This window comes from Symphalangus syndactylus, chromosome 13 (assembly GCF_028878055.3).
Source record: "Symphalangus syndactylus isolate Jambi chromosome 13, NHGRI_mSymSyn1-v2.1_pri, whole genome shotgun sequence".
In the NCBI taxonomy this organism is placed as follows: domain Eukaryota; kingdom Metazoa; phylum Chordata; class Mammalia; order Primates; family Hylobatidae; genus Symphalangus; species Symphalangus syndactylus.
In genome coordinates, this window is record NC_072435.2 from 30,002,611 (window position 1) to 30,221,235 (window position 218,625).

The 218,625-nt window shown below is 47.2% G+C and overlaps 4 protein-coding genes and 1 long non-coding RNA gene across 62 annotated transcripts; 3 read left to right on the forward strand and 2 right to left on the reverse strand.

Annotated features, from left to right (window-relative positions):
- Positions 1-3,344: 3,344 nt before the first annotated feature.
- LOC129459306 (uncharacterized) lies at positions 3,345-6,085 on the reverse strand. Its single transcript, XR_008649960.1, has 2 exons — positions 5,782-6,085; positions 3,345-5,225 (listed from the first exon to the last, which is right to left on the reverse strand). It is a non-coding gene; the product is annotated as an uncharacterized lncRNA (long non-coding RNA).
- CARD8 (caspase recruitment domain family member 8) lies at positions 5,644-59,042 on the forward strand. 50 transcript variants are annotated; one of them, XM_063615853.1, is made up of 16 exons: positions 5,667-5,784; positions 10,006-10,106; positions 12,393-12,489; positions 12,607-12,717; positions 14,920-15,061; positions 21,163-21,264; positions 23,899-24,048; positions 27,915-28,055; positions 30,086-30,126; positions 30,769-30,919; positions 31,569-31,798; positions 31,875-32,137; positions 42,310-42,435; positions 51,931-52,072; positions 55,872-55,916; positions 56,701-58,946. In XM_063615853.1, exons 6-16 carry the CDS (start codon positions 21,206-21,208, stop codon positions 56,964-56,966), a joined length of 1,614 nt encoding a protein of 537 aa, XP_063471923.1. In that variant the 5' UTR covers positions 5,667-5,784; positions 10,006-10,106; positions 12,393-12,489; positions 12,607-12,717; positions 14,920-15,061; positions 21,163-21,205; the 3' UTR covers positions 56,967-58,946. The 50 variants fall into 50 exon arrangements, with proteins under 50 accessions (XP_063471932.1, XP_063471926.1, XP_063471934.1 ...); XM_063615862.1 differs by lacking the exon at positions 12,607-12,717 and having other exon boundaries at positions 5,644-5,784; XM_063615856.1 differs by lacking the exon at positions 12,393-12,489 and having other exon boundaries at positions 5,644-5,784.
- A 12,571-nt stretch (positions 59,043-71,613) lies between these two features.
- Positions 71,614-98,542, reverse strand: ZSWIM9 (zinc finger SWIM-type containing 9). 5 transcript variants are annotated; one of them, XM_055235820.2, is made up of 4 exons: positions 98,457-98,542; positions 97,104-97,387; positions 86,163-86,475; positions 71,614-74,540 (listed from the first exon to the last, which is right to left on the reverse strand). In XM_055235820.2, the coding sequence occupies exons 2-4, from the start codon at positions 97,376-97,378 to the stop codon at positions 72,408-72,410; spliced, it is 2,721 nt and encodes a 906-aa protein (XP_055091795.1). In that variant the 5' UTR covers positions 97,379-97,387; positions 98,457-98,542; the 3' UTR covers positions 71,614-72,407. The 5 variants fall into 5 exon arrangements, with proteins under 5 accessions (XP_055091795.1, XP_055091794.1, XP_055091791.1 ...); XM_055235819.2 differs by having other exon boundaries at positions 98,461-98,510; XM_055235816.2 differs by having other exon boundaries at positions 97,778-98,462.
- Positions 98,543-98,617: 75 nt separating this feature from the next.
- On the forward strand, positions 98,618-154,937 carry LIG1 (DNA ligase 1). 5 transcript variants are annotated; one of them, XM_055235822.2, is made up of 28 exons: positions 98,620-98,954; positions 103,420-103,493; positions 106,990-107,079; positions 107,840-107,975; positions 112,231-112,357; positions 115,387-115,482; positions 117,912-118,016; positions 119,336-119,458; positions 119,704-119,782; positions 125,549-125,629; positions 125,880-125,936; positions 129,609-129,781; positions 132,045-132,211; positions 132,648-132,724; positions 133,606-133,697; positions 133,944-134,043; positions 135,685-135,770; positions 136,654-136,769; positions 138,600-138,695; positions 141,747-141,857; positions 142,418-142,489; positions 146,382-146,526; positions 146,684-146,766; positions 148,390-148,542; positions 150,478-150,531; positions 152,015-152,158; positions 154,385-154,477; positions 154,650-154,937. In XM_055235822.2, exons 2-28 carry the CDS (start codon positions 103,477-103,479, stop codon positions 154,731-154,733), a joined length of 2,757 nt encoding a protein of 918 aa, XP_055091797.1. In that variant the 5' UTR covers positions 98,620-98,954; positions 103,420-103,476; the 3' UTR covers positions 154,734-154,937. The 5 variants fall into 5 exon arrangements, with proteins under 5 accessions (XP_063471859.1, XP_055091797.1, XP_063471858.1 ...); XM_055235821.2 differs by having other exon boundaries at positions 98,623-98,954; positions 117,909-118,016; XM_063615787.1 differs by having other exon boundaries at positions 98,623-98,930; positions 117,909-118,016.
- Positions 154,938-158,872: 3,935 nt separating this feature from the next.
- PLA2G4C (phospholipase A2 group IVC) lies at positions 158,873-217,934 on the forward strand. Its single transcript, XM_063614905.1, has 18 exons — positions 158,873-158,930; positions 159,771-159,933; positions 162,895-162,934; positions 163,948-164,028; positions 164,622-164,758; positions 169,224-169,413; positions 170,822-170,942; positions 173,167-173,307; positions 178,628-178,681; positions 180,369-180,398; positions 183,986-184,039; positions 191,288-191,341; positions 193,851-193,958; positions 200,466-200,561; positions 206,174-206,328; positions 213,259-213,430; positions 215,148-215,298; positions 217,392-217,934. Exons 1-18 carry the CDS (start codon positions 158,873-158,875, stop codon positions 217,435-217,437), a joined length of 1,851 nt encoding a protein of 616 aa, XP_063470975.1. The 3' UTR covers positions 217,438-217,934.
- Positions 217,935-218,625: the final 691 nt, after the last annotated feature.

The following is a 218,625-nucleotide window of genomic DNA, read 5'->3' on the forward strand; positions in this document are numbered from 1 at the left end:
AAAAATATGTGACCAGATCAGTTTCCATACTGAGTTGAGCTCTTCACAATTACTATTAGAGATTTACAGATCAAAACATGAATTCCAGGCAGATACATCAGGCTCTTGCTGCTGGAGTGACATTGCACCTAATTCTGTCAGTAGACAAGGCTAGAGAGGGTATATTTTTATATTATATCACCACATATAACAAACCATAATTATATCTCTGCTACTGAGCAATGCAAAACCAACTCCTAATTAGCACCATATTAAGACTAACAGTAAAGCTGCTGAATGAAATTCAGAATTTCTTTTGTGGTAGTTTTTGTTCTTTGTTTGCATCTCACTATTGTTATACAGTCATGTCATTTTGAAGTTCTTCATAACTTCTTTAAGAAGAAAGTGTAACAATCGAATTAATTATTCAAAGTTCACCTTGGTTAAAATATTTTGGTTTTTATTCTGAGGGAACTGGCCATTTAATGTTGGGGAGTTCTAAGTCTTTTTTTTTTTTTTTTTTTTTTAGACAGAGTTTCTCTCTTGTTGCCAAGCTGGAGTGCAATGGCGCGATCTCAGGTTCAAGCGATTCTCCTGTCTCAGCCTCCTGAGTAGCTGGGATTACAGGCATGCACCACCACGGCCTGCTAATTTTGTATTTTTAGTAGAGACAGGGTTTCTCCATGTTGCTCAGGCTGGTCTTGAACTCCCAACCTCAGGTGATCTGCCTGCCTTGGCCTCCCAAAGTTCTGGGATTACAGACATGAGCCATTGTGCCCAGTCTCAGAGTTCTAAGTTCTTAGAAGGTGGTTGTGTTTACCTACTAGAATTTTGTTGGAAGCAATAGTCATCTAATGGAAATTCAGAGAAGTGATTTTAAAGATTTGAATTCCAAAACCCTATACAAATGTTTTATTTTACCACCAATGAATTTATCTGCAACACCTGAATTGTGGGCGGCAAGCCACCCAGGTGCCGAGGCAAGAGACTGAGGGCACGAGCTGTTCCAGTATAATAAAGAAAATATATAAAATAAGAATAGTTATACTAGATATAGATCATAGATATGCTTATATGTGAATATCATTAATCATTAGTTTGTAGCAATTACTCTTTATTCCAATATTATAATAATCTTCGCTCTACAATCATAACCTAGGAAAAAACAGGCCATACAGAGATAGGAGCTGAAGGGGCAAGGTGAGAAGTGACCAGAAGACAAGAGTGTGAGCCTTCTGTCACGCCCGGACAGGGCCACTAGAGGGCTCCTTGGTCTAGCGGTAATGCCAGCGTCTGGGAAGGCACCTGTTACTTAGTGGACCTTGGTCTAGCGGTAGCATCAGTGCCTAGAAAAGGCACCCGTTACTTAGCAGACTGGGAAAGGGAGTCTGCCTTTCCCCGGGGGAGTTAGAGAAGACTCCGCTCCACCACCTCTTATGGAGGGCCTGACATCAGTCAGGCTCGCCCGCAGTTATCCGGAGGCCTAACCGTCTCCCTGTGATGCTGTGCTTCGGCGGTCACACTCCTGGTCCACTTTCATGTTCCACCCTGTACACCTGGCTCTGCTCTAGATAGCAGTAGCAGAATTAGTAAAAGTACTAAAAGTCTCTGAAATGCAGAAATAATGGCATAAGCTGTCTCCTCTCTCTCTCCACCTGGGCTGCCAAAGGGGTGGGGGGCCCTGTCCGGTGGAAACATGACTCATGTGACCTTATCAATCATTGGAGATGACTCACACTCCTTACCCTGCCCCTTTTGCCTTGTAACCAATAAGTATCAGCGCAGCCAGGCATTTGGGGCCACTATCGGTCTCCGCGTCTTGGTGGTAGTGGTCCCCCGGGCCCAGCTGTCTTTTCTTCTATCTCTGTCTTGTGTCTTTATTTCTACGATCTCTCGTCTCCGCACACGGGGAGAAAGACCCACAGACTCTGTAGGGCTGGCCCCTACACTGAATGTCTATTTATTTATATGCATAATAATCACTCACATGTTCCAGCTGAACAAACGAAATATTTCTATCCAATTTTCAATAAAAATATAAAAATCTACATATTTCATGTGCTTATGTTTGTTATGTCTCTCACAGCCTGCAACAAATTTAATTTAGCTATCCTCTGAACTACAAGCTTCCCTTTGTTATAAAAAACACTTTTACTTTAAGTATTGTTATTCCAGAGTTAATATAGTATGCATTCAAATTATTTCTTATTTAGTATTATTTTACCTAGTACCATTATATATTTAATTTTTTTTCTCATGAAGCCAGGCGCAGTGGTTTGCGCCTGTAGTCCCAGCTACTCAGGAGGCTGAAGTGAGAGGATCCCTTCATTCCAGGAGTTTAAGGTTGCAGTGAGCTGTGAAGGCGCCACTGCATTCCAGTCTGAGGGACAAAGCAATACCTCATTTCAAGAAACAAAATGGAATTTTTTTCTTTATAAGAATTTTGAAGAAGCTATACATTATCTTGGCTAACTTTCTACAGGATTAACTAAAAGTTATTGAGACTTGATCTACAGTCTTTTTTTTCATGAGCCAAAAAGCATCTCTCACTTTAATTACACCTGTATTAGGAGAATTCTGATCAATTACAGCAGTTGTAGTTTCTGAGAACTTGGATAAATACAAACATGAATTACATAAAATTTATATAAGTCCAGATATTCAAAAATGAGAAATAAATGTAATATATGATCGAAGTAATATCAAGACAATATACAAGTGAATCACTCAACAATTGCTGGGAATATGTATCAAGCCTTGTTTGGAAAATTCTACCTGGTATTTCTGAAATGAACAAGGCAATGGGAAATAACAATTTATCTTGTTTATTACTGAGTATCAATGAAAGCAATAAGGTGAATGGAAAAGTCCATGAAAACTCCATTTTCAGAATAACGAGGAGACAGATAGAATTCACAGATCTAAACATTTCTCACTGGCTGACAAAACTGTGTTAAGTCAGGGTGGAGCACGGTGGAGGAACAGGGAGGAAGTGCAGAGTGAGAAAACATAAAGAAGTCAGGAAGTGCCAGAAGAGTAATTTCCTGTGAGTAAAGCCTCATACTCGGTGATTTATCTATAGAGTCTGAATACAAGAGCTGTGAGGTCTGGGCAGTTGGAGTGGAGGCTGAGCAGGAGACAAATGTGGTAGAGGCGGTGTGGATGGGAGATCCTTGAAGATAGAGAAATGGCTTAGTGTGACAGAGTACAGAAATACTACAAAAACTCACGTGTAGAAAGAACATTCTGCATATAATCAGGCATGGAACGGTCCCATGCATTCCATGATAATTAATAAAAAGATATTGGCCGAGCATTGCTTAAAGGCACTGCAAGAAAATAGGTGAGAAGACCAGGAAGTTTTATTTATTTATTTTATTATTTTATTATTTGTTTTCGAGATGAAGAACAATCAAAGGAAAATGATGGACCGAAATTAACAATCATTCTTGGGGGGAAAAAAAACTCCACCCACAATTCCTAAGTAAAAAGGGTTACACACATTCTCGGCATAATAAGTCTCTCTCAGGCCAAATGTGTTCATGTGAACACTATGAAATCATTCCAGCTGAGGTCAGGAAAATACCAAGTATGACCTTCCCTATTTAAGTTAAAATATTGGAAGCTTATTCCAAAATATCGGAATAAATTTGAAATACAGTGATTGAACGGAAGGACATTAAACTATAACTCATTAGACAAACACAACAAATAACCTGAAATAAGCTACAAAAGATAAACCAGTAAGTTAGAGAAATAATCTTTTTTTTTTTTTTTTTTTTTTTTTTTTTTAGATGGAGTCTCCCTCTGTTGCTTAGGCCAGAGTGCAGTGGTGCAGTCTTGGCTCACTGCAACCTCTGCTTCCTGAGTTCTAGTGATTCTCCTCCTCAGCCTCCCAAGTAGCTGGGATTACAGGCATGCGCCACCATGCCTGGCTAATTTTTTTTGTATTTTTAGTAGAGATGGGGTTTCACCATGTTGGACATGCTGGTCTTGAACTCCTGACCTCAGGTGATCTGCCTGCCTCAGGTTCCCAAGTGCTGGGATTATAGGTGTGAGCCATCGCGCCCGGCCAGAAGAATCTTAATGTACAAAAATGAATAGGTTTTTTAATATAACAGACTATCCCAATTCCATGGAAGAAGAAAATACACCCATTAAAATAGAAACTATGGTGCCTAGAATTAAACTGTACAAAAAAACTACATGACCCATATAATTTTTTTATGTTGAAATAATTTTAAACATGCAAAACTAGCAAAGATTCATATAAATCCTCAACCAGCCTATCCTGATATATATATGTACATATATATAGCTATATATATAATTGTATTATACATATAATAGTTGTTATATATAAAATTGTATATATACATTTATTGTATTATATATAATCGTATATATACCTTTATTGCATTATATATAATATACAACTGTATATGTAATTTAATATAATAATTATATACATAATAGTGTATGTAATACATAATAGTATATGTAATACAATTATCCAACCAGGAAATTGATGTCAGCATATCGTACCATTACCCAATGTGCAGACCTTATTTGAATTTTGTCAATATTTCTCTTAACGTCCTCTTTCTTCTCCAAGATCTAATCGAGGATCTCACATTGCACTTACTTGTTATCTCTCCTTAGATTCCTCCAGTCTGTGACCGTTTCTTATTCTTCCCCTGTCTTTTGTGATTGTGACACTTTTGCTGAGCATGGCCAATTATTTTACAGAATGTTTATCAATTTGGATTTCTTTGATGTTTTCTCATGATTAGGCTGAGGTCATGCATGTTCGTGTTCTGTGTTCACTCAACATGCTCCATCCTTTTTGAAATATTTCTTCATGTTCTGGTGTCACAATTTGTTCCGATTTTATCTTATATATTCCTGCCCCAGCCCTCGAAGTAACCATTTCTCCACAGATCCTTCAAAATAGTATTTAGAAACCAAGGCCGGGCACAGTGGCTCACGCCTGTAATCCCAGCACTTTGGGAGGCCGAGGCGGGCTGATTTCGAGGTCAAGAGATGGAGACCACCCTGGCCAACGTGGTGAAACTCTGTCTTTACTAAAAATACAAAAAATTAGCCGAGCGTGGTGGCATGTGCCTGTAATTCCAGCTACTCGGGAGGCTGAGGCAAGAGAATCGCTTGAACCTGGGAGGCAGAGGTTGCAGTGAGCCGAGATTGCTCCATTACATTCCAGCCTGGGTGACAGAGGAAGACTCCATCTCAAAAAAAAAAAAAAGTAATACTGATTAAAAATCAAATTGCATGCGAATGCATAGCAGGATACCAAGTAAGTACAACTTTTAAATATTACAGAAAATGATATTTAAAACACAAACCAAATACATAAATCATGCAGGCAGATTAAGACGTTTCTGGACAGTGGTAACAGCTGAGAGTGGCTGGATGAATTCCAGAGAAGTTTCATATATTGCTTCAACTTTATTTAAAATATATTATTACCTATGTCTTAGATATTTTATTTTAAATAATGGACAAGGATATTATAAACTCTGCAGAAGTAAGTGTAATCGTGTTTTTTTCCTGCCCACATTAAAGATGGCCCAGATGCTTGCACTGACCCCATTGACTGCCCACAGCCATCATGGCGACCGGAAGTCCTGAGAGCTTACTTCCCTCAGTTCTCAGAGAGCCCGCCTTCTCTGCGAGCGTTAGTTCAAAAGAAGTTGAGAACTAGAGAAACCGACCTAAGGGTGTTCTCCCATTTGGCCCGTCCTCCCCTAAAGTCACAACCTGCTGCTTCTCTGGAGCGCTTACCAGGTGAGTTTCAGGAGCCCCAGCGTACAGCAAGGAGAAACGGAGGCTTGTTGGTAGGACACCGCCAGGCTGCTCTGTGTTCTGTTCCTCTTGGTCAGCAAGGACCAAGACAAAGTGAGAAGTTCATATGAGCGTGTCAGAAGGGGAAATAGGGCCCTTCCCTTGTTAAAAACAAAACCCTCTGGAAGCTCTGCATCCTGTTAGTCATAAATTTATGACTTCAGTGACTTGGCTTGGACAGTCTTAATAATCTCTCTCATACTCAATTTGTTTTAATTTCTGTAATAATAATTTTTTTTTTTTTTTTTTTTTTTTTTTTGAGACGGAGTCTCACTCTGTCACCCAGGCTGGAGTGCAGTGGCGCAATCTCGGCTCACTGCAAGCTCCGCCTCCCGGGTTCACGCCATTCTCCTGCCTCAGCCTCTCCGAGTAGCTGGACTACAGGCGCCCGCCACCACGCCCGGCTAATTTTTTTGTATTTTTAGTAGAGACGGGGTTTCACCGTGGTCTCGATCTCCTGACCTCGTGATCCGTCCGCCTCGGCCTCCCAAAGTGCTGGGATTACAAGCGTGAGCCACCGCGCCCGGCCTGTAATAATAATTTTCATACCAATGTATATGTTGTTAATGTTAGGTAACATGGGCACAGTAAGATGGCGCCGGTTCCGGGTTCTTCACCCCCGGTTCCCGGTTCTGCACCCCGCGAGCCCGCCAAGAGAAGGCCAGTCAGGGAAGAACCCCTCCTGCCTTTTACTCAAACCCCGCCCCTAAGCCCACGTAGCCCCACTGAGTATAAAAACCCAGCACCTAAGCAGCTTGCCTCTTCTTCCTTCCTTCTCCTCCTCCGTGTGGTGTCGCCTTGGTGCCTCCAATAAAATCTCTTGACCGTGACCAGCATGTCTTTGGTTTGAGCCCGATCGGGTCCGACTGTTTGAGTCGGTCCGACTGTTTGAGTCGGTCCGACTCTTTCAGTTAATACTAATCATTTTACACTGTAACTGTATAACTTTAATTATTAGAAGTGTTAATCTAACTAACATATGAAAGCTTCCTAAGGGAAACAATTTTTTTTTTTCTTTTTGAGACGGAGTGTCACGCTGTCGCTAGGCTGGAGTGCAGTGGCATGATCTTGGCTCACTGCAACCTCTGCCTCCCAGGTTCAAGCGATTCTCGTGCCTCAGTCTCCCCAGTAGCTGGGACTATAGGCGTGCGCCACCACGCCCAGCTAATTTTTTATTTTTTAGTAGAGACGGAGTTTCACCATGTTGGCCAGGATGGTCTCCGTCTCTTGACCTCGAGATCAGCCCGCCTTGGCCTCCCAAAGTGCTGGGATTACAGGCGTGAGCCACTGTGCCCGGCCGGAAACAATGTTTATTTGGGAATAGAGCATTGCAGCTGGGAATAGACATGCCATATTAAATTATGTGTATATTCAGGGAGATAAAGGAAGACTGAAATGGAGAGGATTGCATATTGTTTTGACAGAATTTTCCTTGGCTACAAAGATCAGTAACAAGGGTGACATTAGTCCGAGGTTGGACGAGCAGTTGCTGGGCAGCATTCCTTGCAGAAATATTTTTTGTTTACGGTTGTGAAGACCTTTATGCAAGGTTGTAGGTTTTGTAGAGTCTTTTTCATTTTCAGGCATGCAAGGATAAGAGCCCTCTCTTCATGGCATTCCTGGCTGTATTTGTCAGGGTTATCTTAACATAAGTGACTCCATTTTGTTCTGACAACTTTCAGATTTCCCCTTGTGATCAAGAACTTTCTCTGAAAGCATTCTCCTGCCTCAGCCTCCTGAGTAGCTGGGTCTACAGGTGCCCACCACCACACCCAGCTAATTGTTTTTGTATTTTTAGTAGAGACGGGGTTTTGCTATGTTGGCCAGGCTGGTCTCAAACCCCTGACTTGTGATCTGCCCACTTCGGCCTCCCAAAGTGCTGGGATTACAGGGATGAGCCACCATGCTCAGCCTGCATTTCTGTTTTCAAAGAATTTCTGTGACATTTTTTCCAATGTCATTGTGTTCTGTGGTTCTTATCTAGTCTTCACATTTATTTACATAATGAACTTTCAGTGATGGATTTCTACAGAATTTTTGTCACTAAGTGGTTGTCTAGAAGTATATATCCTAAGATTGAACATATTGAAACATGAGCTAAATTTTCTCATTCAATTATTGATTACTTAATTAGTTTGTTTATTTATTATTTGGGGGATGGGATCTTGCAGTGCTGCCCAGACTGGACTCAAACTCCTGCCTCAGCCTCCCAAGTAGGTGGGATTACAGGCATGTACTACTTCACCTGGCTCAATTATTTATTATTTATAACTCATTATACATATATTCAGATAATCTGTGAACTAAACTCTTCCACTTTGTTGACACTCACTTCTGTGTTTGTTGTGTGGCTACATGTACTATGTGTTTCCTCTATGATTGAGATAGGATGATGGGGATTCTTCAGTGGCTGTGTGAGTTGTTATTCTAGGGCACTTAAGTCAAGAATATGAATTGCTTTCGTCAATTTTTTATATCTCTACTGATATTCTGTTATATTCTGTTAATTGCTAAAAGACTTGATCAGATTTCCCACAACAGTGGAGGATTATTCTGTATCTGTTTATCATTCTACCCATGTATACCATACACATAGTGAAAGTGTTAATATGTATACACAAAATTAAAATTGTTATTCTTATTGAAGTGATCTACTTTATACTTAGTAATGCTGTTTAGGTAAAATATATTTTGTCTAACGTTATTGGAGGTGTACCTGCTTCCCATTGATTACATTTTTACACAGATGGTCATCTTGCATTCTTTTATTGGAATCCTAATATAACTTTTTCTTTGGGTTTATCTCCTATAAGATGGAGGGAAATGCTCTTGAAGCCTAATTTGTCTGACATTCATATTGTTGCTCCAGATTCTTTTTAATAACCATGTATATGGTATATCACTGCCATTGTCATGTGAGGGGTGGGGAAGTGGCCCCACTTGGAAACATTTGTGCAGATGAGTATTCAAAATGATAAATGTTGGCCAGGTGCGGTGGCTCACACCTGTAATTACAGCACTTTGGGAGGCCGAGGGAGGTGGATCACGTGAGGCCAGGAGTTCGAGACCAGCCTGGCCAATATGGTGAAACCCCATCTCTACAAAAATACAAAAATTAGCCAGGCATGGTGATGCACGCCTGTAATCCCAGTCACTGCATCTCCCTACACTTGCACTCTCACGCACCACATTCTCTTAACCAGTCCTATTCTTTTTAGCTCCTATCATGTGTACATATACCTTTTCCTGTACCACAAACATTCTGTATAATCTTTTGTGCTATTATGTTTTATCTGTTTAGATCACAGATGTACGTCCAACCCATTAAATAGTACCAAGACTAAGGAACATGTGCAAAATACATTTGTGGAATGAATCAAAGAAGTGCCATAGAGCAGTGCAGTTTAACAGAAATATAATCCAAGCCCCAAATGTATATTAAATTTTCTAGCAACTGCATTTAAAAAAGCAAAAACAAGCAGATACAGTTAGTTTTAAAAATACATATGTAGTTGTATATGTATACACATATGTGTGTTTGTGTGTGGGTATGTGTGTGTGTGTATAGATATATACTGATAAGGCCGGTGCAGTGGCTCACACCTACAATCCTAGCACTTTCGGAGGCTGAGGCAGGCCGTTCACTTTAGGTCAGGATTTCTAGACCAGCCTGGCCAACATGGGGAAATCTGTCTCTACTAAAAAATACAAAAAAATTAGCCGGGCATGGTGGTGCACACCTATAATCCTAGCTACTTGGAAGGCTGAAGTGGGAGGATTGCTTGAATCCAGGAGGTGGGGGTTGCAGTGAGCTGAGATCACACCACTGCATACTCCAGCCTGGGTGACACCGCAAGACTCTGACTCAAAAAAAAAAAAAAAAAAAAAAAAAAAAAAATATATATATATATACTTACATATGTGTATATATATGTATTTTATTTAAATATGCATATATATGTAAACATAACAAAACATAAACATGTTTTACCCAAAATGTCATAATTTGAACTTGTCAGCAGTGTGAAAATTAAGATAATATTTATATACTGTTATTTATGTTGACTTCAAAACCTGAATACTTTTTCAATTTATGGTACACCTCAATTCAAACTAACCCCAATTCAATTGCTCAATAACTGCATGATTTTTTCTCCACATAAGTCATCATGGGGACTTCCCAGCTGCAGAAGAAAGCATGAGGTTTGAGGTCAGCCATTGAATGCTCCCTGAGAACTGATCATTCTCGTCTTAGAGAGGAAGAGGTAAATTAGGAAATAATGCTGTTATTTTTCATGAGCACAAAAGGGCAGATGGTTGGGTCGCATGATGAAATAATTCCAGTGATCAGCTCCAGTCTTGGGTTTTTCTCAGATTTATAAAAGAAATAAAGGGTGATGAAGTTGTTTGAGCAATAAAAGCACACAAAGCACCTGAGGAGCAGGAGGATGGTGCGGGTGGCTCTGTGTTCAGGAGATGGCTGGGAAGAGAGCCTGGGGCTGTGCAGACGCTGGGCTCTCCGCTGGTGTCTGCAGAGGAGATTGGCCATGTCGATGCTGGTCCAGACCATGAGGAACACAAACAGGTCATCGCGAATCACCGTGACATTTATAAATGATCCTTGGGGGAGTTTTATCTGTTTAGATCATGGATGTACGTCAAACCCATTAAATAGTACCAAGAATAAGGAACATGTGCAAAATATATTTGTGGAATGAATAAAAGAAGTCCCATAGAGCAGTGCAATTTAACAGAAATATAATCCAAGCCCCAAATGTATATTAAATTATTGTATGTATGGCCTAGTTTGACAATAGTCTTGCAAATATCCAGGACCAACAATGGTGAAATTGGTATTGGCCTGTATGGTTTCAATGATGTGAACATAGATTAGCATGTTGGTGATCCAGAGGAAAATGAAAGCGGGAACAAGCCTCAAGGCTGACATGCGGATCACACAATAGTTTACCAAACTGCCCAATATCGTAACCAGAGACATTCACACTACAAACCAGGAGAAAAAGTTGGTGTTTTCACACTGTATAACTTTCTGCAAGATGCTGAAACAAGAGTCTATATCATAATGAGACTTTCATCTCACTTAATTCGACCTTTTTCTACTTAGCAGAATAATGGTGTAATTCAAATTTTATGATCAATTGCTTCTGCTTATAACTTAACAGAACCCAACCTACAACATTCTTTAGTATCCATTGGTTAAATAAGAAATTGTCTGTGCTGTTGCTAATACGACATGCTGTACCTGGATAAATTCCTGTGAGAAAAGTTGAGGCCCCTATACACAAAACAAGAAAGCAGGCCACATGGTTACCCCAGGTCTTACCTAACTCCCTACTGTCTTCAATAACTGTTTGAGTTCTTCAATTAGTTGTCTTTAAACCTAGGTTTATGGCTCAAAACCATATGCAAACCGAAAATCTCACATTGCTCTTAATTTGTATTTCCCCTTACTTTATATTTCTCCTTTTTAAACTTTCTATCCGTTACTTGTTAAATTTTTTCAGAGGTGCAGCTCCTAACAAAATAATACTGAATCAGTACTTTAAAGGGATAGCAAAAGACTGTAGAACAGACAAAATTGAACTTACTAATGGACTCCAGGGAGACTTAGCCTGAGAGCCACACCCTTCAAATCTCCTTTGTTGCTCAAATGTGCTTTTGACATCGATTCCTAGTCACCAGTGACTCCTCACAACATGGGATGAGACCAGCAAACTGGGACAGGTCCATGCTGGCATCAAGGGACATCAAATCTTAATTACAGAATGATTGATCAATGATGCTTTCAGAGAAAGTTCTTGATCACAAGGAGAAATCTGAAAGTTGTCAGAACAAAATGGAACCACTAATGTTAAGATGACCCTGACAAATAAAGCCAGGAAAGCCATGAAGAGGGGGGTCTTATCCTTGTGTGCCTGAAAATGAAAAAGACTCTGCAAAACCAACAACCTTGCGTAGAGGTCATTGCAACCTTAAACAAAAAATATTTCTGCAAAGAATGCTGCCCAGCAACTGCCTGTCCAACCTTAGACTAATGTCACCCTTTTTACTCATCCTTGTGGCCAAGGAAAATTATGTCAAAACAATATGCAATCCTCCCCATTTCTGTCTTCCTTTATCTTCCTGAATATACTCATAGTTTAATATGGCATGTCTATTCCCAATTGCAATGCTCTATTCCCAATTGCAATGCTCTATTCCCAAATAAACTGTTTCCTTTTGGAAGCTTTCATATGTTTGTTATTTAGGTTAACACTTGTAATAATTAAAGGATTACAGTTACAATGTACAGTTATTAGTATTAACAACACAAACACTGGTATAAAAATTATTATTACATAAATTAAAACAACTTGAGTATGGAGAGATTATTAAGACTGTCCCTGCCAAGTCATTGAAGTCATAAATTTCAGCTATGACTAACAGGATGCAAAGCTTCCTGAGGGTTTTGTTTTCAACAAGGGGAGGGCCCCATTTCCCTTTCCGACAGCCTCATATGAACTTCTCCCTTTGGGGTACTCCTTCCTAAGTGACCAAGAGGAACAGAACACAGAGCAGCCTGGCAGTGTCCAAGCAACAAGCGTCCGCTCCTCCTTCCTGCACCCTGGGGCTCCTGAAACTCACCAGGTAAGCGCTCCAGAGAAGCAGCAGGTGGTGACTTTAGGGGAGGACTGGCCAAATGGGAGAATCCCCTTAAGCTTCGGTTTCTCTGGTTCTCAACTTCTTTTGAAATAATGCTCACAGAGAAGGAGGGCTTTCTGAGATTTGAGGGAAACAAGCTCTCAGGACTTCCGGTCGCCATGATGGCTGTGGGCGGTAAACAGGGTTAATGCAAGCATCTGGGCCATCTTCAATGTGAGTAGGAAAAAACACGATTACACTTAATTCTGCAGAGTTTATAATATCCTTGTCCATTATTTACAATAAAATATCTAAGACATAGGTAATAATATATTTTAAATAAAATTGAAGCAATATATGAAATTTCTCTGGAATTCATCCAGCCATTCTCGGCTGTTGCCACTATCCAGAAACGTCTTAATCCCCCTGCATGATTTATGTATTGGGTTTGTATTTTAAATATGATTTTCTGTAATATTTAAAAGTTGTATTTGCTCGGTATCATGCCGTGCAGTCTCATGCAATTTGATTTTTAATCAATATTACTTTTTTTTTTTTTGAGACGGAGTCTCGTTCTGCCACCCAGACTGGAGTCCAGTGGTGTGATCTTGGCTCACTGCAACCTCTACCTCTCGGGTTCAAGCGATTCTCTTGCCTCAGCCTCCCGAGTAGCTGGGGTGACAGGCGCCCGCTACCACGCACGACTAATTTTTGTATTTTTAGTAGAGACGGGGTTTCACCATGTTGGCAGTCTGGCTTCGAACTCCTGATCTCAGGTGATCCGCCCGCCTCGGCCTCCCAAAGTGTTGGGATTACAGGCGTGAGCCACCGTGCCTGGCCCAATGTTACATTTTAGATATTTATCCATGTTTACATGTGGTTTTAATAATTTATGTTAACTGCGCTACAGTATTAATGCAATGATGATATTATAATCAATGTATCCATTCTTTGATGATGGACATTCAGTTTGTTACCCTGTTTTCTGATAGCAAACTATAATACGATAGACTTTTTATATGCATTTTCTTGACCACACATAATTTCAAGGGTAGGTGTGTCTTGAAGTTGTCTAGATATAGGCAATTTATTCTCCAAAGCGGCTGTGTTTTCGCTCATCTCCACTACTGATTTACGAGTTTCCATTGCTACACATTCATATTCACACTTGATTTTGTCAGATTTTCTTATTTCCATCAGTATTGTGGATGAGAATGATATCTGATAGTGGTTGTCATGCACATTCCCCTGATTACTAGTAAATTTTAACATCTTTTCAGGACATTTGTGTTTTATCCTTTTGATTCCTAATTTATATCATTCGTTCATTTCTCTGTTGTTTGTTTCTTTAATATGTCAAGGAATAATGAGTTTTATTCCAATTTTTGGAAGTTTAGGAATTTTTTTTAAACGACAGGGCTTCACTATGTGGCACAGACTGGTCTCAGCCATCTGGACCCAAGTGATCCTCCCACTTCGGCCTCTGGAGTGGCTGGGGCTACAGGCAATGCATGCAGGCAAGGCTACGCCTTCATGCGTGACTGGGATTTTTATTACATGCTTTTTAAAATTTCCAATGTCATATAAAATACTATACAAGAATTTTAGTATTTGAACTTTAAAGAATGTAATTTTGCATTTTTTTCTTGTGAAGGTGAATACAGATTTTCATGGGAGTAAAAAAGACAATTTAAGGTGAAGAGTATTTGGTTTTCGTGAAATAATTTGATTTCTAAAATAAAAGTAAACCGTCAAAACTTTTTAAATGCAATATGAAAATGTTTTCAATTGAAATAGTGATGGTAAAATTTGATGAGTGGTAACTGAATTTTAATTGAAATTTCAATTGAGAATACATATGATACAATGTGTATCACAAATGGTAAAAATCATGTGTATTTGAACGTTAAAATTTAAAATTTAGTGTAATTTTAATTTTGCTTGTGTGACATCAAAACAAATGGAAGTATTATGTGTGTGTGTATATATATATATAAACAATAACATAGTGTCATGAAAGTATAATATATATATATAAAATTTTCCGTGTGAAAATTTTAGATGGAGGTTTTTAAACCATTTATTTACTTTATAAAGGGTAATAAATTCACATAGTCTGCTCCCCAAACACAGTTGAGTATGTACTGTGGTGTTACGGTATATATATATCCAGAGTTTCTTTATGCATATACAAATTTTTACTCTTTACTTGAAGAGTAGAAAGTTTACACACTGTTATTTACTATGCGTTTTTTTCATTAACAATAGATCTTAGTGGTAATTCAGTGTCAGTTTTTAGACATCTTTGACATTCTTTTAAAATTGCATATTATTTCATCATCGGATGTATCATGATGTCTTTATTCATTCCCCTATTGAAAAACATTTCAGTCATTTCAAGTTTTAGTTTATTTTATTTTACTTTTTATTTTTGAGATGGAGTCTTGTTGTGTCACCCAGGCTGGAGTGCAGTGACACCATCTCGGCTCACTGCAACCTATGCCTCCTTGGTTCAAGCGATTCTCCTGCCTCACCCTCCCGAGTAGCTGAAATTACAGGCCCGCGCCACCACGCCCAGGTAATTTTTGTATTTTTCGTAGATACGGGGTTTTGCCTTGTTGGCCAGGCTGGTCTCGAACTCCCGACCTCAAGTGATCTGCCCTGCTTGGCCTCTCAAGGTGTGGTGATTACAGGCTTGAGCCATAGTGCCTGGCCTCAATTGTATTTATAAAGAGTGCCACAGTGAGTAAACATGTGAACATCAGTTCATATATAGGTAAGTATATTTGTATAGGAAAGTATATCAATTCCTCAAAATCGATTTACCGTTCCGAATGGGATGTCATTTATGAGTTCAATAGATGTCCATAAAGTTGCCATCCATATAATGAATAGCAGGTGACACTCCCATCAGCAATATCAGAATGCCAGATTTCCCACAGCCTTGTCAGTAGATGAGTTTTCAGACTTTCCCATGATTTCCAAATTCATGGAGAAAAAATATTCAAGAGTAGCTTTAATCTTCATTGAGCATGGTGTTTTTTTCATTCGGCACATGCTTGGGAACCATTTGTTTTTCCGTTTCTGTGAATTTCATGTTCATATCCTTTGTCCACCTATTTCTAGAGCAATGTTGTTTTTTTAATATTGATTTCCTATTTCATGTATCAGAATAGCTCTTTTACTCTGCTATGCTCTATTTCTCTGTTTGTCAGTCTATCTATCGAGAAGTAAATACATGCATGTGTAGGCACAGTTCAGTATACATGCATGGATTCCCCAGGTCTTTCCACTGAGAGAGTTTAGGACAAAAATACCTTAGTAGCAGTAAACACATATAGTTCCCAGATCTTGATTTCTAAATGCTATTTTTGAATACAAGGGAGCCAAGGATCTGTGGAGAAGTGGTTACTTCCAGGGCTGGGGCAGGAATATGCAGGATAACGTTAGAACAAATTGTGACGCCAGAACATGAAGAAATATTCCAAAAAGGATGGGGCATGTTGACTGAACACAGAAGACAAACATGCATGACCTCAACCTAATCATGAGAAAACATCAAAGAAATCCAAATTGATAAACATTCTGTAAAATAATTGACCATGCTCCGCAAAAGTGTCACAATCACAAAAGACAAGGAAAGAATAAGAAACGGTCACAGACTGAAGGAATCTAAGGAGAGATAACAAGTAAGTGCAATGTGAGATCCTCGATTAGATCTTGGAGAACAAAGAGGACATTCAGACAAATGTTGACAAAATTCAAATAAGGTCTGCACATTAGGTAATGGTACGATATGCTAACATCAATTTCCTGGTTGGATAATTGTATTGTATATGCTATTATATATATAATTATTATATTACAATTACATATACAATTGTATATTATATGTAATATGTAAATGTAGATATGCAATTATTTATATATAATACAATATACAATACGTATATATATAGTTATTTTATATATAACAATTATTATGTATAATACAATTATATATAGCTAACATTCGGATAAGCTGGTTGAGGATTTATGTGAATCTTTGCTATTTTTCAATGTTTAAAATTATTTGAAAATAAAAACATGGGTCATGTAGTTTTTTTGTATAGTTTAATTCTAGGCACCATAGTTTCTATTTTAGTGAGTATATTTTCTTCTTTCATGGAATTGGGATAGTCTGTCATATTAAGAAGCTATTCACTTTTGTATATTAAGATTCTTCTGGCCGGTGCGGTGGCTGACACCTGTAATCCCAGCACTTTGGGAGGCTGAGGTGGGTGGATCACCTGAGGTCAGAAGTTTGAGACCAGCCTATCCAACATGGTGAAACCCCATCTCTACTAAAAATACAAAAAAAAATTAGCCAGGCATGGTGGTGCATGTCTGTAATCGCAGCTACTTGGGAGGCTAAGGCAGGAGAATCACTTGAACCCAGGAAGCAGAGGTTGCGGTGAGCTGAGATTGCGCCACTTTTCTACAGCCTGAGCGACAGAGGGAGACCTCATCTCAAAGAAAAACAAAAAGATTCTCTCTCTAACTTACTGGTTTATCTTACTTTCGTAGCTTATTTCAGGTGATTCGTTATGTTTCTCTATAGAGGAAAATAACGTGTAGTGAGTTATAGTTTAATCTCCTTCCTTTCAATCACTGTATTTGGAATTTGTCCAATATTTTGGAATAAGCTTCCGATATTTTAACTTAAATAGGGAAGGTCTTGGTATTTTCCTGACTTCAGCTGGAATGATTTCATAGTGTCCACATGAAGCACAAGGTTATCCTTTGGCCTGAGAGAGACATATTATGCCGAGAATGGGTGTAATCCTTTTTACTTAGGAATTGTGGGTGGAGTTTTTTCCCTCCAAGAATGATTGTTAACTTGGGTCCATCAATTTCCTTTGATTGTTGTTTGTCTAAAACAAAACAAAACAAAACAAAAAACAACTTCCTGGTCTTCTCACCTATTTTCTTGTAGTACCTTTCAGCGATGCTCTGGTAATATCTTTTTCTTAATTATTATGGAATGCATGGGACCGTTCCATGCCTGATTATATGCAGAACGTTCTTTCTACAAGTGTGTTTTAGTAGTATTTCTGTACTCTGTCACACTAGGGCATTTCTCTGTTTTCAAGGATCTCCCATCCACACCGCCTCTACCACATTTATCTCCTGCTCAGCCTCCACTCCAACTGCCCAGACCTCACAGCTCTTGTATTCAGACTCTATCGATGAATCACTGAGTATGAGGCTTTACTCACAGGAAATTACTCTTCTGGCACTTCCTGACTTCTTTATGTTTTCTCACTCCGCACTTCCTCCCTGTTCCTCCGCCATGCTTCACCCTGACTTAACACAGTTTTGTCAGCTGGTGAGAAACATTGGATCTGTGAATTAAATCTGTCTCCTCGTTATTCTGAAAATGGAGTTTTCATGGACTTTTCCATTCACCTTATTGCTTTCATTGATACTCAGTAGTAGACAAGATAAACTCTTATTTCCCATTGCCTTGTTCATTTCAGAAGTACCAGGTAGAATTTTACAAATAAGCCTTGATACATATTCCCAGTAATTGTTGAGTCATTTAATTGTATGTTGTCTTGATGTTACTTTGGTCATAGATTACATTATTTCTCATTTTTGAATATCTGGATTTATATAAATTCTGTGTAATTCAGGTTTGTATTTATCCAAGTTCTTGGAAACTGCAACTGCTGTAATTGATCATAACTCTCCTAATACAGGTGTAACTAAAGTGAGAGATGCTTTTTGACTCATGAAAAAAAGACTGTAGACCAAGTCTCCATAATTTCTAGTTAATCCTATAGAAAGTTAGCCAAGATAATGTACACCTTCTTTAAAAATCTTATAAGGAAAAAATTCCATTTTGTTTCTTGAAATGAGGTATTACTTTGTCGCCCAGACTGGAATGCAGTGGCGCCTTCACAGCTCACTGTGACCTTAGACTCCTGGGATGAAGGGATCCTCTCACTTCAGCCTCCCGAGTAGCTGGAACTACAGGCGCAAACCACTGTGCCTGGCTTCATAGAAACAATTAAATATATAATGGTACTAGATAAAATAATACTAAATAAGAAATAATTTGAATGCATACTATATTAACTCTGGAATAACGACACTTAAGTAAAAGATAAGTTCATTATAACAAAGGGAAAGCTTGTAGTTCAGAGGATAGCTAAACTAAATTTTTCGCAGGCTGTGAGAAGCATAATAATTAAACATGAATAAATGAAATATGCAGATTTTAATATTTTTGTTGAAAATTGGATAGAAATATTTGGTTTGTTTAGTTGGAACCTGTGAGTGATTATTATGCGTATAAATAGACATTCAGTTATTGCAGATAAATTCATTGGTGGTAAAATAAAACATTTGTGTAGGGTTTTGGAATTCAAATCTTTAGATTATTTATCTGGGCCAGGGGCAATGGCTTACGTCTGTAATCCCAGCACTTTGGGAGGCTGAGGCGGGAGGATCACCAGGTCAGGAGATCGAGACCATCCTGGCTAACATGGTAAAACCCCATCTCTACTAAAAATACAAAAAAATTAGCCAGGCATGATGGCTCAAGCATGTAGTCCCAGCTACTCGGGAGGCTGAGGCAGGAAAATCGCTTGAACCTGGGAGGCGGAGCAGCCTGGTGACTAATTACAAATTAGTGATTTGTATTTCACTAATTATCTTTTCTGTTATCCAGAGTCTCTGAAATGCTATTAATAATATGTATTTTTACTATTATATAAAAGTTAATCTTCAAAAATCACAATAACATCACTTTACACGTACTAGAATGGCCATTTTTAAAAGGCCATAATAACAATTATAGGTGAGGATATGGAGAAGCTGGCACCCTCCTACACTGCTAGTGGGAATGGAAATTGGCGCTTTGGTATATGTGCTGCTGAAGTGAGCACGGAAATTGGCACTTTGGAAAACAGTCTGGCAGTTCCTTGAAGGTTAAACATAGAGTTAGCATATGACCCAGCAACTCCACTCCTAAGTATACACCCAAGGGAAGGAATTAATCTGTCCACATGGAAATTCGTACCTGAATATTCACAGTATCATTTTTCATAACAGCCCCAAAGTGGAACTCACCCAAATGTCTATCGTCTGCTGAATGGATAGAGAATATGTGGTGTCTCCATACGGTGGAATATTATTCAGCCATGAAAGCAAAGGAGGTGCTGTTAAATGCGGTATAATATGGATGGACCTTGAAAACATTACGGGAAGTGAAAGGATCCATCACAAAGGACGATATATTGTTTGATGTCTGTCTTAGTCACTTTGGGCTTCTTTAACAAAAGTATCATAGACCATGTGGCTTCAACAACAGGATTTATTTCTCACAGTTCTGGAGGCTGGGAAGTCCAGATCAAGGCACTGGTACGTTCAGTGCCTGGAGAGGACCTGCTTCCTCGTTCGTAGATGGCTGACTTCTTGCTGCATTCTCCCACGGTAGAAAGTGGGAGCGAGGTCTCTGGGGTCTCTTTTCTAAGGGCATTGAGACCATTCATGAGGATTCCACCCTCATGACCTCATCACCTCCCGAAGGCCCCATCTCCTCCTATCATCACATTTGGAGTTAGGATTTCAACACATGAACTTGAGGGTGGACACATACATTCAGTCCATAACAACTCCTATTAAATCAAATGTCCAGAGTGAGTCAACCTATGGAGACAGAAGGTGGATTCGTGGGTGCCTGTGGCTGGGTGTGCGTGCATGTGGGGAATGGGGAGTGCCGCTTAATGAGTTTCTTTTTGAGGTGATGATGCTGTCCTAAAACTGATTGTGGTGGTGATTGTACAACTTCGTAACTATACTATCTATACAATATTGAATTGTAGACTTATGTGGGTGAATTGTGTGGTTTGTGAACTATATATCCATAAAACCATTATTTTAAAAATCTAATCTTTAAAAAATGTCATAGCAGAGCCAGTGAAGGTAATGGATTAGTCAACGGTTCCTAAACCCAAGTATTTTAAAGAAATCAAGGTGACAATTTAGGCAAGAGAAACCATTAGAGTTGTATAGAGAAGAATGGAAGGCAAGGAAAATAATCACACTTTTGCCTCTGTCAGGTTGGAATCTCTAGAAGTTACTATTCTACATGACTTAACTTGCAGACCCAGGGCTACATCAAAAATAAAAGAATTTGAAAAATCCGGCAGGGCACGGTGGCTCATGCCTGCAGTCCGGCACTTTGGGAGGCCAAGATGGGCCGATCACCTGAGGTTGGGAGTTTGAGACCAGCCTGACCAACATGGAGAAACCCTGTCTCTACTAAAAATAGAAAAATTAGCCGGGTATGGTGGCGCATGCCTGTAATCTCAGCTACTCAGGAGGCTGAGGCAGGAGAATTGCTTGAACCCGGGAGGTGGAAGTTGCTGTGAGCCGAGATCTCACCATTGCACTCCAGCCTGGGCGACAGAGCTAGACTCCGTTTCAAAAAAAAAAGGAAGTTTCTATTTTACAACTCTCCTGTTTCGGCCTCTGTCCTAAGTACCCACCACTACTAGGAGCAGTTCCACTGATGCATCTCTTGTGAATGAGCAATAAGCACTTTTGTCAACCTTTTAGAGACACAGAAGCTAAGATTTATCTGACGGTTCTTCCCAAGTACCTAAATACTACCTCCTTTTATTTTTTCAGGGTAAAAAAGATACAGTAAAGACATAAATACCACGTTTGACAAATGGAAAAAAAGGAGTGTCCAGAAAAGAGTCGCAGCAGTGAGGAAGAGCTGCCAAGACCGTGAGTGACTTTGCGCTCTGTGAGGGCTCCTGGTGGCTGATTCTTCTGCGTCTCATTATAGTTCATGAGATACAGAGGACCATGGATGTTTTCTAGAAGAAAGGTTCTGCTCACATTTTATTCATTCACCAGTCTCTGCATGAATGAAGGGAAAACCCCCATGGGCACCCAGGTGTACTTTTTTTTTTGACACAGAGTCTTGTTCTGTTGCCCAGGCCAGAGTGTGCTGGTACCACCTCAGCTCACTGCAACTTCCACCTCCTGGGTTCAAGCGATTCTCCTGCCTCAGACTCCTGAGTAGCTGGGATTACAGGCATGCACCACCACACCTGGCTAATTTTTGTATTTTTAGTAGAGTCGGGGTTTCATCATGTTGACCAGGCTGGTCTGGACCTCCCGACCTCAGGTGATCCGCCCACCTCGGCCTCCCAAAGTGCTGGGATTACAGGTGTGAGCCACCACGCCTGGCCCAGGTGTACTTTTTAGACCTTCTCTCTCCTCCCCTGATTCTGACCTTTTTAGACCTCTCCTTCCCGGATTCTGAACATGGCAACTTCATACCTGAGCAAAAGTGAGTCTGGGGCTGTTCTTCCAGCTCTTGCCTTGATGCATGGGCCTATGGCCTTGACCATGCTCTTGACAATCCCATAGCACTGTGCCCAGATCAGAGCAGAACCAAGCAGCCTGACTCACTAAGTTCTCCCGCTGTGTGTTTTAGTGGCTTCTCATCAGCACCAGGCTTATGTCTCATTTGTAGAAAATGAATGCACTGTTTTACGTTGTCTTGGAACTCAAAACAAATTAATCTGACCAAATATTTCTATGTATGCAATTCAGACACTGCTGCAGAATGAATGTTTGTGTTCTTCCAATATTCATATGTTGAAATCCTGACTTCCAATGTGATGTTATTAGGAGATGGCACCTTTGAGAGGTGTCAGGTGATAAAGGTAGAGCCCTCATGAATGGAATTAGTTCTCTCATGAAGGAGACCCTGGAGAGCTCCTTTCTCTTTCCCCATGCTTGGACAGAACAAGAAATCTGCCCTCTATGAATCAGGAGCAGACACTGATCTACTAGCACCTTGATCCTGGACTTTCCAGCATCCAGAGCTGTGACAAATACGTTTATATTGTTTACAAGCTTCTCAGTCTATAGGTTTTAAAAATAGCAACCTTGGCCAGGCATGGTGGCTCACGCCTGTAATCCCAGCACTTTGGGAGGCGGAGGCAGGTGGATCACCTGAGGTCAGGAGTTTGAGACCAGCCTGGCCAACATGGTGAAACCGCATTTCTACTAAAAATACAAAAATTAGCCGGGCATGGTGGTGGGCACTTGTAAGCCTAGCTACTCGGGAGGCTGAGGCACGAGAATCACTTGAACCTGAGAGGTGGAGGTTGTAGTGAGCCAATATCGTGCTATTGCACTCCAGCCTGGGCGACAACAGTGAACCTCTGAATCAAAAAAAAAAAAAAAAAAAAACAGTCTGAAATGACTGAGACAGATGCTCTGGCATGCATGAAAGGCCACGGACTAGGATGAATTGTTTGCTTTGGGAAACCAGTGTTTCCAGCTCTTGTGCTAAGTAATTTTGGCCTTCTATGATTAATCACCACAAGGATTTGTGACGAGAGTACTGTATCCTTATTTTACAAGTTAGAAAGCTGATACTCAGAGAGGTTAAGCAACAACTTTGACAGATCTGTCACTGCTGAGTGATGTCTGTGAAAGGCAGTGAATGCAGATTTCTCTGGTGTCCATTATCCCTGACATGCTCACACTAAATAAAGAGGTCCTACCTTCAGATAAGTTCGGTCCATCCAGTGTTGTGCAAACGACTTCATCAGGTTAACATTCCCTCCTGTTTAGGACCAACAAGTGATAGAAGAGTGGGGCCCTTCTTATGCTCCTATAGTTTACTAAAATACAGTATCCTTTCAAAAGCCAGTAGTGAGCGTCGCCAAGTGTGACAGACTGTGATGAACATTAGGGAATTGAGAATCAAAGGAAGCATGCCTCCTGAGATAAGATCATTGTCTACTAAGTGGTAACAGCGATGCAGTTAATTCAATAAAAATGTGGGCCGGGCGCGGTGGCTCACGCTTGTAATCCCAGCACTTTGGGAGGCCGAGGCGGGCGGATCACGAGGTCAGGAGATCGAGACCACGGTGAAACCCCGTCTCTACTAAAAATACAAAAAAAATTAGCCGGGCGTGGTGGCGGGCGCCTGTAGTCCCAGCTACTTGGAGAGGCTGAGGCAGGAGAATGGCGTGAACCCAGGAGGCGGAGCTTGCAGTGAGCCGAGATCGCGCCACTGCACTCCAGCCTGGGCGACAGGGCGAGACTCCGTCTCAAAAAAAAAAAAAAAAAAAAAAAAAAAAAAAAAAAAAAAAAAAAAAAAAAAAATGTGGAGGAATGGCATTTTATTATAGGATGGGCATCAAAGAAGGTGTCTCTAAGAATGGGCATCTCTAAGGATAGTATCTCTAAGGACGGCATCTCTATGGATGGGCATGTCTAAGGACGGATATCTCTAAGGATCGGGCTACTTTCACTACATCACGGTGAGGAGATTGTCCCACCATCGAGCTCCTCTGACATGCTCACATTCCAACTCCATTTGTGTTTTCCCAGGGACCGCAGATCCAGTAGGAACGTAGATGCATCCAAACTCATAAGAATACAAGGACCATGGAACGTGTTGGTTGACAATAGCATACGGGAACTGCAACACACAAAAACTGGAATTTTTTCTCAGGCTGAGGCCTGTGTGACAGATGATACGTAAGGGACATCTGTTTGTTGGGAAAAAATTAAAGATTTGGAATTTTACTCCACTGGTTTATGTACATTCATAAGAAGCAAAGACATGTAGGTTATTTGCATAAAATTAGTATATATGTTACTTTTCTTCTTTGTTATCTTAAGTTTTTATTTCAAAAGTGTTTGTATCTCATAAGAAGTAGGAAAAAAAGATCTGAGCCCAGTGGCTCACACCTGTAATCTCAGCACACTGGGAGGTGAGGGCAGGTGGATCACCTGAGGTCAAAAGTTTGAGACTGGCCTGGCCTACATGATGAAACCCCATCTCTACTAAAAATACAAAAATTAGCTGGGCATAGTGGCCCACACCTGTAATCCCAGCTACTCAGGAGGCTGAGGCAGGAGAATCGCTCAAACCTGGGAGGCGGAGGCTGCAGTGAGCTGAGATCGTGCAACTGCACTCCAGCCTGGGAGACAGTGAGGCTTCGTCTAAAAAAAAATAATAACAATATTAATGATAAAGTAGTTGGGAGAAAAGGGCAGAGTTCCCCTGTGGCCTTCACCCAGCTTCCCTCATGATAATACTTTTTTTCTTTTTTTTTTTGAGACGAAGTCTTGCTCTGTCGCCCAGGCTGGAGTGCAGTGGCGCGATCTTGGCTCACTACAACCTCCGCTTCTGGGGTTCAAGCGATTCTTTTGCCTCAGCCTCCCAAGTAGCTGGAATTACATGCGCCTGCCACCACACCTGGCTAATTTTTTTATTTTTAGTAGATACGGGGTTTCACCATGTTGGCCAGGCTGGTCTCAAACTCCTGACCTCAAGTGATCCACCTGCCTCAGCCTCCCAAAGTGCTGGGATTACAGGCATGAGTCGCTGCACCCAGCCGATAATACTTCCTGTAACAATAGCGATATGATTTGGATGTTTGTCCCTTCCAAATCTCATGCTGAAATGTGATTCCCAGTGTTGTGAAGTGGAGCCAGGAGGGAGGTGATTGGATCATGGGGGCATATCCCTCATAAATGGTTTAGCACCATCCCCTTGGTGATAAGTGGCTTCTCACTCCGAGTTCCTGCAAGATCTGGTTGTTTAAAAGTGTGTGGCACCTCCCCCCTCACTCTCTTGCTCCTGCTGACATCATGTGACAGGCCTGTTCCCATTTCACCTTCCACCATGAGTTAAACATCCCTGAGGCCTCCCAGAAACCAAGCAGAAGCTGGTCCCATGATGTACATCCTGCAGCACCATGAGCCAATTAAACCTCTTTTCTTTGTAAATTGCCTGGTCTCAGATAGTGCTCTATAGCAATGCAAGAATGATCCAATACAGGCCAGGCACGGTGCCTCACTCCTGTAATCCCAGCACTTTGGGAGGCCGAGGGGGGCGGACCACCTGATGTCGGGAGTTTGAAACCAGCCTGACCAACATGGAGGAACCCCGTCTCTACTAAAAATACAAAATTAAGTGGGTGTGGTGGCACATGCCTGTAATCCCAGCTACTCAGGAGGCTGAGGCAGGATAATTGCTTGAACTCGGGAGGCAGAGGTTGCAGTGAGCCAAGATCACGCCATTGCACTCTAGCCTGGGCAACAAGAGCAAAACTCCATCAAAAACAAAACAAAACAAAAAAAACAAAAAAACCAGAATGACCCAATACAAACAGTCATTGCTAATACCAGGAAACTGATGTTGATACCGTGCTGTTAACTCAGGTATAGATTTTATTTCAGGGTGATATTTCACAGGCTGAAAAGCACTGCTAATGAGGACAGGAATTCCTCAGTCTTGCTTAGTCCATGCACCCTTTTAACATGGGATATTTCAAAGGCAGTGCTGCACGCTGGGGACCATGGATGGTAGAGCTCAAGGAACTACTTTGTTTAATAAAACCTAACCCAGACTGGGCACAGTGGCTCACAGATGTAATCCCAGGACTTTGGGAGGCCAAGGCGGGTGGTTCACTTGAGGTCAGGAGTTGGAGACCAGCCTGGCCAACATGATGAAACCCCGTCTCTACCAAGAATATAAAAAATTAACCGGGTGTGCTGGTGCGTGCCTGTAATCCCAGCTACTGGGGACGATGAGGCAGGAGAATAGCTTGAACCCGGGAGGCAGAGGTTGCAATGAGTTAAGATCATGCCACTGCACTCCATCCTGGGCAACAGAGCCAGACTCTGTCTCAATGTAAAAAATAAAAATAGAAATGAAACCAATGCCAGATACCCCAAGGCAGGACCCTCTGGTCAACTGGACTACAGCAGAGGTTCTAAAGTCAATGCTGTCCAATAGAGTTCTCACCCAGGATGGAAGTGTTCCCTGTCTGTGCTGTCCAGTGTGAAAGCCACTGGCCACACATGGCTTTTTCTTTTTTTTAACATACATACTTTAATTAGAATTGCTGAAAAAATATTCAGGATTTTTGCTCTTGTTGTTGATGTTTTTAGCAGGCTTAATTTTCCAGCTGAAACCCGATTTTACATTGCAAGCAAATGTTCTTCTTTTTTTTTTTTAGACAAAAGTTGTCTTTAGTAATAATTCCTCAGTTATTTTCTTTCTTTTTTTTTTGCTTTCCTTTTTTATCAATGGTTTTTTTCTACAGTTTGGTTTTGAACTTACTTCAAAATCTCTCAACAATTGCTTTCACGGATATTCAGCTGATGGAAGTGTTCACTGTTGTAACCTTTTGTGGAGAGTGCTTTGGGAATATCTGTCAAACAGTAATGCTCAGGCTGGGTGTGGTGGCTCATGACTGTAATCCCAGTGCTTTGGGATGCCAAGGTGAAAGGATTTCTTGGGGCCAGGAGTTCAAGACCAGCCTGAGACCTCATCTCTGTTCCCTGGGGTCCTCTTCAAAGCAGATTTTGTTGCCAGATGTCCCACGCCTATGTCCATTCCCCAGAAAAATTCTTTTAGTTTCACATGGCTGCGGAGGCCTCACCATCATGGCAAAAGTCAAAGGAGGAGCAAAGGCATGTCTTACTTGGTGGCAGGCAAGAGCCACGTGTGGCTTTTGAGCACTTGAAATATGGCTACTTCAAAGGAGGAACTGATTTTCACATTTAACAATTGAAAACTAAAATGTAAATAGGCATGTGTGGCTAGTGGCTGTCATATTGGCCAGTGAATATCTTGGCCTAAAGGACACTCCATCACTCCTAACCTCGATCTTGATTCCTGCCAGCCATAGGAGGACAGCGCCAAGCCTTCAAAAATGAAGAAGAGAAAAGGATCTAGCATAGGACTCTCATGTTCCATATCTGAATAAGGATCCTTGATGGGAAAAGAAAATGTGTACAATATCCATAATTTTCTTTTTCTGTGAGCATTTTTGTGCTTTATGCAACCCCTCTCACCATTTGCAGGCAGAAGGGAGAAGAGGAGATAACTGTTCCATGGGTTCTTATAACACAGGCCCAATCTCACTAATGCCCTGCAATCCCAATCATCTTAGGGTCCTATTCTCTCGGGCACCAATTATGGATGAAGGGAGACTACAAATTAGGAATATCATCCTTTCCCTAAAATTCTTAGCAAGGTTATATAGGTCAACATACTTGTTGACCTATTATGAAACCAAAGTTTGTGGCAAATGCTAGATGTTGAGAACTGACTGACGTCTGCTTCCTAGGATGGAAAAAGCAGCATATAGTGGGAAACAGAGACCCAGTTAAATTTAACATAATGAGACATAAGAAAGGGTCATGGGAGTCTGAGAGGTGAGATGGAGTCGTAGGGGCCTGAGGAATGACTTCCCTAAGATAAAATATGGGCCCTAAGATAAAATATGGGGTCTGTGGCTATTAACATAAAATCTTCCTGCACAGCCTATGCTATCATCAGGCACCTACCTTATATTCATAGTAAAAATTCTGTTCTTGTTTTCCAGGGTATACAGGGAGCTACCCCATGTTTCTGAGATCCGTTATGACATCTCACATTTTTTCCAAGAAGGTGATGAAGCAGAGGCAGAGCCATTATTGTTCCATGCTGTTCCTGAGTGTCAACTATCTGGGGAGGACATTCCCAGGTAAGAAAACTATTCCGTTGGAAAACTATTGGATGCTGTGTCTCAATATCACAGAGGAACATGAGAATTAGAGGGATTTGGGTATTTTTCATCGAACTCGGGAGAATGAATGAGCTTATGCAATGCTAGCAATGAATCCAGAAATTTTTGAAACAAACCTTAAGCAATGACATTTTCTTCCATGGAGGTGTCTAGAGAACCTGTACACGAAAAGGCGATGAGCAATGCAATCAAAGACCAGTGGGTTATTGGTTAAGCTGTTACTCAATGCATAAAACCAACGTAATTCTCTAGGAAACTGGCTGATGATGAGGCTGAAGGCCACAGTGGGGTCCTGAGGTTTAACACCAGGAAGGGGAGAATGCATCTATTTGTAGGGTATGCCAATTTCCAAGGGTTGAATGTCCCCATCGTGGCAGATTTCAAACTACCAACGTGAAGCCCCCGATGAGGGAGTTGAAAGAACACACGCAGAAGTCTGTCATCCTACTTTCACCACACAGATACCAGAGACATAAATAACCTCAAGGGCATAGACTGCTGAAAAGTGTAGAAAAATGACTGGAAATTGGTATGTTTTAATATGTATTACTTTTGTTTTTAATATGATTTATTTAAATGTTAGCTTGTATCATTTAATTTAGACTAATGGTTGTGTTGAACAACTTGGTTGCAAAAGCCCTGAAAATGGAACCGTCGGCTCTCATGATCTGGGATGCGCTGTTTGCAGTTCAGCACTGGGTTCCTCCCACTTTCTAAACCCCCTCCTCAGCAGGCAGACTCCAGCATGCACATGCACCAGGAGAGAGAATATAAAATGGCATGTTTACTCCTGCTGCTTTGCCTGTAGCTACCCGAATCCACAGCAAAATGTGTAGCTGCAGACAGCAACCAGTCTTAGGATGTCAGCCCAGGGGTCTCTCCGTGCTTGGCTTGCCCACAGAATCCTTCTGAGAAAAGCACTGTAGAGCCTTTCTCTTCATCCCGCTTCTCCAGGTACCTGTTCTTTTTAAACCTAATCCATGTGTCAATTTCTCTGCTGGTCTCTTTCATGTTGAAATAAACAGACATCTCAAGGAATAGATCAAAGGCAGAGAATCTGATGGAGTTGGTTGCCTTCCTCCGGAAGGTATCACGTGTTTTAGGGCAGCTTTCTCTCCAGAGGCCTAACGAACCATTGGCTCTCGCTGTTGGTCATAGAGCCCATGTTGGCTAATATTGGAATCACCTGTGAGGCTTTGAAAACGCTGATGCTTTGGTGCCACCTCCAGGCTTCTGATTCAATTGATGTGGGCTGTGACCTGGTATTGGGTGGTTTTTAAAGCTTCCCAGGTGTGGTCAAGTTTGGAATTACCTTGGAATATAAATGCATGCATTTTACGCATTGGTGAATTACTGCTTCAGTCTTTGATTCCAACATCGTATGATACCAATCGGAGCAATCAATTTAAGCCAGAGAATCTGGGTTGTGTCCACATTGAACGTGGGCATAATACAAAGTGAAGAGGGAGAGATGTCAAGACACATTTGGCTCAAGGGAGCATGTTATCTCTATTATTTATGAATGTGGATAAAAATATCTTCATTCAAAATGTCTTGTGTTTCTTGATAGTCTAGATCCGCTCAGTTTAAGAGAGCTCCGATTGGTATCATATGATGTTGGAATCAAAGACTGGAGCAGTAATTCACCAATGCGTAAAATGCATGCATTTATATTCCAAGGTAATTCCAAACTTGACCACACCTGGGAAGCTTTAAAAACCACCCAATGACAGGAGTGTTCCGTTCTCTGCTACACAGTGTTATAGCTGTGAATGACATGTAGGTGTTGAGCACTTGAAATATGGATAGTGCAACTGAGAAAGTAAAGTTTACCTAAGTTTAATTCATACAAATTTAAATAGCACATCCGGGTAGCGGCTACTCTATGGAACAGTGCAGCTCTAGTTTTCAATAACATCGTCTTCATCTTCATCAACTGATTCGTGATATTTTTCATCTTTTTGTAACATGGGGATCCCAACCTCCAGCGTATCAGAAGAGCAGGAATCTTCAGAGGGACAAGATTCAGGTAATGGGCTAATAGGGAGAGGAGTGAAGGGCGTGTGGATTGATGGAAATGTTCTGTGGTTTTATGTGGAGAAGACCATTTAGAGTCTTTTGTGCAGATCAGGAGTGCTTTCCCTTACCTTGGCCACAGCACACTGTGCAGTTTAAATGGGGACATGTAAGCTTCTCACCGCTGGGGCATGGAAATGCTCAGGGGAGTCAGTGCGTGGTCCTGGTGGCTGGGGACAGCAGCAGGGACTAGGAAGGATGCACGCTCTTTCGCCTCTGCAGCTTTGGAGTTCAATACTTTTCTGATCTGGACTTTCCTCACCAGCAGAAGGTGTCTTCTGCTATTTCGGACCAGTAGAAATGTAGGTGCATTGGTTCCAGTCCTCAGCAAATGGTGCCTCCCACCAAAGCTGTCCAGCCTGGTTTCCCAGAAAGCCCTATGGAATTTGGGGTATACGTTTAGTCATGACAAAGAACATTCTTGTGCCTTTCTTTGTCTGGATTCAAAGAAGCAAAACTGCATATTCTGGTCACTCTCGGCTCTCATTCGATATCTGTATCCCAACAGCACCTGTGCAATTCAGCCTCCAGGAGTCCTTCAGGCCATGCCTCTTCCAACCCTTTACCTCTTACGTGTCTAATATTTTCTTTTCAGGAGACATTTGCTCAGAAGAGAATCAAATTGTTTCCTCTTATGCTTCTAAAGTCTGTTTTGAGATCGAACAAGATTATAAAAATCATCAGTTTCTGGGGCCTGAAGGAAATGTGGATGTTGAGTTGATTGATAAGAGCACAAACACATACAGGTGAGAATGGAAGATGCTAATGATTTGAAAACCGCTCTGATATAAAGGAAGTGTGTAGGCCAGGTGTGGTGACTCAGGCCTGTAATCTCGGTACTTTGGGAGGTAGAGGAGGGTGGAACACAAGGTCGGGAGTTCGAGACCAGCCTGGCCAACATGACGAAACCCTGTCTCTACTAAAAATACAAAAATTAGCCAGGCCTAGTGGCACACGCCTGTAGTCCCAGCTAATCGGGAGGCTGAGAAAGGAGAATCGCTTGAACCCAGGAGGCAGAGGTTGCAGTGAGATAAGATCTTGCCACTGCACTGCAGCCTAGGTGACAGAGCAAGACTTTGTCTCAAAATAAATAAATAAAAGAAATACAGATATAAAAGGAAGTGTATCGGCTCCATCACTTATGATAGCTAAAATTTCATCAATAATGTTTATTTCATGCACTGTGAAATTGGTATTTTAATTTCGACCTATATAGAATGAGATAAATTGGGGCCCAGAGAGGTTAATGAACTCCTCAGTGTTTTCTAATGTAGTGAAAGTCGCAGATGGGTCCTGAACCTTGTCTCACTTCAAATCCCACCTGCGTCTGCACATTGCTGCTTCAATCCAGTTCCTGGGGTTCTCCCGTCATGACATCGCTCTGGCTCCTTTCAGCGTTCGGTTCCCCACTGCTGGCTGGTATCTGTGGTCAGTCACCGGCCTCGGCTTCCTGGTAAGGGATGCGGTCACGTTGACGATTGCGTTTGGTTCCTGGAATCAGCACCTGGCCCTGGACCTGCAGCACCATGAACAGTGGCTGGTGGGTGGCCCCTTGTTTGACATCACTGCAGAGCCAGAGGAGGCTGTTGCCAAAATCCACCTCCCCCACTTCATCTCCCTCCAAGGTATTGTGGGGTGAGCAGAGGCTGTAGGGGCCGCTGGGGTGCATGCTGTCTCACTGCTGTTGTGGTTCTCCTGCAGCAGGTGAGGTGGACGTCTCCTGGTTCCTCGTTGCCCATTTTAAGAATGAAGGGATGGTCCTGGAGCATCCAGCCCGGGTGGAGCCTTTCTATGCTGTCCTGGAAAAGCCCAGCTTCTCTCTGATGGGCATCCTGCTGCGGATCGCCAGCGGGACCCGCCTCTCCATCCCCATCACCTCCAACACGTTGATCTATTATCACCCCCACCCCGAAGATGTTAAGTTCCACTTGTACCTTGTCCCCAGTGACGCCTTGCTAACGAAGGTAAGCTGCGTGATTTAGGAGAACAGAGAAGATGACAATTGTATTTCCAGGTTATCCCCTTGGCTCCTCCAATGGAACAGAAAGGGCAAGGCACAGTTTTCATGGAGAGCAGCATGGATCACTCTCCCCGAGGGTCGTCTATAGGTGCTGAATGTTGAGCCGCATGCAACAATCCCCGTAGAAATTCAGGACTACTGAGAAGGGACCTTCCTTTTCTGGCTCTCAAGGAGGAGATGGGCAGAAGAAATAATATGCAGAGATTCTCTCACCACATTTTATTTTATTTTATTTCTGAGACAGGTTCTTGCTCTGTCACCCACGCTGTAGTACAGTGGCACAATCTCAGCTCACTACACCCTCCGCCTCCTGGGCTCAAGGGATTCTCCTGTCTCAGCCTCCTGAGTAGCTGGGATTACAGGCACACACGATGACGCCCAGCTAATTTTTTTGTATTTTAAGTCGGGATGGGTTTCGCTATTTTGACCAGGCTGGTCTTGAACTCCTGACCTTAAGTGATCCTCCTGCCTCGGCCTCCCAAAATGCTGAGTTTACAGGCATGAGCCACTGGGCCCGGCCTCTCTCACCAAGTTTTAGCTGGATAATATCTGAATGACACTCTCACACTCACTCACATCTCTGGGGTAACTCCTTCCATTCAGTGGCATCTCCCTCTAGTGCATTTACAAAAGGCTGATGGTCCCACACCCTCTTAGGTTAGGGATGAAGCAGATGTTCTGCTTTCTGCAGCTCCATAGCTGCTGTGTTTCTGAATAAAATGCTGCTTCTGTGCCTCCAGCCTTGGTGCGAAGATTATGCCAGGAAGATTTCATTAAACTTTACTGTCCTGGCACCTAACACCTTTGCATCCCAATAACAAGAGGCAGGCGCTTGCCTGGCTGTATTTAAGATGGTAACTCTGGGTACTTTAAATACAAGAGAAAACTGGCTGTGTGCGATAGCTCTCGCCTGTAATCCCAGCACTTTGGGAGGCCGAGGAGGGAGGATCACCTAAGATCAGGAGTTCAAGACCAGCCTGGCCAACATGGTGAAACCCCCATCTCTACTAAAAATACAAAAATTAGCCAGGCGTGGTGGTGTCTGTGGTTGGCAGTGTTTTTTAAAGCAGTTTGAAAATAGAAGTCCATTCTCTTCTGGCTGATAAGGTTCCTGCTGAGAAGTCTACTGTTAATCTAATGGAGTTTCCTTTTTAGGTGACTAGATGGTTTTCTCTTGCTGATTTTCAGAATTTCCCTTCACTTGGCGTTCGACAGTCTGAAGACTCCATATCATGCTGAAGTTCATGTTGCAGTGTATTTTGCTGGTGATCATTTGGGCCTCCTGTATTCAGATCTTTAAATATCTTGCTAGGCTAGGAAAATTTTTGCCAGTTATTTTCTTAGATTCTCAATTTTTTGCTTTTTCTTCTCCCTTGGAAACACCGATGATTCATAAGTTTCATTGCTTTATGTAGTCCTATAATTCTTTTTTATTTATTATTTTATTTTAGTCTGACTGGATTAATTAAAAAGACTTGTCTTCAGGTTCTCTCCTCTGCTTGGTCTAGTCTATGATTAAAGCTTTTCACTGTATTTTGTAATTTTTCAAATGAATCTTTCATTTCTAGATGTTAATTTTTTCATTATTATTATACTTTAAGTTCTAGGGTACATGTGCACAATGTGCAGGTTTGTTACATATGTATACATGTGTCATGTTGGTGTGCTGCACCGGTTAACTTGTCATTTACATTAGGTATATCTCTTAATGCTATCCCTCCCCCATCCCTCCACCCCACGACAGGCCCCAGTGTGTGATGTTCCCCACCCTGTGTCCAAGTGTTCTCATTGTTCAATTCCCACCTATGGGTGAGAACATACGGTGTTTGGTTTTCTGTGCTTGCCATAGTTTGCTCAGAATGATGGTTTCCAGCTTCATCCATGTCTGTACAAAGGACATGAACTCATCCTTTTTTATGGCTGCGTAGTATTCCATGGTGTATATGTGCCACATTTTCTTAATCCAGTCTATCACTGATGGACATTTGGATTGGTTCCAAGTCTTTGCTACTGTGAATAGTGCCACAATAAACATATGTGTGCATGTGTCTTTATAGCAGCATGATTTATAATCCATCCCAGTAATGGGATGGCTGGGTCAAATGGTATTTCTAGTTCTAGATCCTTGAGGAATCACCACACTGTCTTCCACAATGGTTGAAGTAGCTTAGAGTCCCACCAACAGTGTAAAGGCATTCCAGTTTCTCCACATCCTTTCCAGCACCTGTTGTTTCCTTACTTTTTAATGATCTCCATTCTAACTGGCATGAGATGGTATCTCATTGTGGTTTTGATTTTCATTTCTCTGATGACCAGTGATGATGAGCATTTTTTCATGTGTCTATTGGCTGCATAAATGTCTTCTTTTGAGAAGTGTCTGTTCATATCCTTTGCCCACTTTTTGATGTGGTTGTTTGATTTTTTCCTTGTAAATTTGTTTGAGTTCTTTGCAGATTCTGGATATTAGCCCTTTGTCAGATGGGGAGATTGTAAAAATTGTCTCCCATTCTGTAGGTTGCCTGTTCACTCTGATGGTAGTTTCTTTTGCTGTGCAGAAGCTCTTTAGTTTAATTAGATCCCATTTGTCAATTTTGGCTTTTGCTGCCATTGCTTTTGGTGTTTTAGTCATGAAGACTTTGCCCATGCCTATGGCCTGAATGGTATTGCCTAGATTTTCTTCTAGGGTTTTTATGGTTTTAGATCTAACATTTAAGTCTTTAATCCATCTTGAATTAATTTTTGTATAAGGTGTAAGGAAGGGATCCAGTTTCAGCTTTCTACATATGGCTAGCCAGTTTTCCACCATTTATTAAATAGGGAATCCTTTCCTCATTTCTTGTTTTTGTCAGGTTTGTCAAAGATCAGATGGTTGTAGATGTGTGATGTTATTTCTGAGGCCTCTGTTCTGTTCCATTGGTCTATATATCTGTTTTGGTACCAGTACCATGCTGTTTTGGTTACTGTAGCCTTGTAGTATAGTTTGAACTCAGGTAGTGTGATGCCTCCAGCTTTGCTCTTTTGGCTTAGGATTGTCTTGGCAATATGGGCTCTTTTTTGGTTCCATATGAACTTTAAAGTATTTTTTTCCAATTCTATGAAGAAAGTCTTTGGTAGTTTGATGGGGGTGGCATTGAATCTATAAATTACCTTGGGCCGTATGGCCATTTTCACAATATTGATTCTTCCTATCCATGAGCATGGAATGTTCTTCCATTTGTTTGTGTCCTCTTTTATTTCGTTGAGCAATGGATTGTAGTTCTCCGTGAAGAGGTCCTTCACATCCATTGCAAGTTGGATTCCTAGGTATTTTATTCTCTTTGAAGCAATTGTGAATGGGAGTTCACTCATGATTTGGCTCTCTGTTTGTCTGTTATTGGTGTGGAGGAATGCTCTGTGATTTTTGCACATTGATTTTGTATCCTGAGACTTTGCTGAAGTTGCTTATCAGCTTAAGGAGATTTTGGGCTGAGACAGTGGGGTTTTCTAAATATACAATCATGTCTTCTGCAAACAGGGACAATTTGACTTCCTCTTTTCCTAATTGAATACCCTATATTTCTTTCTCTTGCCTCACTGCCCTGGCCAGAACTTCCAACACTATGTTGAATAGGAGTGGTGAGAGAGGGCATCCCTCTCTTGTGCCGGTTTTCAAAGGGAATGCTTCCAGTTTTTGCCCATTCAGTATGATATTGGCTGTGGGTTTGTCATATATAGCTCTTATTATTTTTAAATATGTCCCATCAATACCTCGTTTACTTAGAGTTTTTAGCATGAAGTGCGGTTGAATTTTGTTGAAGGCCTTTTCTGCATCTATTGAGATAATCATGTGGTTTTTGTCTTTGGTTCTGTTTACATGATGGATTATGTTTATTGATTTGCATATGTTGAGCCAGCCTTGCATCCCAGGGATGAAGCCAACTTGATCTTGGTGGATAAGCTTTTTGATGTGCTGCTGGATTCGGTTTGCCAGTATTTTATTGAGGATTTTTGCATCGATGTTCATCAGGGATATTGGTCTAAAATTCTCTTTTTTTGTTGTGACTCTGCCAGGCTTTGGTATCAGGATGATGTTGGCCTCATAAAATGAATTAGGGAGGATTCCCTCTTTTTCTATTGATTGGAGTAGTTTCAGAAGGACTGGTACCAGCTCCTTTTTGTACCTCTGGTAGAATTTGGCTGTGAATCTGATTCTGGACTTTTTTAGGTTGGTAGGTTATTAATTATTGCCTCAATTTCAGAACCTGTTATTGGTCTATTCTGGGATTCAAATTCTTCCTGGTTTAGTCTTGGGAGTGTGTATGTGTCCAGGAATTTATCCATTTCTTCTAGATTTTCTAGTTTATTTGTGTAGAGGTGTTTGTAGTATTCTCTGATTGTAGTTTGTATTTCTGTGGGATTGGTGGTGATATCCTCTTTATCATTTTTTATTGCATCTATTTGATTTTTCTCTCTTTTCTTTTTTATTAGTCCTGCTAGCGATCTATCAATTTTGTTGATCTTTTCAAGAAACCAGATCCTAGATTCATTGATTTTTTTGAAGGGCTTTCTTTTTTGTGTCTGTATCGCCTTCAGTTCTGCTCTGATCTTAGTTATTTCTTGCCTTCTGCTAGCTTTTGAATTTGTTTGCTCTTGCTTCTCTAGTTCTTTTAATTGTGATGTTAGTGTGTCAATTTTAGATCTTTCCTGCTTTCTCTTGTGGGCATTTTGTGCTATAAATTTCCCTCTACACACTGCTTTAAATGTGTCCCAGAGACTCTGGTACGTTGTGTCTTTGTTCTCATTGGTTTCAAAGAACATCTTTATTTCTGCCTTCATTTCGTTATTTACCCAGTAGTCATTCAGGAGCAAGTTGTTCAGTTTCCATGTAGTTGTATGGTTTTGAGTGAATTTCTTAATCCTGAGTTCTAGTTTGATTGCCCTGTGGTCTGAGAGACAGTTTGTTATAATTTCTGTTCTTTTACCTTTGCTGAGGAGTGCTTTACTTCCAACTATGTGGTCAATTTTGGAATAAGTGTGATGTGGTGCTGAGAAGAATGTACATTCTGTTGATTTGGGGTGGAGAGTTCTGAAGATGTCTGTTAGGTCTGCTTGGTGCGGAGCTGAGTTCAAGTACTGGATATCCTTGTTAACCTGTCTCGTTGATCTGTCTAATGTTGACGGTGGGGTGTTAAAGTCTCCCATTATTATTGTGTGGGAGTCTAAGTCTCTTTGTAGGTCTCTAAGGACTTGCTTTATGAATCTGGGTGCTCCTGTATTGGGTACATATATATTTAGGATAGTTAGCTCTTCTTGTTGAATTGATCCCTTTAACATTATGTAATGGCCTTCTTTGTCTCTTTTGATCTTTGTTGGTTTAAAGTCTGTTTTATCAGAGGCTGGGATTGCAACCCCTGCTTTTTTTTGTTTTCCATTTGCTTGGTAGATCTTCCTCCATCCCTTTATTTTGAGCCTATGTGTGCCTCTGCATGTGAGATGGGTCTCCTGAATACAGCACACTGATGGGTCTTTAATTGGGGCATTTAGCCCATTTACATTTAAAGTTAATATTGTTATGTGTGAATTTGATCCTGTCACTATGATGTTAGCTGGTTATTTAGTTGATGCAGTTTCTTCCTAGCATCGATGGTCTTTACAATTTGGCATGTTTTTGCAGTGGCTGGTACCGGTTGTTCCTTTCCATGTTTAGTGCTTCCTTCAGGAGCTCTTGTAAGGCAGGCCTGGTGGTGACAAAATCTCTCAACATTTGCTTGTCTGTAAGGGATTTTATTTCTTCTTCACTTATGAAGCTTAGTTTGGCTGGATATGAAATTCTGGGTTGAAAATTCTTTTCTTTAAGAATGCTGAAATTTGGCCCCCACTCTCTTCTGGCTTGTAGGTTTTCTGCCGAGAGATCTGCTGTTAGTCTGATGGGCTTCCCTTTGTGGGTAATCCGACCTTTCTTTCTGGCTGCCCTTAACATTTTTTCCTTCATTTCAACTTTGGCGAATCTGACAATTATGTGTCTTGGGGTTGCTCTTCTCGAGGAGTATCTTTGTGGCATTCTCTGTATTTCCTGAATTTGAAAGTTGGCCTGCCTTGCTAGGTTGGGGAAGTCCTCCTGGATAATATCCTAAAGAGTGTTTTCCAACTTGGTTCCATTCTCCCTGTCACTTTCAAGTACACCAATCAGACGTAGATTTGGTCTTTTCACATAGTCCCATATTTCTTGGAGGCTTTGTTCGTTTCTTTTTACTATTTTTTCTCTGAACTTCTCTTCTTGCTTCATTTCATTAATTTGATCTTCATTCACTGATACCCTTTCTTCCACTTGATCAGATCAGCTTGTGTACACGTCACATAGTTCTCGTTCCATGGTTTTCAGCTCCATCAGATCATTTAAGGATTTCTCTACACTGTTTATTGTAGTTAGCCATTCGTCTAATCTTTTTTCAAGGTTTTTACCTTTTTTGCAATGGGTTTGAACATCCTTCTTTAGCTCAGAGAAGTTTGTTATTACCGATTGTCTGAAGCCTTCTTCTCTCAACTTGTCAAAGTCATTCTCCGTCCAGGTTTGTTCCATTGCTGGTGAGGAGCTACATTCCTTTGGAGAAGAGGCTCTCTGATTTTTAGAATTTTCACCTTTTCTGCTCTGGTTTCTCCTCATGTTTGTGGTTTTATCTACCTTTGGTCTTTGATGATGGTGACGTACAGATGGGGTTTTGGTGTGGATGTCCTTTCTGTTAGTTTTTCTTCTAACAGTCAGGACCCTTAGCTGCAGGTCTGTTGGAGTTTGCTGGAGGTCCACTTCAGACCCCGTTTGCCTGGGTATCACCAGCGGAGGCTGCAGAACAGCAAATATTGCAGAACGGCAAATGTTGCTGCCTGATCCTTCCTCTGGAAGCTTCATCTCAGAGGGGCACCTGGCTATATGATGTGTCAGTCAGCCCCTACTGGGAGATGTCTCCGAGTTAGGCTACTCAGGGGTCAGGGACCCACTTGAGGCGGTAGTCTGTCTGTTCTCAGATCTCAAGCACCACGCTGGGAGAAGCACTACTCTCTTCAAAGCTGTCAGATGGGGACGTTTAACTCTGCAGAAGTTTCTGCTGCCTTTTGTTCAGCTATGTCCTGCCCCCAGAGGTGGAATCTACAGAGGCAGGCAGGCCTCCTTGAGCTGCGGTGGGCTCCACCCAGTTCAAGCTTGTAGGCCACTTTGTTTACCTACTCAAGCCTCAGCAATGGTGGATGCCCCTCCCCCAGCCTTGCTGCCACCTTGCAGTTCGATCTCAGACTGCTGTGCCAGCAGTGAGTGAGGCTCCATGGGCGTGGGACCTTCCGAGCCAGGCGTGGGGTATTATCTCCTGGTGTGCCATTTTCTAAGGCTGTTGGAAAAGCACAGTATTAGGGTGGGAGTGTCCTGATTTTCTAGGTACCGTCTGTCACGGCTTCCCTTTGCTAGGAAAGGGAATTCCCTGACCTCTTGCGCTTCCTGCGTGAGGTAATGCCCCGCCCTGCTCTGTGGGCTGCACCCACTGTCTGACAAGCCCCAGTGAGAGGAACCCGGTACCTTAGTTGGAAATGCAGAAATCAGCTGTCTTCTGCATTGCTCAGGCTGGGAGCTGCAGACTGGAGCTGTTCCTATTTGGCCATCTTGGAAACTCCCTCTAGATGTTAATTTTTTTAAGATATCTGTCTCATTGGTAAATCTGTAGTTCACATCCTGAATTAATTTTCAGACTTTTTTTTGTATTAGTTTCCAGATTTATCTTGCATCTCTTACTGAGATTCTTTAAGCTCAATCTTTTGAATTATTTATCTGGCACTTTGAAAATTTCATTTTGGTTAGGATCCATTGGTAGAGAATTACTATGTTCCTTTGGGGATGTCATAACACCCTGATTTTTCATACTTCCTTTATTATAATGCTGTGTCCCCACCCAAATCTCATTTTGAATTGTAGCTCCCATAATCCCCACATGTTGTGGGAGGTGATTGAATCATGGGACAGGTTTCTCCTGTGTTGTTCTCGTGATAGCAAGTAAGTCTCATGAGATCTGATGGTTTTATAAAGGGGAGTTTCCTGCACAGGCTCTCTCTTGCCTGCCGCCATGTAAGACATGACTTTGCTCCTCCTTTGCAGTCTATCATGATTGTGAGGCCTCCCCAGCCATGTGGAACTGTGAGTCAATTCAACTTCGTTCATTTATGAATTACTCATTCTTGGGCAGTCCTTTATAGCAGCATATGAATGGACTAATACATCTATTCAACAAATATTTATTGTGTGCCTTGTATATTCCGGGTACTATTTTAGGGGATGGGGATGCATCAGTGAAGAAATAGTGAAAAACATGACAACGTATGATATTACATGGAATGTTCATGCTATAGGAAAAATATATGTGTGGATAGTAAGAACTCTAAAAAATAAAGAATGCTGTTCCATTCTTTGAAAATAAGTACAGCAGTATGTCTCTCAACCTCTGCAGAAATTGGTCCATAATGATAAACCTGCCAATGTTATACTGATGTGTTTGGTTCTTATACTTCCAGTCTGTTGTTATAATTTACATTGAATATATCTGTTCATTTAAAATAATCATTCATAGAGATGGCATGATACATCATGTCTTTCCTCTGTCAGTTTCTTTTTATCCTTCTGGAGTTGGTTCTCTTTATAGGCATATGAGTGATGCCTCCCAGATAGGTCTCCACATCCTTTCTCTGCTTAATTCCCATCATGAATTCATCCCTTTCCTCAATGCGACTTGAATTTTTTTCTTTTATTTGATCTTCCAGGCCCAGTTTAGGTTTCAGCTTTGCCCATCCTTTCTTCATCGATATCATTGATATTTTTAAATTAATATAATATGCACATAATATATTGCTCCATAATTTTCACAGTGGACACGCCCATGTATCCAGCACCCAGAGCAAGATACAGAACATCACCAGCTTCCCTGAGGCCCCCTTGAACCCTCTCCCAGTCATTACCCCAAGGGTGTCTAACAGCTGGACTAATAATACCACCTGCTGTCATTGCTTTTAGTTTAAATTCTTGTTCGTTAATTCCATAAAGTCTCTACTGAGTTGCACCTGAGTCTTCTGAAAGGTTTTCTTATTGATTGAATTCCATTCTGTCTTTGGTGGCTGCTCAGATATTTCTGAGGTCTCACTTTCTGTTCCAGCTGCTGGTTCTCTCAGAGGGGACTTCATTCTTCTGTATCTGCTCACCGGTACTCAGGTGGCCGAGTATCTAACAGCAACCCTGTGATGGAGAGAAGTAACATCTCTACTCTCGCCCATCATAAACTTGTTCACAGACACAGCCAAGCTACCAGTCCTCAGCAGAGGCACCAAAACAAAGCCTCTTTGTCCTTGGGTTTTATAAGTCCCCTGGCCAAACTCTTCACAGTGTAAAAATAAAATCAAACTATACAATAATTTATGATAAGTTTACCATTCACAAGAAATCCTTTGGCTCTGAGATGTCCGTCAGCAAAATGTTAATAATATATCTTTTTTGCATAGAGGCATATTTACATCTATCTATCTAGTTTATCACTCTACCATCTGTCTGTCTATTTATCTCTGTGTGTCCTTCTGGGTCTTGGCTACATGGGTGTGTCCACTGTGAAAATTATGGAGCAATAAATTATTTGCATATTTTATTAATTAAAAATATAATCTATCTATCAATCATCTCAATTTTTTTTTTTGAAATGCAGTCTCACTCTGTCACCCAGGCTGGAGTGCTGTGGCGAGATCTCAGCTCACTGCAACCTCTGCCTCCTGGGTCGAAGCAATTTTCCTACCTCAGCCTCCCAAGTAGTTGGGATTACAGACGTGCGTCACCACGCCCAGCTCATTTTTGTATTTTTAGAAGAGATGGGGCTTCACCATGTTGGCCAGGCTGGTCTCGAACTCCTGACCTTAGGTGACCCACCTGTGTCGGCCTCCCAAAGTGCTGGGATTACAGCCATGAGCCACCGTGCCCGGCCCTATCATCTCAATCTTTGCATCAACTGAATCATATCCTAGGTGCTACTTAATACAATATATAGAAAACTTTTTATGCCACTGTTTGTGCTTATTTCCTTTTTTGTGTGCTTTCTAATGTTTCTCCCCCTTCTTCCTCAGATGATAGATGATGAGGAAGATCGCTTCTGTGGTGTGCGTCTACAGACATCACCTCCAGTGGAACCCCTGAACTTTGGTGCCCGTTATATTGTGTCTAATTCTGCTCATCTGGAAATAATACCCACGGTTGGTAGAATTCAAATCTAACACAGCAGATTTCAGAATATTTTGTACTTTTGAAACAAATAGAAGAATTTTAGCAAAATGCAATTTTTTTCATTAATCACAAATACAAAGTTTTTAAAAATTGAAAATACAGGAAAACAGTCTTAACCAAATTACATATTTCTAAGACCTTAACACAAGCAGTGGTAACATTTTAGCATTTGGGGCACTTATATTGTGATTTAAACTGTACATTTAGTTATCTGAATTGAAGTTTCCACTTCTCTGTTATGGTTCCCTGCAGGCCTGACATCTTGTCTAGCTAAGTCACTTAACAAGTATTTTTTAAGGTGTTTGAATGAAGAAATATAATATCTTGGCTGGGCTCAGTAGCTCACACCTGTAATCCCAGCACTTTGGGAGGCCGAGGCAGGCAGATCATGAGTCAAGAGTTCGAGACCAGCCTGACCAACATGGTGAAACCCCTTCTCTACTAAAAAATACACAAAAAATGAGCCGGGCGTGGTGGCGTGCGCCTGTAATCCCAGCTACTCAGGAGGCCGAGGCAGGAGAATCACTTGAACCCAGGAGCTGGAGATTGCAGTGAGCTGAGATCATGCCACTGCACTCCACCCTGGGCAACAGAGTCGGACTCCATCTCAAAAACAAAAACATAAAATTAAAAAAGTAAAAGAAATATGATATCTTATATTATGTATTACATTTTTGTATTTTTACTGGAGATTACAGGTGTGAGCCACTGTGCCCAGAGCTTATCTATGTTTTATAGCCTTATGTTCCAGGCTGCTCTTTGTTAGGAGAGAAGTGATTTATTTGAACTGCCTGAGGGTAGAAAGGGAGCAATTTCTGAGCTACTTCTTGTTAGAAGGAAATTTTTTTGCTGGGGAATCTCTTCACCCTAACTATCTACCTAAATGATTTTCTATCTCTGTTAACAACAGCCAGACAGTTCCTGGAAGCTCAGTTGTCCTTCAGGCAAGATACATTCTTGGTTGTTGCAGGACCTTGCATAAACATTGCTGGTATGGAGATAAATAAAATACAGGGAGTTCCTTACAAAAAAAAATACAACATAGTAAGCATGGCATAAGAAATGGTCATCGTAAGGCTGGGCATGGTTGCTTAGGCCTGTAATCCCAGTACTTTGGGAAGCCAAGGTGGACAGATCACTTGAAGTCAGGAGTTCGAGACCAGCCTGGCCAACGTGGTGAAACCTCATCTCTACTAAAAATACAAAAATTAGCTGGGATTGGTGGCGTGCAACTGTAGTCCCAGCTACTCAGGAGGCTGGGCAGGAGAATCACTTGAACCTGTGAGGTAAAGGTTGTAGTGAACCGAGATCACACCACTGCACTCCAGCCTGGGTGACAGAGCAAGACTCTGTCTCAAAAACAAAAACAAACAAACAAAGAAATGGCAATTGTAATATGAGGTGATAATCTTGAGCAAGGTAAAATCTCCTTAGAGTCATCTTCGTTTTAAAAAGATGGAGAACCGAGGCCGGGAGCTGTGGCTCATATCCATAATCCCAGCACTTTGGGAGGCTGAGACAGACAGATCATGAGGTCAGGAGATTGAGACCATCCTGGCTAACATGGTGAAGCCCTGTCTCTACTAAAAATACAAAAAATTGGTTGGGTGTGGTGGCACGTGCCTGTAGTCCCAGCTACTCAGGTGGCTGAAGCAGGAGAATCACTTGAACCTGGGAAGCAGAGGTTGCAGTGAGCTGAGAACGAGCCACTGCACTTCAGCCTGGGTGACAGAGTGAGACTCCATATCAAAAAAAAAAAAAAGGAGAAACAAGGACTTCATGTCTTAGAATTTTTAAATTACTATTTTCCGGTTCATTGCAAGATGGCCAAATAGGAATAGCTCCGGTCTGCAGCTCCCAGTGTGATTGATGCAGAAGATGGGTGATTTCTGCATTTCTAACCGAGGTACCTGGTTCATCTCATTGGGACTGGTTGGAAAGTGGGTGCAGCCCACGGAGGGCAAGCCGAAGCAGCGCAGGGCATTGCCTCACCCGGGAAGTGCAAGGGGTTGGGGGATTTCCCTTTCCTAGCCAAGGGAAGCCGTGACAGACTGTACCAGGAAAATTGGGACACTGCCACCTAAACACTGCGTTTTTCCAACAGTCTTAGCAAACGGCACCCCAGGAGATTATATCCTGCACCTGGTTCAACAGGTCCCATGCCCATGGAGCCTTGCTCCCTGCTAGTCTAAGATCGAACTGCGAGGCTGCAAGCCTGGCTGGAGGAGGGGCATCCACCATTGCTGAGGCTTGAGTAGGTAAACAAAGCAGCTGGTAAGCTCGAAGTGGGTGGAGCCCATTGCAGCTCAATGACACCCAAGTGCCTGCCACCTCTGGTGGCAGGGCATAGCAGGACAAAAGGCAGCACAAGCTTCTGCAGACTTAAATGTCCCTGTCTGACAGCTCTGAAGAGAGCAGTGGTTCTACCAGCATGGTGTTTTGAGCTCTGTCTACTCAAGTCGTCCCTGACCCCCTTGTAGCCTAACTTGGAGACACCTCCCAGTAGGGGCCGACTGACACCTCATACAGCTGGGTGCCTCTCTGAGATGAAGCTTCCAGAGGAAGGATCAGGCAGCAATATTTGCTTTTCTGAAATATTTGCTGTTCTGCAGCCTCCGCTGGTGATACCTAGGCAAATAGGGTATGGAGTGGACTGCCAGCAAACTCCAACAGATCTGCAGCTGAGGGACCTGACTGTTAGAAGGAAAACTGACAAACAGAAAGGAATAGCATCAACATCAACAGAAAGGACATCCACACCAAAACCTCATCTGTAGGTCACCAACATCAAAGATCAAAGGTAGATAAAACCACAAAGATGGGGAGAAACCAGAGCAGAAAAGTTGAAAATTCTAAAAACCAGAGCACTCCTTCTCCTCCAAAGGATTGCAGCTCCTCACCAGCAATGGAACAAAGCTGGACAGAGAATGACGAGTTGACAGAAGTAGGCTTCAGAAAGTCGGTAATAACAAACATCTCCAAGCTAAAGGAGAATGTTCAAAGGAAAACCTTGAAAAAAGATTAGATGAATGGCTAACTAGAATAAACAGTGCAGAGAAGATATTAAATGACCTGATGGAGCTGAAAACCACAGCATGGGAACTACGTGACACATGCACAAGCTTCAAAAGCCAATTCGATCAAGTGGAAGAACTGATATCAGTGATTGAAGATCAAATTAATGAAATGAAGCAAGAAGAGAAATTTAGAGAAAAAACAGAAAAAAGAAACGAACAAAGCCTCCAAGAAATATGGGACTATGTGAAAAGACCAAATATACATTTGATTGGTGTACCTGAAAGTGATGGGGAGAATGGAACCAAGTTGGAAAACACTCTTCAGGATATTATCCAGGAGAACTTCTCCAACCTAGCAAGGCAGGCCAACATTCAAATTCAGGAAATACAGAGAACACCACAAAGATATTCCTCAAGAAGAGCAACCCCAAGACACATAATTGTCAGATTCACCAAAGTTGAAATGAAGGAAAAAATGTTTAGGGCAGCCAGAGAGAAAGGTTGGGTTACCCACAAAGGGAAGCCCATCAGACTAACAGCGGATCTCTCAGCAGAAACCTTACAAGCCAGACGAGACTGGGAGCCAAAATTCAGCATTCTTTTTTTTTTTTTTTTTTTTTTTTTTTTTGAGACGGAGTCTCGCTCTTTCACCCAGGCTGGAGTGCAGTGGCGCGATCTCGGCTCACTGCCGGCTCCGCCCCCTGGGGTTCACGCCATTCTCCTGCCTCAGCCTCCCGCGTAGCTGGGACTACAGGCGCCTGCCACCTCGCCCGGCTAATTTTTTGTATTTTTAGTAGAGACGGGGTTTCACCGTGTTAGCCAGGATGGTCTCGATCTCCTGACCTTGTGATCCGCCCACCTCGGCCTCCCAAAGTGCTGGGATTACAGGCGTGAGCCACCGCGCCCGGCTCAGCATTCTTAAAGAAAAGAATTTTCAACCCAGAATTTCATATCCAGCCAAACTAAGCTTCATAAGTGAAGGAGAAATAAACTCCTTTACAGACAAGCAAATGCTGAGAGATTTTGTCACCACCAGGCCTGCCTTACAACAGCTCCTGAAGGAAGCCCTAAACATGGAAAGGAACAACCATTACCAGCCACTGCAAAAACATGCCAAATTGTAAAGATCATCAATGCTAGGAAGAAACTGCATCAACTAATATGCAAAATAACCAGCTAACATCATAATGACAGGATCAAATTCACATGTAACAATATTAACTTTAAATGTAAACGGGCTAAATGCCCCAATTAAAAGACACAGACCAGCAAATTAGATAAAGAGTCAAGACCCATCAGTGTGCTGTATTCAGGAGACCCATCTCACATGCAGAGACACACATAGGCTCAAAATAAAGGGATGGAGGAAGATCTACCAAGAAAGTGGAAAACAAAAAAAGCAAGGGTTGTAATCCTAGCCTCTGATAAAACAGACTTTAAACCAACAAAGATCAAAAGAGACAAAGAAGGCCATTACATAATGTTAAAGGGATCAACTCAACAAGAAGAATTGACTATCCTAAATATATATGCACCCAATACAGGAGCACCCAGATTCATAAAGGAAGTCCTGAGAGACCTACAAAGAGACTTAGACTCCCACACAATAATAATGGGAGACTCTAACACCTCACTGTCAATATTAGACAGATCAACGAGACGGAAGGTTAACAAGGATATCCAGGACTTGAACTCAGCTCTGCAGCAAGCTGACCTAATACACATCTACAGAACTCTCCACCCCAAATCAACAGCATATACATTCTTCTCAGCACCACATTACACTTATTCCAAAATTGACCACATAGTTGGAAGTGAAGCAGTCCTCAGCAAATGTAAAAGAACAGAAATCACAACAAACTGTCTCTGAGACCACAGTGCAATCAAATTAGAACTCAGGATTAAGAAATTCACTCAAAACCATACAACTACATGGAAACTGAACAACTTGCTGCTGAATGACTACTGGGTAAATAACGGAATGAAGGCAGAAATAAAGATGTTCTTTGAAACCCAGGAGAACAAAGACACAATGTACTAGAGTCTCTGGGACACATTTAAAGCAGTGTGTAGAGGGAAATTTATAGCACGAAATGCCCACAGGAGAAAGCAGGAAAGATCTAAAATCCACACCCTAACATCACAATTAAAAGAACTAGAGAGGCAAGAGCAAACAAATTCAAAAGCTAGCAGAAGGCAAGAAATAACTAAGATCGGAGCAGAACTGAAGGAGATAGAGACACACACACACACACACACACACACACAAAAAAAAACCCTTCAAAAAATCCATGAATCTAGGAGCTGGTTTTTTGAAAAGATCAGCAAAATTGATAGATCACTAGCAAGACTAATAAAGAAGAAAAGAGAAGAATCAAATAGACTCAATAAAAAATGATAAATGGGAGATCACACCACTGATCCCACAGAAATACAAACTACCATCAGAGAATACTATAAACACCTCTACGCAAATGAACTTGAAAATCTAGAAGAAATGGATAAATTCCTGGACACATACACACTCCCAAGACTAAACCAGGAAGAAGTTGAATCGCTGAATAGACCAATAACAGGCTCTGAAATTGAGGCAATAATTAATAGCCTACCAACCAAAAAAAGTTCAAGACCAGATGGTTTCACAGCCGAATTCTACCAGAGGTACAAAAAGGAGCTGATGCCATTCCTTCTGAAACTATTCCAATCAATAGAAAAAGAGGGAATCCTCCCTAACTCATTTTATGAGGCCAACATCATCCTGATACCAAAGCCTGGCAGAGACACAACAAAAAGAATTTTAGACCAATATCCCTGATGAACATCGATGCAAAAATCCTCAATAAAATACCAGCAAACCGAATCCAGCAGCACATCAAAAAGCTTATCCACCAAGATCAGGTTGGCTTCATCCCTGGGATGCAAGGCTGGCTCAACATATGCAAGTCAATAAACCTAGTCCATCACATAAACAGAACCAAAGACAAAAACCACATGATTATCTCAATAGATGCAGAAAAGGCCTTCGACAATATTCAACAGCCTTTCATACTAAAAACTCTGAATAAACTAGGTATTGATGGAATGTATCTCAAAACAATAAGAGCTATTTATGACAAACCCACAGCCAGTATCATACTGAATGGGCAAAAACTGGAAGCATTCCCTTTGAAAACTGGCACAAGACAGAGATGCCCTCTCTCACCACTCCTATTCAACAGAGTGTTGGAAGTTCTGGCCAGGGCAATCAGGCAAGAGAAAGAAATAAAGGGTATTCAATTAGGAAAAGAGGAAGTCAAATTGTCCCTGTTTGCAGAAGACATGATTGTATATTTAGAAAACCCCATCGTCTCAGCCCAAAATCTCCTTAAGCTGATAAGCAACTTCAGCAAAGTCTCAGGATACAAAATCAATGTGCAAAAATCACAAGCATTCCTCCACACCAATAACAGACAGAGAGCCAAATCGTGAGTGAACTCCCATTCACAATTGCTTCAAAGAGTATAAAATACCTAGGAATCCAACTTGCAAGGGATATGAAGGACCTCTTCAAGGAGAACTACAAACCACTGCTCAATGAAATAAAAGAGGACACAAACAAATGGAAGAACATTCCATGCCCATGGATAGGAAGAATCAATATTGTGAAAATGGCCATACTGCCCAAGGGAATTTATAGATTCAATGCCATCTCCATTAAGCTACCAATGACTTTCTTCACAGAATTGGAAAAAACTACTTTAAAGTTCATATGGAACCAAAACAGAGCCCACATTGCCAAGACAATCCTAAGCGAAAATAACAAAGCTGGAGGCATCACGCTACCTGAGTTCAAACTATACTACAATGCTACAGTAACCAAGACAGCATACTACTGGTACCCAAACAGAGGTATAGACCAATGGAACAGAATAGAGGCCTCAGAAATAACACCACATATATACAACCATCTGATCTTTGACAAACGTGACAAAAACAAAAAATTGGGAAAGGATTCCCTATTTAATAAATGGTGCTGGGAAAAATGGCTAGCCATATGTAGGAAGCTGAAACTGGATACTTTCCTTACACCTTATTCAAAAATTAATTCAGGATGGATTAAAGACTTAAATGTTAGACATAAAACCATAAAAACCCTAGAAGAAAACCTAGGCAATACCATTCAGGACATAGGCATGGGCAAGGAATTCATGACTAAAACACCAAAGCAATGGCAGCAAAAGCCAAAATTGACAAATGGGATCTAATTAAACTAAAGAGCTTCTGCACAGCAAAAGAAACTACCATCAGAGTGAACAAGCAACCTACAGAATGGGAGAAAATTTTTGCAATCTACTCATCTGACAAAGGGTTAATATCCAGAATCTACAAAGAACTTAAACAAATTTACAAGAAAAAATCAATCCCATCAAAAAGCGGGCAAAGGATATGAACAGACACTTTTGAAAAGAAGACATTTATGCAGCCAACAGACACATGAAAAAATGCTCATCATCACTGGTCATCAGAGAAATGAAAATCAAAACCACAATGAGATACCATCTCACACCAGTTAGAATGGTGATCATTAAAGTCAGGAAACAACAGGTACTGGAGAGAATGTGGAGAAATAGGAACACTTTTACACTGTTAGTGGGACTGTAAATTAGTTCACCCATTGTGGAAGACAATGTGGCGATTCCTCAAGGATCTAGAGCTAGAAATACCATTTGACCCAGCAATCCTGTTACTGGGTATATACCCAAAGGATTATAAATCATGCTACTATAAAGACACATGTACATGCATGTTTATTGGGGCACTATTCACAATAGCAAAGACTTGGAACCAACCGAAATGTCCATCAGTGATAGACTGGATTAAGAAAATGTGGCATATATACACCATGGAATACTATGCAGCCATAAAAAAGGATGAGTTCATGTCCTTTGTAGGGATATGGCTGAAGCTGGAAACCATCATTCTGAGCAAACTATGGCAAGGACAGAAAACAGAGCACCTCATGTTCTCACTCACAGGTGGGAATTGAACAATGAGAACACTTGGACGCAGGGCGGGGAGCATCACGCACTGGGGCCTGTCGTGGGGTTTGGGGCATGGGGGAGGGATAGCATTAGGAGAAATACCTAATGTAAATGATGAGTTAATGGGTGCAGCAAACCAACACGGGACATGTATCCATATGTAACAAACCTGCACATTGTGCACATGTACCCTAGAACTTAAAGTATAACAAAAAAAGAAAAAAAAATTTTTAAATTACTGTTTTCCAAGAGTTGTAGGGCTTGTTTCCTAAAGAAACTAGAGATTTGCATGAACTAAGCTTTTCCTAATTCTGTCCTGCCTATGAGGTTAGCTCCTATTCCCCAGGGCAGCTTTGGTTAGGAATCTTGGGGAAGTCAGGTGCAGAACGAAGAGAAGGAAGGACATGAAAGCACAGTGCTACATCTGACCCTTGGCTTCCCAGTGAGGCCAAGACAGACCTGATGAGCTGCCTTTGCCAGTTTTCCCCCATTTCTGTACAGTCTGAGATTCTGAGTTAGTAGCGTTATTATTTTGTTTGTTTGTTTGTTTTTGAGATGGAATATCGCTCTTGTCGCCCAGGCTGGAGTGCAGTGGCGTCATCTTGGCTCACTGCAACCTCCATCTCCCGGGTTCAAGCGATTCTCCTGCCTCAGCCTCCCAAGAACCTGGGATTATAGGCATCCACCACCATGCCCAGCTAATTGGTTATATTTTTAGTAGAGACGGGGTTTCACCATGTTGGCCAGGCTGGTCTCAAACTCCTGACCTCAGGTGATCTGCCTGTCACGGCCTCCCAAAGTGCTGAAATTACAGGTGTGAGTCACTGTGCCTGGCCAACACCTCGAATTTTCATACTCAGTTCAGATCATTTTTCTCTGACTCATGGGGTGTTGAGAGCTAGGTTACTCTTGCTTTCATAGAATGAAATTATTTCCTAACATTGTACATTTAAAAGGATGTTTACCAGCTGGGCACAGTGGCTCATGCCTATAATCCTAACACTTTGGGAGGCTGAGGGGGGGCGGATCATGAGGTCAGGAGTTCGAGACCAGCCTGGCCAATATGGTGAAGCCCCGTCTCTACTAAAAATACAAAAATTAGCTGGGCATGGTGGTACACACTTGTAATCTCAGCTACTGGGGAGATTCAAGGAGAATCGCTTGAACCTGGGAGTTGGAGGTTGCAGTGAGCTGAGATTGCGCTACTGCACTCCAGCCTGGGTGACAGAGCAAGACCCCGTCTCAAAACAGAAACAAAAACAAAAACAGGATGTTCAGGATGTTTACCTCTCTCCCTCTGTTTCCCCCTCAACCAGCCATGACATTGTGTAGAAAACAGGGGTTAAGTTCCATTGGCTAGTTCACCGTAGGGAGCCGGGCCTTTCCACCCTCCACTGCTTCAAGTCAACTGTTGTGTTTCCTCTAGGAGTTGAAATTGTCCTACAGGAGCCCTGGAGAAATCCAGCACTTCTCAAAATTCTATGCTGGGCAGATGAAAGAACCCATTCAACTTGAAATTACTGAAAAAAGACATGAGACTTTGGTCTGGAAGACTGTGCTGAAGCCAGGTAGGTGAGTGGGTGAGGCTGGCATTTTAGGTGAGGGGAAAATGCACCTCTACCATTGGATGTCAAAGGTGAAAGCCTGTTTATGATTCCAGCCCAGATAAGAACTCCATTGTCAGTGTATCGCCAATGTGAGGAAAACGAAAGTGATGGCCGTGGTTTATCCATAGGAAGTGAAATGCTCAAGGGGCCAGAGAATGGGGATGGCCATGGGAATGGAAACCCCTCACACCTGGGGGTAAAGAACAGGAGATTTTTTTTTTTTTTTCGGAGTCTTGCTGTGTTGCCCAGGCTGGAGTGCAATGATGCGATCTCGGCTCACTGCAACCTCTGCCTCCTGGTTCAAGTGATTCTCCTGCCTCAGTCTCCCGAGTAGCTGGGATTACAGATGCGCGCCACCACTCTTGGCTAATTTTTTTATTTTTAGTAGAGATGGGGGTTTGCTCTGTTGGCCAAGCTGGTCTCAAACTCCTACCTCAAGTGATCCACCCACCTCGGCCTCCCAAAGCATTGGGATTACAGGAATGAGCCACCGTGCCCGGCCAAAAACAGGAAATTTAGAATTTTAGGTCAGAACGAACCTAAAGACTACTTCATTCCATTTTCTGCACAATTTAATAATTTCTTCCATACTCACCTTTCTTATTTTTGGGGGTGTCATATTCCTTCAGATAGTCTGATGAAAAATCCTGTAAAATGTTTCATTCATTCATACAAACTCAACATCGTAAATATAATTTCATGGAATTTAGAAACTCCCAGAAAAGTTATCGAAGATCTCCTTATAGGTCCTTGAATCTCTGTGGATACACTTAAGTGTCTCCAATACTTGCAAATGTCATCCTCTGTTTGAATACCTACAGTGATGCAGAAATCAGTGTCTTCCATTGCAGCAGATCATTATCTTCGGTACCACATTAGGAAAATTTCAGTACGGCTCTATCAAGAGAAGGACATTAAGATAACACTTGCATAGGAACTGTAAATTGCTTTAACCTTTTAGGTAGTGATATGTACATACATTAATTTAAATATTGCCCCTTGTGGCCAGGATTGGTGGCTCATGTGCTTTAGGAGGCTGAGGCAAGAGGATCACTTGAGGTCAGGAGTTCGAGACCAGCCTAGGCAACATGGTGAAACCCCATCTCTACAAAGAATACAAAAATTAGCTGGGCGTGGTAGTATGTGCCTGTAGCCCCAGCTACTTGGAGGCTGAGGTGGTTGGCTCACTTGACCCCAGAGGGAGGAGGGAGCAGTGAGCCGAGTTTGTACCACTGCACTTCAGCCTGAGCGACAGAGAGAGACCCTGTCTCAAAAAAAAAAAAAAAATTGTCCCTTGAACAAAAACCACTTTTAGAAATCTATACTATAATGTAAGAGTACACATAGGAAGGGAAATTATATGCAGTGATATTCCTTGAAGCATTACTTGTAGGGAGGGAAAAATGAACCCAACGTGAATGCCCAGGAATCTGGGAATAGTTGAACAAACGTATGCATTCTTTTGGAATATGAGTACCTTGTAGAATATTTTGGAACAATTTCAAATGGGTTTTGCCTGTTTCTGCTCATGTATTTTAGTATTTTGGGAAAATACTGTCATAGCGTTGATGGTATTGGCTAATCCGGCCCTTGTGGTCGTCAGTCACTGGTCTTCCTTCTTTCACTGAATTCTCCCAATCCCATCACCCCTTAGTGTCTAGACAGCTGCAGATCAGGCCGGGTGCGGTGGCTCACACCTGTAATCTCAACACTTGGGGAGGCCAAGGTGGGCAGATCACCTAAGGTCAGGAGTTCGAGACCAGCCTGACCAACATGGCAAAACCCCATCTCTACTAAAAATACAAAAATTAGCTGGGCATGGTGGCACGCGCTTGTAGTCCTAAATACTCAGGAGGCTGAGTCAGGAGAATCGCTTGAAACCGACGGAGGTTGCAGTGAGTCCAGATCCCGCCATTGCACTCCAGCCTGGGTGAGAGAGCAAGACGCTGTCTCAAGAAAAAAAAAAAAAAAAAAAAAAAAAGATTTTTCCTGGTTTAGATTTATTTATTTATTTATTTATTTTTTTAGATGGAGTCTCACTCTGTTGCCAGGCTGGAGTGCAATGGCACAATCTCGGCTCAGTGCAACCTCTGCCCCCTGGGTTCAAGTGATTCTCCTGACTCACCTTCCCGAGTAGCTGGGACTACAGGCACGCACCACCATGCCTGGCTAATTTTTGTATTTTTAGTAGAGATGGGGTTTCACCATGTGGGCCAGAATGGTCTCGATCTCTTGACCTCGTGATCTGCCCATCTTGGCCTCCCAAAGTGCTGGGATTACAGGCATGAGCCAGTGCACCTGGCCTAGATTTAATCTTTCATTAAAAAAAGATTACAGGTGGCTCACGTCTGTAATCCCAGCACTTTGGGAGGCCAAGGTGGGTGGATCACTTGAGGTCAGGAGTTCAAGACCAGCCTGGCCAACATGGTGAAACCCCATCTCTACTAAAATACAAAAATTAGCCAGGCATGATGGAGGGTGCCTCTAGTCCCAGCTACTCGGGAGGCTAAAGCACCAGAATCACTTGAACCCGCAAGGCGGAGGTTGTAGCGAGCTGAGATGGGGCCACTGCACTCCAGCCTGGGCAACAAGAGGGAAACTGTCTCAAAAAAAAAAAAAAAAAAAAAAAATTTCCAGGTGTCATGACCATGCTAATTCCTTAATAGGGAAATTCTGGATGAAATGGGGAGACTGTGGGTGGCTGGGCCTCTGGATGAATGTGCTGTTCCATGAAGCTGATGTTCTTCCTGGAAGTCAAATGACCAGAAACCCAATTTTTGGACCTCATAGTCAATGGGAGACTCAGATTCATCAGATTCATTCCGTGTTGGTGACGTGGAGACTGAGCTGCTACCAACAGGGGGTCACAAAATTCGTCAGAACTTTAAGCAACATCAGGGATTTTAGATAAAAGTATAAGACCATGTTGAAGGCCTCCTGGGAAACACCATTTCAATTATTTTCAAATTGATAGCTCCAATTGTCAAATCTTCTATCAACTTATAAGTCCTGGTACCAACATGTGTAAAAATTTGCTCCTGTGATGTTGATAGTTTATGTCTGAAACACATGTACCTTGACTATAATTTAGATAAGACAGTATGGTATGATATTATTGTAACCCTCAGAGTTCCTGAGACATTCACTTGTGCATAGAAAGAATATTGGAAAAATGGGCCGGGCATGTGGCTTATGCCTATAATTCTGGCACTTTGGGAGGCCAAGGTTGGCGGATCACCTGAGTTCAGGGGTTCGAGACCAGACTGGCCAACATGGTGAAACCCTGTCTCTACTAAAAATACAAAAATCAGTTGGGCATGGTGACGCATGCCTGTAATCCCAGCTACTCGGGAGGCTGAGGCAGGAGAATTGCTTGAACCTGGGAAGCAGAGGTTGCAGAAATTGGGCCACTGCAATCTAGCCAGGGCAACAGAGCGAGACTCTGTCTCAAAAAGAAAGAAATAAAGGAGGGAGGGAGGGCGGGAGGGAAGGAATGAAGGTAGGAAGGGAAGGAAGGAAGGAAGGAATAAAGAAAGAACATTGGAAAAATGTTTTCTTTTCTGTGATACATTTCCTGAATGGGCAGTGAGTGGCTCATGGCTTAATGGGGTTTCATTAGTATATTAGTATGCCAAACAAGATCCCTGCCTTATAAAATATGTAGAATTAAATTATTCTAGTTGGCTCATGAAAGACTAGAAAAGTTGAGTTAGGGTATATGATTCATTGTATGTCATCTCCAATTCTTCCTCTTTTGTAGTGGATATCCAGCTTGGAGCTGCATCAGCCCCTCCTGCCTTCTCAGGTTAGTGAAATGTTTACACTAAAGCTAGGGGGATGTATCTAATATCAAGAGGCCTTTGAGTGCTTTGACATCACAAAGTGAGGCTCCATTCCTTCTAACCTTGTCATTTACAAAGAACAAGCGATGCCAGAGAAAACACAAACAATGAGTATGATTTACTTACGGGAGGGTGTGAGGACATCACGGCCACACAAAGGAGCAGGCGACAGCAAATTATTGGGTTAAATATCTTGCATCTGGGGAACTGTAAGTTAAAGTTCTATATTGAACTTTGAGAGGGATATAGTAAATATGAGACTAGAAAGTTAATCAAGAACCGGAAGTAAAATATCCAAAAGGAAATGAACGTGGGCTAGGCAACACCACAAGATAAAGAGCCATCCCTGGTTGGGCGCCGTGGCTCATGCCTGTAATCCCAGCACTTTGGGAGGCCGAGGCGAGTGGATCACCTGAGGTCAGGAGTTCAAGACCAGGCTGACCAACTTGGCGAAACACTGCCACTACTAAAAATACAAAAATTAGCCAGGTATGGTGGTGCATGCGTGTAATCCCAGCTACTTGGGAGGCTGAGGTAGGAGAATCACTTGAACCCAGGAGGCAGAGGTTGCGGTGAGCTGAGATTGTGCTGTTGCACTCCGGCTTGGGCAACAAGTGAAACTCCGTCTCCAAAAAAAAAAAAAAAAAGACCATCCGCCACCCTGGAATTATGAATCTTCGTTTGGTGCAGATCCTAAATCCTATAAGAGCGCAATTCTCAGAGTCTGCAACACCCGCTTTCATCCAGGTGCAGCCTTTGTGAAGGAGAACCACCGGCAACTCCAAGCCAGGATGGGGGACCTGAAAGGGGTGCTTGATGATCTCCAAGACAATGAGGTTCTCACTGAGAATGAGAAGGAGCTGGTGGAGCAGGCAAAGACACGGCAGAGCAAGAACGACAGCCTGCTGACCATGGTGGAGAAGAAAGGGGACCGGGCCCTCGAGCTGCTCTTCAGAAGCCTCAGTGAAAGGGACCCTTACCTTGTGTCCTATCTTAGACAGCAGAATTTGTAAAATGAGTCAGTTAGATAGTCTGGAAGAGAGAATCCAGCATTCTTACTGGAAATGGATAAACAGAAATGTGATCATTGATTTCAGTGTCCAAGACAGAAGAAGACTGGGTAACATCTATCACACAGGCTTTCAGGACAGACTTGTAACCTGGCATGTACCTATTGACTGTATCCTCATGCATTTTCCTCAAGAATATCTGAAGAAGGTAGTAATATTCCTTTTAAATTTTTTCCAACCATGGCTTGATATATCACTATTTTATCCATTGACATGTTTCTTGAAGACCCAGGATAAAGGACGTCCAGATAGGTGTGTTGATGAATGATGGGGCCTGGAAAGGCGACTTTTCCTGATTAATGTGAAAAGTAATTCCTATGGACACTCCATTTGAAGTATCCCCTTCTCATAACTAAAAGCAGAAAAGCTAACAAAAGCTTCTTAGCTGAGGACACTCAAGGCATACATGATGATAGTCTTTTTTTTTTTTTTGTATGTTAGGACTTCAACACTTTATCTATGGCTACTATTGTTAGAATAATGTAAATGTATTTGCTGAAAGAGAGCACAAAAATGGGAGAAAATGCAAACATGAGCAGAAAATCTTTTCCCACTGGTGTGTAGCCTGCTACAAGGAGTTGTTGGGTTAAATGTTCACGGTCACCTCCAAGGAATACTGAGATGCAATGTGGTAAATCAACACCACAGAACCACCAAAAAGAAAATGAGGGTAATTCAGCTTATTCTGAGACAGGCATTCCTGGCAAATTTTTTGTACCATACAAAAAATAAGCCAACTCTGACATTTGGATTCTACCATAGACTGTCATTTTGTAGCCATTTCAGCTGCCTTTTGATTAATGTTTTCATGGCACACGTCCTTCCATCCTTTTACGTTTAATCTGTTTAAGACAAGTTCCTAGTAGACACCGTCTGGTTGAGTGTTTTTTATGGTGTATTTTGAACCCATTCTGATAGTCTCTTTTAACTGGAAAATTTCAATTACTTACGTTAATGTAATTATTAATATGTTAGGATTTATCCTCAGTCAGCCAGTTTGTTATGTCTTTTCTATTCTACTATTATCACATTTGTACCACTTAAAATGGAATCTAGGCACTTTATCACCATTTAGATCCTATTACCTTTTCTCATCTAGGATATAGTTATCTTCTATATGATCTTTCTGTATCTTAAAACCCATCAATAAATTATTATATATTTTATACTTTTAATCACTCAGAAGACTTAAAAAACTCATGAGGAGAAGAATCTGTTATGTTTTTCCAGATATTTATACCATTTCTGTTGCTCTTCCTTCATCATTTTCCAAATTTCATTCTGCAATTTTCCACTTCGTCTGAAAGACGCTTTTTAATTCTTTTAGAGTGGTTCTGATAGGTATGGATTCTCCTATTTTTTTCTGCCTCTGAGGACATCTTTTTCTCACCTTCATTCTCAGTGATGTTTTTTGCTTGATGTAGTATTTTTAGTTGATGTTGTTTTCTGTTCAGCAATTTCCTTTTGGCTTCCATATTTCCTGATGAGAAATCTGCAGTCATTCAAATTGTTTTTTCCCTGTATGTAGTGTGTCATTTTTCTCTGGCAGATTTCAAGGTATTTTTGTTTATCTTTAGTTTTTAGCCATTTCATTATGTTGGGAATGAGTTTCCTTGTTTTATTCCCTTTGGAATTTGCTCCAATTCATAAATTTGCAGTTTTATGTCTTTTACCAAACTTAGAGGTTTTCAGCCTAATTTCTAAAAATACTTTTTATTAGCCTGATTTTCGTCTTTATAGGAAATAGTTTAAGTGATGACAAGTTCCAATAGCTTATATGCCCAGAAGGCCTTCAAAATAAGAATTTTGAAAGGATACAGAAAACAAACTTTTATATCCTTCTCATGTTTTCTACTGTAAAATTCATATGTTTTGCTACTCTAAACCTAGTTTGAAATAAACAATCTTGAGAATAGATGAAAATTTTGATGAGTAGTGGAATTCTTTTAAATGGAAATCTCCTTCCATGTGATTTTCCTTGCCATCTAGAAATAAACCATAGTATTTATGTTGAATCAATCAATATTATATTTTGTTTTTTTCCTCCTTCTGAAACTCTTATTGTGGAAATGTTAGACTTTTATGTTTTCCTAAATATCTCTGATATTCTACTTATTTAGGACATCTTTTCATTTTTTCCATTATTCTGACTGGGTAATTTTAATTTGTCTATTTTCAAATTTGCTGGAATGTTCACCTGCTGTTATCTGTGTTGTCCCACTGAGTGCATTCACCACCTTTTAAATTTTGGTCACTGTATGTATGAGTTCTAAAATTTCCATTTTGTTGTTCTCTATATTTTAAATTTCTTGGCTTATATTCTATTTTCCTGCAAATGTGTTAGCATTTGCTTGTTTGAGCTTTTTTTTTTTTTTTCAAGACAGGGTCTCAACTCTGTTAACCAGGCTGGAGTGCAGTGGTGCGATCTCAGCTCACTGCAACCTCTGCCTACTGGTTCAAGCGATTCTTGTGCCTCAGCCTCCTGAGTAGCTGGGATTACAGGCATGCACCACCACAGCCCAGCTAATTTTTTGTATTTTTAGTAGAGACAGAGTTTTGCTATGTTGGCCAGGCTGGTTTTGAACTCCTGGCCTCAAGTGATCCACCCACCTCAGCCTCCCAAAGTGCTGGGATTACAGGCCACTACACCTGGCACGTTTGAGTTTTTTTTTTTTTTTTTTTTTGAGATGGAGTCTCGCTTTGTCATCCAGGCTGGAGTGCAGTGGTGTGATCTCAGCTCACTGCAGCCTCTGTCTCCTGGGCTCAAGCGATTCTCTTGCCTCAGCCTCCTGAGTAGCTGGGACTATAGGTGCATGCCACCACGCCCGGCTAATTTTTTTAAAAAATGTTTTTAGTAGAGACGGGGTTTCACCATGTTGGCCAGGATGGTCTCGATCTCCTGACCTCATGATCCACCCGCCTCGGCCTTCCAAAGTGCCGGGATTACAGGCATGAGCCACCGCGCCTGGCCTCATTTGAGTATTTTTATAATGTCTCTTTTAAAGTCTTTGTCAGATAATTCCACCGTACATGTTATTCAGTGTTTGGTGTCCACTGAGTTGTCATTTGCCAGACAAGTGGAGATTTTGCAGCTCATCCTTGGATTCTCAGTAGTTTTGATATGTACCCTCGACATGTGAATGTTATCTTGTGAGGCTCTGTGTTTTATTTGTGTCCAACAGAAGATATTTATTATTTATTTGGTTTTCTGTGAACTGAGGTCTTAATATCAGCTCATTTTAAAAGTCTTTGTGGTGGTATTTGGATCTATCCTGTGTGTGCCTGTGAGATTGGGTGCAGTGTATCCTGTTAGTTCCATTCTCAGGGCATTTGAATGTGAATTAGGACCAGCGCAATGAATGCTTCAGTTGGGGTTGGGCGTTAAGAGTTCATAAAAGTCTTTATATGCTCAGATTCCGCAGTTTCATCCTCTTCATCATTGTGATAGTGAGGACAGTGGAATTTTGCAGTTGTCTGTACCTTATCTTGAAGTAGAACTAAATTGTTACATTTGAAGAATGTACTTCATAAATTTACAAAAATAAAAAAATAGGTTAATGTTATTAAAACAAAAAGGCACAAATTTTTAGAAGTTAAATTGATTTATTTGAGTACGCTAAATGAAAAATAGAAGGCCGGTTGCAGTGGCTCACGCCTGTAATCCCAGCACTTTGGGAGGCTGAGGTGGGTGAATCAGATGAGGCCAGGAGCTCGAGACCAGCCTGGCCAACATGGTGAAACCCCGTCTCTACTAAAAATACAAAAATTAGCCAGGCATGGTGGTGCAGGTCTGTAATCCCAGCTGCTCGGGAGGCTAAGGCATGAGAATCACTTGAGCCTGGGAGGCAGGGGTTGCAGTGAGCCAAGATCACACTACTGCATTTCAGCCTGGCTGACAGAGTCTCACTCTGTCTCAAAAAAAAAAAAAACAAAAAAACGACAAAAAAAGAAGAAGTTCATTAGACTGAAGCCACTAAGAAGAAGATGTAAATATCAGGTGGTATTTATAATACATAAAAATGATTTCAACATGAGTAAACAAACAGAAAACTCCTTGTGAAAAATGGGCAAAGGTTATGAGTAAAATGTTACAGTTTGTAAATCGCAATGGACAATGAACAAAAGTAGAATTTCATATGTCTAGTTATCAGAAACCTCATATTAAAAACCATAAAAATACTACATTTTATATTCATCAAACTTCCACTTATTAAGTCAGTAATGCCTACTACTGGTGAGTATATGGAGCACAAATGTTAAGTTCTGCTGTTGGTTAGGTAATGCTTGATTTTGGAAATTAATCTGAAGTTATACAGTGAAATTAAAGGTATGTATACTACCTTATCCTGCTCAGGCTGCCATAACAAAATACCATGGACTCAGTGCTTAAACAGTAAAACTTTATTTTTTACAGTTCTGCAGGCTGGGAAGTCCTAGATAAATATTTGGCCAATTCAGCATGGTTGTTTTTTTTTCTTTTTTTGGAGGGGAGATAGAGTCTCTCTGTCGCCCAGGCTGGAGTGCAGTGGCGTGATCTCGGCCCACTGCAACCTCCGCCTCCCGGGTTCAAGTGATTCTCCTGCCTCAGCCTCCTGAGTAGCTGGGATTACAGGTGCCCACCACCACACCCAGCTAATTTTTGTATTTTTAGTAGAACAGAGAGGAGAAGGTTAGGGGTGAGTCAGAGGAAGTACGAGAGCAATTGCTAAGAGATGAGGTCGAACTGTTAGGAACCAGGAAAGCCTCCACACTTGTCACCCCACACATCAGGGCTGTCCAGCAGAACTTTCTGCAGTGATGGTGTTACCCTATGGAAGGTCCTGACTGTGAGTTGTTAGGGTTCTTTGTGTGTGGAACAAAGAATTGAACAAAATGCACAAAGCAACAAAAGAGCAGAGTAACGAAAGCACAGATTTATGGAAGCGAAAGTACACTCCACAGAATCGGAGTGGGCTTGAGCAAGTGGCTCAAGAGCCCCGGACTGCAGTGCTCTTTAGAGTTGTCATTAAGCTAAAAGAATTTGGTGACACCCCTTGGTGCCCTTTTGAGGCCTCCAATTGGTTACACCCTATGAAGGATTGGCCCATGACCAATCAGAGGCTGAAGTGGAGACTTCTGTCTTGTGATCACAGGAGTGAGGATGTGGCCTGGATGCTGCCCAGTCTTGCCTAGAGCTGGCTGCACCTGCTTGTGCCTTAACTCTTGGTTACCCTAAATCCCTGTTATCCAGACTCATTGGGACTGCTCTAGATCTTCACTGTCCAATACAGTAGGCACTTCCTGAAATGTGCTGAGTTTTATTTCATTATAATTAATGTAATGCATCCACATGTGGCTAGCTGCTACTGTTCTATTGAAATGTAACTATACAACTTCCCATGTTTCAAAACACCAAACTCTTCTGTAACTCCCCCAGTCTCCCAAAACATCTTATAAAAATCCTATAACAACTGGCTGGGGGCGGTGGCTCACGGCTGTAATCCCAGCACTTTGGGAGGCTGAGGCGGGTGGATCACTTGAGGTCAGGAGTTCGAGACCAGCCTGGCCAACGTGGTGAAACCCTGTCTCTACTAAAAATACAAAAATTAGCCAGGCGTGGTGGCGCACACCTGTAATCCCAGCTACTCGGGAGGCTGAGGCAGGAGAACTGCTTGAATTCAGGAGGTGGAGGTTGCAGTGAGCCAAGATTGTACCACTGCACCCCAGCCTGGGTGACAGAGTGAGACGCTGTCTCAAAAAATAAAAATAAAAATCCTTTAACAACTGCACAATGCTCAAACGGCCCAATTCCCTACCTTTCCTTTTATACCTTACTACTACTACTCTTGTTGCTCCCATCATGCCTCACTCCCTACTCACACTTCCCAGACGGAGGTTACATGTGACATGGCAGCTGAGAGCCCAGACTCTGGGGCCCAATTGTGTGGGTCCAAATTCTGGTTCTAACACCTCTGGCCAAGTTATTTAACCTCTCTGTAGTGCAGTTTCCTCATCTGTAAAATGGGGGTGTGACAGTAATGCAACCTCATAGGAATGTTGGGATGCCTCAACACAGCACTCATGTAAAGCAGAGATGGGTACAAGTAGCTTTATTATATATTATCTGTTTAACAATTGCATATGGGCCAGGCGCCTATAATGCCAGCACTTTGGGAGACTGAGGTGGGTGAATCACTTGAGGTCAGGAGTTCAAGACCAGCCTGGCCAACATGGTGAAACCCCTTCTCTACTAAAATTACAAAAATTAGCCGGGTGTGGTGGTGCGCGCCTGTAATCCCAGCTACTCAGGAGGCTGAGGCAGGAGAATCGCTTGAACCTGGGAAGCAGAGGTTGAAATGAGCAGAGATCACTCCACTGCACTCCAGCCTGGGTGACAACGTAAGACTGCATCTCAAAAACAAGCAAACAATTGTATATGGCCGAAACTTTCCATAATAAAACGTTTTTAAAAATAAGAATACTTAGCATAGTCTCCAGCACACAGTAAGTGCTGATCTTGGCGTTAGCTTCAACACTCGGACTTTTCCTGACTATCCCCAGGTCCTCCTACAACCCAATTACTCTATAATACCTGTTTCCCCTATAATAACCCACTCTTCACAAACACTCAAATTAACCATAATGAGAGTTGCCAAATAAAATACAGGATGCCCAGCTAAATTTGAATTTCAGATAAACAACAGAGAGTAACTACAATATTATGCATTTTCTGAAATTAGAATTTAACTGGCCATTGCTTTCCTCCCAAATCTGGTAACTCTATCACTAAATGCCTTTGCCTACTGAGGAATCCCCAGTGCTTCCTAGAGGCTGCTACTGAGTTGGCCTTCTATAAATAGCAACAGAATTAACTTATATAATACCTCAATTCCCTTAAAAAACTTACAGCTTCTCCTTACAGCGCCAGTTCTTCCCAATCGCCTCCCAGTCGCTCCCATAAAGGACAACAGTCCCCTTTTCTTATACCTCCCCTTCTCCATGAAACCCCAATTCCCTCTGTAGTCACATCTGTCCTGTTTACCAGTACTGTCAACCGTGCCTGGCTTCCAGCAGGAGCTCTATAAATAACTGCAGAATGGCAAATGAGCTTAATACCCCAATTTTCCCTACTACTTTGGGAGGCTGAGGCGGGCGGATCCTACTGCATTTCCACTTCCCCCTTGAGCATCCCACGTACCTAGTAACATGTCGATTTCAATGATCTCCCCAAATCTCCTTATTACATAGGAATTCATCACAACACTCCCTCTCCTTGAAAACATCCCATTTCCCCTAATATCACCCTAACTCCCCTTACTGCAAACTGATTCCTCCGGCACACTCTCCATCCCTCCAGTTCCCAAGCTGTTAGTCTAATTTCCCCCGCGAGGTCTCTAATCCCCGTCCCCTTCCACTCCAGAGTTACTGTGGCAACGCCAACCTTTGAATCCCCTTCTTGCGCGCTGAGCGGCTCGTAACCATGGAGACCGAAGCAGGTTTCCCGCCCCCGCCTCCTCACCCAGAGGCTGCAGCCCCGGGGCCCAGACCCTTTGGACAAGGAGAGCCGAGCGGGTCCCACAATGCTCAGCGGGTAAAGGGATCCTCCACACTCCTCTTCCGCCAGCAGACGAAGGAAACACCCGCAGCCTGCACATGCTCAGATGGAGCTCCGGACCCGCGGATTCTACTGCGCAGGCCCTCACGCTTAGCAAAAGGACTTGGGCGCGAAAGCGCTGGTGGCGCTCAGCCGGCTGGGAGTTGTGGCTTTCTGGCCGCTACAGCAGGAGATACAGGTGGCCAGTGGGTGAGCTGGCTGGAGGTAGGAACAAGGTTAAGGAAGCTGGGATCTTCGTGCAGACTGCATCGTCACCATAGCAACAGTGAAGCATCGGGAAGGGCTAGTTCTGCTAGGCAGTCTGCCATTTTCATTCTTTCATCTTTTTTTTTAACTCAAAGCTTACTTTGCAACAGGCACTGTTCTAGGCACTGGGGATACAATGGAAAACAAAATAGAGCTTATATTTTGACGGGAGATCGACTTAATAACGGCGAACACATGTCACTGGAAAAGGCAGTGTGTTAATAAGTAACTGGGCTGCTTTGGGGAAAATGGAAATGCAGGCAGTGTTAGAACACTGGTACACACACTAATTCATTTATCCTCACAAAGCCCTAAAAACAGGTACTATTATGACCCCTCAACTGTAACACAGGCTGAACAACTGAAGGTCACATGACAAGGAAGTAGTGGAGCTGGGATTTGAACACAGGTAGTCTGGCTTCATACTTGATAAGCTTAACCACAGTGCCAAATTTGTAAATAGGTACATGGTATAATTTCAGGTAGTGATAAGTGCCGTGAAGGATAAAGCAAAGAAAGGGGCTGGGATGGTTCTTTAGAGAGACCACTTAGGAACGGCTTTCAGGAAGAGGTAGCATTTGAGCAGGGGCCTGAGGGATTGATGTGACTTGTGATAAAAGAAAAACTTCAAGGCCGGGCGCGGTGGTTCACGCTTGTAATCCCAGCACTTTGGGAGGCCGAGGCGGGAGAATCACGAGGTCAGGAGATCGAGACCACGGTGAAACCCCGTCTCTACTGAAAATACAAAAAAATTAGCCGGGCGTGGTGGCGGGCGCCTGTAGTCCCAGCTACTCGGAGAGGCTGAGGCAGGAGAATGGCGTGAACCCGGGAGGCGGAGCTTGCAGTGAGCCGAGATTGCGCCACTGCACTCCAGCCTGGGCGAGAGCGAGACTCCGTCTCAAAAAAAAAAAAAAAAAGAAAAAAAAAAAGTAAAACTTCAGACGAATTAAATTTAAAGAAGTTTAATTGGCTGGGCACGGTGGCTCATGCCTGTAATCCCAGCACTTCGGGAGGCCAAGGAGGGCGGATGGCTTCAAGTCAGGAGCTTGAGACTAGCCTGGTCAACATGGCGAAACCCCGTCTCTACTACAAATACAAAAATTAGCTGGGCGTGGTGGTGGGCACCTGTACTCCCAGCTACTCGGGAGGCTGAGGCACAAGAATTGCTTGAACCCAGAAGGTGGAGGTTGTGGTGAGCTGAGATCACGCCACTACACTCCAGCCTGTACAAAAGAGCGAGACTCCATCTCTAAATAAATAAATAGAGTTTAATTGAGCAATGAAGGATTCACGAATCAGGCAGCCTTGGGCCAGAGTAGGCTGAAACTCCAGCACAGCCATGTGGTGGAAGATTTATGGACAGAAAAAGGAAAGTGACATACAGAAAACGTAAGTGAGGTACAGAAACAGCTGGATTGATTACAGCTCGGCGTTTGCCTTATTTGAACACAATTTGAACACTTGGCTACATTTGATTGCCCAAAACTTGGTGATTGGCACAAGTGTAGGCCACCTTCTGTTTACACCTCCACTTGTTATAGTTCACGATGTACAGAAAAACCTTCAGGCCGAACTTAAAATATGTAAGGAGGCAGCTTTAGGCTAAACTTGATTTAACACTTGTGAGCTGGACATGTGGGGCATATAGAGGGTTAAGGTTCACTAACCTTTAGTTTCCTCTTGCCTTCCTGAAGGGCCAAATACCGTAATACCTGCATTTCCCTCCGATAGGAACGTACTTCTTCATTCTCTTTTCCTGGCAAACACATTCTTCAAGGTCCAGTTCTGTGAAGATCCTTCTGCCTGTTTTTTAAAATTTATTTTTATTTGTTTGTTTATGGTCGCATATGTCTCTTCCTGGTCTGGACTCATCCAATCCATTTGTCACAGTAAAGCTTCCTGCTGGGGAGGTGGTTATTCTAATGTACATCCAATCAAGCCACTCTCTATTTAAAACCTTTTGAAGGCTTCCCATACCTCCCAGGATAAAGACTCACCTCATCTATCTTTAAGGGCTTGCAGATTTCACTATCCAAATCTCCCTCTCTCACACTCTGACCCATCTACACTGGCCCATCTTCTCTTTACCTTATGGGCTGAGCTCTTTTCCACCCCAGGGCTCTGTGTGTTATTTGGTGACTCAATTAATGAATTAATTCAGTTTCCTGTCAGTAACCAGATAACCCATATCTAAGAATCTAATGATAAGACAGGCAAGTGGAGAAGTTTTGGATTTGGTCTGCACTCAATTGTGTTGTTTGCCTTCCCAGGACCCCTCCTGCCTCCTTTCCTTCCTTTCTTTCTTTTTTTTTTTTTATTTTTTATTTTAAGAGATGGGCATCTCCAGGCGCGGTGGCTCACGCCTGTAATCCCAGCACTTTGGGAGGCCGAGGCGGGTGGATCATGGGGTCAGGAGATTGAGACCATCCTGGCTAACACGGTGAAACCCCATCTCTACTAAAAAATAGAAAAAATTAGCCGGGCGTGGTGGCGGCCGCCTGTAGTCCCAGCTACTCGGGAGGCTGAGACAAGAGAATGGCGTGAACCCCGGAGGCGGAGCTTGCAGTGAGCTGAGATCACGCCACTGCTTTCCAGCCTGGGCAACAGAGCGAGACTCTGTCTCAAAAGAAAGAAAAAAAAGAGAGAGATGGGCAGCGCATGTGTGACTAGCTGGGGCCAGTGTCATCGGAGGTAAAGGCATTTATCAAGACAGTCGTAGGGAAAGAAAGGCAGACTTATTAGACAGATAGTACATTGCAAGAAAGCAATGGGCAGCACAGCAGAGGAAGAGCTGTCTGCAAAGGCAGGGGCTGCAGGGAAGTTTCATGGGGTTGTACTGGAGGGGTCTACGTGCTGAATGAGTTACCCTAGTCCTCCCAGCCGAGGCATTTTTTGAGAGAGTCTCACTCTGTCACCCAGTCTGGAGTGCAGTGGAACAATCATGGCTCACTGCAGCCTCGACCTCCCAGGCTCAGGCGATCCTCCCACCTTAGCCTCTTGAGTAGGTGGGATCACAGACGTGCACCACCATACCAGGCTAATTTTGTTTCTATTTTTGTAGAAAATATGTTGCCCAGGTTGGTCTTGAACTCCTGGGCTCAGGCCACTTTGGCCTCCCAAAGCGCCGGGATTTCAGACACGAGCCACCAAGCCCTGCCAAGGCCTTTTTAGTTCACCCAAAAGCCAGATGACTCCTGATATGTGGGCAAGTCCAGCGAAGATCAGTTTAGCTGCTTTCATTTTTTAAGAAAAGCCTATTTCAGATAATTGTAGGTTTATGATCGGTTGCTTTGCTTTTCAAAGTATAACATGCATACTAGGATCTTGTTAGAAGGAGATTCTGATTCTGTAGTTTTGGAGTGGGTCTGAGAATCTGCATTTCCTTCTTTTTTCTTTCTTTTTCTTGAGATGGAGTTTTACTTTGTCGCACAGGCTGGAGTGCAGTGGAGCTTTCTCGGCTCACTGCAACCTCCGCCTCCTGGGTTCAAGAGAGTCTCCTGCCTCAGCCTCCTGAGTAGCTGGGACTACAGGCGCACCACCACGCCCAGCTAATTTTTGTATTTTTAGTAGAGGCAGGGTTTCACCGTGTTGGCCAGCATGGTCTCGATCTCCTGACCTCAGGTGATCCGCCCGCCTCAGCCTCCCAAAGTGCTGGGATTACAGGCATGAGCCTCCGTGCCCAGCTGAGAATCTGCATTTCTAACAAGCTCCTAGGGAAAGTTCATGTCGCTGTTGCATGCACCACACTTTGAAAAGCAAGGGTCTAGCCAACCCCTCAGGTAACCCAAGACTCATAAGCAATACTTGTTCATTTTTATTATTGTTTTAACTTTTAAGTTCAGGGATACATGTGCAGGTTTGTTGTATAGGTAAACTTTTATCATGGGGGTTTGTTGTACAGATTATTTTGTCACCCAGGTATTAAGCCTAGTACCCATTAGTTATTTTTCCGGATCCTCTCCCTCCTCCCATCCTCCACCCCCCAGTAGGTCTCCGTGTGTGTTGCCCCCCTCTCTGTGTCATTTCTTCTCATCATTTAGCTCCCACTTATAAGTGAGAGCATGCAGTATTTGGTTTTCTGTTCCTGTGTTAGTTTGTTAAGGATAATGACCTCCAGCTCCATCCATGTCCCTGCAAAGAACATGATCTCATTCGTTTAATGGCTCTATAGTATTCCATGGTGTATATGTACCATATTTTCTTTATCTAGCTTATGATTATTGATGGGCATTTAGGTTGATTCCAAATACATGTTTATTGTTATATACTTCGGAAGTTTTACAGTTGTTAACACAGCATTTATGTAGCCATAGATAACTGATACCCTCCATAAATCCAACCTGCTGCTTCCTTGGTATTTTTGGATCAAGATAGGAGGGTGTGATATGGGAACTTCTAGTCCCCAGCTTTCTCAAGAGAGAGCTGTCTTTTGAAGAAATCCATCACACGAAAAGCAGGCGAGAGAGGAGAAACCTGGCATTGTTTGAGCCCCTGCAATCAGCTGCCATCAAAGCCTTTGACTTCTCGTGACTTGAACCACTGAATCATTTTTTTTCTTTTTTCTTTTTTTTTATTGACAGAGTCTCGCTCTGTCACCCAGGCTGGAGTGCAGTGGCATGATCTTGGCTCACTGCAACCTGCGCCTCTCGGGTTCAAGCAATTCTCATGCTTCAGCCTCCCAAGTAGCTGGGACTACAGGCACCCACCACCACATCTGGCTAATTTTTGTATTTTTAGTGGAGACAGGATTTTGCCTTGTTGGCCAGGCTGGTCTTGAACTCCTGGCCTTAAGTGATCCACCTGCCTCAGCCTCCCAAAGTGCTGGGATTACAGGTGTGAGCCACCACACCCGGCCTGAATTGTCTTTTATCTCAAGTTCCTTCATTGTTACTCAAAGTGTGCTCCACAGCCCAGCACAACCACATCATCGGAGAGCTTGCTAGAATGTTGGGCCCCATCTTAGACCTACTGAGTCCGACTCTGCATTTTAAGAAGGTGCCCAGCGCGGTGGCTCACGCTTGTAATCCCAGCACTTTGGGAGGCCGAGGCGGGCGGATCACGAGGTCAGGAGATCGAGACCACAGTGAAACCCCGTCTCTACTAAAAATACAAAAAATTAGCCGGGCGTGGTGGCGGGCGCCTGTAGTCCCAGCTACTCGGAGAGGCTGAGGCAGGAGAATGGCGTGAACCCGGGAGGCGGAGCTTGCAGTGAGCCGAGATTGCGCCACTGCACTCCAGCCTGGGCGACAGAGCGAGACTCTGTCTCAAAAAAAAAAAAAAAAAAAAAAAAAAAAGAAGGTGCCCAGGTGACTCATGTCCACACTAAAGTTTGAAAAGTGCTGAGCTACTTCAACCTGGACTTTGTCACCTATAATAGAATTAAATCCCCTTCATCAGTTGCGACAACAGAAACCCCAACTCGAACTTCCCTAAATCATTAGGGTATCTTTGATTGGCCAGGTGCAATGGCTCACATCTGTAATTCCAGCACTTTGGGAGGCTGAAGCGGCGGCATCGCTTGAGGCCAGGAGTTTGAGAACAGCCCAAGTAATGTAGCAAGAGACCTCATCTTTACAAAAAGTAAAAAAAAAAAAAAAAAAAAAAAAAGAAAAAGAAATTAGCTGGGTGGTAGCATGAGCCTATAGTCCTAGCTATTCAGGAGGCTGGGCTGGAGGATCCCTTGAGCCCAAGAGTTGGAAGGCTGCAGTGAGCTATGTTTGCACCTCTGCCCTCCAGCCTGGGCCAGAGCGAGACCCTGTCTCTAACAAAAAAAATATATTTTACTTAAGAAGCCCCATGGTAGAGCAGACTCCAGAGACTCAACTGAGCCAAGCAAAGATCCAGATTTTCTTCATCTCAGCTCTGTCATCCTCAGGGTGGACTTCATTATCACACCATACCAAGGTAATCATCAGCAGGTCTAGGCCTGATCATGTCTCTAGGCCTTCTTAGGAGTGACAGAATCTTTATTAGAAGCCTCCTAGGCTGGGTGTGGCAGCTTACGCTTGTGATCCCGGCACTTTAGGAGGCTGAGGCGAGCAGGTCACTTGAGGTCAGGAGTTTGAGACCAGCCTGGCCAACATGGTGAAACTCCCGTCTCTACTAAAAATACAAAAATTTGCCAGGTGTGATGGCAGGCACCTGTAATCCCAGCTACTCAGGTGACTGAGGTATGAAAATCGCTTGAACCTGGGAGGTGGAGGCTGCAGTGAGCCGGGAACGTGCCACTGCATTCCAGCCTGGGTAACAGAGCAAGACTGCCCCCGCCAAAAAAAAAAAAAAGCTTCCTAGTTCTGAGCACAGTGGCTCACACCTGTAATCCCAGCACTTTGGGAGGCCGTGGCAGGAGGATTGCTTAAGCCGAGGAGTCCAAGACCAGCCTGAGTAACATAGCAAGACCCTGTCTCTACAAAAATATAAAAATAAAAAAAAGCCTCCCACCTCAACCTGAGCAGACTCGTTGACCAGGACTGGGTCACATGCCCATTCTGTGGCCAGGACATTTGGCATGAGTCAGTCATTTGAAGGTGGAATTAACTCATGTCAAGAAGTTGCCACTGGGACGCACTGGTCCAGATGATGAAGAAGGAAGCTTGAGTTGCTATGGAGATGAATTCATTGTGGCTCCTCTACGAATCTGGCCCCAGGAGGCCTTGTTGGTAGGAAGAATGAAGGAACGCTGGACCATCTCAACTGTTCCCTGGATCTGGGACTCCCAACCAACCCCGGAAGCCAAGAACTCATCACGGAGACCAAAATAAGATTGTTTTATTCCAATCCTGAAGAACAATAGTCCAAACAATTCCCCTCCCCTGCTGGAGACTCTCCTGACCCCCAGTGCCCGCCCTCCCTCTCTCTTCAGAAGGCGAAGGGGGTCGATGTGTCAAGGTCTTGGAGAAAAACCAAAACCACGCCCCTTCCATTTCTTCTCTACCCATCTCCCACACATTTCCTTTGTCTCATCTCCGATTTTTCTTCCCCCTCCTACATCCCGTCCCTTCCTCTCCTGCTTCCCCCAGCTTTTCCTCATGTTTTCATTTCTGTCTCTTTGCTTGTCCTCTCTCCTCCATTTCTGGCTCCCCTTTCCATTTTTTCTCGCTTACCTCCTCTCCTTCATCTGTCTTCTGTACTTTCTCCCTTTCCCCTCTCCCCCCTGCACTCCCTAGACTGGCCAGTCTACTCCTGCCAGATACTCCCCATATCATCGCTTCCTCCCCCTCCCCCCAGCTCTGCCCCTTTCCTTCCTTCTGCCCCAGCCTGACCCTGTCTACACCTTTCATCACATGCTTCCTCTCCAGAGGGAAGCCCTCAGAATCCGCCCTGGCCATCAACACCTTCCCAAGCTGTGGTTCCAGGACCTCAGAGACCACTTACAGCTTGCCCTTGGACCCAGAGAGGCAAACTGCCATGAGGAAGTCCCTGGATGACCCAGGAGGTGGCCAGGGGGACTGGAGCGGTCTCCTTGGCCTCAGCCCTATTATCTTTGGGATCGAAGAATGCCCTCGGCCCTCCTGGTGGAGGGTGGTGGGCAGAGGCATGAAGGGTCAGGGCTCTGGGGCTCTCCCCCAGCAATCCCTGAGCAGGTCCATGTGGAATAAGGCAGCCCCAGTGAGGAGGCGCGCTGCAAAGAGGTGTCTGCAGGGCAGACGGCGGGCGGCGTGAATTGAGCAGCTGCAGCGTGTCAGGGCCCCATCCAGGAAGAAGTCCGAGGTGCCGTCCTTAAGGGCAAAGCCATCTCCAGTCCAGTGGAAACCCCGGGTCCCATGCTGCCTAGCAAAGGCCAACTCCTCAGCCACCAGGTCTGCCAGCTCTGGCCCGCAGGCTGCCCGGAATTTGGCCAGGGGTTCCCAGTCCACCTCCTCCTCTCCCGCGGGTCGGCAAAGCCTCTTTGGTTCCCTGGGGCCATCTTCGCCTCCTTCCTGCAGGCCGTCACCTGCAGCCAGGTGTTCACTCCTCGCCGCTGCCCATTCTGGGCTGCCTTCCAATACAGTCCCCACCGGGGTGCCAGACACGACTCCATTCCCCAGCCCTAGACACCGCCCTCCTGCGTCTCCCCACTCCATCCCTCGTCCAGCTCGGCTCTTGGGGCCCACGGACCGGGCTCCCCGTCCATCTCCATTCTCCATGCCTGTGACCCTCGTGTCTCCCAGCTGGACCAGAATTACATCTTCCAGGCCCCTTCTTCTTTTGACCCCCACCCTCGCTCCCCTCTCCTCTGCAATCTCTGGCCCTCTCCTCCTCTCATCTTCCCACTGGGGTCCCCTTTGGTCTCCCTTCTCAGGGGCCAACTCCAGGGACTTCTCCAAGGGGATCCCCCTCAAGTTTCTGATCTCCAGCCCCCTGCCCTTCTCTACTTCTGACTGTGGCCCCTTCCATTCCGCAGTTCTCAGTCCCCCTGCCCTTTCATCGTGCACCTGCGCCCCCCTCCAGGGGCTTCCTTCAAGACTCCTGACCCTCTCATAGTCAAACTGGGTCCCCCTCAGGTCGGTGGTCTCCAGCGCTCTACTCCTGCGATCCTCCAACTGGGCCCCCCTCCAGACATAACCTTCCAGTCCCCAATCTTTCTCACCCTCCAACTGGGGCCCCCTCCAGTCTCTAATCTCTGGTCCTCTCAGGTGCCCTTTCTCCAACTGCGACCCTCTCAACACACCCCCTTCCAGTCCCCTGGGCTTCTGATTCTCCAATTGACCCCCTCTCCAATCTCTGATCTGCAGTGCCCTCCCCTTCTCACCTTCGAACTGAGCCCCGCCCCAGTCTCTGGTGTCCAGTGCTCTTACCCACTCCTTCTCCATCTGGGCTCCCCTCCAAATACTTCCTTCTTTCGGAGCCCCTCCCCAGTCGCCCGTCTCCAGGCCCCTCACCCTCTCGTTCTCCGCCTGGGCCCCCCTCCCTGGCTTATCCTCCAGCCAAGGCTCCCCGCCATCGGGCCCCTCGGGCACCGCCTCCCCGGCTGCGTCGGCCCACTGCATGGCCACCAGGTCGCGAAGGCACTGCGCCACGCCACGCGAGGGGCTGAGACGACGCAGCAGTCGCCGACGGTGGCCTCGCACCAGGGCGCACGCGTCCAGGTCTCGGGCCGCCTCGAAGGCGCGGAAGCGGACCCACATGTCGCGGCGGGGCTCCCAGTTGCGCTCGAAGTAGTCCACGAAAGCGGCCGGGCCGTGGGCGTGGAGCTCGGCCAGCGCCTCGTCGTAGGCTGCGGGCGACGACGCGCCTGCCAGGCGGCAGAGGCGCGACCACAGGCCCGGGTCCTCGCGGCCGGCGCCGCCCAGCTCCTGCGCCTTGCTGAAGAGCGTCTCCAGGCCCTGCGCGCGGCAGATCTGCACGCGCGCGCAGGGCAGCAGCTGGCGCACTGCAGGCAACTGCGCCGCCACCTCGGGCCCGGCGGTGAGGCAGCGCACGCGGCCCTTGACGTCTGGCACGCTCTGCAGCAGTGACGCGAGCGCGAAGCGCAGCAGGCTCGGTGTGCCCGGGCGCGCCACGCAGCAGGCAGCCTGGCGCGCACGGCCCGAGCCGTCCACGCACAGCACGGCCAGCAGATCCAGCGCGCCCTGCAGCCCCGGCAGCCGGTCCACCAGCAGCATGCGCGGGAAGCGCCGCAGCAGCGCCCTGGTGCGCGACGTCAGGAAGAACACCGTCTCCACCACCGCCTGGTCCTCCACGAACACCAGCTTCACCTGGGGGCGGGGGCAGGGAGGCAAGGAAAGAGGTCAGAGGATGCTGGCGTCTCCCCGCCCAGGTCCCCGACCTCGGTTTCCCCTTCTACGGAAATGGGAACCCATTCATTCTTGCCTGCATATGCATTTATTCTTTTGACCGGCAGGAGGCAGTGCAGGGAAATGGTTAAAAACACTCTGGAGCCGGATTGCCTGGGTTTGAGATCCAGGTACTGCAGTCTAACAGCTATGTGATTTTTTCCACATGACCCTTTTAGCTTCTCTGAGCCTCAGTTTCCTCCGCCGGAAGCTGGCTATTCATTGCTCCGTGTGCTGAGAGGCAGTCTAGGGCAGTGGGTCTCAAAATGTGGGCCCTGGACCAGCAGCATCACCATCGGTTCCTGGGACCTTGACAGAAATGCACCTTCTCGGGGCCACCTCAGACCCAGAGTCTGAAACTCTGGGGGCGGGCCCCAGCAATCTAGTTAGACAAGCCCTCCAGGTGACTCCTATGCATGCTTAAGTTAAGGATGACTGGTCTAGTGGTAATGAGCTTAGATTGTGGAGGCAGATCATTTAGCTTTGGGTCCCACCCCCACCACTTCTGAACCCTGTGATTTAACCTCTCTGTGCCTCAGTTCCCTCCTTAGCCTCCGTACTCCCTGATTATCCCTTCTAGGCACTGAACATTCATTTCTCCATGCACTGAGAGGCAGGACAATGGTGAAGAGCATAGCCCCTGCTTCCTGGCCGTGTGCCTTCTGCCAACTTCCCTAACCTCCCTTTCATTTGTAAAGTGATGATAATAAGAGCATCTCTGTGACTGGAAAGATGAGATGCATTTAAGCATTTAGAACATTGCCTGGTACATATAATATTACTGTTACTGCTTATCCAACAAATAGTACGTGTTCTGAAAGTGGCCATTATAATTATCATCTCTGTTCAAACATCACGTCCCGGTCTTCTCTGACTTCCCAACTAAGCAAACACCCCATCTCTGGCTCCTTTTGGCCACGGCACTTACCACCCTTTGGCAAGTCATATCTTTGTTTGCTGATCTGCCCATTGCCTGCTTGCCCTCCTTAAGATGTAAGCCCCACAAGCACAGGGATGTTCCCGTTTGGGATGGTCTCTCTTGGCCTCTGCCCTATGTGGCTCTTCCCTTTGCTGATTTTAGTCCGTATCCTTCTGCTGTAATAAACTGTAGCCTTGACTAAAATAGCATCCCTGATGCTTTGAGTGGTACCTGCCCCGGAACAACGGCTCAATACATCCTGAGTGAGTGAACTCACACGAGGGTGTGCAGTCATGTCCAAGGCCACATCTGTGAGGATGGAGGTTCAAGGATCAGACTCCTGGATTTGCCTATTAGCCGTGGGACTTCAGGCAAGTGACCTCCCCTCAATGAGCCTTCGTTCCTTGTCTGGAAAAATAGGGATGTCTATTTAAGAGCGTCATGGATGGGCTAAAATGAGATCACTCCTGGCCAGCGCATGGAAGGACACCTGGTGTGCATCAGATCTCAGCTGTTCTTACCGTCTGTCTCTATCTCTCAGCAGTATTCAGAACAAGTCTACATGGCTGACCCCAATAACAACCCTGGACACCAAGGCCCCAGTAAGTGTCTCTGGCTGGCAATACATCGTTGTTGTCACATGTCATTGCTGGGAGAATTGAGCACTGTCCATGGGACTTCACTGAGAGAGGACATCCGGCAGCTCATGCTGGTCTCTCTTGGCCTCTGCCCTATGTGGTGCTGCGGGATAATTAAGGAATCAGAGAGACTGATGGGGTCGCCTTATGTGGCTCTTCCCTTTGCTGATTTTATTCTGTATCCTTCTGCTGTAATAAACTGTAGCCTTGACTATAACAATTTTTCTCAGCTCTGTGATTCCTTCTAGTGAATCATGGAAACTGAGGGTGGTCTTAGGGACCCCCAGCTACACCAGAAGAGTGACTTGCCCAAGGCCACTGTGCTAACAAGCAGTGATGCTGGGATGCAATGGATGCAGGCCATTAGGAATGATTGGAAACAAAAGCAGTAGGTGGGAGAACATGTGTGGGCGGCATTTTAAGAGGTAGGGTGACATTTGATGAAGGCGGGGCTATGTAAATGAATATATATATATATATATATATATTTTTTGAGACACAGTCTCACTCTGTCGCCCTGGCTGGAGTGCAGCGGCGTGATCTTGGCTCACTGCAACCTCTGCCTCCTGGGTTCAAGCGATTCTCCCTCCTCAGCCTCCCAAGTAGCTGGGATTACAGGTGCGTGCCACCACGCCTGGCTAATTTTTGTATTATTAGTAGAGACGGGGTTTCACCATGTTGGCCAGGCTGTTGAATACATTTTTCTGCCAAATATTTACTGAGAAAATATGATGTGCTGGCTCAGGCACAGAGGAGAACAAATGAGACACACCACTGAGTGAGAGGAGACAGCCCACAGGCCAAGGATAAATAAATATAAAAAAGAAGGTTTCGGGTGTGCAAAGCACACATGAAGTAGTTTTTCTGTACCAGGTACAGTTCCAACAATTAATCTTTCATCCTTACAATATCCCTGTAAGACAGATACTATGGTTATCATCCCCCTTTTTCAGATGAGGACACCGAGGCACACAGGGCTTCAGTTGCTTGCCGGGTGTCACCCATGTGATTTGCAATACCAGGTGAGCTGGGATTTGAGCCCTGACAGCTTGGGTCCAGGGCCTCTTTTTCCTGACCACTCTACCCTAAAGCCTTCAAAATATTGACCAAACAGGCCTGGCTTAGGCACACAGTGGACAGCAGTGCATTTTGCAGAGATGGAGAAACCCATGGAGGAACAGATTTTGAGGATGCAAATGAGTGTACGGGTGTCCTTTCAGACACACAAATTGGTAGCATGGGGAAGCATCTGCCATAGACAGCAGATTCCACAAACATGAACATCAGAAACCATGCCTTTACTACTTTCCATTCACACCTCTTTCGACACGTGAGTAAATCCTCCCTTTTTGATGTGATCAGAATGTTCACATGAAACTGTTCTCCAGACTGCCCCAAAGAAAAAATTGAAGGAATAAAAATAATAGCTAAGGCCGGGTACAGTGGCTCATGCCTGTAATCCCAGCACTTTGGGAAGCCGAGGCAGGTGGATCACCTGAGGTCAGGAGTTCAAGACCAGCCTGGCCAACATGGTGAAACCCCACTTCTACTAAAAATACAAAAATTAGCTGGGCGTGGTGGTATGTGCCTGTAATCTCAGCTACTTGGGAAGCTGAGACAGGAGAATTGCTTGAACCCGGGAGGCGGAGGCTGCAGTGAGCTGAGACTGTGCCACTGTACTCCAGCCTGGGTAACAGAGAGAGACTCCATCTCAAAAACAAAAAACAAACAAACAAACAACAACAACAACAAAATAATAGCTAAATATTGAACATATGCAGGGCTTCCTACTTCTGGGCACGGTTCTACCCATTCTACGCACACACACACACACACACACACTGCACTTTAATTCTCACACAACAACCCCAACAGCCCTGTAAGATAGTATTATCCCCATTTTACAGATAAATGAACTAAGGGTTGGAGAAGGTAAATAGGTTGTTCATAACTTGTTCCATGCCCTACAGCTAGTAACTGGCACAGCCAGAATGTTCATAAAGCTTTTGGTACATATCAATATAAATAAAATCAAGTCACCAGCTGTTAATATAACACCCCAAAAATGGCTTGATGTAAAAACAGGCTATACAGCATAGAAAATATTCCCCTTAGGAGCCATGAGAAGCTAGAAAAGCTGACACTGAGCTGCAGGAGGCCTGTGTAACCACACAGCAGGGGAAACAAGAGCCCCATATTCAGACACGGCTTTGGGCGGCCCTTGATGAAACATCCTGTGGTTATCTTTTGCTGCTTGCCAAGAAATTGCAGTTCTCCCTCTCCTGGGCACTTAGTAGCATTGCACCTCCCTGCCCCCTTGCAAGTAAGCAGCGTCATGTGACTTGCTTTGGCCAATCAAGTGTGAGTGGGAGGGAGCTGAGGCATTGCATCCAAGGAGAAGCCTCTGCAGCCACTCCTGCCAGATATGGTGATTCTGTTGGGATGAATGCCCATCCTCCTGGGTCCCAGAATGACTCAGATAAACAGTACTCCCCCAACATCCCATGGTGGCCGTGTAAGTGAGCAAGAAATAAAATTCAATGAGTTCAGCCACTGAGATTTGAGGGTTGTTCATTATTACAGCAAAACCCAGGCCATCCTGACTCACATAGCCTCAAGACCCTCTATAATTCACCCTCTAACTTTCCCTCTGAGGAGAAAAACAAATGCGTTTAGTATGCTGGGACTATTTGGGACTATTGCCTATTTTTCGTCTTTTTTTTTTTTTTTTTTTTTGAGATGGAGTCTCAATCTGTCACCCAGGCTGGAGTACAGTGGCATGATCTCGGCTCACTGCAACCTCCGCCCCCCCAGGTTTAAGTGATTCTTCTGCCTCAGTCTCCCGAGTAGCTGGGACTACAGGCACCCACCAGCATGCCTGGCTAATTTATGTATTTTTAGTAGAGACGGGGTTTCACCATGTTGGCTAAGCTGGTCTCAAACTGCTGACCTCAAGTGATCCACCCACCTCAGCCTCCCAAAATGCTGGGATTGCAGGTGTGAGCCACTGCGCCCACCTTCTATTTTCATCTTCTTTTTAAGAATTAATTATTTGAATATGCAAACATCCACATGGTCCTAAAGTCAAATAATGTAAAGCGATACGTAAAAGGTCTTACTCCCACCTCTTTAGTCTAATCAGTCTGTTTCCATTCACTATTCTACCCTCATCCATAGTTCTTGGTATTCTTCTAGAGTTTCTTTATATGAATACAAGTAAACATACCTATAATTCTTATTTGCTCTATTCTATAGATAATACAGCATATTATGTACAGTTTTGCATTTTGCTTTTTTAACTTAAAAATGTGTTTGAGAGATCTTTCAAAATAGTTCCTAGACTTGTTCTCATTCTTTCTTTTTTTTTTTTTTTTTTAGGACGGAGTCTCACTCTGTCGCCCAGGCTGGAGTGCAGTAGCGTGATCTCGGCTCACTGCAAACTACGCCTCCTGAGTTCACACCATTATCCTGCCTCAGCCTCCCGAGTAGCTGGGACTACAGGTGCCTGCCACCATGCCTGGCTAATTTTTTGTACTTTTAGTAGTGACGGGGTTTCACTGTGTTAGCCAGGATGGTCTTGATCTCCTGACCTTGTGATCCGCCTGCCTCGGCTTCCCAAAGTGCTCATTCTTTTTTAGTGCTGTGTAGTAATCCATGGATGGATATACCACAAGTTATGTAACGATTACCCATTGGTGGAATTTGGGTTGTTTCTAATCTGTTGCTTTCACAAATAACAATGATTAACCTTGTAAGTAAGTCCTTCCACAGCTGTGCAACTACATCTGCAGGATAAATCACCAGTAGTGGGATTGTGGGCCTAAGGGTGAGTGTTCTTGTCATTTTGATAGATATTGCTAAATTGACCTCCACTGAGATCATACCAGCTTCCCATCAAGTATTCTTGGTTTTTTTTTTTTTTTTTTTTTTGAGACGGAGTCTCGCTCTGTCACCCAGGCTAGAGTACAGTGGCGCGATCTTGGCTCACTGCAAGCTCTGCCTCCTGGGTTCATGCCATTCTCCTGCCTCAGCTTCCTGAGTAGCTGGGACTACAGGCGCCTGCCACCACACCTGGCTAATTTTTTGTATTTTTAGTAGAGATGGGGTTTCACCGCGTTAGCCAGGCTGGTCTCGATCTCCTGTCCTCGTGATCCACCCGCCTCGGCCTCCCAAAGTGCTGGGATTACAGGCGCGAGCCACCACGCCTGGCCCCATCGAGTATTCTTAAAACAAACACACTTGCATCAATGCTCACCATTCTCAGAAGGCAAAGCATACATGTAAGAGAAAGCTGCAATGTTTCCGGGCAAGGTCTCTCTTTTCAGGGCTTGCTTGCTGGTTACCCTGGTGCCTGCCACAAGTGAGGGAATGGAGATGTGACTGGACCCCAAAGCCCATCATCACCGGGCAGGGCAGGTGATAAAAGGTGTTAACAGTTGGGCGCGGTGGCTCACGCCTGTAATCCCAGCACTTTGGGAGGCCGAGGCAGGCGGATCACCAGGTCAGGAGATCAAGACCATCCTGGCCAACATGATGAAACCCCATCTCTACTAAAACACACACAAAAGAGATTAGCCAGACCTGGTGGCGCGCGCCTGCAGTCCCAGCTACTCAAGAGGCTGAGGCACAAGAATCACTTGAACCTGGGAGGCGGAGGTTGTGTTGAGCCGAGATTGTACCACTGCACTCCAGCCTGGGAGACAGAGTGAGACTCTGTCTAAAAAAAAAAAAAAAAAAAAGGTGTTAAGGTGTTAACACCTCCCTGGGTGAAGTCACCCCCCAATCTTGCTCATAAATCATGCCTTGTGGCTTTGGGTACATCCTTCTTGTCTGATCCCCTCCAAAGATCAAGAGAGCAACCCAACTCAGGAAGTGCCAGGCACTTTTTACAAATAATCCTTCCTTTGGAAGACTGCTGGGAAGTGGAAAGACTGATTGTTGCTTGACCTAGGCTTGGGATGAAAATTTAAAGCTAGCTAGCTAGCTATCTATTTATCTATCTATCTATCTATCTATCTATCTATCTATCTATCATCTATCTATCATCTATTTAAAGGGTCTCACTCTGTTGTCAAGGCTGGAGTACAGTGGTATGATCATAGCTTACTGCAGCCTCAAGCTCCTGGGCTCAAGCAACCCTCGTGCCTCAGCCTCCCGAGTAGCTGGGACTACAGATGCATGCCACCATGCCTAATTTTTTTTTTTTTTGTTTTTGTTTTTGTTTTTGTTTTTTTGTAGAGACAGGTGCTCGTTATGTTGGCCAGGCTGGTCTTGAACTCCTGGGCTCAAGTGATCCTCTCACTTCGGCCTCCCAAAGTGCTGAGATTATATTATTAACATTACATATTATGAGTTACATATTATAATATTATTATATTAATATCTACATTATATTGTTATATTACTACTGTATTATTAACATATTAATAATATAGAACTCTTTCATTAGATTTTATAAGTGGAAAAAAGGTGAAACTTCTGTGTAAAAGTGATGGATTGAACACCTCTCTAGTTTCACTCTCTTGAACCTCAAGTACATCTATTTTTTAAATGGCTTTTTTTTTTTTTTTTTAAAATCAGAGGCAATATGATAGGGACAGAACTTTGGAAACTGGAAAGCAGCTGGACATGCTAATCCCACCTCAGCCCCCAAAACCCATGAATCCTAAGCCAGCAATTGGGGGATGCTGAGAACCAGTAGTAAAGTCCTCAAAAGGAGCTGGCAACACCAGGCCAGTTTTGCAGAAGGCAAAATAAAGACGAACCGAGGGCTGTTTCAGCAGCAGCTAGACCTCCAAATCTCGTTTCCCCTCTCCCCTTACTCTTCCCCCACCCCGTGACTGGGGGTTTATTCTGTAGACAGGGCGAAATAGAAGGGCCACTGGCTTTGGGGACATCTGGCCGATCTGAAGATGAGGGAGGGGGATTCTGAACCCCAAGTGGGGACTGAGTGCGTCTTGCTGGCTGAATGCCTGACAGCTCCCTGCCTCTGCCCCAGTGGCTCCCAGAAGCTGGCAGCCTGGCCTTGGCAGCCTCGCCTTCACCCCCCGCCAGGAGGCCGGAGGAGTTTTCTCAGGGGGATTTGACCAGCCCCAGAGGAAGAACGAAAGATGGTGACATCTGGCACTCCCCAACGTATAAAGCAAGATGCAAAACAGCATGCATAGGCCGGGTGCGGTGGCCCCCACCTGTAATCCCGGCACTTCGGGAGGCCAAGGTGAGTGGATCACTTGAGGTCAGGAGTTTGAGACCAGCTTGGCCAACATGGTGAAACCTCGTCTCTACTAAAAATACAAAAATTAGCCAGGCATGGTGCTGCAGGCCTACAGTCCCAGTTACTCATGAGGCTGAGGCAGGAGAATCACTTGAGCCCAGGGGGTGGAGGTTATAGTGAGCCGACAGCGTGCCACTGCACTCCATCCTGGGGGACAGGAGTGAAACCCTGTCTCAAAAAACAAACAAACAAAAACAGCGTGTACAATAGGCTGCCCTGCTTGCTGGGGGTGGGGGGTGGGGGGACAGAAAGAGGAAATAAAGTTAAAAATTAAAGTTAAAAATACAGACATGCAAATTGACCTGTATATGTGCAGAGCTGGGCTGTCCAATCCAGAAGCCACTAGCCACATTAGGTTGTTTACATTTCAATAAATTAAATGACAAATTCAGTTCCTCAGTCATACTGGCCTCATTAAGCATTCTATAGCCATGTGTGGCCAGCGGCTTCTGGATTGGACAGTACAGAAAAAACCATTTTCTTTCCTTCTTTTTATTTTTTTAGACAAGAGTGTCACTCTGTTACCTAGGCCAGAGTACAGTGGCATAATCTCAGCTCACTGCAACCTCTGCCTCCTGGGTTCAAGCGATTCTTGTGCCTCAGCCTCCCAAGTAGCTGAGATTACAGGCACCTGCCACCATGCCTGGCTAATTTTGAATTTTTAGTAGAGACCAGGTTTCGCCATGTTGGCCAGGCTGGTCTTGAACTTCTGACACCAGGTGATCCGCCTGCCTCAGAGTCCCAAAGTGCTGGGATTACAGGTGTGAGTCACCATGCCCAGCCTGGATAAGGAACATTTCTATCATTGTAGAAAGTTCCACTGGGCAGTGCTGGTCCATAGGATAGAAAGCTAGATATGCTTCATAAGCTGCCAATAACTCTGTGCGGGAGGGGACCTGGGGGACAGGATGTGATAAGAAGACTTTTTGCCACATACCCTTTTTAGAACCATGTGAATGTATGACATATTCAAAAAGTAAATATTTAAGTGTTGCTTCACTAATCTGTCTCTCCTGTCCTAGAACTTCTTCCTCCTTTCTTTTAAGAGTATTAAGGGGCTGGGTGCGGTGGCTCATGCCGGTAATCCCAGCACTTTGGGAGGCCAAGGCAGGCGGATCACCTGAGGTCAGGAGTTCAAGACCAGCCTGACCAACATGGAGAAACCTCATCTCTTCTAAAAATACAAAAATTAGCCAGGCATGGTGGTGCATGCCTGTAATCCCAGCTACTCAGGAGGCTGAGGCAGGAGAATCGTTTGAACCCGGGAGGTGGAGGTTGCGGTGAGCCAAGATCCCGCCATTGCACTCCAGCCTGGGCAACAAGAGTGAAACTCCGTCTCAAAAAAAAAAAAAAAAAAAAAAAAAGGTATTAAGGCAGGCCAAAACACAGACCCAGGAGCCAACCTTGGTTTAGCCGAGATTCCAAGACAGCCTTCAAAATGAAAAGACAATTCCCCTTCCAGGGAAGGCTCTGATTTATGAATGAGCTGCTTTGCACAGGAACAATCCTGCAGAGGGCGGTTTCAGGGAAGAACAGCTGAGGCTTAGTTATGTCATGGTGGGTAGTGGAGGAGAGTTGCTAGGTCAGTAAAGACCAGTGGAGTAGGAAGCGCATGTGTGTTTGTCCCCACGGTGAAGGCCATGGGTCTGGATCCAGGCTGTGTGGGTCCGAAGCCCAGCTCTGTCACTAAATAGCTGTGTGACTTTCAGCCAGTTACTTGACTTCTCTGTGCTTCAGTTTCCTTGTTTGTAAAATGGGGATGAGAATGGTGGATTATTTCCTCATAGGGCTCAGGTGAGATTAAAATGAGTTATAGTATGTAAAGCACTTAGGGTAGTGCCTGGCATGTAGTAAGTGCTTGATAAACATTAGCTAAAATTATTATTATGTCGGGATGGAGGCCTGGGCTTGGGCTGGTGGCTTGAATCAGAGCTTCTTACTGGGCATGAGATGAAGACAGGAAGAGTGTGCCAGAGCTGAATCTCGACTTTACCCTGCCTTGGGACCTCTTCCACACACAAGGGAGACAAAGGCACAGCCATGAGGAGAAACCAGTTCTTCCCCCACTTTCTCATCTTTCTTTCCTCTTTAAACTTCAAGTTCACCCCAAACTTGAAGTTGGATTAAAGCCGCAGAGATTCCTTATGGAGCAGCAGCCATCCTCACTGTTCCTCCAAAACAAGCTTGCTCGTGTCTCTGGGCCTTTGCACTGGCTGTTCCCTCTGCCTGGAATTCTCTTCCCTCTGATGACAGAATGAGGGTCCTTTGCCTCAGTTCCATCTCCTCTGCTTCACCATCATGTGCTTAAAGAGACCTTCCCTGACCAATTCAAACAGCACCCTTAGAACTGTCCCGCTCCAGACCCCAGCCTTTTTCTCCTTTATGATATTTATCGCTCCATCACATTACACGACATAGCACTCTTCCTTCTCCTAATTCTCCATCTGCGTGGTGGGTTCAGGTGTGTTCTCCACTTGTGAACATTCATCAAACTAAGTATTTATCATTTGTGCATTTTCTATTTGTGCAGTTCAATTAAAAAAAAAATTTAAGTAGGCCTGCCATGGTGGCTCATGCCTGTAATCCCAGCACTTTGGGAGGCTGAAGCAGGAGGATTGCTTCAGTCTGGGAGTTCAAGACTAGCCTGGGCAACATAGGGAGATCCCCCCCCAACATCTCTACAAAAACTAAAAAATTAGCTGGGTGTGGTGGTGCACGTCTGTTGTCCCAGCTGCTCGGGAGAATGAGGTGGGAGGATTGCTTGAGCCTGGGACATCGAGGGTGCAGTGAGCCGTGACTGCACCACTGTACTCAGCCTGGGTGACAGTGAGATCCTGTCTCAAAAAAAAAAGATTGAAAAAAAAAAAACTTACATAGCATTTGTCATCACTGTGGCTCCTCTTCTTGCTAGCACCCAGCCCCTAGTGATGTTACATCACATTTGGACGTGTTTGTTGGTTGTTGATTTTTCCCACCAGAATTGCAGGGGTGTTCTGGCAGTTACCTCTGCAAGGCAGCCAATAGCCATAGGTGGCTATTTAAATTTCAATTAATTAGAATAAATTCAGGCCGGGCACGGTGGCTCTCGCCTGTAATCCCAGCACTTTGGGAGGCCGAGGCAGGCAGATCACAAGGTCAGGAGATTGAGACCATCCTGGCTAACATGGTGAAACCCCATCTCTACTAAAAATACAAAAAAATTAGCCGGTGTGGTGGCACGGCCTGTAGTCCCAGGTACTCAGAAGGTTGAGGCAGGAGAATCGCTTGAACCTGGGAGGCAGAGGTTGCAGTGAGCCGAGATCATGCCACTGCACTCCAGCCTGGGCGATAGGGCACTCTAGCCTGGGCGACAGAGACTACATCTCAAAAAAAGTAATTAATTAATGCAGTTACTCAGTGTACTAGACACATTTCATGTGCTCAATAGCCACATGTGGCTGGGGGTGCAGAATCACAGAACGTTTCCATCCTAGAAGAAAGTTCTACTGGGCAGCACTACACTAGAAGGTAAGCTCTCTGGGGACAGAGACCACGTGGATCTGGTTTGCTGCTGCATCCCCAGTGCCTCCGTAAGTACTTACTGATGAATGAATGGATGAATGGAGGAAAGGAGTGAAGGGATGAGAGGGTGGATGAAGGAATGAATGACCCACGAGTCTTCAGCGTGGCTTTCCCCCGCCCCCTCCCCTGGCCCGCCTCTCCCGAGACCCCACCTTGGCCTCAGGGTCGGTGCGGAAGAGGCCCTCGAGCACGTGCAGGGCGTCCAGGACGCCGTGGTCGCGGCCCTTGCAGTAGGAGAGCAGGCGGCGCACGTCGGCTGGGGCCACGAACTGCTTGGAGATCTTGTTGGTGGTGCGCACCGGCAGGCAGGCGTTGGCCAGCAGGTGGCCCGGGCGGAAGTAGTAGGCGAACTCCAGCGGGCAGGCCGGGTGTGAGTGGGTCAGCTGGCACTCCGTCACCACGAGGCGGTCCCGCAGCGGGCTCAGCTTGACGATGATGAAGGCGGGGCAGCCGGGCTGGGGAGGCCTGTGGGAGGAACCGCCACCGCCCTGGTCACATCACTCTGCTGCCCTCTTCTTCCTTTCCACTCACCTTTTTTTTTTTTTTAAACTAAGGATTGTTTCAGGCATAGAGAAGAGTAGAGGGCCCTAAGAATATGCCAGCTGTGTGACCTGGGGCAAGTCACTTCAAGTCTCTATGCCTCAGTTTCCTCATAGGTTAAAAGGAAGGTCCTACTCATCATACCTTCCTCATAGGATTGTCATGAGCATGAAAAGAGTTAATATAGGTAAAGCACCTACACAGTGTCTGGAATATGGCAAGCAGTAAGTGTTCACTAAAATTCTATACCTACCACCCTCAGTTCTGTCAAAAGTGAGTGAGTGTTTTATTGTATTTACCTTAACTTTTTTTAGAAATAAAAAATTTCAGATAGTCCTGTATCTGCTTCTGGTTTAGCAATAACATCGAAAGTTGAGGCCTCCTGTGAACGCTGCCCTAACAAATTATCCTCCTTCCCTCTGTCCCCAGAGGCAGCCACTATCAAAATTATCTATTAGCATTCCATGTATATTTTTATGCACCCATAAACAATGGGAGGTATGTTTCTCTGTTTTAAAAGCACTGTATACGTGAAAAAGGACTCAAACTCATTAGTCATCAAAGACATAACAAATTAAAACTGTAAGGAAATGCCACTACACATCAGCAGAATGGTCAAACAAAAGAGTGATAACATCAAGTGTTGATGAGGACGTGGAGCAACTGGAACTCTCACCCATCACTGATGGGAGCGTGAAATGGCACAAGCACTTTGGAAAACTGCACGGCAGTATCTACTAAAGCAGATTTTATGCCTCTCCTGTGACCCAGTGGTGCCACCCAAGACAAATGGGCATCTAAACATGTGTATGAGAATGTTCAAAGCAGCACTATGTATATTCGCCAAATACTTGAAACTTAAATATCCAACAATAGAGTGAGAAGATAAGTTGTGGTATATTCCTAAAATAAAACGCTAATCAGCACCAAGAATGAACACACCATTACAACCTCCAACAATATGGATGAATCTCACAAACCTACCAAGTGAAAGAAGCCAGACATGAAAGAGAAACTGTGATATGATTCCCATTTATATAAAGTTCAACAGCAGGCAAAGTTAACCTCTGCTGTTAGGAGACTAGATAGTGGTTACCCTTAAGTGGTTAACCCTGTGAGGGGGCACCAGCAGGTTTCTTGGGACTGGACATATTCTGTTTCTCGTTCTAGGTGCTGGTTACCTCTGAATTTTATTTTGGGAAAATTCATTCAGTTGCATACATATGATGTGTGTACTTTTCTGGATGTGTGTTACATTTTTTAAAAGTCTACTTAGAAAAAACTTTGTTTTTGGCCGGGCGTGGTGGCTCACACCTGTAATCCCAGCAGTTTGGGAGGCTGACGGGGGACAGATCACCTGAGATCAGGAGTTTGAGACCAGCCTGGCCAACATGGTGAAACCCTGTCTCTACAAAAAAAAAAAAAAAAAAAAAAAAAAAATTAGCCAGGCGTGGTGGCCAATAATAGGCTAATGGGATTACACCTGTAATTCCAGCTACTTGGGCGGCTGAGGAAGGAGAATGGCTTTAACCCGGGAGGCAGACATTGCAGTGAGCCGACATCGCACTACTGCACTCCAGCCTGGGTGACAGAGCGAGACCCTGTCTCGAAGCAAAAAAAAAAAAAAAGAAAAGAAAAGAAAAAGAAAACTCTTTGTTTCCGAGCATTGTGGTAGGAAGAATCATGGTTCCCCAAAATATTCCCATCATAGTCACTGGAACTGCACATACGCTGCCTTCCATGGCAAGAGGACCTTTGCGGGTACGATGAAATTAAGGGTCTTGAGATGGGGAGAGTCTGGATTATCCAGGTAGGCCCAAATGTCATCACAAAGGTTCTTATAAGGGAAAGAGGGAAGTAAGAGGATCAAAGTCAGAGAGAGATTGAAAGATGCTACCCTTCTGGCTTTAAAGATGGAGGAAGAGCCAGGCACGGTGGCACTTGCTTATAGTCCCAGTTACTCAGGAGGCTGAGCTGGGAGAATCATTTGAGTTCAGCCTGGGCAACATGGTAAGATTAGTGAGATCCCTATCTCTCAAAAAAAAAAAAAAAAATGGAAGAATGGCCTGGCGCGGTGGCTCATGCCAGTAATCCCAGCACTTTGGGAGGCCGAGGTGGGCGGATCACCTGAGGTCAGGAATTCAAGACCAGCCCGACCAACATGGAGAAATGCTGTCTCTACTAAAAATACAAAATTAGCCAGGCGTGGTGGCACATGCCTGTAATCCCAGCTACTTGGGAGGCTGAGGCAGGAGAATCGCTTGAACCCAGGAGGCGGAGGTTGCGGCGAGCTGAGATTGCACCACTGCGCTCCAGCCTGGGCAACAGGAGCAAAACTCCGTCTAAAATAAATAAATAAATAAATAAATAAAATAAATGGAGGAAGAGGCTCCAAGCCAAAGAGCATGGGTGGTCTCTAGAAGCTGGAAAGATAAGGAAGCAGATTCTCCTTAGAGCCTCCAGAACACAGCACTGCCAATGCCTTGATTTTAGCCCTGAGACCCATATTGGCCCTCTGACCTCCAGAACCGTGAGATAAATAAATTGGTATTGTTTTAAGCCACCATATTTGTGGTAGTTTGTTACATCAATTGAGACTAAGACAATCATCCCACCCGATATGCCTTTGCAGCTGGCTTTTCACTCGGATTTTCAATACTGTTCAGTTTCACTCCTTTTACTGCTGCCCAATGTTCCACTCCATGGCTCTGCCATCTATGATGGTGTTTCTATTTCTCCTCTTTTACGAATGATGCTTCAATCACCCCAATGTGTGATACAACACTCTCTCTCTCTTTTTTTTTTTTTTTTGAGACGGAGTCTCGCTCTGTCACCCAGGCTGGAGTGCAGTGGCGCAATCTCGGCTCACTGCAAGGTCCGCCTCCCAGGTTCACGCCATTCTCCTGCCTCAGCCTCTCCAAGTAGCTGGGACTACAGGCGCCCGCCACCACACCCGGCTAATTTTTTTGTATTTTTAATAGAGACGGGGTTTCACCGTGGTCTCGATCTCCTGACCTTGTGATCCGCCCGCCTCGGCCTCCCAAAGTGCTGGGATTACAAGCGTGAGCCACTGCACCCAGCCTACAACACTCTCTTATACATCTCTTTATGTGTGTGAGCAAGAGTTTGTCTAGGACAGCGGTTCTCAGACTGTGGAGCATAGCCCATTACATGAAATTAACGTAGGGAGTTGCAACCAGCACTCTAGAAAATGAAATAGGGCCGGGTGCAGTGGCTAGCACCTGTCATCCCAGCACTTTGGGAGGCTGAGGCAGGAGGATCACTTCTCTTGAGTCCAGGAGTTCAAGACCAGCCTGGGCAACATAGCAAGAGCCCTTCTCTGCAAAAAATTAAAACATAAAAAACTAGCCAGGCATTGTGGCACACACCCATAGTCCTAGCTATTCTGGGAGGCTGAGGCAAGAGGATCACTTGAGCCCAGGAGTTCGAGGTTACAGTGAGCTATGATGGCACCACTGTATTCCAGCCTGGGCAATGGAGCAAGACCTTGTCTCAAAAAAGAAAAAAGAAAGGGAATAGGAAAAAAAAATCAGAGTGTATTTCTCTGTTAGTAATATTTAAATTGGCATCTGATTTCTGAAGAGGGGTTCAGTGTTTCTCCACGTGGGGTAATATCAGCATTTTTTGGCAGACTTTATGTTTATACAGCAGGAGCTGTCAAACATTTTCTGCAAAGGGCCAGGTAGTAAATGTTTAATATATTCTGTTGCTATATTGCAAAGGAAGCCATAGACAATACGTAAATGACCAGGCACGGCTATGTTCCAATAAAACTTCATTTATAAAAATAGGCTACAGGCCAGGCGTGGTGGCTGATGCCTGTAATTCCAGCACTTTGGGAGGCCGAGGTGGCCAGATCACGAGGTCAAGAGTTTGAGACCAGTCTGACCAACGTGGTGAAACCCCGTCTCTACTAAAAATACAAAAATTAGCCGGGTGTGGTGACGCATGCCCATAGTCCCCGCTACTCAGGAGGCTGAGGCAGGAGAATCGCTTGAACCCAGGAGGTGGAGGTTGCAGTGAGCCGAGATTGCGCCACTGCACTCCAGCCCGGGCAACAGAGCGAGACTCCATCTCAAGAAGAAAAAAAAAAAAAGTAGGCTGCAGGTTGGGATTGGTCCAAGGGCTTCCTAGTTTGCTGACCCTTGTGACACAGACTGCCCGGGGCCTGGCATGTAGTTAAGAAACCCTGGCTCCCAGGTAGTAAATACCCCAGTAACACACCCCTTAAAAGCCCTCCTATGTTTTTTCCAAATGGCCTCCCAACTGGGTGATTCTCCCCAGGATCCACCCAGAGAAATGCTTAAATCCACCAGTATAAATGCTTAAAAATTTTCTTTGTTAAACCAGAAGGGCATCCTTGACACACCCCTTTTTTCCTACATGCACGAGGTAAAGAAAAATGCAGGAGCCTGCTAGATTTTAAAAATCAAAATACAGAGTTTGAGACTTTATGCCTTATTTAAAGTAACAAGGCCAGGCACGGTGGCTCACGCCTATAATCCCAGCACTTTGGGAGGCCAAGGCAGGCGGGTCACTTGAGGTCAGGAGTTTGAGACCAGCCTGGCCAACATAGTGAAACCCCATCTCTACTAAAAATACAAAAATTAGCTGAGCATGGTGGCGGGCGCCTGTAATCCCAGCTACTCAGGAGGCTGAGCCAGGAGAATCGCTTGAACCTCGGAGATGGAGGTTGTAGTGAGCTGAGACTACATCATTGCACTCCAGCCTGGGCGACAAGAGCGAAGCTCCGTCTCAAAAAATACAAAAATAATGCACATTTAGAAAATTATTCAATGTACAAATAAGTATGAATGAAATAAACCTACAGCCACCATGTGGTATCAGGTGGAAGCAAAGGAAATCCCCATGTTTGATTTCTCAAGATTGCAAGTTCACGGAATGCCACCCGGTACATTTTTCTAGAATAATTCATGGGCTTTTGTGAAACCCTTGGTCTGACTTCCTTCAGCCTAGGTGTTTCAGGCCCTAGAATAGCCCCTTGCTCCGGGTAGGTCAGCTCTTCTGTGAAGCCACAAATTTTGCCAGAGAACAGTGCGTCTCCTCTGCAGGGGCCCAGAATCTCACATAACCACCTACTGGTGCTTCAACACACCATTTTTGCAATTTCTCTCCACCTATTTGGAGGAATAATGTCATCCCCCCGCTAAATGCAAATTCCACATGGATAGGAATTTTTGTCTGTTTTGTTTCTCTCTGTATCCTCAGCACCAAGAACAGTACCTGGCGTCTGGAGGTATTCAGTAAGTGTGTGATGATTCAGTGACTAAATCCCTCGGGGTAATCTACAAACCCTGGTGCACCTACTCTGGGATATGGTCTCCATTCCACCAAAACCATCCATCACCACGTCCTACCCATCCACATTTTTTCCATTTCCACAACCTATCGGAAGTTCTTCCCTCCTTCATAAAACATTCCTCTCCCTTTTCACCTAGTCAACTCCTACTCATCCTCCAGGCCCCACAGCCAGCATCGCCTCCTCCAGGAAGTCTTCCCTGACCATATCCTGGCTAGGGCACGGTCCATTGCATGTAGGGATTTTTTATTTTTTATTTATTTTATTTTTTTGGAGACAGAGTCTCACTCTGTCTGCAGTGGCATGATCTTGGCTCACTGCAACCTCTGCCTCCTGGGATCAAGCAATTCTCCTGCCTCAGCCTCCTGAGTAGCTGAGATTATAGGTGCACGCCGCCACACCTGGCTAATTTTTTTTTTTTTTTAATTTTTATTTTAGTAGAGACGGAGTTTCACCATGTTGCCCAGGCTGGTCTCAAACTCCTGAGCTCAGGCAATCCACCTGTCTCGGCCTCCCAAAGTGCTAGGATTACAGGTGTGAGCCACTGTGCCTGGCCGGGATTTTTATTTATGTCCATCTGTAATGTACACTTCCCACAGAAATCCCAGCATCTAAAACCACCACCTTGCACATTGCAGGGGCTCCCAAAAACCTCTTGGGTGAAGGGACGGATAGGCTGGTGCCCAGAACCAACACATCTTTAGGGGACCCATGGCATAGTCAACCCTCACACTGAGGGTTGAATGATTGAAATAAAGATGAGGGAAGGAGAGAGAAAGAGAAAGTGAGAAAGAAAGGCGGGAGGGTGGTAATTAAAATCATGGGCTTAGTAACCAGAAAGAGGGTCCAGACCCTGGTTTTCCCTCTTAGCTGCTGTGTTATCCTGGGAACAATCTTTAAGCATTCTGTGTCTCAGTTTTCTCACCTGGAAAGTGGGGCTAATAGTAATACTAGTCTCTCAGGCTCATAGAGAGGGCTAAATAAGAGGATTAAATTATGTAAAATGGTTAGAAACGGGCTAGTGCATAGTAAACAATGCAGAAATAGTACCTGCTATTTTTTAAACTTTTTTTCAAGGACCCGTTGTTTTGCTTTGTTTTGCCTTCCACTTACCCATTTATTCATCTTTTTGAGGGAGTGCAGCAGCACAATCTTAGCTCACTGCAACCTTTGCATCCTGGGTTCAAGTGATTCTCCTGCCTCAGCCTCCTGAGTAGCTGGGATTACAGGCACCTGCCACCATGCCCGGCTAATTTTTGTATTTTTAGTACAGACAGGGTTTCACCCTGTTGGCCAGGCTGGTCTCAAACTCCTGACTTCAAGTGATCTGCCCGCCTCGGCCTCCCAAAGTGTTGGGATTACAGGCGAGAGCCACCGCACCCAACTACCCATTTATTCTTGATCTTTCAGGTTTTCAAGATCTTTGTGTTTTCAACGGCTGGTGTGTATTGAGAAAGGCTGAGCAATTCTGTTCCAGGGAGGGAAGTACTGAGAGAGAGGGACAGGGGAGGAACGGGAGCTGGAGAGCTGAAGCTGCAGCAGTGGTGACTTCGAGAGAGTCACTGTGTAACCTCTGGCAGGGGGGAAGGAGTGGCTTGTCTGGTTCCTTGCACCCTCAGCCCCAGCCTCCTCCTTCATATCCCTTCTCTCCCCCCTACATCATCTCCCACACGGCCCCAGAGGGATCTTCCTCCACCCAGACTGACCCTACTCACAGCCTTCTAGGGCTCCCACCACCCCCCAGAAAAAGTCCCAACTCCTGTACTCAGCCCTGCCAGATCCAGGCCTTAACACCACTGCAGCCTCATGTCCTGCCTTTCCATACACACTAACTTCTCCAGCCTGACCTCGGCCCATGGGCTGTCCCTGGGCTGTGGCACTGGAGAGACTCTGCTTTGAGCAGCTTGAGAGAGTGGGGGAGCTAGACATGACGGGTCCAAGACATCGTTCCTGAACCGGCTCATCAACCACCTGCTCCCGCACTCCCCATTCAGAGACCATCTCATCACCTACCCAGTCCCAGGAGCGTACCCAGGGCCCTGTCCTCGCCCCCTCCACAGCCCTGTCTCTCCTGCTCCTTGGCTGTCTCTGATATTTGTAGAGCACTTGGGACAGTACCTGCACATAGTAAACCTAGTATGTCTGTTAGCTCAAATACTATACATACATAAACATATCAACAAAATTCTTCAAGGTTCTGCTTACTGGTTACCTCTTCCAGGAAGCCTTCCAGAACCACTCAGTAAGCTTTCAGGTGGAGCTTACCACTCCCTTTGTATCCTCCTCTCATCTCCCCTCAATCTCACTTTCACTACTATGGGCCACTATCTACAATTTTTTTTTGTGTTTTTTGGTCTTTGTCTACCCCATTAAGTTCTGAGCTGTTCAAGAGCCGAGATCAGTCTTGGATTCCAAATGTCCAGTGAAGGGCATGCACATAGTAGGTGCTCAATAAGCATTTGTTACATTGGAACTGGGTTCTGTTAATAGGTTTCAGGTTAGGCCTGAGCTTCTTTGAGCTTCTTGCAAGCTCTAACGTTCTAGGTTTCTGGGTGATGTGTGTGTTTGATGCTGTTCCGCTTTCAGATCTCCGAGTCTCTGTTTCTAGAATAAGTAGTGAGAAAAAAGTTGCAAGAATGTATTTCACAATACGTTTAAATAACTACCGGTGAAAGAGCTGTTAGAGTGTGCTTACTCTGTGCTGGATGCCTTTCTGAATAATTTACCTATGAGATAGACACTATTTTGTCCCCCATTTTCCACATGAGGAAACTGAGGCCACAGAGGGGTGGAGTCACTCGCTCAACAGCATCCGCCCACCATCAGCAGTGCAATGGCCCAGAGTCCATGCTCTTGAGTCCTGTAACAGCTATCACTTAACCAGCCACCCCATGTTCCAGGCACCAGGGTGATGCGTTTTCCTCATGTGTGATCTCACAGTATGCTCACAATGGCCCCATGAAGCGGGTATCGTGATAACCCCATTTCAAAGGATGAGGAAACTGAGGCTTGGAGATGTGAAGTCCAGTGCCCAAAGTCACCCATCCAGGAAGTCGTGGAGCATGTCTCAGGCAGCCTGAAGGCAGAGCCTGTGTTCTTAAGCACTCTGTTCTTATCTACAGCTCCCCAACCAAAGGTCTCAAACTCACACACCTTCTGGGACCAGGCAGGCCAAACAAGCAAAAGACAGCGCTAGGGATGAGGCAGCAGAGAGTGGCAGGGTCTGGGGCAAACCTGGGCAGCAAAGCCCCATCCAAGAGGGGTGGCCATCTGCCAGCGGAAACATGGGCTCACCTCTTCTGGTGTTCCAGTGGAAGCTAGAAACCTAACATTGTGTGGGGAACAACTCCTGTTTAAAACTGGAGTCAGACCAGGCACCGTGGCTCACACCTGTAATCCCAGCACTTTGGGAGGCCAAGGCAGGTGGATCACCTGAGGTCGGGAGTTCAAGACCAGCCTGGCCAACATGGTGAAACCCTAAAAATACAAAAACTAGCTGGGCATGGTGGCGCATGCCTGTAATCCCAGCTACTCAGGAGGCTAAGGCAGGATAATTGTTTGAGCCCAGGAGGCTGAGGTTGCAGTGAGCGGAGATTGTGCCACTGCACTCCAGTGTGGATGACAGAGCAAGACTCCATCTCAAATAAAATAAAATAAAATTGGGGTCAATTTGGCTGGGTGTGGTGGCTCATGCCTGTAATCCCAGCATTCTGGGAGGCCGAGGTGGGCAGATCACCTCGGCCTCCTTGAGGTCAGGAGTTCGAGACCAGCCTGGCCAACATGGTGAAACCCCATCTCTACTACAAATACAAAAATCAGGTGGGCATAGTGGCACACACCTGTAGTCCCAGCTACTTGGGAGGCTGAGGTGGGAGAATCTCTTGAACCCAGGAGTTGGAGGTTGCAGGGAGCCGAGATCGTACTACTGCACTCCAGCCTGGGCAACAGAGTAAGACCCCGTCTCAAAAAAATAAAGAATAAATAAAATAAAATTGGGGTCCATTAAAATACCCCTGGCCACCTGGGTGTGATTCTGGCTGTCCTGGATTTCTCACCTGCCCCTCTTTGCACAGTTGTAGGGAACTACCTGTGAGCTTGTTCTTTTAATGTCAATCTTCCTGTCTGGTCAGAAAGTACCAGAAGGGCAGGGATTTTTATCTCTTGCCCAACTCCATCGCTCCAACAAGAATATCCCCAGCCCACAGCATGGGACCTGGCCCGTTATTCACTGAATAGATGGATCCTTTTCTTTATCCTGTGGCTTCTCTGCAGTTCAGTCTCCCAGTCTCTGTCTCCCAGTCTTTGTCACGTGTACAAAACCTGGCTCTTCTGTTTCCCTGGCTCTCTTTGGTGTTTCTGCCTTCATGTCTCCATGTTTCTGGAATTTTCCATGACTTTTTTCTCCTCTTGGGGTGTGTGTGTTTTATGCTCTGCCTCTCGAAGTCTCTATTACATTCTGTAAGTCAGGTCGGGCACAGTGGCTTACGGCTGTAATCCCAGCACTTTGGGAGGCGAGGCGGGCAGATCACCTGAGGTCACGAGTTCGAGACCAGCCTGGCCAACATAGTGAAACCCCATCTCTACAAAAATTCAAAAATTGGCCAGGCGTGGTGGTGCGTGCCTGTAATCCCAGCCACTCAGGAGGTTGAGGCAGGAGAAACAACGCTTGAGCTCGGGAGGTGGAGGTTGCAGTGCGCCGAGATTGTGCATTGCACTCCAGCCTGAGTGACAGAGCAAGACTCTGTCACAAAAAAACAAAAAAACTAAAAACAAAGCAAAACAAAACCAAAACCAAAACAAAAAACCACACAAAAATTAGCTGGGCATGATGGCAGGTGCCTGTTGGGAGGCTGAGGCGGGAGAATCACTTGAACCTAGGAGGTGGAGGCTGCAGTGAGCCGAGATGGCACCACTGCACTCAAGCCTGGGCGACAGAGCGAGACTCCATCTCGAAAAAAAAAAAAAGTCTGTAAGTAGGGCCCACACCATCTCTTGCTCCGTGAGTATCTTTGTCTCTCTAGCTCCTCTTCTCACTGTCTCTCAGTACATGTCTCTCCTTGACTCCCGCCTCTCTGCAAGGTGTATTTGGCTGTCTCAGTTGGCCTCTCTCCCTCTGCACCTCTGGGTGGGGTGTTCTCTGCCCGTCTCCCACCCACACCCACCCCCGGTGCTCCCCTTCCCCCCAGCAGGACAGCGGCTCAGGTTCACGCACCCCACGGCGGGCCGGCTGGGCGCACGCACGTCCTTGCACACGAGCCGCACGTAGCTGTACTTGAGCACGTCGATGAGCGTGTAGAGCGGGGGCGCACTGGCCCAGCGGCAGCGCGCCAGGTGCATGGAGCTCTTAACGAAGAAGAGCGCCAGCCGCTGCTGACACCACGCGTCGAAGAAGCGGCTGAACTCGGCCCACGAGAAGAAGGCCCGCTCCCGCAGCTCCTGCTCCTCCTGCCCCGCAGCAGTGCCGGGTGGGGGCTCCGGCCGCTCCATCCTGGGGGCCTGCGTGGAGGACAGGAGAGCAGGTGGATATCAGACCCATTCCCACCCAGGGTGTCTCATCTACTCCATTCTCGGCCTGCCCCGTTGGTGCTGGTGCCTCTATCGAGGTGGGTAGCCCGGGGTCGGACGTGCCTGTTTTTCTCCAAATATATAAATATCAACCTCCAACCTATCTTTGGCCTCCTCCCACCGCCTTATCCCTGGTTCACTTGGAGCCTGTCATCTTGATTCCTAATTCCAACTCGTCTCCTCCTCCACAGACGTGACCCTTAGGTACAGTTGGAATCCCTTCTCCCAAAATACGACCATTAAGCTCAGCTCTGGACATCTCCTCAAATGTTTTCTCAAATTCCAGCTAAAACCTCCTCCCCTTCCAGCTGTGTCTCTCACCCAAGAGTAACTTCTAGCGCTCGTATTCATCTGGAACTCCTCCTTCCATGTTGCCAACAGTTGGCTGTAACCCCTCCAAAGACGCTCCATCTCCAGATGTGCTCCCACATCCAGGCCACGGACCCCTCACCCGGTCACATGCTTCATGCACCTGTGGCTCCGCACTCCCCAGATGTGTCTCTGGCGTGCAGCTGTTGCCCCTTCCCCCGATTATGACCCTACGGCTCGCCACATGCAGCTGTAGCTGGGACTTCCCTGAGACACTCTCATCTCCAGATGTACTCCCCACATGCAGTTATCCACGCTTCGCCTACAGGTGTGTGCCCCACTTGTGGCTAGTTCTCCTCGGAAGTGTCACCAGTATTCACCTGTGGTCCCCTCCTCCTCAGATGCGGCCCCCAGTCCAGCTGTGGGCCCCTCCTCCCAGTTACATCCACCATCCCCCGCAATATGCATCTTCGTTCTAGACATGGCCCCTCGTCCTCGGATGGGCTCCTTCACCCCAGATGCTCCCCCCACGTCCAGTTGCGCGTCTCCCCTCGAGCAGCCCCATCCAGCCCACTCCCGACGCTCCTACTGCCCGCCCCGCCCGCTGCGGCACCTTCCAGCCCTGCCGTCCCACCTAGCTGTGCCTCTCCCCTCCCCAAGATGTGCACCCTTCCCGCCCCTCCCCACTCACCTACCCGCCCCGGAGCGGCGTCCACCTCCCACAATGCCCCGCGCCCAGGCCTGGCCCGGCCCTTGCTCCCGGGATGCCCCGCGCGGTCTCCCGCCTCTCTTCCCGCCGTGCCTCGCGCGGGAGCTTCCACCGATTCCTCCTCTTTCCCTGCCAGTCACTCCTCAGACCCTCAGCCACACCCGCTCATCCAGGGCGAGGGAAAACTCGGGCATTTTCCCAGCGTGCTCTGCGGGAGGGCTCGCCCCACTTCACCCCTTTTCCCGCCCTCCTCCCATTCGGGAGACTACGACTCCCAGTGTCCTCCTCGCGACGGCGGCGGTGCGGACGGTGCCCAGGTCCCGCCCCTAGGCTCTGCCCCGCCCCCGCCCGCAGACGTCTGCGCGCGAATGCCGTGGCGCGAACTTGGGACTGCAGAGGCGCGCCCGGCGGATCTGAGTGTGTTGCCCGGGCAGCGGCGCGCGGGACCAACGCGAGGCAAGTGGGGCCGTCCGCAAGCAGGTGGGAGACGGAGGGCGGCGGGTGCGCCGAATGCTTGGGGCCTATGCTTCGCCATGTCGGGGTGTCCGCAGAGGAGCGGGCGTGGGGACGCTGAGGCTGCCGAGAGCGCGGTGGAGAGGGAAGAGCGCGGGCTGCGGGCCGCCGGAGGGTGCAGAGAGGTGTCCCCCAGGGGGAGAAGGGCCAGTCAGAGAGTAGAAGAGAAACAGAAACAGTTGGACAGGGCCTCTGAGAAGAGGCCTTGAGGGGCGAGTTCACCTGAAAGGGGGAGGGGCCAAATGGAGCTGAGGGGCGGGGCCGGGGGAAAAATTGTGTGTGGGCGGGGCCAGCTGGAAATCGGAAGGCACCCCCCGAGGGGGCGGGGCTATCTGGGATGGGGAGGGGCTGAAGGGAGCTGAGGGGCGGGGCCGGGGAAAAGATTGCCTGTGGGCGGGGCCACCTGGAAAGGGGAGGTGCCGAGGGGCGGGGCAGGCTGGGAACCAGAAGTGCTGAGGGGGCAGGGCCACCTGGGGGGCTAGAAGGTAAATCGCGGGCAGCAGCATCACCTGGAAGCAGTGGGCCCTACTGGAGGGTGGTGTCAGGGAGAGGTCAGTGGTAAGGTCCAGGTCTAGGTAAAGGGCTCGTAAAAGATGGAGAATCATCTGAATGGGGAGAAGTCTGGCCTAATGTATGCTTGATAAAGGGGTGGAGCTTACCTCTTATTTTTACTTTTTATTTTGAAATAATTATAGATTCAAGGAAGTTGTGAAAATATTATATCCATCTTCCCCTAATGGTGACATCTTATGTAGTCCCAATATCGAAACTAGGAAATTGACATCAGTACAGTTAACTAGATTACAGACCTTGTTCAGTTTTCACCAGTTTGTGCGTGTATGAGTGTGATTGTGCATCTGTGTGCCCATGCAGTTTGATCCCTTGTATAGATTTGTGTAACCCCCATCATAAATGTTATACAGAACAGTTCCCTCTCCACATAAGAACTCCTCCCCAGGCCCCTGGCAACCATTAATGTGTTCACCATCTCTAGTTTTGTCATTTGGAGATTGTTATGTAAATGGAATCATATATTATTAGGATGTTACCTTTTTTCTACTCTGCACAATGACATGGAGGTCCACTCAAGTTGTTGCTTGTATCAGTCCTTCGTTTCTTTTTATCACTGAGTACTGTTTCATCCTCACTTGATATTTTTCCTGTCATTATTTCTTCATTTTGGTAACCGCTTTATTGAGATATAATTCACAAACCATACAGTTTGCCCATTTAAAGTGTACAAGTCAGTGGTTTTCAGTGTATGCACTGAGTTGTGCAGTTATTACCATAATCGATTTTAGGATATTTTTATCATCCCCCAAAAAAACTCCTATACCTTTTATCCATCATTCATTTAATTTTAACCCTGAACAATATTCTACCATATGGTATTCCAGTAATTAGGGAACCAGTTCCCTAAGGGTGGACATTCCACCAGTTTCCAGTCTTTTCTCTTTACAGTTAGTGCTGCAACAGCAAACTTTGTGCCTCACTTGGTCCACCTGTGAGGGTCTCTGTGGGCCAAATACACAGAAGTGGGGTTGCCGTTCTGATAAGAGACGCCAAGTGGTCCTGCAGAGGCATCAACCAGTTTGTTCCCCCCAACTCAGTAATACACAGAGTTGAGAAGCCAGCCTTGAGTACCATGGTAAGGAGGAAGGAACGTGGGCTTTGGAGCCAGCCACACTGGGGTTTGAAGCCTTGCCTGAACCCCAGCTATGTCCCCCGTCCTCAGTACCTTCATCTGTAAAGTGGGGATGATCTCACCTGTCTTGGAGGGCTGACTTGAGGATTGAGGGTATTTGAGAATGTGATCAGCCTGTCAGGCATAGAGTAGGCTTTCAGTAAACGCTTATTTCTTTCTCCTTCCCTTGCAACTCAGTCTGGTGGTTAAGAGGTGAGCTGTGGAGCAGGCCGACCTGGGGTGGAACATACTACAGATGCAGGTTAAGTTTCTTTAAAAACCTCTCTGTGCCTTAGTTTCTGTAACAGAGTTGTTGTGGAGAGTCAGTATAATTGAGAATGTAAAGTACCTAGGCAGGTGAGCACTCGGTAGGGATTGTAATAGTTTTCTCCTTTGCCCTCAGGATTTTGGTGGCTAAGTCCCTAACCTGCTTTCTTTGTGAACTGTTTGGTTGAAGCATTGCTTACTTCCTGCTCCCCACCTGGCCCTGAGCAACTCTGTTTGGAAATTGCTGAGTTTTTTTTTTTTTTTTTTTTTTTTTTTTTGAGATGGAGTCTCACTTTGTCACCCAGGCTGGAGTCCAGTGGTACAGTCTCAGCTCACTGCAACCTCCACCTCCTGGGATCAAGTGATTCTCCTGCCTCAGCCTCCCGAGTAGTTGGGATTACAGGCGCGCACCACCATGCCTGGCTAATTTTTTGCATTTTTAGTAGAGATGGGGTTTCACCATGCTGGCCAGGCTGGTCTCGAACTCCTGACCTCGTGATCCACCTGCCTCAGCCTTCCAAAGTGCTGGGATTCCAGGCGTGAGCCACAGCGCCGGCCTACTGAGTTTTTTGATTCCAAAATTGAGTTTGAGTTTCTGGTGCCAGCATGTGGCGGCCGAGGCTGTAGAGAGGAGTGGAGACTTAGAGGCGTGTGGTGCGGGATAGAGAGGACTGATTCCAGAAAATGAAAGGGGACCCAATGGGTCGAAGAAGATTTCTGTGCAAAGGAAGGGAAAGTCAAAGAAAACCATTCCTGTTGCCCACACTACATTATTATATTCCTGTTGCTCAGCCTTGTCTGAGCTGGTCTCAACTCAAGCAATCCACGCAGAGGTCCTGCTAGTACTTTTTAAAAAAAATATTCATAGTGGAAGGAAATATACTGTAAATAATTATAATTACATAATTATAATGTGTAATTTATTTTCTTCCATTATAAAAAAGATATAGGAAATTTATAATTTTTTATATGTTTAATATTTATAATGGAAGGAAAGGCTCAGTTCCAATTAGAAGTTTACAAGAATAAAGTCGTAATTTCTTTCCTGTCAAATTTCATAGACCACTTGAGTTCTGCTCTTGGACTCCTGGGTTCTGTGGACCGCAGATTAAGAACCCTTTCTTTTCTTTTTCTCTTTTTTCTTTTTCTTTCTTTTTTTTTTTTTTTTTGAGACAGAGTGTTACTCTGTTGCCCAGGCTAGAGTGCAGTGGCTTGATCTCACTGCAACCTCCGCTTCCTGGGTTCAAGTGATTCTCCTGCCTCAGCCTCCCCACTAGCTGAGATTACAGATGCCCACTACCACACCTGGCTAATTTTTGTATTTTTAGTAGAGATGAGGTTTCACCATATTGGCCAGGCTGGTCTCGAACTCCTGACCTCAGGCGATCCACCCACTTCGGCCTCCCAAAATGCTGGGATTATGGGCAGCAGCCACCACACCCGGCCTAGGAACCCTTTCATTAGAGTTACTCTAAACCGTGGAAGCCCCAGTGACTGTTATTGATTTCATTAAATAATAGACTTTTTAAAAAAGTATTTAATTTTTTAATTAAATACTGCCTGCAAAAGCATGTGTATTAAAAAATCTCCCTCCAGTGGCTGTCCCTCCTGAGGCGACAGCATCACCAGTTTTTTGTCTTCCGACAGAGATGTTCTGTACATATACAAGATATGTGGATACATTTATAGTCTTTCTTTTGTTTTTGTTTTTGTTTTTTGAGATGGAGTTTCACTCTTGTCCAGGCTGGAGTGCAGTAGCACAATCTCGGGTCACTGCAGCCTCTGCCTCCCGGGTTCAAGTGATTCTCCTGCCTCAGCCTCCAGAGTAGCTGGGAATACAGGCGCGCACCATCGCACCTGGCTAATTTTTGTATTTTTAGTAGAGACAGGGTTTTGCCATGTTAGCCAGGCTGGTCTTGAACTCCTGACCTCAAGTGATCCACCCACCTTGGCCTCCCAAAGTGCTGGAATGACAGGCGTGAGCTACTGCGCCTGGCCTGTAGCCTTTCTCTTTTACACAGTACAGTAGCACACTCTGATATTCTGCTCTTTGTTTGAAATAACAGCATACCTTAGAAATTGCCCAACAGCTAATTTATGTAGACCAGCGGGTACAATTTTATAAGCTTCCACAGTTGTTTTAGGGAATTATGTCATCACCTTAAAACAATTTTTCACTAACCTTTAAACTTAACTCAAAAAAAACCCATTTCAGTTCCTCAGTCTGTTCTTCATATTAGATGAAAAACAGTCTTCTTATGGTAAAGGAGGCCGCTTATCTTTATCTCTGATTTGGAACTTTTATTCTTCACCAGTAAATCTCACTAGCAAATTATTTTGGTTCATAAAAACAGGAGTTTCTTCTTGAAGGGGAAATTCATGTTTCTGGTTTTTTTTTTTTCTTTCTGAAAGAAAGGGTTTTATGTGTTTGGATCTCTGCACAACCAATCACCTCAACAAGTGTTTGGATTTCTGTTCCAGGAGCAGCTGACAGACGAAGAAAAGAGCTGGACAGGAAGGGAGAATTCTGACGCCAACATGCAGCGAAGTATCATGTGAGGACCCTCCCTTGCCCCTGAGTCTTTCATTCTCTAAGTCCTCTGTTTCTTTCTCTAAATCTGTACTTAAAAAAAAAAAAAAACCCTTACATTAGATTTTGAGTTGGAATTTCCAGGAGTCGAGTAGTATGGAAAATGAGCTGTGGGATATGGAAGACAGTGTATTCAACAACACTTTTTAGTTGCGAGGAACAGAAACCCTAACCCAGTGGTTCTCAGTCAGCAGCAGTTTTGCTCCCCAGGGAACATCTGGCAGTGTCTGGAGATTTTTTTTTTTTTGAGTTGGAGTCTTGCTCTGTCACCCAGGCTGGAGTACAGTGGCGCAATCTCGGCTCACTGCAACCTCCGCCTCCTAAGTTCAAGTGATTCTCCTGCCTCAGCCTCCTGAGTACCTGGGATTACAGGCACGTGCCACCACGCCTGGCTAAGTTTTGTATTTTTAGTAGAGACGGGGTTTCACCATGTTGGTCAGGCTGGTCTCGAACTCCTGACCTTGTGGTCCGCCCACCTTGGCCTCCCAAAGCACTGGGATTCCAGGTGTGAGCCACCGCACCCGGCCAGTGTCTGGAGATATTTTTGGTTGTTACAACCTAGGGACACAGGGTTTGCCATTGGCATCTAGTGGCTAAAAGCCAGGCATGCTGCTAAACAACCTTCAGTTCTTAGGACAGCCCCCCCGCAACACAGAACCATCAGGCCCAACATGTCAGTAGTATCTAGGTTGAGAAACCTCGTGTTAATGCAGTCTGGCTTCAGGAAGACAAGAAAGGATGTGACTTGACTTATGTCATTGAAACCTGCTGGAGTAAACAGCCTCAGGCTTGGTTCTATCCAGTTGCCAAAACTTTCTCTCTGGGAATCTGTCTCTCTCCATCGTTCAGCTCTGCTGTCCTTGAGGTTGTCCTCCCCCTCAGGCGGGCTCTCCCCTGGTTAGCAGTCCCCGTGGATAGAGGGTGTTAGAGCCCAGTTCCACTGGCCCAGCTTGGGCCACATACCTATCCCTGAACCAGCCACAGGGATGCAGCCTGGGTCATGTGTCCACTCCCGGTCACGAGCAAAAGGGCCAGCCCACTCAAATTGTGTGTGCTGAGAGAATGTGGGGTAAGAAGCATCCCAAGAGGAAAACGGAGGGGCTGTTACCAGGAGGAAAAAATGGATGGTAGGGAGACCCAGACATGGGCATCCATCCCGGAAACCTGGGTGGTAGTGGCTTACACAATGCTGGGTTCCGTTTTTCTCCCGGGATGAGGAATCTGGGGATTGTCTCTCCAGGGCTGATGGTGCCTTCGATTGCTTTCTGTCCACTTGCTTTTGCATGATTTTTCCTTTTCTTTTTTTTCTTTTTTTTTTGAGACGGAGTCTTGCTCTGTCGCCCAGGCCAGACTGCTGTGGCGCAATCTCGGCTCACTGCAAGCTCCGCCTCCCGGGTTCACGCCATTCTCCTGCCTTAGCCTCTCTGAGTAGCTGGGACTACAGGCGCCCGCCACTGCGCCCGGCTAAATTTTTTGTATTTTTTTTAGTTGAGACGGGGTTTCACCGTGTTAGCCAGGATGGTCTCGATCTCCTGACCTCGTGATCCGCCCCCCTCGGCCTCCCAAAGTGCTGGGATTACAGGCGTGAGCCACTGTGCCCGGCTCCTTTTTTTCTTTTTGAAGATTAAATAAACTTCTTATTCTGGAATAATTTTAGAGGTACAGGAAAGTTGCAAAGAGAGTACAGAGAGGTCCTGTATACCCTTGCCCGTTTCCATTGTCAACATCGTACATTACTACGATCCGTTTCTCACCACTGAGATACCAATGTCAGTACATTACTCTTAACTGAACTCCATACTTTGTTATTCAGATTTCACCAGATTTTTTTTTTAATGTTCACACCTTCCAACATTTTTTTTTTTTTTTTGAGAGGGAGTCTTGCTCTGTCGCCCAGGCTGGAGTGCAGTGGCGCGATCTTGGCTCACTGCAAGCCCCGCCTCCCAGGTTCATGCCATTCTCCTGCCTCAGCCTCCTGAGTAGCTGGGACTACAGGTGCCCGCCACCACACCCAGCTAATTTTTTTTGTATTTTTAGTAGAGGCAGGGTTTCACCGTGTTAGCCAGGATGGTCTCGATCTCCTGACCTCGTGATCCACCTGCCTCAGCCTCCCAAAGTGCTGGGATTACAGGCGTGAGCCACGGTGCCAGGCCCCAACATTTTATATTTAGTTGTTTGCTTAATATTTGTGCCCTTCACCAGAGTGTCAGCTTCTTGAAGGCAGGAACTTCATGTGTCTGGGTCACTGCCAAACCCCTCAGGCCCAGAACAGGCCCTGGCACATAATAAGTGCTTAGTTAGGCCGGGCGCAGTGGTTCACGCCTGTAATCCCAGCACTTTGGGAGGCAGGAGGATCACCTGAGATCAGGAGTTCGAGACCAGCCTGACCAACATGGTGAAACTCCTTCTCTACGAAATAAAAAAAATTAGCCAGGCATGGTGGTGGCCACCTGTAATCTCAGCTACTCAGGAGGCTGAGGCAGGAGAATCACTTGAACCGGGGAGGCGGAGGTTGCAGTGAGCCAAGGTTGCACCATTGCACTCCAGCCTGGGCAACAAGAGTGAAAACTCCATCTCAAAAAAAAATTTTTTTTAGGCTGGGCGCGGTGGCTCATGCCTGTAATCCCAACACTTTGGGAGGCCAAGGTGGGTGGATCACCTAAGGTCAGGAGTTTGAGACTAGCCTGGCCAACATGGAGAAAACCCATGTCTACCAAAAATACAAAAAAAATTAGCTGGGTGTTGTGGCGGGCACCTGTAATCCCAGCTACTCAGGAGGCCGAGGCAGGAGAATTGCTTGAACCTGGGAGGCAGAGGTTGCAGTGAGCCGAGATCACGCCATTGCACTCCAGCCTGAGCAACAGAGTGAGACTCTGTCTAAAAAAAAAAAAAAAAATTAAAAAGTGCTTAGTTAATATTTGTTGAATAAAACTTGGGATGTATCATATCTTGCAGGTGAGTTAGGGCAGAAAAATTAGTGTTGCCTCCTTTGTCTGAGTCTGAGTTTCCTTATCAGTTAAGTTAAAGGGCTTATTTGAAATTCTCTGTTATGTGCTGAGATGGAAATGGTGTTAGAACTTATAGGATGTGGCTGCGTGCGGTGGCTCACGCCTGTAATCCCAGCACATTGGGAGGCCAAGCAGATCACAAGGTCAGGAGATCAAGACCATCCTGGCTAACACGGTGAAACCCCATCTCTACTAAAAATACAAAAAATTAGCTGGGCATGGTGGCGGGCATCTGTAGTTCCAGCTACTTGGGAGGCTGAGGCAGGAGAATGGCGTGAACCCAGGAGGCGGAGCGTGCAGTGAGCTGAGATTGCGCCACTGCACTCCAGCCTGGGCTACAGAGTGAGACTCTGTCTCAAAAAAAAAAAAAAGGAAGTTATAGGATTCAGCATAGATAGGCAGGGTATTGGTGCTGTTATTCTCCTTTTTTTACCCCCTTTTATGCTCCTCTAGGTCATTTTTCCACCCCAAGAAAGAGGGTAAAGTGAAGAAGCCTGAGAAGGAGGCATCCAACAGCAGCAGAGAGACAGAGCCCCCTCCAAAGTATGTCACAGGGCCGGGATACGGTGAATTTTTTCCTTTAGCAGTCAGGATTGTCTTGGGGCCCAAAAAACTTGTTCAGCCAGGTGGCTGGAAGTCCAAGAGCAAGAGCAGCTGCAGGCACAGCTGGATCCAGGGCCTTGGAGTTGTCTGTAGGTCTCTGTTTCTGCAGGTCTTGGCCTCGTTCTAGAAGCAGACATTCTCCGTGATGCAGAGAAGCTGGCCACTGGCCACTGGCCACTGGCCACATGCCACATCTTGATGCTGTGTCATCTAAGTAGAAGACAACAGTACTCTTCTTTTTTTTTTTTTTTTTTTTTTTGAAATGAAGTCTCACTCTCTCCCAGGCTGGAGTGCAATGGTGTGATCTCGGCTCACTGCACTCCAGCCTGTGTGACAGAGTGAGACTCTATCTCAAAAAAAAAAAAAAAAAAAAAAAGGGAAGGTGTCCCAATAGATGCTGGAGACCAATGGCAGCCTTAGGCAGGGACTTCATTTGCTCCTCAGCATCACCCATCACAGGGCAGGCACTCTGGAGGCTTCCAGAGATGTGTGATGGGTGGGTGAGTGGATGAGTGGGCGGGTGGATGAATGCATTGATGGATGAAACGATGAGGTTTGCTGAGGAGGCAACTAGAAAATGTTCATTGGATGCTTGAAAGGAAGGGAAGGAAACAGCAAAGAAACCAAAGTGTTTGTGGGCAGTGCCCCCACTCTGCCTGCTGTAGTCATCCCTTTACACCCACATTTCCCCACCTTCCAGGGCGGCACTGAAGGAGTGGAATGGAGTGGTGTCCGAGAGTGACTCTCCAGTGAAGAGGCCGGGGAGGAAGGCGGCCCGGGTCCTGGGCAGTGAAGGGGAGGAGGAGGATGAAGCCCTTAGCCCTGCTAAAGGCCAGGTACGTCCCCATCACCCTGCCCATTTTTACCAGAAGAAACTAATTCCCATTAGCCTTTGGAACAGAGTGCAGCAGCTGTTCAGGAGAATTCTGGAGAAATTGCCCAGGAGAGGTGCATGTGTTTCGGGTGCAAACACAACCTGGTCCTAATTGCTCCTGCCCTAGGACCTCGGGTAGTCTCCTTCACCACGTTAGGTCTTGGATGCCTCAACTGTAACATGCAGCTCCTGGTAACGCCTTCCTCATAGGGTGGCTGGGAAGATGAAATGAGTCGATTTACATACAGATCTGAGAATAATGCCTGATGTAAAACAAGGGCTCAAGGCCCAGCACAATGGCTTATGTCTGTAATCCCAACACGTTGGGAGGCCGACGTGGCAGGATCACTTGAGGCCAGGAGTTCGAGACCAGGCTGGGCAACATAGCGAGACCCCATCTCTACAAAAAAATGTTTTAAAAATTAGCCAGGTGTGGTGGCGCACGTCTGTGGTGCTAGCTCCTTGAGAGGCTGAGGCAGGAGGATCGCTTGAGCCCAGGAGTTCAAGGCTGCAGTGAACTATGATTGTACCACTGCATTCCAGCCGGGGTGACAGAGCAAGACCTTGCCTCAAAAAAAAAAAAAAAAAGCAAAAAAGTAAGGGTTCAAAAGTATATCTCGCCTCTCCTGTGGTCAGAGGGCTTTTTAACTTCTCCAAATACATTGGATCACTCTCTTCCCCTGTTTAAGTCATTTAATGCTTGTTTATTGCTTGTTTATTGCTTGTTTATTGCTTTGTGGATGATGTCCAAAGCACAGTGCTGCTTATTCTGTCAATGGTGAGGTCAGGTCCTGTGACTCCCTGCCCAAACCCCCTGGTATTACCACCACAGGCCAAAGCCAGGCCTTGCGGAAACCTACCAGGCCTCACCTGCTCCTCCTCTCTTGCCCCTGCCCATCACATCTGCAGCTGCATCTACATCTCTTCCTCGGCTCGCTCCATCCTGGCTTCCCACACCCACCAGGTGCACTTCCACCTCTGGGCCACTGCCTCTTTTCCCAGCCTAAAACTCTATTTCCAGGTACGTACCTGGCTCAGTCCCCTGCTTTCTTGCATGCTTTGCTCAGATATCACTTCCTCAGTGAAACCTCCCTCACCACCTATGTTAGCTTCCCATTTGCTACCATAACAATTGACCACAAACGCAGTGGCTTAAAACAATGTCAATTTATTGTCTTACAGTTTGGGAGTCGTGAGTCTGAAATGGGTTGCACTGGGCTAAAATCAAGGTGTCAGCAGGTCTGCGTTTACTTCTGGGGGCTCTACGGGAGAATCCAGGAATTGCCTTTTCCGGCTGCTAGAGATCCCCTTTTCTCCATTTTCAAAGCAAGCGGCTGGGGGCAGTGGCTCACGCCTGTTATCCCAGCACTTTGGGAGGCCGAGGCAGGCAGATCACAAGGTCAGGAGATCGAGACAATCCTGGCTAACGTGGTGAAACCATGTCTCTATCAAAAATACAAAAAATTAGCTGGGCGTGGTGGTGGGCGCCTGTAGTCCCAGCTACTCGGGAGGCTGAGGCAGGAGAATGGCATGAACCCAGGAGGCAGAGCTTGCAGTGAGCCAAGATCATGCCACTGCACTCTAGCCTGGGCAACAGAGCAAGACTCTGTCTCAATAAATAAATAAATAAATAAGCAAGCAAGTGGCATTGCCTCCTTCTGTGCCTTTCTTCTGTGGCCACATCTCACCCTGACTTTCCTCTCCTGCCACCTCTTCCACTTTGAAGGCCCCTGTGACTATATCAGGCCTACCTGGATAGTCCAGGATAATCCCACTATCGGAAGGTCAGCTGATTAGCAACCTCAATTACCCTTTGCCATGTAACCTAACATATTCCCAGGTTCCAGGTATTAGAATAGAGATCTCTTTTAGAGCTTGGACTTTACCCTGAGGCTTCTGGGGATCTAGGAAGAGTTTTGGGCAGAAGAGAGGCAGAGATCATTTAGTCCTGGGCAGCGTTTAAAGTATTCCTCTGGCCAGGCACGATGGCTCACCCCTGTAATCCCAGCACTTTGGGAGGCCAAGGCGGGTGGATCACGAGGTCAGGAGTTTGAGAGCAGCCAGGCCAACGTAGTGAAACCCCATCTCTACCAAAAATACAAAAGTTAGCCGGGCATGGTGGCACGGGCCTGTAGTCCCAGCTACTTGGGAGGCTGAGGCAGGAGAATTGCTTGAACCTGGGAGGTGGAGGTTGTGGTGAGCCGAGATCGTGCCATTGCACTCCAGCCTGAACAACAGGGCGAGACTCCATCTCAAAAAAAAAAAAAAAAAAAAAATTCTCTGAGACCTGTATCTCCATCAGGGTCTCAACGGGAGACAGAAACCATACCAGTCATTTGAACAGAGGGAGTTTAAAGGATGGTCACTAGGTATGCAGTTGTTAAATAGGTAACCGAAGGAGTAAAAAGAGAACTAACTCTAAGGCATCATGGAAGTAGCAACTGCGGGGTGCAGCGACCATCCCTGTGGCTTTTGAGCTGAAATTCACACCTCTGTGGCGGGACTGCTGGCAGGTCTCTGAACTTAGAGAAGGTGCCCCGAGAGCCTGCGACTCTGATCTTTCAGGAAGGGGGCACTGGGTGGGAGATGCCAGGGTCTCTGATCAGGTACCACGTGGCAAGCCCCGTGAGCGTTAGAAAAACTTGTCAGTGGGATCCAGCAGCTGCCCCCGGCAAGCCGGCTGTGCCTCCAATCGTGCAGTGCCCTCTACTTCCCTCCATTGGCACTGCCTGATGCTGAGGTGGTGCCAGAGCAAGAAGGAGATTTGTGGAGTCCCAGTCCTGGCATCACGAGGGAGACTGGACAGTGACAGGTTTGGAGCTGAGAGAAAATCACTTAATAACTGGCACAGGCCCTGGAAGAAGATAAGTGAGTGGTTGAAACCGAGACACAGTAGCAGTGGCTTAGGCAAGACGCACACTTATTTTTCTCTCTCCTGAGTGCAGAGTCCGGGGTTCATGTGACAGTCTCACGGGTCAGAGGCCCAGGCTTCCTCTGTGCTGCCATTTGCTCTCTGTAGATGCCCTTGTCCCTGTGAACATCCATATTCTGCTAACAGGAAGAGGAGGGCACCCCACTCAACATTAAGTGGATGTTATTTGAACCAGGAAATGCATGTTAGTCCATTTTGCATTGCTACAAAGGAATACTTGAGACCAGTTAATTTATAAAGAAAAGAGGTTTATTTTGGCTCACGGTCCTGCAGGCTGTACAAGAAGTATAGTGCCGGCATCTGCTTCTGGTGAGAGCCTCAGGATGCTTCCAGTCATGGTGGAAGGTGAAGGAGGAGCAGGTGTGTCACATGGCGAGAGAGGAATTTTAAACAACCAGCTCTCATGTGAACCAGTAGAGGGAGAACTCAGTTCCTACCACAAGGAGGATACAAGCCATTCATGAGGGATCTGCCTGCATGACCCAAATGCCTCCCACCAGGTCATACCTCCAACATTGGAGACCAAATTGCAACATGCGATCTGGAGGGAACAAACATCCAAACTGTATGGAGAGAAGGCCAGGCACGGGGGCTCACGCCTGTATTCTCAGTGCTGTGGAGGCCAAGGCGGGAGGATCACTTGAGCTCAGGAGTCCGAAACCAGCCTGGCCAACGTGGTGAAGCCCCATCTCTATAAAAAAATACAAAAATTAGCTGGGCGAGGTGGCGGGCGCCTGTTATCCCAGCTGCTCGGGAGGCTGAGGCAGGAGAATTGCTTGAACCTGGGAGGCAGAGTTTGCAGTGAGCTAAGATCACGCCACTGCACTCCAGCCTGGGTGACAGAATAAGACCGTGTCTCAATAAATAAATAAATAAAAATAAAACTATACGAAGAGGTGTATGTCATTTCCCCTGACATCCCGTTGTGTAGAGCTGGCCAACATAGTGAAAGCCCGTCTCTACTAAAAATACAAAAAGTAGCCAGGCATGGTAGTGCAGGCCTGTAGTCCCAGCTACTCGGGAGGCTGAAGCAGGAGAATTGACGATTCTGTTACTGCAGAAAGCAGAAGAGCTATGGGGGTCCTTGATGGGACCGTGATCCTGCACTGGAGGGCGGGATGATGGCCCAGGTGAGAAGAGGCCCCCCCTGAGTTAGGGCTGAGACCATAGGGTCAGAAAGGAGGGTAGACACAGAGAGAGGTTTCAGTCCCCTCTACTCTCAACTTTTGGGAAATGGAGTCCCTCCTTCCCCCGCTCACTCTAGAATTGTTCTTTCCTCTTCCAGAAGCCTGCCCCGGACTGCTCACAGGTCTCCCCGCCCCGTCCTGCCACATCTCCTGAAAACAATGCTTCCCTCTCTGACACCTCTCCCACGGACAGTTCCCCATCAGGGATCCCGAAGCGTCGCACAGGTGAGAACACACGGGCCCCTGCTCCTTCAGTCGCATGCCTTTCTTTTTTTTCTCTTTTTTTTTTTTTTTTTTTGAGATGTAGTTTCGCTCTGTTACCCAGGCTGGAGTGCAGTGGCACGATCTCGGCTCACTGCAACCTCCGCCTCTCAGGTTCAAGCGATTCTCCTGCCTCAGCCTCCTGAGTAGCTGGGACTACAGGAGGCCGTCACCATGCCTGGCTAATTTTTGTATTTTTAGTAGAGACGGGGTTTCACTATGTTGGCCAGGGTGGTCTCAAACTCCTGACCTCATGATCCGCCTGCCTCAGCCTCCCAAAGTGCCGGGATTACAGGCGTGAGCCACCACACCCGGCCAGTCGCCTGCCTTTCTCCCCGCTTGGATTCCCATCCAAGGTAGTCATCCTTATGGCAGCTCTGGTCTTAGCGTTGTGGTTAAGAGCGCGGGTCCACCATCCACTGGCTGTATGACCTGAGACAAATGACTGACCTCTGAGCTTAGGTTGCTTTATCTGTAGAGATGATGATAATGACAGCACCTACCGCACAGAAATATCTGAGTTAGAAGATAACACGAGTACGCTGCTCAGAACTGGGCCCAGCCCTCAGTCGGGGCTCAGTCATCGTGGGTCGTTGTGATTGTAGTTATCCGCTGAGACGGAGGCCTCACAACTCATGTGGGAACACAAGCATGGGGCCATGGCTCAAGGGAGACTTCCAGAAGAGAGGCTAACCAAGCTGAGCCCTTTAGGACAAAGAAGAGGCAACAAGCAAAGGAGGAGGGGAGCATGCTAGGCAAGGGGAACATAGAAATTGAGAAGGCCTGGGGGCCGCTGAGGGCCTGGTGTGCTGGCGTGTGGAGCACAGGATTGGGGATGATGAGCAACGAGGTGAGAAGGTCCTGGAAAGCCAGCCTGGAGAACAGCATCTTTGACCTAAGAGGGACTTGGAATGTTTGCTGTGGGGGAAGAACAGGGCGAGAGACCCACACATAACACGGGGCAGTGTGAGCCCTTGCTGTCCGATCCGGCCTGCTGAGCCCTTAAGCGTGGTGAGTGTGACAGAGGAGCTGAATCTTTCATGTTAGATCCTTTCAATTGAATTTACATTTGAAAGCTAATATGCGATTCAGTGAGTAAAGACTTTGCACTTTTTCCATGTCATTTTGGAACAGCTTTGGTATGTGAATAGCTGTACATTTTATGAAACCTACACAGATCATGTTTCCGATGAAAATCTGGTGTCCAACTTGAGATGTGCAATGAGTTCATTGGATTTTGAAGACCTAGCATGAAAAAAGAATGTTGGAATCATACTATTTTAGGTGTATTGAGGAAGATAGATTCTTCAAACCAAGTTCAACCTGGTTTTTTCCCCCTTTTTATTAACATGGCTGCAAGAAAGTTTAAGGTTACATACGTGGCTTGCCAGATCTTTCCATCGGACGATGCTGGGTGACGCAGGGTACTCTGGGAGCTCAGGAGTCAAGCAGCCCAGGGGAGGTGATAGCTGAGCCCAGTCTTAGAAGATGGGTTGGGGTTGGCCATGTTGAGAAAGGACAGATGCATGCATTTCAGACAAGAAGGGCGCGTGCAGAGGCCTCGAGATGCGAACAGCATGGGATGTTTGGGACCTCTCATCCACTTCCTTGTTTCTGGAGAATCGGATGCGATCTGGGGAGCAGGGAGAGTTTGAGGATAGCATGTGGCGAGAGGTGAGCTAGAGAGGAGAGTGGGGGCTGGATCTCAAAAGATCTTGCACGCCCAGCTAAGGAGCCTGGGCTTTGTGCTGTGGGTCCTGGGAGCCGTGGAAGGGCTGTGAGCTGGGGAGGCAGGTTCATCCCTGAATGAAAGGTGGCCATAAGGAAGTCACAGTGTGGCCGAGGGCGTGCTGGGAGCTCCAGGTGGACGCTGAGGTTGGCCCTGGGGGTGTGTCAGGGGATCTTGTTCAGAGGGAGCGACATTGAGCTATGTCCCGAACCTCACATGCTGAGGCTTGGAGGGGTGACACCACTTGGTATGTCTGGAAACACCCCAGTTTAGCAGTGATATAAAAGAAGGTGGAGTATGTGGTGTGGGAAGGGTCGGAAGGTCAGATGGAGAGAGATTAGGTAGGATCGGGGTAGACATCAAAAGACTATCCTGGATAAAGCAGAGAACGTGGAGTCATGGAAGGGTTTTGAGCAGGGAGAGACAGTGCCAGCCATGCTGATAGAAGGTCCCTCTGGGGCCACGTGAAGGGGCCAGGAGACCGGGGACCAGGTGGCACAATGGCCAACATGAGATATAACAGTGAAGATGCTTATAACTGCCTTTGTGTGAGCTCTTCATCATGGGTTAGTATCTGAGTTTAGAGGCTTTTAGAAGCAGGTTCTGAAGCTCTGAAATAGGGATTCAAGTGCAAGTGATTTGTTTAGGAGGTGCAGGGAACAGAGGATGATTCAGGGCAGGGGAGCAGCCAATACAGGATGTGCTGTTGGGTGTGCTACACGTTGGGCAGCTGGAGCTTAGTTTTGTGGGATTCTCTGGGGAACGGTGTAAATGCTCCAGTGACCCCCGAGATGCGAGGCAGCTGGGGTATTTATACACCAACTCCTGCCAATCGTGGGGTGAGGGCCTCTCCTGGGGCTAGTTTATTCCCTGCGACTTCCAGACTTCGGAGGTTCCGGGGAAGCTGTCTGGAGCACATGGAGGCAATTAAGATCTGAGGGGGGCAGTGGGGAGCTCAGGAGACCTGCTGGAGTCGGTACTGTGCTGAGTATATTACATCATTGTTTACTCGTGGGGATTATTTCCATTCTGCAGTCATGAGAGAGCAAAGCACAGAGAAGTTAAGTAACCTGCCCAAGGTCACACAGCCAGGAAGCAGGAGGGATTGAAGGGTGCGGCCTGCACTGGGGCAGTGGCTGTTTGCAGGCAGAGAAGGGGAGAGGGCCCAGAGCCTTCCAGGGGCTACATCAGTGGGTGTGAGCTCTCCGGGATGGGAGCACACGAGCCAGCGAGGTCAGATACACCAAGCCCTTTGCCTCCCCAGCTCGGAAGCAGCTCCCGAAACGGACCATTCAGGAAGTCCTGGAAGAGCAGAGTGAGGACGAGGACAGAGAATCCAAGAGGAAGAAGGAGGAGGAAGGTGAGCCCCCAGGAGGAGAGAACTGTGTGTGTGTGTGTGGTGGGGGATCCGCAGGGGCAGGGGCCTGAGAGCTCAGGATGTTTGGACCCTGCCGATTTGGTGCCTGTGTCCAGGAACCCCAGGAATTCCACCTAGCAATATGGGAACTTTGGTTCTGAAAACATTGTGGGATATATTTGTTTTGGACATCTTAATTTAGTAATAATTCAGGCACAGTTTCCCATTTTTATTTGCTGTTTTTATATTTATTTAATGGAAACTATTTTTCCTCTAAATGATTTCCTTTTCCTTGTAAATTTTACCATAAAGTTGAGGTTCCCAAACTTTCTTAGTTCACAGCACGCTTGATGTCTTAGTAATTTTTTTATGTTGCTCCTAGGCCAATACCTTATCAGTTCTGTTGATTAAGTAGTTATGTCCAAACAACTATTAGATATGATACATACATTGGAAAAAAAGTAATATTTGTGCTTTTTTTTTTTTTTGAGACAGTGTCTCACTCTGTCGCTCAGGCTAGAGTGCAGTGGCACAGTCTCGGCTCACTGCAGCCTCCACCTCCCAGGCTCAAGCGATTCTCCTACCTCAGCTTCCCGAGTAGCTGGGACTACAGACACACACCACCACGCCCAGCTAATTTTTGTATTTTTAGTAGAAACAGGCTTTCATTATGTTGACCAAGCTGGTCTTGAACTCCTGAGCTCACATGATCCACCCACCTCGGCCTCACAAAGCCCTGGGATTACAGGCGTGAGCCACCACGCCCAGCCTGTATTTTGTTCTTAAATAACCATAATTACTTGTGGGAAATGCCTTGGATACTCTGTAACATCTTAAACATTGGAATCCAATTGAAAATTGCCACTGTCATTTCCTATTCTATGTTGATTTTTGTACAGTACTTGATTTTTATGGCAACAACCTATGAAAACCCAGCTTTGCAGAGATGCAGTGTCATTGCAAGGAATGTGATTTAATACTGAAAACTGAAATACCTCGAACTAGTAGTTCACACAGTGGCCAGCAGGTGTCGCTGGGTTTCCTTTGAAAAATCTAAAATATCTTGCAGTGCCCAGTGAGTTCCCTGCATGTTGGTGAACCCACCGAAAACAGCCATAAAGATCTGATCCATTGATCATCTGGGGTCTGCATGAGATTACACCAATTGCAGCCTTTAATGTCGTCGGGTTTTTTGTTTCTGCAAACAAATAAAAGGTCCATTTTCCCAGGGCAGATTTAAATTTGGTTAAGATCTGATTTCTTGGCCAGGTGTGCTGGCTCACGCCTCTACTCCCAGCAGTTTGGGAGGCCGAAGCGGGTGGATCACTTGAGGTCGGGAGTTGGAGACCAGCCTGGCCAACATGGTGGCCAACCCCATCCCTACCAAACATCCCTGGCCAACCCCATCCCTACCAAAATTACAAAAATCAGCTGGGTATGGTGGCGGGCGCCTGTAGTCCCAGCTACTCAGGAGGCTGAGGCACGAGAATCCCTTGAACCTGGGAGGTGGAGGTTGCAGTGAGCTGAGATCGTGCCACTGCACTCTAGCCTGAGCGACAGAGGGAGACTGTCTCAAAAAAAAAAAAAAGATTTGATTTCTTATTGACAATTTTTAGTACAGATTTTACTGTAAACTTTGTACTAAAGTTTGTATTGTAAAGTTTGTACTGTAAACTTTGTACTAAAGTACTGGACATTGTCAGTGTCCAGTGAGGGGTGGCGGGGGTGGCCTCTTTCTACTAAGGCAGATTTTTCCCAAGTTGGTTTTTGCAGTTTTTATTGTGACCCTAGAGGTATGATTTTTTTTAACTTTAAAAATTTTTATTTTTGTCTGTAACAGGCTGTCATTTGCATTTTCAACCCTTTCAGATTCTATTTTGGGGTGAATAACACTAAAGGAATCGTTTGTAAGGAAAGACACACCATTCATGTCTCGGCTACATACGCAAACGGGGGCTGGACTCCCTCAGGGTCCCTGCCTTGCTTGGGGTTGACAAGGAGCAGGGTCTTAACATGGCCCGCCACTTTACAGGCACGTTGGATTGGTACAAGATAGAACTGTAATCCCAGCACTTTGGGAGGCCGAGGCGGGTGGATCACCTGAGGTCAGTAGTTCAAGACCAGCCTGGCCAACGTGGTGAAATCCCATCTCTACTAAAAATACAAAAAAATAGCCAGATGTGGTAGCAGGTGCCTGTAATCCCAGCTACTCGGGAGGCTGAGGCAGGAGAATCACTTGAACCCAGGAGGCAAAGGTTGCAGTGAGCCGAGATCACACCATTGCACTACAGCCTGGGTGACAAGAACAAGACTCTGTCTCAAAAAAAAAAGAACAGATGACAGATGAGGGCAGGCTGTCTCCAGAGTCAAAATGCCCTTGTAGATTCAGTGGGATTTTTTTGCCATCTGACTGTTCTGTCTATCGTCAGAAGCGGAGACCCTGAAAGAAAGCCTCACAGAGGCTGAAGTGGCAACAGAGAAGGAAGGAGAAGACGGGGACCAGCCCACCACGCCTCCCAAGCCCCTAAAGACCTCCGGTGAGTTTCGTTTCTGGTCCTCTCCTCCCCCCGCCCCGCCTCCTGATTTTGGGGTCAGAAGTCTTTGGAGGACGATTAATTTAAACAAGGCATAGATTCTCAAACTTATGGCTTAAATGCCAAATCTAGAAGAATAATAGTTTTTATTACTCAGGTTTTTTTTTTTTAATTATTATTTTTCCCCATGCATGTGGGAAAGGAGGAAAGAGCCAGCCATTCTTTTTTTTTTTTGAGACCGAGTCTCGCTCTTTCGCCCAGGCTGGAGTGCAGTGGCGCAATCTCGGCTCACTGCAAGCTCCGCCTCCCAGGTTCATGCCATTCTCCTGCCTCAGCCTCTCTGAGTAGCTGGGACTACAGGTGCCCACCACCATGCCTGGCTAATTTTTTTGTGTGTTTTTAGTAGAGACGGGGTTTCACCGTGGTCTCGATCTCCTGACCTCGTGATCCGCCTGCCTCGGCCTCCCAAAGTGCTGGGATTACAAGCGTGAGCCACCGCGCCCGGCCAAGAGCCAGCCATTCTTTAAAAAATCTTCCTAGGCTGGGTACGGTGGCTCACAACTGTAATCCTAGCTCTTGGGGAGGCTGAGGTGGGTAGACTGCTTAAGCCCAGGAGTTCGAGACCAGCCTGGGCAACCTGGCGAAACCCCATTTCTACCAAAAAAAATACAAAAATGAGCTGGGTGTGGTGGCACGTACCTGTAGTCCCAGCTACTTGGGAGGCTGAGGTGGGAGGATCGCTTGAGCCCAGGAGGTGGAGGTTACGGTGACCTATGGTCGCACCACCGTGCTCCAGCCTAGGCGATAGAGCAAGAACTCCCCCACCTCAGAAAAAGTAAAAGATAAAAAGCATTCATAGCGTTCAGAAGTCATAGGTGTAAATTAAATGTTATTAAGTTGACAACCAAACCGAGTTACAGGATTTTGGAGGCTGAAGTTACCCTCGCAGGGTGGTTCAAGTGTCCATGAGGCCCCTGTGTTAGAAACGACACTTGCAGGAGAATTTTAGGGATACAGAGTTGTATCTGATTTTCTGCAGCTGCTGGGAGGAGTGGGAATATTTTCTTCTCATGACGATGAGATTTCTTTTTACCACTATCCCTAAGTCTCCTATTTCAGGCCAAGTGCTAGAATTCCGCTAGTTAGCACTGAGGAGTAGACAGCAGGCCTGAGATCTCAGCTCAAAGCTAACAGAAAGGAAAAGGGTAGGTGTAGTTGTATCTTCCATCTGCAGGGTCAGAATGATCTTGCAGGTAAAAAAAAAAAAAAAAAAAAGTCTCAGGGTCAAAGAGTTTGCATCACCGTCTGAGCTGTCACCACAGAAGCAGAGACCCCGACGGAAAGCGTTTCAGAGCCTGAGGTGGCCACGAAGCAGGAACTGCAGGAGGAGGAGGAGCAGACCAAGCCTCCCCGCAGAGCTCCCAAGACGCTCAGCAGCTTCTTCAGTGAGTTTCCCTTGCTCACCCCGCCTCCCTTGGTTGTACAGGCAGGAGGCTGGTGAGACTCTCTCCAGAGGCCTGAGATGCTGCGAGACCCTTCTCCCTTTCCTGCTGGTTGGAAAGTCGGCCTTGTCTCTACCAGCCTGTCTCCCGTCTCCCCGAGCCCTGGGGTGGTGCTGGGTGCAGAATGGATGGGAGGTGGGGGCTATCAGAAGGAGAAAAGACCCACTGTTTTCTGTCTTCATTCCTAGCCCCCTGGAAGCCAGCAATCAAAAAAGAAGTGAAGGAAGAGGAGCCAGGGGCTCCAGGAAAGGAGGGAGCTGTTGAGGGGTGAGTCAGTGTCCGGGTCTGGAAAGAGTATTCCTGGTGTGTTTCCTTCTCTGCATTCCCACAGCCCCACCCCCAGCTCAGGCTTCCTCCTCTTGCAGGACTTGGCAAAGCTTTTCTATGAAGAGCCAGAGAGTAAATATTTTGGGCTTTACGAGACACATTTGGCCCCTGTTGCAAAACCATTCTTAGCTCCCAGAACCTGTAGAAACGGTCCAGGGTCAGAGTTTGCTGACCGTGGCCCCAGCCACCCCCTGATCCTGCCTCCAGTCTTTCATCCTCAGTCTGATCTCTGCAGAGCCTGGGGGATCTCTCTAACACCCAGAGTTGACTCTGCCCCTCTAGGGTTCCCCAGAGCCCTCAGGAGAAAATCTAAGCCCATTCGGCCACTGGCCCTCACCTCCCTCTCTGGCCTCACTTCCTACCTCTCTGTTCCTCTGGCTGTGAACTCACCAGATTTTTTATTTTTTGAAACCGAGTCTTGCTCTGTCGCCTAGCCTGCAGTGCAGTGGTGCTATCTCAGCTCACCATAGCCTCCACCTCCCAGGTTCAAGCAATTCTCCTGCTTTAGCCTCCCAAGTAGCTGGGATTACAGGTGCATGCCACCACACCCTGCTAATTTTTATATTTTTAGTAGAGACACAGTTTCACTGTGTTGGTCAGGCTGGTCTTGAACTCCTAGCCTCAGGTGATCCACCTACCTTGGCCTCCCAAAGTGCTGGGATTACAGGCGTGAGCCACTACACCTGGCCTGAACTCACCAGATTTAGTGTATGCGCTGGAAGCCTGCAGGCGCCTCTACTCTGCCTTAAAAGTCACTGAACACCCCTTCTGTGCCAGCCCTGGGCAGTCCACGGGGATGAACCATAGAGAGCCAGCCACTCTGCCCCGGCCCTCGTGATGTGCATAGTGTGCTGGGGCTGTGGGACACGGAATAGCAATTAATTGCTTCACTGTAATTTTGTTAATTATTTGAAGAGATGTCTGGGCTGATTCCCACGACACCTAACATGCACACAGGAGGCCGCACTGAAGATTGGTTGAATGGATGATAGGATGCGTGGGTGGATAAATATCCTGTAAAGTGATGAGGTCACCCCCCATCTCTGCCATGCTCAAAACCCATCTGCGATTCTCCCCAGCATAGAGGATAAATGCTGGGCTTCCCAGTGCCCTCATGAGCCAGCCCTGTCCACCTTACATTGCAGCCTCCTGGCATCTGCAGCCTCTTCCTGCTCCCTCCACACACCATGTCCCCATGTCCTGTCATTCCTCCCTGCTTTTTTTTTTTTTTTTTTGAGACGGAATCTCACTCTGTTGCCCAGGCTGGAGTGCAGTGGTGCGATTTCAGCTCACTGCACCCTCCACTTCCTGGGTTCAAGCGATTCTTCTGCCTCCGCATCCCGAGTAGCCAGAATTACAGGTGCGTGCCACCAAGCCTGGCTAATTTTTGTATTTTTAGTAGAGACCAGGTTTCACCATGTTGGCCAGGCTGGTCTCAGACTCCCGCTGTCAGGTGGTCCGGCTGCCTCAGCCTCCCGAAGTGCTGGGATTGCAGGCGTGAGCCACCACACCCAGCCGTCCCCCTGCTTCTGAACGTGCTTGCCCCCGGCCTAGAGCACTGTCCCCAACCCACCCTGCCCAGCAGGCTTCCATCAGGCCCCAGCTCCTATTGCACCTGCTTGGGGAAGCCTGGTGCCTCTCCCTTCGTGTGTGAGAGGAGGTGCGTGTCCCCAGCACTTGAGTCAGACTTTTATGTCTTGTCACATGGTAAAGAGCCTCCCTAACCAGACATAAGCTCCTTCCCACAGAGCCAGGGCTGTGGGAGGTCCCAGCCTTCTTAGTCTTCTTGCCTAGCTCCCAGCAGTGGGGCTGGCCCCTAGGAAGCCCAGGAAATCTGCCATGAAAGATATTTAAATGAACACTTTCAGATTTTTTTTTTCACTAGTCAATCATGGACTCATTTATTTACTCAGTAAGTATTTACAAAGGACTGACTGTGTGTTAGCTACTGGATTTTAGGTGCCGGAGATCTGGTAGAAAACAAATCAGACAAAAATTCCACTTTATAGAACTTGAGGTTTTTTTTTTTTTTTTTTTTTTTTAAAGACAGGGTCTTGCTCTGTTGCCCAGGCTGGAGTGCAGTGGTGCTCCTGGGCTCAGGGGATCCTCCCACCTCAGCCTCTCAGGTAGCTGGAACTACAGGCATGTACCGCCATGCCTGGCTAATTTTTGTTTATTTTTTGTAGAGATGGGGTCCTACTACGTTGCCCGGGCCAGTCTTGAGCTCCTGGGCTCAAGTGATCCTCCCACCTCAGCCTCCCAGAATGCTGGAATTACATGCATGAGCCACCGCGGCCAGCCTGATTTCTTACATAATCATATATCCGTTTGAAGTTATTTTTTTCCCGTGAAGATTGATTGTGTTTTCAAATACAATGAGATGGTATTAGCAGCGTGAACTTTTGATGTCCTGAAAGCTAAAAAAATTAACAGAAAAGGGGTTTGGAATAATCCCTACTGTTCGGCAGAAAGGACAGGCGGGTTAAAAAGTATGATGCAGTGAGTCCAAAATCTCTTTGATCTGATGCCTCTAAAAATGAAACCGATAACGACAAATTCAGCTTTAACATTTCATGATTAAAGTTTAAGTCTAACAAAAAAGTGTTCAGAGGATTCTTGACATCAGTTTTGCACCCCCAATTGCGACCTTATCAAGGAGGTTAAATAGCACGTTAACTTCCTCTCTGCAGTATTCCTGTGGAGGAAGGGAGCACTTTAGCCATTTTACACACATTGACATGATTAGCCCAGAGAGGTTAGGTCGGCCTTGCCAGGGCACACAGGGAGGTGGGGGTAGGGCCAGGCCTGGGACCCTAAGGAACGTTTTTGATTCCTAGCAGTTATTTCTTCCCCATTGCCATATCATGCCTCCTGAGCATGTGTCCGTGTTTGTGTATTTATAAATATGTTTTCCTAATAAAATCAGTGTCCTACTGTGTATAAAGTTCTGTTTTCTATTTCAAGTGATACTATGACTGCTTTTCTTTCTTTCGAGACGGAGTTTTGCTCGTTACCCAGGCTGGAGTGCAGTGGCACGATTTCGGCTCACCGTGACCTCCGCCTCCCGGGTTCAAGCGATTCTCCTGCCTCAGCCTCCTGAGTAGCTGGGATTACAGGCGTGTGCCACCACGCCCAGCTACTTTTGTATTTTTAACAGAGACAGACACTTTTTTGTTAGACTTAAACTTTAATCATGAAATGTTAAAGCTGAAAGAATTTCTTGTCATCTGTTTCATTTTTAGAGGCATCAAATCAAAGAGATTTTGGACTCACTGCCTCATACTTTTTAACCCACCTGTCATTTCTGCTGAACAGCAGGGATTATTCCAAACCCCATTAATTTCTCCATGTTGGCCAGGTTGGTCTCAAACTCCCGATCTCAGTGATCTGCCTGCCTCAGGCTTCCAAAGTGCTGGGATTACAGGCGTGAGCCACTGCACCCGGCCTGACTGCTCTTCTTGCACCGTTCCTAGCATGGTCACTTCCCCTCTGTCTCCGATGGCTGCCTCCAAGAGACAGGCAAACTTTCCCACCCTCCAATTTCCTCACCTCTCAGATGGGGACACAGTGATGAGAGGAAGCATGTTCTTCCACCCACTCTTCCCCACGTGCCAGGCACTCAGCAGCGGCTTTCCCTGACCCAATGCTCCGAATCTTCACAACACTGCTGGGAGTAGATTCTGTTGTTATCCTGGTTTCCTGGATGAGGAAACTAAAGCCGAGAGGTGGAACAGTATTGAGGACTGGCTAGGAGTCCCAGCTCCACCTGTCTCAGCTGTGTGACCTTGAGGAAGTGACTTAGCCTTTCTGTGTCTCTCCTGAGGATTTGAAACACTTAGCACAGGGTCTGGCCTTGATTATGACCAGCATGTTGTCACGGTAACTGCTGCTACTATTCTTACTTGTTTTTAGTGCCATGCTCACGCCACACAGGTGGGGAGTGGCAGCACTGGGGTTCCAGCCAGGCTGACTGGCTCTAGACTCCCCTGCCCACCACACACTGCTGCCTCATTGTAATGACGGCCACCGCTTGTTAAACCCAAGTTCATACCAAAGGCCGTGCACAGCCCTGCAGTGGCACTGTCTGTCTTGACCATCCATGCCCTGTGTCAGCATCAGCATCAGCTGAAGAGCTGAAAAATATCCTGAGGTCTCTTTCTCCCCCCAACCCTTGTCCCCGTTTTGGTACAGATGTAGGCCTGGGGCTGGGGAGTCCTCATTGTTCCATAAAGTGCACCCAGGAGCGGGAACCCTCACTGTCATTTTTTATGTAACCTTCAGGACAACCTGTCATAGTAGGGACCCCTTAGCTCCCCAGACAGATAGAGATGCTGTGGTTCAGAGAGGGGAAGCTGCTTCCTCAGCAGGCACAGCTGGCCGGGGCAGAGCAGATTGGAACCCAGATGAGTCTGAATGCAGAGTTTGGCTGGGATCATTGTGAGCCACTTACGATATAAAGGTTGAGGCCAGGCGCAGTGGCTCATGCCTATAATCCCAGCACTTTGGGAGGTTGAGGTGGGAGGATCGCTTAAGCCCGAGAGTGTGAGACCAGCTTGCGCGACAAGGCAAAACCCTATCTCTACAAAGATCAGTCAGGCATGGTTGCTTGCACCTGTAGTCCTAGCTACTCAAGAAGCTGAGGTAGGAGAATCGCTGGAGCCCAGGAGGTTGAGGCTGCAGTGAGCATCGCTCCACTGCACTCTAGCCCGGGTGACAGACCCTGTCTCAAAAAATAAATAAATAAATCGAGGTTGAGAACAGTCTCTAGAGCTGCGCTGCTCACCAGCTGTGTGGCCGTAGGTGAGTTACCCAACCACTCTGTGCCCCAGTTTCCTTACCTGGAAAAGGAAGTTAGAAAGGTCCCTTCCGGCCAGGCGTGGTGGCTCATGCCTATAATCCTAGCACTTTGGGAGGCCGAGGTGGGCAGATCATTTGAGGTCGGGAGTTCAAAACCAGCCTAGCCAACGTGGTGAAACCTTGTCTCTACTAAAAATACAAAAAAAAAAATTAGGTATGGTCGTGCGCGCCTGTAATCCCAGCTACTTGGGAGGCTGAGGCAGAAGAATCACTTGAACCCAGGAGGCAGAGGTTGCAGCGAGCTGAGATCATGCCACTGCACTCCAGCCTGGGCAACAGAGCGAGACTCTGTCTCAAGAAAAAAGGAAAGGTCCCTTCCTCCCAGGTCTGATTGTTAATCGATGTGGTGTTAGCACAGCACCTGGCACTTTGCAACACCCAGGAACTGTACGTGCCTCCCTCTGCCCCACCCCAGCCACGCAATCCCTTTTCTGTTTCTCAAGCGTGTCTGCACCTCAGGGCCTTTGCACATGCTATTCTCTCTGCCTGGAATGCTCTTCCCCTGCTGCCCACTGTGCTAACCCTTCCCCTCATTCTGCCCAGATGTCTCCGGCCTTCCCTGACCACCCTGTGAAGCAGCACCTCTCATCTCATCCTCTCCCTCGGCTTTCTTTTGTTTTCTGAAAGATTTTTTTTAACACCTAAAATTAATGATGTGTTTATGTGGGGGCTTTTTGCCCACTTTCCTCTGACTCTCCTGCTGGAGTGTGAGCTCCAGGTTAGCAAACTTTGTTTTCATCCAGCTCTGCACCATGTGCCTTGAACAGAACCTGGCACATCACAGTTGGAGGAATGACTTCGCTTTGACTGAGGGCTCTATGCAATTCAATCTCCCTTTTGCCTCCACAGACCCCTGGACCCATCCGGTTACAATCCTGCCAAGAACAACTATCATCCCGTGGAAGATGCCTGCTGGAAACCGGGCCAGAAGTGAGGTTTCTCCCTTTTCAGACTGTCCCCCTCCAGTCCCTGTTGCCGCCAGAGGCTCTCTAAGCAGAGTCTTGGGAGAAATGGTCAAGTCTCTCCCTCCTGTGTTTTGGTGACAATCAGCAGCGTTGAAAGGGACAGAGAGACAGCCCTGGGCAGTGAGCTCATGCATTTGGATATTGGCAAGGGTGCATACGGGCAGTGTGGTATAGCCTGCACCACTGTAGCTCTTGCGTCTCTCTTCCTTCCCTAGGGTCCCTTACCTGGCCGTGGCCCGGACGTTTGAGAAGATCGAGGAGGTGTCTGCTCGGTAACTAATCAGGCCTGCCAGGGCGGGGGGCAGGAACGCTTCTGGGTCTCTCCTCTGCATGGCGGTCCGTGCTGCCCTGTTCTGCCAAATCCTTTCAACTTGGCCTCTGACCCTGCTCGGGCGTATGATCATGGATGTCAGACATGGTCACAAAAGCGGCCACAGGTCCTTTTGACTTTCTGCCTCATTCTCATGGTCAGAGCAAGACACAAGGGTGGGCCCAGATGCGCGGGGCAGGGAGACAGGCTCCATCTCGGGATGGCTGGCACCGCTGCAGACAGTCTGTGATTACTTCTAGTCCACCCTGAGTCATCAAAAGTGACTTCAGTCTTGCTTACATGTGTCCATATTCACAAAAGAAGATCAGGTCTCAGTTAGAGCAAGGACCCCCTACTCACTCACAGAGGTTCCCTGCAGAGCCCCCCACCCCAGTGATGCCCAGTGCATGGCACTGCCCCACCCTGGTCCTTCTCAGCAGCATGTTAGCATCGCTGGTCCCTGCCTAGCCCCCTTCTCTGTCACCATTTCCTCTTCTCTCCTTGTCCTCCTCACCCCCAGCACTCACCCCTGTGTATTTAGTTTATATAAATATTATCATGGAGGCTGGGCGCAGTGGCTCATGCCTTAATTCCAACACATTGGGAGGCCGAGGTGGGTGGATCATCTGAGGTCAGGAGTTCAAGACCAGCCTGGCCAACATGGTGAAACCCCATGTCTACTAAAAACACAAAATTAGCCCAGCATAGTGGCGGGTGCCTGTAATCCCAGTTACTCAAGAGGCTGAGGTACGAGAATCGCTTGAACCTAGGAGGCAGAGGTTGCAGTGAGCCGAGATCACACTGCTACACTCCAGCCTGGGTGACAGAGTGAGACTCTTGTCTCAAAAACAAACAAAATTATCATGGGTACGGCTCATTCTGCTTCTTGCCTTCACTGTCAACCCCGTTTCCACATGTGTCCATGTTGGTTAAGTGGTTCGAGCCTGTTGTGACTGCTCTGTAGTGTCCCTTCGTTCTCACATGGCACATGCCATTTCTCAGTTCCCCAACATGAGTGGAGCATTTCAGGCTGTTCCCAGCACTCTGGTTTTGTTTGTTTGTTTGTTTTGTTTTTTTGGCTTTTGAGACGGAGTCTTGCTCTGTCGCCCAGGCTGGAGTGCAGTGGCGCAATCTCGGCTCACTGCACGCTCCGCCTCCCGGGTTCCCGCCATTCTCCTGCCTCAGCCTCTCCGAGTAGCTGGGACTACAGGCACCCGCCACCACGCCCGGCTAATTTTTTTGTGTGTGTTTTTAGTAGAGACGGGGTTTCACCATGTTAGCCAGGATGATCTTGATCTCCTGACCTCGTGATCCGCCCACCTCGGCCTCCCAAAGTGCTGAGATTACAGGCGTGAGCCACCGTGCCCGGCCCTAATTTTGTATTTTTAATAGAGATGGGTTTTCACTATGTTGGCCAGGCTGGTCTTGAACTCCTGACCTCAAGTGATCCGCCCGCCTCGGCCTCCCAAAATGCTGGGATTACAGGCCTGAGCCGCCACACCCGGCCCTCTTCTGTATTTTGTAAGGATGCTTTTTGGATTCAGAGCCTACCTTAATTCACTGTGATCTCATCTTAATCTACAGGTACATCTGCAAAGACCTTCTTTTCAAATCAGGTCATGTTGTGAGGCTCTGAGTGGACATGAATTTCGGGGGAGGCTGTTCCACCCACTGCACCATCCAATGGTGGCTCTTGCCTACAGTTATTACTGAGGGATTTCCCTAATGTTGGTTTTTATATTTCTTCTCTGCACCATAAAAACCTTGGTAATGAGACTTCTGTAAGAAAAACACGGCTTCTCTTTTTAATGAGGCCCCCTAAGTTTGCCAGTAACAAACCTATTCTTTCCAGCTTTGATGTTTTAGACAGAAACACGGTTTTCTTTTTAGAGGCAGCACAGCTTAGTGGCTGGGAGCACAGTCCTCAGGCACACGGCCTTGGTTTACATCTCAGCTTGATACTTACTCGCTCTGTGACCTTGGGCAAGCCACGGAATCTTTCTGTGCCTCCGTTTCTTCATCTGTAAAATGGAAATCATAATGGTACCTACCTCAGAGGGGAGCTGTGAAGATTCTATGAGTTAAAAGGTGCAGACCGGGCACAGTGGCTCACGCCTGTAATTCCAGCACTTTGGGAGGCCGAGGCGGGCGGACCACGAGGTCAGGAGATCGAGACCATCCTGGCTAACACGGTGAAACTCCGTCTCTACTAAAAATACAAAAAAAAATTAGCCGGGCGTGGTGGCGGGCGCCTGTAGTCTCAGCTACTCGAGAGGCTGAGGCAGGAGAATGGCGTGAACCCAGGAGGCGGAGCTTGCAGTGAGCCAAGATAGCGCCACTGCAGTCCGGCCTGGGTGAAAGAGCAAGACTTTGTCTCAAAAAAAAAAAAAAAAAAAAAGTGCAAAGGGTTGGCCGTGTTGGCTCACGCCTGTAATCCCAACGCTTTGGAAGGCTGAGGCGGGCGGATCATTTGAGGTCAGGAGTTCGAGACCAGCCTGACCAACTTGTTGAACCCCCATCTCTAAAAATTAAAAAAAATTAGCTGGGCATGGTGGTGCGCACCGGTAGTCCCAGCTACTCCAGAGGAGAATCACCTGAACCCACAAGGTGGAAGTTGCATGGAGCCGAGATCGTGCCACTGCACTCTACCTTGAGCGATGGAGCGAGACTCCGTCTCAAAAAAAAGGTGCAAAGTGCTCAAAGCCAGCTCCTGAATTTAGAAAATGCTCCGTAGCATCAGCTGTCATTTCTCTGGGCTGATCATCACCATCTTCATCATTGTTACCATCACACCAAGTTACTCCCCGACTGTAACCGCCCAGTGGGTTCACCTTGCCCACTGCCCAGATAGAGCCAATTTATCAAGACAGGGGAACTGCAGTGGAGAAAGAGTAATTCCCGCAGAGCTGGCTGTGCGGGAGACCGGAGTTTCATTTTTACTCAAATCAGTCTCCCTGAGCATTTGGGGAGCAGAGTTTTTAAAGATAATTTGGCAGGTAGGGGCTTGGGAAGTGGGGAGAGCTGATTGTCAGGTTGGAGATGGACTCACAGGGGGTTGAAGGGAGGTTTTCTTGCTGTCTTCTGTTCCTGGGTGGGATGGCAGAACTCGTTGAGCCAGATTACAGTCTGGGTGATGTCAGCTGATCCATCCAGTGCAGGGTCTGCAAACTATCTCAAGCACTCATCTTAGGTTTTACCATAGTGATGTTATCCTCAGGAGAAATCTGAGGAGCCAGAGGCTGTGTGACCCCCAAACCTAAATTTCTAATCTTGTAGCTAATTTGTCAGTCTTGCAAAGGCAGGTCCTTAGGCAAAAAGGGGTCTTTTCCAGAAAGGGCTATTGTCAATTTCGTTTCAGAGTCAAGCCATGAACCGAATTCCTTCCCAAAGTTAGCTCTGCCTATGCCCAGGAATGAACAAGGACAGCTTAAAGGTTAGAAGCAAGATGGAGTCGGTTAGGTGTGATTTCTTTCCACTGTCATAATTTCCTCAGTTACGGTTTTGCAAAGGCGGTTTCACCACCAGCAATCTGTGATTGTCCTCATGGCTCCAGGCCCCCTTAAACTCACCCCACCCCTACACCACACTTTGACCTTGAAGAACCACGTGTTCACACCCTCGTCCCCTCCTCCAGGCTCCGGATGGTGGAGACGCTGAGCAACTTGCTGCGCTCCGTGGTGGCCCTGTCGCCTCCAGACCTCCTCCCTGTCCTCTACCTCAGCCTCAACCACCTTGGGCCACCCCAGCAGGGCCTGGAGCTTGGCGTGGGTGATGGTGTCCTTCTCAAGGCAGTAGCCCAGGCCACAGGTAAGGGGGACTGTGGTTGGAGGGCCTGGAAGGACAGGAGTTCAGCCAGAGAAAATGCAGAGGTCAGGTGGATCGGAGAGATGGTGGAGAGAGGCTGTGAAACGGGGTTGAGGAAAAGGCTGAGAGGGAGGAGAACCTGATGGGGACAGATTTGCAGGGGTGTGGGAGAGAACATAGGGGTAGCAGTTCAGGTGAGGGAGGACCAGGCCTGTGTTGGGACAGGGGGCGTGGGGTGCACGGAAGGGGAGGGCTGGGGAAAGATGCTGGAGGCAGAGACAGCAGGATTTGGGGGCTGAAATGGAAGGTTGGGGCTTAGAGAGGTCTGAAAGGACTTTGACTGGAGGGATTGGAAGGAGTGGGAGGAAAGAACACGGTGTGTAGGGGGCCAGCAGCCTGAAGGGGCCCAGCCAGTGCTGGGTGGAAAGGCTGGTGATGTGGATGGCCTGCCGGCCAAGGGCCTGGAGTGCTTGGTGCTTATCATGAGGACACTGGGGAGCCATGCAAGGATTGTGAGCAGGCAAGGGGCAGCGTCCAGGGGGAAGAGGAGCAGGACCCCAGCTCTAGACAAGAGAGAAGAGGGCAGGAGAGATCTGGCAGACAGTGGGTGTCAGGGTGAGGAGGCAGGAGGAATGCCTCCAGGATCTCCATGGGTGACTGGATGGATGACAAAGCCATCAGCAGCTTGGGACCCTGGTGAGGGGCAGGTACCTGCAGGGGGCATTAATCACCCCAGTGTGGGGCAGGCATGAGCAACCTCTATCTTGGGCCCCCAGGGCCATCCAGGAAGTTTGGAAACGGGGGTCTGAGGCTCACCAGGTCTGGCTCAGAGCCCAGGGTTCGGGAGTGGTCAGTGTAGGAGGGATGACCACCGACTGGTGAATTCTCATCCGCCTGTGGAGAGGATGTGCTGGGAGCACTGGAGCTGGCTTAGGGCCGTGGGGACCAACGTTTAGAGAAGGCAGGGGTTTCAGGCTTTCGTGAGAGGACAGGGACTGAGAAAGGTTGACTTGGATCAGGAAAGAGTTACGGGCTTATGGGAGCCAGAGGAGATGAGACTCAAGATTCTCTCACTCATTCACCCACGATGGGTTTCGGGAGCACTGATGTCATACCAGACCCAGCACACACGGGGTCTGTTAAGAATACTCCGAGCTGCAGGTAACAGAAAACCCAACTACATTGGCTTGGACAAAGAAGGATCTGTTTTTCTCACAAAAGAAGTTGCAGATGCTGGCTTTCCTGCCCAACAATCCATGGCAGCCGGGGCCTCTTCCGCTCTCTCATGCCTCCGCCCTTGACGTATCGTGTTCACACTCACACTCCTCTCCGTGTCGCCTTGTGGCCCCCGTGGCTGCCCAAGTCCCGGGTTTGTTGTGAGTTGTTGGCCACTTTGGAGAATCCCGTCCCCTTTGACGTGTGATTTGATAACACCCCATCGGTGAAGCTCACACCGTCGGCTCTTCCATCTGTGGCAGTTTCGCTTCAGGTGGGAGGCCCACCCTCATGTGCTCTGTGCCGCGGCTGAGCGTCTGTGGACTGAAACGCGCGCTTGTTCACTCATTACAGATTGCTTTCCCTTTCATTGTTTTCTGTGTTAGGGTTAGGGTGTTATCTCGATAGGTGTAGGCAAGTTATGTTATCTCCATGTTTCATTTCAGAACAGAAAAGAGGTGACACACAGTATCTGGTGACAAGGGTGTGTTGGTTCTGATAGGTTGAGAGCTGCTTGTCACAGTTGTCACCGTGACTTGAGACTCCATCTCCCCAGCTCTTACATCCAAGTGCTCATGGGACCCAGCTCTGGACAGTAAGTGGGGCCAGAGCACATCCCACATGTGTAAGCTGGTGGCTCCAAAACAAGCCAAAGGGTCATTGGTCACTGTCAGAGATGTTCATGACCCGCCAGAGGAAAGGGTCCCTTGGCCTTCTCTGCTCTGTCCACACTCACTTCCCTAGTGATCTTGTCCTGCTTGTGGCTTTAAATCCCATCTGGCCCAGATATCTCTGCTGAGTGTGGTCATGTTCGTTCATCCACCGCTTTCCTGGCTCCACGTGCATGTCTGCTGGCTTCCTACAGCCAGTGTAGCTGGGGGCACGTTCCCCAAGCCATTTCTACCAAGTGAGTGAGTGTTAGACACAGGGAGGTGCAGGGACTCGCCACAAACACACACAGCTGGAGAAAATTCATCCAGGCCGCTAGAGAAGGGAGACACGCAGCCACAACTGTCACCCTCAACACCCCCACCCGCGCTATCCCCTGAAGGTCGGCAGCTGGAGTCCGTCCGGGCTGAGGCAGCCGAGAAAGGCGACGTGGGGCTAGTGGCCGAGAACAGCCGCAGCACCCAGAGGCTTATGCTGCCACCACCTCCGCTCACTGCCTCCGGGGTCTTCAGCAAGTTCCGCGACATCGCCAGGCTCACCGGCAGTGCTGTGAGTGGGGCGAGCCGCTCACCCTGGACCCCAGACGTCTTGGGGACCTGAGGCCACTCGTGTGTCAGGAAGGCTTCTGGGTGGACCATCGGCTGGGTCGCATCAGTCCTTCTCATGGGGTGCACAGCTTCCTCTCCTCCTTCCTGCACCCAAGCCTAGGGGATTCTCCTCTCCAGAGTCTAGCAGACCTAATGCCATGGCTGCCACGTACAGGACTCAGTAAATACTTCCTGGATAAAGGGAGAGGGAGGCAAGGAGGAGAGCTAGCTCGTTCTTACTGCCCTAAGAGCAGGCAGCCATGGGAGCTGGGATGTGGAGATGGGGTGAAGGAAGGAGGGCAGGTATTCCAAAATGTGGGGCAGCAGCATCCCTGGTGGGGTGGAGGTGTGGTCCCTGCCTTCACCAGGCACTGACGGCTCTTCCCCTGACTCTCCAGTCCACAGCCAAGAAGATAGACATCATCAAAGGCCTCTTTGTGGCCTGCCGCCACTCAGAAGCCCGGTTCATCGCCAGGTAAGCATGTGGGCCTGTGAGGCTACAGAGGGGGACTGCAGGCTCGGAGGTGAAAGGAGGGAGGGACTGGCAGCTGGAATCATCACAAATGCCCTGACCATCCTTGGATGAGAAAAGCATGAGCAGGAGGCCCAGCCCCTGAAGAGTAGGAAGGGACACCGTTTCCTTTCACAGGCCAGCTTCTGTCCCTTGGTAGTGCTGTCTAGAGAAGGCCCCTGGGCCCCTGTGGGTGAATCATGCTGTGATTGATTAGTGAGGTCTGCCTTGGCCTGGGCGCAGGCCCTGCAGCAGGAAGCCAGGGTTTGTTTGCCATGACAGTGAGAACAAATCCATTGACAGCTCACATCATGGAGCATTTCTTGGGTGCCCTGCCCTGTGCCACGTGCCTTATCTCATCAGTTCCTACCAGCAACTCTGAGATTGGTCTTGTTACCCTCACCTCCCGTTTATAGAAGGGGAAATGGAGACACGGGGAGGCAGACTAAGCCACTTGTCTCCTGCCACTGGCTCAAAGCAAGGACCATGCTGGGGTCCTGACCATCGCAGTCACCGGGGCAGGCGCCAGGCTCAGTTGTCTCCCTGACTCACCCTCCTCAAGCCTCGCCAACCCCTCAGGGCAGCTGAGATGAGAGGTGCTGGTGCACCTACTTGTGCCCCTCCCCAGTCCATGCTAGTGGGCAGGATCATTACTGCCTGGCCTTAGTTTCCTCATCTGTCACATGGGGCTATGTGATGTCTGGGGTCCCTTCCAGGCTCTGAAGATTCTTCTGGTTTTTGAGGAGAGGGTCTACACATGTCAAGGTCGAGGAGACCAGAGAAGGGAGGAGGCAAGATCGGGGAGATGCAGACAAGTCCCCTTCCCTGTCCTGCTCTCTCCCCAGGTCCCTCAGTGGACGGCTGCGCCTTGGGCTGGCAGAGCAGTCAGTGCTGGCCGCCCTCTCCCAGGCCGTGAGCCTCACGCCCCCGGGCCAAGGTGAGCTCCTGTGGCCCGTCTCTGCATCCCTCATTGGAGTTAACTCAGGCTTCCCCATTCCTTTTCAGAGGCCCATGCCCACCCCTTCCCCAGCAGGCCCCTGCCATCCCAGGCTCCTCTCTCCTGGGGGGGAGCGTCTTGGGCCGTGGCATCTGCATTCCTTGCCATACAGCAAACCACCCACTGCACCCTGGTGTAGCCAAGGATGTGGGCGCCTTCCAAAGCCTCTGGTGGGTCTTTTCTTAGAATTCCCACCAGCCGTGGTGGATGCTGGGAAGGGCAAGACAGCAGAGGCCAGAAAGACATGGCTGGAGGAGCAAGGCATGATCCTGAAGCAGACGTTCTGGTGAGAGTTGGGCAGTGGGTGGAGTTGCCAGGGGCTGTGGGCAGAGTGCCAGGGATGGGGTGGAGCCAGAGGAGCAGTGGGTGGGGCCAGTGAAGTGATGGACAGGCATCACTAATGCCGGTCATGGGGTGACTGAGAGCAGAGGTGGTGATCTAGACGAGACTGGTGCTTGGCACAAGGATGGTGACAAAGATCAGGAAGGAGGCAAACAGTGAAGGGTCAGTGACCCCAAGGAGAGGTATAGAAAGACGCTGACAGCGGCCAGGTGCAGTGGCTTACACCTGTAATCCCAGCACTTGGGAGCCCAGGGCGGGGAGATCACTTGAGGTCAGGAGTTTGAGACCAGCCTGGCCAACATGGTGAAACCCTGTCTCTACTAAAATTACAAAAATTAACCTATAATCCCAGCTACTTGAGGGGGCTGAGGCACGAGAATCATTTGAACCTGGGAGTTGGAGGCTGCAGTGAGCTGAGATCACGCCACTGCATTCCAGCCGGGGCAACAGAGTGAGACTTTGTCTTAAAAAAAAGAAAGATGCTGACAGCAAGGGAGGGCAGCCGGCAACATGAGGTTTCTGAGTTCCAGACAGGGCTGTGCGTGCAGAAAGGCCTTAAGGGACCCAGAGAGGAGCAGGTGACTGACACATGGTGAAGGGTCTTGACAGTCATGGAGAGGACATCCGTGGAGCGGTCACGAGGGCTCCAGAGAGCAATGTGGAGGGACCTAGGCCAGCAGCTGACCCAGGGCTGGTGACTCCAAGATCATGACTGCCGCAGAGAGGATGTCAGAGGCAGGAGGGCCGATGGCAGTTCCACAGGTGCCCTCAGAGCACCTGCTGTGGGCCAGGGCCAGTCTGGGCCAGGTCCCCCCACTGGGTGCTGAGCAGACAGCGGTGAACGGGCCCGGGCAGCAAGCTCAACTCTGCCTGCACGTGGGGCTCTACCAGCTGCTGACCTCAGGCCTGCCCCACACCAGCTACGTCAAAATCTTTGTAGGTGGAACCTGGCCTTGAAAACCTTTATTTATTTGTCTATTTTTATTTTTTTTGAGACGGAGTCTCGCCCTGTCATCCAGGCTGGAGTGCAGCGGCACAATCTCAGCTCACTGCAACTTCCGCCTCCAGGGTTCAAGTGATTCTCCTGCCTCAGTCTCCTGAGTAGCTGGGACTACAGGCACGTGCTACCACCCCTGGCTAACTTTTGAATTTTTAGTAAAGACGGGATTTCACCATGTTGGCTAGGCTGGTCTTGAACTCCTGGGCTCAAGTGATGCACCCACCTCGGCCTCCCAAAGTGCTGGGATTACATACCTGTAGGCATGAGCCACCATGCCTGGCCAAAAACCTTTTTTAAAAAACTATATCCTTGAGTGGTCTCATGTGTAGCCTGAGTAGAGAATCTCTGGTCTCGTGGTGACAGATAGGGAACAGGGGCAGGGCCAGACTAAGGGAGACAAAGGAACAGATAGTGACACCAAGGGAGAGCACAGAGACAGGGTGGCAAGAGGAGCTCGGCAGGTGGTGACTGAGCTGGGCAGAGGCATCCAGGAGCCCAGGCTTCTGGGAGCAGGCCGAGCTCTCTTTCCAAACTGTGTGAGTTCTAGAAAGGCTTCCCCTATCTTGTTCTCACCCCCCACCCCAGCGAGGTTCCTGACCTGGACCGAATTATCCCTGTGCTGCTGGAGCACGGCCTGGAACGTCTCCCGGAGCACTGCAAGCTGAGCCCAGGTACAGGCCCCAGGAGCGCTCACCAGCCTGGCAGCAGCCCTGCCCCCTCCTGAGTCGGCGTGAGGGTGGCCATCATAGGCGCCCCTCTCAGAACCTGCAGGGTCCTCTCCCCCACCAAAACCGAATGCTTCCTGGTGCTGAAACCCATTGCTTTTCTCCTTGGAATTTCCCCTTGTGGAGTAGATAGAATGTAGGCGATGCTGCTGTGATAAACAGGAGCTGGGTGTGGTGGCATGTGCCTGTGATCCCAGCTACTTGGGAGGCTGAGGTGGGAGAATCACTTGAGCCCAGGAGTTCCAGGCTGCAGTGAGCCATGATCACGCCACTGCACTCCAGCTGGGCGACAGAGTGAGACAATAAGTAAGTAAATAAAAATGGGCCAGAAGGCAGTGGGTCAGGCCAGATAGAATCTCTTTCTCTCACACGTAAGTGTACAGAGCAAGGGAGGTGGCCAGGGAAGGTACAGGTGTGCAGCTGTGTCCCAGCGATGACCCAGGGACCCAGGTTCCTGTGTCTTGTCCCTCTGCCCTCCAGAGGTTGTCACCCCAATGTCTGTGATCAAATGTAGCTCACTTCCCTGTTCTAATTGTGGGAGGAGGGACGCAGAGGAGGGAGGGGAGGCAACCAGATTCTTGCAAGGATGTGAGCCAGACATTGCACATGCTGCGTGGGTTCCAATCACATGGCTTTTCCCAGCTGGAAGGAAGGCCGGGGGCTGTAGTCGCCAGTGGGAGGCTAGGTCCCCCTCTAAAACGTGGAAGGCTTCGTGACTGAATAGCAAGAAAGGAGAATGGTCCTGGGTCCCATTAGCAGTTCTCCTCGCCATGTTCCCCCTCTAATCCATTGCCTTCCCTCTCCTCTCACTCACTCTCCTCCTTCCCAGGGATTCCTCTGAAACCAATGTTGGCCCATCCCACGCGAGGTGTCAGCGAGGTCCTGAAGCGCTTTGAAGAGGCAGCTTTCACCTGCGAATACAAATATGACGGGCAGAGAGCACAGGTATGGGGAGTGGGACGTATCCCTTCCACAGACAGGAGAACGTCAAAGAGCAGCAGTGTGGGGTCACTGAGGCCTGAGCTCCAAGCTGGCCCGCACCACAGACTGCCGAGCCCTTGCTCATCCCTCTGGGCTTCAGCATCCACCTCCATGTAGTGAGTGCATTCTTTTTTTCTTTTCTTTTTTTTTTTTTTTTTTTTTTTGAGACAAGAGTCTCACTCTGTCACCCAGGCTGGAGTGCGTTGGTGTGATCTCGGCTCACTGTAACCTCCGCCTCCTGGCTTCAAGTGATTCTCCTGCCTCAGCCTCTCGAGTAGCTGGGACTACAGGCGCCCGCTACCATGCCCAGCTAATTTTATGTATTTTTAGTAGAGACGGGGTTTCACTACGTTGGCCAGGATGGTCTTGATCTCTTGACCTCATGATCCACCCACCTTGGCCTCCCAAAGTGCTGGGATTACAGGCATGAACCATCGTGCCTGGCCTCTAGGGTGTGGTATTAACTACCTCACCAGCTTATCCGAAGCTACAATCCTCCAGAGTCCTGACCGATGATAGTAGGAGCTCATGAAACGTGGGCTCCACTGATGCTGCTGGTGGGTGTGGTCATTTTAACAGCTGTTCTGGGAGGTGCCTAATGACCCCTTCATGCTGTGACGTGCATGTGTGTCATGTGATCCAGGACCTCAGGCGTCCTTGGTCTTGGAGTCTCTAAGAATGTGTTGTGTCTCTTCTGTCCTGGCAAGTGTGGGGCCTTCTCACCTGGGGATAGGTAAGCAAGCGAAGTGGGTGGAAGCCACAGGGCTCGGGGCAGTTACAGAAAGTGGACCCCTGAGGAGACCAGCCCAGCCAACATGGTGAAAACCCATCTCTACTAAAACCACAAAAATGAGCCAGTGTGGTGGCATGCGCCTGTAGTCCCAGCTACTCGGGAGGCTGAGGCAGGAGAATTGCTTGAACCCGGGAGGCAGAGGTTGCAGTGAGCTGAGATGGCGCCACTGCACTACAGCCTCCACGATAGAGTGAGACTCCATCTTAAAAAAAAAAAGGGTGGATCCAAGAGACACAGGATCACAGATGGATCTCCAAAATAGTGTTGAGAAAAAAGACACAAGATGATTTATGATAGTGACAATGATTTCTTGACAACTGTTCCTTGAAATAATAACATACATATAAGATGCTATATATGCAGCCCTGCTCAATGGCTGTGACCAGACTGTCTTAAAATAAATAGACATAGAGGCTGGGCGTGGTGGCTTACGCCTGTAATCCTAACACTTTGGGAGGCTAAGGTGGACAGATAACCTGAGGTCGGAAGTTCGAGACCAGCCTGGCCAACATGGTGAAACCCTGTCTCTACTAAAAATACAAAAATTAGCCAGGCGTGGTGGTGGGCGCCTGTAATCCCAGCTCCTTGGGAGGCTGAGGCGGAAGGCTCTCTTGAACCTGGGAGGTGGAGGTTGCAGTGAACAGAGATCGCACCACTGCACTCCAGCCTGGGCGAGACTCCACCTCAAACAAAAAAATCAGAATGAGATCTACAGCATAATGACATTTAAACAAATCAGCGCCCACATGCAGCAAGGTGCACATGCTTACATGGTGAGAGGTGTAGGGGTTGGAAATGACAAGAAAATGGTGGTAGGGACTTCCAGAGACAGGGCTGGGAGGTGCTGTTGGAACTGAGGAGATGATTCGCTCAAGTCTCCACACCAGCTTCCCCTCCAGAGCTTCCAGAACCTTCTACCAGTGCAGGTGGGGTCAGAAGAGAAAGGTGAGGCCACATGAGGGGACTCAGCTGATTTCCCCTCCCTTCTCCCATCGTGACAGATCCACGCCCTGGAAGGCGGGGAGGTGAAGATCTTCAGCAGGAATCAGGAAGACAACACTGGGAAGTACCCGGACATCATCAGCCGCATCCCCAAGGTGGGCGTCTGCCACACACTTGCACCCTGCCAGGGTCTGTGGTCAGGGGTGCAAAGACCTGAGGCCCGTCTAGGCCAGCGTGGCACAGTGTGGGGTTTATTGGGAGGAGATCAGATTGCGTTTGGCTGCAAATGGCAGAGCACTCAGTCCTGTGCGGCATAAGCCAATATGATTTTTTCTCACACCTAGAGGCGGGCACCCCAGCACTGACTTGGCTGAGCACTGATGTCCCCCTGAACCCAGCGTATCGCTACCTCTATCCCCTGCAGTCCTTGGCTGGCTGGCTTTTAGTGCCAATGCTTGTCCCCTTAGAGTTTCCCAAACAGATGTCACTCTTCCAGACAGAAAGAGGGAAAAGGGATTCTAGCTTGAGTTAACACTTTCCTGGACACCTCCCACCCACACCCCCTCCCCCGCCGTGGACTCCAGCTGGGAGTCACCGTCCAGCACTGGGTTCCGTGGCCACCCTAGTGCAACAAAGCCTCGGAAAGCAGAGTCTAACTCTGCAGCCTCTCCAGCCAGGAATGCATGGAGAAGGAGTCAGGACGAGTTTGGAGGGGGCCAGCCCGTGGATAGGTCCCAAGCCTCAGAAATAGACGCTCAGAGTCATACAGGGCTGGGCCTCACAGGCCCCAGAGTTGGGGACTTCTCTGCACCCAGTAGGGGTCTTGTGCCTGTTCGAGGAGTCCCCTATCAAAGAGCCTTTCTCTTTGCCTGCCCCTTATTAAATAGGAAATAAGTTAGTTAAGAAAGCAGGGGGCACAGTGCCCAGCTTTCTGCCTGGTCGAGACGGTGACGGTGAGAGGCACAGTTGAGTGCATGTGTTAGGGGAGCTCCTGTTCAGTGCCAAGCACTGTTTTTTAAATCGATTTTCTTAAGATGTAATTTCCATAAAAGTTAGTGATTTTCAGTGTGCACTATGCTGTTTGATGAGTTTTGAAAAGTTGATACACCCAAGTAACCAACACCCCAATGAACGTATAAAATATTTCCACATTCTCATCATTCTAACATATTTCCGCTGGGTGCAGTGGCCCACGTCTGTAATCCCAGCACTTTGGGAGGCTGAGGCGGGTGGATCACCTGAGGTCAGGACTTCAAGACCAGCCTGGCTGACATGGTGAAACCCCGTTTCTACTAAAAATACAAAAATTAGCTGGGCATGGTGACAGGTGCCCCTATAATCCCAGCTACTCAGGAGGCTGAGGCAGGAGAATAACTTGAACCCAGGAGGCGGAGGTTGCAGTGAGCCGAGATCGGGCCACTGTACTCCAGCCTGGGTGACAGTAAGACTCCATCTCAAAAAAATAAAAATAGAAAATCAAATATTTCCTTGTGTCCCTGGCCAAGCAAGGCCCCCTCCTCTGCCCCACACCATGCATGCGCCAGAGGCAACCCCAGGTCTGCTTTTTTGTTGCCACAGGTTGGTTTTACCTGTTCTAGAGCTTCCTGTTGGTGGTATAATGTGGCACTAGTCTCTCGCATCTGGCTGCTTTTGCTCATTCGTTCAGCAAGTATTTATTGGGCATCTGCTCCGAGCTAGGCCCCGTGCTGGAGGCTGGGAGTGTAGCAGGCCTGCCATGGTCTCTGCCCTCACTGACCTCACAGCCCAGCAGAGTAGGCAGACCTTCACCAGGGCGTCCTGCAGCTGGCTCTGTAACTACACGTGGAGATGCGGGCTCCACGGGAAAGGACCAGCATTCTGTGAACCCATGTAACAAACAGGCCTGGCCGGGCGCAGTGACTCCTGTAATCCCAGCACTCTGGGAGGCCAAGGTGGGCGAATCACGTGAGGTTAGGAGTTCGAGACCAGGCTGGCCAACATGGCGAAACCCTGACTCTACTAAAAATACAAAAATTAGCCGGGCGTGGTGGCATGCTCCTGTAGTCCCAGCTACTTGGGAGGCTGAGGCAGGCGAATCACTTGAACCTGGGAGGCAGAGGCTGCACTGAGTGGAGATTGCACCACTGCACGCCAGGCTGGACAACAGAGGGAGACTGTCTCAAAAAAGAAAAGAGGCCAGGTGTGGTGGCTCACGCCTGTAATCCCAGCACTTTGGGAGGCCAAAGCAGGCGGATCACTTGAGGTCAGGAGTTCGAGACCAGCCTGGCCAACATGGTGAAACCCTGTTTCTACTAAAATACAAAACTTAGCCAGGTGTGGTGGCATGTGCCTGTAATCCCAGCTACTCAGGAGGCTGAGGCAGGAGAATTGCTTGAGCCTGGGAGGCGGAGGTTGCAGTGAGCCAAGATCGCGCCACTGCACTGCAGCCTGGGCGACAGAGCTAGACTCTGTCTCAAAAAGAAACAGGCGTGGCTTAGACTTGGTGTCAGGGAAGCTACCTGGCTCCAGGATACAACATGAATGCTGCCCCCAGCTTGGGCAACAGTGTTCCCTTGAGGGAAAAGAAGGCTTCCCAGTGGAGGAGACGGACAGGGGCAGGCATTCTAGAGGGGACGGCATGTGCAAAGGCCCATTGGTGGAAGAGGCATTGCCCATTTATTTGAGAAACAGGCTTACGTGCTGGGCTGAAGAGAGGCTCAGGGGGTCAGGTGAGGCAAGGGACAACCCAGGCTGACCAGGGAGAGTCCCCACCGCTTTGGGGAATCATGGGGATGGTTTTTAGCAGGGAGGTGCTGTGATCGGATTTGGGGCTTGCCAGTGTCACCCTTGCTGCTATGGGGAAGCTGGATTGGAGGGGGTCGGTGCCGGACAGGGAAGCCCAGCAGGCGAGGCTGAGCAGGGAGTTGGTGGGAAGTGGACGGCTTAGGAAATCATCAAGTTCACTGAGGACCTGAATGTGGGTGACAGGAGGAGGGAGATGACAAGAGCTCCTGGGTTTCCAGCTTGTGGGACCAAATATTACATTCTCAGAAACAGTTTCTGTTTCCTCTTGGTGGGGGATAAGAGAAAAGCATCTGTGTGCACATTCCTCTTTGTTAGTGCATCTTGAGGGCTGCAGAAAGAAAGGGGAATTTATCTCCCCGTGTTTGTCTTTCCATCTCATCCTCCACCTCTCACAGGCCCTGGGTCTCTCCCTTCACTTTCAGATTAAACTCCCATCGGTCACATCCTTCATCCTGGACACCGAAGCTGTGGCTTGGGACCGGGAAAAGAAGCAGATCCAGCCATTCCAAGTGCTCACCACCCGCAAACGCAAGGTAGCATCACCCGCTCCACTGCCTGCCAAGGCCCCGTACTTCCTCATCTTTCACCCAGTCCTGGCTGCGGGTCCTGCCCAGTGCGCAGAAGGGCAGAGTGTCAGTCTGGATGCAGTTCTCTCAGCCTTCTGCAGAATGGCTGCCACAGCTCCAGCCATCACATTCTCATCCCAGCATCCCAAGTAGGAAGAGGGGAAGGGCCCTTTTCCTGCATCTCTGTTGTTTTACTATGAAAGAAGATCCGTTCTGGAAACCCCCACAACCTGCACCCCACAGGTTTCCCCTTTTCCATCTCATTGGCCAGAACTGTGCCATGTCACTGCTATTAGCTGCAGAAAAGGCTAGGAGAGCAAATATCTGGTGAAAGGGAATGAGGTTGTTGGAATTAGCTGAGAGCCGTTACGATCCAGCACCCGGAGCCAGCAGCATGGCCGCCCTCACAGATGGGCAGCCAGTTAGGTGGGGTGAGAGGGAGACCGGTAGATGAATGCTGTCGGCCTCAGGCACAGTGCCCCATCTCACCATCCTACACTCATGAACTCCGTTGTGCCCCGACCCAGGAGGTGGATGCGTCCGAGATCCAGGTGCAGGTGTGTTTGTACGCCTTCGACCTCATCTACCTCAATGGAGAGGTGAGTTCCGGCTTCCTGTCCAGGGGCAGCTGAGGGGTGATGGGGTGAGGTGTGAGCCTGGCAGCTGCCCATCTGACATCCATTTCCGACTCTGCCACTTCACACGGCCAGGAGGCCACACTTGGGCGGGAGCTCTCAAAGTGTGGTCTGAGGACCCCTGAGGTTCCTTAAGATTCTTTCAAGGACATCTTCGAGGTCCCTCTCTTTCCGATTCCACATTGGCGTGAGGTGGATCTTCCTCATGTCCTGCAGCCAGAAGGGTGTGTCGCAGAAGCATGCAGGAGAATCCAGCCTCTGTTAAGCCAGACATTAGAGGGTTTGCAAAAGTGTAAAATAATGCCTCTAGTCTCACCAAGTTTTCAAAACATAGGTTATGTTTCATCAAAATATGTTATTTAGAGCCAGGCACTGTGGATCACACCTGTAATCCCAGCACTTTGGGAGGCGGGAGGATCTCTTGAGCCCAGGAGTTCAAGACCAGCCTGGGCAATATAGAAAGACCTTGTGTCTATTAAAAAAAAAAAAATTATTTGGGTTAGTATATTGGATTTATTTTTTTAATTTCTCATTTTAAATTTCTAATATAGTGTAACTAAAATATTATGTAACCCACATGAATAAGCTCTATGGAGTGAGTCTTGAATAATTTTTTTTTTTTTTTTGAGATAGAGTCTTGCTAGTCACCCAGGCTGGAGTGCAGTGGCACGATCTCAGCTCACTACAACCGCCTCCTCCCAGGTTCAAGCGATTCTCCTGCTTCAGCCTCCCAAGTAGCTGGGATTACAGATGTGCACCACCAGGCCCAGCTAATTTTTGTATTTTTAGTAGAAATGAGGCTTCACCATGTTGGCCAGGCTAGTCTCGAACTCTTGATCTGCCCACCTCGGCCTCCTAAAGTGCTGGGATTGCAGGCATGAGCCACCACTCCTGGCCTTGAGTAATTTTTAAGAGTGTAAAGAGGTCTCAAGACAACAGTTTGATAATGGCTTGCTTTAGGGTGTCAGGAATCTGGAGCTAGGCCACATGCCGTCATTCCAGCCCTAACCTTCCTAGCTGCGTGGCCACAGATGAATAACTCAGCCTCTCTGTGTGTCAGTTTCTTGATCTACAGTAAGGAGCTAAGAGTGGCAGGTGCCTTATCTGTTAGGGTGAGGGCTAAACGGTGGGATAGGGGTGTGGAACTCAGTAGCTAGTACGTGGAAGCTCTCAAAAAAAATTAGCTGCACTCATCATCATCCCAGATAATTTTTTTTTGAGACGGAGTCTCACTCTGTTGCCCAGGCTAGTGTGCAGTGGCGCGATCTCAGCTCACTGCAACCTCTACCTCCTGGGCTCAAACGATTCCCCTGCCTCAGCCTCCCGAGTAGCTGGGATTACAGGCATGCACCACCACATCTGGCTAATTTTTTGTATTTTAGTAGAGATGGTGTTTCACCATGTTGGCCAGGATGGTCTCGATCTCCTGACATTGTGATCTGCCCTCCTCAGCCTCCCAAAGTGCTGGGATTTACAGGCATGAGCCACCGCGCCCAGCCCATCCCAGATGATAATCTGGTAGATGAACAACGATCTTGTGACAACTTGGTAACTTCTGTCTTATTAATGAATATTGATCAATCATCTTTTCAGGTTTGTTGGCCGCGTGCATTTGTTCTGTGACTTACCTACGTGTGTCTTTTGCCTGCCTGTCTGGTGGGTTCTCACTCATGTCTTCCTGGTCTGAAAACGTTTTTTCTCTGCTAGGCCCATCTGTCCTTCGCCGGGACAGGTGGAGCTGGTAGTGGTTCTAATGCAGAGATGCCTTCGGTGCCCAAACCCCCAATTTTATGCTGCAAACTGATGTTTCACTGCATGAAATTACTGTAGGAAGACAGTCGGAGTCTGATTTTTGTTTCCCGTGATGTCTGGGGAGAGGAAAATCAAGCATCAGGTGCTTTCCAAACGCTGGATACTTCGTGGGTTTTTCTGCAGGATTTGATCATCCCTGCTCAGTTCGTTCCTTTGTCTCCCATGAGCATTTCAAATATTTCTTCTCATTCCTTCAAATACTCCTTTAAACTTTGTCGATGGCCTATTTTGCTGTATAGGATTTGTTTGAGCTAGTACTTTTACAAATTTTTTTATTAGTAGTAGTTGAACATGGATGAACTATTTTTATGTAGTCAAGTATATCATTTTTTTTCTCTTTAATGTGTCCTCATCCCCAAGATTTTTTTTTTGAGACACAGTCTCACTCTGTCGCCCAGGCTGGAGTGCAGTGGTATGATCTTGGCTCACTGTAGCCTCCGCCTCTGGCGTTCAAGTGATTCTCCTGCGTCAGCCTCCCAAGTAGCTGGGATTACAGGCACCCACCACCACACCCAGCTAATCTGTGCATTTTTAGTAGAGTCGGGGTTTCACCATGTTGGCCAGGCTGGTGTTGAACTCTTGACCTCAGGTGATCCACCCACCTCCGCCTCCCAAAGCACTGAGATTACAGGCATGAGCCACCGCAGTAGCCTACATTTCTAATTTTAGAGCTTCTAGTAGCCATATTAAAAGGTAAGAAGAAACAGATAAAATCATATTTTCTTTAATCCAATGTCTAAGATATTATCCTTTCAATGTGTGATGAATATAACAAATTATTAACATGGAATTTTACACTCTTTTCTTGGATTAAGTCTTCTAAAGCCAATGACTGTTTTGCCCTTAGCACATCTCAGATTGAACTTGCTGCATTTCAAAGGCTCAATTGCTACACATGGCTGGTGGCAGCTACACTGGGTAGCATGGGCTCAGCTGATCTTCCCAGACATGCCCTGAGTAGGTATCGCTGCATTTTACAGATGGGAGCTCTGAGGTGCACAGAGGTAAATGCTTGCCTGAAGTCACCAGCTAGGAAGTGTGTGGCTGGGATGTAAACCTGAAATGGTCTGACTGTAGATAAATTGTACCTGCTTAACCCTTGTGACTCCTCTCTCTCATCTTTTCATACAAAATATTCATGAGCACAATTTTACAACAGAAAAAAACTGTCGACGGAAAACACGTGGATGTCTCCCTGGAGGGCAAGCGGTGAAGGTAGTTTAACATCAACACACAGAAGCCCTGGGCAAAGGGCAGACCAGAAACACTGTGCGTGGATGGGAACCGATTGAACAAAAGAGAAAAGCAATTCAAAGCCACATGACGGATTAGTTAATGTTGATATGTGGAGACAACTGCCTTGTCCTTTGTTTAAAAACATTCAGATCACCCCCTTCCTCTCTGACACGCACTCTTGCAAGGTCCAGCTGGAACTGATTTCAAAGCAAAACACAAAACTGTAAAGGTACTGGAAGAACTCAGTGAAAACTTTTGGAATTCTAAGGAAAGGAGGACTCTTTAAAAATTATCTTGGGGATGAGGCTGGGTGCAGTGGCTCACGCCTGTAATCCCAGCACTTTGGGAGGCTGAGGTGGGTGGACCGCTTGTGACGTGCACCTGTAGTCCCAGCTACTCGGGAGGCCGACGCAAGAGAGTCGCTTGAATTCAGGAGGGCGGAGGCTGCAGTGAGCCAAGATCGCACCACTGCACTCCAGCCTGGGCGACAGAGCGAGATTACGTCTCAAAAAAAACAAACTGATGAGATGCCCATAAAGTGTTAATTCAAGCTCCAGTGAGGCCGCAGCCCCCCGTCTGATGCTCCTGAAGTCACCGATTCTAAGTGGTGTCGGGCCCTCTTGCCAGTGACTAGCCCCGTGCTTTAAGCTCTCGGAATCCTAACATCGGGGTTCTTCCCTCTCAAGGCTTTCCACGGACCCTGTCACTAGCTGTGACCCGCACATGTCCTGTTCGCCTCACATTTAGGGCTTATTGTCTTTATTTTCACAAAGATGTCTCATCTCTCTTCTCCACCCCGGCCCTGCAGTCCCTGGTACGTGAGCCCCTTTCCCGGCGCCGGCAGCTGCTCCGGGAGAACTTTGTGGAGACGGAGGGCGAGTTTGTCTTCGCTACCTCCCTGGACACCAAGGATGTCGAGCAGATCGCCGAGTTCCTGGAGCAGTCGGTGAAAGGTGAGGGTGCTCACTCTTCTCTCCCGAGGTCTGCAGCTTGCGCTGACCCCGGCCTCCCAGCCTGTCCCCAGTCCTGGGCCGTTTGACCAGAATCCTGCCTGCTCCGGCGCTTGTGAGCAAGGGTTTCCCAAGGACCACGCTTCTGTGTCTCTCTCAGACTCTTGCGAGGGGCTGATGGTAAAGACCCTGGATGTTGATGCCACCTACGAGATCGCCAAGAGATCACACAACTGGCTCAAGGTGATTCCCGCCCCCCAACTGGGCCTTCCCCGCCCCGGGTCTGGAGGTCTGTCCCAGCTGGGCAGTGGATTTCAAGTCTCCACTGTGTACCCTGTCTGAGCTCAGGGCCCCTTTTCACAATCCTACCCCAGCCCCCTGCTGCAGCCGAGTTCAGACCTTCTCCCTGCTGCAAGCCCTGGCTCACGAGTTCTGATTGAGAACGGCCCCAGCCTGAGCACTGCAGATGCCACGAGGTGCAGCGTAGATGAGGTTTCTCTCTCCTGAGCCTGCCGCCCGTGTCGGGCCAGGCTCTTGAGCAGGAATTCAGCCAGGACATGAATAAGAGAAAGGCAGGCAGGAGTGGGCGCCATGAAGAAAAGCAAGTCAGCTCCCGGCCAGTGAGGAGGGGCTGGGAGTGCCCTGGATGATCAGGAAGAGCCTTCCCCAAGGTGAGGGACAGAGCACTAGGGAGGAGAACCCCCGGTGCAGAGACCCTGAGGGAGGAGCAGGCTCTGCGTGTGCAGGGAGCAAGGGCAGACGAGGCGCAAGGTGAGCTCAGAGTGGGGAGCAGGCCCCACCCAGATGACGCAGCACCTGGAGCCACTGTGAGATAAAGCTGGATCTGCCTCTTGAGGGTTTCAGGAAGTCAGTGGGGGTTCCGTGCCGGGAGTCACAGTCGGGTTGTCATTGTGCAAAGCTCCTAGGGTTTCCCCTCGAGCGGAGGGTGGGTGTGATGAGGGCCAGCAAGCAGGAGCCTGTCATTAGTAAGAGTTGATGGATGTTTGAGTGGAGAGGGGCAGTGAGGGGTGGACGAGGAGACCGGAACGGGAGGCATTGTGGCGCTGAGCCGGCCAGGCCTGCTGACCAGCTCTTCCTGTGTGCTTATGTCTGTCTGTGGCTGGTTTCCCTCCAGCACAGACCTTTCCTGTCTCAGGAAATAGCACTGTTGTGCCCCCAAGGCTGAGCTTCTGCCTGGCACATGGTTAGCACTTAGTGAACGTGTCTGAATGAATGAGAAAATGCTCTCCCTTTGGAGGTGTGGCCGGAGTGAGTTGGCCACGTCTCTGTACTGAGGGAAAGAGGGTGTCAAGGCTGACTCCTGAGGTCCTGTCAATCCCACCTGCATTTCCCATTTGTTCTTATTTATTTATTTATTTCGAGACGGAGTTTCGCTCTCATTGCCCAGGCTGGAGTGCAATGGCACGATCTCAGCTCACTGCAACCTCCACCTCCCACCTCCCGGCTTCAAGCAATTCTCCTACCTCAGCCTCCTGAGTAGCTGGGATTACAGGCACACGCCACCATGCCCAGCTAATTTTGTATTTTTAGTAGAGATGGGGTTTCTCCATGTTGGTCAAGCTGGTCTTGAACTCCCGACCTCAGGTGATCTGCCCGCCTCGGCCTCCCAAAGTGCTGGGATTACAGGCATGAGCCACGGCGCCGGGCCCCATTTGTTCTTATGTAAACCTAGAAGCCCTTCCTATGTCCAGTCTCTTCCCAGGGGCCATCCTTGGGGTTCCTTCTGGAAGTTCCCTTCAGACTTGCCTCCAGTCCCTCCTCAGTCCACTGAGGAGCCCCTCCCCAGCAGTGAGGTCCCCGCCTTGGACGCTCCCCCTTCTCATCTCTTGCCTCCCCTTTTCCCAGCTGAAGAAGGACTACCTTGATGGCGTGGGTGACACCCTGGACCTGGTGGTGATCGGCGCCTACCTGGGCCGGGGGAAGCGGGCCGGCCGGTACGGGGGCTTCCTGCTGGCCTCCTATGACGAGGACAGTGAGGAGCTGCAGGCCATATGCAAGGTCCTGGGGGACTGGGGCTGACGGCAGAAGCAGGAGGGAAGGAGATTAGACTCCCGGGGGACTTCCTATTGCACAACCCAGACCGAGGGGCACTCACATTCCCCCGTGAAGGATCCGTTCTCCCCAGTTTTTGTTTACTTTTTCTGGTTCTATAAGCAACTCTTGCTTCATATAGAAAAACAGGCTGGGATAGAAAGGTGTCAGGAATGTGTGTCAGTGAGAGATTGAGATTAGCTACAAATAGTGGTGGCTCACATAAGAAAAGGATTTTTTTCTTATGAAATGAGAAGTGTGGAGGGGCAGTCTGATGCCATTAGGGATTCAGGTTCCTCCTGTCTCTCCTCACATTTTTTTTTTGTCATGTGCCTCTGGCCTCATCATCACAATGTGGCTGCAGGAGTTCCAGCCCTCATGGCCATGGCTGCTCCACACACCAGGAAAGAGCAAAGGGGGTTGGATCCTGAGTCAGCCTCAGCCAATGAACACCTTCTGCTCAAGTTCTGTTGCTCATCACTTTGCTCCATGGCTCACCCCTAGCTGCAAAGAATTCTGGGAAATGTGAATTGATTTTTTTTTTTTTTTTTCAAGTTAAAGATTTTCTTAAAGCTGTGCGCATTTTGGACTAGATTTTCTTATGTATTTCCTATATTCCCCTCGCCAACAAATTTGGGTCTTTTACCACAGAAACAGAACAAAATATCACCTAGAATCCCACCGCCCAGGGACATGCAGTAGTGACATTTGAGGGAATGTTTTATTTACATTTTCGCAAAGTTGTTATCCTTCTCTATGAGTAATTTTCTTTTCTGCCTTTTTACCCTGGAAGTACTTTATTTTCAATGTTATATATGCCCTTAATCAATATGGCAACAGGACTTGAATGCCTGCACAAAAATTTTCAAGGGCTATGCGCCAGTGTCCTGAACCAGCTCCCTGTGGCTGTGTGGGGAAGTTGTTGCCAGCTTTGTTCTTATGGGTAACGTGATTACTTAGTGTCCATTAACCTAAATGATAAGTGACAGAAGTGATTTTTATAATTCACAAATATTTTGGCCACCAGTCTACATTGTCACCATTTTGCATTATTTAGAATAGATTTTTAAACGAGCTGTTGTCAGGACAAAAGGCAAAAAAATCCTTAAGATTCTCAATGCAAAAGGGGCTTTCCAGGTGACATTTATGTTGGTCATTATTGCCCACTTTCTGCGTATCTGCCAGCATCGAGCATTACTGCTAATTTTTAGCCTTTCCTGTTTTGGTAGGTGAAGGAAGCTCTTGGCAGTGTTCACATTGGAGACAGGCCGGGCATGGCCACTCACGCCTGTAATCCCAGCACTTTGGGAGGCTGAGGCGGGAGGATCACTTGAGCCCAGGAGTTCGAGACAAGCCTGGGCGACATAGTGAGACCCCACCTCTACAAAAACTTTTTAAAAAAATTAGCCAGGTGTGGTGGCGCAAGCCTGTGGTCCCAGCTACTTGGGAGGCTGAGGCAGGAAGATCGCTTGAGCCCAGGGGGTGGAGGTTGCAGTGAGCCAAGATTGCATCACTGCACTCCAGCCTGGGTGATAGAGGTAGACCCTGTCTCAAAAAAAAAAAACTGGAAGTGAGGACAGCCAGTTACTGGGCAGTGAGGATGTGGGTGGGCATAAGGGAGTGACTTCCTGGGGCCAGGGAGACAGTGGAAGCAGCCAAGAGTTTCTCCATAAAGCGGAAGACAGGGAGTGGTTCACGGCAGGCGTGCTGGGAGAGCATTCCCACTCGGGAGTCTCTGGCTGGATGCTCCACACCCCCAGCTCCCTACTTCCCTGGTTTTCTGTGGATACTGCGTAGACCAGAAGGGGGTGGGGGCCACGAGTGTACACAGCTTTAGATGGCAGGAGCAAGTGCTGGGCCCGTGGCCGGCTGAGCCTCTGACCTCCCGCTTCTTCCCTGCAGCTTGGAACTGGCTTCAGCGACGAGGAGCTGGAGGAGCATCACCAGAGCCTCAAGGTGAGCCATGGCGGCCGCGCCTCAGCCTCCACCCCTCTCCCCTCTGCCCCTGACAGCACAGTCCTTCCGTGCAGGGCTCTTGGCTTCCACCATCTTGGGACTCCAGGTGTGGGCAGGAGGGCAGCAGGCAGTGAAGCTGGCTTTGGAGTCCAGCATCTCCGGGTTCATGTCTCAGCACTGCCGGCTACTAGCTGGTGACCCTGCTCAAGGAGCCTCGCCTCCCCAAGCCCTGTGCCTCACTCACACCAGGGGTTAGCCACAGGACACAGCAGGTGCCATAGCTGCTCCTTGTGAAGTGCCTGTGAGCCCTGATCAATGTGAATGTATGTTGTCATGGTCACAGGCATTTCAGGCATGAGTGTCTGTCCTACTGGATCTGTATTAGTTTATTTTCATACTCATGCTGCTATGAAGAAATAACCCAAGACTTGCCGGGTGCAGTGGCTCACGCCTGTAATCCTAGCACTTTGGGAGGCCGAGGTGGGTGGGTCACTTGAGGTCAAGAGTTCGCGACCAGCCTGACCAACATGGTGAAACCCCTTCTCTACTAAAAATACAAAAATTAGCTGGGTGTGGTGGCACATGCCTGTAATCCCAGCTACTCAGGAGGCTGAGGCAGGAGAATTGCTTGAACCTGGGATGCAGATGTTGCAGTGAGCTGAAATCATGCCATTGTACTCCAGCCTGGGCAACAGAGTGAGACTCTGTCTCAAAAAACAAAAAAAAACTGGGTCATTTATAAAGAGAGGTTTCCTGGACTCACAGTTCCACATGGCTGGGGAGGCCTCACGGTCATGGTGGAAGGTGAAGGAGGAGCAAAGGCACGTCTTACATGGCGCCAGGCAAGAGAGCGTGTGCAGGGGAACTGCCCTTTATAAAGCCGTCAGATCTTGTGAGACTTCGTCACTATCACGAGAACAGCACAGGAAAAACCTGCCCCCATCGTTCGGTTACCTCCCACCAGGTCCCTCCATGACACATGGGGCTTATGGGAGCTATGATTCAAGACGAGATGTGGGTGGGGACACACAGTCCCTGACACCATCTCTGTCCCACTCTTTGGTTCTCTCTCTCCGTTGCCCCCTCTCTCTACATCTCTGTCCCCGTCCCACTGTGTCTCTGTCTCCTTCAGGTCTCTGGCCCTTTCTCTGCCTCTTTTTGTCTTTAATGTCCTGCCTCAGCCCCCAGGGCCTTTCATTTCTTTCCATCTCCCATTCCTCCCAACTCCCACCTTTCCCAGCTTTTTACTTCAAGGGGGTGTCTTGTTTCTTTTCCCTTCTTTCACTTTCTATTTTTATTTCTGTTTACTTCAAGGGAGTGTCTGTTTCTGTTCCCTTCCTACACTTTCTGTTTCTATTTCTATTTCTGTTTACTTCAAGGGGGTGTCTTTTTTTCCCTTCCTCCCTCTCCCCAGCCCTCCAGTGCTTGGCCTTGACTTTGAGATTCCAGACCCTCTGTTCCTCTCTTCTTCTGCTCACTGCAGGCCCTGGTGCTGCCCAGCCCACGCCCTTACGTGCGGATAGATGGCGCTGTGACTCCCGACCACTGGCTGGACCCCAGCGCTGTGTGGGAGGTGAAGTGCGCTGACCTCTCCCTCTCCCCCATCTACCCTGCTGCACGGGGCCTGGTGAGTGGCAGAGGACCTGGGCGTGGCCCTGTGTGGGATTCTGGGCGGGCACACGGAGAGCAGAGTAGAGAGGGGACCTTGGCTCATGTCTGCTCTTCCAGGTAAGGATCAGGAAGATGAGCTTGCATTTTATTTGAGTGTCAGATAAAAAGGTCAAAACATTTTTTCTTTAAAAATGGGCCAGGCACGGGGGCTCGTGCCTGTAATCCTAGCACTTTGGGAGACCAAGGCAGGCAGATCACTTGAGGTCAGGAGTTCCAGGCTAGCCTGGCCAACATGGTGAAACTCCATCTCTACCAAAAAATACAAAAATTAGCCGGGTATGGTGACCTGTGCCTGTAGCCCTAGCTACTGGGGAGACTGAGGCAGGAGAATCGCTTGAACCCGGCAGGCAGAGGTTACAGTGAGCCGAGATCACGCCACTGCACTCTAGCCTGGGTGACACAGCAAGACTTCGTCTCAAAAAAAAAAAAAAAGAAAAAAAGAATGCACCAGGAGTAGTAAGAAAACAGTGACATTGCTCCCTTCAGTATCATAATCTCATCTGCAGCTGTGAAATCACTTTCAGAAACTCAGTTCTTTTAAGCAAAGGCTTAGTTCCCTTCCTGCTCACCATTTACTTTGCTGCAGTTTCTTCCTCAGCCATAATTCATTTTCATGCTATCAGGTTTTAGAATGCCTTGGCTAATTTCTCTCTTTAGTGCTTCAGTCTTCAGCACTCACTGAGGCACTGTTGTAAACCAGGGGAGAACCCCAGCCTGTGGCCAGCACTAGGAAAGCTCCCAGTGTCTCCTTCCAAAGAACAGCACATCTCAAAGTTAAAATGAGGTTGGGTGCAGTGGCTCACACCTGTAATCCCAGCACTTTGGGAGGCCAAGGTGGGAAGATTGCTTGAGGCCAGGAGTTCAAGACCAGCCTGGACAACATAGTGAGACACTGCCTCAAAAAATATATAAATAAATAATTTTAATTAGATATCTTTTCATTTTCTCCTTATCCTTCAAAACCAAGCTAGCATATACTTTTCTGTTGAGGAGCAGACTTCCACTTTTAAAGAACTCTTTTTTTTTTTTTTTTTTTTGAGACTCGGTCTTTGTTTTCCAGGTTGGAATTCAGTGATACAATTGTGGCTCACTGCAGCCTCAACCTCCTGAGCCCAGGTGGGCCTCCAACCTCAGCCTCCTGAGTAGCTGGGACTGCAGGTGTGCACTACCACACCTGGCTAATTTTTGTATTCTTTGTAGAGACGGGGTTTCACCATGTTGGCTAGGCTGGTCACAAACACCTGGCCTCAAGTGATCCGCCCACCTCGGCCTCCCAAAGTGCTGGGATTGGAACTTACATTTTTGATCTAATGTTTAAAAATTTTTTACCATGCTGCACGTTAGAGAGCCAGGGACCCTTAGTGACAAGGGACAGGAGCCGGTGTGTATCCGGCCCTTGCTATGCAGCGGGTGCTGTGTGGTCATCAGCGTGTCACTCATAGACACTCATTTAATCCTCTCAAAATCCCTAAGACACAGTGACACAAACATCTCCATTTTACAGGTGAGGATGTAGAGCCCTAGAGAGCTTGAGTAACTGCCCCTGGATCACGTGGCTCCTGAGAGTTGGGAGCTGGGATTGGAATCCCACAGTCAGGTTCTAGAACCCATGCCCTGGCCCCATAGTTCAGCCTTTAGCCTGAGTCATCGTCATCATCGTAACGGCTGTAGCAGGCGGCATTTCTTTTTTTTTTTTTTTTTGAGATGGAGTCTCACTCTGTCGCGCTGGCTGGAGTGCAGTGGCATGATCTTGACTCACTGCAAGCGCCACCTCCTGGGTTCACACCATTCTCCTGCCTCAGCCTCCCGAGTAGCTGGGACTACAGGCACCTGCCACCACACCTGGCTAATTTCTTTTTGTATTTTTAGTAGAGACGGGGTTTCACCATGTTAGCCAGGATGGTCTTGATCTCCTGACCTTGTGATCCGCCCGCCTCGGCCTCCCAAAGTGCTGGGATTACAGGCGTGAGCCACCACACCCGGCCAACAGGCGGCATTTCTTAAGCACTTACTGTGCCCTGGGTATGGTTCCAAGCACTTTGTCAACTTGTTTAATCCTTATGACAACCCATCGTTCGGCCCCCTCATGTGGATCAGGAAGCAGTCCAGAGTGAAGGAGGGAGGAGACTGAGCAGGGAGTGGCTGGGGCTGGACCGCAGGAGTCTCCATCCCGCTTCCGCAGGTGGATAGTGACAAGGGGATCTCCCTTCGCTTCCCTCGGTTTATTCGAGTCCGTGAAGACAAGCAGCCGGAGCAGGCCACCACCAGTGCCCAGGTGAGGCCCTGGGAAGCAGGGTGGGCCACCCAGGTGAGGCCCTGGGAAGCAGGGTGGGCTGCCCAGCTGCTTGGCCCTACCAGCTTTTTAGCATGGTGGCCTCTCTGGAACCTTGTGGAGGTGGGGGCAGCCAGCGAGCTTCTGACCACCCCATCCCACCCTCTCTCCTCAGGTGGCCTGTTTGTACCGGAAGCAAAGTCAGATTCAGAACCAGCAAGGCGAGGACTCAGGCTCTGACCCTGAAGATACCTACTAAGCCCTTGCTCTCCTAGGGCCTGGGTACAGGGCATGAGTTGGACGGACCCCAGGGTTATTATTGCCTTTGCTTTTTAGCAAATCTGCTGTGGCAGGCTATGGTTTTTGAGAGTCAGGGGAGGGGTGTGTGTGTGAGGGGGTGGCTTACACCAGAGTCTGGGATTCATCCCGTCATTTCTTTCAATAAATAATTATTGGATAGCTACTTTGTGACAAGGTCTGTGCTGGGCTCTGGGGGCAAAGCTTTCATGGGTGTCACTTGCATAGCATGTAGCCGTGGCCTAGGAACTGCCTGCAGTGGTGGGCGTCTTCTGTATCTGCTCTGTGCAGTGTGACCGCCGCTGGCCACCTGCAATGCCCGAGCCCTTGACAGGTGGCCAGCATGACAGAGGATGTGAATTTGTTTTGTTTTGTTTTTGTTTTGAGACAGAGTCCGGCTCTGTTGCTCAGGCTGGAGTGTGATGGCGACATCTCAGCTCACTGTAACCTCCACCTTCCGGGTTCAAGTGATTCTCCTGCCTCAGCCTCCCATGTAGCTGGGATTACAGGAATGTGACACCACGCCCGGCTAATTTTTGTATTTTTAGTAGAGATGGGGTTTCGCCATGTTGTCCAGGCTGGTCTTGAACTCCTGGCCTCAAGCGATCCACCCTCCTCGGCCCCCGTAAGTGCTGGGATTACAGGCATGAGCCACCACACCCAGCCATAGCAAATATTTTATTTAATTGTATTGGGCAGCAGTAGTCTAAAATCTTTACATACATATATTTTTTAACTTGTTTAACCTTCCAGCCATCCCACAGGGAGGCACCATTGTGAGCCCTGTTAAGGAAGACAAATGCAGCGTCTTAAAATAACACAGATGGCTTCTTTTACAGTTTCAGAGGTCAGAAGTTCAAAATCAGTTTTACTGGGCTAACATCAAAGTGGTGGCAGGGCCGGTTCCTTCTGGGAGCTCCAGGAGAGAAACTGTGTCCTTGCTTTTTCCAGCTTCCAGAGGCCACGCGGTTCCTAGGCTCATGGCTTCTTCCTCCGTCCTCAAAGCCAGCAGCATCGCGCCTGCAAATCTCTCTCCTGAGGTCATCAGGTCACATCCTCTCCCATCAGATCTCTGTTTCTCTCTTCCAAGCACTCAAGTGGTTACATTTAGGGCCCCCTGGATGATCCAGGATAATCTCATTTCAGGATCCTAACTCAATCCCAAAGTCTCTTTAGTCACATAAGATCGCACATTCACAGAGGCCGGGCACAGTGGCTCACGCTTTGGGGAGGACTTGGGGAGGCTGAGGTGGGAGGATCACTTGAAGCCAGGAGTTCAAGACTAGCTTGCTCAACACAGCCAGACTTCATCTCCTCTAATTTTATTAATAAAAATTAATAAAAATGTAAAAGGGCTGGGCGCAGTGGTTCACGCCTGTAATCCCAGCACTTTGGAAGGCTGAGGCAGGTGGATCACCTGAGGTCAGGAGTTCGAGACCAGCCTGGCCAACATGGCAAAACCCCGTCTCTACTAAAAATACAAAAATTAGCCAGGCGTGGTGGGGCACGCCTGTAATCCCAGCTACTAGTGGGGCTGAGGCAGGAGGATCACTTGAATCTGGGAGACAGAGGTTGCAGTGACCCGAGATCATGCCACTGCATTCCAGCCTGGGCAACAGCGAGACTCTATCTCAAAAAAAAAAAAAAAAAAAAAATAGATCACATCAAACGTTTCAGCGATTAAGACCTGGATATCTATGGGGGCTGTTATTATTCCAGCCACCCCACATGGGATGACACATTAGAGGAAAACCATCGGGAAATGGTCAGACAAGGCAAGCAGGATGCCTGGGACACCCACCCAGCCCTGGGTACCACGGGGCTGGGTTGGGGAAAACAGCTGCACTCGGGGTGGGGCCTAGGCTTGGGTCTTCTAGAGCAGGAGGCCTCTGACCTCGGGGCCCAGCGTGGAACATGAGCTTCTGGAAATGAGAGTGTCAGGATGTCCTGATACTCCCACAGGAAGGACAGAGGGCTCCTAGCCATCCCCTTCCCCTCACACTCTGTTTCTGCCTCTCACATCTGCCCTCCCTTCTTCCCTTCTCTTTCATCAGGTTCCTCTGCCCTCGTCTCCCGCCCGTCCTCTCTCCCCTTCCTTCTCTGTATCTGCGAGGCCTTGCTCCCTGCCATGCTAGTCTGTGCCAGGCTCACTTTGCTGACTGTCACTGTGACTCTCACCCTCCCCGTCTCTCTTCCATGTCTCCATCACGGTCTCTTGCGCACGCAATCTCTTGGGCATTTTGTTTCTATTTGTCATAGCCCAAGAATACAACATTGCCTTCCTATTCTCCTTGGAGCTAGCAGTGGCCCTGTGGCCCCGTGTGGGCAGACCCAGGGGACATAAGCACAGGGGCTGCTGGGGGCTTCTGGAGAAACATCTTTCCTGAACAAAAAGGACAGCCCTGGTTGTGGCAGCTCTTCCCCTCCTCCTGCCTTGACTAGAGATGATGGCTGGAGCCAAGTCACCACCTTGTAATGATGAGGAAAAAGAAAGGAGAGTAACAAACTAGCCCTGACGACCCTAAGACAGCGAAGCAGGGGCAGCAGCTGCCTAACGTGGGCTTTTGTTCATGGGAATGGAGGAAGAATAAGTCCCAGGGTGATTATGACACTCTAAAACATCACTTTTGGCCGGGTGCAGTGGCTCATGCCTGTAATCCCAGCACTTCGGGAGGCCGAGGTGGGCAGATCACCTGAGGTCGGGAGTTCAAGACCAGCCTGACCAACATGGAGAAACCCTGTCTCTACTAAAAATACAAAATTAGCCAGGCATGGTGGCACATGCCTGTAATCCCAGCTACTCAGGAGGCTGAGGCAGGAGAATCGCTTGAACCCAGAAGGCAGAGGTTGCAGTGAGCCGAGATCAAGCCATTGCACTCCAGCCTGGGCAACAAGAGCAAAACTCTGTCTCAAAAAATAAATAAAAAATGACTTTTGTTTCTCATGGCTAAGAGTTCCTGATACAGCTCTCCCTTAAAGAACTGGCAAATTAGTGTGCATTTGTGTTTCAATTTCAAATAAAATGTTTAAGGCAAAAAAAAAAAAAGTAAATATTGTATGTCAGGGGATCCCCACATCACTGTCTGGCTCTGTGTGGAGACCATGGTTCCCTTGGGCTTGGCTCTTCCTCCCTGCACCAGTGCAGGGCCCCAGGAACACATCTGCTACACATGGCCGCCTTGTCCCTCTGCTGGAGCTAGTCAGGGTCATCCTCACTCCTCAGTGACCCTCATGATGGCTCCACCAGGTAGGTACTTTTATTCTCCCCATTTAACAGGTGAGGACACTGAGGGGCGCAGGGATGTAAGCTACCTTCCCTAGGTCCACTGTCTAGGAAGTGGGGGGCCAGGGTTTGGTCCATGCCGTCAGCTCCTTGGCTGGATCTGTAACTACTTACTATGGAGAGCCTCCTGGGCTCCTGTGAGGTGTGGAACCTTATCCCGCAGGCGGGGCAGTGGCATGGTCAGGTCTAGGAGTGCAAAGATCCTGCGATGGCTGGTGTTGTGGGCACTGACAGAGATGAGCCTGGCGTTAGGGGGAGCAGGGGAGACCATCTTCCCCCTGGTGAAATCCTGTTCTAAAATTGATGATACTCCTGCCTTGGCCTCCCAAAGTGCTAGGATTACGGCCTCATCTCTATTTTTAAAAACTAAGCATTCAGGCCGGGTGCGGAGGCTTGTGCCTGTAATCCCAGCACTTTGGGAAGCGGAGGCAGGTGGATCACTTGAGTTCAGCAGTTCGAGCCAGCCTGGCCAACATGGTGAAACCCCGTCTCTACTAAAAATACAAAATTAGCCGGGCATGGTGGCAGGTGCCTATATTCCCAGCTACGTGGGAGGCTGAGGTAGGAGAATCACTTGAACCTAGGAGGCGGAGGTTGCAGTGAGCTGAGATCGCACCACTGCACTCCAGCCTGGGCGACAGAGCAAGACTCCATCTCAAAAAAAAAGTAAAAATTCAAAATCCATCAGGTCGGGATGACACTTAGTGCTGGGCTTCAGGAAGAGTAGGCAGGAGGGTAGTATGGGAGGTTTCTAGGAGCCACTCTTGGAAGCAGCGCTCGCCACAGATGCTCCATTGCAGTGACTGGAACTCGGTCACATGACCACAGAACTCACTCACATGGCCACACCTAGCTGCAAAGGTGCTGAGAAATGTGGTACCCTGTTGGGAGGCCACTTCTGGGCTTCAAACCTTCGCTGTGAATGGAGCTCACAGATTTCCTAAAAATGGACATTAAATGAACTAGAGTTGGCCCTAAGGATCTGGCTCACTGCAACCTCCACCTCCCGGGTTGAAGCACCTGCCTCAGCCTCCCGAGTAGTAGCTGGGATTACAGGCACACGCCACCATGCTGAGCTAATTTTTGTATTTTTAGTAGAGAAGGGGTTTCACCATGTTGGCCAGGCTGGTCTCGAACTCCTGACTTCACATGATCCGCCTGCCTCGGCCTCCCAAAGTGCTAGGATTACAGGCGTGAGCCACCACGCCTGGCCTCAATATTTCTTTTTCTGGGTATTTGAGTATGATATTATACATGATGGTTATTAGCCAGTTGCATAGGAAGATTAGCTAATCTGTTTTGAGGAATACTTATCTCCAATATAGTTAGATAACGACAACATTCTTTTTTTGAATACTGGTCTCGGTTGCCTAATGACAGAAGGGTGACCTCATTAAGGAAGCCTGGAAAGTCTCAGCCCTCCACGTGATCCTACTGATGAAAATAGTTTCGGGTGAGCTGCGGAACAGCTGAAAAAGCTAGAGCAAGCGAGCAGGGCCCACAAGCCGAGGAAGGCTGTATAAAAGCGCAGGAGCCATTTTACCTCCAGGTTGGCCCTGCTCAGGACCAGGAGGAAACACCTCCAGCCCCCGACCTCCTCCCACAGGGCGAAAAGGAAAGCAGGAGGACCACAGAAGCTTTGGCACCGAGGATCACCGCAGTCTTCACCCACGGAGATCCCGGCTGAAGGAGCTGTCCAGCGACTACATCGCTAAGCGCAGGTATTCCAGGCGGATTCCCGAGCAGCAGATTCCCGAGCAGCGGATTCCCGAGCAGCGGATTCCCGAGTAGCGGATTCCCGAGCAGCGGATTCCCGAGCAGCGGATTCCCGAGCACCAGCGCCACCGCGCGTGCGCACACGCCCCAGACCCAGGCTTAGGCAAGCCGTGGGGGAAGGGAGGGCTGTTTCATCCCGCTGGGGCGGCCATGACGAAGTACCAGCGATTGGGTGCAATTAAATAACAGGATTTCTTTTTCTTTTTCGTTTTCTTTTCTTTTTTTTTTTTTTTTTAAGACAGAATCTCGCTCTGTCCCCCAGGCTGGAGTGCAGTGACGCGATCTCGGCTCACTGCAAGCTCCGCCTCCCGGGTTCAAGCGATTCTCCTGCCTCAACCTCCCGAGTAGCTGGGATTACAGGCACCCACCACCACACCCGGCTAATTTTTGTATTTTTAGTAGAGATGGGGTTTCACCATGTTGGCCAGGCTGGTCTCAAACTCCTGACCTCGCGATCCGCCCCACTCGGCCTTCCAAAGTGCTGGGATTACAGGCATGAGCCACCGCGCCCGGCCAGGAATTTATTTTCTAACACTTCTGGAAGCTAGAAGTCCAAGATCAAGGTGTTGGCAGGGTTGGTTTCTCCTGAAGCCTCTAGCAGAGGCCCTAATCTCTCCTTATAAAACCAATCAGGCCGGGCGCGGTAGCACAGCCATGAGCGACTGTGCCTGGCCTGAAGCCACATTCATAAGACAAGGTTAGAATCATGAAGGTGCTGGAACTTTGCTAAAGAACAGTCGTGGGTTGTGAAAGAGTGACACTCAGACTTAAGACCACGGCACACCGGCTCGGCCAAGAGATCTTTATTGGAGGCAGCAGGCTGGGCTGGGCAGGAGACAGAGAGAGAGAGAGAGAGCGGTGGGGGGTTTGCTTCTTTTATGCCCAGGAGGGCTGCGTGGATGTTTGTGATTGGTTGGGGTGGGGCTTAGAGCGAGGCGGAAAAACACCTCTCTCTGATTGGTTTTTTGTTTGGCGGGCTTGCGTTGAGGAAGAAGAACCCGGAACCAGCGCCATTAGGGTGCTCTAGTTACCTAACAGGTTGAGCAGTGACCTGCCATCCCTTAGCTTCCTCTTCTATATGTGCTCCAGAGTCATGTAACCAGGGGTCACATGATTTATAACTTCCCCAGCTACTGCTATAAATAATGTCACTATTGTGAAACATACAGAACTCATCTTTTTAGTGGGGTGTGTTAGCTAATACCTGTAATCCCCACTTCTTGGGAGGCTGAGGCAGGAGGATTGCATGAGCCCAAGAGAATGAGACCAGTCTGGGCAACATAGTGAGACCTCAATCTCTACAAAAAAATTAAAACTTTGCCAGACATGGTGGCACATGCCTCTAGTCCCAGCTACTCAGGAGGCCAAGGCAGGAGGATTGCTTGAGCCCAAGAGTTGGAGGCTGCAGTGAGCTATGATTGCGCCACTGTAGGGACCAGCCCTACAGGGTCTGTGGGTCTTTCTCCCCGTGTGCGGAGAAGAGAGATTGTAGAAATAAAGACACAAGACAAAAGAGATAGAAGAAAAGACAGCTGGGCCTGGGGGACCACTACCACCAAGACGCGGAGACCGATAGTGGCCCCAAATGCCTGGCTGCGCTGTTATTTATTGGATAATAAGGGGCAGAATAAAGAATGTGAGTAATCTCCAATGATTGATAAGGTCACGTGAGTCACGTGTCCACTGGACAGGGGGCCCTTCCCTGTTAGGTAGCCGAGGCGGAGAGAGAGAGGACAGCTTATGTCATTATTTCTTCTATGCTCTTTTCAGAAAGATCAAAGACTTTAATATTTTAGTACTTTCACTAATTATGCTACTGCTATCTAGAGGGCGGAGCCAGATGTACAGAGTGGAAAAGGAAAGTGAAACAGGAGCGTGACCGCTGAAGCACAGCATCACAGGAAGACGGTTAGGCCTCTGGATGGCTGTGGGCGGCTGACATCAGTCAGGCCCTCTACAGGAGGTGGTGGAGCAGAGTCTTCTCTCACTCCGCCGGGGAAAGGCAGACTCCCTTTCCCGGTCTGCTAAGTAATGGGTGCTTTTTCTAGGCACTGACGCGACCGCTAGACTAAGGTCCGCTAGGCAACAGGCATCTTCCCAGACGCTGGCGTTACCGCTAGACCAAGGAGCCCTCTAGTGGCCCTGTCCGAGCATGACAGAGGGCTCACACTCTTCTGGTCACTCCTGACCTCAAGTGATCTGCCAGTGCTGGGATTACAGGCGTGAGCCACTGCTCCTGGCAATAATGTTTTGTTTTGTTTTTAAAAAAAGAACTTGTCTTTGAGATAGCTTTCAGAGTGAGCATTTTGGCAGACCAAGAGCTACCACCTGGTCCTGAGACCCACTCCCAGGAACTGACTCAGCTATACAGAGATAGTTTTGGACACCCCTGTGATTTCATCCATAGCTGATCAATTGTTTCAGTTCCTCCAGCCCCTTGCCCACCAAAGTTTCCTTAAAAAACCCTAGCCTCAGCCCGGGCACGGTGGCTCACGCCTGTAATCCCAGCACTTTGGGAGGCCAAGGCGGGCGAATCACCTGAGGCCAGGAGTTCGAGACCAGCCTGGCCAACATGGAGAAACCCATCCCTACTAAAAATACAAAAATTAGCCGGGCATGGTGGTGCATGCCTGTAATCCCAGCTACTCAGGAGGCTGAGGCAGGGGAATTGCTTGAACCCGGGAGGCGGAGGATGCAGTGAGCCGAGATCGTGCCAATGCACTCCAGCCTGGGCAACAGGAGGGAAACTTCATCTAAAGAGAGAGAGAGACAGACAGAGACAGAGACAGAGGCAGAGACACAGAAAGAGAAAGAGAGAGGAAAAACCCTAGCCTCCAAATTTTCAAAGAGACACGCTTGAAATATTTCTCCCATTCTCCTCGCTTGGCTGCCCCTGAGATTATTAAACTCTCTCTCTTTGCTGCAACACCTGCTGTTCGCATTGGTTTTGTCTGGGCAGTAGACAAGAAGAACCCATGAGCCCGTGACAGTCCCAGCCCTCCCCCACTGTCTTTGCTAAGCCCAACAGTGGACACAGGTCTAAAAAGAGCCATTTCTTTGGCAGGAGGACTGAGAATTTTCTGACTGCAGTGCACCATGGGAAGGTAAGTCCTCTCAGAGCTGACCACTGTGGGGAAGCAGAGCATTTGTGTAATGGAACGCATAGTGAGTGTCAAGAGGTGAGGGCTGTGACAGTTCCTCTCGCTTGGTGGAGATAGATGGAAAGAGCTGAAGTCTGGGCGTGGTGGCCCATGCCTGTAATCCTAGCACTTTTGGTGGCTGAGGCAAGATCTCTTGAGCCCCAGAGTTCGAGACTAGCCTGGACAACATGGTGAAACCCTATCTCTACAATAAAAGAAAATATTTTTAAAAATTAGCCAAGCATAGTGGTACACACCTGTAGTCCAAGCTACTTGGGAGGCTGAGACATGAGGATCACTTGAGTCTCAGTGTTCAAGGCTGCAGTAAGCTACGATTGCAGCACTGCACTGGTGGTGGGCAACAGAGCAAGACCCTGTCTTATCGTTGAACCGGCGAGGTGGAGGTTGCAGTGAACTGAGATTGTGCCACTGCACTCCAGCCTGGGCAACAGAGTGAGACTCTCTCAAAAAAGAGAGAGAGAGAAAGGAGGGAGGGAGGGAGGGAAAGAGGGAGGGAGGGAAGGAAGGAAGGAAGGAAAGAAGGAAGGAAGGAAGGAAGGAAGGAAGGAAGGAAGGAAGGAAGGAAGGTAAGTAAGTAGGTAGGTAGGTCACCATGTTGGCCTGGCTGGTTTTGAACTCCTGGGCTCAAGTGATCCACCCACCTCGGCCTCCCAAAGTGCTGGGATTACAGGTGTGAGCTACCCTGTCTGGCCCCAAAATTAACCATTTTGAAAAGTGAATAATTGACTGGCATTCAATGCATTCACAGTGTTGTACAACCATCACCTCTATCTAGTTTCAGAATATTTTCCTCACCCCAAAAGGAAACCATGTACCCTTGGGCTGGTGGCTACCTGCTTGGACAGCCCAGTTCTAGGTCAAATTCTGTGTTTTATCCCTTTTCCCTGTGAATTTTCTGGACTTCTTTGTGTTTTCTCCTGGGAAGCTCTGAGGTTTCCATAATTCCTGGGCTCCAGAAAGAAGAAAAGGCGGCCGTGGAGAGACGAAGATTTCATGTGCTGAAAGCTCTGAAGAAGCTAAGGATCGAGGCCAGTGAGGTAAGTGAGGGGAGGAGGGTGGCCCCAGAGATCCCAGAATCGCCCCCTCTGTGCCCAGTGTCCAGGGCCCATCTCAGCCAGGGAGAGCTGGACCGAAGGATATGAACTTCTATGGGACAGGCATTGCCCCTGCCTAAGGGAGATCCTAGGTCTTCTTCTCCTTCTCCTTCTCCTCCTCCTCCTTTCTTTTTCTTTTCTTCTTCTTCTTCTTCTTTTTTTTTTTTTATTTTTTTGAGACAAGGTCTTGCTGTGTCACCCAGGCTGGAGTGCAGTGGCATGAGCTTGGCTCACTGCGACCTCCACCTCCCAGGTTCAAGCTATTCTCCTGCATCAGCCCGCTGAGCAGCTGGGATTACAGGTGTGTGTGCCACCACACCCAGCTAATTTTTATATTTTTAGTAGAGATGGGGTTTTGCCATGTTGGCCAAGTTGGTCTTGAACTCCTGGCCTCAAGTGATCCACCTGCCTAAGCCTCCCATTGTGCTGGGATTACAGGCGTGAGCCACGGTGCCCAGCCCCAGGTACCCTTCTTCTTGTTCCCACCTCCATCCTCAGGCTCTGAACCTCTGATTGATTTTCTCCCCAATGTCTAGGCCCCAGTTGTTGCTGTGCTGTGCTCAGGTGGAGGACTGCGGGCTCACATTGCCTGCCTTGGAGTCCTGAGTGAGATGAAAGAACAGGGCCTGTTGGATGCCGTCACGTACCTCGCAGGGGTCTCTGGATCCACTTGGTAAGCATCACTCGTGTTTCAGATTGCTTTCTGACACATAAATGGGATTTTTGTTTTCCTCCTGACACCAAATGTGTGTGGTTTTTTCCAACGCTGCTTCTCGAGCTCTCTGGTACTAGCTGGGTGTCCTACAATTCTGAGCAATTCTGACGCTGTCTGCCTGCAGTTCACGTCAGATTCTACAGGTGAAAGGGGCTCAGTCCCAAAAAACTGCTCCCACTTCAGACACGAGTTGCAATTACCTAGCCGCTGATACTTCTGACTGACTGGCGATAGCTTGGGGTTTCCCACAGCTTCCTCCTCATGTTCAATAATTTACTGGGATAGCTCACAGAACTCAGGAACACACTTTACTTACATTTGCTGGTGTATTACAAAGGATGGGCCAGGTGTGGTGGCTCACGCCTGTAATCCCAGCACTTTGGGAGGCTGAGGCAGGAAGATCGCTTGAGTCCAGGAGTTTGAGACCCAGGCTGGGCAACATAGCGAGACCCTGTCTCTACAAAAAGTGAAAAAATTAGCCAGGCATGGTGGTGCATGCCTATGGTCCCAGCTACTCAGGAAGCTGAGGCAGGAGGATTGCTTTAGCCTGGGAGTCTGAGGCTGCATTGAACTACAGTCACACCACTGCACACCAGCCTGGGTGACAGAGAGACCCTGTCTCAAAAAAAAAAAAAAAAATTCCAAGGGTTTTAGGAACTCTGCACCAGGAAGCAGGGGAAAACACCAAGTATCTTTCTTTACTACACAAAGCCACGGACAAAGCATAATAATACTACCTTCTGACATTAAAGGAGGATTTACATGTTCAGGTGCACTTTTCACACTGCAGGTGGATAGAATACAGCCCTTTTAACTTATCAGCCTCTATGATAAAGTATTACATTAATCTGTGTAGGACTGTCTCATTCAGGAGGCCCCAGATGGCAGGTATGAAATACTCATGTCTGCGTGTTTGTTGCCAAGCCCAGGGCAGACATGACTAATAGATCTTGGCACATTTTCAGAGCAGGAGGTAAGGCTAGGCAGAGCAGCAGAGGCTCGAGTGAGATAGGCAGGGCAGAGGCACAAATGTTGAGCCTGGCTGGCCTGATTTGTTTTCCTTTCTGTGCTCAAAGTTTGATCTGGAGCTGGGTTCTAAGCTGGGTGTGGAGGATGAGGTTCATGGAGACGACAGCATGAAGAGCAGAGCTGCAGAGCTTGGGAGTGGGAAAGGTCCTGCAGAGTCACACCTAGGACCCCTCTATTCCTCCAAGGCTCATCTAACATGTTGAGTGACATTGCTTGGGGGTTTAGCCGTACTGCACGTTGCAGAACTCCAGGGGGAGCTGTTGAGATAGGAACCACGTGATTTCTTCTGCACTCTTTCCAAGGCTGCTGTGGTTAAAAAGGCAGGCCTGGCTGGACAAAGGGACTCACACCTGTAATCCCAGTACTTTGGGAGGTCGAGGTGGGAGGATCAATTGAGCCCAGGAGGAGTTCAAGACCAGCCTGGGCAACATAGCGAGACCCCATCTCTACAAACAGCAACAACAAAAGCCTTATATTCCAACAGCTTTGGTTTAGTTCCTGGAGCTGTCCTTCATGGGCTGTTATGAGCCCAGACATACTTCTTTGTGCCTTGGTTACCTCCACTGTTGAGCATTGTAAGTGTGGATGATGAAGACTCGGGAAGGATGTGTGCAAGGAGGTCCTTCACAGGAACACCTGCCTCATGGAGAGGGCGACCCACAGAGGAAACGGAAAATTTACATTAAATAAATATAACTGCAGAACAATCAAGTTCAAAGGAGGACTCAAAATCATCTGGGACAATCCTTCCATTTCACAGGCAGGAAAATGAGAGCATGATGGGAGAAAGGCCTCATCAGAGTCAAATGTTTTTTGCAGCCAGCACTTATTGAAGGTTTACATGTGACAGCAACATACTGTGCTGATCTCACAGGGCTGTTTGAGAATTAAATGATGAAACATATGCAAAGCATCCCAACCTGAGCTGTCCAGTAGAACTATATACCATGAGCCACATCTATTCTATCATTTTAAATTTTCTTTCCTTCTTTCTTTCTTTCTTTTTCTTTCTTTCTTTCTTTCTTTCTTTCTTTCTTTCTTTCTTTCTTTCTTTCTTTCTTTCTTCTTTTCTGTTCTTTTTTTCTTTTGGAGACACAGTCTCGCTCTTGTCGCCCAGGCTGGAGTGCAGTGGCGCGATCTTGGCTCATTGCAACCTCCACCTCCTGGGTTCAAGTGGTTCTCCTGCCTCAGCCTCCCAATTAGCTCGGATTATAGGCACTTGCCACCACACCCAGCTAATTTTTGTATTTTTAGTAGAGATGGAGTTTCACCATGTTGGCCAAGCTGGTCTCTAACTCCTAACCTCAGGTGATCTGCCTGCCCTGGCCTCCCAAAGTGCTGGAATTACAGGTGTAAGCCACCATGTCCAGCCCATTTTAAATTTTCTAGTAACCTCTTCAAGAAGGTAAAAAGAAACAGTGAAATGAATGATCCATTTTCTTTAACCCAATATATCCAAAAGATTAGCATTTTGACACATCATTAAGAAAAAAATTGTTAATGAGATATTTGATATTCCTTTTGTCAGACTAAGTCTTTGAAAGCTGCTGGGCATTTTATGCTGAGTGCATTCCAAGTTGGATGCAGAAGTCTCATTAGATGTTAAAGGAGGCCCAGGGCAGTGGCTCACACCTGTAATCCCAGCACTTTGAGAGGCCGAGGCAGGTGGATCACCTGAGGTCAGGAGTTTGAGACCAGCCTGGCCAACATGGTGAAACCTGTCTCTATTAAAAATACAAAAATTAGCTGGGTGTGGTGGCGGGCACCTGTAATCCCAGCTACTTGGGAGGCTGATGCAGGAGAATCACTTGAACCCGGGAGGCAGAGGTTGCAGTGAGCCAAGATCAAACCACTGTACTCTAGCCTGGGTAATAAGAGTGAAACTCCATCTCAAAAAAAAAAAAAAAAAGATATTAAAGGAAAGAACTTTTCATACCCAGCTTGTTCTAAACATACTTCAGTTTCCCAATAACTGAATGGAGTACCAGTGTTTAAATTTAAGCTAATTAAAATGAAATAAAAATTTAAAATTATGCTAGCCACACTTCAAGGGCTCAAGAGCTATGATGTGTGTTTAATACATTGGACAGTGTGAGGGTAGATAGCACCCGATAAGCAGCATTAAGAACATAAAAAATGTTTATTGAGCCCAGGCACAGTGGCTCACACCTATAATCCCAGCATTTTGGGAAGCTGAGGTGCGAGGATTGCTTGAGGCCACAAGTTTGAGACCAGCCTGGGCAACATAGTGAGACTCTGTCTTTACGGAAAATAAATGTAAAAATGAGCAGGGCATGGTGATGCACCTGGTGAGTAGTGGTCCCAGCTACTCGGGAGGCTGAGGTGGGAGGATCATTTGATCCTGGGGGTTTGAGGCTGCAGTGAGCCAAGATCATGCCACTGCACTCTAGCCTGGGCAACAGAGCAAGACCTGTCTCAAAAAAAAAAAAAAAAAATATATATATATATATATATATATATAGACTCCATGTGACACACCAGCTTCCTTGCCTTCTGCCATGAGTAGAAGCTTTTTGCACCATGCTTCTTGTACAGCCTGCAGAACTGTGAGCTAAATAAACCTCTTTTCTTTAAAAATTTTAAAAAATTTATATATATACATATATATTTATTGAGTGAGCAAATGAATGTCAAGTCTTTTTTTTTTTTGAGACAGAGTCTCGCTCTGTTGCCCAGGCTGGAGTGCAGTGGCGCGATCTCGGCTCACTGCAAGCTCTGCCTCCTGGGCTCGCGCCATTCTCCTGCCTCAGCCTCCCGAGCAGCCGGGACCACAGGCGTGTGCCACCATGCTGGCTAATTTTTGTGTTTTTAGTAGAGACGGGGTTTCCTGAGTATCTGGCACTAGAGGTGCCCACCACCACGCATGCCACCACACCTGGCTAATTTTTTTGTATTTTTAGTGGAGACGGGGTTTCACCATGTTGGCCAGGCTGGTCTCTCAGGCAATCCTCCTGCCTCGTCCTCCCAAAGTGCTGGGATTACAGGCATGAACCACCACACCTGGCCCCATTCATTGATTTTCTAGGATTATGTGAGTTAATAGGTATAAAGGACTAAAGACAGTTTGTTGCTGTCACATGTAAACCTTTACTAAGTGCTGGCTGCAACAAACATTTGATGAAGCCTTTCTCCCATCGTGCTCTCATTTTCTTGCTAATGAAATGGAAGGATTGTCCCAGATGATTTTGAGTCCTCCTTTGAACTTGATTGTTCTGTAGTTATATTTATTTAATGTAAATTTTCCGTTTCCTCTGTGTGTCTCCCTCTCCACGAGGCAGGTGTTCCTGTGAAGGACCTCCTCGCACACATCCTTCCCCAGTCTTCATCGTCCACACTTAAAATGCCCAACTCACTCTCTTCCTCTGTCCTGCAGGGCAATATCTTCTCTCTACACCAACGATGGTGACATGGAAGCTCTCGAGGCTGACCTGAAACGTCGATTTACCCGACAGGAGTGGGACTTAGCTAAGAGCCTACAGAAAACCATCCAAGCAGCAAGGTCTGAGAATTACTCTCTGACCGACTTCTGGGCCTACATGGTTATCTCCAAGCAAACCAGAGAAGTAAGTCATTCCCAGCTGGGGTCCTGGGGTGGGGGGAGGAACAAGGGGTCTCAGGGTGTGGGGTTACCAAAGATCCTGACCAGCACCACCTTTTAAGTCCGTCAGGACTTTCGAGGCATCAAAATATGGGCACTTCGGTTGATGCCTCAAAACTAAAGTATATCAGGATTACTGTGGTTGCAAGTGACAGAAATGGACTCTGATTCGTTTATGCGAAAAATAAAGTGATACGATTTACTAGAAAGATACACAGACATCCAGGGCAAGAAGAACAATCAGGACTTATGATGGAATAAGGCAGAAATAGGGAAAGTGTCAGACCCAAGACAACTTTCCTGTCCATCTCTCCTTGGCCATTTGATGTCTTGAATTCACTATTTTTATTTTATTTTATTTTATTTCATTTTATTTTTGAGACAGGGTCTTGCTCTGTCACCCAGGCTGGAGTGCAGTGGCGAGATCACAGCTCACTGCAGCTTCGACCTCCTGGTCTCAAGCAATCCTCTTGCCTCAGCCTTTTGAGTAAGCTGGGGCAACAGGCGTGCACCACCATGCCTGGCTAATTTTTAAATTTTTTTTGTAGAGACAGGGATCTTGCTATATTGCCCAGGCTGTTCTCAAACTCCTGAGCTCAAGCAATCCTCCAACTACTGGGTTGAAGTGATCCTCCCATCTCAGCCTCCCGAAGTGCTGGGATTATGGATATGAGCCACTGCTTCCAGCCTATCCTAACACTTTGGGTTTTTGTTGCTTTTGTTTGTTTTGTTTGTTCTTGAGACAGGGTTTCACTCTGTCGCCCAGGCTGGAGTGCAGTGGTGCAATCAGCTCACTGCAGCCTTGACCTCCTGGGCTCAAGCACTCCTCCCAGCTCAGCCTCCCAAGTAGCTGGGACTACAGGCACACACCACTGGGCCTGACAAATTATTATTATTATTATTATTTTTTTTTAGAGACAGGGTTTCACTTTGTTGCTCAGGGTGGTCTCCAAATCCTGGGCTCCAGTGATCCTTCCACCTCAGCCTCCCAAAGTACTGGGATTATGGGTATGAGCCACTGCACCTAGCCTATCCAAGCACTTTGGGTGGCCAAGGGGGGAGGATTGCTTGAAGCCATGAGTTCGAGACCAGCCTGGGCAACATAGCAAGAGCCTGTCTCTATCAAAAAATAAATTAGCCGGGCATGGTGACATGCATCTGTAGTCCCAGCTACTTGGGAGGCTGAGGCAGGTGGATTGCTCGAGCCCAGGAGGTTGAGGCTGCAGTGGGCCATGATTGTACCACTGCACTCCAGCCTGGGTGACAGACTGAGACCCCTCTAACAACAAAAAAAAGTGGCCTACGTGCAGAGGTTCCACCCTGTGGGACCCACATGCCTCCTTCACACTTTGTCTTGGCACCTTCTCCCAAAGCTGCCAGAGTCTCATTTGTCGAATATGAAGGAGCCTGTGGAAGAGGGAACACTACCCTACCCGATATTTGCAGCCATTGACAACGACCTGCAACCTTCCTGGCAGGAGGCAAGAGCACCAGGTAAGCAAACATTTAGAGGGAGGGAGAGGTAGTAAGGGATGGAACGGCACGGAGTGAAATGGAAGAATGTTTCCCTGCCCTTCCCTTGGGGAGCCAGGAAGAGGGAAGGGCTCAGGATTGCAGAAAACAGGGTGCTCAGCTTAGAGGAGAGAAGAGGGAAGTCCCAGAAGTGACCAGAGGACATGCACTTGCTTCGCATGGATCAAGAAAACCTTTAAGAGGCCAACATGGTGGTTCACGCTTGTAATCCCAGTGCTTTGGGAGGCTGAGGTGGGAGGATTGCCTGAAACCAGGAGTTAGAGACCACCCTAGGCAACATAGTGAGACCCCATCTCAAAACAACAACATTAAAAAAAACGAAAAACGAAAAACAAAACCAATAAATTAGCCAAGCATGGTGGCAGGAACCTGAAGAATCTACCCAGGAGACTGAGGCAGGAGGATCACTGGAGCCCAGGAATTCAAGGCTTCAGTGAGCTGTGATTGCACCATTGCACTACGGCCTGGGTGACAAAGTAAGACCCTGTCCCCCCAAAAAGAAGAAAGAAAAAAGAAAAGAGAGGAGAGGAGGGACAAAAGAAAAAAAGGAAAGAAAACTGTAATAAGGGATGTTTGAAGGACGGCGGGGTGGGTGGCGGGGGGGGGCTGTCTCTCACTTTCTTTTTTTTTTTCTTTTGAGACGGAGTTTCTCTCTTGTTGCCCAGGCTGGAGTGCAATGGCACGATCTCGGTTCACCACAACCTCCGCCTCCCAGGTTCAAGCGATTCTTCTGCCTCAGCCTCCCGAGTAGCTGGGATTACAGGCATGCGCCATCATGCCCGGCTAATTTTGTATTTTTAGTAGAGACGTGGTTTCTCCCTGCTGGTCAGGCTGGTCTCGAACTCCTGACCTCAGGTGATCCACCTGCCTCGGCCTCCCAAAGTGCTGGGATTACAGGCGTGAGCCACCGCGCCTGGCCGTCTCTCAGTTTTTAGATGTCTTCCTTCTCCATAGGTCCAATTATCACCCAAATGCTGGCAGCTCTCCAGACATTCCAGTTTCTCTTTTGAGCTCATCTCTCTCCTGAGATCCAGACCTTACCCTATTTCCTAAGCATAAAATGCACTCACTTGTTCAGCAACTGTGTCCTGGTTTCTCACAGCACATCAGGCAATGTTACCAGTTACCTGTTGTTGGACATCTCCCGGCATCTCAAGGCTCAGAAGCCCCCAGTGTGAATGGTGTTTGTCTATTTGTTTGTTTGAGACAGAGTTTTGCTCTTGTTGCCCAGGCTGAAGTGTAATGGCACGACCTCGGCTCACTGCAACCCCTGCCTCCCGGGTTCAAGTTATTCTCCTGCCTCAGCCTCCCAAGTAGCTGGGATTATAGGCATGCGCCATCACGCCCGGCTAATTTTTGTATTTTTAGTAGAGACGGGGTCTCACCATGTTAATCAGGCTGGTCTCGAACTCCTGACCTTAGGTGATCCACCCACCTCTGCCTCCCAAAGTGCTGGGATTACAAGCGTGAGCCACCATGCCCGGCCATGAATGTTTTATCTCTCTCCTCGGTGCGGATCCTTGTACTGTTTTCTCACCAGAGCAGATACAGCTGACTCCGTCCTTTCCATAAGCCCCACAAATTCAGTCCTTTCCAGACATAGAAATCACCCCCTCATCATTTTCATCCTTTGTGCTCTTCTACATCACCCCCAGACCAGGTCTCCCAGTCTCCTGGGAGACTCTTGTAATCAGTTCCTCACTGGCCCGCCCAGCCCAAGCTGTCCACCTCCTTTCCTGGCTGCCTGATGGAAGTTTCCAGGATGAAAATCTGATCATGTCATTTTCTTCCCTGGAATATTCTAATGACTCACATTGGAATCATGCATTAGATTTATGCCCACAGACAATCCTCTGTGCAATCGTGTGGCTACACTCTTTCTTTGCACTCCAGGATTCCATGGAGTTGCAGCCACAATGAGACGGAAGAGAGAGGCAGGGCTGAGGGTTCAAGCTCTGGAAAATATTGGAAACAGGCTGCTGTGGAAGTTATGAGCTGCCACCAGCAGCATAAAGTCTCAGGTCTGAGGATGAGATCCCCAGTGGTTACTGATACCACACCGTCCATCTCTAACATTCTCCTGTCATGGTTGTAATTCCTTATTAATAGATTTTTTTTTTCCTGCACACCCACTACGTTCCAGGTTCTGTGCTGGGACTCACTTGCCCTTGTATTTCCTCTGCAGAGACCTGGTTCGAGTTCACCCCTCACCACGCTGGCTTCCCTGCACTGGGGGCCCGTGTTTCCATAACCCACTTCGGAAGCAAATTCAAGAGGGGAAGACTGGTCAGAACTCACCCTGAGAGAGACCTGACTTTCCTGAGAGGTCAGCGCTGGGGTCAGAGGGTATTAAAAGGGGGTGGGAAGTGGAGGAGAGGCAAGAATTTTCCTCCTGAGGGTCTAGTTTGCCCAGCTCTTAAATTTCTGGGGGGAAAGAAAAGGACTTGGTAAGCTTCCAGAAAGAGGAATGGTGTGTTCCTCCTGCTGAGTCTTCAGTGTCTCTCAAAGGTCTCCTTAATGTGGCAGATACCTGATATCCTACCAAACAATCCAGGAGAGGGAGCTTAATAGAGGGGCTCAAGTCCAGGGCTGTGGCTTCCAATAAGCAGGTTCAGAATGTGTTTGGGATTACATGGTGCTTTGGGAGGCTGACATGGGAGGATCCCTTAAGACTGGGAGTTTGAGACCAACCTCGGCAACATAGCAACACTGTGTCTCTACAAAAGATTTAAAAATTAGCCAGGCATTGTGGCATGTGCCTGTGGTCCCAGCTACTCAGGAGGCTGAGGCAATGGAAGGATCACTTCAGCCTGGGAGTTCAAGGCTGCAGTGAGTTATGATTGCTCCACTGCGCTCCAGCCTGGATGACAGAGAAAGATCCTGTCTCAAAACAAACAAAAAACCAAAAAACTAGAATGTGTTTTGGGCACCAGCAAAGCAAGGGGCATACAATTTTTTTTAAGTAGGGTATTTCCAGAAAAAATTACAACAAAAACCAAAAACAATCAAAACAGTCATAGTGAGTAAAATCAGAACTTGATTAAATGTCCTTGACTGTAGCTTATACACTGGTATCACTTTTAGTTGTGGCTTCATAATCTTCTCAGCACTCAGGGTCTGAAGGCTTTACCCTGCTGAGCAGACAGCTCCCCTACATGGGACCAACCATGCCAGCTTGAAAAAGTAATTTGTGTTACCTGAGCCTCGGTTTTCTCATAGGCAAAGTACTTATCTCAAAATGTGGGTGTGAGAGTTAGGTATGATCCACAAGTAAAACACTCAGCCAAATGCCCAGCACATGATAGGAATTCAAGGATGGTTGAATCTCCATGATTTTAGCATACACTTTTGAGACACTCTAGGAGCCTGATACTATTTTAAATGCAGGGGATTCAATCATGAGCAGGACAGTGAAGGCTCGTTCCCTAATGAAGTTTGCACTCTAGGGAAGGAGATGATGAGTGAACACACACAAAAATAAGTACATATTATAATGGCAGATCATAGTAAAAGCTATCTTGAAAAATAGTTCATGGTAAGGGACTGGAGAGTGACAACAGTATTATTTTTAATTGATGGTCAGAGCTTCTGACAGGAGATGGCCTTTGAGCATGGACCTGATGAAAAGTGAAGCCATGCAGATATCTTAGGGGAAAAGCATCATGGACGAGGGAAAAGCAAATACAGAGACCCTATATTAGTCCATTTTCATACTGCTATAAAGATACTACCCGAGACTGGGTAATTTGTAGACAAAGGAGGTTTAATTGACTCACAGTTTCACATGGCTGGGGAGGCCTCAGGAAACTTACAATCATGGCAGAAGGTGAAGGGGAAGCAAGAACCTTCTTCACATGGTGGCAGGAGAGAGAAGAGCAAACCAAAGAAGAGCTACCCAACACTTATAAAACCATCAGATCTCGTGAGAACTCCCTCACTATCATGAGTACAGCATGGGGGGAACTGCCCCCATGATCCGATTACCTCCCACCAGGTCTCTCCCTCAACATCTGGGGATTACAACTCAAGAGATTTGGGTGGGGACATAAAGCTTAACCATATCAGACCCTAAGCCAGGACCATGCTTGTCTTACTCTAGAACCAATGAGAAGAACAGTAAGGCTGGAGCCTCCTGAATGAGGCTGGGAGAGAGGGCTGGAGAGGTAGGCAGGGTCCAGATCGTATGGGATCCTGAAGGACACAGATGAAGTGTAGTTTGGATTCCAAGTGCAATGGGAGAGCCAGGGAGGCAGTTTAATTAGGGTGGTGACCGATTCAGTTTATATTGTAAAAGATCTCTCTCTATCTCTCTCTCTCTCCGAGCATGGATTAGGGGTGGGTGTGTAAACTTAGAAGTTGGGAGCAGTTGAGAAGCTAATGGTCCTGGTGACAGATAATGGCAGTTTAAGGTTGGGTACCAGAGTGGATATGGGAGGGAAGTGGATGGACTCTGGAAACCTGGAGACAGATGAAGAAGAATTACACCTGGATTGGATGTGGAGAGTAAGGAGAATCAGAGATGACATCAAAGGTTTCAGCTTTGGCAACCTGGTAGATGGAAGGGTGTTCTCAGGGGAGGAGAATGAGGTAGGATGAAGGGGATCTTCCCCCTTTCTCTGGTCTGGACAGAAGGGGTCCTTTACATTGCCAAGCCTGGCTCCTGTCTCCTATCCCCACCATCTCTTTGCTAAATCTGGTCTTGGGCATCAGATATTCTGAAATTGTCACTCCCAGCTACTCCCTATAACATTATTATTTCCTTGGATGTATGTATCACCTACTGAAGTGGTTCTGTACATGTCTCTTATCCCTCCCCTCACACACCAGGGTGCTTTTTATTTATTATTATAAAATACACATAACATAAAATTTGCCATTTTAACCATTTTAAAGTGTCGAGTACAGTGGTATAAATACAATACATTCATAATGTTGTGCAACCATCACCACCATCCATCTCCATAACCCTTTTCATCTTGTAAAACTGGAACTCTACGCCCATTGAATACTAAGTCCCTGTCACCCCCTCCCTTAGCTCCTGACAACCACAATGCTACCTTCTGCCTCTATGATTTTGACTACTCTGAGTATGACATGTAAATGGAATCATGCAGTGTTTGTCTTTTTGTGTCTGATTTCACTGAGGAAAATGACTTTGAAGTTCATCCATGTTGTACCATGGGTCCAAATTTCCTTCCTTTTTATGGCTGAATCATATTCCATTGTACGAATATACCACATTTTGCTTATCAATTCATCCATTGATGGACACATGGATTGCTTTCACCTTTTGGCTGTTGTGAAGGAAGCTGCCATGCACATGGGTCTATGAATATCTCTTTGAGACCCTGCTTTCAATTCTTTTGGGTATATACTCAGAGGTAGAATTGCTGGATCATGTATGTGGTAATTCTACTTTTAAAATTTTGAGGCCGAGTGTGGTGGCTAATGCCTGTAATCCCAGCACTTTGGGAGGTCGAGACGGGTGGATCACCTGAGGTCGGGAGTTGGAGACCAGCCTGACCAACATGGTGAAACCCCATCTCTACAAAAAATACAAAATTAGCCGGGCGTGGTAGTGCATGCCTGTAGTTCCAGTTACTCGGGAGGCTGAGGCAGGAGAATCGCTTGATCCTGAGAGGCGGAGGTTGCAGTGAGCCGAGATCATGCCATTGCGCCCCAGCCTGGGCTGTCTCAAAAAAAAAAAAAAAATTTTTTTTTGAGGAATGACCATACCATTTTCCACAGTGGCTGTACCATTTTATATTCTGCCCAATGGTGTACCAGGGTTCCAATTTCTCCACCTCTTCATCAACACTTATTGTTTTCTGGGGTTTTTTGGATACCAGCCATCCTAATGGGTGTATCTTTTTTTTTTTTTTTTTTGAGATGGAGTCTCACTCTGTCACCCAGGCTGGAGTACAGTGGTGTGATCTCTGCTCACTGCAACCTCCCAGGTTCAAGTTATTCTCCTGCCTCAGCCTCCCGAGTAGCTGGGACTATAGGTGCATACCACCAGGCCTGGCTAATTTTTGTATTTTTAGTAGAGATAGGGTTTCACCATGTTGGCCAGGCTGATTTTAAACTCTTGACTTCGATTGATCCACCCACCTCACTCTCCCAAAGTGTTAGCATTACAAGCGTGAGCCATCATGCCTGGCTGATTATTCATTTTTTATGTCTCCCTGTATGATATACAAATGTGTTTGGCTAAAAGTCACTAACCAACCACAGTGTCCTGAGGAAATGTGGGATTAATTTTCTCACAAAAGAAAAAGACAGGCCAGGCACCATGACTCACACCTGAAATCTCAGCACTATGGGAGACCGAGGTGGGCAGATCACTTGAGGTCAAGAGTTCGAGACCAGACGGGCCAACATGGTGAAACCCTGTCTCTACTAAAAAAAATACAAAAATTAGCAGGGCGTGGTGGCGCATGCCTGTAATCCCAGCCAGTCAGGAGGCTGAAGCAGGAGAATCACTTGAATCTGGGAGGCAGAGGTTGCAGTGAGCCGAGATCACACCACTGCACTCCAGCCTGGGCAACAGAGCGAGACCCCATCTCAAAATAAATAAATAATACAAAGATAGGTGGCTGGTGACATTGGTTTAGCTGTGCGACATTAAGCAGAAGGACCCAGGTTTATTCTGGGTTTCTGCTCCTCCATCCTTAGCATATTAACTGTCACCCTCATGCTGAACTCCTCCACACCACAGGATGGCTGCTGCATCCAATGAAGCTGCAACTTTTTTTTTTTTTTTTTTTTTTTTGAGACAGAGTCTCGCTCTGTCACCCAGGCTGGAGTGCAGTGGTGCAATCTCGGCTCACTGCAAGCTCCGCCTCCCGGGTTCACGCCATTCTCCTGCCTCAGCCTCTCCGAGTAGCTGGGACTACAGGTGCCCGCCACCATGCCCGGCTAATTTTTTTGTATTTTTAGTAGAGACGGGGTTTCACCGTGGTCTCGATCTCCTGACCTCGTGATCCGCCCGCCTCGGCCTCCCAAAGTGCTGGGATTACAAGCGTGAGCCACCGCGCCTGGCGTTTTTTCTTTTTTTAAAGTCAGGGTCTCTCTCTGTCACTCAGGCTGCAGTGCAGAAGCACAGTCATAGCCCAATACAGGTCTCGAACTCCTGGCCCCAAGCGATCTTCCTGCCTCAGCCTCCCAAGTAGCTGAGACTAGAGTTACATGCCACCATACCTGGCCTGCTCCTTCTGAGAAGGAGAACAAGCACTTTGCAGAAGTCCCCCCAGCAATGCGCATGGACCAGAGCTTGACCTTCCCCTAGCTGCAAGGGAGGCTGGGAAATATTTGCCCTTCCTGCCTGTGTGCTGAGAAGTGTTGGCATGGAAGGGAGCTTGAAATGGCCTTGGGGTAGCCAGTCTACAGTGCCTGGCTGGCTCCACCCATAGAAGGTTTGTGAGGACAAGGACCTTATCTGTCTTGTTTATTGCTCTATTCCAGCAGCCACAAGAGCGCCGGGTGCCCACTAATTGCTTCATAAATATTTATGGAATGGAAGAAAGATCTTTCTTCCTGCTGCAGATCCCTGCACTGCTTTATGCCAGTCTGCTGGTGCTTTGAATATCAAGCATGACAGTCACGTGATGGAGAATGTTTGAATTTTATTGCTCTTTTCTTGGCAGGTTTATGGGGAAGTGCTCTTGGTAACATTGAAGTCATTAGGGAATATATTTTTGGTGAGTATTTGGGGGAACAGAAAGGTCAAAGCCTAGAGATATTTTATGCAAGGAGATTCACAGTACTTTTCCTACTCATGGCAGAAGAGAGACCTGTATGTAATTGTTCTAGCAACTGCATTTCCTGACATCTATTCTCATATAATTGGGCAGCCAGGATGACCACAGAGTGGATGAGAGTACAGACCCCGTTGGAAGGAATGTTGCTCTGGTACATGTGAGCTTTGTGACCTCTGAAAAGTTACTTAACCTCTCTGTGCCTCAGTTTCTGCCTCTGTGCCATGTGGGTGATAATAATAGTAGTTATGAATATTTGATGAGTTAATTCATCGAAAGCTCGTAGGACAGTGCCTGGTAGATAATGGCACCCGGTAAACATTAGCAATCATTACCTGGTCCCTCATTTAACATTTAACCCCTTCAGTACCCTAAGAGGCAGATGCTTTTGTCCCTTCCATTTTGCTGAGATCCACCAAGTCGTGGGAAGGATGCTTAACTCACCCACACTGCTGGTCAGTGAGTGCAGACGTGGGGATCTGTAGGAGAACTGGGTGGTGGATCTCTAGGGGAATAGTGTGGTGGTTCTGATACAAAGCCTGTCTGCCTGGATCCACATCCCGGCTCTGCTTCTCCTGCATTGCTCACTCTGGAAAGCTGCTTAAATTCTCTGTGACCCAATTTCCCCTTCCTAAAATGGAGACAATAGTACGTAGTCCCAGTCTTGTATATTTGATGTGGGGTTTAAATGACCTCATGTATGGAAAATGCTTAGAGCCAAGCCTGACACGTGGGAGTGTTTCATTATATGTTAATCTTATTTTTAGGATCATTATTGAGTTCACACCCTGAACCACTCATCATTCTAAAATGCATATTCATGGGACCTCCTGTGTGCCAGGCACTGTACTAGTTCTTATGCTTTGACTTTTTTTGTTGTTTGTTTTTTTGAGACAGAGTTTTGCTCTGTTGCCCAGGCTGGAGTGCAGTGGTGTGATCTCAGTTCACTGCACCCTCCACCTCCCAGGCTTAAGCAACTCTCCTCCCAAGTAACTGGGACTACAGGCGTGCGCCACCATGCCTGGCTAATTTTTGTATTTTTGGTAGGGACAGGATTTCACCATGTTGGCCAGGCTGGTCTTGAACTCCTGACCTCAAGTGATTCACTGCCTCAGCCTCCCAAAGTGCTGGGATTACAGGCGTAAACCACTACGCCCGGGCTGATGTTGTTCTTTGACATTGGTGTTCACCATAGCTTGGTTAAAAACAAACCTTAAAAGGGTATCTATCTATCTCCAACCTCCAAATGGTTGACTAAAGGTGTGAGATGGGTCTGAGTGTTACTTCTCCAGTGGGTCCGCTAAGCTTTCTCTCTAAAAAACAAAAACAAAACTCCTGATATGTAGTACGTAAATGTTCCCATTTCCTGTGCTGTAAATTCACCAGTTCCTGTGGTGTAAATGTTCCCACCATGGCCAACTTCAGGCTACCAATGTGAGGTCACTGAGCACAGAGTTGGAAGAGAGGTGCAAAATTGGCTCTCGAGCACCATTGGCTGCCATTGGAGCCCATGGCTGCCATTTCTATTAATGAAATATCCCTGCAGGTCATCTGTATTTTTTATATTATAACTAGGGACTTTGTTGTACAGATAAACATTCCCCCTGCTTCTACTCTTCTGCAGGTGCAGGCCAGTTAAGGAATCCTCGGACCCGGCAAGGTAAGCATCCTACTTCGTCGTGAATCCCTGATGATAATGTGGACCGCACACTTGCTTGAGGCCAGCCATTGTCCTAGGAACATTACATGTATGATTCATTTGGTGCCCATTTGAATTCTTTATCTGGTATTTCAAAGACTTCATCTTGATTTGGATCTACTGCTGGAGAGGTAGTGTGATCTTTTGGGGGTGCTGTAGAACCATTTTTGTCGTATTACCAAAGTTACTTTTCTGATTCCTTCTCATTTGAGTAGACTATTTCTTTTAATTATTCTTGAATTTATGTTTGATTTGACTGTGGTTTTTTTTTTTTTCTTTTTTTCCACTTAAGGATGTGACTTTAATGTCCCTAGCTAATTATAGCCTAATTTGGTCCTTGGTGCTTTCAGGGGTGAAGACTGTAAGAATTCCTTGGATATAGGCAGTCTTTGTGAGATGGCTTTCTCATATGCTGGTTGTAGAAGCGATGTGCTCACTGTGTGAGCAAGTTCACTGTTGCCTACAGGGCTGGAATGGTAGAAGTCTCTTGAAGCTTAACTCTTTCCCCACAAGGCATGCACTTTTTTCCCCGGTATTTTATTGACTGGTTTGATGGTTCAGGCTTCAGGTCTGTAGGGGAGTGCATAGGACGTGATTGTGGCCAAAGCATGTGAGTAAATGCAACACCCAATGGTGAGCAAAGGTCCCAGCCTTGACAGAGGTGGCGGGAGGAGCTCTCGCTGAGTTGCACCGAGACTTTTTTTTTTTTTTTGAGACAGAGTTTGGCTCTTGTTGCCCAGGCTGGAGTACAATGTCATGATCTTGGCTCACCCCACAACCTCCGCCTCCCGGGTTCAAGCAATTCTCCTGTTGCAGTCTCCTGAGTAGCTGGGATTACAGGCACTTGCCACCGTGCCCAGCTAATTTTGTATTTTTAGTAGAGACGGGGTTTCTCCATGTTGGTCAGGCTGGTCTCGAACTCCCGACCTCAGGTGATTCGCCCTCCTCGGCCTCCCAAAGTGCTGGGATTACAGCCGTGAGCCACCGTGCCCGGCTGTGCACCGTGGTCTTATCAGGCAGAAGAGTTGGAGCCACCTCAGCTCCCCTGCCAGGTCAGCCGGAAAGCCATCCACCTCTCAGACACACTCGTGATCCAGTGCTCCAGCTATTCAGATCAGACAGGCACCTCTTTTCATCTGTAGGAATGTCGGTGTTCCAAGTAGACAGGAACTGTGAATCTGTCTCTTGTGCAAGCCTAAACCTAGAGGGGCTCCTCCTGCGGGGATGCAGTCACGCTGATGTGTTCCAGAAAGGCTGTCTATAGTTGCACCCATGCTGAGCTCCCATGGGAGAAACCCCAACTGTGCCTGTGGTGATGGAAGAGAGGGGAAAGACATCCCCTTCTCCAAGACCCTTCACGCACACCAGGGCTGTCTGATGGTTGGGTTAGAGCTGTGGGCTTTCCATGCTGAGCCCAGCACTGAAACTGTGTCCCTGCTGAAAGAAACTTCCCACCAGCAGAAAGATCTGATTTTCAAGGCCTGCTGTCCAGATTCTTTTGTCCCATGGGGTGTTGCCTTGATGTGGTGCACTCCCCATTCCCCTAGGATAGGAGTCACTGGGCACCAGACTACAGTGAGTGTTATTGTTCCTCTGGGTCTAGCCACCCAGTGAAGCTGCCACACTCCAGGCTGGTTCTTGGGAATGTCTCCAAGGAATCCGGTAATGTCACCTGTCCTCAAAACTCCCAGCAATGGGAAGCAGCGCCAGTTCTAATGGGGGTGGCAGGAGAGAGACACAGGCTCTGTGATATGGACAGCCTTAGTATGTTGGCTTCCTTGAATGCTTGTTATAGTAGTAATGAACTGATCACGTGGACAGACGCAGGACCTCCTGGTTAGCCAGAGTGGTGCACGCAGTGGTGATAGCTGAGGACATACAGCCATTTTCTCCTTCCTGGGCGCAGTGTTATCCTACCAGGAGATGCTGTCATGGACTGTGTTGGTTGGCCTCCACCCAGCAGGTGGAGCACCAGCTGCAGGAGTAGCAGTGGGATGTTCACTTGCCCTATGTTGCCCAGGGTGGCTACTCTTGTTTCTCAGGCAATGGGCAGAGCCACAGGGTTCCCAAAAGTTTCTGTCCTTTGTATTAAGCCACCAGGACGGGTAGCAGGGCAAAGCCAGGTGTGGGCTGGGTCAGGCAGTTTTGTGCTCTAACTCTCCCTGTGCAGGGCAAGCAGCAGCTCCTGTGGGTATCAGGGGGTGGGGGTGGTTTTCAGACCCATGTGCTGATAATCCAGAGAGGAATATTTCTGCCTCTGCTGCACAGAAGAGTTTGTGCAGGGAGTGGGGAGTAGCAGGTGGCAGTAAGCCCCACACAGATCCCACACACTTGGTGAGGCAGATCCCTTCCCACCCTGTTCCACTGGCAATGGTGAGCTAAGTTCCAGGCAGCCTGCCCTCAGAACGTGCAAATGCCCCCAAGTCGTAAGCTTTCCCTGCAGAGATAGCAACCACTGCTTTCAGGCCATGCCCCTCCCCATCTGTCCCACCTAGCCATGTGCCAGGGTCCTGCACACGTGTCTGCAGCTTGCTTTTCATTCACCCCATGTGAGTGGAGAAGATCACCTCCACCCACAGTTATCTCATGAAACCCAGCTGGGGGCTTCTTTCAGCCTGCAACCACCACCTGAACTTTTTGGCTGACCACTACAGGGTGCCCTGTGAGGAACAATAAGGAATGGCTTCCCTGGGTCCATACTGGGATCTGGGAGTGCACACAGGGTTCTTCCCACAGCTCCTACTTATATTCCATGAACCTCCCCAAGTCATATCCTGCACTGAATAGGGTTAAGGCCTTGCCCCAGAGACTGGACTTTCAGGCTCCCTGGAGTGGTGGGGGCATGTATCCTGCAGACAGTCTTTCCCCGTCTCACACCCTGGGGACTCGCAGCCCTTCACTTGAGTCACAGTATACGCTGCAGCCTGTCACTTCCTTCAAAGGGACTGTGGATTCCTTCAGATTTCCTGTCTAATTCCTGAATCGGATTTCCTATCCAATTCCTGAATCACTTCTCAAAAAAAAAGTTCACAGTGTGAATCTCTACACAGTGTTTTGTCCTTCCAAGTGGGAGGGGTATGCTAGCAATGCCTCTAATCCAACATGTTTGCTGTCTTGCTCTTTTGTAGCAGGACAACAAGGACTTTCCAGAAGTGCCCCCATCAATCTGCATAGGCCAGAGCTTGACCTCCCCCTAGCTGCAAGGGAGGCTGGGAAATATTTGCCCTTCCTGCCTGTGGGCTGAGAAATGTTGGCATGGAAGGGAGCTTGAAATGGCCTTGGAGTAGCCAGTCTACAGTGTCTGGCTGGTTCCACGCATAGAAGGTTCGTGAGGACAAATCTGTCTTGTTTACTGCTCTATTCCAGCAGCCAGAAGAGTGCCGGGTGCCCACTAATTGCTTCATAAATATTTATGGAATGGAAGAATGATCTTTCTTCCTGCTGCAGATCCCTGCAGTGCTTTATGCCAGTCTGCTGGTGCTTTGGATATCAAGCATGACAGTCATGTGATGGAGAATGTTTGAATTTTATTGCTATTTTCTTGGCAGGTTTATGGAGAAGGATTGTTGCTCATATTAGAAGGATTGGAAACCTTTTTTTTGGTGAGTACTTGGGGAACAGAAAGGTCAAACCCTAGAGATATTTTATGCGAGGAGATTCACAGTACTTTTCCTGCATGTGGCAGAAAAGAGGCCTGTGTATAATTGTTCTAGCAACCATATTTCCTGACATTTATTCTCATATACTGAACATTGATTATGGGCAGCCAGGAAGACCACAGAGTGGATGAGAGTACAGACCCCCTTGGAAGGAATGTTGCCGTGGTACATGTGAGCTTTGTGACCTCTGAAAAGTTACCTAACCTCTCTGTGCCTCAGTTTCTGCCTCTGTGCCATGTGGGTGATAATAATAGCAGTTATGAGGATTAAATGAGTTAATTCATCAAAAGCACATAGGACAGTGTCTGGTAGATAAAGGCACTCAGTAAACATTAGCAATCTGGCTGGATGCAGTGGCTGACACCCATAATCGCAACATTTGGGAGGCTAAGGCGGGCGGATCACTTGAGGCCAGGAGTTCAAGTTTCTGATCCTGGCCAACAGGTGTGTGGAGCTGGTGCCTGCTACTTCCAGGCCTGGCTACAAAAGGCCTTCTGTGGCCCTCCAGCTCTCTCCTCTCATGGAACAGACAAGGAGACCTTGTGCCAAGAGGAGAAGCTCTTAAACCTGGGAGGCGGAGGTTGCACTGAGCTGAGATCGCACCATTGCACTCCAGCCTGGGCAACAAGATGCAAGCTTGGCCTGGCGCAGTGGCTCATGCCTGTAATCCCAGCACTTTGGGAGGCCTAGGCGGACAGATCACTTGAGGCCAGGAGTTTGAGCCCAAGCTAGGTAACATGGTGAAAATGCGTCTCTACTAAAAATACAAAAATTAGCCAAGTGTGGTGGCTCATGCCTGTGATCCCAGCTACTCGGGAGGTTGAGGCACAAGAATCGCTTGAAACCAGGAGGCAAAGGCTGCAGTGAGCTAAGATCACACCACTACAGTCCTGTCTGGGCGACAGAGCAAGAGTCCATCTCAAAAAAAAAAAAAAAAAAAAAAATTGGTATTTATTACCTGTTCATCATTTAACCCTTTGAATACCTGAAGAAGTGGATGCTGTTGTCCCCTCCATTTTGCTGAGAGCCACCGGGTCATGGGAAGGATGCGTGACTCACCTGTGTAACTGGTTGGTGAGTGCAGACACAGGGATCTATAGGGGAATTGTGCGGTGGTTCTGATCCAAAGCCTGTCTGCCTGAATCCACATCCCAGCTCTGCCTCTCATGTGTTAGTGACCCTAGAAAGCTGCTTAAATTCTCTGTGAAAAAAAATTAAAAAATAAAGAAATGAGGGGCTGGGCGCAGTGGCTCACACCTATAATCTCAGCACTTTGGGAGGCTGAGGTGGACAGATCACCTGAGGTCGGGAGTTTGAGACCAGCCTGACCAACATGGAGAAACCCCATCTCTACTAAAAATACAAAATTAGCCGGGCATAGTGGCACATGCCTGTAATCCCAGCTACTTGGGAGGCTGAGGCAGGAGAATCGCTTGAACCCAGGAGGTGGAGGTTGAAGTGAGCTGAGATCGCACCATTGCACTCTAGCCTGGGCAACAAGAGCGAAACACAGTCTCAAAAAAAAAAAAAGAAAGAAAAAGAAAAGGAATGAAACAAACAACAAAAAAAAAAAAAAAAAGAAAAGAAAAGCAACAACAGCAACAAAATTCTCTGTGACCCAATTTCTCCTTTGTAAAATGGAGACAATAGTGCATAGCCCCAATCTTGTATATTTATATCAAATAAATGTAAATGTACATCAAATATACAAGATTGGGACTATGTACTATTTGATGTGAGGTTTAAATGACCTCATGTATATAAAGTACTTAGAGCAAAGCCTGACACATGGGAGTGTCCTCTTAAATGTCAATATTATTTTTGTTATCTCTTGTATTGTTAGAAAAAGCAAGCCAGGGCCAGGCGCGGTGGCTCATGCCTGTAATCCCAGCACTTTGGGAGGGCGAGGCGGGCGGATCACGAGGTCGGGAGATTGAGACCATCCTGGCTAACGGTGAAACCCCGTCTCTACTAAAAAATACAAAAAATTAGCCGGGCGTAGTGGCAGGTGCCTGTAGTCCCAGCTACTCGGGAGGCTGAGGCAGGAGAATGGCGTGAACCTGGAAGGCGGAGCTTGCAGTGAGCCGAGATCACACCACTGCACTCCAGCCTGGGTGACAGAGCAAGACTCCATCTCAAAAAAGAAAAAAAGAAAAAGAAAAAGCAAGCTGGGCACAGTGGCTCACACCTGTAATCCCAGCACTTTGGGAGGCTGAGGTGGGTGGGTCACTTGAGGTCAGGAGTCCGAGACCAGCCTGGCCAACATGGTGAAACCTCATTTCTACTAAAAATACAAAAATTAACTGGGCGTGGTGGTGGGCACCTGTAATCCCAGCTACCCGGGAGGCTGAAGCAGGAGAATTGCTTGAACCAGGGAGGTAGGGGTTGCAGTGAGCCGAGATCACACCACTATACTCCAGGCTGGGCAACAGATCAAGACTGTATCTTAAAAAAAAAAAAAAAAAGAAAGAAAGAAAGAAAAAGAAAAAAAAAGCAGACAAAATTTATTTACTGACAATTCAAAAATTTGTAAAAGATGAAGCAGAAGCTCGACCTAACCGACGTGTATCAGGACTCAGCTTTCTATCGTATTTTCAGCACGTGGAAAAATTGAATTTTGATTTGATCTCAAGTAAAAATTTATAACATGTACAATATTTTAATTATAGGGATCAACTCTGCTGCTATTAGGTAATAATATTTTTAAATATTATATTAAGATTTTTTTGTTTTTTGAATTTTTACTTCAATAGCTTTTGGGGTACAAGTGGTTTCTGTTACATGATGAATTATGTAGTAGTAAATTCTGAGACTTTAATCCACCAATCAGTGTATGTTTTAGAGTATGTTGCATTCAATATGTAGTTTTTTTGGTTTTGTTTTTGAAACAGTCTCGCTCTGTTGCCCAGGCTGGAGTGCAGTAGCAAGATCTCGTCTCATCGCAACCTCTGTATCCTGGGTTCAAGTGCTTCTCCTGCCTCAGCCTCCCTAGTAGGTGGAACTACAGGCACGTACCACCATGCCCGGCTAATTTTTATATTTTTAGTAGAGATGAGGTTTTGCCGTGTTGGTCAGGCTGGTCTCGAACTTCTGAGGTCAAGCAATCTGCCCACCTCGGCCTCCCAAAGTGCTGGGATTACAGGCATGAGCCACCACACCTGGCCCCAATGTGTAGTGTTTTTTTGTTTTTGTTTTTGTTTTTTTGAGATGGAATTTTGCTCTTGTTGCCCAGGCTGGAGTGCAATGGCGCAATCTCTGCTCACTGCAACCTCCGCCTTCTGGGTTCAAGCCATTCTCCTGCCTCAACCTCCCGAGTAGCTGGGATTACAGGCATGCCCCACCACGCCCAGCTAATTTTGTATTTTCTTAGTACAGATGGGGTTTCTCCATGTTGGTCAGACTGGTCTCGAACTCCTGACCTCAGGTGATCCACCTGCCTCGGCCTCCCAAAGTGCCGGGATTACAGGTGTGACCCACCACTCCTGGCCCCAATGTGTAGTTTTTTTATCCCCATCTCCCTACCCTCCCCTTTCTGAATCTCTGAAGTCCATTATGCCACTCTGTATGCCTTTGCATACCCATAGCTTAGCTCCCACTTATAAGTGAGAACATGTGGTTTTTGGTTTTACTTTCCTGAGTTACTTCACTTAGAATGATGGTCTCCATCCAAGTTTCTGCAAAAGACATTATTTTATTCTTTTTTATGGCTGAGTCATATTCCATGGTGTTTATATACCACGTATTCTTTATCCACTCATTGGTCAATGGGCACTTAGGTGGGTTCATATCTTTCTTTCTTTTTTTTTTTTTTTTGAGACAGTCTCACTCTGTCACCCAGGCTGGAGTGCAGTGACACCATCTCGGTTCACCGCGAGCTCCGCCTCCCAGGTTCACACCATTCTCCTGCCCCAGCCTTCTGAGTAGCTGGGACTACAGGCATCCGCCACTGCGCCCAGCTAATTTTTTTTTTTTTTTTTGTATTTTTAGTAGAGACGGGTATTAGCCAGGATGGTCTCAATCTCCTGACCTCATGATCCTCCCACCTCGGCCTCCCAAAGTGCTGGGATTACAGGCATGAGCCACCATGCCCGGCCGGTTCCTTATCTTTCAATTGTGAATTGTGCTGCTATAAACACACATGTGCATGTGTCTTTTTCTTTTTCTTTTTTTTTTTTTTTGAGGCAGAGTCTCGCTCTGTTGCCCAGGCTGGAATGCAGTGGTGCAATCTCACTGCAACCTCCAACTCGCGGGTTCAAGTGATTCTCCTGCCTCAGCCTCCCAAGTGGCTGGGACTACAGGTGTGCACCACCACATCCAGCTAATTTTTGTATTTTTAGTAGAGATGGGGTTTCACCATGTTGACCAGGCTGGTCTTGAACTCCTGACCTCGAGTGATCTGCCCCTCCTCGGCCTCCCAAAGTGTTGGGATTACAGGCGTGAGCCACTGCACCCAGCCCACAAGTGTCTTTTTCATATAATGGCTGCCTTTCCTTTGGGTAGATACCCAGTAGTGGGATTGCTGGATCGAATGGTAGATCTACTTTTAGTTCTTTGAGGAATCTCCATACTGTTTTCCATAGAGGTTGTACTAATTTACATTCCCACCAGCAGCGTATTAGTGTTCCATTTTTACCACATCCATACCAACATCTATGGGTTTTTTTGAATTTTTATCAATGGCCATTCTTGTGGGAGTAAGATGGTATCTCATTGTGGCTTTAATTTGCATTTCTTTAATGATTAGTGATGCTGACCATTTTTTCATATGTTTCTTAGCCACTGGAATATCTTCTTTTGAGAAATGTCTATTCATATCGTTGGGATGCTTTTCGGTGGGATTATTTGTTTTCTTCTTGCTGATTTCTTTGCGTTCCTTATAGGTCCTGTATAATAGTCTTTTGCGGATGCCTAGTTTGCAAATATTTGCTCCCATTCAGTGGGTTGTGTGTTTACTCTGATAATTATTTCCTTTGCTGTACAGAAGCTTTTTAATTTACTCAGGTCCCGTATATTTATTTATTTATTTATTTATTTTTGAGACGGAGTCTCACTCCATCACCCAGGCTTCAGTGCAACACCACGATCTCGGCTCACTGCAATCTCTGCCTCCCAGGCTCAAGCAATTCTCCTGCCTCAGCCTCCTGAGTAGCTGGAATTACAGGCATCCAACACCATACCTGGCCAATTTTTGTATTTTTAATAGAGATGGGGTTTCATCATGTTGGTCTGGAACTCCTGACCTTAAGATCCGCCCATCTGGGCCTCCCAAAGTGCTAGGATTACAGGCGTGAGCCACCCTTCCCATATATCCATATGTTTATTTTTGTTTTTATTGCAGTTGCTTTTGGGCTCTTGGTCATGAACTCGTTGCCTAAGGCAACATCTAGAAGAGTTTTTCTGATGTTATCTTCTAGAATTTTTATGGTTTCTGGTCTTATATTTAAGTCTTTGTTGCAAATTCACATTTAATTTGTGAGTTGATTTTTGTATAAGGTGAGAAATAAGGATCGAGCTTCATTCTCCTACATGTGGCTTGCCAGTTATCCCAGCGCCATTTGTTGAATAAGGTGTCCTTTCCCCCACTTTATGTTTTTGTTTGCTTTGTTGAAGATCAGTTGGCTGTAAGTATTTGGCTTTATTTCTGGGCTCTCTATTCTGTTCCATTGTTCTACATGTCTAATTTTATACCAGTACCATGCTGTTTTGGTAACTATAGGCTTGTAGTATAATTTGATTGGGTAATGTGATGCCTCCAGATTTGTTCTTTTTGCTTAGTCTTTGCTTTGGCTATGAGGGCTCTTTTTTGATTCATATGAATTTTGGGATTGTGGCTGGGCATGGTAGCTCACGTCTGTAATCCCAGCACTTTGGGAAGCCAAGGTGGGTGGATCACCTGAGGTCAGGATTTCGAGACCAGCCTGGCCAACATGGTGAAACCCTGTCTGTACTAAAAATACAAAAATTAGCCAGGCATGGTGCATGCACCTGTAATCCCAGCTACTTGGGAGGCTGAGGCAGGAGAATCGCTTGAACCTGGGAAGCAGAGGTTGCAGTGAGCCAAAATCGGCCATCGCACTCCAGCCTGGGTGACAGAGCGAGACTATGTCTCAAAAAAACAACAACAACAACAAAAAAAAGAATTTTAGGATTTTTTGGTTCTGTGAAAAATGATAGTATTTTGATGGGAATTACATTGAATTTGTAGATTGCTTTTGGCAGTATGGTCATTTTCACAATATTGATTGTACCCATCCATGAGCATGGGATGTGTTTCCATTTGTTTGTGTCATCTATGATTTCTTTCAGCAGTGTTTTGTAGTTTTCCTTGTAGCGGTCTTTCACCTCCTTGGTTAGGTATATTCCTGAGTATTTTATTCTATTTTTTTGCAGCTGTTGTAAAAGGGGTTGAGTTCCTGATTTGAATCTCAGCTTCGTCATTGTTGGTGTATAGCAGTGCTACTGATTTGTGTACATTGATTTTGTATCCTGAAACTCTACTGAATTCATTCATCAGACCTAGGAGCTTTTTGGATGAGTCTTTAGGGTTTTCTAGGTGTACAATCATATCATCAGTGAACAGTAACAATTTGACTTCCTCCTTACCAGTTTGGATGCCCTTCATTTCTTTCTCTTGTCTGATGGCTCTGGCTAGGAATTCCAGTACGATGTTGAATACAAGTGGTAAAAGTGGGCATCCTTGTCTTGTTCCAGTTCTCAGGGGGAATGCTTTAAATTTTTCCCTGTTCAGTGTAATGTTGGCTGTGGGTTTGTCATAGATGGCTTTTATTACATTGAAGTATCTCTCTTGTGTACCGATTTTGTAGAGGGTTTTAATCATAAAGGGATGCGGAATTTTGTGAAATGCTTCTGCATCTCCTATGATTTTTGTTTTTAATTCTGTTTCTGTGATGTATCACATTTGCTGACTTGTGTATGTTAAGCCATCCCTGCATTCCTGGTATGAAACCCACTTGATCACATCATGGCAAATTTCATGTTACCAACATGAAGTCACTGAGCACAGAGTTGGAAGACAGGTACAAAATTAGCTCTCCAGAACCAGTATCAACAGACTCCAACCCATGGCTGCCATTTCTATTAAAGAGACATCCCTGCAGGTAATCTGTATTTTCTATAACTAGTGAGTTTACTGTACAGTTAAACATTACCCCTGCCTCTGCTCTTTTGCAGCCCAATCACCGAGGCTGGAAGGAAGTTTGCCAAGGAAACGTCTTCCCCCAGAAGGTAAGCATCCTACTTTGCCATGAATCCCTAATGATAGTGTGGACTGCACACTGGCTTGAAGCCAGCCATTGTCCTAAAAACTTTACGTGTCTGATTCATGTGGTGCTTCTTTGGGAATGGAGAGGAACATGGACTCTCACAGGTGCCCGAGGCCACGCAGCCAGGTGGGGGCAGGATTGGAGTTCAAACTGACACACTCTAACCACAGGATCCATGTGCAGTCATCAGATATACCCTAGGTATGCCTAGGATCCAAGTGTCAGAGGCAGAAAATGGTAACAGCCTGAGGCAATTAGCAAATTGAGAGCAAAAATACTTCCCAAAACTACATGGGCTGGAAGTCATGAAGGAGCCAGACTTGACCCGTGGTGGGAGTATGGAGAACAAGAACAAAGTATCAGATGAATTCTGTATGGAGAAGTTAGATTATATTATGGAGGAGACTATATTTGTTCAGGAGAGGTTATACTGCACAAAGAAACCACAAATTGCTATAGCTTAAGATACAAAGGGTTTATATTTTGCTCACCCAAAAAGCAATGTGGGTTGAGTGTTCCTCCAGGGCAACTTGGCTCCATGTGGTGACTTAGGCATCCAAGCTGTTTGTGTCTTTTTTTTCCTTTCTTTTCTTTCTTTCTTTTTTTTTTTTTTTTTTTTTTTTTTTTTGAGACAGAGTCTAGCTCTGTCACCCAGGCTAGAGTGCAGTAGCACAATCTCGGCTCACTGCAACCTCTGCCTCCCAGGTTCAGGCTTTTCTCCTGCCCCAGCCTCCCGAATAGCTGGGATTACAGGCACCTGCCACCACACCTGGCTAATTTTTGTATTTTTAGTAGAGATGAGTTTTCACTATGTTACCCAGGCTGCTCTCGAACTCCTGACCTCAAGTGATCTGCCCGCCTGGGCCTCCCAAAGTGCTGGGATTACAGGTGTGAGCCACCACGCTGGGCCAAGCTGCTTGCATCTCGTTGCATCTCCTCTTGGCACAAGGTCTCCTTGTCTGTTCCATGAGAGGAGAGAGCTGGAGAGCCACAGAAGGCCTTTTGTAGCCAGGCCTGGAAGTAGCGGGCACCAGCTCCACACACCTCCTGTTGGCCAGGATCAGTCCCATGGCCCCAACCTAACTAACAGCGGAGGCTGACAAAGGTGATCTTCCTTCCAGTTGTGGAAGATGCAAGTGTGGCTTTTTCACAGGCCAACAGTCAGGTACAGAGTGAAGGTAGGTCCTGAGCACAGCCCTGCATCCACTTCATGCCTCCCTCCCTGTTTTAGTTGTGAAGGCTGCCAGAACAAAGTGCCATACATAGGCAGGCTGGGTTAGCAACAACAGAGATTAATTTCTCAGTTCTGGAGGCTGGAAGTCCAAGATCAGAGTACCAGTACGGTTGGATTCTGGGGAACCCTCTTCTGGGTTGCAGAGAGCCAGCTTCTTGCCACATGGCACGCTTTAATGTTGTTTTTTGACATCAGCATTCACTACATGCTGGTTATAGACGAGTCTGGAAGGAGAATCTATCTCCAACCTACAAATGTCTAACTAACGTTGTGGGATGGTAGGCTGGTGGTTGTACCACTGCACTTCAGCCTGAGTGACAGAGCGACAACCTGTCTCAACGACAACAACAAAAAAGAAATGGCAACCCCAAGGTGATGGTATTAAGAGATGGGGCCTTTGGGAGGTGTTGAGACCATGAGGGTGGAGCCCTCTTGATTCGGATTAATCCCTTATAAAAGAAGCCTCAGAGAGCTCACTCCAAGGAATGTGGTGAAGGTTGAAGGGTAGAATTTATGTAAAATGCTCCAAGACGAGCCTGGCAGGTGACGTTCTCAGCAAATGTGAGCAGAGCTATTATCAGTGTGTGTGTGAGAGAGAGAGTTGAGCATCATCTAATTCATGAGTGTGGATAAAAATAAAAGAGGGGATGCCAGGCATGGTAGCTCAATGCCTGTAATCCCAGCACTTTGGGAGGCCAAGGCGGGTGGATCACTTGAGGTTAGGAGTTCGAGACCAGCCTGGCCAACATGGTGAAACCCCGTCTGTACTAAAAATACAAAAATTAGCCAGGCCTGGTGGTGGTGCGTGCCTGTAGTCCCAGATACTCTGGAGGCTGAGCCAGGGGAATTGCTTGAAACTGGGAGGCAGAGGTTGCAGTGAGCTGAGATTGCCCCATTGCACTCCAGCCTGGGCAACAGAGCAAGACTCTGTCTCAAATAAATAAATAAATAAAAGAGGGGAAGACTTTGCATCCAACCCTGAAGAAGATGAGCGTGCAAAAGATGAGTAGAGGCGGAGGCAGAGATGAAGGAGTTAGAAAAAAGAGGCCAGAAAGTCAGAGAGAGCAAGGTAACATGGGGGACAACAGAAGGCAAGGGGAGAGAGGGTCACCTAGAGAAGGAGGTCACCTTGGGAGGAACCGCAGGGCATCGCAGAAGATGAAGCAGAGCAGGGTCTGTGATGTTCTTGGCAGGGTACTTAAACAACGTCTGAGACCACTTGGGTTTCTTGACGTAGATGAATTCGTTGAGGCTGAAAACACCTGGCTGACTGAGATGCTCAAGGATTGGACCAGGACCTCCCTGGAAGAGCAGGAGCAGCCCCATGAGGACCCCGAAAGGAAAGGTACCATGCGTAGTGTGATAAGCGTTATCAACAGTAAGTGCCACCAACCTTCTCCCCCCTCTTGCTCTTCCCCACCCCTGTGGGCCAGTCCTGCAGGGGACATGACCAGATGTCCCACTGGTACAGTTTGGATGTTTGTTCCCTTCCACATCTCATGTTGAAATGTAATCCCCCAATGTAAATTAGTTCAACCATTGTAGGAGACAGTGTGGCAATTCCTCAAGGATCTAGATCCAGAAATACCATTTGACCCAGCAATCCCATTACTGGGGATATGCCCAAAGGAATATAAAGCATTCTGTTAGAAAGATACAGGCACGTGTATGTTCACTGCAGCACTGTTCACAATATCAAAGGCATGGAATCAACCCAAATGCCCATCAGTGATAGACTGGATAAAGAAAATGTGGTACATATACACCATGGAATATTATGCAGCCAGAAAAAGGAACAAGATCATGTCCTTTGCAGGGACATGGGTGGAGCTGGAAGTCATTATCCTCAGCAAACTAATGCAGGAACAGAAAACCAAACACCACATGTTCTCACTTATAAGTGGGAGCCAAATGATGAGAACACATGGACACAAGGAGGGGAACAACACACACTGGGGCCTGTTGGGGGTGGGTGGGGAGAAGAAGAGCACCAGGAAAAATAGCTAATGCATGTGGGGCTTAATACCTAGGTGATGGGTTGATAGGTGCAGCAAACCACCGTGGCACATGTTTACCTATGTAGCAAATCTGCACGTCCTGCACATGTATCCCAGAACTTAAATTAAATTAAAAGAAAAAGAACTATAATCCCCAGTGTTGGAAGTGGGGCCTGGTGGGAGGTGATTTGATCATGGGGGCAGATCCCTCATGAGTGGCTTAGCATCATCCTCTTGATGATTAGTGAGTGCTTGCTCTGAGTTCATGTGAGATGCGGTTGTTTAGAAGCATGTGGCACCTTCCCCCTCGCTCTCTTGCTCCTGCTCTCGACAAGTGATGTGCCTGCTCCCCATTCACCTTCCATTATGATTGGAAGCTTCCTGAGGCCCCACCAGAAGCAGATGCCAGCACCATGCTTCCTATACAGCATCCAGAACTGTGAGACAATTAAACCTCTTTTCTTTATAAATTACCCAACCTCAGGTACTTCTTTATAGCAATGCAAGAATGGACTGATACGCCCACCCTTTATCCACCCACCCGGCCATCCATCCATCTAGGATGTCTTGAGTCATTAGCATGAAATAATAACTCTCCTAATAGCAGACTGGGGGTAGGGGTGACAAAGGGGAAATGTCAGACCAGGTGCCTGCCTGGAGGACTCATGGTCTAGAGGATGAGATGGAGAATAGACAGGTAAGCCAACCACAGGCAAGTCCATCCCCGACTGGGCTAATTTCTATGGAGAGGGCTGGGTGCAGGGGCTCACACCTGTAATCCCAGCACTTGGGGAGGCTGAGGCAGGAAGATCACTTGAGCCCAGGAGTTCAAGACGAGCTTGGACAGCATAGCAAGACCCCATCTCTACAAAAATGTTTGGTAAAAAATTATCTGGGCATGGTAATGCGTTCTCATGGTCCCAGCTACCCAGGAGGCTGAGGCAGGAGGATCACTTGAGCCCAAGAGGTCGAGGCTGTAGTGAGCTATGATTGTGCCACTGCATTCCAGCCTGGGTGACAAGATAAGACCCTGTCTCGAAAAAATAATACGTAAGTAAATTCTACAGAGAGACAAGGAGAGGCGAGAGCAGGTACTTGGTGAGAAATTCTGAGAGTGAAGTAGTGTGGATGAGGGACAATGAAGACAGTTGGTCGCTAAGGCCACTGCCTTCCTGAGATGACCCAGAGAAAGCCAGTCTCACCCCCAGACATCCAACCTCTCACCTCTTTGATGACCCGGTGTCCAGGCACAGACACACCCAGAGTCCTCCTGACCAGCTGATCAGCAGCTCACCAAGGAAAGGAAATCGAAGTGTACTCTCTTCAGACTCTGTAGATTTCCCTTTCTCCTCCTTTTATTCATGTTACATAAATTCCTGTTTTTATCTCTGTTGGATGAAATCAGTCTATTCTCTGGTTTCCTTTGTCTACAATTTAAAGAGGGAGCCGACTATTAACTTGATGTCTCTGAGCTATTGTTGGCCAAGCTCCCCTTAGGTGGGCTTGATGAAGAAGGCTCCTTTTCCAAGGTGATAGCTCAGAAGCAACTTGAAGAATGAGTGACAATGAGCCTACCAAGTGGAAATCTGGGGAAAGTCAGCCAGAGTTCATCTACTGACTTCAGTCTGGCAGATGAGAGGCTTGGGTTTACCCCTCCGGTGGGTAATGGAGAGAGATGGAATGTGCCACATAAAGCCTCACTATGACTTTCTATAATGCCTGGCTCCTGTGCTGAAATGAGAACATATATCCTAGCCAGGTATGGTGGTGCGTGCACCTGTAGTCCCAGCTATTCGGGGAGGCTGAGGTGGGAGGATTGCTTAAGTCCAGGAGTTGGAGGCTGCAGTGAGCTATGAGTGCACCACTGCACTCAGAGTGAGACCCCATCTCTTAAAAAGTTTTCTTTTAAAAGAACGTACTTTTTTTTTTTTTTTGGGAGATGGAGTCTTGCTCTGTCACCCAAGCTGGAGTGCAGTGGTGCAATTTTGGCTCACTGTAACCTCTGCCTCCCGGGTTCAAGCGATTCTCCTGCCTCAGCCTCCTGAGTAGCTGGGACCACAGGCACGTACTACCACACCCGGCTAATTTTTGTAATTTTAGTAGAGACAGGGTTTCATCATATTGGCCAGGCTGGTCTCAAACTCCTGACCTTGTGATCCGCCCACCTCAGCCTCCCAAAGTGCTGGGGTCACAGGTGTGAGCCACTGCGCCCGGCCAATTCTTAACTTACTATAAGATATACTTGAGCCCAGCATTCAAGACTAGCCTGGACAACACTGTGAGACCTCATCTTTTTTAAACAAAATTAATAAATAGATAAAACATTTAAAAAAGCCAGGTGTGATGGCTCACACCTGTAGTCCCAGCTACTCAGGAGGCTGAGGCAGGAGGGTCGCTTGAGGCCAGGAGTTCAAGACCAGCTAGACTGGGCAACATAGTGAGACCTCCTCTCTAAAATAAATAAATAAAAATATAAGATAGAATGGCCGGGCGTGGTGGCTCATGGCTGTAATCCCAGCAATTTGAGAGGCTGAGGTGGGAGGATCGCTTGAGGTCAGGAGCTTGAGACCAGCCTGGCCAACATGGCAAAACCCTGTCTCTACTGAAAATACAAAAATACAAAATTCGCCGGGCGTGGTGGCACATGCCTGTAATCCCAGCTACTCGGGAGGCTGAGGCAGGAGAATCACTTGAACCCGGGAGGCGGAGGTTGCAGTGAGCTGAGATCGTGCCATTGCACTCCAGCCTGGGCAACAAGAGTGAAACTCCATCTCAAAAAAAAAGAAGTATGGAGTCCTTCTCAGGCCACATTTAGTTTGCCTTAACATGTTAAATATTAAAGGGCTATACAAAGCAATGTAGGTGTCATTTGCTTTTGTGCTGCTAAAATCTTGTAGAAGTTTAATATTTAGTAAGTGCCTACTATTTGCTAGATGTGTTAGGTTTCTTCAGAGAAACAGAGCCAATAAGATACCTATCTACCTATATCTACCTATGTCTCTATCTGCCCAAATCTATGTACCTATATCTACATATTTATAGCTATCTACCTCTATCTGTCTATCTAACTAGAGAGATTTATTTTAACAAATTGACTCATGGGATTGTGAAGACAACAAGTCCAAAATCCACGGGGCAGGCCAACAGGCCGGAAACTGAGACAGGATTTTTAAAAATTTAATTTAAAGTTTGAGGATACATGTGCAGGACATGTGGGTTTGTTACACAGGTAAACGTATGCCATGGTGGTTTGCTGCACCTATCAATCCATCACATAGGTATTAAGCCCCACATGCATTAGCTGTTTACCCTGATGTTTTCCCTCCCACCGCCCCCTCAACAGGCCCCAGTGTGTGTCATTCCCCTCCCTGTGTCCATGTGTTCTCATCATTCAGCTCCCACTTACAAGTGAGAACATGTGGTGTTTGGTTTTCTGTTCCTGCATTAGTTTGCTGAGGATAATGGCTTCCAGCTCCATCCCTGTCCCTGCAAAGGACATGATCTTGTTCCTTTTTCTGGCTGCATAGTATTCCATGGTGTATATGTACCACATTTTCTTTATCCAGTCTACCATTGATGGGTATATTTGGTTGATTCCACGTCTTTGCTATTGTGAATAGTGCTGCAATGAGCATACGCATGCCTGAGGCAGAATTTCTTCTCTAGAAGCTGTTTTGCCCTCAAAGCCTTCGACTGAGTAGCTGAGACCCACCCACATTACTGAGAATAATCTTCTTGAAGTCAACTGATTTTAGCTGTCAACCACATCTACAAAATACCTTCACAGCCACATCTAGGCTAGCATTTGATTAATAACTGGTTACTGTGGCCTAGCCTAGTTGACATGTTAAACCATCCTCCCAACATCCTAAGTGCTATAGGCAGACTCTTATTTATTCCTCATAAAACTGTAAGGGATAGGTGTTACTCTCTTCTGGTTTTACAGATGAGAACAGAGATGTTAAGTAACTTGCTCAGAGGCCCAGTGCAGTGGCTCATGTTTGTAATCCTAGCACTTTGGGAGGCCGAGGTGGGTGGATCACCTGAGGTCAGGAGTTCGAGACTAGCCTGGCCAACATAGCGAAACCCCGTCTCTACTACAAATACAAAAAAATATTTAGCCGGGCATAGTGGTGAGTGCCTGTGGTCCTAGCTACTCAGGAGGCTGAGGCAGGAGAATCACTTGAGCCCAGGAGGTGGAGGTTGCAGTGAGCCGAGATCGCACCACTGCACTATAGCCTGGGTGACAGAGCAAGATTCTGTCTCAAGCAAAAATAAATAAATAAAAGTAACTTGCTCAGGGTCACACAGCTAATGAGTGATGAAGTCAAATGCAAATCGGCATCTAGCTCAAGCACCCACCTCCCTACTAGCTTTGCTCTCTTGCCACTCTGCCCGTGCTGTTCAGAGAAAGGATTAGAGCTGAAAAACCAGGAAGAGAGAAATCAGAGTGGGAGGCAGTGCTGCATCCTGGATGGAAAAGATGCTGCATGAGGTACTGGCAGATGAGACTGGGAGGAGCAGAGACACTGAAGAGAAGGTGGAATTGGCAGGTCTTGGTGATAGTCCAGTGGGAGGGTGAGGAAGAGGCAGGCGTCTGGGATAATGACCTGGTTTATCCCTGAGTGACTTGACAGCCTCTTGGGCTGAGGAAGGGAGCACGGGAAAGTGTGCTGGGCATTTTGGAACAGCTCCTGGAACATTCTGCATCGTTCTCCCCCATGAACCTAAAGAGAACAAGCTCATTTCCGCAGATACACAGGTGATCATACAGTCATTAAATCTCCATCTTTTCCTTGCCAACTCCCCCAACCCCAACGGCTCAAAGTCATCTCACCTGTGGCTCAGTAACAGCTGCTGGATCTGACGGCCAGGACCCCCAGGACCCCGGATGCCAACCCTTCCCAGCTCACCAGATTTGTCAGCTCTGCTGCCCTAACAAATACCACAGGTGGGGTGGCTTCAACTATAGGCTTTTATTTCCTCACCGCTTTTTTTTTTTTTTTTTTTTTTTTTTAGATACAAGGTCTTACTTGTATCTGAGTGATACAAGTGAGGCTGGAATGCCCAGGCTGGAGTGCAGTGGCACAATCATAGTTAACTTCAGCCTTGAACTACTGGGTTCAAGTGATCCTCCTGCCTCAGCCTCCTGAATAGCTGGGACCACAGGCATGCATTAATATGCCCAGCTAATTTGTTTATTTTATTTTATTTTATTTTTGTAAAGATGCAGTCTCGCTCTCTTGCCCAAGCTGGTTTCAAACTTCTGGGCTCAAGTGATCCTCCCACCTCGGCTTCCCTAAGTCCTGGGATTACTCTGGTGCCTGGCACTCTTTCTCTTCTCATAAAGACCCCAGTCCTATTGAATTAGGATCCCACTCTCATGACCTCAGTTACCCTGAATGATCGCCCCCCGGCTTTTTTTTTTTTTTTTTTTTTTTTGAGATGGAATCTCGCTCCGTCATTAGACTGGAGTTCAGTGGGCGATCTCGGCTCACTTCAGCCTCCGCCTCCAAGGTTCAAGCAATTCTCCTGCCTCAGCCTCCCCAGTGGCTGGGACTAAAGGCACGCACCACCACGCCCAGCTAATTTTTGTATTTTTAGTAGAGACGGGGTTTCACCATGTTGGCCAGGCTGGTCTCTGTCTCTTGACATTGTGATCCTTCCGCCTCAGCCTCCCAAAGTGCTGTGATGACAGGCGTGAGCCACTGCGCCGGCCCTGAATGACCTCTTTAAAGGTCCTGTCTCCAAATACAACCCCACGGGGGATGAGGGCTTCCACATATGACTTTGGTGGGGGCAGAAACCGCTTAGTCTCCTGAGCTCACCTTGGCTGTCTCTGCTTCTTTCTCTAGGCTCACTCAGTAACTTTCTGGATTTTGTGAAAAAAACAGGCATTTGCGCTTCAGAGTGGGAATGGGGGACCACTCACAACTTCCTGTACAAACACGGTGAGAAGACCCTCCTCCCACCGCCCTGGTCTGTCCTTGCATGTGAATGGGCTGGAGTAGGGGAAGGGGGCAGGCCTGGAACAATCCCAGGCTGGTCCTTCCACCAGAGCTTTGGGGGGGGGGGGTGTCAAGGTGCCCGGGGATCTGATTAGGGGAACCTTCGCTCAGTGGTGTGGTCCATACTGAAAAATGTGTGGCCTCGCTGCGAGTCCCAGTCATCATGAAAAGCCTCACTGATGGCTTTCTCTGGTTTTGCAAAAATGCAAAAAAACCCTAATTTCTTGTCAGCTAGTCCTAGGACCTGGTCTTCAAAAACACTTGTATGGGCCGGGTGCAGTGGTTCATCCCTGTAATCCCAGCACTTTGGGAGGCCAAGGCGGGCGGATCACTTGAGGTCAGGAGTTCAAGACCAGCTTGGCCGACATGATAAAACCCTGACTCTACTAAAAATACAAAAATTAGCCAGACAGGATGGCGGGCGCCTGTAGTCCCAGCTACTCGGGAGGCTGAGGCAGGAGAATCGTTTGAACCCAGGAGGCAGAGGTTGCAGTGAGCTGAGATCATCCCACTGCACTCCAGCCTGGCAACAGAGCGAGACACCATCTAAAAAAAAAAACACACACACACACTTGTATGGGTTTTCCCTTCAGGGGACTGACCCTCTCATTCAGGTGGAATTGATATCAGACTCTTGGGAACTCACACTAAGGCCATTTAATAGTCTCCATAAGCTCCAATGTTCATGGCTGGTGGAGATCCTCTCCTATGGCCAAGCCAGTCCCTGCACCACTCGTGTGTGTGTGTGTGTGTGTGTGTGTCTTGCTCTGTTGCACAGGTGGGAATGCAGTGGTGCAATCATGGCTCACTGCAGCCTCGGCCTCCCCAGCTCAAGCAATCCTCCCATTTCAGCCTCCCGAATAGCTGGAAACACAGGCACACAGCACCATGCTCGGCTAATTTTTATTTTTCTTTTTCATAGAGATGGGGTCTCACTATGTTGCCCAGACTGATCTTGAACTCCTGGGCTCAAGCGATCCTCCCACCTCGGCCTCCCAAAGTGCTGGGATTACAGGGGTGAGCCACCCCACACCTGGCCTTCCCCACTCTTTTGTTACAAGACTATCGTGAACATCTTTATGTTTGTGGTCCCATTGCCCTTGTGCAAATCGGGAAAAGGTGCATCTGCCAGGGGGGTGAATTCCAAAATGTGCCCCCTTGGTCAGGGCCGTGTGTGGCCTGGGAAGGGAACCCTGGCTGGAGGTCAGTCCTGCTCACCTCTCCTGGGGTGCTTCCTACAAGGCACACAGGACTTTAGCTGTGTCTGAGCACCATGCCACGCAGCTGCCGGGTCTTATGGTCTCAGAATACACTATCAACCATCAAGTCACTGGATCATGGCAATGAGTGTTTTAGCATCAAATTTCTCCCTGAAGGGGTTGGATGAAGTTGCTTTCTCAGTAGCAATATATGAGAGTGTAAACCCAAAATAAAATTCTAAGCCCCCCACCACCCAACCATCTGAATAGACCTCTCCTATCAGCCAGGGCACTCCAAAGTTAACCTGAAAAATGGGTTCAGGCCCTGATGGGAAGTGGAGGTCAGACATGCCTCCTTATACCCTCCTCCCTTTTGGAATTCAGGAAAAGCCAACTAGCAGTCATGTCAACACAAGTTTTTTTTTTTTTTTTTTGAGACGGAGTTTTGCTCTTTTTGCCCAGGCTGGAGTGCAATGGCGCAATCTCAGCTCACCGCAACCTCGGCCTCCTGGGTTCAAGCAATTCTCCTGCCTCCCGAGTAGCTGGGATTACAGGCATGTGCCACCACGCCCGGCTAATTTTGTGTTTTTAGTAGAGACAGAGTTTCTCCATGTTGGTCAGGCTGGTCTCAAACTCCTGACCTCGTGATCTACCCACCTTGGCCTCCCAAAGTGTTGGGATTACAGGCGTGAGCCACCTCAACACAGATTTTAAGTCTGACAAACATTTACATTCTGTTCTCTCTGAAACCTGCTACCTGGAGGCTTCATCTACGTGATAAAACTTTGGTCTGTACAACCCCTTGTCATAACCCAGACATTCCTTTCTATTGCTAATAACTCTTTAAACTAATAGCCAATCAGATATTTTTATTTTATTTTCCATATATTTTATTTATTTATTTATTTATTTATTTATTTATTTATTTATTTATTTTGCGACGCAGTCTTGCTCTGTCACCCAGGCTGCAGTACAGTGGCATGATCTTGGCTCACTGCAACCTCCACCTCCCAGGTTCAAGCAATTCTCCTACCTCAGCCTCCCAAGTAGCTGGGACTACAGGCACCCGTCACCATGCCCAGCTAATTTTTGTATTTTTAGTGGAGACGGGGTTTCACCACATTGGCCAGGCTGGTCTCGAACTCCTGACCTCAAATGATCTGCCCACCTTGGCCTCCCAAAGTGCTGGGATTATAGGTGTACAGGTGTGAGCCACCATGCCCAACCATCAATCAGAAAATGTTAAATGGACCTATAACCTAGAAGCTCCCCCCGACCCCTCCTTACCCCTCACCTTTACCCCTCCACGACTTCAAGTTGTCTCATCTTTCTGGACCGAACCAAGGTATATCTTAGATGTATTTGATTGATGTCTCATATCTCCCTAAAATGTATAAACCTAGGCTGTGCCCCAACCACCTAGGCCACATGTTCTCAGGATCTCCCGAGGACTGTGTCATGGGCCATTAGTCACTCATATTTGGCTCAGAATAAACCTCTTCAAATATTTTCCAGAGTTTGACTCTTTTCATCAACAAGAGGAACCATTCCCAGAGGTACTGTCTTAGTCTGCTCCGGCTACTGTGACAAAATCCCACAGACTGGGTGACTTAAACAACAGACATTTATTTTCTCACAATTCTCAAGGCTGGAAGTCCAAAATCAAGGTGTCTGTGGGGTGGGTTCCTTCTGAGGCCTCTCTCTGCGGCTTGCAGACAGCCGCCTTCTCGCTGCGTCCTCACATGGTCTTTGCTCCATGTGTGTTTATGTTCTAATCCCCTCTTCTTAGAAGAGCACTAGTCATTCTATTGGAATGTTTCAAAGTTTTATCATGCAGATGTGTGAGAGGCATTTGAACCAGAGTGACTCCATCTTGAATGAGGGCTAGGAAAAATGAGGCTCACCGCTGTATCCCCAGGAAGTTAGGCATTCCTAGCCTCTAGATGGTTATGGTTAAGGGAACAGATTAATAATGTTTACTAAACAGACTCAGGCCCAGGAATGTCCTGATATTCTGATATCTTGAGAACAGAAGCATTCCTAATTTTGCTTTAAAAATAATAATATGAGTTCTTATAAAATATAGTAATTATGGTTTTTGGTTTTTTTTTTTGAGACAGAGTTTTGCTCTTCGTTACCCAGGCTAGAGTGCAGTGGCGTGATCTCAGATTACTGCAACCTCCGCCTCCCGGGTTCCAGTGATTCTTCTGCCTCAGCCTCCCGAGTAGCTGGGATTACAGGTGCAGGCCACCATGCCCGGCTAATTTTTGTAGTTTTAGTAGAGATAAAATTTCACCATGTTGGTCAGGCGGGTCTCGAACTCCTGACCTCAGGTGATCCAACCGCCTTGGCCTCCCAAAGTGCTGGGATTACAGACGTGAGCCACCGTACCCGGCCAAAATATAGTAATTATGAAAATTAATCCTTTATGACAAATGCTTGTAGCAGAGCACATCTCCCCATGTTTTTTTTTTGTTGTTGTTTTCCTATATATAACAAAAGAAGGAGGTGGTTACATTCCTACTCTTACTTTTGGTAACACCCTACTGTGTCCACGGAGTGGACTATTCTTTCACCCCTTTGCTTTCTTAACAGACTTGCTTTCGCTTTGCACTGTGGACTCACCCTGAATTCTTTCTTTTGTGAGATCCAAGAACCCTTTCTTGGGGTCTGGATCAAGACCCCTTTCCAGTAACAGATGAAGGCTCCAGGTAGCAAGCTTCAGAGAAAATAGATTGTAAATGGTTCTTATCAGATTTAAGCTCTGTGTTAATGTTAAATGCTGGTCAGCTTTCCCTAAATTCCTGAAGGGAGGAGGGCATCGTGAGGCATGTCTGACCCTCCCTTCCTGTCACAGCCAGAACTAGGTTTTCAGGTTAACTTTGGAGTGCCCTGGCCAAGAGGAAGGGTTCATTCAGATGGTTGGGGTGGTGGGGGGGTGGGGGTGGGGGGTGGGGGATGGGGGGGAGGGGCTTATCATCTTATTTTTGGTTTACGCTGTGAAAGGAAAATAAATCTTGGAACCCCAAAATCACCAAGCTAAAGGGAAAAGTCAAGCTGGAAACTGCCCAGGGCAAACCTGCCTCCCATTCTATTCAAAGTCACCCTCTGCTCACGGATAAATGCATATCTGATTGCCTCCAGTTGGAAAGGCTAATCAGAAACTCCAAAGAATATTGGCCGGGGTGCGTGGCTCACGCCTGTAATCCCAGCACTTTGGGAGGCAGTGGCAGGTGGATCACGAGGTCAGGAGTTCAAGATCAGCCTGGCCAAGATGGGGAAACCCTGTTTCTACTAGAAATACAAAAATTAGCTCAGCATGGTGGCAGGCGCCTGTAATCCCAGCTACTCGGGAGGCTGAGGCAGAGAATCACTTGAAGCCAGGAGGCAGAGGTTGCAGTGAGCCGACATCGTGCCACTGCACTCCCACCTGGGTGACAGAATGAGACTCCGTCTCAAAAAAAAAGAATGCAACCATTTATTTCTTATCTACCTGTGACCTGGAAGCCCCCTCCCTGCTTTGAGTTTTCCCACCTTTCCAGACTGAACCAGTGTTCATCTTACATATATTGACGTCTCAGGTCTCCCTAAAATGTCTAAACCAAGCTGTGCCCCAACCGCCTTGGGCACATGTCTTCATGACCTCCTGAGGCTGTGTCATGAGCGTGCATCCTTAACCTTGGCAAAACAAACTTTCTACACTGACCGAGACCTGTCTCAGAAACATTGGGTTAACAACACTGTCGCATATTGCTGCTGAGAAAGCAGCTTCATTTGGAACTTCATGCCAAAAAACCCATTTTACCTTAATTACCTCTTTAAAGACCCTGTCTCCAAATACAGTCACATTCTGAGGTACTGGAGGTAAGGGCTTCAACATGTGTTTGTCTATTTGTTTATTTCTTTGAGATGGAGTCTCACTCTGTCACCCAGGCTGGAGTGCAGTGGCACGATCTCAGCTCACTGCAACCTCCACCTCATGGGTTCAAGTGATCCTTCCGCCTCAGCCTCCCGAGTAGCTGGGATTACAGGCACCCGCCACCACACCTGGCTAATTTTGGTATTTTTAGTAGAGACAGGGTTTCACCGTGTTGGCCAGGCTGGTCCCTGACCTCAAGTGATCTGCCCGCCTCAGCCCCCAAAGTGCTGGGATTTCAGGCGTGAGGCACCGCGCCCAGCCAGGGCTTCAACATATGAATCTGGGAAGAGACAGAAGTCAGCTCCTAGTCGGCACCCTCACAACTGCTGTCTACACTGACAATGATCATTTTCCCATCCCCCTCCCTGCCTTCCATTTACAAGTCTTGCTTTCAGTCCCTGGAAGCAGCTGATCCTCTTTCTTCCTGGGCACCGCAGGTGGCATCCGGGACAAGAAAATGAGCAGCCGGAAGTACCTCCACCTGGTGGATGCTGGTTTAGCCATCAACACTCCCTTCCCACTCGTGCTGCCCCCGATGCGAGAGGTTCACCTCATCCTCTCCTTCGACTTCAGTGCCGGAGATCCTTTCGAGGTAATCGAGAAGGGCCTTGGGGCCGGCCCTGGGTGGGAGGTGGGCTGCGGTGAAGCTGACTTTGAGGAGGAACTGAGGACGCGGGCTGGGAAGTGGGCGATGGGGAGGTGCTGGCTGGGAAGTCCAGAGAGCCAAATCAATTCGCCCATGGCTGCCGAAGCACCCGCAGTTGGCCACATCCAGTGAGCTTCTGATCTAAAGCCATCCCAGACCTTCCCGGGCACCTCTTTCTGGCAGATGACTCTTCCCGCTTCTGCGTCCTGCCTGCCCATTCATACCAGTTTGAACTGAGACAGCCTAGCTCCTCACCTGTGCACCTCCTTCCCCAGGTGTGCACGTCTCCAGCCCCGAGTACGTGTCTTCCTGCTCATCTGGGCTTCCTGGGCAAATAGTGGCCCTCGATAAATGTTTGCTGAGTGAGAACATACGCAAGTATATTTGTCCTTAGCACATATTGCACCTTCGCAGTGGCCACTAGGATCCATTCTCCCTGCCTTCATGTCCCAAGTCTGCCACTTACTAGCTGTGTGGCCTGATCCAATGTATGTAACTTCTGTGCATCTTGGTTTCCTCGGCTGTAAAATTGGGCTAACGATAGCACCATCAGGAGTTGTTCTGTGGATTAATACTTGTTAATACATGTGAAGTGCTTAGCACAGTGCCTGCCACTTACTGTGGGTTTTATAAACATTTTCCTCCCCTCCCCTCCCCTCATGGCCTCCTTTCGAGACTGGGTCTCATGGTGCAGTCATAGCTCACTGCAGCCTCAACCTCCTGGGCTCAAGCGATGCTCCCACCTCACCCTCCCAAGTAGCTGGGACTGCAGGCACACACCACCACGCCAGGCTAGTTTTCTAAATGGTTTTAGAGACAGGGTCTTGCTATGTTGCCCATGCTGGTCTTGAACTCCTGGCCTCAAGCGATTCTCCCACTACCCAAGGCCTGGATTACAGGCACAAGCCACCCTGCCCAGCTATTTTATTTAAAAATATATACACGTACATAATATATAACTATATCTATTACATGATACATACCAATATATAGTAATATATATAAAATAATCATGGTAAAACATATCATCTATTTATGTGTAATGTAATATAGATTTATATTCACACACGTCTATCAATTTATATTCTATACTATGAATTAGGAACGCCCATCCTCCTCCCCATGCCGTGATCCAAAACCAACTCATCACTGTCTTTCTAGACCTTTGGCCCAGGAATACCCAGGCTTTCTGGTCTTAGGATTTCTGCTGAAATAAAGATCCCAAGACAATATGATAAAGCTGGAAATATCAAGGTCTTGGGAGTCCTTCTCTGCCAAATCTCTGCTGCATGACCCCGAGCGATAGGCTTAACCGCTGAGCCTCAGTTTTCTCATCCTGAAAATGGGAATCACATCATCTGGCTCACAGGAGACCTGCAGAGCCTCTGCACCATGCCTGGTCCATAGCTGGTGTTCAGGATTAACAACAATGCTTATCTGGTGATGATGAGAATAGCAAGAGTAATGGTAAGAAAAACAGCAGCATTTGTTAAGCTTCAATCAAAGGCGACTTCAGAGACCTACGCTGTCCACTACAGTGGTTGCCGGCCACATGTGGCACTTGAGCACTTGAAATGTGCCTGGCCCAAGTTGAAGTGTGCTGTGAAGATAAAATACACCTCGGATTTTAATGACTGAGTATGGGAAACGTGTGTAAAAGACCTTATTCCTAACTGGTGTATTGACATACTAGGCAGGGCTCTCCAGAGGGACAGAACCAATAGGATCTATGTCTAGATGAAAGGGAGTTTCAGGATCACAAGGTGGAGTCCTACAATAGGCCGTCTGCAAGCTGAGGAAGACACAAACCATAGTGGCCCAGTCCGAGTCCGAAAGCCTCAAAAGTAGGGAAGCCCAGCCGGGTGCGGTGGCTCACGCCTGTAATCCCTGCACTTTGGGAGGCTGAGGCAGGTGGATCATGAGGTTGGGAATTTGAGACCAGCCTCGCCAACCTGGTGAAATCCCGTCTCTACTAAAAATACAAAAAATTAGCCAGGCGTGGTGGTGGGTGCCTGAAATCCCAGCTACTTGGGAGGCTGAGGCAGGAGAATCACTTGAACCTGGGAGGTGGAGGTTGCAGTGACCCAAGATTGCGCCACTGCCCTCCAAGCTGGGCAACAAGAGCAAAATTCCATCTCAAAAAAAAAAAAAAGTAGGGAAGCCCACAGTGCAGCCTTCAGTCTGTAGCCAAAGGCCCTAGAGCCCCTGGTGAGCCACTGGTGTAAGGCTAAGGGTCCAAAGGCCAAAAAACATGGAGTGTGATGTTCAAGGACAGGAAGCATCCAGCACGGGAGAAAGATGAAAGCCAGAGGACCCAGCAAGCCAGCTTCTCCCACCTTCTTCCGTCTGCTTTGTTCTAATCACACTGGCAGCCAGTTGGAGGGTGCCCACCCACACTGAGGCTGAGTCTTCCTCTCCCAGTCCACCGACTCAAATGTTCATCTCCTCTGACAGCACCCTCAGAGACACATCCAGAAACAATACCAGCTTTCCAGGCACCCTTCAATCCAATCAAGTCGACACCTAATATTCACCATCACAATTGATTACACATCGAGGCAATCATACTTTTGACATATTGCGTGAGATGAAACTTTGTCCTCCAAATTGGGTGGTTACAAATTAATAAACAGAAATTTTTTTTTTTGGGGGGGACGGAGTCTCACTCTATCGCACAGGCTGGAGTGCAGTGGCGCAATCTCGGCTCACTGCAACCTCCACCTCCCGGGTTCAAGCAATTCTCCTGCCTCAGCCTCCCGAGTAGCTGAGATTACAGGCATGTGCCACCACACCCAGCTAATTTTTGTATTTTTAGTAGAGATGGGGTTTCACCACGTTGGCCAGGCTGGTCTTGAACTCCTGACCTTGTGATCTGCCCACCTCGGCCCCCCAAAGTGCAGGGATTACAGGCATGAGCCACCACACCTGGCCAATAAACAGAAATTTAAGCAAGACATATCTGTAACAATTTAACAGAACCTGATCATCTAGGTTTTTTTCATTTTTCTCAAATTCATCTTTAATTCTTTCCATGATGGGGCTTATAAGGAAACTAACCAACATGTAGCTACTATAGTTGAATGGCAAATCTTTTTTTTTTCTGAGATGGAGTCTTCCGTGTCGCCCAGGCTGGTGTGCTGTGGTGCGATCTTGGCTCACTGCAACCTCTGCCTCCTGGGTTGAAGTGATTCTCTTGCCTCAGCCTCCCGAGCAGCTGGGATTACAGGTGCGTGCCACCATGCCTGGCTAATTTTTGTATTTTTAGTAGAGACGGGGTTTTGCCATTTTGGCCAGGCTGGTCTCGAACTCCTGACCTCAGGTGATCCGCCCACCTCAGCCTCCCAAAGTGCTGGGATTATAGGCATGAGCCACCGTGCCCAGCTGAATGTCAAATCTTTAGAAGGTACTTATGATAGTAAATTCCTCTGTAATACAGTTATGAAGCACCTTCATGATATTTCTGTTTTATATGTAGAAAAGTGGCTGGGTGCGGTGGCTCACTCCTGTAATCTCAGTGCTTTGGGAGGCCAAGGTGGGAGGATCACTTGAGATCAGCAATTTGAGACCAGCCTGGGCAACATAGCAAGACCCCATCTCTACACAAATTTTTTTTTTTTTGAGACAGAGTTTCGCTCTTGTTGCCCAGGCTGGAGTGCAATGGCACAATATCAGCTCGCCACAACCTCTGCCTTCCAGGTTCAAGTGATTCTCCTGCCTCAGCCTCACGAGTAGCTGGGATTACAGGCATGTGCCACCACGCCCAGCTAATTTTTGTATTTTTAGTAGAGATGGGGTTTCTCCATGTTGGTCAGGCTGGTCTTGAACTCCCGACCTCAGGTGATCCACTCGCCTCAGCCTCCCAAAGTGCTGGGATTACAGGCATGAGCCACCACGCCCGGCCAAAAAAATTTTTTTTAATTAGCTGGGCATAGTGGCTCACGCCTGTAGTCCCAGCTACTTAGGAGGTTGAGATGGGATAACCTGAGTCTAGGAGCTTGAGGCTGCAGTGAGCCATGATTGCACCACTGCACTCCAGCCTGGGCGACACAGCAAGAGCCTGTCTCTAAAGATAAGTATATGTAGAAAAATGTTAGAGTCAAATATTCAACTCAGTATAAAATAAGAAGAGGCCGGATGTGGTGGCTCACACCTGTAATCCCAGCACTTTGGGAGGTAGAGGCAGGTGGATCACCTGAGGTCAGGTGTTTGAGACTAGCCTGGCCAACATGGCGAAACCCTGTCTCTACTAAAAATACACAAATTAGCCAGGCATGGTGGCATGTGCTTGTAATCCCAGCTACTAGGGGAGGCTGAGACAGGAGAATCGCTTGAACCTGGGAGGCGGAGGTTGCAGTGAGCCGAGATTGTGCCACTGCACTCCAGCCTGGGCAACAGAGCGAGACTCTGTCAAAAAAAAAAAAAAGAAGAAGAAGAAGAAGAAGAAGAAGAAACACTTGTTGAGCCTGCATCTCCTTTTGCTAATGAGTGGTTTCTAGTTGTAATATCACTCCTCTGAATAAAGAAGCCACCTTTGAGTACATGAGGAAAAATAACCGCATATTAAAAGGATAAGGCATTACTCCAACACCTCTATGGGGCCATCTCTTCCTTTAACACTTCAGAAACTTAGAAATTTAAAGTATTCTTACGTTAACTGCAAGAACAAGATAAAGGAGAAATGCCCTTTTTCTTGAGATCACAACTATGAAGTCATATGGTTACGCAAATTCTGCATTTGTGTGCAAAACACAAACACACTGATCTTTTTTTAACTTTTAAGTTTAGGGGTTCAAGTACAGGTTTGTTCCATAGGTAAACTTGTGTCCTGGGGATTTGTTGTACCGATTATTTCATCACCCCAGTATTAAGCCTAGTACTCATTAGTTATTTCTCCTGATGCTCTCTCCTTCCTCCCACCCTCCACCCAACGCTAGGCCCCAGTGTGTGTTGTTCTTCTCTGTGTGTCCATGTGTTCTCATCATTCAGCTCCCACTTAGAAGTGAGAACATGCAGTATTTGGTTTTCTGTTCCTGGAAACACATTTATAAATTTATCTTTTTTTTTTTTTTTTTTTTTTTTGAGACAGAGTCTTGTTCTTGTCACCCAGGCTGGAGTGCAATGGCGCTATCTGGGCTCACTGCAATCTCTGCCTCCCAGGTTCAAGTGATTCTCCTGTCTCAGCCTCCCAAGTGGCTAGGACTATAGGCACGTGCCACCACGCCAGGCTAATTTTTTGTAATTTTAGTAGAGACGGGGTTTCACTGTGTTAGCCAGGATGGTCTCGATCTCATGATCTTGTGATCCGCCTGCCTCAGCCTCCCAAAGTGCTGGGATTATAGGCATGAGCCATGAGGCAACACGCCCAGCCTTTTTTTTTTTTTTTTTTTTTTTTGAGACGGAGTCTTGCTCTTGTCGCCCAGGTTGGAGTACAGTGGCGCTATCTGGGCTCACTGCAACCTCTGCCTCCCGGGTTCAAGCTATTCTCCTGTCTCAGCCTCCCAAGTAGCTGGGATTACAGGAACCTGCTACCATGCCTGGCTAATTTTTGTATTTTTAGTACAGATGGTGTTTCACCATGTTGGCCAAGCTGGTCTTGAACTCCTGACCTCAGGTGATCTGCCCGCCTCGGCCTCCCAAAGTGCTGGGATTACAAACGTGAGCCACCACACCTGGCCCACATTTATCTTAATTCTCGTTGCTTAGTTTTGTCAGTCAGCTTGCAGGACTTAACAGATGCTTTTCTAAGACACAGAGACTGAGATGTGTTTTATGTAACTTCAGTAACCTCAGTGCTACAGTAATGAGACATGCAGTGTCCTTTTGCTCTGGTTCAAGACAGCAGGGAAGGAGGTCATAGGAAAGAGAATAAATGAAACTTTTTACAACTGAGAAACTACTTCTCATTAATTTTCCCCATGGTGTCACCTTTATTTAAAATTTATTTTTAAAATTAATTTGTCCTACTTCTTTTTGATTTCTTCAAGTGCAGCAAGTAGACAATTGAAAAGTACCTTTATGGCCGGGCACGGTGGCTCATGCCTGTAATCCCAGCACTTTGGGAGGCCGAGACGAGCAGATCACCTGAGGATCACCAACCCGACCAACATGGAGAAACCCTGTCTCTTCTAAATATAAAAAATTAGCCGGGTGTGGTGGAGCACATCTGTAATCCCAGCTACTCGGGAGGCTGAGGCAGGAGAATCGCTTGAACCAGGGAGGCGGAGGTTGCAGTGAGCCGAGATCGTGCCATTGCACTCCAGCCTGGGCAACAAGAGTGAAACTCTGTCTCAAAAATAAGAAAAGAAAAGTACCTTCACAGTGACATTATATTTCTGTTACACAGTGATGACGGAGAATATCTCATTTATCTTCCAAATACTCCTGTGAGGTGCATATTACAGAGCTCCTTTGCAGAGGTGATGAGATGCACCCGTACCACATATCTCTTTGGGCTCCTGGGCTCAAATGATCTTCCCATCTCAGCTTCCTGAGTAGCTAGGGCTACAGGTGCACGCCCCCATGCCTGGCTAATTGAAAAATACATATATACTGTAGAGATGAGGTCTCCAACATCTTTTTGTGGCAGAGCTGGGATTCAAAGCCTCATCTAGGCACCATTTTCCTTGCCCTCTGAGTCCCGCAGCCCCCAGCCCCAAAGGTTACTCTCTAACCTCGCGAGCATTGTCTCTAGGTGGGCTGGGGAGTGCGGGTGATGGCAGAGGCTTACTCTTTCCCTTACAGAAGATGTTGTCCCTGTCCAAGCTCACCCTTGCTCTGTTGTGTGTCTGGGCTGTTAGCTGAGGTCCCGTCGGGTCTCCAGGCCTCAGGGGTCTTCTGGAGAGGTCTTGCAACCGTTTCTTATTGCCTCCTTCTCAGACCATCCGGGCTACCACTGACTATTGCCGCCGCCACAAGATTCCCTTTCCCCACGTAGAAGAGGCTGAGCTGGATTTGCGGTCCAAGGGCCCCGCCAGCTGCTACATCCTGAAAGGAGAAACTGGACCAGTGGTGATGCATTTTCCCCTGTTCAACATAGATGCCTGTGGAGGTAGGTGCAGGGGAGGAGCAGGTTGCGAAGCCACCTGTATTAGTCCATTCTCACACTGCTAATAAAAACATACCTGAGACCGGGTAATTTACAAAGGAAGAAGATTTAATTGACTCACAGTTCAGCATGGCTGGAGAGGCCTCAGGAAACTTACAGTCATCGTGGAAAGTGAAGGCGAAGCAAGTCACCTTCACAAGGCGGCAGGAAGGAGAAGTGAGTGCCAGCAGGGGAATCGCCAGATGCTTATAAAATAATCAGATCAGCCAGGCGCGGTGGCTCATGCCTGTAATCCCAGCACTTTGGGAAGCTGAGGCGGGCATATCACAAGGTCAGGAGATCGAGACCATCCTGGCTAACACAGTGAAACCCCGTCTCCACTAAAAATACAAAAAAAAAAAAAAAATTGCTGGGCATGGTGGCGCGTGCCTGTAATCCCAGCTACTCAGGAGGCTGAGGCAGGAGAATCGCTTGAACCCGGGAGGCTGAGGTTGCAGTGAGCCGAGATCACGCTACTGCACTCCAGCCTGGCGACAGAGCAAGACTCCTTCTCAAATAAATAAATAAATACATACCATCAGGTCTCGTGAGAACTCACTCACTGTCACAAGAACAGCGTGAGGGTAACCACTTCCATGCTTCAATTACCTCCCACGACACTTGGGGATTATGGGAACTACAATTCAAGATGAGATTTGAGTGGGGACAGCCAAACCATATCACCACCAGGCCAGGCTGAATGGAGCTACGCTGTGCCCTGGGGACATCTCGTTACGCTCCAACATCTGATGGTCGAGTGAGTCATCCTGTCCACCCTTGGGCCTGGAGGATGCCAGGCTGCCTGTCTCGATCTTGCATGTTTATGCATGTTGCTGCCTCTCTCTGCAGCATTCTTGTCCTACCTGAATATCCAACCCCTTCCACCTGGACATCCCATATTCCTCATCCAGTCTCAGGTGAGCAGCTGCTTAGAAGGCCTAGCATCCAGGATGGGTGGTCCTCCGGGGCCTGATTATACCACTTCCCATAGTGGACTCCTTTTAGCTTGTCAATCGTGTCTCCTGCGATGAGACTCCCATTAGGGATAAGTTGTGTCTGTTTTCTTCCTTCATTTAACAAACATTTATTGGTTACCTATGCTGCATCAGCCGTGGTTCCAGGAGAGGCAGGCTAGATTAGTAAAGAAGACAGGAAGCGGGGGGCCGGGCACGGTGGCTCATGCCTGTAATCCCAGCACTGTGGTAGGCCAAACGGGGGTAGATCACTGAGGTCAGGAGTTCAAGGCCAGCTTGGCCAACAGGGTGAAACCCCGTCTCTATTAAAAAATACAAAAAATTAGCCAGGTGTGGTGATGCACGCCTGTAATCCTAGCTACTTGGGAGGCTGAGGCAGGAGAATCGCTTGAATCTAGGAGGTGGAGGTTACAGTCACCCAAGATCGTGCCACTGGACTCCAGCCTGGGAGACAAGAGCGAGACTCTGTCTCAAAAAAAAAAAAAAAAAAAAAAAAAAAGACCGGAAGGGGCATGGATCATAAAAATATAGATAAATCCATAACCTCACGTGTCAATAAAACTTTATTTATAAAGCCAAAGTAGTGGGCCGACTGGATTTGGTCCACAACTGTAGTTTGCCAAGCCCTGATGTAAATAGACAAAATCTGCGGAATTAATTGTCCAAACTCACGATGCATTTTCTTTGTTGGTTTGGTTATGCTTCAGGTAATATTGAGGCATGGAGTGACACATATGACACATTCAAGCTCGCGGACACCTACACTCTAGATGTGGTGGTGCCACTCTTGGCATTAGCCAAGAAGAACGTCAGGGAAAACAAGCAGAAGATCCTTACAGAGTTGATGAACGTGGCCAGGTAGGTGGGAGACCATAGTCACTCTGATGCCTATACTCGTTCAGTAAGTATCTGTTGGAGAACTTTCTCTGCAACAGGCAAGAGGGCTGCAGGGGTGAAAAAAGATAGGCAGTTTCTCCCCCACTCGAGCTTGCATCTCAGTAGGGGACAGACCATGAACAGGGTCGGGAGTGAATGGTTTTCTGAAGAGTGAAGCAGGCTGTGTTCGTTTGCTAGGGCTGCTGTGACAAAATACCACTAGCTGGGTGGCTTCACAGAAATTGCTGGTCTCATGGTGCTGGAGGCTGGAAGTGTGAATTCATGGTATCAGCAGCACTGGTTCCTTCTGGGATCTGTGAGGGAGAATTTGTTCCATGCTTGTCTCTGTGTATATTGGTCCGTTTTCACACTGCTATAAAGAACTACCTGAGACTGGGTAATTGATGAAGAAAAGAAGTTTAATTGACTCACAGTTCTGAAGGTTTAACAGGAAGCATGGCTGGGAGGCCTCAGGAAACTTACAATCATGATGGAAGGTGAAGGGGAAGCAAGCACATCTTTACCATGGCAGAGCAGGAGAGAGAGAGAGAGCAAAGTGGGAAGTGCTACACACTTTTAAACAACCGGATTTCATGAGAACTCGCTCACTATCACAAGAACAGCAAGGGGGAAGTATGCTCCTATCAATCACCTCTCACCAGGCCCCTCCCCCAACACATGGGGATTACAATTTGAGATGAGATTTGGGTGGGGACACAGAGCCAAACTATATCTCTGTGAAAGGAAAATGAAATCTCAGGACCCCAATTCACTACGCCAAAAGGAAAAACTTAAGCTGTGGCCGGGCACTGTGGCTCATGTCTATAATCCCAGCACTTTGGGAAGCCAAGACAGGAGGATTGCTTGAGCCCAGGAGTTCAAGATCAGCCTGGGCAACATAGTGAGACCAAGTCTCTACAAATAATTTTAAAAATTAGCTGGGTGTGGTAGCACAGGCCTATAGTCTCAGCTACTCAGGAGGCTGAGGTGGGAGGATTGCCAGAGCCCAGGAGTTTGAGACTGCAGTGAGCTATGATGGTACCACCCCACTCCAGGCTGGGCGACAGAGCAAGACCTTGCCTCTAAAAAAAAAAAAAAATTTAAGCTGAAAGCTTAATTAAGCTGAGTCATGCAAGAAACTGTCTTTCCTTTTGTTCCTAAGCCACAGATAAAAGGCCACAGATATCTTCACAGGTAACTTACTCTGTTAATATGGTTTGGCTCTGTGTCCCCACCCAAATCTCATCTCGAATTGTAATCCCCACGTGTCAAGAGAGGGACCTGGTGGGAGGTGATTAAATCTTGTGGGTGGCTTCCCTTATGCTGTTCTTGTGAGAGTGAGGGAGTTCTCACGAGATCTGATGGTTTTTAAGTGTCAGTTTCCCCCCCTGCATCCAATCCCGTTGGAAGGGGAAGGGAGCTGGTGTGTTACATGATGAGAGAGAACAAGAGAGAGCGAAGGGGGGAAAGCACCAGGTTCCTTTTAACCACCAGATCTCAAGTGAACTAATAGAGCAAGAAGTCACTTATTACCACAGGGAAGGCACCAACCCATCCATGAAGGATCCACTCCCATTATCCAAACATCTCCCTCTGGGCCCCACCTCCAACACTGGGGATCACATTTCAACATGAGATTTGGAGGGGGTGAATTTCCAAACTATTTCAGTCTATTCAAGGAACGGGAGGAAAGCTGTTATTGCTGGATCAGGGTAGGGGAAGCACGGAATGAAATGTGATTGGAGAGATGGACAGAGATCAGATCTTGTGAATTCTGGCAGGTATCATGACATTCGATGTAGGCCAAAGAGTTAGCTCCTAGCCCAGCTCCTGATACATGCTTAATAAGCGTAGTGTTGGATAAATAAACATTTACACGGTAAACGTAGATCACAAGAGCCCCACAGGAGGAGGTGGTGGAGCTCCAGGTCTTCTCGATGAATGAAAGAATGGATGAATGTCTTTCTCCTAAGTCATGTATGACCTGTAGAGGCTTCCAGGTCTTCTAATCTTATCCAGTGTGCAACATTGCCTACAAAGCACAGTGGTAACTTCTAACTTTCCTTTCTCCCCAGGCTCTACTACCCGAGGGATAATGCCCAAACTTGCTCCTTGGCATAGATGAGCCTCAGCTTCCAGGGCAGTGTGGGCCTGTTGGTCTACCAGGGCCCTGATGTCCACGTGGCCTTCCTGTTCTTCACTCCCTTCAGCCACACGCTTCATGGCCTTGAGTTCACCTTGGCTGTCCTAACAGGGCCAATCACCAGTGACCAGCTGGACTGTGATTTTGATAGCCTCATTCAGAAGAAGGGGTCCAGGGAGCTGAAGGTGGTGAAATTTGTCCTGCTGGTCCCTCGGGAGATCCTGGAGCTGGAGCATGAGTCTCTGACAATCAGAAGCATCATGTCCAATGTCCAGATGGCCAAAATGAATGTGATAGTTCAGAGCAATGCCTTTAACTGCTCCTTTATTACTGCACTTCTAGCCAGTAGCTCTGTAGAAATTAGCTCTGTAGAAGTAAGAACTTGGGCTTAAATCATGGGCTATCTCTCCAGCGCCAAATGGAGCTCTGAGAATACAACAAGTGCTCAATAAATGCTTGCTGATTGACTGATGGATTAGCTGTGCATGTGTGTCTTGGTCTGCCACCATCCCTGCTGCGACCCTTTTCACCCTCTGTGTACCCATTACTTGTTCCTTTCTTCCCTTCCCCCTTTCCTTTCCATCTTCTTCCATCTATATCTCAGCAATTAAGCGTGGTGGTTCCACAGCTGTTTTTAAATCTTACTTCAGTTATCTACTTACTGTGAGAACATGGGCAAGATCCTTCACCTCCGTGCCCCAGTTCCATCATCTATAGAATAGACCATCATGGAGCCTGTATCCTTGAAAGGCTTAAATGAGTTAGTGAGTCTCAAGACCTTAGAATAGTTAGTCTGGCACCGACGGAGTTCCAGAGCAATTATTATTCATACAGGCTTTCCAGAATTAAAGCAGGACTGTTATGGGATGAATTGTGTTTCCCACCCCCACCAAAAGATGTGGCCATTGTAACCCCCAGTGCCTGTGAATGTGACCTTGTATGGAAATAAGGTCTTTACCAATGTGATCAAGTGAAGATGAGGTCATTTGTGTGGACCCTAATCCACAATGACTAGTGTCCTTATGAAAAGGGAAGATTCGCAGGGCGCAGTGGCTAATGCCTGTAATCCCAGCACTTTGGGAGGCCGAGGCAGGTGGATCACAAAGTCAGGAGATTGAGACCATCCTGGCCAACGTGGTGAAACCCCATGTCTACTAAAAATACAA

What these genes read in the sequence shown, in the direction of transcription:
- CARD8 (XM_063615862.1), top strand. Translation starts at nt 21,206, where the DNA reads ATGGAAAAAAAGGAGTGTCCAGAAAAGAGTCGCAGCAGTGAGGAAGAG. An exon ending in CCACTTCATCTCCCTCCAAG is followed by an intron (nt 31,799 to 31,874) that starts GTATTGTGGGGT and finishes GTTCTCCTGCAG; the next exon opens with CAGGTGAGGTGGACGTCTCC. An exon ending in GAAGACTGTGCTGAAGCCAG is followed by an intron (nt 52,073 to 55,871) that starts GTAGGTGAGTGG and finishes CCTCTTTTGTAG; the next exon opens with TGGATATCCAGCTTGGAGCT.
- ZSWIM9 (XM_055235816.2), bottom strand. Translation starts at nt 97,867, where the DNA reads ATGGAGCGTCTTTGGAGGGGTTACAGCCAACTGTTGGCAACATGGAAG. An exon ending in GCGCTAGAAGTTACTCTTGG is followed by an intron (nt 97,388 to 97,777) that starts GTGAGAGACACA and finishes TCCTCCACGCAG; the next exon opens with GCCCCCAGGATGGAGCGGCC. An exon ending in CCCAGCCGGCCCGCCGTGGG is followed by an intron (nt 86,476 to 97,103) that starts GTGCGTGAACCT and finishes TTCCTCCCACAG; the next exon opens with GCCTCCCCAGCCCGGCTGCC.
- LIG1 (XM_055235821.2), top strand. An exon ending in GACGCTCAGCAGCTTCTTCA is followed by an intron (nt 119,459 to 119,703) that starts GTGAGTTTCCCT and finishes CTTCATTCCTAG; the next exon opens with CCCCCTGGAAGCCAGCAATC. An exon ending in AAGGAGGGAGCTGTTGAGGG is followed by an intron (nt 119,783 to 125,548) that starts GTGAGTCAGTGT and finishes TTGCCTCCACAG; the next exon opens with ACCCCTGGACCCATCCGGTT.
- PLA2G4C (XM_063614905.1), top strand. Translation starts at nt 158,873, where the DNA reads ATGACCACAGAACTCACTCACATGGCCACACCTAGCTGCAAAGGTGCT. An exon ending in GAAACGTCTTCCCCCAGAAG is followed by an intron (nt 191,342 to 193,850) that starts GTAAGCATCCTA and finishes TTCTTGACGTAG; the next exon opens with ATGAATTCGTTGAGGCTGAA. An exon ending in TGAGGACCCCGAAAGGAAAG is followed by an intron (nt 193,959 to 200,465) that starts GTACCATGCGTA and finishes TTCTTTCTCTAG; the next exon opens with GCTCACTCAGTAACTTTCTG.